The following is a 288,358-nucleotide window of genomic DNA, read 5'->3' as shown; positions in this document are numbered from 1 at the left end:
TATTTAATACAGTTTTCCTTAGAAATAAGCATAGAAAATTTCAGGCATGGACAGATTATAGCCAGTAAAATTATCAAGTAATATCCAGTAAGGATATTTGACGATATTCAATATATATCTCAATAAATATGTGAAATGAAATGGCTCAAAATGTATTTATTTTTTAAATCAGAGGAACCATCACTGAAATGCCATTGTAGCAAAGTGCATTCAATATTGTTGGCATTGAATAAAAGTCTATTTATTCCGGCACGCTGCACGAGTCTGTGTTTGTAGCTTGCTAGCCTGCTCAGCATTGCTTATTCCTGTACATTCATCATTTTATCCTTTGCCATTGCACCGCGTGCTTAATTTTTTTGTCGCTTTTCTACAATTTCAACTGCGTGTATATTACCGTGCACACCAGTTTTATTTTTCTTTCTTTTTTCCCCGCTTCTCTGCATCTCGCATTTTGACTGCATGCATTCATTTTCTCCTCTGTATTTTACACAGATTATTGCATCATTCTTAAACCTCTGCTGATCAGGAACCACCACAACAACAGCAAACAATTATGTGAGGGATTCACATCGATCTCAAACCCGCGCCGCTCAAGAACAACCATAAAAACAACAACAACAAACAATTGCGATAAGTCATGGCATCTGCTCATGTTATCGCTTCATGCATTGCATGCCTCATGTTTACTATATCTTCTCCATCAGCAGTGAGGGATTCACATATGATAAATGTAAGGAATAAGGTCAGTGATAAAGAGAAGCCGGTAGATACTGTTTCGGTTGTGGGTAGAACAGCAAGCACACACACACTTTGGTTCCGGCTGTAGAGCTTGCAAAAGCGATGTCAGACACTGTAATATGCTTTGGCCCCCTCCCTGCTCATCGATTAGTGTACTGAATGGCTGGATGTCTGATTGGTGTCCAGAGAATAGCATAGGATTTATAAATAATTGGAGGAGTTTTTGGGGTAGGCCTGACCAGCTAAAGAGAGATGGACTCCATCCCTCCAGGGAAGGGGCCACACTCCTCTCTAGTAATTTGGCTTGTAGTCTTAATAGTGATAATATTTGACTAACTGGGGCCCTGGTCTGGAAGCAAACAAACTGGCTAATCCGAACATCTGCTAGTGGCCCTGAGACATCACACAGGTAAAATAAACTACAACAGATAGAGACTGTATCACCTAGATATCACATAGAGACTGTGTCTGTTCCCCAAACTACTAAACACAATCCCCTCACTAAATCATTTAGAAAAAAACATTATTAAAGTAAAGCTTGAAAAAAATAAATAAAAAAAATTAAGATAAACATCATATAGGGCTACTAAACATTAGATCTCTTTCAACCAAAGCACTAATTGTAAATTAAATTATTACAGATCATAGATTGGATGTGCTCTGTTTGACTGAAACTTGGCTTAAACTGGATGAATATATTAGTTTAAATGAGTCTACTCTCCCAGGTTATTGTTATAAACATGAGCCTCATCTAAAGGGTTTGGGAAGAGGTTTTGCTACAATTTACAGTGAAGTTTTTGGGGTTACTCAGTGGATAGGATATAAGTTTAAGTCTTTTGAACTAATGCTTAATGTGACACCGTCAGATATAAATAAAAATCTCTGTCGTCTTTTGCTCTTGCAACAGTATATAGATCACACGGGCCGTATACTGATTTCCTTGGTGAAATTTTCTATCAGATCTAGTAGTTACTGTGGATAGAGCTTTAATTGTTGGTGAATTCAACAGTCACATATATAATGAAAATGACACATTGGGATTATCATTTATCGATATTCTCAACTCTCTTGGAGTCAGACAAAATGTGACAGAACCAACTCATCACCATAATCATATGCTAGATTTAATTCTGTCATATGGAGTTGATGTTGATACTATAGAAATTCTGCAGCAGAGCAATGACATCTCAGATCATTACCTTGTCTCTTGTATGCTACGATCAGCTAATATCACTCAATCAACACCACGCTTTCGTTCAGGTTGAACTATTCTTTTGACCACTAAAAGCTCAGTAAGTCAAAAAGTTTAGAAGAACTTGATGTAATAACAGAAAATATAAATACAGTCTTCTCTAGCACTAACCCCCCCCCCGCCCCATATAAAGAAAATTAAAGAAAAAAGCCCCGCACCATGGTACAATGATCACACTCATGCTCTCAAGGGAGCAGCTCAGAAAATGGAGCACAGGATTAGAGGCATGTCACGGTTCATGGAAGGATAGTGTCTGTAGCTACAGACAGGCACTAAAAGCTGCCAGGTCGGTATATTTTAGCAAACTCATAGAAAATAACCACAACTGTCCTAGGTGTTTATTCAGTACTGTGGCTTAATTGGTTAGGAATAAAGCCTTGACTGATCCAGATATTCCATCGAAGCACAATAGTAATGACTTCATGAGTTTCTTTATTGATAAAATTTAAATAATCAGAAATACAATTGAAATTATGCAATCATCTGTCACAGTACTTCAGAAAATTTTCCTCAAGAGCAAATTCAATCCTTTGCTGTCATAGGTCAAGAAGAGCTACAATATGAAAAACCACAACTTGTATGTTAGATCCAATGCCAACTAAGCTCTTAAAAGAGGTATTCCCTGTTATCTCAGAACCTCTTATTAATATTATTAACTCCTTGCTATCCTTAGGACATGTCCTGAGAAACTTTAAAAAGGTCCAGGAGAATTTGCTAATTACAGACCGATTTCAAATCTCCCATTTATGTAGAAAATACTAGAAAAGGTAGCGTCTTCCCAACTATGTTCATTTCTACAGAGAAATAGTATATATGAACAATTTCAGTTAGGAATTAGGCCCCATCACAATACAGAGACTGCACTAATCAGATTTACAAACATGGGCGGACTGGGAAGAGAAATCAGCTCTGCATTTTACATAGAAACTGGTCCAAAAGTTGTTGAGCAGAGAGTGGGGGGGTTTGTCGCTGTCCTTTTCTGCATATCGCGGCCCCCTTCGGCATATTGCGGTGCCGTTTTGCAGCCCTCTTCAGCCAGTCGCGGCCCGTTCGGCATAATGCGGCAGCCCGTTTCAACTTATAGCCAACGTTTCGTGGCCAGCCCACCGGGAAAAGTCCCAGTTCTCCCTATGGCCAGTCTGCCCCTGGTTACAAATGACTTGCTCTTATCATCTGATCACGGTTGCATTTCTCTTCTAGTGTTGTCTCGACACCATAGATCACGACATTCTCTTGGATAGGCTTGAGAATTATGTTGGCATTTGTGGACTTGCATTAGCATTGTTTAGGTCCTGTTTAGTAGAACCCTACCACTTTGTCTATGTAAATGCGGAATTGTCAAATCAAACAAAAATTAAGTATGGAGTGCCACAGTGATCAGATTTAGGGCCTCTGCTTTTCTTCTTATATATGCTTCCCCTGGGAGATATTATCAGGAATCGTGGAATAACTTTCCACTGTTATGCCAACGATACCCAACTTTATATTTCTTCAAAACCCAACAAAAATTTCACAATTCTCCAAATTAGCAGAGTGTGTCAATGAAATCAAAGATTGGATGGCCATAAATTTCCTCCTACTCAATTCTGAAAAAACAGAGGTACTAATTATTGGACCAAAAACCTCTACAAATAAGCCACTAAAATATAATTTGACTCTCGATGGATGTACTGTTACATCATCTTCTACAGGGATAGATCTATAAATCAAATTTCCAATGTTTGTAGTTCAGCATTCTTCCACCTCTGAAATACTTCTAAGTTACGACACATGTTCTCTGTTGCTGATGCCGAAAAACTAATTCATGTGTTCTTGACCTCATAATCATGACTAGATTATTGTAATGCATTACTGGGAGGATCTCCTGCAAGTTCAATAAATGAAACTAAAATGGTTCAAAATGCAGCAGACAGAGTGCTGACTAGAACCAAGTAATATAATCATATTAGCCCCATTTTATCATCGTTACATTGGCTACCTGTTAAATTTCGTATTAATTTAAAAATTCTGTTAACTACGTACAAAGCTTTGAATGGTCTAGCCATGCAGTACTTAAGTGACCTTCTACCACCCTATATTCCATCACGTTCAGTACAATCACATAATTCTGGCCTGTTAATAGTTCCTAGTATATCAAAATCCACAAAAGGAGGTAGATCCTTTTCCTATTTGGCTCCTAAAATATGGAATAGTCTCCTCAACAATGTTCAGGATGCAGACACACTCAATGAGTTTAATCTAGACTAAAGACTCATCTATTTAACCAGGCATACACCTAATTTATCCATCAACTCACAATTAGGCTGCTTTAGTTAGGTCTGCCGGAACCAGAAACATTTATCATGATTTATAACTCTGCAATAAATTGAATGGCATCTATGCTAATATCATTCTATTTTTTTCCCTGTCTCAACCTCGGGGTTCATATCCTGAGGTTACCAGAACCGGCCAGATCCAGCTCCATTCCTGCTTAGTGTCAGACTCCACTGCTACGTGTCGGCCTGACCTTAACACTTAATTAGTTTACTAATTTTAAACCATGACTTGCACTACACACAAATAAGTAATACTGGCATTATATTCATGCTGTTTAGCCAGAGGTGAACTGGCCCCCACAGTGAGCCTGGTTCTCCCACGTTTATTTTTCTCCATTAACCAACATTTTATGGAGTTTTGTGTTCCTTGCCACAGTCACCTTTGGCTTGCTCACTGGGGCTCTAAATACAATTATTATTTAATTATGTATATTTATACACAATTTACAATCATGTTTAATCAAACTACACATGACTCTTAGACTTGATAGATATTACAGTTTCATTTTCTGTTAAAGCATGTTTTTCTGTAAAGCTGCTTTGAAATGATGTGTGTTGTGAAAAGCGCTATACGAATAAAAATAACTTGATTTGACTATTTAAAAATAATAAAGACATGTTTCCCCAATTTTCCACTTAATGAACACAAGGATTTAATATTTTGAGGATTTCATTTGTTTTATATAAATGTAATATATTTCTGTCCTATTTACTTCACCTTTACCTGGAGCTTTTATTTTGAAACTTCATCTGGAACTTTTATTTTGACACTTCACATGGAGCTTATTTTTACACTTCATTTGGAGCTTTTATTATAACACTTCACCTGGAACTTTTATTTTGTCACTGAAAGTGCAGTGTGTAGTCTACTGTGTTCTGCATCTAGTGAAATGCTTTTATCTCTTTCTTTTCTGTAATAGTATGCAGCCTTTGTAGATCTGTACAATTACTCTTAGCGGTTACTAATGTTAATTGTGCGAATGCTTGAACATTACTGAAAGTATTACTTTTCTTTCACAATGAATGGAACTGCTCTAAAAGTGCTACTAACACGAGCCCATGAGCCCTGTTCAGTTTATTCTAAAGTACACACAGACCATTTATATCTGTATTTAATCGCAGCCCTTTGCAGTTTTAGAATCACATATGACCATATATCCATTTCTGTGTTGTTTTGATTAATTATGCAGCCCTGAAGGATCAAGAAATTAGTCTACTGATGCACTCTTTATGAAACTTAATGGCCAAATAAAAAGTACTTTGGAATCATCACAATAATCACGACCAGCCCTATACTGTTGCCAAATTCACAGTGCGATCTGTCTATTGCTTGGTAACCTGTAAAATTCTAGTTCGGATAATGAAATATGTTACTTGGCAAAATAAATGTTTATTCAGATTATTACTGAAAATAAATGTAACTGTTTATTTAAGATTTGTGTGTTTTATCATATTGCTTTGCATCAAGCCCAAGAACACCCTTTACACATGGTAAAATCACACAGCCTCCCATGGCTTATAGCTTTTTTTTTTTTTTTTTTTTGAATTCGGCTGTTATAGTTTTGTGTTTTTATTATTCTGTATATTCTATATGTACTGTATATTGCTACGGATAGCTTACACTTTAGTTGAGACACCACACTTCCATGTTTCAAATCCCATACACAGGGGGCAGGTGGAGCTTACTTGTCCGCACCCAGGTAAAAGGGGTGGTTTCTGAGGCAACTGGCCCTCCCCATCGAAGCTTTCTTGTCCCCTTCGATCGAGGCCCGACCACGAGAGTATGCGTGTGGAGTGAACGTGCTAGTGTGGAAGAGAAAGGAAGAGACGCGAGAAAGTTCAGACATGTTTGGCTGTGGAATATGGCAGTTGGAGGTCTAACTGGGCATCAAGGGATTGTTTTAGTTTTTTTTTTGGACTGTGTGTGCCTTTGTAAATCCTTTTCTGAACAATCACCAACAAAGATTGAGCTGGCCCGGTACCTTGTGGGAAACTCTGCCACAACAGCCACACAACAGAGCTGGTCAGGTGTCCCAGAGCGAGGTAAGCTCACTGTCCCTCAGTGTCACACACACACTAAGACAAACATTCTGATGACCATGTTAAATGCACACACTCAGTTAGGAATGGGACTAGAGGTATTGTACCTACCCCTAGACAAACCCTTACAAAAATTGAGAGATCACTGCAAATTTGCCACAGATCATTTTCACATGCAAATGAGCTTTGCGGCAAATTGTCCATTGTTTCCAAAGGTTTGCTGGAGGTTCACCACTACCAGTGAAGAGCTGAAAACTTCTGGCAAACATCTGCGGCGATTCACAAACTCATTTGCATGTGAAAATAACGAGCTGCAAATTTGCGGCAAGTTTAGATTTGTTTGTTTTTTGTAAGGGAACGATAGGCAGGTAGGTGGAAAATAATTGTTTACCTGTTTTCGTCTGCCGTTAGCACTGTTTGGAACAATTGGGAGGCCCGTCCGAGATTTGTATATGGTGAGTGTAATGTTGAACTAGTGTTTGTTTGGTTTCATGTTGGCGTTTGTGCGCTAGTAGTGTGAGGGTATGTGGTGAAATAGTTGTGTTACTTTGTTAAAACAAGCAGAGGAGTTCGTGTTAGCTATTTTAGCTGTCACGGGTTGAGTGACCGCTTTATTGGATGTGATGGTTTGTCGCTAAACTATAATGTTTTTCCGTGGCTTGCAAACTTTTTGGGGGGATAGCTAGCAGCTTGTTGCAGGTAAGCAGCATGTTAGCGTGTTTACTAACTGTGAGCTACTGGGTAATTTGGTAGAGCTAGAGAGCCAGGTTTCTTTTTCTTTTTCTTTTTCTTTTTTTAGAAAAGGTTTGTTCCTTGCTGATTTTGTTCAACTCGTTGTTCAACTGAAAGAGTTTGCTCTCTTTCATGAACTTGATTTACCACCCAATGTATGAAAATTGGAAATAGTTAAAGAAATTATGTGGCAGTTTGGTGTTGTAGACGAAGCTCTTTTGAAAGAGAGAAAACAAGAGATACTCATAATAAAACAAGCTGCTGGCTTTGCGGCAGGAATGACTTTACATCGAATCAATGTGTCGTAAGTTGCAGGCCAAGAGAATGTACAAAAGTGATGTTCCATTCAGTTGTCCTGGTGTCAAGGCAGGAACCTACTGTAGTTTCAGTAGATAGAGCTGGGTCAGTTTTAGTGGAAGCTGAACATGATGCACTTGCGGTAATGTGGATTCATGCCTGTCTGATGGTCAAATGGTAAACAATGGGACAAAAAATTATTGGATCTGTGCATTAGGACTTGCAGTGTAAATGCAGCCTGATAGACCTGCCACTGTCTATGTCATTAATATTAACAACAATAACAAGAAAACCATTCATTACTCTTGGCTGGATAACTTTAATAGCTTTTAAATAAAATATTAATGTATTATAATCTTATAGTGTAGACCTGTTATCCACTAGAATGTAAAAAAAATGTATTTGAATACTTGATACTGCTATCAGAAGCACTGTTTTCTTAATTTGTTTCTTTGTTCTTATTTTATTGCTGGCTGTTTTCTTGTCTTGAATAATTGAGAACTTGAAACAATGTTTACCTAATTAACAAATTAGTCAGTATTAGTTTTTACATCGAGAATTATAAATTTTCAGTGGTATTGGTTCTGACTTCTGAAATGTTGGCATCGTGACAACCCTGCCTACAATGCAAATTTAATTTGTGCATGGTAGACCTTACTGTAACAGCATTATCTCATGCCAAAAAAGTGTGAGCACCCCTGATGTAAAGTATGTATTATATCAGCCGGGATAAAAACTTTGTCCCTCTGTTTCACTTGACGGTCAGTCTGTAACCCACAAAGAAGGTTATCTCGGCCATGCCAGCGTCTCAGAGCAGTTCCCGTGCATTGTAAAAGCAAAGTTCTGCAGGTTCACTCCTTCAGGCAATTCCAAATATCTGTACCGCTATGATTCATTATACAAATCTCCACATAAAAAAAAACTCCACACAGTAGGCCTGTCACAGAAAAGGAGTAAATGATAGCATTTCACAAGACTTGCAATGAGGAAAACTGTAAACTGTCAAATTCACACTGCACTTTAGAGTGGACATGGGCAAGCTGCTGTATGCCTCGCAGCGAGCACTCAACCACTTCGTGACCTTCCAGCGAGTTAGGTAAGGTGTCTCCCTAGTCCCGTTAAGGGGGGAGGAGGCACTTACCCAAGTAGGCTACTGGCGGTGCCTTTCTTAATTTTCTGTTAAGCAATCTCCCACCGAGCACTTTCTAGAATAGTGCTGGAAAGTGCTCTTCCCTCTCCAGGAAGGAGAGCACTATGGAGACCACATCCTACCGGAAGGAGGTTAACATGTGGAGCACACCTCACATGGACTTACAAACGGGGAAGTACACATGTGGAATGATACCACAGGAGGACCCTAACTACAGAGAGGGTACACAGCACAATGGCCGAGACAGAGAAAGCTTTGACGAGGGGAAACACAGGTTTCACCTAAGGGGGAAACCAAACAGTTGAAACTCATCCTACGGGATTACCAAGGGGGAATCACCACGCATGGAGTACTGAGCCTGAGCACACGGGCTCACCTGAAAAGGAGAATACCATGAGTACTGGGCCTGGTGGCATTACTCCTCCACCGAATTCGTCACCAAACAGTGCTAAGGAATTTAAGAGGCGTCCGGAGTTCACCGGTACAGGGAATTGTTTTGGACAAAAAAGCGCACTTTATCACCTTTGATAAAAGGGGAAAGGCGCAATGCAAGCGGTACACCCAACCGGCTGCACAGTCTACATGCTGTTAATGTGTAACACTCGGGTCGAAACTGGGTCTATGCGTAGGTTATAAAACCTCGCAAAAATGTTGGGTGTAGCCCAACCTACAGCTCTGCATATGTCTGCTAGAGAGGCCCCCATTGCCAGTGCCCAGGAGGATGCAATACTTCTAGTGGAGTGCGCTCAGACTCCCAAGGGGCACAGCAATCCTGAGTTTGGTATGTGAGAAAAATGGCATCCACAATCCAAAGGGCTAATCTCTGCTTGGAGACAGCTTTCCCCTTCTGCTGTCCTCCAAAACAGACAAAGAACTGCTCCGAGCATCTAAAGCTCTGTGTATTTGAGATAGATGCGCAGGGCGCAAAATGGACACAGCAACAACAAGGCCGGGTCTTCCTCCTCTGAAGGGAGTGCTTGCAGGTTCACCACCTGGTCCCAAAAAGGAGTGGTGGGAACCTTGGGCATGTAACCAGGCCAGGGTCTCAAGATCATGTGAGAGTGAGCCGGCCCGAACTCCAGGCATTTGCTGGTAACAGAGAGCACCTGCAGGTCTCCCACCCTCTTGATGGAATTGAGCGCCACCAGGAGGGCCGTCTTCAGGGACAGAGTGCTGAGCTCGGCCTGCTCCAGGGGCTCAAAGGGGGCTCTCTGTAGGGCAGGTAGGACCACATAGAGATCCCAAGAGGGGATCAGGCACAGTATAGGAGGATTCAACCTCCTCACGCATTTGAGGAACCTTTTGATCAGGTCGCACTATTGTGGGGGTCTTCCATCCAGTGTATCGTGGTGAGCTGCTATGGCAGCCATGTACACTTTCAGGGTAGAGGGAGACAGTCATCTCTCCAGCCCTTCCTGAAGGAAAGACAGCACAGACCCGACAGAACATCTCTGTGGGTCTTCCCCATGGGAAGAACACCAGTTAGCGAAAAGATGCCACTTCAAAGCATACAGCCGCCTCATAGAGGGGGCCCTGTCCTGAGTGATCATGTCTACCACTGCTGGCGGAAGACATGGAGATTCCAGAGGCCCGGCTGCGGGTGCTGGAGCGTGCCTTGCCCCTGAGTGAGAAGGTCCTGCCTCAGGGGAATGCGCCAGGGAGGTGCTACTGTCAGGAGCATCAGATCCGAGAACCAAGTCCAGTTGGGCCAGTACGGCGCAATGAACAGGACTTGCTGCTCGTCCTCCCTGACTTTGTCTGTGCAATGAAGCTCACAAGAGGAAACGCATACTTGCTTAGCACAGAGCATTACCTGCCATGAGAGCACATCTGCTGCATGGTTGAGGACGCCCGGAAGGTGAGTGGCTCGCAGAGACTTCAAGGTCTGCTGACTCCAAAGGAGGAGGCGGTGGGCGAGTTGTGACATGCGACGTGAGCGTACGCTGCCTTGGCGGTTTATGTACGCCACGGTCGCTGTGTTGTTGGTTCCGTCCAACACATGCTTGCCCTGAATCAATGGCCGGAGCCTCCTCAGGGCAAGCAATACCTCCAGCAACTCCAAGCAGTTGATGTGCCAGTGGAGTCGGGGCCCCATACAGAGCCCCGACACTGCCTGCCCATTGCACACGGCACCCCAGCCCGAGTTTGAGTAGTCCGTCATGACCACCTTGAGACCTGCTCTAGGAGAACACCTGCCCGTAGAAACGCAAGGTCCGACCAAGGGCTGAAAGTCGAACGGCACTGTGGTGTGATGGTCACATGCCGAGTGCCGTGGTGCCATGCCCACCTCGGGACTCGAGTCTGTAGCCAGTGCTGAAGCGGTCTCATATGCATCAACCCGAGGGGGAGAACCACCGTCGAGGATGCCATATGCCCCAGGAGCCTCTGAAATTGTTTCACTGTTGCCGCTACCTTGTCCTGATGAGCCACCGAGAGGGGCTGGAGAGCACTAACCAGGCCTCCAGCCTCCATGACAGCGGCACCAGGGGGACGACTGGATTTACCGTGCCCGGGCAGGGTGGTTTGCGGCAAGGCAGAGCAGGCACCCCACCTGGAAGACAGCCCAGGGGGGGCATGCTGCTCCGTAAGCCCGCAATGGTGGCTGGTGACTGGGACACACTTACCTGTTCGCCGGCTGTCACTCGACAGAGAACGAGGGAATGGGAGGCACTCGCGTTCGCCTGATTGACTGGAAAGACATCCAGCGCCTGGCCGTTATGAGTGCTCTGGTCCGGAGAATGAGGAAACTGCTCTTTTATTGACCATGTGGGTGCCGAGGCCCAGAGGGCACTCACTGATGTAATACTCACCACACGCTGGCCCCGGGGCGATGGTGGGGCTGGAGAGATGCCCCGGGCCAGACCGGTCAGGAGAAGTTGCCTCGTCCCTGGGCGGCCCATGTCAGGACCACCTCAAAGCCCATCTGGGGTTCTTGGGGGCTGGCTGATGGGCAGGTGGAGCCCACATCCCACGGGAGGATCTTTATCTCTGAGGCCGGCGTGCAGGCTCCGATGGTACAGGAGCCGGGGCCGGCACCACAGGGGAACGGCTCTGGCAAGAAGCAGATGGGGTGCGGGACCTCGGTGGCCTGAAGGCGGAGGATGTGTTTAATCACCTCTGTCTGCTTCTTCACTATCGAGAACTGATGGGCAAGGTTGAGCCACAGGTGCCACTCTTGGTCCACAAGAGTGGACATTGTCTGGCCCAGGGCATGCGCCGTGACCACGTAAGCATGTAAGTCAAGGTCGATCGCAGTGCACAGTTCCTGCATCATCCCTGGGTTGGTCCTACCCTCGTGCAGATCTTTCAGTCCCTTGGCCTGGTGGACCTGCAGGATGGCCATGGCATGCATGGCGGAAGCGGCCTTATAAGCTTTCATCATTAAAGAGGAAGAGAACGCTACAGCGCACTCTACCTGGGGAAGCCCAACTTATCCCTAGGGCGCTCCACCGTGTACGGGCAGTAAAAGGTGCCTTCCATGACTTCGTTAGCTCCTCGTGCACTTCTGGGAAGAAAGGCACCGGGCCGGGGCACGTCCGTGAGTCATGCTCTGAGCCCAGAAACCAATCATCCAGCCGCGAACACTCAGGACAGGGTGGAGGGTTCCACTTCAGCCCGATATTCGCAGCTGCCTGGGCAAGCACGGCTGCCATCTCAACGTCCGCCTCATCCTGTGCTCTACCCCCCGTGGGCTGGAGCTCAGAAGATTCGTCTGCTTCCAATAGCAGAAGCCCACCCTCCGATGCCACGACTGAAAGATCATCCTCGTCGTGAGCCGCGAACGACACATTAAACCTGCCCTGAGGCAGACTGCTTGCATTGCTCAACAGCTCATCCAGACAGAATGAGCATGCTGGGGGATGGGAGGTCAAAGGGGGCTGATCCGGCAGAAATGCTCCCATGTCCACATCCAGATCGCCCGCAGTGCTTGCCGACCCGGCTGGCTGAGCGTCAGCCCAGGACGGACCGGGTTGGGGAACAGCCGTGGTGGATCCTTGCTTCATGAAGAAGGAAGTGAGCCGTGACCGCAACGTTCTCATGGGCATGTTCTCGCAATGAGGAGTTATTGCGTTACCAGTGCTCATGTGCTGGTGCCCCAGACACTTGAGGCAGATTTCATGGGTATCCGGAGGGGAGAGATAGTGGCCACATCCAGTAGCACAAACATAGAAGGACATCTTTAAAAAGATGGCAAGCATTTGCGCGAGCTCTTTTAGAGAAAATATACTCTTTCAAATATATTCTTTTAGCACCCGTAGACTCAGGCTGCCGAAGCGCCCAGGGGAAGCACCACACTCGACCGTGCGAGGGTGACCACTGATATGCAGCATAAAAAATCCAGCAGCGTAGCAAGAGGTGAGAGGACGAACACACAAGCATTCGGCTCTGAAGAAAAAATCTGAATGAGTGATGCACGCCATCTCCTTTTATACCTGTATGTCCGGTGTGGAGAGTGGCATGTAAATTCCACTCGCCAGTTTTTATTGGCCTTTTCTATTTTAAGCAAAGGTGATCTCTCAAGATCGAACCCCTAGTGTTACTACATCGACACAACGTCAAGTGAGTGACAGACAGGGAACCATTGATGACGGCAATGTCTATGAAGTGGAAAAAAAGAGTCTTCCACCACTTCTGAGTTTTTTGTAGGATGTCGTATGATTTTATCATTTGGTCTGACCTATCAACACCGCCCATGTTTTTGTTATAATCGCTGATGACAGTGGGCTGTCAATTACAAGTATATTCCCCTCAATCCTACACCACCTCATATCCCCACGAGCTGTCTTGCGTTCCCATCTTTTGATGTCTTTAAATTTAGCAGGAAACAGTTTACGATTCACCCTGCATGTCCCACAGGCATTAGTACCCATTTCTAACAACTTAACCATAAGAGCTGGGGACGTGTAAAAGCTGTCAAACCAAACATTGTGACCTTGGTCTTTGAATGGCTGCAGTAATGATTCAACTACTATGGTGGCCAAGTCAGTGACATGCCCATCATGACTACCTGTGTAAACATTAAAGTCGAGAGTACACCCCGAGTCTGAAGTTGCACTTACCCATAATTTAAAACCTCACTGAGTAGGCTTGCCCTTCATGTATTGTTTAAATCCTGACCGAGCTTTAGACTTGACCATACATTCATCTATTGCGAGATTTTGGTTAGGCTGAAAGAGCTGCTGGCATTTTTGTTTGAGGTGGTCCATAAGATAACGCAACTTCCTAAGGCGATCCTGATTATCCTCTGTGGTAGGGTCTATAACATGTAGAGCTGCTAAAAGAACCTTGTAGCGGTCACGCAACATAAATCCCCTCGCCCACGAGCCCTGAATTGACTTGGTTCCCCAATGACGATGGGAATCAGGGAGAATTGAAAACCCCATGTAAATGAGCAACCCAAAAAACTTGTAAAATTCATCGGGGGTCACCTCCATCCAAGCTCCTTGGTAGCTGGAATATGACGTGAAGTTTAGGACGAGCTCCCAGCCTGACAGTTTGTAAAGCTGCACATCTCAGCAACTACAGCCTGAGTAAAAACAGCATGAAAAAGTCCAAAAAGTTACTCGCAACATCATATTGGAGGTTGACCACACAGCCTGACGCACGCTACCTAAGTCACTACTGAATGGACGGCTAGACTTAAATGGGAGAGGTTTTGGTGCCTGTGAATTGATGTCAGAGTATGAAGGATAAGAAACAGAGTCAGGGAAGCGTTTACACTTTCTAGCTGACTTGGAACCTGTGCGAGAATGGCTAGCCATACCCAAAATAATAAGAGTAACAGTGTTAGTGTTACTGTGAGTATCAGTCTTATGAGAAATAGAAACAAACAGTACAAAAACATTCATAAATACCCAGTTGATGGTCTTGGCTAGGGATCAGGTTCCTTCTCATCCTCCATCTCCTCGTGGTCCGGGTCTTCCTGCAGTAATTCCTGGTCCAGCAGATCTTCCTCCTGTGTGCTCATGCCCTCATGATCCACGATCTCCTCTGCTATGAACCTAAGCTCATCAGCAGTCAGCTGCCTCCTCCTCTTGAGGGTGCTGAGCAGGGTGCCATAGTCTCTATCCATCTCTACAACAGCAAAAAGTACAACAATTGGTAGCCAGCAGTGTGTTCTTCACAAATCCATACACTGAATAGTCACCAAAGGCTTGCAGACTAAGCAGAATGTCCAAATGCAGACAGCCCTCTCACACTTTCCTTGTGAACAGGAAGCTACACACAATCTAAAATCATGTCTGTGTGATGGATGGGTAAGGCTATCTGCTAAATTATAGAAAGATATTTACCATTTTTTTTATTATTATTATTACATGGGAAAATCAACAAGCTAGATAACTTATCTCACTAGCAGGCCAGTTTCCAGGCAGGTCTGAACAGCATCTGCTCTCTGCCTCACATCACTTCAGGTGGATTTTTCACAAGCGACAAAATTGGCAAAAAAAGTTATTGATATTTAGCTAAAAATTTACATAGTATTGCTAGGTAATGTTTTAGCAAGTTTCACAGAAATTTGATTAAAAATAGAGGCTAGCTGCCTGTCCTATGAATGCTAATGGTCATGTCATTTTTTTCCAGAAATAACTAGCGTTACTCCTACAAATAAATGCTTCATAACTAAAACGTTTAGACTTTCAATTAACAATACTGACAACACTGTCTTACCTCGAAAGATCGCCTCAGTTTTCAATTTGAAGAAGAAAGTCATACACTTGAGGTAATTTCCCGGGGTATCCTCTCTGGCTCCGCTCAGGCAAATGGAGGATGATGCTGATGACGATACATTTATTATTCACGCCCAGTAACCCCATATGTCATCATATGTGTTTTAGCTTATATTGTCATGAGTATCTGGCAGTTTTCAGAAATAAAATCAGTGATTGGCCGGCGAAGATATTGAGACAGGAACCATGGGAATAATTGTTCCCAAATTTGAACGCTCCGGCTGGTAAGGGTTAATATTAACAGCAATAACAAGAAAACCATTTGTTACTCTTGGCTGGATAAATGTAGTAGCTTTAAAATAAAATCTTAATGAATTATAATCTTTCAGTGAAGACCTGTAATCCACGAGAATGTAAGAATGTTTACTTGAATACTTGATACTGCTGTTAGAAGCACTGTATTCTTAATTTGTTTCTTTGTTCTTATTTTATTACTGGCTTTTTCCTTGTCTTGAATAATTATTTGTGAACTTGAAACAATGTTTACCTAATTAACACACTGTGGTGAGCAGGACATGGCCGAGCAAGGATGGTGTGAAGCAAGGCCAGGATGGACACCTGGGGTATATAACCTCTCACAGCTGTTGCCGTGGCAAGAGATAAAGCCACAGCCAGAGCCACAGTGGAGGAGAGATACACGGAGAGAGAGAGACGCATGCAGCCGAGTTGATGTGTACATTCCGCGTTGGGCTGAAAATCCACCAGTGTGAGAGACACATGGAGCTGTGTGTGTGGGTCGAGGATATTGTGTCACACTGAAAAGTGTTTTTAATAAAAGTCTTACATTTGGATGTTTGCCCAGCTCCCACCTCCTCCATCAGGGAGTTAAAGAACCTTTGCTACAGTGGTGCCGAAACCCAGGAACTGGAGAAGGAAGACGCTCTCTCTCTTTCTCTCTCTCCTCTCTCCCCCTCTCCCCAAAATATCCGGCTCTGGGTCGGCTGAAAGAGCGACATTTCCTCTCCAGAAATGGGGGGGGGGTAAGGAACAGGCTAGAGAGACACACAGAGCTGTGTGTGTGGCTTGAGGATATTGTGTGCTGAAAAGCAATTTTATTTAATGTCACACTGAAAAGTGTTTTTAATCAGTGTTTGGATGTTTGCCCGGCTCCCGCCTCCTACAGAGAATTAAAGAACCTTTGCTACACAAATTAGTCAGTATTAGGTTTACATCGAGAATCATAAATTTTCACTGGTATTGGTTCCGACTACTGAAATGTTGGTATCGTGACAACACTGCCTACAATGTGTATTTAAATTGTGCATGGTAGACCTTACTGTAATAGCATTATGAAAAAGTAGATCTCATGCCATAAAAGTGTGAGCCCCCCTGGTGTAAAGCATGTATTATATCAGGCAAGATTAAAACTGTGTCACTCTGTCTCACTTGACGGTCAATCCATAACCCACAAAGAAGGCTATCTCCACCTTGTCAGCGTCTCAGAGCAGTTCCTGTGGATTGTAAAAGCAAAGTGCTGCAGGTTCACTTCCTCACACAATTCCAAACATCTGTACCGCTATGATTTATTATACAAATCTCCACATAAAAAACTCGACACAGTAGGCCTGTCACAGAGGAGGAGTCAATGATAGCGTTTCACCAGACTTGCAATGAGGAAAACTGTAAACTGTCATATTCACACTGCACTTTCATATTTCTATCAAAATAAAAGCTCCAGGTGAAGGTAAAGTAAATACAACAGAAATATGTTGTATAAGACAAATCTAATCCTCAAAATAATAACAAAAATTCAGTATTATATTATAATAAAAAAGGTCCCATATTAATAATTCAGAATTATGACAACATTCTACTGGCTTCCAAAAAGTGAGTGAGGTTGTAATTTTTGCACAACCTGTTCATTAACAAAAAGGTTTTAGTACAAATATAGGTCAGTAAATAATGAATAAATATCATTCTCCCTTATGTTCATATAGTGAAAGACTGTGGAAAACATGGCTTAATTTTTTAACTAGATTTTTACCTCATGCATTAAACTTGAATATATTCAATAGGCTGAAAAATATTGAGATATAATTTTGTAGCCATATTGCAAAGCCCTATATTACCATCTACCATCTATCTAATTAATTGCTTTCAATATATCACGACATTGGCCATAAAAAAATAAATAAATAAAAAAATAATAATAATAAAAAAAAAAAAATAATTAAAAAAAAAACAGTCAATCACTACTTCAAAACAAGTAATAATATATCATAAACTAATTCTTCCTCTGCCACTAGGCCAGCTAATTTGGTCCTGTTAGTGGGCTACTGACTATAACTCTAATGGTTCTATACAGAGGAAGCCCAGAGCCCCACAGCGGAAAGGACAAGCTAACTACTAATTTATAGAGGGGATTGTAGTGTCTTATCTAATAATTTTTAATGTCACTCATTATAGCGTCCCTGTGGGGGAGTACAATATCAACATTCCCATTGCTTTACTTGGACACAAAACCATTACAACAGCGTCTTTCAATTAACCTTTCCGCTGTTCTCTAATCAGCTCTTTCTGCTGGCCAGGCAAGCGATGGATTAGGAGAGAGTGACTCAGCATTAATGGACAAAGACACAGAGTCAGAAAGATGGAAAGAGAGAGACAGAGATGGAGAGGCAACAGTTACAGGCTGAGAGGGGAAATATCTTTTACTCCAGACTTGGCGCTGTCTCAAAAACATTATCCTCTGTATCGACCAATTAGATATCTTGCAGTACCTTTTCAAATGTAGATTAGGGCAGAGGCATCTTAAAGTCATGGGTACATTACGCTGTGTCTGTACATATAATGCTGATATATATTCTATATTTTTTCCTCCTGATACTGAAAGAAAATGAGTGCTATGGTTTCCCCTTGTGTAAAAAAAAAAAATGGCAATTCCTTCTTTCCTTTGAAAATAGTGGTTTGGTGTGAGCAAATCCATTTAATTTGAAAGCATTTTATGAAAGAAAAAAGCAATGAAGGAAATGTTTGCCCATATCATACTAGAGCTGAATCTACTAAATGGTTATTATTAATAGGATAGTCTTGAGAAGGGAAAGTCCTAAGCATCAACAACAAATTCTCATGACAACTTGTAATAATTGAACTAGATGGTGAAGTCTTGTACAATGAGATGTCGTAAGACTTGGCTCATGACCCAAGTTCAGCCATGAAAATCTATGTTGTAAATGCTGATAGGATTTTTTTCAACTTGTTATCTGTTAGCCAAAAGGCTCTTTCACATGTGACATGTTAAGCCAATCAGCTTGCATGGTGTAAACTGACTGGTCCTCTTGGATTAGGTCTCTCTCTTTGTCTAACATTTAAATTGCTCAGTTTTGCAGATAAGCTGGTTTCACTGCAGTGTGCTGCGAGAGTTTTCTATGAAACCCACCTCCACCCCAGCTGCACAGTCTAGATCTGTTACATGGGGATTGTTTGTATATCTATTTGTGCAGCAGCATGTTCTACAGCATGTCTTGCATTTGATCTAATTGTGCAGCAACAGCAGCAGTATGTCCACATTCTAACGCCTCAGTTATGTATGCAACCCTGGTTCCCTCAGTAGGGAACGAAATGCTCTGACACATTGGGAACACGCAAGTGGTCAAGTGGTCTGAAGCCCTTATACAGTCATTTTAATTTATTGGCTGATGGCACTTAATCGACGCCCACTAAGGAGCTATGTCATGGGCTCCTTATAAGCGCTCGCTCTAGCGTCATCACTCAGTGTCTGAATTTCTGCAAGAGGCACAAGCCTGTGCAGCAACTAGTGAGTATGGCCAGCTACACAGTGTGTTGTTTCCTACTCAGGGAGCCAGGGTTACATACATAACCAAGACATTCACTTTGACGCTGTCAACTCTCAGGCTTTGGGAAAAGTATACCATAACACTATGCGAACAGAAGCTCCCAATTGTATTAGCCCATGTGGTAAGCATAAAGTGGCACACAAACAGACTATGTACTACAGTATTTAAGAGCTATATGTTTACCCTTGTTCCAGCACAGACAACATGGAAAGTAGGATTTAAACCTTCATCCAGATTACAAAACCTGACAAAAGTGTGCGTAGAGGCCTAATCTGCTGCAATATAAGTGTCCTCCAAGGATGCACCACTCCTCGTAGCCCACAAGGATACCACACTCCTCGTAGACGGAATGGCCCAAATACCCATAGGCGAAGGCAAACTGTGCGCCTCAAAAGCACTTGAAATTGCATCAACAAGCCAATGAGACAGCCTCTGCTTAGTGAATGAAAACCCTGTTGCCACCAAAGCACACAAACAGCTGTTCTGACTTGCGCCACTGGCTAGTGTGACCAACATAGACTCACAAAGCTCTAACAGAGCACAGCATATAAAACCTCTCACTCTCATCCAACTCAAATGTGGGAGGAGAGAAGGACTGCAAAGTAATACCCTAAGAGTGGAACAGTGTAGAAACCACCTTGGGTAATAATCTACCTTTGAAAACCCTGGCACCAAATCCATACACAATGTATTGTCCGACAGGGCATAAATCATCAACCCTCTTAAGCATTGCCAATGCCAGCAGTTTAAGAGTCAGAAACCTTAACAGAAACTGATGTCAAGGGCTCAAACGGAGCACCAGAGAGTGTCTCTAACACCAGACAAATCCCATGAAGGGTTACTGACAGAGCGAAAAGGCCTTAGCCTGCACACTATGCGCATAAAGCGAGAGACAAAGGAATGTCTACCAATAAGAAACCCTGCGTGTTCGGCCACTATAGTGGCGACATAAACTTTAAGCGTTGCCGGGGCAACCCAGCCCCCAAAACGCTCTTGTAAAAATCCCAGCACTGAGCGTATAGGGCAGTGAACTGGGTCCTCACCTTGCATCAGACACCTAGAGGAAAAAAACATGCCATTAAATGTGTATAGCATTCTTGTAGATGGGGCTTTAGCATTCAGAATGATATCAACCACAATGGGGGATAAACCATCTTTCAAGAGAGCTCCCCATTGTGGAGTCAAGCCCATCACTTCCATGTGCTGCTCTGCGTGTGAGATCTGTTCTGACCAGAATCTTCCAAGGAACCTACTCCTGGAGAGAGACCAGACTTGAGAACCAGTGTGGGAGGGCCAATACAGTGCCACTAACAAGAGCCGAACCTGATTTTCCCGAACCCTCTTCAGAACTACATGAAGCAGATTTATCAGAGGAAACACATACGGGTGCCCTGTTGGCATCTGATGCGGCAATGCATCAATGCCCAGCGGGGCCGGGGGCGAGAGGGAAAACCACAGGGGACAATGTGACCAAGCCAAAAAAATGCAGAGCCTTGATAAAGTGCCAATGTTTTCCTTAGTCTGTTGTTTTGCAGGTTTATAAGCTGCACCGAAAATTTGCTCTTTTAGGTTATGCTCTTTCCAACGACGTCCTTACATGTTGCCACTCAAAAGGGAGAACATAATCCTTACTTCAATATGAGACTCTAGAACATCACGGGCTGAGACAAAATTTGTGTACTTGTAAAGAAAGTGGCAAAAATCTGAGTGATGATGCTGAAACGAGCTCTTATAAGGAGCCCATGATGTAGCTCCTTAGTGCTTAAGCACCATCAGCCAATAAATTGGTGTGATTGTATAAGGGCTTCAGACCACGTGACGACTTGTATGTTCCCAATGCGTCAGAGCTGATGCAGCAGAGAAGTGAACTACGAAAGGAAACTCAGGATGTCTGTGTATTTTCTAGCAGTAACAAGTCTCAGTAGTGCTCTGCAGCAGCAGCAGCAGGGCCCCAGACAAAAAAGCCCTTTTGCTCCTAAACTGAAACATTAAGGAGCCAAATGACTGTTTTTAGTCACCAAATCACAGAATTGCTGTTCAGACAGCTGACCCATTAATCGGAGGTTATAAGTTTGCATCCCCTTTTGTCTCGTAAATGTTCACACCCCTTTCATAATTTATACAAATATAAGAGATAAAATATTTAGTACTGTTCTTCAGAATCTACATTACAGATATTTACAGAAAGTATAGTATGCATATAGCAGTGTGTTGTCTTCTTGAGGATCAATGAATGTTTGCACCTTGTGTAATAGTCCCTCAATTGTCCTAAGTGTCAAAAGCTTGATCTCATATATATATATATAACATTTAATTTTTTTACAGTATTGCCTTAGTCTTTCTTTACTGTTACCGGACGGCCCCAGACACAGAGACTACAAGAGTGCAAATTGAATGAAATCCCAGATGCAGTTTATTGTGCTTCTCCAGTCCCAAACAATAATTACCAGAAGAAGAAAAAAAAGTGGTACACAATACGGGGCTTTTAATTAAAATGAAGCCCGAAATATGCATGGGACTCTTATATTGAAATGTCTGCACTCCCAGTTGTGAGCTCACTGACAGCTGATTCACTGAGAAAGTGAATCCGATTCAAACTGCTAACCTGAGCTCCTGAGTTCAAACCCTCAGTTCTTTTCGGGTAATTCATGAAAAAGACCCGGTTCAAAAGAGTCATTTGTTCATAATTCTCTTGCGCTGGGTTTGTTGTTGTGTGCGGTGCAGCGAGCTCGTCAGAAACAGAACGGGTGAAAAGCGGCACGAGACACAATAACTCACAAGATGATATCTGATGAAACCGCATATGAACGCACACAACCCAACTGTCGCCAATGGCGACTAGGTTTCAAATTGTTGTCACAATGAATTATTTTTTGTCGCATTTGCGACCATTTTAGTCACAGTCTGGAGCCCTGAGCAGCGTAGCAGATATAGTCAGCCAAGACCAATATCCAATCAATATGTCATACATTAACATGCTAAATCTCTCTGAGAATTGTCATGGCTGAACCTTTATTACCATACAGACCAACCAATCAACAAAAAGTTTTCAAATTGATACAGTATCAGCAACAAATTTTAGCTAGCCTCCTATCAAACACTTTATTTTAAGAAAGGAAATGCCAAAACACATTTAGCTACTCATTTAATTATTTATGCAATACAAATGAAAGATATATGTCAATAACCTGTAATATGTTTTCTTTTTCTTCCATTGTACACAAAAGTTATTTTCCTCTTAAAATCTGGGCATTTGGGAAAGGAGTTACACTTTATAGATTGGTTTAGTTTTGGATTAGGGGTTAATCTTACAAAAAATCATATTAACAGCATTTGTTGGTTTGTTTTATTACTCTCTACAGGAGTAAAAGTCATTTGTTTTTGTATGAGCCAACTTGCATGATTTCTTATGATTTTTCCATCTCATACTATTATTAAGACTTGCCATAATACTAGGTTGGCATTGATGTCAGTATCAGCCTTTCATAGTATGCCTCATTATTGTCTCCCAAGTCATTTTTTTTTTTAGCGTTAAACTGTTACACAGCCGTTATTATATCCAAAATGTGTGCATAAACAGTGGAAATGAACCTCCACACAATGTGTGGCCAGTGTTCTCTAGCAAATCTAAAGCCAACTCTATACATCACAATTTTGTGCTGCAGTACTCTCCTCTTTTTAATATACACAACCTCACTTGGCCCAGTCATGTCCAAAGGTACGTTATTACTGTAGTACCATATTCATGGTAGTACAATCATGATACATTTTGGCATAAAGTGAAACAATGGGGGCATGCATAAAAAACAGGTGGAAAACAAGTGGAAAAGTGACAGAGAAAAAGTGCAGGCTGTGTCATGTTACTTTACCCAATCGCATTGAGTAAATGAAACCTCATTTCCTCAGAGAGATGAAGTCATAGATTTAAAAAAGAAAAAAGAAAAAAAAAAGTTTGCCGGTGTCCTTTTCCTAATCTGATCAGACTCCTGGTCATGGTGCCACAGACAGTTGTAATCAAATTATAGTTAATTCCTATCACACTGCTACCCATCAACCCTCTCCTGTCATTCACACAGACACACACATGCCCTCTCTGTCTCTCTCACTCATGGACAGGACCCACAAATAAGCTTTATTCCAAAATCCAGTCAGCAGTCTACCTAGACAGCAAATTAAAGCATCATAGGTATGTGCTACTGATGCAAAGGCTGTTTAAAAAAGGGAAGCAAAAATAAAATGCTTCCTTTTATAGACCCTAAGATACCCAGAATGCATGCAAATCATAAATATATTTCATTCATTACCAGAAATTATTGACAATGTAGTTCAGTCCAATTAAAAATATATGGCTTTACCCAATATTTGTGTGTACTTTGTATTTTTAGGTGTATTGTGTTGTTAGCTTAGCAACATGCTAGTGTCAAACTATAGAGAGTGCAGCAGTCTGGTTCCAGAAATAAAACAAAACCCATATTCAAACTGATTTCTAACAATAACTTATAAAGCTTTATAGACAGACCTACCATTAGTTCTAAAGGTTTTTTACTCTAAAGGGAGTAAAGGTGACTCCCATGATGCACTGTGATGCAATCAAGTCTCCCTACACTCTCAAACTACTATTTGCATTTTTCGGAATATTTTGAAATACAATTAAAATATATTGTTTCTATACTTATAAACAACAACTTAAAATCAATAGATTTATATTTTTTCCCATTGTTATTAATTTACTTCATTCGCAGTGCTTCATGGGATTATAGTTCATTCCATCACTACAAGTACACAGTCTTATACCTTTGTCTTTTTGTCCGATTTTCAAAAACATGTTTGCTTCAAATCAAAGTTTGTAATGGTGTGATTCACCTCGGAGCTGGTTGGTTTTGTTCATGAGTGAGAAAAACATTACTAATACATGAAAAAAAAAAAAAAGAGCCAGATGTAGGGCTGGGAGATATGACCAAAATCTTATATCACAATATAACTAATTTTATATCACAATAACGATATATATATCATGATATAGTTACATTTTTCATAAAAATCAATCAAAATTGGTTTATAAATTAAATAAATATATTGTAATGCCTGTTTTTGAAAAATCCAGTCATTTAATTAAATACTATATAAATTAACTACTTCCTCTTATATAATTTTCTCTTTATTTTGACCTTTAAAAACATAGTCAGTGTAAATAAATAAATAAATAAATAAATAAAATCAATTGGTGGTAAAAGTTGTAATCAACCTTACCACAATGCTAAATTTCACATTTCAGTCTGATGTTGTTGAGTAGTATTATTATTATAAAACTTTTCTCAAGATACTTGACATCATCTGAAAGCAATACAACAAAGGAAATAATTCATGAAAGGATAGGAAAATATCCTTCCTATCCTCGTTAAAAAAAACACTTCATTAAGCTCTTTTAAGTCATCTCTGTAGACAATATTTGAATATCTGAGAGCAAATCTGGTTTGTTTTGTAATATCTAACATCCTTCGAACTGAAGGAGTGTAGTTTAAAAACCCTGCATGACAGATGACACACAATTGTTGGCACTTGACACGTTCTTTTAGCTGTTTTCCTTGTCAGTGTTGGTTAGAATGTCAGGCTCTCTTGCCATTTGAGACGTTTGACTTCCTCCATAGCGCTTTAAAGTTAAAAACTCAAAACTCAGTAGAATTCAAATGGGTCAAGCAAGTTTTGAAGTTGTGCCGCGATAGAAAGAAACCGGATTGAGTAGCGCCAGTGAGTACACGCTCTGCATTCTCCTGTCTGTGGAGCACAATCTGGAAGCCTGGTGGAGTGGACTCGCGTGCGACGACTGTATGTAGCTGCATATGGTGACCCTCCAACATAAAGATAAGTCTGACTTTCTTTTTTTACTGCATAGCTTTCTATTCAAAATTAGATTATGCTTGATTACTCTCAGTTCAAAACTAAACATGAATGGTTGGGGAACTTTTATGCCCCATGTCACTTTGACATACAGTCCTATTCTGGCTCATTATTGCTCTCTGCTGGGAATGCTTTTTGGCTATTGTCATTATTTTACTGGCATGGTGAATTGTACAGACAGGACAGTAGCTCTCAGGCAGGCAAATAGTATGTTTATCATAATAAATATGTAGCATGGACATAAAATGTCTCACTTGTTAAAGTTGTAATAATGAATGAAACCAACCCAGGAAAAACGACAAGCCCAAATTAATGATCTAATTAAATTAAAAATCTATAAAATAGTTTCTACTAGAATACATTTGTCCTCCATTATTTTCAAATTCCTATGGCACATACTGATATAGTACACTGATGGTATTATTTTGTCAACATTTGGTAACACTCCACAATAAGGTTGTGTTCGTTAACATTAGTTAACTACATTAGTTAACATGAACAAACAATGACCAATAATTTATTAATCTTGGTTATATTTAATTCCAGCATATACTAACAAATTATATATATATATATATATATATATTTATTTATTTTTTTATTTATTTATTTTTTTTAATAATGTTGTATATGTTAACATTAGTTAATGCATTATGAACTAACAATAAACAAATATAGCTGCAAGCAGGTATGATGGGCCCAAGCACCATAGGCCCATTTTCACCCGGTGGCTTTTGGAAAACAATGCAAGGTGGACACATGCATTTGGCATTTGACATTATTCTAAACAATTTTGAAGCAATTTGGGTAAATATAAGAGGACAATTTTAAAGTCTGTTGTAAGAGCCACACTTCCTGCTGCCAGGTGGTGGTGCTATGACCGTGACCCAAAATAGTCACATCCATGTGATTAACCCCCAAGACTAAACATACATCTCAATTCTGATCTAAATCACACATTGCACACAGAAGATATAAGACACTTCTTGTTTCCCATTTTCTGCCATTAATTTAATGCCTCGCCATGGCAACACCATTCGATATATCAAAAATCTGTTCACAATATAGTATCTGTTGTCCAATGTCTGTGTTTCTTTGCCCACTCTAACCTTTTATTTTTGTTTTTCTGTTTCAAAAGTGGCTTTTCTTTGCAATCCTTCCCATAAGGCCTGCACCCCTGAGTCTTCTCTTTACTGTTGCATATGAAACTGGTGTTGAGCAGGTAGAATTCAATGAAGCTGTCAGCTGAGGACATGTGAGCCGTCTATTTCTCAAACTAGAGATTCTGATGTACTTATCCTCATATTTAGTTATATCTGGGCCACCGCATCTCTTTCTGTCCTTGTTAGAGCCAGTTGTCCTTTGTCTTTGAAGACTGTAGTGTACACCTTTGTATGAAATCTTCAGTTTTCTGGCAATTTCAAGCATTGTATAGCCTTCATTCCTCAAAACAATGATTGTCTGATGAATTTCTAGAGAAAATGGGTTCTTTTTTTTTTTTTTTTTTTTTGCCATTTTTGACCTAATATTGACCTTAAGACATGCTTTGTTGTCCTTAAGCCATTTTGCCACAATTTGAGGTATGCTTGGGGTAATTGTCCATTTGGAAGACCCATTTACAACCGAGCTTTAACTTCCTGGCTGAAGTCTTGAGATGTTGCTTCAATATATCCACATAATTTTCCTTCCTTATGATGCCATTTATTTTGTGAAGTGCACCAGTCCTTCCTGAAGCAAAGCACCCCCACAACATGATGCTGCCACCCCCATGCTTCACAGTTGGGATGGTGTTCTTCAGCTTGCAAGCCTCACCCTTTTTCCTCCAAACATAATAATGGTCATTATGGCCAAATAGTTCGCTTTTTGTTTCATTAGACCAGAGGACATTTCTCCAAAAAGTAAGATCTTTGTCTCCCATGTGCACTTGCAAACTTTTGTCTACTTTTTTATGGTGGTTTTGGAGCAGTGGCTTCTTTCTTGCTGAGCAGCCTTTCAGGTTATGTCGATATAGGACTCATTTTACTGTGGATATAGATACTTGTGATAAGACTGAGTTTGTGGGCAATGGAGGAGTCAGGAGACAACAAAACAGGTTCATGGTCAGTGTTTAATTCACTGCTCTAAGGTCTGACACTCAATCGACAGTAACAGAAATACAAAAACTCAGTTGATATGAACACTCTCTCAGATCGTTGCTGTTGTGATTTCGGTTGCTCTCTCTCTCCCACTCTGACGCTCTGGCGTGCCTTATCAAGTCTCTCTCCACCATCACTATAATAAGAGACAGGTTTTAGAGTAATTACAACCCAGGTGACGAGCCGCTTTGTCTAAAAGCCTTGACATAACTTTCTGGAATTTTCCAAGCTGCTTAAAGGCACATTTAACTTAATATATGTAAACTTCTGACCCACTGGAATTGTAATATAGTCAATTAAAAGTGAAACAATCTGTCTGTAAACAATTGTTGGAAAAATTACTCATGTCAAGCACAAAGCAGATGTCCTAAATGACTTGCCAAAACTATAGTTTGCTAATATTAAATCTGTGGAGTGGTTAAAAATGAGTTTTAATGTCTTCAACCTAAGTGTATGTAAACTTCTGACTTCAACTGTACAATGAATTTTTCTTGGTGACAGAAGCTTCCAGTGCGCAAACAATACAGCAACAAGACAGAGATAATATTCTTTTAAAAGCCAATAGAAAATTTAAGTATATATAGAAATACACAATAAGATAAAATATATAAATCTACATATGTACAAATACAAATCTGTTATATACAGTGCAAGGGAATGTAATGAAGAAGATGTAGGATATGATAAAATAATATAATTCACTAAGCTGTGTATTGCATTTAATTATTGCTCAATGCGGCAGTTTTAACTGTTCATGAGATGGATAGCCTAAGGGAAAAACTGTATTTGAGCCTGACAGCCCTGATGCTCAGAGCTCTCTAGCGCCGGCCAGAAGGCAACAGTTCAAAAAGGTAGTGGGCAGGGTGAGTGGGGTCCAGAGTGATTTTTCCAGTCCTTTTCCTCCCTCTGGAAGTGTATAGTTCTTGAAAAGAGGGCACGGAGCAACCAATAATCCGCTCAACTGTCCTTTGTAGTCTTCTGATGTCCGAATTCGTAGCTGAACCAAACCAGACAGTTACTGAAGTGCAGAGGAAAGAGGACTCAGTGACTGTTGAGTAGCACTGGATTAGCAGCACCTGTGGCAGGCTGAACTTCCTCAACTGTTGAAGGAGGTACAACCTCTGCTGGGCCTTTTTCACAAAGGAGTCAGTGTGGGTCTCCCACTTCAGGTCCTGTGATATAATAGTGCCCAGGAACCTGAATGACTCCACTGCTTCCACAGTGCTCTTTAAAATGGTGAGCAGGGTCAATGTTGGTGTGTTCCTTCTAAAATCCACAATCATCTCCACTGTTTTTAGCATGTTGAGCTTGAAGTTGTTATGACTGCACCAGTGAATGAGTCAGCCATTCAACCTCCCTTCTATATGCAGACTCATCGTCATCTTGAATGAGGCCGATGACAGTAGTGTCGTCTGCAAACTTCAGTAGCTTGACAGAGGGGTCCTTGGTGGTGCAGTCGTTGGTATACAGGAAGAAGAGTAGTGGGGAGAGCAAACATCCCTGGGGGGCACCAGTGCTGATCGTACATATGCTGGAAGTGAATTTTATGCTGGAGTCTCACTAGCTGCTGCCTGTCCATCAGAAAGCTGGTGATCCACTGACAGACAGACATGGGAACAGAGAGCTGGGTTAATTTATTCCATATGAGAGCTGGTATGATGGTGTTGAAAGCCGAACTGAATTCCACAAAAAGGATCCTTGTATATGTCCCTGGTCTGTCCAGATGTTGCAGGATATGATGCAATCCCATGTTGACTGCATCATCTACAGATCTGTTTGCTCTATAAGCAAATTGAACGGGATCCAGAAAAGGTCCAGTGATGTCCTTCACTGCCAACACCATTCTCTCAAATGACTTCATGACCACAGATGTCAGAGCGACAGGTCTGTAGTCATTAAGTCCTTTGATATTGGGTTTCTTTGGAACAGGGATGATAGTGAAGTGTTTGAAGCAGCAGGGAACTTCACACTGCTGCAGTGATCTGTTGAAGATCTGTGTGAAGATGGGGGCCAGCTGGTTAGCACAGGATTTTAGACAAGTGGGTGAAACACCATATGGGCCCCGTGCTTTCCTTGTCTTTTTTTTCTGGAGGTTCTGGCACACAATATCTGTGAAGAGGATAAGTGCAGGTTGAGTAGCGGGGGGAGGAGGAGGGTGGTTGTAGGAGGTATTGGTGTTTGTGTGAAGTTAAGGAGTGAAGGTCAGAGCGGGTGTGGGGTGTGAACTGGGCTTTTCAAATCTACAGTAAAACACATTCAGGTCATCAGCCAGCTGTTGATTCCCTACAGTGTTGGGGGATGGTGTCTTGAAGATAGTAATGTCTTTCAGGCCTCTCCACACCGATGCAGGGTCATTATCTGAAAACTTGTTTTTCAGATTCTCAGAGTAGCTTCTTTTAGCCACTTTATTTTCCTTAGTACGTTTTTGGGATCCTCTTTGGCATGACAAAGCTATCTGAGGTTTGCTGTAAACCATGGTTTGTCATTGTTGAACATTAAATAAGTACTAGTGGGAATGCACATATCCTCACAGAAACAGATATATGATGTTAAAGTATCTGTGAGCTTGTCCAGATTGGTGTCTGCACTTTCAAAAACATTCCAATCAGTGCAGTTAAAGCAGGCTTGTAATTCCAGCTCTGCTTCATTTGTCCAACCTTTTACAGTCTTTACTACAGGTTTAGCTGATTATAGTTTCTGCCTGTAGGTTGGAAGAAGATGAACCAGACAGTGATCAGAGAGTCCCAAAGCTGCTCTAGAGACAGAGCGATATGCATCCTTTAATGTTGTGTAGCAGTGATCCAGTATATTTCTGTCTTTGGTGGGGCATGTAATTTGCTGTCTGTATTTTGGCCGTTCACGGGTGAGGTTGGCTTTGATAAAATCATCAAGAATAATAATAAGTCTGGGTACTGTTGCTCCGTGTCTGTGATCTGATCAACCAGCTGTTGCAGTGCTGCGCTCACACATGCTTGTGACGGGATGTACACACTCAACAGAATAAATTAGGAAAACTCCTGTGGTGAGTAGAAAGGCTTACAGTTGATAAAGAGCGCATCCAAATTAGGACAGCACATCTTCTTTAATGTTGTTACTTCTGTACACCAACTTTCACTGATGTAAAAGCATGTTCCACCACCTCTCGTTTTCCCGGTTAACCCCGCAATGTGATCCGCTCTGAACAGCTGGAAACCTGGCATATGTAACTTGCTGTCTGGTATGGCTTCACTCAGTCAGGTTTCTGTGAAGCACAAGGCAGCAGAGTTTGAAAAGTCCTTGTTTGTACTGGTGAGGAGATGTAGTGCATCCGTTTTATTAGGGAGAGAGCAGAGATTCACTAGATGAAACTCAGCAGGGCTCTTCGAAAGCCGCGCTGTCAGAGCTTGACCAGAATCGCTTCCCTCACTTGCATCTCATAGCGCGCTTTAACAACACAGATGCGCCTCCAACTAAAATGTCCAGCAAAATGTTCAAATAGTGCATAAACAGATTTTTTTTGTTTTCACGCATGTTAAGTATCCCAAAAGTACATAAAACCTTGAAATAAGAAGAATAATACTAATAAATATAGCTGCAAGCATAACTGAGCACTTTTTTAAATCTTATTGACTCTTTTGGGTTCAACCAACTGGTGAAAGGCTCTACACATATTCGTGGGCATATATTGGACCTTGTCTTGTCTCTTGGTTTTTCAATTTGTGATACTGAAATATGCGACTGTAGTTTTGCTGATCATAAGCCTGTCTTGTTTTCTGTCACTCTTCCATACCAACCTGTGAAAGTCTACTCTTCTATTCGCTGGTCTCGTATATTTAGCTCTACTTCAAATGGAAATTTTATTGCTGCATATAAAGAGGCACTACAATCCTCAGAGTTCGATTTTTCTTCATCATACAGAAATGTCGAGGAACTCTGTTGCTCCCCTGAGTATGAAACATGCCAAACCCAAATCAACCCCTTGGTTAAATGATGATATCCGCTCTTTAAGGCAGTTATGCAGAAGATCAAAATGTAAATGGGAGAAGGACAAGCTTCAGGTGTCATATGAAATCCTAAAAGACTCTCTATCAAAGTTTCAGAAAGCTGTGAAAGCAGCCAGGTCTAAATATTTCTCTGATGTTATTGCCAATAATTGTCATAGACCTAGAGTGCTTTTTTCAATCATAAGTTCTGCTATCAATCCTCCTGTAAATATGTCTCTTGATATGTCCCCAAAAATATTTGACTGCTTCTTCAACTTTTTTGTTGATAGGATTGCAGAGGTCAGATCTAACATCCAGCAACCTGCGTGTGTTCCATCGGTTCCTCTTTTAGGTTTGGCTGCTCTATCGCAATTTGAACCAATCTCTTTTCACACTCTTAAAGAGATTGTTGTACATCTGAAGCCCACTACCTCACCTCAAGACGTTATTCCAACTCGATTCCTGAAACAAATTATAGACACTGTTGGTCCTAGTATATTGTCCATAATAAATTAAAGCTTGGTCACAGGGACTGTACCAAAGTATTTTAAACATGCAGTTGTGAAGCCTCTCCTTAAAAACCTAATCTTGATAGGAAAGTGTGGAGAGTGGGGCAGGCCGAGCGGTGACTGTGCGGAGCGAGGCTGGGCTGGACACCTGCAGCGGAATATCTCGCCCAGCTGTGGGTGATTGCAGCCTTAAACGAGTGAGAGATAAAGCCATGACAAGAGTGGCAGTTGGGGAGAGACTCCAAGAGAGAGAGAGATCAATGAAGCTGTGTGTTCATGTAGAGCTGAAAAGCACCCTGTTAGTGTGTTCATGCTGCTGAAAAGCAGTGGTATTGAATGTCTTTGTTACACTGAAAAGTTCTGACAATAAAGTGTCTTATGTTGGACGTTTGACCGGCTCCCGCCTCCTCCAGTGAGTCGATCTCCTTACACTGGTTCCGAAACCCGGGATTGAAGGACGACCACGCTGTCCTGGAGACCTCGCTGTTCCCTCAAGAACGCAATGCAGAGGATATATGGTCTGGTGGTTCTGAAGCGGCTCGTCAGCAGACTACCGAAAGGGACGGCTTAGCGAGTCCAGTACCATCACCTGGCATCGCTGATGGAGATGTTTCAGCTGGCTGAGGAATGGGTGGGTGGTGTGTTTGGGAGCCGAGGAGTTTTTTTCTTTTTCTCCCCCTCTCTCTCACACTCTTCTCACTCTCTTTCTCTCCCACACCTTCCTCCCCCTCTCCTTTCCCTAGAGCTGTTTTAAGTTCACAGAGGCGGGGAAAACCATCCGGCACGGGGAAAACCATCTGACGCTGGGACGGCCGAAAGGGCAGCGGCTGCTCTCCAGAAATGGGGGGAGTAAGGCTCAGGCCAGAGAGGTCCCCGGCCTGAGTCGGGTGATGGGGGTATACGGAGAGCGAGGCAGGCTGAGCGGCGACTGTGTGGAGCGAGGCCGGGTTGGACACCTGCAGTGGATTATCTCACCCAGCTGTGGGTGAGAAATATAGCTGCGACAAGTGCGGCAGTTGGGAGAGACTCCAGGAGAGAGAAAGACCAATGAAGCTGTGTATTCATGTAGAGCTGAAAAGCACCCTGTTAATATATGTTTATGTGGAGCTGAAAAGCACCCTGTTAGTGTGTTCGTGCTGCTGAAAAGCAGTGGTATTTAATGTCTTTGTTACACTGAAATGTGCTGACAATAAAGTGTCTTATGTTGGACGTTTGACCGGCTCCCGCCTCCATCAGTGAGTCGACTCCCTTACAGACAGTTCTTTCTAAATTACCTTTTATTTCTAAGTTCATGGAGAAACTTTAGATAAAAATAATATTCTTGGAAGTATTTCAGTCATGTTTTAGAACTTAAAACACTGAATCAGAACTTAAAATTTGTAACGGTATTTTCTTAACTGTTGATGCAGGAAATCTGGCAATTTTGGTGCTGTTAGATCTTAGTGTAGCCTTTGATACTATAAATCATAGTGTTCTCATTTCTTGCCTTGAGCGGTGCGTGGGTATTTGTGGGAATGCTCTAAACTGGGTCAAATATCTCTCAAATAGAAGTTTCTCAGTTCTCTTATTTGTGGCATTCCTCTGGGCCCTATTCTGGCTACTGACTTATTCTCTCTGTACATGCTTCCTTTAGGAAGTGTGTTTAAGAAACATGGGGTATCATTTCACTGTTATGCAGATGATACCCAAATTTACTTAGCGCTGAAAATAAATTACAAGAATGCATTAGAACCCCTGCTGGCCTGTCTAAATGATGTGAAATCCTGGATGTCTTTAAACTTTTTAAGCCTCAGTGACTCAAAAACAGAGATAGTTATGTTTGGCCGTTCTGAGATGGCTGGCTCTACCAAAGTAGCCCCTTTCCTTAAATCATCAGTTAAAATGTAAGCTTTGTATGTGACAGCGCACTGAAGTTAGATAAACAGATACATTTTTTCAATTGAGACATTTATCTAAGGTAAAGCCTCTCCTGTCTTTTAAGGATTTTGAAAAGGTTATCCATGCTTTTATTTTTGCTCACCTGGATAATTGCAATTTCCTCTATATAGGAATTAACAACACTTCCCTTACAATACTTCAAATGGTCCAGAATGCTGCAGTCAGACTGCTGACGGGCCCGTAAGCATGACCATATTACTCCTATTCTACGCTCTCTTCACTGGCTGCCAGTTTGATTTGGAGTTGATTATAAAATACTTATTTTTATTTTTAAATCCCTAAATGGACTAGCACCTCCCTACCTTGCTGACATGTTGCATATGCACAATCCTCAGAGATCCCTCAGATCATCTGATCAGAAGCTCTTGATAGTCCCTAGTAATAAACTGAAGACAAGGGGCGACCGCACTTTTGCGGTAGCTAAACTGTGGAACAGTTTACCTATTTATATTAGATCAGCATCAAAAATACATGATTTTAAAACTAAGTTGAAAAATTTTTTTCACCTTGGCTTTTAATCAATCCTAGTGATTGTGCTTTGTATTTCTGTATTATTTGTGTGTTCCATGTGTATTATCCTGCTATTTTTTACCCTTTTGAATTGTACAGCACTTTGGTCAACATCTGTTGTTTTAATTTGTGCTTTATAAATAAATTTGAATTGAATTGAAAAGCAGCGATGACGGGCCCAAGCACCATGGGTCCATTTACACCCAGTGGCTTTCAAAAAACATTGCAAAGTGGACACATGCATTTGGCATTATTCTAAACCATTTTGAAGCAATTTGGGTAAATATAAGATGACAATTTTAAAGTCTGTTGTAAGAGCCACACTTCCTGCTGCCAGGTGGTGGTGCTATGACCGTGACCCAAAATAGTCATCCATGTGATCAGCCCCCAAGACAAAACATACATCTCAATTTTGTTCTAAAAATCACACATTGCACACAGAAGATATAAGACACTTCCTGTTTCCCATTTTTCACCATTAATTTAATACCTTGCCATGGCAACACCCTTCGATATATAAAAAATCTGTTCACAATTTAGCATCTTCAATGTCTTGGCATAATGTTGTCTAAACGTGGTGACAGTCTCATGAATCCCCTAGGAGGAGTATTTAAAAGTTCAGAGCCTGCAATTTTCATAAAATCCAAAATGTCCGACTTCCTGTTGGGTGAGCTAATGACTGTAAGTATGAAAGTTGTTTGGTTTGATGAGAACAATATATGTATCAAGTTTGGTGGCTCTAGGTGAAAACTGGGGTGCTACAGAGACCGTTACATGCCCATATTAAAGGGGGTGCTACAGAGCTGGTATAGAGTACGATGATGACTGGGTCAAAAATGTCAATGTACAAAAAACATTTTGTTGATTAAAGTAATTTTGTACACTCGTTTCATGGACAAAATGCATATTTCCTCCACATAATGAGCATTTCATGGTTGAAATGCTTCTTGTGACATGCTGAGTCACAATGAGAATGTTCTAAAAACATTTTGTTAGACAAAAGTTATATTGTGATCCAAAAAAAAAAAAAACTTTTGTGGGCAAAATACATATCTAATTCACAGAATGAGCATTTTGTGACAGACTGGGTGCATGTTATTCATGAAATTAAATGTACATTCACTCTTTTGTCCACAAAATGGAAGGAATTTTCATGCATGAAAAAGTTTTGGAAATGCTTTTTACATTTCCGCTAAATGCAACTGGCTTTTGTCTTTCTGTTCATGAAATGCTGCAACATAATTCTTTCAGCCCATGAAACACAGAATCGAACATGCATCACCCACACAAGCACCACAGCTCAACATGTCCAGAGCATGTGCACTAATCACCGTGCCATGGCCACCAGTCGATTGATGTTCAAATTATTATTTCATCCAAGTGTTTAAAAAAAAAAAAAAAAAAAAGTATATTCTGTAACAAAATTTAAGTCCTACTTGTACTGTACTCTTCCATTTCCTAAATTTGCAACAGCAGGAAAGAATTACATTTCTCACTGAGAAATGCACGTCTTTGGATCAGTCCACAAGATTTTTCTACTTAATGTTCTTTTTGAGAGCTTTGGAATTTGGGCAATTCTCAGAAGGTTACCCCTGAGAATGTAATCACATGAAGTTTACTTCCTTGGTCGTAGCTCAGGGTTCAGACTGCATTAACTCACTAAAAAGTGCACACCATCAAATGAAGACTCTGCTGCCCTCTCATGGACTGATGGCTATATTAGATGAGCTCATAGAAAGTAAATTTCATCTTAAGCTGTCATTGCAACACTCTGACATTTTGTTATACTGGAAATGAGAGGAGTACCTGTCCAGTACCAGTCCAGTTTCATAGGCTGAATTATCTGGAAGTTCTCTGCCAGATTTTCACTGCCTCTGTTGAAGGTCTTATACCTTTCACAAACCCAATTTTGGTCCCACCAGCCAAGTAATAGCAATTGGATGGTTTTTATTTGTTCCATTTTCCCCCAATGGTGCCCCATCTCACAGACTCCAGGCCATTACTCTTCTATTAAAAAAAAGGGAAGTTGAAGACTAAAATGAGGTCCTGGCATTCTTTACTTTTACAAGAATGGCACCACTCCAGTTATTCCCACATCAGAGGTGTTGGGTTCACAAGGGACCAGAGACAAATTACATGTTTTCCACTGTACCTTTACAGTATAACCGTGCCTCCTCTATTTAAAAAAGGTCACAGTTATATATTAAGGGAGGGGCCCACCAACCAAACTTAATATATGCACCTTAAATCACATCAGACCAGGATTGAAACATAAATGAAATATGTCCACAGCAAGTAAAGTTCCAAATGTTTATCTGAAATAACGTTTGTACTCATATCCAAAATGACCAGGTGAGGTATATGAGCATGTCACCTTTGAGAATAATAGAAAATGATATCAAAACAGATGATAATGACCACTGATACAACATTAACCATAAACAGACTTAGAAACCCATATGAATGAATCCATTTGGCATAGAAATAAACATCATAGCTAGAGCTGAGAATAATAGATTAAAATAAAAACCTTCTCTGACCATTGTCCAATGAGAAAGCACAAATGTCCACTGATGAATGTCCATCGTACTTGTTGTAGATAATGGGGATGAAATACATTCCCATGAACATCAAACAAACAAAGGTTGTAATCCTTGAGCAACTGATCCCAAACAATCCACTAGAAGATGTGGTGCAATAGTCTCAAAATGGAAATGCTTCCGATATCCACTCATTGAACATATTAGTAGCATTAAAACTACCAATATTAAAGAGTCCTTCTAAATAGAGAATACAAATTTAACATTAGTTTTCTACCAATCACATACAATAAGGTGAACATCTGCAGAAATTTCAACTCATATACAAAATCAACTGAGAAAATAAAACATGAACAAACAAAAATATAAAACATTCTTACATTGACTGAATTTGAAACACATATGTTTCTCAGTCTGGACTCTCAGCGTTGGTGATAGCATCTTCTAGAAAGTCATGCTTCCTTCTATCCAAACAACCTCTCTTCCTCTCTACTTTACCTGGTTTTATGCTAGAGGTGAGCAGCTTAGAGCCCCTAGTGGACAGTATTAGTATGACATCTTACTATAAACCATGTTAACAAATCAAATCAAATCACTTTTATTGTCACACAACCATATACACAAGTGCAATAGTGTGTGAAATTCTTGGGTGCATTTCCGAGCAGCATAGCAGTCGTGAAAGTGATGAGACCTATACCAACTTACAATAAACATCAGATTAACACAACACAATTAAAGTCTAATATACACATAATTACACACAACACAATATACAAATAATAACATATACTGTACAGTATACAATACACTCAATAAAATAAAAAAGTATATATAGTATATATAGAATGTACAGTAGGTTGCATTGTACTGTATTGACATTCAGGCTGTCGGTTGATAGTAAGTTTCTAAGAGAGAATCTAATATAATAATAATATAATTTATGACAGTCCAGTGTGAGATATAAGAGTAAGAGTAATAAAGTGCAGTGCTGATGTATTTATTTTGATCGTGGGAGATCAAGAGTTCAAAAGTCTGATTGCTTGGGGGAAGAAGCTAACATGAAGTCGGCTGGTGCGGGTCCTGATGCTGCGATACCGCCTGCCTGATGGTAGCAGTGAGAACAGCCCATGGCTCAGGTGGCTGGAGTCTCTGATGATCCTTCGAGATTTTTTCACACACCGCCTGGTATATATGTCCTGGAGGGAGGGAAGCTCACCTCCGATGATGTGTCTGGCAGTTTGCACCACCCTTTGCAGTGCTTTGCGGTTGTGGGTGGTGCTATTGCCTTACCAGGCGGAGATGCAGCCAGCCAGAATGCTCTCTACAGTGCAGGTGTAGAACCGTGTGAGGATGTGGCGGTTCATTCCAAACTTCCTCAGCCTTCTCAGGAAGAAGAGGCGCTGATGAGCCTTCTTCACAATGGCTTCAGTGTGGATGGACCATGTGAGTTCCTCAGTGATATGGACACCCAGGAACTTGAAGCTGCTGACTCTCTCCACTGGTGCTCCATTGATGGTGATGAGACTGTGTTCTCTGTCTTTTCTTCTGAAGTCCACCACAAGCTCCTTTGTCTTACTGACGTTGAGGGAGAGGTTGTGCTCCTGACACCAGTGGGTCAGAGTGTGCACCTCCTCTCTGTAGGCTGTTTCATCATTGTCAGTGTTCAGACCTACCACAGTCGTGTCATCAGTAAACTTAATGATGGCATTGGAGCTATGTGTTGCCACACAGTCATGTGTGTACAGAGAATACAAGAGTGGGATGAGAACACAGCCCTGCGGTGCTCCAGTGGTGAGGGTCAGTGATGAGGAGATGTTGCTGTCTATTCTAACCACCTGGCATCTGCTTGACAGGAAGTCCAGGATCCAGCTGCACAGCGAGCTGTTTAAGCCCAGAGCCCGAGTTTCTCATCAAGCTTGGAGGGCACTATGGTGTTGAATGCTGAACTGTAGTCTACAAACAGCATTCTCACATAAATGTTCTTTTTTCCAGGTGGGAGAGAGCAGTGTGTATTGTAGATGCAATGGCATCATCAGTGGAGCGGTTGTTGCGGTAAGCAAACTGCAATGGGTCAAGTGAGAGAGGCAGCACAGAGCAGATGTAATCTCTGATTAGTCTCTCAGAGCATTTGCTGATGATGGGGGTCAGAGCAACAGGACGCCAGTCATTTAAGCAAGTGATTTTGGATTGCTTTGGAACAGGCACAATGGTGGATGTTTTGAAGCATGTGGGGATTACAGACAAAGAGAGGGAAAGATTGAAAATGTCCGTAAAAACACCAGCCAGTTGGTTCGCACAAGCTCTGATGATGCAGATGATGTGGCCCGGAATGCCGTCTGGACCCGCGGCTTTGCGGATATTCACCCGTGGGAAGGATCAGGTTACATCCACTACAGAGACGGAGAGTGAACTAACCTCTGTAGCTTCCGCTGCGAGAGCTCTCTCTGCGAGGGCAGTGTTATTTCCCTCAAAACGAGCATAAAAAGTATTTAGCTCATCCGAGAGAGAGGCAGCGGTGTTCATGGCGGAGTTTTTATTCCCTTTAAAGTCTGTGATGATATTAATTCCCTGCCACATGCTTCTAGAGTTGGTGGTGTTAAACTGTCCTTCAATCTTGTTCCTGTACTGGCGTTTTGCTGTTCTGATGGCATAACTGGCTTGTTTAAGCTCCTCCGCATTGCCGGAATTAAAAGCGGAGGTCCGCACATTAAGTGCCGCGCGAACATCGCTATTAATCCATGGCTTCTGGTTCGGATAGATCCGTATTGTTTTGGTCGGAACGACGTCCTCTACACACTTTCTGATGAAACACGTTACGCTATCAGCGTACACCTCGATGTCGTCATTAGAGGCAGACCGGAACATCTCCCAGTCCGTGTTACAACAGTCACACACGGCTGAAAAAGCCTGATATTTTCACTGGTCTATATCTAGTGTACTGGGGCAAAGGCAAACGTTATGGTTAATAGTAACCAAATGATTTCTCAAAGTTGAAAGTTGATTCTGTATTTTTTATATTTGAATTTACAGAGACTACACAGGCTATATAAGGTTGTGCCTATGATGCCTGGCCTCAGGTGACCTTAGTGGAGGAATGTAATTATAGGGCTGAGGTACTGTAATGTACTGTAATATTCAAATGTGTCAGAAGCCTTCTGTCTCTCTCTCTCTCTCTCTCTATCCCTTTCTCTTGTGAAAGTTAAAAAAAAAAGGAAAAAAAAAAAAATATATATATATATATATATATATATATATATATATATATATATATATATATATATATATATATATATATATATATACACACACACAGTACTGGGCAAAAGTTTTGGGCACTTGTGAAAAATGTTGCATAGTGAGGATGTCTTCAAAAATAATGACATAAATAGTTTTAATTTATCACTTAAAATCATACAAAGTCCAGCAAACATAACAAATCTAAATCTAAATCTTTGCCTTTAAAACAGCACCAATTCTCCTACGTACACCTGGACACAGCTTTTCTTGGTTGTTGGCAGATAGGATGTTCCAAGCTTCTTGGAGAATTTGTTACAGTTCTTCAATCTTTTTAGGCTGAATCAATTGCTTCTGTCTCTTTATGTAATCTCAGACTGACACGATATTCAGTGGGGGGCTTTGTGGGGGACATGACATCTGTTGCAGTGCTCCCTGTTCTTCTATTCTAATCTTTTCTATTTGCAAAAGTAATGTTTGGGAGTCTCACATTTATATTTCCTATTGACACACTAAAGCTCACACTAAAGCTCACACTAAAGAGGGGCAGTGGTAGCTCAGCAGTTAAGGCTTTGGGTTGCTGATCAGAAGGTCAGGGTTTCAGGCCCCAGCACCCCCAAGATGCCACTGTTGGGCCCTTGAGCAAGGCCCTTGACCCTATCTGCTCCTGGGGTGCTGTATCATGGCTGACCCTGCACTCTGACCCCCAGCCTAGCTGGGATATGTGAAAAAGAAGAATTTCACTGTATATGTGCAAATGTATAATGTGTGATAAATAAAGAAAATTATAAACTATTAGCTGAAGATATAAATAACCATCCTAAGACAAATGCTTTTGTGAAACATCTTATGTGCCTATGACTTTTGCACAGTACTATATATATACAGTATATATATATATATATATATATATATATATATATATATATATATATATATATATAGTGCTGGGTAGTAACGGATTACATGTAAATCGAATTGTGTAATCAGATTACAAAAATCACATACTTGTAATTGGATTAAATTACATTTTAAAATATTCATAATCAGACTTCAGTTACTTTTTTATGGATTACATGATTACATATTAACAATGCATTGGCAGTAAATTGTTAATAATTTGTTGATTATCGTAATCATTCAATTTTCATTCTAAATCACCACAGCGCTGATATACTTTCGGTAAGTCTTCGAGTATTTTCGGAAGAGAGGGGAAGGGTTGTGTGTATAGACCTTATTCACGCTAGTGCCATCCTTGATTTTTAATGGGAATGACGATGAGGCTTTGAGGGATAGACTTACCATCTCTTCAGTGGCACGTAAGGTGTAAAGCTGTAAAAAGCTCCTATATCACATCTGTTTTTCCACAGCTCATGTTGTCTGGAGTTTTTTTTCTACTGAATGTTCTTGAAAAGATATTTTTTCAATATTTTGTCCATGGAACGTTCCAAAAACGCTTTAAAATGCAGTAAAGCCCATTGAAGAGACTGTACGTTTATCCCTAACAGCTTTGTTGTCATTCCTGTCAAAAATCAAAGATGGCACTGCTGTGAATAAAGTCTATTGCACTCAGAACTTATACTCGCTACTTGCAAGCCAGGTCTACCTCAGCATTTAACCACCAGATCTATAGAGATCATTTAATTTTTTAGGAGACACGGGGCAAAAAATCACTGTGCAATGTAAACTCTGCCATCCAAAAGTTAATATCCAGCTAACTGTGAAGGATTATACATCACATCTAAAGAAGCATTTGGAGGAATGTTTGCAAGTTTTTTTTTTAACTAAAAAAAAAAAAAAAAATCTAACCAACTTATTATTTTAATTATCACTCTTTGTGTGATATAACCATGTGTCACAATGTCTTTGGAAGGTTTTTGTCCATCAAAGGCATGAAAATTCACAAATACACATAATTTCATATTCAGTTGGATTAGCGCCATAAAGTTACTTATAGTTTCTTAAATTGCTTTTGTAGTTGGTTTCAAAAAATTTATTTGAATGCACTTTTGGTGTAGTGACAACTTTGAGACATTTTTGAGACACAAATTCACAAATATAACTGGTTTGATCTCTAACAACACATGGATGGCATCTGTAAAATGGCAAAATTGCATGGAAATTACATTTGTGTAAACGTGCCTGGGAATCTGTCCATAATTTTAGAAACTCTGATAAGAAACTTCTTGGTTAATGATGTAACCTGTGTTCCCTGATGGAGGGAACGAGACGTTGTGTCGAAGTAGTGACACTAGGGGTTCGATCTTGAGAGCCCCAATCACCTTTGCTTAAAATAGAAAAGGCCAATGAAAATTGGCAAGTGGAATTTGCATGCCACTCTCCGCCCCGGACATACGGGTTTAAAAGGAGATGGCGTGCATCACTCATTCAGATTTATGCTGAGGAGCTGATAGAGTTCAGCGCCACAGCAGGAGGGACACAGCGTCTCATTCCCTCCATCAGGGAACAGAGGTTACATCAGTAACCAAGACATTCGCTGTCTGTCACTCACTCGACGTTGTGTCGATATAGTGACATTAGGGGTTCCTATAGGAAACGCCGCAGGCACTGAACCATGTCACAAGGCACGGAAGAGTGCAGCAAGCAGCAAGCACCCAACCATGTCGTGACCTTCCAGCGAGTTAGGTAAGGCATCACTTAACACAAGTAGGCTACCAGCGGTGCCTTTCTTAATTTGCTGTTAAGCAATCTCCCGCCGAGCACTTTCTAGAATAGCGCTGGGAAGTGCTCTTCCCTCTCCAGGAAGGAGAGCACTACAGAGACCACATCCTGGCGGAGGGAGGTTAACATGTGGAGCATACCTCACATGGACTTACCAACGGGGAAGTACACATATGGAATGATACCACAGGAGGACCCTATCTATAGAGAGGGTACGCAGCACAGTGCCCAAGACAGAGAAAGCTCTGACGAGGGGAAACACTGGTTTCAACTAAGGGGGAAACCGAACAATGGAAACTCATCATACGGGATTACCAAAGGGGAATCACAATGCATGGAGCACTGAGCCCAAGCACACGGGCTCACCTGAAATGGGGAATACCACGAGTACTGGGCCTGGTGGCGTTACTCCACCTCCGAGTTCGTAAACGGACACTGCTAAAGAATTAAAGAGGCGTCAAGAGTTCAGCGGTACGGGGAACTGTTGTGGACAAAATGCGCTCATTATCACCTTCGAAAAAGGGGAAAGGTGCAATGCAAGCGGTACACCCAAACGGCCGCCCGGTCTACCTGCTGTTACCGCGTAACACTCGGGTCGAAACCGGGTCTATGTGTAGGTTATAAAACCTTGCAAAGGTATTGGGCATAGCCCAACCCGGAACTCTGCATATGTCTGCTAGAGAGGCCCCATTTGCCAGTGCCCAGGAGGACGCAACACCTCTAGTGGAGTGTGCCCATACCCCCAAGGGGCACGGCAAGTCCTGGGACTGGTATGCAAGAGAAATGGCATCCACAATCCAATGGGCCCGAGTCGGTCGAGGTGCAGAAGCACAAGATCCCTGTGTGCACACAATAGATCTTGCAAGTGAGCTAGGATTAGCCAGTCATCGAGATAATTGAGAATGCGCATGCCCTTCTCCTTCAGCGGGGCCAGGGCAGCCTCTGTGACCTTGGTAAAAACATGAGGGGACAGGGACAGACTGAAGGGGAGGACCTTGTACTGGTATGCTCGTCCCTCAAAAGCAAACCGAAGAAAGGGTCTGTGTCAAGGAAGGATCAATACGTGAAAGTATACATCCTTCAGATCGATGGCCGCGAACCAATCCTGATGTCGTACTGACGCCAGGATGCGTTTCTGCATTAACATCCTGAACGGAAGCCTGTATAAGGCCTTGTTCAGGGCACGCAGGTCCAAGATTGGGCACGACCCTCCCCCTGTCTTGGGCACAATAAAATAAGGGCTGTAGAAGCCCTTGTGCAACTCGGCTACAGGGACGGGCTCAATTGCTCCCTTCACCAGAAGGGTGGTGTCTTTCGCCCAAAGGACTGAGGCACCCTCGCCCTGCACCATAGTGGAGAGGATGCCACTGATTCGGGGCGGGCATCTGGCGAAATGGATCATGTTGCCGAGGCGATTTGTCCTGATGAACACCGTGAGGGGCTGGAGAGCTCTAACCAGGCCTCCAGCCTCCGTAACAGCAGCACCGGGGAAGACTGGACTTACCGTGCCCGGGCAGGGTGGTTCGCGGCAAGGCAGAGCAGGCGCCCCACATGGAAGACAGCCCAGGGGGGATGTGCTGCTCCGTAAGCCCACAGCGGTGGCCAGTGACTGGGGCGGGCGAGCGGCCCCAGATACCAGCACACTTACCTGTTCACCAACTGTCTCTCGACGGAGAATAGGGGAATGGGAAGTACTCGCATTTGCCTGATTGACCGGAAAGACTACCAGCGCCTGGCCATTGCGAATGTGCTGGCCCAGGGAATGAGGAAACTGCTCTTTTATTGATGTCATACTCACCACATGCTGGCCCAGGGGCGATGGTGGGGCTGGAGAGATGTCCCGGGCCAGACTGGTCAGGAGCGGTCACCTCATCCCTGGGCGGGCCATGTCAGGACTGCCTCGAAGCCCATCTGGGGTTCTTGGGGGTCGACTGATGGGCAGGTGGAGCCGACTTCCTGCAGGAGGATCTTTTTCTCTGAGGCCGGCTTGCGGGCTCCGATGGTAGAGGAGCCAGGGCCAGCACCGCAGGGGAACGGCTCTGGCGAGAAGCAGACAGGGTGCGGGACCTCGGTGGCCTGAAGGCGGCTGGGTCGCACCGTGGCAGGATGTGTTTGATTGCCTGGGTCTGCTTTCTCACCGTCGAGAACTGATGGCCGAAATCCTCGACGGTGTCACCAAAAAGCCCCCCTTGGGAGATGGGCGCATCAAGAAATAAACAGGTTCCACTCTTGGACCACAAGCGTGGACATCGTCCGCCCCAGGGTGTGCGCCGTGATCTTCGTCGCACGTAAGGCAAGGTCGGTTGCATTGCGTAGTTCCTGCATCAGCCCTGGGTCAGTCCTACCCTCGTGCAGATCTTTTAGCATTGGAGGGTGAGCTTCTGCTATCGGAAGCGGATGAATCTTCTGAGCTCCCGCCCACGGGTGGTAGAGCACAGGATGAGTCGGACGCTGAGATGGCAGCCGTGCTTACCCGGGTTGCTGCGAACATTGGGCTGAAATGGATCCCTCCACCCTGCCCTGAGTGTTCGCAGCTGGATGATTGGTTTCTGGGCTCTGAGTGTGACTCACGGCCACGCCCCGCCCTGGTGCCTTGCGTGTACGGGCAGTAAAAGGTGCCCTCCATGACTTCATTAGCTCCTTGTGCACTTCCGGGATGAAAGGCACCGGGGTGGGGCGCAGCTGTGAGTCGTGCTCAGGTTTCACTCTCCTCATCGTGAGCCACGAACGACACATTAAACCCGCCCGGAGGCAGACTGCCTGCATCACTCGACAGGTCGTCCGGACAGAACGAGCGTGCTGGGGGATGGGAGGTCCGCGGGGGCTGAGCCGGCGGAAACGCTCCCATGTCCACATCCAGATTGCCCACGGTGCTTGCCGACCCGGCCGGCTGAGCGTCAGCCCAGGACGGAGCAGGTTGGGGAGCAGCCGCGGTGGCTCCTTGCTTTATAAAGAAGGAAGAGAGCCGCGACCGCAACGTTCTCACGGGCATGTTCTTGCAATGAGAACATAACCCTTCCACTAAAGCTGTCTCGGTGTGCTGGCGCCCCAGACACTCGAGGCAGATTTCATGGGTATCCGGAGGGGAGAGATGACGGCCACATCCAGTAGCACAAGCGTGGAAGGACATCTTTAAAAAGATGCCAAGCGTTTGCGGGAGCTCTTTTAGACGGAAATATACTCTTTCTAATATACTCTTTTAGCACCTGCAGACTCAGGCTGCCAAAGTGCCCAGGGGAAACTGTGTGAGGGTGACCACTGATATGCGGCGTAAGAATCCAGCAGCGTAGCATAGAGTGAGAGGACGAACACACATGCATTCGGCTCCGAAGAAAAAATCTGAATGAGTGATGCACGCCATCTCCTTTTATACCCGTATGTCCGGGGCAGAGAGTGACATGCAAATTCCCCTTGCCAATTTTCATTGGCCTTTTCTATTTTAAACAAAGGTGATTTGGGCTCTCAAGATCGAACCCCTAGTGTCACTACATCGACACAACATCGAGTGAGTGACAGACAGGGAATGCCTGTTAAACTCAAACATATTTGATTCTTTCCTTGATGGATGACATGGCCCCTATTAGAATCACAGGGGAAAATATGAAAACGTCCTTCATATTTTTACATTTGAGATCATTTTTCTGAATTTGTGGACATTAGCACCACTCAAACAATTAAACCATGCAGAATTTGGTTGAAAGTAATCCAAAAGTAATCCAAAAGTAATCATATTTGATTATATCAAAAATGTAATCTACAAGATTATGTTACTGATTACATTGTTATGTAATTTGTAATCAGTATCTGATTACTGGAATCACACTGAACAGATGTCATTCCTCCTCATACGATCTCCAGCTACCCCAGTTGTTCTTGGACACTTGTGGTTGGTAACACACAACCCTCACATTGATTGGGCAACCAACTCTGCTTTGTCCTGGAGCTCTTTCTGTTCTACACACTGTCTTAACTCTGCTGTCTCCTCTGCCAGTCTTCTGTTTCATTGCAGGATGAGCCAGCAGATGTTTCAGGTGTTCCACTGGAGTATCATGACTTGAGGGCAGTATTCAGCCGATCCGCTATTGGATTGTGTCCTGGACCCTCTCCACCTCAAAAACGGTTATATTCGCTCTCGGCCCCCGAGAAGGAGGCCATGTACAGGTATAAAAACTATTCTTTTTTTTTTTTCTAATTTGGAATGCCCAATTCACAATTTTTTTTTAAGTCCTCGTGGTCGCGTAGTGATTCGCCTCAGTCTGGGTGGTGGAGGATGAATCCCAGCTGCCACCACGTCTGAGACCGTCAACCCATGCATCTTATCACGTGGCTTGTTGAGCGCGTTGCCATGGAGACATAGCACGTGTGGAGGCTTCATGCCATCCACCGCGGCATCAACGCTCAACTCACCATGCGCCCCACCGGGAACGAACCACATTATAGCGACTACGAGGAGATTACCCCATGTGACTCTACCCTCCCTAGCAACCGGGCCAATTTGGTTGCTTAGGAGACCTGGCTGGAGTCAGAAACTGTTTTTTAGCAGCCGGTCTCATCAGCTCTTCCTCATCGCCTGCAGGGGTGGGGTTCTTCTTCATAGAGAAGAAGGACAGCACACTTAGACCCTGCATAGATTATCAAGGGCTGAATGACATCACGGTTAAGGACCGTTACCCTCTACCACTGATGTCCTCAGCTTTCAAACTCTTGCAGGGGGCATCCGTCTTTACGAAGTTGGACTTACAGAATGTTTACCATCTGGTCTGTATAAGGAAGGGGGATGAGTGGAAGACAAATTTAACACCCATAGGAGGCACTTTAAATATCTGGTCATGCCTTTCGGAATTGTCAACGCCCAACCATCTTACAGGGGCTTGTGAATGACTTGCTTCGAGACATGGTCAATCGTTTTGTTTCCGTTTATCTTGACGATATTTTGATCTTCTCCCACAATATGCAAGACCATGTGCAGCATGTCAGGCAGGTTCCTCGGTGACTGCTAGAGAATCAGCTGTTTGTCAAGGTGGAGAACTTTGTTTTTCATGCGGAATCGGTTCCATTCCTGGGGATTATTGTTTTGTTTGAGGGAGTACGTATGGACACGGCAAAGGTTAACCGAGAATTACTGGCTGTCCGGTTGGCCTTGGGTGAGTGGCATCACTGGTTAGAGGGTGCAGGGATACCATTCGTGGTTTGGACTGATCACAAGAACCTACAGTATATCCGGAGTGCTAAACGTATTAACTCAGGCCCCCTCATACCAGGTCATAAATTATACTGATAAAAATTGTGCCAAAATAAAACAAAGGGATCCAAAACAGACTACAAATCCCATGAAGCCTTGCTCACTAAAGGATCGAACACTCAACTCCTATTGGATGAGGCACACAACAGAACGTCCCTCAACCATGACATTATCAGGAGTAGAAATACCTCTGAAATGCTTCCGGGATTTGCTTCCAGCAACTTTGCTTGCCATGGGTAGACACAGCTCATCGCTGCTCTCAGGTGCAGTCTCGTGGCACAAGGAAGTAACGTCCGACTTGAAACTGTGGCCACACAATCTCCATCTCGCTGGACGAGTTGAGATTACTCTGTTTTCAACCGAACACTAACAAATCCGAAGGAGACCGCCGAGCAATCCGCATCTTCATCCGTTTGCCTGCAGAAGTGAAGAGATTAAAAATTTCTCTTCCATCTTCAATCAAGTCGACATTTCTGATTTCTCCACCAGCCCGCCGAGAATCAGCAGCCGTACCGCCCGCCGACAGAGCGAGGAAACTGCCTCCCATCATCACCCAAGCCTTGAGGAACCGAGTCTGAGTTAAAGGACGGATGAACACACATTCTGCATCCTCATGCGATTCAAGTAAGAGGTTTACGTCTGAGCAGAGATAGAATATTATAGTGTGTTATTCTTGTGTTTCAAGGTTTTTGCTTATACAGTTTACGGACTGCCGTGTCCGCTTATTATTAATACTCAGGGTATTAATTATCAGAATTTGATTTGCTGTATTGTGGTCCAACCAAACTGGACTGTTGTGCATTTTCGCCATCGTGGGTGAGACCGGCAAACTGAGGTTATCCATTAAAGAATCAAAGAACACGGGACTGTTTACAAGCCATCCACCGCGTCTCTGAGTGATAAACTAACAGCTGCTTTCTCTCCCACGATCGTGAAATCAGCTTTGGGCCGTCACTTAATTTTCTCTCTCTCTCTCTCTCGTACTAACCACACACACACACACACACACACACACACACACACACACACACACACACACACGCGCGCGCGTGCGCGCGACCCCTCACAAACATTCTGGCACACATTTTTGGCTAGTAGATAGCTTCGTGATAAAGTTCAGCTTTGTCCCTAAGCTACCATTGACTGGTTTCTCTCCGCCCACATTCACAGTCATATTCCCTGGCCGGAAGTCTCGCGTGACATACTCTCCACGAGAGTCACGTCTGCCATTTTGTGCGCGTCACTCCTTACACACACACACTCTCACACACACACCCTCATGTGTTATATGATTATTTTGATTTCCATATCTAATCATATCACTGTTTAGTTTGTAGTTGTAAGTCGGAAGTTTATTGACTGCATTGTATTAATTATTAATTGATATTACTGCATAAATAAACTTTGTTATATTACAAAGAGAAGTGTTTTGGTTCATCATGCTGACGGGATGTCAGTGCTCGGATTCAAGCCTTCATTCATTGTTTTTTTCGTGAAAAACGATACTCTTTGGATGTCGATTTTCCTAAGAAAACAATCTAATATTGAGACTGTTATACTATCTGGTTATTAGTCCCTGATTCCTGGGTGGTGTCAATGTTAATCCTTATTAATATTCTATTGATTTTTGATAATTGATAATTATCTTTGATGATTGTTGAATTTGATTGATCAATAAGCTAGTGTTAATTTTAATTAATGTTTCATCGATGTTAATGATTAGTGATTATCTTTGATAATTGTTGATTTAAAGGATTAAAAAAGCTAACACTGATTCTCATCAATGTTCTATTGATTTTAATAATTAATAATTATCTTTGATTATTATTAATTATTGCTAATAACCAAACCTGCTCCTAAACGTAGCGCGCTACATTTACTGGAGCCCCATATGAGGTTTTAATGAGTTAGATTCAATTAATTAATTTAAATATTAATTAATTACTAAAGAAATACTTATTAATTATTTCTGATAGTAACACTGATCTAAACAACCAGTAAAGCCCTACACATTCTATCTGCCACCTAGCAATTTCCTAACAACCACTCAAAACAACTTAGCAACTGCTTAGCAATTCTCTAGCAACCATTCAAAACACCATAGCAATGGCTTAGTAATGCCAGTAGATAGGCATGTATACTGTATAACCTTAAAACTTTACATCTCTCTTCAAACAGTGTAAGAATTCAATGCATAAAGTAGTCAAATTTTAAATAATAAGCCTTTCCAAAATGAGGTTTTTGTGTAAGACATGCCTGGTTGAACCAATTGTTTCCAGAAATGAGAAGACCTTTTATTATAGTTGTTTAATTTTGACTCTGTCCAAATGTTTCTAAATAAAAGACTATAACTGTGATAAGACTAATAAGATGGGCAATGCTGTAAAAATAACCATAATTAGAGACCATGCCATTGTGGAAACAACTGCTGAAAAAATTACAATCATTTAACGTCCTCACACATCTGTTTCTATAAATCTGTTATTCAAATCGAAATTGTGATGCATGTGATCTAAGCAAATAAATTGGACCATCTTTGTCATTTACCAAATGCCATCTCTATGGTTCAAAATACAGCCTTTAGAGGTGTAAATTGTCCTTCAGAGGCAAGGTAAATCCCTTTGCTATCATCCTGTTAGAAAGAAACCTTTTTGCTTCAAATTATATCCAAAATGTTTCATAAGGAAATATCAGCTTATTTCAAAGCCTGTCAACTATGAATCTCATATTTGTTTCCCAGTCCATATCTGTCTATGCTTATACATATTTTTTTTATTTGACATACTGTATTCCTCTGACTATAAAACTGGGTGATTGTTTTAATCCTCCTGTTGTAAAAGGCAATTTCACTGAGGGCTAATAAAATACAAATTCCATCTGCAGAAATGCTGACAGATTTCCTTTTAGGACAGATGTGCTCAGCATGCTGTAAAAATCATAGATAATTATTCTGCAATATTAGTTTTAGCACTGGAAGGCACTCCTGGAAACTTGTACTGTTTGGTGTTCCAGTTTCAGCAAACAAGCAATAGCAAACAAAGTGGAGTGACTTTAGCCACTGATGGGCTCAAATAAACCAGTTTAACATAAACCAATTTAAGTATAATAATCTATTTCCTCCAAGCAACCCTCCAACGAATCCTTAGGCTGAATTCACTGTGGATTCGGTGACAGTAGGTTCTTGAGCAAAACTTGGTATGTGCTTACCGAAATTGAAACTACTGCCCCCAGTGGCCGAAGCAGGAAGCAGTTTTTTAAAGTATGTGCATGTGCAAACTCCAGTTTCCATGTGAAATGTCCACAGAGGGGCCCCGAAAGAAAGATGTAAAGTGAGTTTTTAAATGATGTAATACAGTGAAGAGAAACACATATTTTATTAATTCCCAAACCCTAAACCTAAAATGTAATCTTGTATGTATAAATATGGAACCTCCGAATTGCACTTATTGATTATGTGCAAAAAAACCCTTATTGGAAAAAAATATCCAGATGTTGACATCACTTATTAAATTCTGCATCCTACTTGCTGAAGTTCAATCAAAAATGGCACATTTTAAGTTTTCTTTCCCTTTTTAATTATCAGAAATTTCCTCATTTGTTCCATAATTTCATTTGAGGCTTTTAGATGACGTCACTGGTATGACCTATTTTATTATAAGGGAATTGTTAAAAATATAATACAAATGGATTAAATGACATGACTTATAGAGTACAGCATGATTAGCAACATGTGGTTTGAGGTACTGCAACTGCCATTTTATAAAATGCACATTTCATGAAAATTGTCACCATTCCTCAGTGATGACCAGCAATACCAGTGACAACTTTGTGTGATTAATAAAAGCTGTTCATTAAGTTATTATGCATAAAATAGCACTTATTAACACACAATTCATGATTATAACTTGTATTTGTCATTGTTTTTTAGTCACGTACTGTACATGGCCAAACATGGTATAGAGGTGCTTCTGGCAAGATCTAAAGATTATGTTATTGATATGGTGACAAACAGATTATTTGCTTCATTCCACAGCCCCTGGCACTGATCAGTAATCAGTTCAGATTGAGCAGGGGTTCTGGAGGTTCATTATGGGGTACTTGTACAAAGGTGGTGGAAATGGTGGAAAGGTGCCATGTTTTTTGTTCTATATTAATAGCTGAGGACAGTCCTAAGTTACCCCCTCTTAGTCCAACAACATACTAGTAGCATAAGAGCTTAAGCATTTTTTTTTTTTTTTTTTTTAAATCACTCAAAGCCAGTTGTTAAAATTTTTTTTCTAAGTGTCAGGGATAATTTTATAACAAATACTCTATTTCTAATCTTATCTCAGTAATTAATATTGTAGAATAACAACCTTTGGCGCTTCATTGTTTCACTGGTGTTACTGGTGTTTTTTGTTGTTGTTGTTGTTGTTGTTGTTTGTTTTTGTTTTTGTCATATAACTGATTTTAAATGTATTGACTGTTTCTTCATTCAAGATTAAGGATATTAATGATTATATCATTCTATTTTAACGAGTGTCCTTCAAATACTTTTATTTTTGTTGCAAAGATATGATGGTGCAAATGAGTAAACGCCACACAATCACACTTTTCACAGACCTGATTTAAATGAGTGAAAGCTTAAGCTCTTTTAAATGCTTAATGTTTTTGTATTATAATAATCCTTCTGTGCCTGTAACCATATGTGCAAAATAGATTTAGTAATAACATTTCTAAAATGTATTTATAGTTCCAAAAACTATAAAGTAACACCAGTTACAAAAAGTTGGCACAAGCTTTATTTAGGTCAATATTTGTTTAGCAAAAAATAAAATCTGTTAAGATGACATTTATGAGGATTCATTCAGCCAAGGGGTTAACCAAATTTGTAAGCTAAGTTTAAATGTTTAAAAACAAAATTTATTTCTGTAGAATGACCCAGTGATCAGATTTACTATATATATTTTTTTTCCTGGTGGGTGATTAAATAAGCAAAAAAAAAAAAAAAAAAAAAGAAAGAAAGAAAAAGTCCATACTTTGAAAGAGGAACCTGAGGCATATCAACATGATCACACTACTACTACCCAATAGTCCCCGCTGAAGACCCTCAAGACCAGACATAGTAAACTGGAATTTCATGCCAGAGTTAAAACCATGGCAGACGAATCGATGTCAAGTGCGGATTTGATATTGATTTCAGTTATTGTTTTCTCTGATTGTCAATGACTCTTGATTATACCAATCATATTAAAAAAGGTATAATATACTGTATACACAAGAAAAACAAGAGATCTCTCGTTTTTCTTGTGTATACGGTATAGTATACCTTTTTTAATTTGATTGGTATAATTGGTTGAAAAAGTTGTTTTATTCAGTTTACCAGAAATGACATCACTCTATTCTATTTCTATTGAATAGTTTTTCTTGGGAAGTTTTGCGTTCATGAAAGTAAGAAACTTAAAACTAAACCTGTTTTAAGTCTGTAAAATATTAAGACATGATAAAGTGCGATCCTGCAGGTACTGTAGATGTTAGCTTGCAATATCCATTATATTTATTTAAATAGCAAAGTTGGGTCTCCCGGCGATATAAATTTAACTGAGCATTGCAATGTTTTTGCAAAACTGAAATTATGTGCTTCATTACATTTTTGGCTGCAGTTTCCAAGTGAAATGTCCAGTGGGGGTAATACAGTGAAAAATCCTTTTTTTATAAAGTCATAATCAGCAATTGTACTTGTGATCTGTGTGACAATGAATACATTGCACAGTTGTTGTAGCGCCTCTAGTGTACATTTCACCAGGAATCTGCAGCTAAACACAGAAAGTGGCACGTAGAAGTCAGTTTGCAAAAATGTATATAGAGTAACGTTCTCTCTATGAGAACAGGTTGACTGAACTTTATAAGTGTGGCTTTGTATATAAATATATAATAATTTTTGCAATCTATGGCAGTGTGTGAGATATTTGTTCTCTTTTTTGTACATCTGACTGTTTTAAGCACCTCCATGCATCCAGGTGTCTGAGCAATGTTTATTTGATCTCTAAATATTTAAAACGATGGTATTTTATTGATGTTGTTACATGTGCACTATGTATCACAGAGGTTCATGATTAAATCTTGTAATGCTTTATTGTCAGTGTGTTTCTTAGAATCATTTAATAAAAACACATATTCAAGAGTGAGATTGATGTGTGCTCCTTTACCCTATCAATGTCATGATTTCTTTTTTAATAATAATTTGTAAAATTGTACGTATATATATATATATATATATATATATATATATATATATATATATATATATATATATATATATATACAGGTGCATCTCAATAAATTAGAATGTCGTGGAAAAGTTCATTTATTTCAGTAATTCAACTCAAATTGTGAAACTCGTGTATTAAATAAATTCAATGCACACAGACTGAAGTAGTTTAAGTCTTTGGTTCTTTTAATTGTGATGATTTTGGCTCACATTTAACAAAAACCCACCAATTCACTATCTCAAAAAATTAGAATATTTTGACATGCCAATCAGCTAATCAACTCAAAACACCTGCAAAGGTTTCCTGAGCCTTCAAAATGGTCTCTCAGTTTGGTTCACTAGGCTACAAAATCATGGGGAAGACTGCTGATCTGACAGTTGTCCAGAAGACAATCATTGACACCCTTCACAAGGAGGGTAAGCCACAAACATTCATTGCCAAAGACGCTGGCTGTTCACAGAGTGCTGTATCCAAGCATGTTAACAGAAAGTTGAGTGGAAGGAAAAAGTGTGGAAGAAAAAGATGCACAACCAACCGAGAGAACCACAGCCTTATTATTGTCCAGCAAAATCGATTCAAGAATTTGGGTGAACTTCACAAGGAATGGACTGAGGCTGGGGTCAAGGCATGTCAAGGAATTTGGCTACAGTTTTCGTATTCCTCTTGTTAAGCCACTCCTGAACCACAGACAACATCAGACGCGTCTTACCTGGGCTAAGGAGAAGAAGAACTGGACTGTTGCCCAGTGTTCCAAAGTCCTCTTTTCAGATGAGAGCAAGTTTTGTATTTCATTTGGAAACCAAGGTCCTAGAGTCTGGAGGAAGGGTGGAGAAGCTCATAGCCCAAGTTGCTTGAAGTCCAGTGTTAAGTTTCCACAGTCTGTGATGATTTGGGGTGCAATGTCATCTGCTGGTGTTGGTCCATTGTGTTTTTTGAAAACCAAAGTCACTGCACCCTTTTACCAAGAAATTTTGGAGCACTTCATGCTTCCTTCTGCTGACCAGCTTTTTAAAGATGCTGATTTCATTTTCCAGCAGGATTTGGCACCTGCCCACACTGCCAAAAGCACCAAAAGTTGGTTAAATGACCATGGTGTTGGTGTGCTTGACTGGCCAGCAAACTCACCAGACCTGAACCCCATAGAGAATCTATGGGGTATTGTCAAGAGGAAAATGAGAAACAAGAGACCAAAAAATGCAGATGAGCTGAAGGCCACTGTCAAAGAAACCTGGGCTTCCATACCACCTCAGCAGTGCCACAAACTGATCACCTCCATGCCACGCCAAATTGAGGCAGTAATTAAAGCAAAAGGAGCCCCTACCAAGTATTGAGGACATATACAGTAAATGAACATACTTTCCAGAAGGCCAACAATTCACTAAAAATGTTTTTTTTATTGGTCTTATGATGTATTCTAATTTTTTGAGATAGTGAATTGGTGGGTTTTTGTTAAATGTGAGCCAAAATCATCACAATTAAAAGAACCAAAGACTTAAACTACTTCAGTCTGTGTGCATTGAATTTATTTAATACACGAGTTTCACAATTTGAGTTGAATTACTGAAATAAATGAACTTTTCCACGACATTCTAATTTATTGAGATGCACCTGTATGTGTACAAAAAGATACAGATGTAGATTTATATTATGGTGCTCTTTGCATGTGTCACTCACTCAGAAAACACAGTATCTATATTTCTTAAATTGTATCAAAATACGAATGCAAGCCAGTCAATGGAAATATGAAATAAATAAAGATAACTTTTCTTACCTTACACATATGCGATGCCTGCTGTCTTTCAGTTTTATGGTGTGTTTCTCTCGCAGGTAGTATTACACTTGAACTTCAATGATTATTTAAATTCCACCATACGAATGCAAATGACAACATAAAAATACTGTATACATCAACGGTCTTTTTATTCATCACTCTCGGACATATCAGATAGGCATGTGTCCTATATGCATTAAAAATGGATAATTACATTTTAAATTTAATTAATTATTCATACTATAATAATGAACATGCCACAGTTTGTTATATGCATGCACAAGGAGTGCTACACGCATGCAGGTCAGTTTAGGAGTGTTTGATTTCAGACCAGTGTCTGATATGGACTATATTTAAAATGTTATGTGAACAACCTAACAAAAAAATCTGATCTGGGACACATTCATCTGCGGTGTGAACATAGCCAGAGACTCTTGCTGCTGGAATTCTCAGAAAACACTAGAGGGAAGTCGACAGACAGAGAAAAGTTAGTTACTAAAAGTTTAAGACAACAAACTAGGTAAGTGCACAAGGTTTGCAGCAGCAGGTTTGTTTGTTTCCGGGAACAGCACTAAGGCATTAAGATGGCTCCAGATAAGGAACAGTAACTGTGCATGTCCATTAGTGTGGACTGTGTATTTTTTGTTTTGTTTTGTTTTTGTTTGTTTTTGTTTTGTTTTTGTTTTTTGGTAAAAGAGGCAAAAAGTTCAGAAATGCTTAAAATTGTAAATGAGAAGTGCAAAACAGTACAGTCTTAGTCAGCAGTGCTGTCTACTGTACATGTGATGCGCAGCTGTACAGACAACAAACCTACAGCTGGTCAAAGACAGTTAAAATTTCAAACTACATTTAACTTGACACAGAGTCCTAAAAACACAGCATTTATGGCTAAAGACGTTGAAAACCAGTGACACAAGCATAGTGAGGTCCTGTACCAAATGGCGGACTTGATGTGGACTTGCGGTCCCATGGACTTCATTTTTGTGTGCCCTCTTGAAACAGCTTGAAAAAGCATGGCGGACAAGACCATATCAACTGCGGATTTAATATTGATTTCAATAATTGTTTTCTCTGATTGTCAGTGATGAATCTCTTGCTTTTCTTGTTTATATAGTATCTTTAATGCAATGTGTATACTGTAATTGGTTTAAAAAAAAAAAAAAAACATTGTTTTATTAAGTTTACAAGAGATGGAATCACTCATTTTCAATTTGTATTGAATAGTTTTTCCTAGGGAAGTTTTGCATTCATAAAAGTAACTAACTAAAAACTAAACCTTTGCTAACGTTGTTTTAACGTGTATTTTAATATTAGTGTGAGTCATTAAGACAGAGAGTATGTTCCTGAACATAGCTCTAGCTTGCAACATATAATTATTAAAATAGCAGCATTTGCTGTATTGGCTATATATATATATATATATATATATATATATATATATATATATATATATATATATATATATCGGAAGAAGTGTGGCTGTGTATATATACAGTAAATATAATGATTTTTTCAATCAACAGTGGTGTGTGAGACTTCTACATATTTGACTGTTTAAGCACCTGCATGCAACCATCCAGGTGTCCGAGTCATATTTTTTTGTTCTATAAATATATTTTAAAAAGATGGGATTTTGTTGTTGTTATATGGGTGCTTTGAATTTCAGAGGTTCATGATTAAATGTAATGCTAGAGGTGTAATGCTTTGTTGTCAGTGTGTTGCTTGGAATTTTTAGCTAAAAACAAATATTCAAGAGTGAGTTTAAAGTGTGTTCCTTTACCCTATCATTCATGACTTTTCTAATAATCATTTGTAAAATTGTATGTATAAGAAAAACAATATATACCAATTTGTCATCTGTTTCAAGTGTCAAATGCATGCTTTTATAAGTTTTATAATGCTTTTCACAACCTTCGCCTAGCGCCCAATCAGTCTGCACTCACGTCACCAAAGTCTGGAGGGCTGCAAGTGTCAGGATCCTGTCACTCTGTCAATCTTATGCTGTGACAGGATCCCGACAGCCATGTTCTGTGTTTATGTTTTCATGTTAGGAACATGGTGTCTGTGTCCTGACTCCTCAGCCTAGTTTGGTTTCTGTTCTGAGTTGGTATCCGGAGACTCATGCTCCATGTCTCGTCTTTGTGACCGCATGTCTTCGGGTTCGGTTCTCTTGCCATGCACTCTTCTGTCAGTCTTGTGTGTTGTGTGAGTGCACATCGCTGTGTTGATTCCTCATCGCCATGTGCACTCGTGACGGTTTGTCTTGTATGTTAGCATATGGTTTTGTGTTTGTCTTGCCATGTAGTTCCCTGACTCCACCTCCTCATTCCCCTATCACTCTCCTTCGTGATATGGCCCTGTGTTCACCAGATGGCATTGTCACATTCTCACTCTACTGGGTGGAGTCGCGGAGCAGGTGTAACAAGTCACATGAAATGAGTTCTGGCTCCAGCGGGCTTATATAAAGGCCCTTTTCCTCAGAGTTTTTTGCCTCTCTTCACCAGCACCTCCTGGATCTGCTTTTGTTGTTCTAGCTGAATGTATTATGTTATTTGTTTTTGTTTAATTAATAAACATTAATATTTTGTTTAAATCTTATCCACGTGTGGCCTCCCCTTTATGTTACTATGCCTTGAGCCGGGTGGTTTTTTAACACCTGTTTAGTCATTGTTATGTTAATTAGTTTCACCTGCTCCTCATGTGCCTTCCTGCCTATATATTGTGCTCTCTTCCCTCATGTCTGTGCCAGATTGTTTTGTGAATTTGTCTGTGAGTCTCTGTATTTTGTTTCTGTTCTCCTGTCGCTTCTGTTTTGGTTGAGTTTTTGTTTATCAGTTTCCTCTCCATCATGAGAGTTTTTGCTTGTTTTTTTGTTCTTTTAAATAAAAGCCCTTTAACTGCCTCTGCTTTTGGGTCCTCCCTCAAACATTCCATGACAGCAAGGGCATAGAGTGCCATTTGGGACAGGGCTAGAGATGCTCCAAAAGCGTCTGTCTGACAATTGTGTACAGATGGAATGCAAGAAAACGTCCTGTTAGAAAAGCCCAAGACTGCTTCGGGCAGATTGATGAAGTCAAGTGACAAAATAGATTGCTGTGGACTGTAGGCCACTAATAGGTTTACATTTAATGATATGAAAATAACCCCAAAAATATGTTTACTTCTAAATACAATTTATTGTCTAATGACTGCTTTAATCACCTGCCACAATAATGTAATATCTTTGAATGATCTGAATTATTATATTTATCACAATTATTAAATTCATAATTATTTTGAAAATTATATTTCATGCTCATTTGGGGGCCGTTTCACCAAATATTGATTATATGTGATAAATTGCGATTCATTTATATCTATCTTATGTTATTAATTTGATTAAACATTTTAATCAATTGACAGCCCTAATATGTGTGAATATACTGTATAGTATAATTTCTATTTACCCATGGGATTTTTTTTAAACACTGTCCTTTAATCAAATCAGCCCTGATCAGTGGGCCTAGTCATAAACACTAAATCTCGTTCAGCCATAATTAACAGACTTGCCACATCAGCTACCTATTAGCTACTGGACTAGATGTTGGAGGCTCTGGCAGCTTTTTCGTGTATAACTGAATGACAGAATGTACATAGAGATGAAAGGTATTACAGTGAGGTCATGCTAGCCTTTCCCTCCAAATGACTCATTTTATTGATAATTGCACACTGCCTGGATAAGGTCACTAAAGAGCATAACAGAAGAAAACATGTTCTGCAATTTTAATAAAAATAAAATATGAAAAATAAATATGAAAAAATGTGTTGCATATTATAGCTTATCTAGACAACTAAATTTCAAAAACCATTTCCTCTTACCTGGGTAAACTAATACGTAATACATGTATTGCTTTATCAGCACAATTTATTGGCCTGATGACTTTTCTATAAGCGGATCTATAAAGTTCTCATCTCTTGTGTTCTAAACCATAAAAAAACGTGGGGGAAATTAAATGGTAAACCCTGTGGGATCAATAAACACATTGTTTGAGTTCACTTTCCACTGTTCAGTCATCAGCTGAGAGCTGTCCTGTTGGGCTGGCCGCAGGGCTAAACTGCTCACATGTATAATGAGCAAGACTTTTTCTAGGTTGTTAAATCCAGAAGTGTCATTTTTGATAGAGAAATCAGTGACCAAAGGTTTTGCTTAATTAAATTTAACATCTCATCCTTATAGGAGGAAACCAGATTGCAAAAAAAAAAAAAAAAAAAAAAAGATAGAGAAGTAGTGAAAAAAATAAATTAAATAATTAGAGCTCATGAAAATGTATGGCATGATATCCTGCCCATAGAAGCAGATGATACAGTCTTTATTACACTCCCCTTTTTGAGTTTCAAAAAGGAAATGTAGCGGTAACCACTTTTATCTGTTTAACAATAAAATATCACTCTGACAGAAAGCTCAGAAATGAGATGAGAATGTAACCAAAGTCTCTGTAGCCTAAGTGTTTGCATTACACAAAACACAGAATAGGTTTCAACGGTAACATATTATGTTATAATTTATATAAATATACTAGTATAATTATATTGAGCCCCTAGACATAGCACAAAAATTTAAAAACTGAACAGGCAGATAAATGTACAATAATTTATTCCAAAATTGACACAAAAAAGCACCATAGAAACTATTCCATAGCATGCACTAAATTCCAAGTTTTCTGAAGCCACACGCTAGCTTTGTGTGAACAGAGTAAAAATACATTTTTTGTCTTCCTAACATTTTCCTCTCGGCCACGGCTCTCACATCTCATTGAAAAAGATCAAGTCGAACTTGGAACATCACTATCGGTACTTTTGTCATCTTTGGAACTTGACAGTAAAAATCAGTGTCCACTTTCACTGAATGTGAAAACAAATGTCAAAAAAAAATCCACTTCCACTTTGCATGTGGAATTCCACTTTTACATGTGGTATTTCAACTAAAATATTATTTTAGTCTTATTCACTAACCACCCTCAATCCAGTTTAATCAGGCACAGTCAATACTGAATCAAGTCAGTGTCAAATTAAATCATTTTTATTTTTCTCAGCTCAAACAAGCCCCATTTTTATGTAGTTAAGGCTCAGATTGTGCTTTGTTAATTTAAAAAATCACAAAAAAGACAAAAGGATGTAATGGCAGTAAATGATGAGAGAATTGTCCGAATAACAGAATTACATTAAATTTCATATGAATACGGTACAAGAGTGACGTTTTGGTATGCAGGATGAAATAATTTTACAGTGCCTATGGTTTCCTTACAAGAGTGTGTTGGGATTTCATCAGGTGGCTTTTAGAAAAGTGTGGGAAAATTGTTCTGCAGTGAAATGAATCTGTTTGTGTATGTACAATTATGGATGACATTCTTCTGTGGAAGAATGTAACATGGGACGAAGTTCAGAAATATAATGTTATCGATTCTGATCAATGATTATTGAGTAGGCAGGTGGCTTGTTTTGATTAAACTGAGATTGCTTTAGAGTGTCATGTAATGAGAGTAAGAAATTTCCCTCAAGCTAAAGAACCACAAGTTAATTCCCCCTGCAATCGAAAGGCTTTTCAATGTATGAGCCACTTTACAGAAAAGAAGTTGTTAGAGAGTTATATCTAATTTGTTTTCCATTTCAAATTCATTGATCAAAGCAAAACCAGTAAATTAGTGAAAATGTGGGCTGGAGTAATTTAGTTTATTTGATTTAGCATTTTAAACAGGGTCTCCACAGGTAAAATATTTCCCTGTTGAAATCAAGCTATATCACTCTGCTTTGAAGTTCATCTGTCTCCACTGAGGACTGGTGAGGTTTGCAATCTAACCACTTTGCCTCATCATGTTTTTTTACCATAAGGAAGCACTGTTTAATCTGCTCATTTGTGCCTATAAATATTGATTTAAAGTAATGACAAATATTATGAATTACTAAATTGAAAATAAGAGAGTATTGAATGCCTAGACCTGTGTACTCAACCCCTTGCTCTGATCCACCTACTCTTTAACCTCACATATTACATCTGCATTTGTTTTTCAACATTAGGATATTAGTTTAAAATTTATATTTTAACAAAATTTATAAATGTATGTTAGGTTTAGTCTAAGCTGTGGTGAGAAAATGAACAAATATTCCATAAAGTCTCAATTATAATGAGGTCATTAAACTGCAAGTATAATAAGAAGAACTGGAAAAATGTTGGAAAACATTTATCAGTCCTATTTCCATACTAGCTGAGCTACATAAGAAACGTCCTGGTTACTTTCGTAACCTCCATTCCCTGATGGAGGGAACGAGACGTTGTGTCTATGTAGTGACACTAGGGGTCGCCCTTGGGAGCCCCAAACACCTCTGATCTTTGAGAAAAGGCCAATGGGAATTGGCGAGTGGAATTTGCATGCCACTCCCCTGGACATACGGGTATAAAAGGAGCTGGCTCGCAACCACTCATTCAGGTTTTGTGCTGAGGAGCCAAGACAGGGTCCCGGCCATTTCAGCGGGTAGTTCAGTGTTGTGGCAGGAGGGACACAACGTCTCATTCCCTCCATCAGGGAACGGAGGTTACGAAAGTAACCAGGATGTTCCCTATCTGTCACTCACTCGACATTGTGTCGATGTAGTGACACTAGGGATACCTATACGAAATGCCACAACTAGCTGAACTGTGTTACGTGGACTGGCGGTGCGAGACGGGCAAACCATTGCGTGCCTCATAACCTGCACACCTGGCCATCACATAATCTCCCCCAACGCTCCTACGAGCGTTGTACGGTCCCCCGCACCTCAGGGACAAGTTGACTGCCCAAAATGGGGACAGGCCGCCCCAGCTGTGGCCTCTTCTTTTTTTTCTCCCCACAATGAATGGAAATCGTTCAGCTGGGGGCCATAAGTGTCCATATCGGGGGGTGTCCATTCTGAAGGGGAAGACACCGCGGAGACCACATCCTGCTTGAAGGGGAGGCAATTGTGTGGAAATACGTCATATGGTCTTACCGAGTCTTGTCGGCAGTGTCGCATGTGGAGAAGTCCCCGTGGTAGGTCCTACCCAGAGGGGATGGAGCTCTACAAACACGGCGACCGGAGGCAGAGGGGAACTCTGCCGAAGGAAGACTCGGGTTTACCAACGGGGAAACCGTCTCACGGAAGATACATCACATGGGGTTACAAACAGGTAACCAGCTCATGTGGAGCAACTACCCCAGTACAGTGCCTAATAGCACACATACTAGGCCGGCATCAAATTTCTTTGTGAACTCGCCTGCCACAGGGCTAAGGAGGAAGGAAATCCAGGGTCTATGACATCGTGAACACAGCTGGGGGGTAAAAAGCACATGTCTCCCCCTCCAAGAGGGGAAAGGTGCTGGATGCAAGTGGTACACCCGGCCAGTTGTCATGAAAACTTACCTGTTCGTACCTGACAATACACAGACTAAACCGGCTCAACCCGAAGATTGTAGAACCACGCGAAGGTATTGGGTGTTGCCCAGCCCGCTGCTCTGCAGATGTCTGCTAAAGAGGCGCCATTGATCAGGGCCCAGGAGGCCGCCACACTCCTGATAGAGTGCGCTCGTAGCCCCAAGGGGGGCAGCACGCCCTGGGCGTGATATGCCAAGGCAATGGCGTCAATGACCCTGTGGGCGATCCTCTGTTTGGAGACAGCGCTCCCTTTCCGCTGCCCTCCAAAGCAGACAAAGAGCTGCTCAGAGCGTCACCCGCCTCTGCAGCGCCGTGCCTGCCGTAAATGTGCAGTGTCCAGCGATTGTGATAACGACGGCCATAAACACCTGGCTCTATGCCAGGCCAAGGTGGACATTGCCTGCCCGAGAGTCCGTGGCATGACCTTCGTCGCCCAGAGGGCGAGATTGGTCGCCAAGCGCAGCTCTTGCATCAATCCCGGGTCAGAACTACCCTCGTGCAGTTCTCTTAGTGCCTTGGCTTAGTGCACCTGCAGGAGAGCCATGGTGTGCAGGGCGGAGGCGGCCTGTCCAGCGGCACTGTAAGCCTTAGTCGCCAGGGACGACGTAAACCTACAGGCCCTGGAAGGGAGTCTCGGACGGTTCTGCCAGGTGGCGGCATTTTGCGGGCACAAGTGCACAGCAACCGCCTTATTCACCTGGGGAATCGCCGAGTACCCCCTGGCAGCCCCACCGTCGAGGGTAGTGAGAGCGGAGGAGCTTAGAGATCGGGTCAGGGCAGTGAAAGGTGCCCGCCATGACCTCGTGAGCTCCTCATGTACCTCCGGGAAGAAAGGGACCTTGAGCAGTGCTCCGAGCCCAGGAACCAGTCGTCAAGCCGCGAGGGTTCAGGGCGGGGTGGAGGGTTCCACTCGCCAGCTCTGCGTCAGCCTGCAACTGGGCGACCACACCCGAAAGTGGTATTCGTACAGACAAATCTATACCATTCAAAAATGAATGTTTGTGTTTGTGTTTGAGATATTAGACATTATTCTTTTGGCTGTGTGACGTCACTTTCCACCCCATGAGGTCCAAATCACTCCAAACTGGTGCCATTTGTTTGTGCTGATTTGTGCCATGAAAAGAAACACTGAAACTATTTTTCTTCCTTAGATATAGCAAGAAACTTTTTGGGAGCAGTGATGTCACTCCAAATCACTCCGAACCGGTGTTGTTCGTTTGTGCTCGATTTGTGCTGTCAAAAGAATAATCCTTTCTTTGTATTTAACAAGATAGCTTTTGGGAGCCATGAAATCGCACAGGCTAAACCCCATGACAGTCACTCTCACCTGTCTCCATAATTTGTACTCGCTTCTGGTTTGTGCCGTGTTTGGTATCATTGAAGCTTTAATCACAATTACCAAGCAAAGATTTAACTTTTCATCCCATCAAACTCAAACACATCTCTGTTTCTCTGTCAGGAAATATCAGATTTGGTCTGATATTTAAACCAGGGATGAAAACTACTCACCTTTCAGCTAGTCACCTTTTCTGAACCTAATTTGCCCAAATTGTTTGGTAAAATGTCTAAATTTTCCTTATTAAAATTACTTTAAATGGTTACTTTAAGCTTAAAAACTTAAAAAAAAACTTTAAGTTATTCTAGATTTATCTACAGTAATAGAAAAACGTAGCAAGATACAAAACAAATCAAATAATATATACAGTACTGTGCAAAGGTTTTAGGCACTTGGAGGCATAGTGAGAATGTCTTTAAAATAATGCCATAAATAGTTTTCATTCATCAGTTAACATCATACAAAGTCCAGTAAACACAAAAAAGCTAAATCAATATATGGTGTGACCACCTTTGCCTTCAAAACAGCACCAATTCTCAATGTTCATTGGGGGGCTCAGTGGGGGCAATGTCATCTGTTGCAGGGCACCCTGTTCTTCTATTCTATTCAGTTAGCAAAAGGAATCGTTGGGAGTCTAAAAGGTATATTTCTTATTGACACATTAAAATTGAAGAAATAAATAACCATCTTAAGACAAATGTTTTTTGTAAAACATTGTATGTGCCTAAGACTTTTGCACAGTACTCTATATTTTTAAAGTTAGTAAATAAAATTAATATTAAGAACATATAAATATAAAATAAATGAAGCCTACACAACCAGTCCAAAAGGACACGGTCTAAATATTTTCTCATAAATTTAGAACCTTTTGATCTAAAGGATTATGGTCAAACACTTGGGATTATTTCTGTACTCAAAAATAAATTGTGCCTAATTATAGATGTCTATACAAAGCTTTTATTTATTAGTTTTATTTATTTATTTAATAGTATTTTTTTAAAGAAAAGTAGCCAACAAATGTCTAGCATATGAAATCATTCAATATGGTTTAAAAAGTATCCCAGGATGCACCTGAAGTTGATTGAGAAAATGAACAGAGTGTGCAGAGCTGGAATAGACAAAAGGCTACACTGAAGAAGTTCAAATATGAGATGTTAAGATATTTGTTTTGGTCACTGCATAATTTCCATACTTTTGTGTTACTTCTTAGTTTTGATGACTCAACCCTCTGGAGTCAATGGACGCCGGCGCGTCCTCCTGAATTTTAACCTCATAACAGCGGAAACAACTTAAAATACTCCATCATTTTTGGGCATACAGATAAGCGTAAGACATCATTATAGACTATAAAGGGTCTACTTTTATTTGTGTACACTCACAGTAACAACAAAACCTTGTGCTTTTGTAAAATAAAGAAAATAAACAGGGTGCGCTTTCAGCCGTCTCTGTCTCCATGAGCATCTTTCTGAAACACGTCACAAACATGAACTGAAACTTATTTATCAGACAAACATGAAACATATGTCTAAAGAAAGCTTAAAATGTCTACTTTTAAATAAAACAATTCAAATGTAAAACAAATATTCTCCTGCAATGTAATCTGTATGAAACAAAGAGATGTACAGTTTCTCCTGGCTCAGCTAATTATCGCTAATGTGATCACACCCACCAGCAAAGCGCGCTATTCATACGGTAATGTGCTGAGGTGATCAATGCAAATGGTGAACGCCCCCAACAATGCCTTAAAAAACATCAAGTTCATCATCAGATTCATTCACTTTTCTGCACGTTTGGAAGATGGCACGCTACACAGGTGATGAAGCTCTACAGATGGTCCTAGATAGTGACGAAGAGTTCACATTTTCCTCAGAAGAAGAGCAGGAATTCGGCGTGGAACGTTTGCGTTTTGAAGAGCGACTTGATCCAGCCGAGGATACAATTTCGGATAAGTAAGTCATTTAGTTTTACTTACATATTAGTTGACATGCTATTTTATATAAACATGGACATATTTTACTAGTTGGACTATTTCCAGACTTGCCAGCCAGTATTCAGAGTATTGAAATGTGAAAAATATTCTAATAGGCAAGTTTTAGTTACATTTAAATGTTGTTTCGGCTAAAGCAGATATTTAAATTGTATGCTGTATGATATAAATATGATATGTAATATGATATAAAAATCATATGAATGTTTAGATTATATTTTAACTAATGTTTATGCTGCCTCATTATCATCAAAGAAGCTTGTGCTTGCAAATATCTGTTCGGGTGTAAATGTGTAAAATGTGCTGTAAATATGCCCATATTAGAAAATCTGCATATTAGAATGATATCTGGAGGATCATGTGAAACTGAAGACTGCAGTAATGATGCTGAAAATTCAGCTTTGATCACAGGAATAAATTGCATTTGACAATATTTTCAAATAGAAAAGTTATTTTAAATTATAAAAAAATATTTCACAATATCACTGTTTTTGCTGTATTTTGGATCAAATAAACGCAGCCTTGGTGAGCAGAAGAGACTTCTTTTAAAAACATTAAAAAATCGTACAGATCTAAAAACTTTTAAATGGTAGTGTAGATCTAAATTTTTTAAGTAAAGTATTTATGTAAAGAAAATGTATAGTCAGATAATATATTCAATCATTAAGTCTCCTCACATTCATTCTCTCTCAGGGGAGGGGTCTTTGTCTCCTCAGGTGTGAATCACATCAGTATTCATGATCCTCCACGCCTCCTCGCATATGGCCTTTCTAACACTAAAAGTGTCTTACAAAAGTTAAATGAATATTTTGTTTTGTATGAATAAGTGATCAGGATAATTTTTGTAGCAAAAACTCTTGGCTACAAGATCCAGTTCTCAAAAGTCTTGTGAACAAATGTTTAGTATGTGTTATATGGCCTTATTTCAGTGACTTAAAATTTTTGTTTTTTCAAAAACCACACATAAACATTATTTTCTCAAAAATACAAAGATGTACATACATGTTGTTCAAATATTTTTGTAACCCAGTTTGTGCTGAATACAGTGTTATCAGACTTTAGCCATTAATATGTTTTTAAGCAACTGAAAAAGCACAAATGACAAGGCATGTCAAAACTTCTCAAGGGCCCAAAACACCCTCAGACCCCAGAGGGTTAATAGCCTACTCTAAATTCTAAAATGTGCGGTAACAAATAATAAAGAAAAGGCAAGTATGATCAAACTTTTCTAAAGAGTTCTATTCTTACACTGAGGGGCCGTTCACATTGAGCTTGTTTTTGTGTCCTTCCGCGCTGATTTATTATTGATTTCTTGTTCGCGTTTTTGATGCCATGTCAAGTTAAAAAAGAACATAAACTGTTAAACGTACATCTTTAGTTGAGACACCTACAGTTTGCTCTTTTGTGGTGCTGTGTAATTTTAATGCAACATGTTTTCAAACATTATTTTGAATATTAGCTACCATATTGGCCTATGCAATTACACAAACATTGTCACACCAGCTTCTAGCTAAATTAAAAGGAATAAAAGAAAATTCTGAGCTGAAAACTGTGGCTGTATACTTGCGAAAAAATTCAGAATAATTAACCTATATAAACATGATGTACAGCTTTGTTCAGAATTCTCACATATAGCCTATAAACAAATCATAATTTGCAGCACAAACAGACAATTTTTGCTGTTTCATTTGGAGTTTGATGAGCTGAAAGATTAAATCTTTGCCAAATAATAAATGATACCAAACACGGCACAAACAGAAGCGAGCACAAACGATGCAGACAAGTGAGAGTGATTGACAAGGGGTGAGCACAAATGAATGACACTGGTTCGGAGCGATTTGGACCACATGGGGTGGAGAGTGACGTCACTGCTCCCGAATACAAGCTGTTATTTCTAAGGAAGGGAAATAGCTACAAGATTAATTTTAACGGCACAAATCAGCACAAATCGAGCACAAATGAACGGCACCGGTTTGGAGTGATTTGGACAACATGGGGTGGAGAGTGACATCACTGCTCCCGAAAAGTTTCTTGCAATATGTAAGGAAGGGAAATAGTTATAGTGTTTCTATTAATGGCACAAATCGAGCACAAACGAACGGCACCGGTTTGGAGCGATTTGGACCACAATGGGTGGTCATGGGTAATGTCTAATATCTCAGACACCGAACCAGCACAAACGATCATTTTTGTAGCACAAATCAGCACAAACGCAGCACAAACAAATGGTATAGATTTGGTAATGATTTCATTATATGGGGTGCCAACTTCATGGCAATTGCTTCTCTGCACTGCCTGACCTTACAGCTGTTCACCTTTTTCATTACTATATGACTGCTATCTCTGTCATGTTTGTGAACAAAGCCCATATATTGTACCTTCTGTGCACTGTGAGATCCTCGATCATAAGCGGGACACGATGAAACTTTGCTAAACTGTTTCTGTTCATATAACTGTTTCATTTTTCACAATTCTAGCACTGAAGGGGTAAAACACTTGTTGGTTATTGCTTTATTTCTCTCTGAAAATATCTGACCTAAATCTTGGACATTTTACCTCAAACAACTTTGACATGTTAATTGCCATTAAATTTGGCCTATAACATAATCGATTCAGGTACAATTTAAATGTAAATTCATTCAAAATTCAAATTCAAAATGTTAAATCCATAAGACCCAGACTACAGTTGTAAAAGAGGAATGTGATAAAATAATGTGTACATTGTGTGTTTACTGTGTGTATAGCTACTGTCAGTCAACAAACATCTTTATGAAGATGAGCAAAACAAAAGATTAAGCACAAAATTTATTTACAATATTTTAAACAGATATACACAGCAGGTTGGTGTGGGAGAAAATAAATAAATAAATAAATAAATAAAATAATATATATATATATATATATATATATATATATATATATATATATATATATATATATATATATATATATATATATATTCATTTTAATTTGAAAGAGACACTTTCATAATACACATAAGTAATACACAACATTAGTTTAAACACTACCATTTGTTCCACAAAAGTGTGCTCGCTTGCCTTCTCTGTACCCTCAGCTGACCATCATTCCGAGAGTCCACCTTTTCTCAATCGTACACAGGCAATTATTTTAATAAAAATAAAATATTTAAAGATGATCATACAGTGTTTTTAAAATGAATGTGATATAACTGAAAGGGGATGTGCGTTTTCTTCAGTATATGTTCTGGAAAGTCCATCGGCTTTCTCCAGTGACTCGAGCCGTTGCCCTTGTTCACCTCCGTCACGTGTTTCAGTTCAGGGCGCAGGTCGGGAGGCTGGTTCTGTTGACAGCATCATGATTACCAGCTCCCATCCTGGACACATATCACTGTGCATGCTCCGGTAGGGCCGCGTTCAGCATTTCACAGCAACAGTGAACGAGCCATCATTAACTTCTGATATGCTTCGCATCTGTTTCTTATGCGCGGGATTCGCAGATCCAATAATATCACATAAACTGCTCATACTGTCGTCCAATGACAGGCCGTCTTATATCCTCTTCGAGTGGCACGTGGGAGAGGGATTGTGTCTTACAACTGAGTCGAAAGTTAATTGATTGCTCCCATGAGTCAACAGTCCAATGGCATTTTTTAACTCGATTCTCAATTGGATAAAGAAAAGGAAAAGCAAAATGAAAAAGAAAAGCCATTGGCATATGGATGAGGAAAAGCAATTGGCAAATGAATTAAGAAAAGCAATTGCCAAATACCCTTTTAAAATGCACTTTAAAAGGTGCTTTTAAAGTGCATTTAAAGACTCATTAATGTATTAATTTATTGCTACATTGAATGACATTTTAAACATGAAATAAATATGATTGATTAATGCAAAATTTTATTGTTAAATATAATGACATTTTTAAACATGAATTAAATAAATACATTTAAATGTGTCTTTTTATTTGTCCATTTATAAATTGACTTATTTATTCAGGTTTTTATTTTCAAATTAATAGATTGATAATTTATTCCTTCATTCTTTTTTAATTGGCACTCCTGGACTTCAGCAGGTATGGATTGACAAATGGTAAAAAAAAGGAAAAGTCAAGGAAAATAAAGAAAAGCAATTGGCAATTTGGATGAAGAATAGCAATTGCCAAATGCTATTCTTAAAATGCAATTTAAAAGGTGCATTTAAAAATGACTTATTAATGTGCTGTTTTTATTGCTAAATATAAGTACATTTAAAACATGAATTAAATAAACACATTTAAATGTGTCTATGTATTTGTCCATTTATAAATTGGTTTATTTTTTCACATTTTTATTTTCAAATTAACAGATTGATAATTTATTCCTTCATTCTTTTGTAAATGGAACCCTTGGGCTTCCATAAAGAAGAGCCATGGTGTGTTAGAAGAAGTTAATTGGGTCGAGATACAAGATGATACAACAATAGTGTTCACAATATACATAGGTCTGTCCTGAATGGAAAGGAGGTAAGAAATCCAGTGTTAACATCCTGAGTTTACATTTGATTTTTAGATCTGCAGCATTGTGCTTTAGGGATGCATGTTCACAACAGGGCCTGGAAAATTTATTGAGATTGAAGGAAAAATTGATGGATGCAGAAAAAACTTAGAGGAAATAGTGCTGTAATCCACAAGAGAATTTGGGGCTTGTAAAATGATTCATCATCCAGCAGAGCAGTGACATACAGCAGAAGTCACTATTGAGTGGCTTTAAACCAAAAAGGTTGATGTCCTAGAATGACCCAGTCAAATTCCAGACCTTAATCCAATTGCGCATCTATGGAATTAATTCAAAAATTGCTGTACACAAACAGTCCCCATCCATCTTGCTAAAAGCAATTTACCCAGGAAAAAAAATGGTTTGTGTACAGCACTTTGTGCACCAAAAGCATGAAAGTCTGTGACTGAACTTCTCTCATGCACTAAAAAGACAGGATGGCAAGATTTGTAGTACATAATGACTTAGACCAAATGTTTGTATGTTTCTCATCCAAAACCGATCGTATCGCTTGAGAATCGACAATCAAACATCCTTCAAAATATCTTAATTTGTGTTCTGCGGATGAAAGAAAGTCACATGAGTTTAAGATGGCATGAGGGTCAGTAAATAATGTCAGAATTTTTATTTTTTGGTGAACCATTCCTTTAAGAAGCATCTAAAAAGATTTGTTTCTGTCAAAATATTTATTAGAGGTGCTTGCTAAGGCCTTCATATTTAGGGTTTGGGATTTGAGCAAATAATTAACGTCCTGGTTACTTGCGTAACCTCCATTCCCTGATGGAGGGAATGAGACGTTGTGTCAATGTAGTGACACTAGCGGTCACTCTTGGGAGCACGAAACACCTCTGGTCTTTGATAAAAGACCAATGAAAATTGGCGAGTGGTATTTGCATGCCACTCCCCCAGACATACGGGTATAAAAGGAGCTGGTATGCAACTACTCATTCAGGTTTTATGCTGAGGAGCCGAGACAAGGTCCGGCCATTTCAGCGGGTAGTTCAGCATTGTGGCAGGAGGGACACAACGTCGCGTTCCCTCCATCAGGGAACGGAGGTTACGCAAGTAACCAGGACATTCCCTATCTGTCACTCACCACATCTGGGTGGGCCAGTAGGGTGCTACCAGGACAACCTGCTCTTCGTCCTCCCTGACCTTGTACAGAGTCTGTGCAAATAGGCTCACTGGGGGAAACGCATATTTGCGTAGGCCAGGAGGCCAGCTGTGTGCCAGCGTGTCTATGCCGAGGGGTGCCTCGGTCAGGGCGTACCAGAGCGGGCAGTGGGAGGATTCTTGGGAGGCGAACAGGTCTACCTGTGCCTGACTGAATCGACTCCAAATCAGCTGGACCACCTGAGGGTGGAGACTCCACTCTCCCCTGAGGGTAACCTGCCGTGACAGTGCGTCCGTTGTAGTGTTGAGGTCGCCCGGGATGTGAGTGGCTTGCAGCGACTTGAAGTGCTGCTGACTCCAGAGGAGGAGACAGCGGGCGAGTTGTGACATACAGAGAGAACGCAGACTGCCCTGGCGGTTGATATATGCTACCGTTGCTGTGTTGTCTGTCCGAACTAACACGTGCTTGCCCTGGATGAATGGCCGGAACCTCCGCAGGGCGAGCAGTATTGCCAACAACTCGAGGCAGCTGATGTGCCAATGCAGCCGTGGGCCCGTCCATAAGCCAGCAGCTGTGTGCCCATTGCAAACAGTGCCCCAGCCCGTTTTGGAGGTGTCTGTCATGACCACGATGCACCTGGAGACCTGCTCTATGGGAACACCTGCCCGTAGAAACGAGAGGTCGGTCCAAGGGCCGAAGAGACAGTGACAGTCCTGTGGCGCCATGCCCATCTCGGGACTCGAGTCTGAAGCCAGTGCTGAAGCGGTCTCATATGCATCAACCCGAGCAGGGTGGCCACCACTGAGGATGCCATATGCCCCAGGAGCCTCTGAAAGAGTTTCAGTGGAACCGCTGTTTTCTGTTTGAACACCTTCATACAGGCCAGCACTGACTGTGCGTGCTCGTTCGTGAGGCACGCTGTCAAAGAGACTGAGTCCAACTCCAAACCGAGAAAAGTGATGCTCTGAACTGGGAGGAGCTTGCTTTTTTCCCAGTTGACCCAAAGCCCTAATCGGCTGAGGTGCGAGAGCACCAAATCCCTGTGTGCACACAACATGTCCCGAGAGTGAGATAGGATTAGACAATGGTCGAGATAGTTAAGAATGCGTATGCCCACTTCCCTTATCAGGGCAAGAGCAGCCTCTGCGACCTCGGTGAAGATGCGAGGGGACAAGGACAGGCCGAAAGGGAGGACCTTGTACTGATACGCCTGACCCTTGAATGCAAACCGCAGGAAGGGTCTGTGTCGAGGTAGAATCGAGGTGTGAAAGTACACGTCCTTCAGGTCTACCGCCGCGAACCAATCTTGATGCCGGACGCTTGCCAGAATGAGTTTTTGCATCAGCATCTTGAACGGGAGTGTGTGTAAAGCCCGGTTCAGTACTCGCAGGTCCAAGATTGGCCGCAACCCACCACCTTTTTTTGGTACGATGAAGTAGGGGCTGTAAAACCCCTTTTTCATCTCGGCCGGAGGGACAGGTTCTATCGCACCCTTCCGTAGGAAGGTAGCGATCTCCGCGCGCAAGGTAGCAGCGTTTTCGTCCTTCACCAAGGTGAAGTGGATACCGCTTGAAGCCACGCATCCAAGTTCCGCGCAAGGGGGACCAAAGGGACAATGTCGTCGGACATACCGGCAGGTGGGGCCTCGCGGCGGGGTGGAGCTCGAGGTGCCACATCATGTCGTGGCCGTGCTGAGTCTAGGGACATTGAAGCACTTACCTGGCTCCTTGTGACCACCCCAGAACAGCTTGGGACAGGGGAGAAAGAGTCTCCACGGGTTGTGAGGACAGGCCTGTCACATTGGGGGTGGATGTGTGCCACAGCTGGGCGCGCAGGGGCAGGGAGACCGCCGCACACTGGGTATGTGACCCAGGGAAAGAGGAAACCGCTCTTTTGCTGAACTGTTGGGTACCGCAGCCACTTGGGCATGCGGCGAAATCAAATAAAAAGGCAACAAAAGATTCTCCACCCGGTCCTCCACTGGGGGATGGAGTGGTCTTACTTGCGCACGGAGCCCAGGAACCAATCATCAAGCCGTGAGGGTTCAGGGGAGAGTGGAGGGTTCCACTCTATCCTGACGCTCGCGGCCGCCTGGGAAAGCATGTCTGTCATCTCTACATCAGCCTGTGACTGGGCAATCGACCCCGAAGGGGGGAGCCCAGCTGAGGCTTCTGCGTCCGACTGGACAAGCCCGCTCTCCGATGCTGCGCTCAAGAGCTCATCATCTTCGCGGGCTCCGAACAAGAGGTCGAACTCGCCGTGAGACGAGCCGGTGGACTCATCCGAAAGCAAGCTGTGACCACAACATTGCCATGGTCATGTTCTCTCAGTGAGAACATGAACCATCCACGAACACTGCCTCCGTGTGGGTCACGGCCAGACACGAAAGACAGCGATCGTGACCGTCTGAAGTTGAGAGGTAATGACCGCAACCAGGAATAACACACAATCGGAAAGGCATCTTTAAAAAGACGCGTCTTTAAAAAGACATTCCGTGTGTGCCGCTCTTTTAGAGAAATATACTCTTTCAGGAAAATATATTCTCTTTTTTTCTGCCGAAGCGCCCAGGGGCGTTCTCTGCAGTGCACCAGTGCAGAGGAGGGAGAAGCCGCTGAAATGCGCCGTCAGATCCAGCAGAGGTGAATGAAAAGTTGTGAGAATTCAGCTCAGTGATCATGAGCGTTCTGCTCCGAAGAGAAAATCTGAATGAGTGGTTGCATACCAGCTCCTTTTATACCCGTATGTCCAGGGGAGTGGCATGCAAATACCACTCGCCAATTTTCATTGGCCTTTTATCAAAGACCAAAGGTGTTTCGGGCTCCCAAGAGTGACCCCTAGTGTCACTACATCGACACAACGTCAAGTTAGTGACAGATAGGGAACCCTAAGTATTAAACTTCGATGCATAATCAGACAAAAGTTGAGTGAACAACATGAGACCTAGATATCTTGATGCCTTATGATGTTATGAATTGAAATGTGTATTGCGATGTGTATCATGTTTTGAGGTAGTTTCCGATACCTTGTGATATGGGCCAGTAAGCAACTACCTAGTAACCAACAACAACACCTTTGCATCGTGACGCTGACTTTTGAATGAGGAAGCACCACTCACATTCACAAATAATCACAAAACTCACAAATAATTTCCACATCAATTGACCTTTTCACATTTCCGGGTATGGAATAACAGGATAAACACATTCAGTGTTTGGCAAGTGAAAAGAATAACTCATTCCCCATTACAAACAACCCGCTCAGCTGTGTTAAATCCATTCATTCTTTAGAGTGTTGCATGTCTACATAACTCTCATGCACCTGTATGTCCTGTCCTGATCCATCTCTTTAGATTTATTACAGAAGCCCTTTCTGTAGATCCATAAATTGCTGTACAAATCCAGCCTTTTATATTGGCATCATTATTTTTCCACTTGGTCAGTTTTACAAGACAGAATTGGAAGTATTGGGTCAGTCCACCTGCAAAATGACACAAATGTAGAAGGGAGGCGGGAATTATGAAAAAAGAAGGAGAGAGTGAACAGAGCTGCAGGTGTTTCTTTGTTTTGTTTTTTTGTTAATGCTCATCAGAGATGAAACAGCCAGTAATTAAGGTCACATCTACAGAGGAGTGTAATACTTCAAAATGCATTGCCAAAGCAAAATGTGTTAACTTAGTTATAAATGTTTTAATGTTCTAAAAATATGCACATACGTCATTTGCACTTTTAAAGAACATAAAGATCAAGATCAAAGGTGCACTCAACTTGGTTACAAAATGACTAACTGTAATACTGTTAACTTATATGTTAACTTGTATGTGTGTGTGCATGTACTGTATATGCATATGTGTATATATGTAGATAAATGTATAAGTAAATATGTACATCTAAACTAAAGTCACTATGAAGACCTTAAAAGTTTAAGCAACATAGATTTCTATTATGCAACTGTTACAAAATTCCATGTAATTTTGCACCAACAAGTTTAAACTTAACGCTAAGTACAGTATTACTGTCTCCATATTATAACATTGTCAGTAAGATATATGATCTTCTTACACTCCTGCCTATGACTGTAAAATGTTGTGCTCATGCAGCTCTATCAAAAAGAGGGCCTCTTTTTTTCAGCAGAGTGGCTCGACATTATGGTAATCGGATTACTTTCCCTGGTAATCCATGCGTGTAGTTCACACAATCGGCCTAATGATTTCATTCAATTCGGGTTGCCCATAGAAGACAGAAAAGACAACTTGTTCAAAAGGGACAGGTGTCAAATAATAATGATGTAGTCTGTTCAAAATAGAGTTTAGCTGTTTTCACTGTCCCATTACCACTGGTGGTTTATGGTGACATAACATGGCATGGCTCGTACTCATTGTGCTTCAGACGTCTAAGAGACAAACACAATGGAGACACCACAATTTTAGATAAATAAAGAGGAGAGTGTTGAAGTTGAGAAGAAAAGTTAGAAAAAATAATTTATCTAGGGGTAAATAACAAACACAGACTGAAAGTTTTTTTTTTTTTTTTTTTTTGCACTTCTGTTAATTCACCAGACTTTTTGAAAAAGTGACATTAAAGAGATAGATCACCCCAAAATTAATATGGTATGTAACACAAATGAAGATATTTGGCTAAATGTTACCCTCAGCCACCAATTGTGCATATTGCATATTTTTTTTATTTTTACATACAATGAAAGTGGATGGTGACTGAATGCCTATTCACATCAAATTTGTGACATTTGCAAGACGAACTGTCGACGAAAGGTCTATTCACATATTAAATAATGTACATTAAGGCAAAACACCTGGTATACTATATAACATGAGGTATCGGCACGTTACATAAATATTCTAAAAAAAAGAAATATTATGTTTACAGCTTCTATATTATTTATATACTGCTAATTTGCATTGAATTGAGAATTTTTGTGTGTGAGACGAATAAAACAGCACTGCACCTGTGTTTGCCAGTTGATTAGCACCACCAATGCACTGGATTGTGTAGCAGCAGTGACTCTGGAAAAATGAAAAAGCCCTTATCTCAGTGGTGACAGTTTTCTGCACAGTCCGAAGAAAGAAATAAAACACAATAAAAAAACCTTCAGATTGTCAGCTGACAATTTGTCAGACCCAGTGTGAATATTACCATAGGTATCCATTATTACTATTCAAAAGCTCATTTGGAACAAACAATCGCACAGACAATTCGGTCTTGGTGTGAACAGGCCTTTAGGTGACATTCAGCCTAAAATCTCACTTTGTGTTCTACGGAAGAAAGACAGTCATACAATGACAGAATTATTAATTTTTGTGTGAACTCAAATATAGTTAAACCAGACCAATCAAAACAGGCCAAGAGCAGTGGCAGAAAAATCAAAGCAGCATGTGCACTCTCCCCTATATGTGGCCTGTGAAGCTAGCTACACTGTCATTCCTCTTGAAGCAGCCTGAACTGTGCCTTGCTCAATGATGGGAATCTCTGTAAAAAAAGTGAATGGTTCTCAGCATGATCAAACCTTTTGTTGGGGGACCATCCCAATGGCATGTCATGCAGTAAAGTGACCTCTTAGAAACAAACTCAGGATCTCCTGATTTTTAGACATGCACATCACCGGTAACATTTTGCTTTGCTGATTATTAAAAGTATTGCAAATATTAGAATGATCTTTTAAGACCTCAATATTCAGTATATGCAAAATAGGCTATTCATAGAAATAAAGTTCAATTTGGTTTACATGGTTTTAGTCTTCTAGTCTGCATTGAAGTAATGTTTAAAAATTCCACCAGAGGGTACCAGAGTCCAGGAGTAAAACTAATTTCAGTTTACATGCAATGACAGGGCAAGGCATTTAAAAAAGTCAGAGACTGGCATGACAAACTATGGTAAGTCACAATACTTGTGTAATGTGTAGGCAGGCTGAAGACACAGGAGCAGATGAAGACAATGAAGTGTGAGAACCCAAATGCAGTTTATTTACATGCGTGATATCCAAAACCATGAACAACTTTACTTGACACAATGTTACAATAACACAATACTTGACAAATGACAATGGCAAACATGAGGGCTTAAATACATGAATATGGGTAACTACAAGACAGAGACAACCAATGACAAGACTAAACTAATAAACATGAAAACAAGGCAATGAAACAAGAACCAATGATAAAACAGAACTGATAACAAGACTATTAAACAGACCAATGAAGAGGCAGGACTAATAAACATAGTGGAACAAGAGGGTCACGTGACAGTAACATAACAAGGAACCAATGAGAACAAAACACATGAAAAGACGGCAGGAACAAGGAACTTAGTTTTCAAAATAAAAGACATGAACAAAAACACACAAAAACGTGACAGCTTGTATATATAAATAATAACAGTGTTTATTTTTTTTAAGTTACCAAATTTACACTACATACATCCTCGTGTAAAACAAGTGTCCTCAAAGAAAGAGACAATCTACATTGTTAAACCATTACTAAGAAACAATATATTTTTAAAACAGGAAAGGTTTAGATTAATCTAAATATGGATACTGGTAGATAAACTTTTGACACGATATGCACTATGGCACTTTGGCATATGGAGTAAAGTGGTAGATTTGTCGGCTGATATACAGTATGTAAGACACAAAGTGCTTAATGGAAATTATATGGAACTTTAAGAGGAATGCAAAGAAAAAAGAAGCTTCTCAATGTTTCTGTTTTGGAGTTTTATTTACTTGAATTTTGTGGTTACAAACAGTTCAGACAGAAGGATTAAATGTAACAAATTGATATGCCATTTTACATAAATAGTAACAAAACTGGAACAGAATTGGAATTCAGATCAAAAGCCACATATTTAAACAATTCCAACTGCACCACAATTTACATATCTGAGTTTGACTAAAATGTTCTTATTCACATGGTTAAAATAACTAGAGTTGAAAATGGCTACATTTTTGAAGAACAGGTGATCCTGGTAGGTGAGTTATCTGGATGATGTCATTGACTGGTTTTGTTTCTATTAGATAGAAGGCGATTAATATTTATTTGGCTCTAAAAAGTCTAATAAGCTGCTTTAGTGTTAGAGAACGTCATGGCTACTTGTGTAACCTCCATTCCCTGATGTAGGGAACAAGACGTTGTGTCGATGTAGTGACACTAGGGGTCACTCTTGGGAGCCCGAGACACCTCTGGTCTTTGATAAAAGGCCAATAAAAATTGGCAAGTGGTATTTGCATGCCACTCCTCCGGACATACGGGTATAAAAGGAGCTGGTATGCAACCACTCATTCAGGTTTTATGCTGAGGAGCCGATATAAGGTCCGGCCATTTCAGCGGGTAGTTCAGCGTTGTGGCAGGAGGGACACAACGTCTTGTTCCCTCCATCAGGGAATGGAGGTTACACAAGTAACCAGGACGTTCCCTATCTGTCACTCACTCGACGTTGTGTCGATGTAGAGACACTAGGGGTCCCTATACGAAACGCAACAACTGGCTGAACTGTTACGTGAACTGGCGGTGTGTGGTGGGCAGACTACTGTGTGCCTCATAGCCAGCACACCAGGTCGACACGTAACCTCCCCCAACATAGGTATGAGTGTCGAACGGCCCTTTGGGGACAAGTCGACTACCCAAAAGATAGAGACAGGCTTAACCCAGTCGTGGCCTCTTCTCCCCTTCTCTTTTTCCATTCCCTAAAAAAGAAGGGGGATTATCCAACTTGGCCAACAGGTCTAGTCGGGGGGTGTCCCTCCCAAGGGGAAGACACTGTGGAGACCACACCTCGCCCAAAGAAAGGGGGGATATTTAAGTGGAAGAATACATCACATGGTCTTTCCGGCCATGTGGAGAGTCTTCAAGGTAGATCCTACCAAATGGGGAGAGTTATTACAAACAGGGAGACTGGGGCAGAGGGGCTCTGCCCAAGAAAGATGCAGTTTGCCAACAGGGAAACGAATTAGCGGAAGATATATATCGCATGGGGTTAGCCTTACAGGGAACCGCCGCATGTGGAGCACCTACCCCAGAACAGGACTCTTAGTTAGCATGTGTACTTGGCCAGCAGCGAGTCTCTCCGAAAACTCGACTGCCACAGGGCTCGGAGGAAGTCAACCAGGGAACAAAACTTGTGAACACTACTGGGAATTAATGGTGCACATCTTCAGCTCAAAAGGAGGTGGAAGTCACTATGTGCAAGCGATACACCCAGCCGGCTATCCCGGGCTTATCCGCTTGTATTGCATGCCACTAACTGGGACGAAACCGGTTCCACCCGGAGGTTGTAGAACCTTGCAAAGGTGTTGCCCAGCCAGCTGCTCTGCAAATGTCTGTTAGAGAGGCACCCCTGGCCAGGGCCCAGGAAGCCGCTACACTCCTGGTAGAATGGGCTCGTAGCCCTACCGGGGGCAGCATGTCCTGAGCGTGATATGCCATAGTTATGGTGTCAATGAGCCAGTGGGCGATCCTCTGCTTGAAGACAGCGCTTCCTTTCCGCTGTGCACCAAAGCAGACAAAGAGCTGCTCAGAGATCATAAAGCTCTGCGTGCGATCCAAATAGATGCGTAAAGCATGCACCGGACACAGCAATGACAGGGCTAGGTCTGCCACCTCCTGGGGCAGCACTTGCAGGTTTTGGAGGCGTCTGTCATGACCACGACGTGCCTGGAGACCAGTTCTAGAGGAACACCTGCCCGTAGAAACGAGAGGTCGGTCCAAGGACTGAAAAGATGGTGACAGACCGGCGTGATGACCATGCGATGTGTCCCGTGGCACCATGCCCATCTCGGGACTCGAGTCTGAAGCCAGTGCTGAAGCGGTCTCATATGCATCAACCTGAGCAGGGTGGCTACCGCAGAGGATGCCATATGCCCCAGGAGCCTCTGAAAAAGTTTCAGTGGAACCGCTGTTTTCTGTTTTCAGCACTGACTGGGCCCGCTCGTTCGTAAGGCGCGCCGTCAAAGAGACTGAGTCCAGCTCCAAACCGAGAAAAGAGATGCTCTGAACCGGGAGGAGCTTGCTCTTTTCCCAGTTGACCCGAAGCCCTAGTCGGCTGAGGTGTGAGAGCACCAAGTCCCTGTGTGCGCACAACATATCTCGAGAGTGAGCTAGGATTAGCCAGTCGTTGAGATAGTTGAGAATGCGAATGCCCACCTCCCTTAACGGGGCAAGGGCAGCCTCTGCGACCTTCGTGAAGATGCGAGGAGACAGGGACAGGCCAAAAGGGAGGACTTTGTACTGATACGCCTGACCCTCGAATGCAAACCGCAGGAAGGGTCTGTGTCGAGGAAGGATCGAGACATGGAAGTACGCGTCCTTCAGGTCTACCGCCACAAACCAATCTTGATGACGGACGCTCGCCAGAATGCATTTTTGTGTCAGCATCTTGAACGGGAGTCTGTGTAAGGCCCGGTTCAGTACTCGCAGGTCCAACATTGGCCGCAGCCCACTGCCTTTTTTCGGTACGATGAAGTAGGGGCTGCAAAACCTCTTCTTCATCTCAGCTGAAGGGACAGATTCTATCGCACCCTTCCGTAGGAGGGTAGTGATCTCCGCGCGCAAGGTAGCAGCGTTTTCGTCCTTGACCAAGGTGAAGTGAATACGGCTGAACCTGGGCGGGCACCTGGTGAACTGAATCGCATAGCCGAGTCCGGATCAGCCATCGCGACGGATTGGAAAGCGCATGCCATGCATCCAAGTTCCGCGCAAGGGGGACAATGTCGTTGGACGTACCAGCAGGTGGGGCCTCGCAACGGGGCGGAGCTCGAGGTGCCACACCATGTCGTGGCTGTGCTGAGTCTAGGGACATCGAAGCACTTACCTGGCTCCTTGTGACCACCCCCGGAACAGCCTGGGATGGGGGAGGAAGAAGTCTGTCCTTGTAACCCGTGGAGACTGCCACATCGGGGGCGGCTGTGTGCCACAGCTGGGTGCTCAGTGGTGGAAAGACCACCGCTGGAGCGCCAATCCTGCAAGGAAAAACCCGTGGACGGTAGTCGTGATGATGACTGTGCACACCGGGTATGTGACCCAGGGAGGAAGGAAACCGCTCTTTTGCTGAACTGTTGGGTACTGCAGCCACTTGGGCATGCAGCGAAATCAAACAAAAAGGCAACAAAAGATTTTCCACTCGGCCCTCCACCGGGGGATGGAGTGGTCTTCTTACCAGCTCCAGGTGAGTGGGTTTCTTCGTCCTTGGGTCGCCCTTCTCAGGAGCGCTTTGATGACCTCCGTGGGTTCTTAGGCGCCGACTGTGAGACTGGTGGCATCTGCTTCCTGCGGTGGGCTCCATGCCGGGGCTGGGCCGAAGGGGTGGGATGCGGTGGAGCCAGTGCAATCACCGCAGGGGGACGCCCTTGGCGATGAGCAGACGGGTTGTGGGATCTTGAGCCACGCCGGGGCAGGATGTGCCGGATAGCCTCCGTCTGCTGCTTCACCACTGAGAACTGCTGGGTAAAGTCCTCGACGGTGTCGCCGAATAGGCCAGCCTGGGAAATGGGGGCAGCAAGAAACCGTGTCTTGTCGGCCTCACCCATCTCGACCAGGTTGAGCCAAAGGTGGTGCTCCTTGATTATTTTGTTTTAATCAAATCCAAAGCTGAAGAAGCTTAATTGTAAAAGTTTATTTATTTATTTTTTTTGCAGTATGAAATTGAAATGCAAATGCAAAAATAATGTAGTGTAGTGTAGTGTTTAAAAATCACTACACGACCGCTGGGAATTGGATATTCCAAATTGAAAAAAAAATAAAAAAATGAAAAAAAAAGAAAAAGTACACTTTTGTGCAAAAATGGTTCTTTTTTCTTTTTGTAAATATAACCGTTTTGGCATTAAATGTTCTTTGGAGCTGAGTAAAGAACATAAGGGTTCTATATAGAACCCTAAAGAACCTTTTTTTTTTCTAAGAGTGTAATCAGAGTTAATTATATGGGTAATTAAAATAATACATATTTTTATAATAATTACCAATTAATTGTTATACATTTAAAAAGTGTAATGAATTAAGACACATGATCATTGCAAATATCAAATGTCATTTTACAAAATGTTCAATGCATTATACAGGCTTCATATGAAGTGCTACCCAGATTTTATTTTTATTAATGCATCATTTTTAGTGCAACATTTAAAACAGCTAGATTTTTTTTCTTGGAACTAACTTCACTTTTCATAACCATTTTTCCTATTATTTTCAGCCAATTAGTCCCAAGGTTCTTTCTTTTTCTTTTTTTTTTCTTCTGTCACTTCCTTTTAAATTCACAAAAGAGCCTTAAAGTACGCACTGAACTTTGTTACACTACAAAATCTTTTTCCAAAAACAGAACATCTATTTTATTTTTTTATTTTATTTTTTTAATCTAACAAACTTCTTAAAATTATCATTGCCTATCATCAGCAAGCACAATTGAATTCCACGTACAGATATTTAATCGGTTAGAGTAACAGCTGCCACTGATTCCACTTCCTTTTAATCTGGACTAAAGAGTTTTCATTTGTGCTACTTTAAATGAGGAACAAAACAATTGGCTGGAAGCACTGTCTCTCAAACAGTAAATCCTCACAAGTCCCGACTTCCTCCTCTGCTGTTTGCAATGCAGCGTGGGCGGGCACTAAGAAGTGCCGTCTCCTCTCCTCCCCCCACGATCTCTCTCTTCCTCCCTCCCACACACCCACCCATGCCTCCTGCCCTTGACACTTACAGAACGGAAGAGGAGGAAGAGGAGAAGCTGTGATCTTTTCCTATTTAGATGTTGCAGTGACGGATTTCTCTTTATCTCTCTGACTGTGCTCATTATGTGCTCTGTGCCTCTCTGTGGTGTTCCATCCCTCTGGACTGACTGTTCCTCCATGCCTGTGCTGCAACTCAGATGGGAGACATAAGTGCTGTGGCTGTCTGGCACGTGAACACGAGGTAGGTCTCTGTGGCAGGCCATCCCAGGCACAGGATGCTAAACGGCAGCCGTGAGGGCTTGTTTGAACTAGGCAGGCAGCTCCAGCAGGAAGGGGACTCCCAAGCTGCTCTGCACTGCTTCCTGAGCTGCCTACTGGGACTCACACATGTGCAGAGCTTCCATTCGCTACCCAACTGCCTTCATCAGGTGAGCCCTGCAGGATGGAGCTCTGTAATCATGCGTTATGAGCAAGAAATGATTACACCAGCATGATTTGTTACCTAGGGGTTTTAGACAAAATATTTGACAATTGATCAGCATGTGTATATGCATGTACAATATAGATGAGTGCGTTACGCCCTCAGGCATCTGCATGCATATTTCAAGGGAACTTATGCTCTGAACAAATATGTTATTATAAAGAGTTCCATGCACACATTTTCACATTTGGGGATATACATTTGTTACTTTTTGGTTTTACGCCGAGAACATGTCATGTCTGACCATCATGCATGGACTTACAAATCTGTAATGCACAGTTTCATGTGCATTATAGTACATAAAGCTGTGTTTTTCCTCTCAGTCATGCAATACATTTTTTTAAAGGATAGTTCACTCAAAAATGAAAATTCTGTAATTGTTTACAGTACTCATTTTAAAGGAATATTCAGAGTTCAATACAAATTAAGTTCAATCAACAGCATTTTTGATTACCACAGAAAAAAAAACAAAAAAAGGCAAAAATCTGGGATACAGTGACACGCTTAAAATGGAAGTGAATGGGGCCTATTTTGGAGGGTTTAAAGGCAGAAATGTGAAACTTATAGTTTTATAAAAGCACTTACATTAATTATTCTGTTAAAACGTGTATATTATTTGAGCTGTTAAGTTGTTAACATTTTTGTTTTTATGGGCATTCCGGGGTTTTTATGGTTTACAGCAGGGGTCTTCAACCATTTTCGGGCCAAAGACCCCTTGGTTGGAACAGGGACCCCCGTTGTATTCTGTCTGAAAATTGAGTGTTGCATTTTATACCATTTTATATGTATGTACATATTTTATGATGTTTACATTGCAAAGCCATTAAAATAATTATTAAATTAAGTATAGCAGAGGTCAACCTTTGCAACCTGCGACCTTTTTGACATGAAGTGCTATTTTAATTTTCCTATTTATTCACTGTGCCATACCCCCTCCAAAAAAAAAAAAAAAGAAAAAAAAAAGAAACAAATTGACAGATAAACAGACAGACAAACAGAAAGACAGACTGTCCATGCAGAATCAAACAAGTTTTATAAGGTTACTGATAGGCCTATACCTGGAGTCTTCATCTCATGTTAGTGATCGATTTTATACATACGTTTCAAAATTACAGTTAATTTGTGTAGGAGGAAAACGTAATGAGGACAAAATGACTGTGTACACCTTTAATTATGTTGATTTGACAGTCATCGTCAGTGTAGTGTATGGCAGCTTGATAATCTCAGTGGTAAATATATATTTAGACATATTACATATACATAGGTCTGTACTGTATATTAAGTAATATAGGCTATTGTTCTGAGAGCAAAAAACAACTAATAATACAAGAAACTGTAGGCTGACATTCGCACACCACAAAAAACATATAGCAGATGCGTTTACTTATGCAACCCTCTACTGCAGCGCTGCTTAAAATGATATGTGTAGCGTTATGAGCAGCTCGTAATGAGCATGGGCTAATTCCGTCAAACTTTAACAATGTTCAGTGTTCCATTTAGTTCATATCAAAATAAAACGGGATGCACGAATATGAGAATTACTGCAAGAGGAAGATTTGGCATGCAGGTTCGAGGGGATACAGAAGGTGGATGGACTAAAATACATACTCCTTTTTCGCCAAGGACGTGCGAGTGCGAGGTTTAAGTGCGAGCGCGAGGCGATCGTTTGTGTTCCGCGACTACTACCGGTCCTTGAATAACGTATAACGTGCGAGTAAGGGCAGCCGGTGAAGTTTCTGGTGCCCCCTAGGGAGTTGGTACCCTACGCAGACGTGCGAGTGTGAGTGATTATTACGAGTGCCAGTGGTGGATCAAACAGTAATTTACGGACCCCCCGTGGCACCACCACAGACCCCCTAGGGGTCGCGGACCCCCTGTTTAAGACCCTTGGTTTACAGTATTACGTTGTCATGGCAACAAAGTTGTAAAATTAGATATAACTTTACACAGAAAAGATTAGTAAGCAATTTTATCATAATAAAATCATTTTAACACACATATTGTTCACATCTTGTGGCTATACTTTTGAAATAGTGCGTATTTTTTTGCTCACGGATTGGTCCCATTCACTTCCGTTGTAAGTGCCTTACTGCAACCCAGATTTTTATTTTTTTTATTTATTTATTTTTTTTTAAAGAAAAGGAAGTCTAAGTAAATTTTTGTGGCTATCAACATTATGCCACAAATGCTTTCTATTGAGTTTAACTTGTATTGAACCCAGGATATTCCTTTAAGGAACTTATAGCCTCAGTCAGTATTTACTTTCATTGTATGAAAATGCCATGAAAGTGAATAGTGCCAATGGGTTATATTCAGTTTAACATCTCCTTTTGTGTTCCATAGAAACAAGAAAGTCATATAGGTTTGAAAAACTATACATGTCATTTTTGGGTGCACTAATGATGTAATGGCCCACTAACTTAAAACCAGCCTGGTTTAGTCAATGCATATTTTAAATTGGTAAATGCATTTTCAAATAGGAGTATTCAGGATGCAACTCTGTAATAATATGTTATGTTAAATATTTTTTAGTGCCCTATTTTAAGAGCTCTGTGCCTTAAGCGCAGCGCTATGCGATATGTCAAATATGGGAAGTCAGTGGGCATGGCCATGAATTTTTTATATTTTCTAGCAAACATGCGATATGTCTTGACACAAGCAGGTTGGCGAAATTGTGCAAGTAAAGCGCTAATGGGCTGAGTCAAGTGCAATTTAATTTTGACATTCTTCTCCGGGTATTGCAATGTTGGCATCCTATTATATATTCCATTTCCAGTCAAACAGTTTAATTTTTGGAGGTTTGGAAAGGTGCTATACAAAATCAACTTATTATTATTATTATTATTATTATTATTATTATTATTATTACAACCCCAATTCTGAAAAAGTTGGGACAGAATGAAAATGCTAATAAAGGAGTGATTTGTAAATTATATTCATCCTTTGCTATATTGAAAGCACTACAACTAAACATTATATGATGTTTTACCTTGTAAATTTCATTGTTCTTTTGAAAATATACAGTCATTTCAAATCAGATGATTGCAACACACTCCAAAAAAGTTGGGACAGTCGAGTGTTTTCCACTGTGAAACATCACCATTTGTTGTAATAACACTTATTAAGCATTTATGTACTGAAGACACAAATTTGTTAAGTTTAAAAAGTGGAATTTTCCCCCATTCATCCATTATGCAGGTCTTCAGCTGCACAATTGTACGGGGTCTTTGTTGCCTTATTGTGCGCTTCATAATGCAACACACATTTTCAACTGGAGATGGTCAGGACTGCAGACAGTCCAATCAACACCCCGCACTCTCTGCTTATTCGGCCAGTGTGGTTTGAAGTCCTGCTGAAAATGCTGGGACATCCCTGGAAAAGACTGTGCTGGATGGCGGTATATGCTGCTCCAAAATTTTTACATATATGTCTGCATTAATGTTGCCCGCACAGATGTGCGAGTTCACCTCCCTGGCCCATACAGACACTGGCTTTTAGACCTGACACTGATAACAGCTTGTTTGGCCCAGAGAACACGATGGCTGTGTTTTTCAAAACTATTTGAAATGTGGACTCTTCAGACCAAAAAACATGGTTCCACTGTTCTACTTTCCATCTAAGATGAGACCGAGCCAAGAGAAGTCTGCAGCAGTTCTGGACAGTGTTGATGTAGGGCTTCTGCTTTGCATAGTAAAGTCTTAACTTGCATCTGTGGATGCAGCGGTGAATGGTGTTGACTAATAAAGGTTTACTAAAGTAATCCCAAGCCCATGTTCATGATATCCATTACAGATATCAATTTTTAAGACAGTGATGTCTGAGGGATCAGAGATCACACACATTCAGAAGTGGTTTTCGTCTTGCCCTTTACGCACTGTATTGTGCACTGTAGAGGGTGAAATGCCCAAAATCCTTCCAATTTGTCTTTGTGGAACATTGTTCTCAAAGTGATGGATTATTTGCTGAAGCATCTGTTGGAAAATTGACAAGTCTCGATTGATCCTTGCTCTTGAAGGACTAGGCTGTTTTTGGAGACTCCTTATACACTATGACACTATTGCCTCACCTGTTTAACACCTCCTGTTTCATAACATTGCCTTGTTATTTTAACTCGTCAAACTGATATTAGTCTTAAATTGCCCCTGTCTCAACTTTTTTGGAGTGTGTTGCAATCATCTGATTTGAAATTACTGTACATAAAAAAAAAAAAAACATAAAAAAAAATGAAATGAAATTCACAAGGTAAAACATAATATAATGTTTAGTTGTTGTGCTTTTAATATAGCAAAGGGTGAATATAATTTACAAATCACTCTCTTTTGTTTTCATTAGCATTTTTATTACTGTCCCAACTTTTTTGGAATTGGGGTTGTATTATCATCATTATTATTATTAACCATACTGATCTACTGACACACAAATGGCTAGTATTAAAAGTTATCGATAGCTATGTGACATCATCTGCTGGTGGAATCCCCAAACTTCAAATGCATTAATGAAATTTAGACTTTGTGCCAAGAATAGACATGGTTCTCAAACATCTTTGTGCAATGACCTATTTCTCAGGAAAATAGCAAATTGCGCCACTTTATTAACATATAATAGTTTGTGCGCATACACCCAGAGATAGCTCAAACACTTCCACCCATGGCCATTTGCACTTTTGCGCTTAGAATTAGCACTTTCATGAAAATTAGATAAGCACGGTCGTTGCGCATAGTTCTGTGCCTAGCGTGGTCATGAAAAAGAGCTCTAAATTTTAAACTAAAATAATTTGGTTTTACATCTGTCACATCTGACCAATATGCATGCACAGTAGCATGCATGTAGTTTTAAAACTAATTTGCAAATATGTAGGCTAATGCACACTTTCATGCACATTATGGCACATAAAGTTGAGAGTTCTATGCAAACATTCATCTCCTATTCATGCATGTAGATTCTTAGGAATGTGACGACACATTAACCTAAAAAAAACAGTCTGCTTCAGTCAATGAATATTAACACTGGCAAACGCTTTCTCAATCATTTATGCTCTACTTTATAGTGACAGTATTTAGATTCCTACGTCAGCGTACAGATCACACACACACATCTGCTCATTTGCAAAGAGAGTTAGCACATTTGTTTATCGTGTGCAGATGTACTTGAGATGATGTGTTTTCTTCTAGTCTTAAGCAAGCTTTTGTTTACTATACTGTTGCAAGCTATGCCAATGCCAGAGATCTGTACTCATTAGGTTTCCAACTTCAGAGCAATTCATCTTATAACACTGGCCCCTCACACATCTTGCCTTCTCTTACATGTTCTTCTATTAATGCCACCTCTTCCTGTATAATCATGGACTCGATTTGATGACAGGCAGTCAGATAAAAACATTCTGCCCAGATTACTCACTCTGGGTTTCTCACACAGGCTCTGTTAAACCCTCTCAGAAATTCTCAGGTGTCCCAGGAAATGTCCAGAACATAAACAGTGGCTCTTACACAAGAGTCCTGGAATGTAAGGCATGATATTGACCAGACAGAGATGCTTTTGATATTAACAGAGAAAATAAATATTTACAATTAGCTAATATTCATCACAAGTGTTTACTGTAAAATTTAAGATGGCATATTTTGAAATAGAAATTACTTTTTTGGGGTGAACCTCATAAAACCTGCCATGAATATGCATGGATCATATTTGACAAACAGATCAAAAGTCAAAATAAATATTTTGTACATAATATTTTTTTTTTTTTTTTTTTTAGGATCATCACAATTGTTTTGCATTGTGACAGTATTTTAACAATAACAATTCAGCATCCAATTCCCTAAATGTAAAAAAAAAATAAAAAAAAAACACACACACACACACACACACACACACACACACACACACATACACACACACACACACACACACACACACACGCACACACGCACACAAAAGTAACATTACTGTAATGATTATTAAATATTATTGCAAAAGTATTTAAAAATCATAGTAGTATTTGTTGTACAAACTGATTTAAAAAAAAAAAAGTGTTATAGCATTTTACAATAGATTTTACTATAGAATTATTTACAATTTAGTTATGAGAATCTAATGATAATAACCATTGAGAATAATGTGAAATTATTAGGAAGAAATAACCAAAACAATGAGAATTTATGGGGGACATGTGCTTACAGTAATTGTAATGAAAGTAATGTCAGAATGCAGAAATCTTAATGTTACTAAAAATAGGCTTCATTTCATTTATGCAAAATACCATTTATTTTAATTATTTTTATTTTAAATATCTGCAATTTTGGGGTTGCAGATATGTAATATTAACTTGCAAGCTACAACAGTATGCAGAACCTTTTTTATTTGACCTTTGGCTGTTGGGTAAAATTTGACCTGGACATGTTTTAATGAAATTTTCCCTTTTTCTGTGAAGCACTTTAGATTTGTATTTTTCAGACAAGTTGCCTGTTTTTTTTTTTTTTTTTTTTTTCTCCATACAGATTGCTGAACTCTACATTGATGAGAAGAACTGTATCCTTTTCAATAAACTCTTGCTTCCCTTTGTGTAATGAACATATACAGTACATAATATACAGTTGTGCTCAAAAGTTTGCATACCCTTGGAGAATTGGTAATATATGTACCATTTTTAAAGAAAACATGAGTGAGCAGGCAAAACACATTTCTTTATTTCTTATGGGATTCATATTCAACTGTAGGTTATAACAGAATGGCACAATCATAAAACAAAACATGGCAACAAAGAAAAAAATGAAATGACCCCTGTTCAAAAGTCTGCATACCCTTAATTCTTAATACTGTGTATTGCCCCCTTTAGTATCAATGACAACGTGCAGTCTTTTGTAATAGTTGTCTATGAGGCCCCAAATTCTTGCAGGTGGTATAGCTTGACAAAATGCCTCCAGGTCATGCAAAGTCTTTAGCTGTCTTACATGAACCGCATGTTTGAGATCTCCCCAGAGTGGCTCGATGATATTAAGGTCAGGAGACTGTGATGGCCACTCCAGAACCTTCACTTTTTTCTGCTGTAACCACTGGAGGGTCAACTTGGCCTTGTGCTTAGGGTCATTAGCATGCTGGAAAGTCTAAGAGCGTCCCATGCGCAGCTTTCGTGCAGAAGAATGCAAATTGTCTGCCAGTATTTTCTGATAAAATGCTGCATTCATCTTGCCATCAATTTTCACAAGATTCCCTGTGCCTTTAGAGCTCACACACCCCCAAAATATCAGTGAGCCACCACCATACTTCACAGTGGGGATGATATTCTTTTCACTATAGGCCTTGTTGACCCCTCTCCAAACATAGTGCTTATGGTTGTGACCATAAAGCTCTATTTTGGTCTTGTCACACCAAATTACAGTGTGCCAGAAGCTGTGAGGTGTGTCAAGGTATTGTCGGGCATATTGTAACCGGGCTTTTTTGTGGCATTGGCACAGTAAAGGCTTCTTTCTGGCAACTCGACCATGCAGCTCATTTTTGTTCAAGTATCGTCATATTGTGCTCCTTGAAACAATCACACCATCTTTTTCCAGAGCAGCCTGTATTTCTCCTGAAACCTGTGGGTTTTTCTTTGTATCCCAAACAATTCTTCTGGCAGTTGTGGCTGAAATCTTTCTTGGTCTACCTGACCTTGGCTTGGTATCAAGAGATCCCCGAATTTTCCACTTCTTAATAAGTGATTGAACAGTACTGACTGGCATTTCCAAGGCTTTGGATATATTTTTATATCCTTTTTCATCTTTATAAAGTTCCATTACCTTGTTACACAGGTCTTTTGACAGTTCTTTTCTGCTCCCAGTGGCTTAGTATCAAGCCTGCTCAGTGCATCCAAGTGAGAGCTAACAAACTCATTGACTATTTATACACAGAAACTAACTGCAATTCAAAAAGCCACAGTTGTGGGAAATTAACCTTTAATTTCCATTTAAACCTGTGTATGTCACCTTGTGTGTCATACAAGGGTATGTAAACTTTTGATCAGGGCCATTTGGGTGATTTCTGTTATCATATTGATTTAAAAAGGAGCCAAACAACTATGTGATAATACATGGCTTCATATGATCACTATCCTTATATAAAAGTATTTTTGCATGATCAGTCATGTTTTCAAAATCAATGCCAAAATTTCACAATTTCTGCCAGGGTGTGCAAACTTTTGAGCACAACTATATATATATATATATATATATATATATATATATATATATATATATATATATATATATATATATATAATATATATTATGTGTATAAACATGTAGTGAATAAGCTGTTTGGTTTAAAACTTTATGCACACAAACAATTGAGCAGTTTTGTCATAGTAGAGCCCTTACAACTGGAGCTTTTTGAGTGTGGTCTTCCCCAAAGAGGATTTTTAGGTGCTTATCGTATGTGACCGTAAGGAGCATCACAGCAAATTAACCTGCATAGACTAAGTTGGTGCCCCACTGTCATTATTCATCTATAGGCCGCAGTTAACAACAAGGCTTGTGTTACGTGACATACATTCCCCCTTAAACCACAGGCCTCTCCATTACAAAGACATAGAGATTAAATGGGTTCAAGACTGTTTGTTTTAGCTCTGTACAAAACAAGGTCATTTGCACGACCTAAGTCATTAACCAACATCAATTGTGACCTTTTTTCCAATTAAAACCAACTACACGTGAATTGGTTTAAACATATTTGCTTTGATATCTTAGACAATGTGCAAGTAAATAGTGATTAGACTTAAAATGTGATTTTGGTGTAATTACATTAAAGAGAAGTAATGGGTGCAGATTGTATCATTTAATTGAATAAGCAGATTAATTACATTAATTACATCAAATGCATGGCAGGGGACTTGGGAATAGGTGATTTCAATGTGAATGAATCATATAAACTAAAGCTCTTGTTGGTTTCATCTGAAGATTGTTTTTTGTTTTGTTTTGTTTTTTTGTATGTTGTAGTCATGACCAGTGCTTATACATATAAGTCAGAATGTTGAATTAGTGTGATGATCACCCATATCCTTATGTTACTTAGCAAGACTTTTGACTATCAGCATTAAAGTCTGGTCTGCTTTGTAGCTTATTTTGACCAAGAACTGCCCTCTTAGCAGTCTCTGTGAACTATTGCACAAAACAATTATTCCTCAAGAGGACTCATTGTTACAGCTGGAACTTTGACGTTATAAACATTGTAAATATGACTTGGTTTACAGGTGGACCATTAAAAACTCATCATTCATCAAAACCCAGAATTTGTGTAGCAGCTGGTGAATCAGATTGGAACTGATGATTTCTGCAAGGTTTTGTCATTTTTGTGTGTAAAACAGTCGGGACACAAACTCTGGGCAGTCTGTGGGATACTGAACATGCCTTCTCAGGCTTAGACTGCCCATACCCACTCCCCATATAATCTTAGAATGTGAAATATCAATGAAGGAGTCAGGAGGCAGCGAACTGTCAACGTGAGTATTTATAGTACTCTTCATCGTCGTTCATAAAACTTAAACAAAAAAGGCACTCAGTGGCCAAATAGTCTCTCTCGCACAGGCACACTCTCTCTGGTCTCTCTCTGCCACTCTGATGCCTCATGTGCCTTTTTATGTCTCTCTCTGCCATCACCAACAAGAAACATGTGTTAGATATAATGACAACCCAGGTGACGAGACTTACCACTCTCTCTCTCCTGCAGACAGACACATGAACACGCCTCCATCACCACAATATATATTTAAGTTGGATTGCGGTGTACTGCATCAGAGCCTCAAAACATTCACCCTTCACACATTTCCTAAATATGCACTTGTGGGAGATACTATGGCTTTGACTGACACTATTATGAGCTGGCAAAATCATTGAAAAAAATTATCCTAAAATCGCTTCCACAGTCATGCTGCTGAGATGGTTGGAAATAAACATGCTATTTAGGAGGAAACCACTAATATTCAACATATTCAGATATTAATTTGTTGATGAAAAGCACTTCATCCATATTTCTTCTATACACCGGAGCTGGTGAAGTGAATTGTAATGCATATACTACTGTATATGCTGTAATTAAAGCCTATAAACATGCAAGAAAGAATTTAGAAGCACACAAGTCTTTTCAAAGCTGACATGTACAACTAAGTTTTATTTTTAGATGCATCTCTTTAAAATTGATGTATGGCATCTGTGAGATTTAAAGCTGCATAACTGCCAAACATAAACTCAGAGTGGGGATGCATAGTATTCAGCCCTTATCATGCCAAAGATTAGCTTCAGTCATGTATAATGTCCTTAAAAAGTATTTGGACACTTAAGCCACTTAAAATGTATGAATGTCATTGCATATGATTATATATATATATATATATATATATATATATATATGCATTTGTTTAAAAGAAAGATAGTACAAGCACACTTTGCAAGAATGACATTTCACAAAAAGAGATATTTTATCATTATAATTATTATAATTATTATTATTATTATATTTAATCAGTAATAGATACAGTATGTGTTCAAAATTAAGATCAAAAGTATAAAGTTTGATAACCAGCCAATTTCTGGTTGACAAACTTAGCTGGACTTATACATAGTTTATGTTATTAACAATGCTTTGTTACCTTTTTATACTGGATAATATAAAAATACACACGACACAGGTTACTAATTTCTATTTTCAATTTTATGGAACATTAACTCTGAAGAAATGGCAGAGTTATGTACAGCAAATCTGCTATATACAGATGCAAGGGAATGTATGGCAGAAGAGGTATGGTATGTTGGATAAATATAAATAGACGTAGCTGTTTATTGCACATAATTATTGCTCAATGGGGCAGTTTTAACTGTTCATGAGATGGATAGTCTGAGGGAAAAAAAACTGTTCCTGTGCCTGATGGTTCTGCTGCTCAGTGCTCTGTAGCGCCATCCAGAAGGCAACAGTTCAAAAAGGTTGTGGGATGGGTGAGTGGGGTCCAGAGTGATTTTTCCAGCCCTTTTCCTCACTCTGGAAGTGTACAGTTCTTGAAGGGAGGGCAGGGGACAACCAATAATCCTCTCAGCAGTCCGAATTGTCCTTTGTAGTCTTCTGATTTCGTAGCTGCACCAAACCAGACAGTTACTGAAGTGCAGAGGACAGACTCAATGACTGCTGAGTAGAACTGTATCAGCAGTACCTGTGGCAGGTTGAACTTCCTCAGCTGGTGAACCTTTGCTGGGCCTTTTTCACAATGGAGTCAATGTGGGTCTACCACTTCAGGTCCTGTGAGATGGTAGTGCCCAGGGTAGGGTTGCACCAACTGTGCGTAATGTCTCACATAATTTGGGATGTAAAGTTCACACGAAGGGCTTAGTAACTACTAAATAGTTTGTAACTAAGTCAGTGCTTAATTTGGTTGCACCACGTGTTCTTAAGGCAAGACTTAACTAGTAGGTCGTAAGCTCTCCATAAAGTAATGCGTAGTCGTATAATATGACATTTACCTGTATTGATCCAATAAGCAGTCTTCAAATTTGTTCACAGAACTGTTAAAAAGCCATGAATTTCAGTTTAATCTTGTTACGGTTGATGTTCAAACCTTGTTTGCTTACGTAACTGACAGCTGTAATAAATTATAATCCTATTAAAATATGATATGTAATAAAAGTAGATTTGATAAACAGAATATTTGCCCTGTGTAAATAACAATATATAGGGGTGATAAATAAATACTAATACAACAGGCTGGAAAAATAGACATTTATTCATTTTAATATCCTATATATTTTTTGAATGTGTTGTAACTTGACACCGGGTGAAGCACCCTGAAAACTGCACCGATAGAATGGTTTCATGCTGACGAGCCACATAAAAGTACGTTGTTTTTTTTCGCTCTTGTAAATGTAAACGATGGTAAATGTCAACAGCATCATATACGTCGAAAATATTGATGCCTGTCATGCAAAACCTGAGCTCATTGAAGTCAAAATAACAGTCTGCTTTTTTATTCCATCCATTACTCCTGGTCGGAGGCTTCCGTAAATATTTAGTTTATATGTAGGGTTACATCCTACCTAAGTTTAATGGTGCAACGCTCAAATATTTAGTAGTGTGTAAATTGTGACTTAGTGCCCATTTACACCACAACTAGGCTAAGTTTTAATTTACGTATAGCTGGTGCAACCGGCCCCAGAAACTGAATGACTCCACTGCTGCCACAGTGCTGTTTATAATGGTGAGGGGTTAGGGTTAGGGTTAGACTTTAGGGTTAAAGTCTACAATCATCTCCACTGTTTTGAACGTGTTCAGCTCCAGGTTGTTTTGACTGCACCAGTGAGCCAGCCGTATAGACACATTAAGCAAAAATTCTAAAATATGTTGCATAAAGAGGCAAACCTTTAACATGACTAGGTGTAAATAGCACCTGCCACACAGTGTGGCTATTTGCACTCAGATAGTCTGGTGGAAACACAGATGAGGCACCCACACAGACCCCCAAACCATGAAAAGATCATTCTGAAAAAGGGACAACATAACTTAGCACTGCCTTCAATGAGATACACAAAAGTTCAAAAAATGTAAGCCACTGACAAAAACAGTGTGAATATCATAATAAACCAGACTGATTGCATTGTGAATTTGGTGACAGTAGGTTGGAAATTCTGCTGCTGAAATCGGTCTGCGCTTACTGGAATTCAAACCACTGCCCCCAGTGGCCAAAGCTTGAAGTGTTGAACATATGTACATATGTGAGCTCCAATTTCCAGGTAACATTTTTCCCAAAGTAAGCGAGTTGTATATTTTAGTTGTAAATGATTTAATACAATCAACAGGGATGCATATTTTTTCAAAACCCTACCATCTAACCCAAACTCCAAACCAAAACATCAGTAAAATAAAAACTTAAATTTAGAGCAAAAATGCAACATCTAAATCATACTTTTTTTGCAAATATAATATCTTGCCCGCTGGAAATCAAAATGGATATACCGTCAAAGGCACAGCATGGATGATTTTCAAAGTATAACTATTGATGGTTTTCACCGAAAGGGTGGCACTGGTATGGAATTCAGCACATCGGGTCCAAATGTGGGTGGAAATTCTTTTTTTTTTAACTAAAACCCCAGTTCCTATGTGATCATTTTGCATTTGCTTCAGACAATCTTAAAGTCTTGTAAAAATACCTGTTTGATCTTATTTCTCAAATGTAATTAGCGGTCAAAGCAAATTTACACAATTCTAACAAGAGTTCCAGCTGTACTTTGTGTTACCAAAATAGAAACATCTGCAATTCCTGCATGTGAAAATAACATATCCTGCAATTATGTAGGTCATTCATGTCTATTTTAAGAACATTTTCCTTTCTGGCCAATGACACTTGTTAAAAGCTGAACTTTTTTTCCCCTCCAACATGCCTTTGAAAAAACTCTGAATAAACAAAGTCTATTTATAGAGATAAATAGAGAGGGTGACACAAACACCAACCAATCAAAACAGCACACAGGTCTTGAGCTAGAATATGGATTCGTATTTCTCACTTGTTTTCTGTTTAGGCGATACGTTAATGGTTCAGTGAACACCTTGATTATCTTATTTTCTATTATCTTTGGTGAAACTTAGCAGCTGAACAAATAAGAATTTCACTGAGCCTGTGTTACTGGACATTGTGTGCATTCATAACAAGAAGCTATTCCTGGTGACAAGCATGTCTAATCCTTCACCCATATCAAATCAGATGGGAAAGCTTTGCAGTTCATCCAGGCGGAGAAGATGTTCTATGAAGTGGCATTGATCGAGCTTACCTCACTGCAAGGGAGCACAGGCAGGCCCATTTTTTATGGCTTTACTAAAATGCTTCTTTTTATGGTGCTGTGGAGTGGACATGCGTCTGTTTGATTATAGTGTATTAAAACCTATGTAAAAGAAATGTAAAAGATTTCTGTGGATGTCCGAGACATTTGCTGGACATTTTAATGGATTAACAAAGTTGCTTTGAACCCTTAGATGGCAAAGTCATCTTATATTGGACAAATTATTTCAAAAGAATTCATCAAAAGACATTATCATCTGAACTGTGTGGAATGTATGGGTGGTTGACATGAAATATGTTCTGCAGTGTGGCAGGCTATATACTCTAAAACCATTTAAAACAGCATTTTGCTCATTATTATTATTTTATTGTTATTATGCATGCAGCTTTTGTCCTTATATTAATTGAGAGACTTAAAGGTGCTGTAATCGATTTTAGCCATTCTACCTTCACCAGCCGTTGAATTAGCCACACCACCTCTTTCCAAAACTCCACACTCCAAAGATACCAAATTAGCTTTATTGAGAGCAAAAACGGTTGTTACAAACAACAGCTACAAAATAGCGACCTCAACTGACAACTGTTTTGAAAAACATGGCATAAATATGGCAAAATGCCACAATAATTTGCTGTAACTACAGTACTATAAGAATGTGCATGATTGACAGGCAGAAAGTGTCAGTGACTGCGGCCCATGAACACATTTTTGTTTGTTGTTTAAAGAGTCTAGAGCTGTCACAGAGATCGGTGAGATATCTCACAATACTTATTTCATTAATATCTTTCAGAGAATAGGAATTTTTTTTTTGCATACTGTACCTTTCCATGAAAAAAAATTGCTTACAGCACCTTTAATGGAATACTTTTGTAAAAAAATAAATACAAAAAACTAATAGTCACACCACAGGTCCATTTAAAATGAACTAGTGAAGGCTAAAGTTTGATTACGTAAAATGGTAAAAACTGAAAAGATATAGTGACCAGTCATAGGACCTTAGAAATATAACTTTCCTTAGACATTCATAAAAATTGTTGCCTAAAATCGTGAAGTTGATAAAAACTTTTGTCTTTGGACACATTAAGTATGAATGGTTAGAATTTACTATAATGTACTATACTGTACTATAATGCACTATAATGTAATGAACTATAATGTAATAAAATGATTGCAATTCAAATCTTTCTTGTAAAAATAAAATAAAAAATGCACTTCATGAACAAACCCTATTAAAATTTTGTGTGTAACTCCTCCCACACCATTTATTTGGTGGAATGATACCTCAAATCTTGTAGCTTGTTGATGAGAGGTGTGCTATTACTTTTTGAAGTGATCTAACTTAATATTGTTATGTGGTGGATGATAAAAAGGGTGAAACAAATCCCATAGATTTTTGAGCCTTATAAATAGGGACCCAGATATCTCAGAAAACGGGGTGGGCCTTTTCACTTGAGTCAGTGGGCAAACACCTTGGAAATACCACACAGACTGTGCAAAAAAAAAAAAAAAAAAAAACTCAGAACACCTTAACAACACATATCAATGTCCTGCAGCCATCCACAACACAAGCATAGTTTTGCAAGGGCAAGCACCTAAAATGTTGTGTCTATTTACAGTCCATTGATTTTCAAACTTTTTTTAGTTACCTCACAAAAATATAGTGTTCCATCAAACCGCTGTGGCAAACTTCTGGCAAACATTAGTCACAAATTGGCCACAGTTAACATCAAGTTTGTCACAAATACATTGAGCAAGAGTTTAATACTTCCATGAAACACTGAAACATGCACAATTGACCAACAATGGACCATGTCCCAAAGCTCTTGTCAGAAAGCGTCCATACATTTCAACAGAGGTCCATCTTTATTTGCCCTGAGATGCACCAGTATTCATGGATGAAGAAGACCCATCAATCTCTTCCCTGGCTGTCTGCATGTTGCTGAGGCAGCACAGTGCTCTAGCATGAGTAGATAGAACAAGGGCCTAGGGAGATAAATGACATGCTATACATTACCTCATTAAAGGGCTGTTGACTATAATAGAAATGTTTCCTGATTCAGCGCTTTGGTTGAACGGCTGCATGATTTCTGAGACCTTACTCACTCTTCTCATCATGCACTCTGGGACAAACCAAGCTGAGGATCTATAGCTGTGTTCCGATTCACAGGGTCCCTAAGCAGTGTCTGTCCACTGCTGCCTACACATTCAGCAGGGGATATCTGTAGAACTTCACTTCACTTGACAAAATCTGTTCACTTGGAACATCTTGCAATGTTATTGTACACAGACAACACTTAATGGGCTGCATATCAGGTGCTTCAGGTTTGACGATATAATTTATTCTTATAAATAAACATAATAGTATATTAACACTATACAAATTAAAAGATATTCTACCATTTGGGATTCCACAGCAGCCACACTGGTAGAGCCCTCTGGGGATCATCCAGGCAGCCTTTCAGTTCTCTGAGGCGATGTCTATACGAATATGTTTAAGTTTAAAAACTCAGTTTTCAGTGTCCTGATGCCATCTCTTTTTAAAGAATGCAGTTATGGAGAACGTTTTCGAAAGTTTCTGGTTTTGCTGGAGGAAAACACATTTTCAGTGTAGATGAGAGGTCTAAACGTAGCCAAATAAATGAATTTTTTAACTTTTCAAACAGATTAGTGTGGACATGGCATGAGAAACATAACTGTCAACGGTTTCTTTTGTAACCTCATCTGAAGAAATAGGCTTTGAGGCTCTTTAAATATATTTTGAAGTTCACTGAGTACATAAAAAGGAACTTGAGGCTCCTTTATAGTGTCTGGAAGATCTCCATAGGGTTCTGTCGGTGTGGTGTCTGAGGAACCCTAACCTCAAATGGTGCCTTGAGTATCTTATTAATTTAACCTCCTGAGATCCCTGTGTGAATGCAATGTGCATTTTCCATTTCCGTTTTTTGATTTGTAGTAGCACCCGTAGCAGTGTTGAGAATGAGGCACAGACAAAGGCAAATGCTTCAATATCCCTGGAGGGGCATTTAATACAAGAAGTGTGACTTTGTCCAAGTGGTGCAGGTGACAGTGCTGAGAGTGGCTTGAAGTGTTCGTGTATTTTTCCTGTGAGAGGGAAAATCCTCGAGAGCATGCCGGTGTCGAGAGAAGGTATTCACTGGATTGTGTTCCTTGTGGCTTTCTGGTCTGAGTCAGTAAATGGAGAGAAACATTAGTGTGAGTCTTCTTGTTGGTGCTCCCCGTGTGAGTGTTCTGTGGCTGTTTATGTAGTGCTCCTTTGATGTGAACTGGTGTCAGCTGTTCTCAGTTCCAGGGGTTTCTGCGTTTCCAGGTGTGGGTGATTGTACCAGCCAGGGGCAACGCTGATTCTGAAATGGGAGACTCTCCACACATTTAAAAAACAAGCAAAAAAAAATAAATAAATAAAAATCTAGAGTAAATAGATTTCCTAAAAATTTATGTCCACATATATGTGGAAAAAGGGACTAAATTGTAACATTTTAAACAGTATCAAGCTATAGAAAGTTAGATTTTTTTCATCAAATAATTTATTATTGGTTATTCATGTTTTTGAGTTGTTATAGACATAACAGCTGATTTTCTATAAAGCTGAATTAATAATTCTGATTAAATGTAATGGCCAGCATCATCAAATCATTGCCAACCATGTTAAAATACAATTTTGCATTATACAATTCTTAATCTATGTACTGATTATCATTGTCCCATGTCTGTCAAACATGTTGAGTGGTCCATACATCATCTGCAGCCTGAAACTGAACTTTTGGTCAGATTTTAGGAGTGAATGCACTTAGCTGCATAGAAAGCAATAGGATGCACCCTTGCTTCCTATTTAGTGAATGACTTAACCTCCAGTGTGCTGTCTGTCTGCACTGGTCTCAGAACAGTGATACTACACAATATTTCATTATAAAACAGAGAAAAAATACATGAATGTTCAGCCTATTAAAAAAAAAAAAAAAAACGAAAAAAAAAAAAACTTTGTTGCCTAGTCTACCGAATAATGCAGCAGCAAAATTAACAGTAATTCCAGTGGAAACATCGGTGGAAAAGCTAGCTCTCTTTGCACTTTTTTTCACATTGTATCTGGACTTACAGTAAGTGGATTCAGATCTCTTTTTTGTCTAATTCATTTGTAAAAGAATATCAGTCCATTTCAAATTATTATTATTATTATTATCATCATTATTGTAGAGTTTTAATTTACAATAATAGTATACCTGTATTTCAGTCATAAGTTTTCATCTTTAAAACCTTTGTGCTTTTATTTTGGCTACAATTCTAGGAAGACCTTTGAGTTTCTGTGTGAAGTTCACAGTAGTTTTAATCAGTGTTGGGTAAAAGTAATCCACTACAAATTACTAACTACTTAAAAAACAAATCAGATTACTTTACTGATTACGTAATTGAAAAAGTAATCACATTACTAATTACATAAATTGTAAGTTACTTTCTAAAACACTTGTCACAAACTTTTTTTTTCTGCTCAACAAATTCAAAACAATGTCTATTTTCTCCTTGTTCATTGACACACACCCTTCAGCTGTCACAGAAATGCAAACAGATGAACATATGAATTCAAATTTTAATTGTATTACACATAAATATTTGTTTTAGAAATAGCTGTAACCCAAGTAATGTTTTTAAAAGTAATCACTTTTATTGAAAATCAGTAATTGTAATTTGATTATGCAAATTTAAAATGTAATGTGTTACACTACATTTTGTGCCTAAAAGTAATTTGATTACAGTAACAAATTGCTTTGTAATCCAATTACATCCAACACTGGTTTTAATATGCTTCTCATTCAAAATCATTCACAGTTCAGAATGCTCCTCTGGTGCCGTTCTCAATGCATGTTATAAGCTAACCAAACTATCAAGGATTTACATACAGTATGAGAGATGTTGGAGCTTGACAGTAATGACCATGACTAACACACAGTATCTGTTTTGGGTCGATCTTGGATCGGTTCATACCCAATCCATCTAAAAACATCAGTATCGGAGCCAATACCGATCCAGGTATGGGATCGGATCCCTAATCCAAACTGTATAGGCTGTAAAATCTCACTGGAAAATGTAGCTTGTTACTGGAAAAGATACACTACTTTGAAAATATCTGAAAATAGCTCATGTCATTGAAAAAAATTTAGTTAAGTTAGCAACGTTGCTGCTTTTTGTTATTTACTTATAGACGGCTTCAAAGCTAATAAATATGGTTTAAAGGTCACAAAACTCCAATTTTCATTTAAGATCACTTCTATTGGTCTTAAAAATATCTTCTTTTTTGCATTTCCTTGTCATTTGAATGTGTGGGTGTGGAAACAGTGTAATCACTTGTCTGTCCTCTCTGACCCTCCCTCTCCCTCCCTATCTCTGTCTTTTTCTGTTTTGTCACAGTCTTGTTGTCTCTTTACATGTGCATCTGTGACTGTATTTGCATTGCCTGGGAGGTTTCTGACTGAGTTTGTTTGAATCAGGGTGTCAGGAAGACGAATTACTGGGCACGTCAGGATGTCTGTCTCAAGAGGCGTTATCGGAACAGACTTCACAGGCCCAGGATCTTGAAAGACTGGCTCAGCTTTGCATCATGAGCAAGAGGTAGGAGTCTAAAACTCACCATTAAAACTAGGTTGCCAAAATGTATCATGCCACATTGTTTTTACCAACCTCATTTTGGCAATAATCTGCTTAAATGTTAAATTATGATATATCATGATTATTTTTATAATAAAATTAATAATATATAATGGCAACATGTCAGTGTAGTCCAATGCAATAAAGTAACTGTAGGGTAGACCGGGGCTAATTGTCACATGGGAAGTTGTCACTAGGGCTATATCTCAGTAACTATATGGTTTTTAGTCAAAAGTTACACTAATGATCGTTTCAGTACTTGAATTAATCCTCCAAATACCATTATCAATATTTTTGTAATAGCATAGGCCTAACATGTGAACAAAACAAAACCACAGTGGTATACTGTACATTCAAGCAAGGGTCAACTATATGAAGAAAGATTTTAACCCGAAAGGCTGAAATGTGTTCTAGGACAAGAGTTTTTGGACAAGTTGTCACATGTGTTTTATATAATTTTTATTAAATTTTTCATTACAAATTCTGTTGGCTTAAACAATGGTTTGCTATTACTGTATTTTGCATTATAAATGGTTGCTGTTTTATTAATTGTTTTCTGTTGCATAACTGTTTTACTGTTTAAATATACCCAAAAAGGCCATAATTGTGGGCTCCTTTTGTGACAATTTACCCCACATAGTGTGACAACATGCCCCGCTATAGAGGCTAAAAGTCAACTGGTGTTAAATTAACTGTAGCCTCTTTTCTGTAGAATAACGTTGGAAATCTTCATTGTCTTTATTTTTTTTTTTTTTTACTTTCAAAAGTGAGTCTAACCCAAGAAATATTCACTCTTGTAAAAGATATAGCTCAAATCTCCCCAACTAGCGCCAGTCTTCCCTATTTTTCTTAAAGCATGTGTATTGATCGAGAGCATTTAATGACCACTAATAGCATCTTGATACATGATTTAAGAGGGTGTAAGGGCATTCATTTGTGGGGGTTAGTATCTGTCATTCAATCAATCTTATGTGATGTGGCAAAGATTGATACAGGGTCATTTTATTTGTGCTGATTGTCCACTTGTTTTATGTATGTTTTATTCAAGACATAATAGTGCTATTGTAATAGCCTTTCCACAAATCTGTGTGAATTTTCATCAGCATTTTTGAAGAGTTCACTGTAAAAAATGTTTTTATAGTTTATGTTTTTATTTTATATATATATATATATACGCTAAACTGGTTTTATTTAAGTAAAGTTTTTTTTTTTTTTACTACTTTTAGGCCACAACTACACAATTTGAACTTTTTTTAGTGTGGGTTTTATTAGTTTGCTATAAATTCAGTGCTTATTCTAGAATCTACAGAATTTTAAAGCTGTTTATTCATGCTGCATTAGGAATCTGTCATATTGAGCCAAATGTGTGCTTATAAAGAAAGAGGAAGAGAAAGGTGACTTGTGTTACATGAGTCTCAAGGTTTCAAATGTTACTGGGACACTCTGACTTGGGTGTCTTCTTTCCTCCATGAGTTAACATGATGAGGGAGTCTTTTGTAAGGCCACTACTGCATACACTTCAGGACATGTATGTCCAGCTGTTGGCAATCCTTGGGGACTTAAAGCATTTAACCTGATTGTCCCAAAGAAGGAGACAGCTTGTTGGTGTCACGGAGAGAGGATGACATTAAACTTGAATGCGAACGAGGTTGTTTTATTGCTACTCTAAAAAGATAATGTTTCAGAGAACAATGAATTGTGATAGCAGCCAACACAATTTGTATGTAATCCCTTTCACAGAGTGTGTCAGGTGACTCTGGAAACCTGAACGGGTTAGATCTTCAAGATCTGTCAGCCAACTAGGGCAGCAGTCATGGTAGAAGTTGATGCTCATTCAGATGAATCATTTAGGTTTAAACACACCTCAGAAAGTATGTTCTGTACAGTGAGCTGGTCATTATGTCAAAATAAACTCCACAGTGTGATCAAGATCCTGGTGCGAAGTGGATAATGAGGATAGTTATTATTTTGCAATAAGGACCGGCTGACTGTATTATCTTGTTTATTAAATTGGCTTGTTTAAAAATTGAAATTGATTTGAGTTGAAATCATTTTATTTTGTTAGAAGAAAGACTGCGAAGTGAGATGAGAGGTGTGACGCTTATAGAAACTGGTTGCCTGGGACAATGGCCAATAATACAGTTTAATGGTCACTATAAAGATTATTTGACTGCAGATGTTAATGACACATTTGACCAATCAGAATCAAGTATTCCAGAGATCTGTGAAATAAGAAAATATATTAAACAATTGTTAGCATTAAAGAAACGCTTTACTTTTAAAAGTAAATGCTTTAAAAGCATTGGTGTTCTTATTTATATTTTTTCAAAAAGCTATGGTTGAAAATCCCAATTTTACCCTGACTGCCAGCCATTACCGAATCAAATGTTACATGGGACTGAATACAGCCCAGTTTGTTTATAGAAACCCCAACATGTAGTTATTTAGATTTGAAATAACTTTAGTTATGGAATGTAGTTCATGACTCATGAATCTTTCAGTGTTGAGGCAGGAAGTGCTCTTGTAGCTGAGAGCTTTGCCATGTTGTGTCCGATAAGATGTCCCCTGAGGACAATCCAAAACAGTGCAAACCAAACACCTAGTCATTATTAATTAAAACAGGACCATAATAACCACACACTGACATATACTGTATATTGACTAAACAAAAAAAAAAAAAAAAAAAAAAAAAAAAAGGAAAGAAATGAAAAGAAAAGAAAAAAACATGCTCTATATTGTAAAGAAAAAAAAAGTGACTTTCAAACCATAAAGTATATGTAAAGAATTCTATTTTGAATGCCTGGCATATATGCATAAACAGGGACTAAAAACTAAAGGGTTTCATTTCAGTTCGTTCTGAGCAAAAACAAAAAATTTTCGTTCCGGTTCAGAAGTTCTGCAGTCTCCTTTCCAAATGGTAACCGGTTAGAACAAAATTAAAGAAAGGTTAATAATGTTGTTTTTAAAATGAAAGTACTCTGCGCTAAGGAGTGGGTGAAATACAAATTGTTTCTTGCAAGAGAAACAAGCAACCAGGGTTGCGTTCCCTAAAAGCATCGCAAGCTTAAATGGTTTCTACTATCTACTTAGGCTTCTGATGCTTTTGGGAAATGCAGCCCTGGTCTGGAAAAACAAGCCCAAAATGAGACACTTGCCTCAGCAAAATAAGCTAAAATAAATAAATTTAAAAAAAAGCAATACGTTTTTTTCCTGTGTGGTGGATTTATCAGCATAGAAATCATAACAAGCATACAGTTAATTAACAGTTAAGTATAATTTTAATCACAGATCTGCTTCTCAGTCAAAACCCGACAGCATCAAATCTGTATTAATGCATCATATCTCACAATAATTCAAGACTTGGAATCAACTGAGAAATATACTTTTTACCTCTAATGATGTTTTCCTTGTATTTGGATTAGCTGAGCATATACATGTAGCAATTATATATAGTTGTTAAAAAGGTCTTCATTCACTGAATGTGACTTCCACAACAGGCAATTAGGTAATGAAATGTGTGATGCAGCAGTTTCTTTCAGGATCAAAGCACATGTTTTTCGGGCAATATGAAGAGTAGTTCCAAAAATGTACTGTAAAAAAAAAAAAACCTTTGGCCATTGGTTTCATGAAAACATTATCAGAACAAAATTAACCAGTTATAACCGGTTACCAGCATTTAAAAATAACTTTTTTACTTCGGAACAATTGCAAATCATTTTTGTTTCCGGTTACGTTCCGCAAAACATTTTGTTTCGTTTTAGGTTTTGGTTTTCACTCCTTGAACCATTTTTAGTCCCTGTGCAGTAATGTTTTTTTATTTTATTTATTTTTCCCCACAAAACAATAGCACTAACAACAGTGGTCAAAAGATCAGTTATCAGTTTATCTGTTAATGTTTGGTAACACTTTACAGGATTAATAATTCATTACAAATGCATTAAAAATCACTGATTATAACACCATGAATAAAAAGGGTGCCTTTCATGCAATACTTGTCAACTATTGAGCATATTAACCTACATTATATAAATGCTAAATAAATACATTTTGTCATACTCATATTAATAAAAAAAAAAATAAAAAAAAGGGGGCCCTAATTCGTGGTAGTCAGGTGATGCCATGCGAGGATCGGACGTGTGAATGGCGAGCTCTGTGCACTTTGCTAGTTTTAATACTTTTTATGACATAAACCGGTGAGATATGATACACTCTGTTCGAGGACGATATGTCAAAGAATTCAAAATCCTCGGGCTCTGGAGACATTAAAATATTAAATTCGACAAGAGAGAAGCGTGATCGATTCAAGGAATGCAAGAAACTTTGACACCAACTTAAGGTCGTATTTGCACTGATATTCCTGGCCAAATTGAGAATAGATGCTAAGGATGGCCGTAAAACATTCACATGCCCACAGCAGCAATGTCCTTCATAAAGTCAATGGAGTGAGCAAGTCATCTCGTTGTAATCACGTTGCAGCCGAGTGGACTGGCTCACTGAACATTCGCTTGACTGTATGAAGATTCTACGTGCTTTTTTTGTGCTGGTTCCACCTAGCGGCTGGAGTTTATTTTGTAGAGTGGCACACCTTTAGGACAGTTTTGTGGATGAATCTACACACTCTCTGTACTTATTTCTCCTGTTGGCTGGGGTTTGTTTTGTGGAGTATTTCTTGCAAAGACACTGGAATGATTTAGTCATTTGTTTGCACTCGTGTTGCAGCAGAGTGGACTGGCTCACTGAACATTCGTTTGACTGTTTAAAGAATCTGTACGTTCTTTTTGTGCTGGTTCCGCCTAGCAGCTGGAGTTTATTTTGTAGAGTAACACACCTTCAGGACAGTTTTATGGATGAACCTACATGCTCTCACTAACACCAAGTGTTCTGCACACATTACTCCCATCTTGTTTAGTCTTTACTGGCTGCCTGTCTCATGCCGTATTAAGTTTAAAATTCTTCTCCTGACATACAAAGCTTTCAATGATCTGGCACCTCGTTACATGTGATCTGCTGCATCCATATACACCAGCACGCACTCTTCGTTCTTCTGATTCCAAATTGTTGTCTGTCCCTAGATTTCATCTATCCACTTTTGGTGGGAGATCCTTCAGTGTAGTTGCACCTAAACTGTGGAACTCTCTACCTCAGAGCCTCCATGACATCTCCTCTATTTCTATCTTTAAATCTCAGCTTAAAACACATCTTTTCTCAGCGCATTATCTGTCTATTACTGATTGATGTTTTATTTCCCCCTTTGTAATTGAGATTGTAACTTCTGTTGAAATGTATATTAATGTACTTTGTCCTGTTAAATGTATATGGAGTGTAAAGTGTCCTTGAGCTTGTGGAAAGGCGCTATATAAATAAAACGTATTTTTATTATTATTATTTGTGCTTGTTCCTTCTATTGGCTGGAGTTTGTTTTGTGGAGTATTTTTTGCAAAGTCTTTGGAGTAAGTCATTTGTTCGCACACATGTTGCAGCCGAGTGGACCGGCTCACTGAACATTTGTTTGACAGTTTGAAGAATCTGTGCGTTCTTTTTGTGCTGGTTCCGCCTAGTGGCTGGAGTTTATTTTGTAGAGTGTCACACCTTTATGGATGAAGCTACATGCTCTTTGTGCTAATTCCATCTATTGGCTGGAGTTTGTTTTATAGATTATCTTTTGCTGTGTAATTCTGTCTCACAAAATTTCTATAGAAACACCAGACTTGAGCAATCCAACGGCAAAGTTTTCACAGGGGTTCTCGTAGGTGTACATGGACTGTTTGAGTTTGGAGGGATGGACGCCAGTTGGCGCTGTCATGTGCGGGGTTAATGCGCAAGTTTTTCTTTAGTTCTTTTTTTTTTTCTGGGGGATGTTCGAGTTTTGATGGGTGCACTAATATTGTAATGTGGTCTTTATAATCTTGTTTTTGACACACAATACATTTTTATCTTATATGTCAAAATGTCAAATGTTAATATGAGTGGATTGTCTCTCTCCATGTGGAATGTGAATGGGTTGGGGCACCCCATAAAAAGAAGGAAGGTTATTTCTCTTCTTAAGGGTAAGAAATATGATATAGTGTTCCTTCAAGAAATGCATCTTTCTCCACAGGAACCTGGAAAATTTGGAAAGATATGGGGTGGGGATTTGTTTTTATAGTGCTGGCTTGAATAAGAGCAGGGGAGTCATTATGCTGATAAGTAAACATCTACAATTCAAATGTCTCAAACAGAGTAAAGATAAATTAGGAAGAGTCATTATTGTGTTAGCTGAAATTCAGGGACAAAGTCTTATTTTGGCTAATATTTATGCACCTTACGTTGATGATCAGGGCTTTTTTATAGATCTTGAAGAATCATAATCATAATCAGCTTTATTGCCAAGTATGCTTACACATACAAGGAATTTGTCTTGGTGACAGGAGCTTCCAGTGCACAACAATACAAAACAGCAATAAGACATAGATAATAATAAAAAATTGAAATATATACATATATCTATATCTATATCTATATATATATATATATATATATATATATATATATATATATATAGACACACACACACACACACACACACACACACACACACACTACCGGTCAAAAGTTAATAATTTTTTTTTTTTTTTTCACATATTAGAATAATAGTAAAGTCATCAAAACTATGGAATAAAATAAATGGAACTATAGGAATTATGTTGTGACTAAATAAAATCCAAAATAAATCAAAACTGTGTTATATTTTAGCATCTTCAAAGTAGTCACCCTTTGCCTAGAATTTGCAGACATGTACTCTTGACATTTTCTCAACCAACTTCTTGGGGTATCACCCTGGGATGTTTTTTAAACGGTTTTGAAGGAGTTCCCATCTATGTTGGGCACTTATTGACTGCATTTCTTTATTATTTGGTCCAAGTCATCAATTAAAAAAAAAAAAAAAAAATATTATTACATTTTAGTTTTATAATGAAATAAATTAATATGGTGCACAATTATATTTTTGTCTACAAAACTAATTTCAAACATTTAAGCATACGCCTTCAGATCAAAAGATTTTTAAGATCATGAGAAACATTTCAGTCAAGTGTTTTAAAACTTTTGACCGGTAGTGTAAACATATATATACATATATATATACATACATACATACATACACACATACATATATACACACACACATACACATAGTGCAAATCTAAATACAAATCTGTTATATACAGTGCAAGGGAATATAATGGCAGAAGAGGTTGGATGTGTTGGATAAATATAAAAAGACTAGACTATGAATTGCAACACAAGGTATGTTGCTAGCCGCTGGCACCCCTCATGATATAATATTGGGAGGAGACTTTAATCTTTTGATGGACTTAGTCCTTGATCATAGTGAAGCAAAAGTGTGCAAGCCCCCTAGAGCAACATTGACGCTTCACAGGATGTGTAAATATCTTGGTCTTACAGATATTTGGAGACTTTTGAACCCATCTATTAGGGACTATACATTTTTTTTCATCAGTCCATAAGATTTACTCTAGAATAGATTTTATATATATATATATATAAGTCCCTCATTTCATCTGTCACTGATTGCTCAATTGGAAACATTTTAGTCTCAGATCATGCCCTGGTGTGTTAAGAGGTGTTGCCACATATGAAGAAAAGGAAATCATATAGTTGGTTCTTTAATGTATCCCTTTTGAAAAATCCTGCATTCCAACAAATGTTAAAGGCTGAAATCAATGTCTATATGGAGACCAACTGGTCCTCGGTGTCCTCTGTGGGCGTGGCTTGGGAGGCACTTAAGGCGGTTTGTAGGGGCCGGATCATACAGTATGCTGCATTCACCAAAAAATCCAAAGCACACAAACTCGTGGAAATGGAAGGGAATATTAAAAGTCAGACGGCTTTGCCGCTGAATTTTTTTAGATCTTATGCTACAGAACTGGCTCTCAGATTCGGTCTCAGACATTTGGCTCATTGGTCGCTTCCACCAGAGAGAGCCCCTCCCTGGTTTTGTATCGAACAGGAAGTTCTTGCCCCTATTTCACCATTGCAAAGCCTTTCTATCAAACTAACCGGAGAAGTTAAGTTACACGCCGTTATCCCGCATTTACACTCGGTATGGACAGAAGTGTCCTGTGTTTAATTCGGATATTTATTTAAATGTTGCTTCGAGCATATGGCTGAACCCAAATTTATGTATTAATAAGTCCCCTTTCTGCTGGTCAAAGTGGATTGTGAGGGAGGTTAATACACTCGGTGACCTATATGAGAGTGGGATGTTGAGGTCCTTTGAAAATATGGTTCAACATTTTGGGATTCCCAGGTCTCAATTCTTTAGGTATTTACAGCTGTGCCACCTGCTCTGTGCTATTTTTGGGAGTAGCATACACCCCCCTAAAGCGGCAGATACTTTGGGAATGGTGATTACTGCTTTTGGAAAAGGTCATGAGGCATCAGCGTATTACATCCTGCTAATTCAGAGTCTGGGGGACGGAGCTTCAACTTCTCTCAAGAGATTGTGGGAGAAAGATTTAAACTTGGTATTGGAGGAGGGAGTTTGGGCTAGGATTCTAAAAAATGTCAAGTCTACATCTAGAGATGCAAGAGTGCACCCTATGCAATTTAAGATTTTACATCGATTCTGTTGGACCCCCTCTAGATTGTATAGGCTTAGTCTTAAAGACACCCACTTGCTGGCGATGCCAATCAGAAGATGGGGACACCACCCATGTTTTTTGGTGGTTTGTTAAGGTCCAAGAAATTTGGTCGAGGGTTCAGAGTTTTATGTGTAACGTATTGAGCACTCAAATTTCATTTTGCCCCAGACTCTGTATTTTAGGTGATGGGGCGGTCATTAATATAGGAGATAAATACAGAAAAAATTGGGTCCTAGCCAGTGTTATGATCGGCAGACAGATCATACTTAGGGGATGGAAGTCAGCTGGAGCGCCCTCATTTCAATAGTGGCACACAGAGATGGGCAGCGTAGCAGCATTTGAAGCAATGTCATACAGAAGGCTAGGCAACATAGCCATGTATTTGTATTTGTGTATACTTTCATTTTGTGTTGGACCACTGGATTTATAGAGTTGGGGGGGGGGGGGGTGTTCAGGGGGAGGGACATATAAGTAGATATAATTTGATTCTGTGTGTGTATGTTCTGTTTTCAATCCTGTTTTTTTTTTAATCAATAAAATGTCAATATATATATATTTAAAAAGTGCCCTAATTCGTGATCCATTTCAAAGGCCACGTACAAGGCCTGTGAACAAGAAACATAAATGCCACCAGTTTAACCCATTTTGTGTTCACTGTTTTTTAATAAAGAGATTATCCACCAGGGACATATTATCATACGGCAATGTTTAGTTAGCTGCCGTCAACAGAATTGTATGCTAATGCAATTACGTCACACGCTCGTACCGCTGCTCACCGGAAGCATGATTTAGAGTTATAAAAGTACTTAAATATTTATATTTTTCGCATCAGAATCGATTGTGTCGCTTTAAAAGACATTAATTTAACAACTGGTGTTGTATGGATGACATTTATGCTGACTGTCTGTGATTTTTGGAGCTTCAAAAGAGAAATCTCCATTCACTTGCATTTGAAGGAACTACTGAGCTAAGATATTTTTCTATTTTTCTTCAAATGTGTTCTGGTGAAGAAAGAAAGACATACACACCTGGGATATCATGAGGGTGAGTAAATAATGAGATAATCTTCATTTTTGGGTGAACTATCCCTTTAGACAATGTGTATGCTCTCGCTGGACTGTAATGTTACTCTGAGACCACAGGGCTGATGAGGAAAACTACAGTGGGGAGAGACTGGAATGAGTGAAGATATATTCCTCTGTTTGTGAAAAAAAATAAATAAAATTTTTTTGTGATTTTTCACCAAGAGAAGACGGACACATCTCACACGTGCTGTCGATCACGCCGTTAACAACTAGTTGTTCAGTTCAGTTTCAATCCCCAAATCCATGGAATTTTTGAAGAGTTAAAGGAATATTTCGGGTTCAATACAAGTTATCAAATCAAATCAAATCAAATCAAATCACTTTATTGTCACACAGCCATATACACAAGTGCAATGGTGTGTGAAATTCTTGGGTGCAGTTCCAATCAACATAACAGTCGTGACAGTGATGAGACATATACCAATTTACAATAACATCAAATTAACACAACACAATTTAAACATCTGATATACACATAATTACACTCAACAATATACAAATAATAACATACAATGTACAGTATACAATATGCTGTTTTTGTTTTTGTTTTTTTTTTATTTATTTTTTTTGTTTTTTACTATATAGATACACATTATTCAATAAAAATTAAAAATTAAAATATATATAAAAATAAAAATAAAAATAAATAAATATATAGTAATATATATATATATATATATATATATATATATATATATATATATATATATATATATATAGAATGTACAGTATTGTACTGTATTGACATTCAGGCTGTCGGTTGATAGTCAGTTGTTAAGAGAGACATAATATAATAATAATAATATAATTTATGACAGTCCGGTGTGAGATATAAGAGTAAGGGTAATAAAGTGCAGTGCTGATGTATATTGATCATGAGAGATCAAGAGTTCAGAAGTCTGATTGCTTGGGGGAAGAAGCTATCATGGAGTCGGCTGGTGCGGGTCCTGATGCTGCGATACCGCCTACCTGATGGTAGCAGTGAGAACAGCCCATGGCTCGGGTGGCTGGAGTCTCTGATGATCCTCCGAGCTTTTTTCACACACCGCCTTGTATATATTTCCTGGAGGGAGGGAAGCTCACCTCCGATGATGTGTTTGGCAGTTCGCACCACCCTTTGCAGTGCTTTGCGGTTGTGGGCGGTGCTATTGCCGTACCAGGCAGAGATACAGCCAGTCAGGATGCTCTCCACAGTGCAGGTGTAGAACCGTGTGAGGATGTGGCGGTTCATTCCAAACTTCCTCAGCCGTCTCAGGAAGAAGAGGCACTGATGAGCCTTCTTCACAACGACTTCAGTGTGGACGGACCATGTGAGTTCCTCAGTGATGTGGACACCCAGGAACTTGAAGCTGCTGACTCTCTCCACTGGTGCTCCATTGATGGTGATGGGACTGTGTTCTCTGTCTTTTCTTCTGAAGTCCACCACAAGCTCCTTTGTTTTACTGACGTTGAGGGAGAGGTTGTGCTCCTGACACCAGTGTGTCAGAGTGTGCACCTCCTCTCTGTAGGCTGTTTCATCATTGTCAGTGATCAGACCTACCACCGTCGTGTCATCAGCAAACTTAATGATGGCATTGGAGCAATGTGTTGCCACACAGTCATGTGTGTACAGGGAATACAGTAGTGGGCTGAGAACACAGCCCTGCGGGGCTCCAGTGTTGAGGGTCAGTGATGAGGAGATGTTGCTGCCTATTCTAACCACCTGGCGTCTGCTTGACAGGAAGTCCAGTATCCAGCTGCACAGCGAGCTGTTTAAGCCCAGAGCCCGGAGTTTCTCATCTAGCTTGGAGGGCACTATGGTGTTGAATGCTGAGCTGTAGTCTACAAACAACATTCTCACATAAGTGTTCTTTTTTTCCAGGTGGGAGAGAGCAGTGTGTATTGTAGATGCAATGGCATCATCAGTGGAGCGGTTGTTGCGGTAAGCAAACTGCAGCGGGTCAAGATTGAGTGGCAAGACAGAGCAGATGTAATCTCTGATTAGTCTCTCAAAACATTTGCTGATGATGGGGGTCAGAGCAACAGGACGCCAGTCATTTAAAGTTATTTTTGATTGTTTTGGAACAGGCACAATGGTGGATGTTTTAAAGCATGTGGGGACTACAGACAAAGAGAGGGAAAGGTTGAAAATGTCCGTAAAAACACCAGCCTGCTGGTTCGCGCACGCTCTGATGACGTGGCCCGGAATGCCGTCTGGGCCCGCGGCTTTGCGGATATTCACCCGGGTTACATCCGCTACAGAGACGGAGAGTGAACTAACCTCTGTAGCTTCAGCCGCGAGAGCTCTCTCCGCGAGTTTGGTGTTATTTCCCTCGAAACGAGCTTAAAAAGTATTTAGCTCATCCGGTAGAGAGGCAGCGGTGTTCATGGCGGAGTTTTTATTCCCTTTAAAGTCCGTGATGATGTTAATTCCCTGCCACATGCTTCTAGAGTTGGTGGTGTTAAACTGTCCTTCAATCTTGTCCCTGTACTGGCGTTTTGCTGTTTTGATAGTTTTTCGGAGGACATAACTGGATTGTTTATGCTCCTCCGCGTTCCCGGAATTAAAAGCGGAGGTCCGCACATTAAGTGCCGCGCGAACATCGCTATTGATCCACGGCTTCTGATTCAGATAGATTCGTACAGTTCTGGTTGGAATCACTTCCTCTACGCACGTTCTGATGAAACACATTACGCTATCAGCGTAAAGCTCGATGTCGTCATCAGAGGCGGACCGGAACATCTCCCAGTCCGTGTGATCAAAACAGTCTTGTAGCATAGAGTCTGATTGGTCCGACCAGCACTGGATCGTTCTGAGGGTGGGTGCTTCCTGTTTCAGTTTCTGCCTGTAAGCGGGCAGAAGCAGAATGGAAGAGTGGTCTGATTTGCCAAATGGTGGGTGGGGGAGGGATTTGTAGCCATCCCAGAACGGAGAGTAGCAATGATCCAAAACCCGGTCCCCTCGTGTGTTGAAACTAATGTGCTGGTGATATTTTGGTGCGACTGATTTTAAACTGGCTTTATTAAAGTCCCCGGTCACAATGAACGAGGCCTCAGGGTGCGCGGTTTCTTGCTCACTTATACTCCCATACAGTTCCTTGAGTGCCCAGTCTGTGTCGGCTTGTGGGGGAATGTACACAGCAGTGATAATGACCGCTGTGAATTCCCTCGGTAGCCAGAATGGTCGACACAGAAGCATAAGAAAGTCCGGTTTTCGGTGTGAGATCGCTGAACCAATGTCCAAAAGTGTTTGTCTGTCGTAGACAATAAGGCAGACAACATCCAAGACAAAAAACATAAGAATTGTAAACAAAACAAACAAAACATTGCTATGTTGTGTCGGAGCTCGCAACGCAACAGCCATACTCGGCGCCATCTTGAGTTAAGCTCAATCGACAGCATTTATGGCATAAAGTTGATAACCACAAAAATGTATTTAGACTCGTCCATCGTTTTCTTAAAAAATAAAAAAAGGCAAAAATGGAGGTTACTGTGAGGCACTTACAATGGAAGTACATTTTGGAGGGTTTAAAAGCAGAAATTTGATGCTTATAATTTCACAAAAGCACTTCCATTAATTCTTCTGTTAAAACTCATGTATTATTTGAGCTGTAAAGTTGTTTATTTTGGCATTTTTACAGTTGTTTTAGGATTTTAGATTTGTTGACAAGACATTACATCGTTATGGCAATGAAGTTGTAAAATTGGCCATAACTTTACAATGAAAAGGTTAGTAAGTGATTTCATCACACTATAATATTGTTAACACACATATTGTTTATGTCTTGTGGCTATACTTTTGATATAGTGTGTATTTTAACGTTTACGGATTGGCCCCATTCGCTTCCATTGTAAGTGCCTCACTGCAACCCAGAAACGTGCTTTTTTAAATTAAAGGAGGGACAAGTCAAAATACATTTTTGTGGGAATCAGCATAATACCACAAATGTTGTCGATTGAGCTTAACTTGTATTGAATCCGGAATATTCTTTTAATTCGGTTGTAGAATGCGGTTGTCATTCCCGTGTTTTATCAAACTGTTTGTACACAACAGGATTAAGCACTATATTTAAGCACTAAATGGTGAATTGACAAGCGAATTTAGCTGCAGTGTGTATGTGACCATAATGCAGCAAAAACAGATTTTCACAGTGAGATAAAAATGGGGGTTACGTATTTTTGCTATAGTCAGCAATGTGTTCATTTAAATAACTGTAATCTCTTGACTCACTTGTGTTGTCACTTTTTTTGTCACGTTGATGTCAAAAGAATAGTGCTACTCTGAGTGGTGTCCCAACTTAACCAGTCCTTGTTACCGAAAGTCGTCTGGAAAAACACTTTTTATGTCTTCACGCTCATTCACATTGTATATCATATAATAAAGCCTGTTGACCATTAAACCATAATGAACTTCATATACATAGGTTTCTAATGTTGGCAACTCTTCAATAAGTTCTTTATATCTCTCCAGTTTACATTGAGGTACATTTTCATAGTTTGTTAATGTTGAATAAATGTTATTAAGCATTTATAACATGTGAGGTAAAATGGCTCATTACACTGTGTAACACATTTGTTTTTTTTTTTTGTTTTTTTTGGTTCCTGGGTAGTAAGTGGGGAATAATAGCCATTTTCTATACTTCTGAGGCATAACCAATTAGGAAATAACACTCACTACCCAGGAACAAAAATTGTGTTACATAGTGTTATTTGTCAGGTATAGCATGAAAGTCACCCTTTTTATGCATGTTGCTATAAATGTAGTTTCATTAACAAGGTTGTACACTATCCCCTCCCCCGCCGAGCCCTCTTTTCCTCCTCCCCTCCCACTCCAGTCTACTACTGTAAATTTTAACTCGATTACAGATCCTTCAGCAAACTCTTATCATTACATGCAGCAAGATCACGTCCCGCCCTCCGGACCTTTCGCTGCTCTCATGAGCCATCATCCTCACTCTTCAACTACAGCTCTTCCTAATGCTTCTGCATTTTCCAAACAACCTATTCATTCAGATAATTTCCATCCCTCTCTCCCCCTCTATTCATGGGCTACAGGAGCGGATTCCCATGTGAGGCTGCCTCTGCTGGAGAACTCCGCCCCAAACCCATTCCCTCCCCAACTTTAGCCCCCTTCTTTCTATCATACTAATCTCCCCTACTCTGGAGCCGTTCCTTGCACGAGGCTGCCTCAGCAAGCGAATCCGTTTCCAAATCCTTTCGTAGCCAACCCAGACTTTCCAGCTCGCCTTCCCAACTTCACTCTACAAACAGCTATACCTCTCGCCATTCCCTCAAATGCTGCAGTCTCAGAACCTCCAACAGTCTCCAACCAACTCTCAGACATAGATCTCTCCTCTTTACTGTCAGCAATCCCACACGAAAACACGGTTAAGAACCATAGATTTCAGCGAGTTTTCAGTAAGCCTAAAAAATCCCTCTCCCAGCGCTTTTTGCATGCTCACCTTCGCCGAATTCATCTTCGCCTTTGGGCACTTTACTGAAGTTATATGCACTATGTTTCCACATAGTTTCAACGACTAACTATCAATTATACTATCAATTCACTCTCCTATGGCGGAAGCCATTTTTACACTAAAAGGAAGAACAGTAAGCTTTTCAGCAGGAAAACAAATATGCAACAACTTTAACGATTTCATCAATCGTTTGCGGAGGTTACTATGAAGCTAGCAAAATTAGGCAGACGCCAACAAGAAAAGTTTGCTTAACATCCCCTCATCTTCGAAAACCATGAACATAACTATGCAAGGCCAAAGAAAATATGACCAAGACTACATTCAGGACAGGTTCACTTGCAACAAGGATAAAAGTTGATAGGCCGAACACTGTACAAAATTATTACTGTCGGCACTATGCAATCAAGTGTCGCAATTTGATGTCCAATTTAAAATCTGGGTCCTGAAGCAGAAGCAGTTGAGAACCACTCTTATAGACCACATAGTGACTAAATTACCACACATGGGACTAAATTTCAATCCAAAATCACTATGAAAATTCTCATTAAACAAACACCCTAAGGGCACAGTGTTGCCCAGACAAAAAGCGCCATACTTCTTACACATGCCAAGAGTTCCAGCCAAACAGAAGTGAGCAGATCACAGAGCCATATCTTTGGCACGGGTGGCACATTTCCACTAGGTCCATTAGGCACCTCTGCTGTAATCACAGCACACGTGTGCTTGATTTTGTTGTGACAGCCACTGTAATGGATCCGCATGCCTCACTGAGCCTAGCTGAGGTGGGCTATTGCTGTGGCATTCTGAAACAGACTATTTCTATGCCTAAATTAAGCAGAGGTGCTGGCCAGTGGGATTGTATGTAGCTTTATACTTACAGTATGTGCTCTTCTTTTTACAACTGCATCTCAATATTGAATGTAGTAAAAATAGAATATTTACAGCAGAACTACTATGGATAAACTATGAAATATCCTGTGAGCCACATGATGATTTAGATAAAGGATGCAGATTGTTATTTTTGGTGCCAACATGGTTCACCACACACTTGTATTTGTCTATTATAATTGTCTATTTGCTTTTTAAACCTAGCCTAAAGCTTTTGTGGCAATTTCACCTGCATGAGTCATTTGAAGGCATAAGGAAAGGAGGAGTATTTTTGCAATAGCACATAACCGTACTACTCATATTAATATGGTACTGCAGTATGCAGTACTGTATGTATACTGTGCACAGTATGCAGATTTTCTGTATGCATATAATTCCCATATATTGGCATACTACATTTGCTAAAACATGCAGTATACAGCCAGAATACACAGTGTAGAATATTGTCTCACATTGCAATGTGCTGAACTTGACCAATGACAAATTAATCTATTTTTAACTTTCTTGAGTAATTAATTGATCAGACTGCATGCCAGAAGACATTTTTACATAAAGCTGGATTAAATTGGTGCATATTTAGAACTGTTTCACATATTTATTTTTTTAGTAGACTGTATAGAGAATGCAATGCAGTAAGCAATAGACTTGTATGCCATTCAGAATTACATGATTACAAATACTGATCTGTCATTGAGCAGATGATAAAAACAAACTTTTGATAAGAGAACAAATTGATTAGTTGCTTATGTCTTCACTTAATGTAATATCAAGACAAATTTGAAGATGGGGGAGAGTGGGGTATGATTTGTCAGTTGGTAAGCTGTCATGTTACTATAAAAATGTCCCATCATTATATAAAGCTGCCTGTGATTGAGAGATGAGAAAAATTAGAAAAGTGTGAAGCATTTTTAATGTTAAAAACTATCAAGAACTATATGTAAAAAACAAAACAAAACAAAACAAAAAAAAAAATTATGATTTAGACCAGACCTGGGTAACTTACGGCCTGTGGGTCGGATCCGGCCCTCCACATGCTTTAATGTGGCCTGCGGCAACACTCCCAATTTGAGATTTATACTTGCACAAATTGGAAATATTCTGCCTAAAGTTATACTTATTTTGTGCAATCTGGCAACCATGCATGCAAGTGCGTACTTTCTAGCTCTCGCTTTCCCCTTTGAACAAACTCTAGTGCAATATTCTGCTCAAGAAAAAGTGTTTTACAGCCACTCTGTGTCCATTATTGAGGCTGCTTGTGATGTTTGGTGCTACTAAGTTTGCAGGTGATGAAATTAAATATAAAAGTAGATCTCAGTATCACTGACACGTGGAGGGATAATCACTGACACGTGAGCAAAAGCAAGCAAGAGACGAATATGTATATGTATTTTTCATTTGTGCAATTTTAAAATGTTGAAGTCCCCTCGCACCTGTATGTTAATCTAACTCTTGCAGTAATCATTTATCATAGTCATGCAGCCAGTTTTATTCAGTTCAGAAAGTCAAACCATTGATGAGACCCGCATTATGACATTTTTAGCGTGTAAACGGGTAATGTTTTGAGAATAAAATAAGTAAACTAGCCCACTTTGCAACAAACATTAAAAGTTCTATAATTTTTTATTGTTTTTTTTTTTTTTTATATAAAACAAACCCCTGATATAGAGAGTGTTAAATTGATTAATAAATTAACAGGGAAGTAGAGATGGTCAAATAAATAATTTATATTAAGCTCGGCCTTTATTCAGTTTTTTTAATGCCTGGTAGAAAAATATCTACCTTTGTAGAGCAATACAGTAATTTAGGCAATTGCAGAATAGTCCCATTAGTCACACATACGCTTCAGAAAATTGAGTACACAACTATTTCTGGGCTTAAAATATACAAAAAACAAATCAATGTGGAACACTGTATCTCAAAAGGAATACAATGTGGCCCCCTATGCACTACTTTAAGCCCGAAGTGGCCCCTGTACCAAAATAGTTGCCCACCCCTGATTTAGACAAATATCTACCATGTAAGTGTTATGGGTTTTGCCTGATCTTCTCTGATAGTATTTCATTATTTGCACTCTTGTTCATACTCTAGCATGCAGTACATATCAATATTGTATGATCCATCTAGTATACTATGTGGAATTATGTGATATTATCCTGCATATACACACTCACACTCTCACTCTCTTATAGTTACAGTTATGGAAAAGAGTCAACCAAGTCCCTGAGGTGTAATCAATGATATGGATTTGCTGATCAATAATACACAACACGTACATACATCTCTCTCACATCTGTACAGTAAATATTCTGAGACAGGCATATTTGCTATATTCAGAATAGCATACTATCATACTGCTTGTAGACATTTTTGCAATTTGTAGACTGTACACATTGTGAACATTTTTTGTATTTGTGGAATGCAAGGATGACCTACATTAAATAATTCAAATGTGCAGCATTCAACCAGAAAACACTGTGTGAAGTACTGTGCATAAAAGCAGTGCTCTCAATTTGACCTTTAATTTCAAGTTGTGTACACTGTTTTTTATCTAGATTATTACTGTGTGCCACTCGTTGAATTTAAAATACAACATTGCATAATTGTTTTAAAAACAGTGATAATTTGTATGCATTTTTAAAGCTTTTTTAAGTATACAGTCTGCACACTATGCAGTAAGTAGTGTGCTAGTATTCCATTTCACATGTAACCAATACAAAAAATAAAAAAAAAAATGGTTAAATGATCTGGATAATTTCTAACATCTTTGTCAATTTGCTTTCAGACCCCATCTTGCTTTAGAGTACAGTGGCAAGGTATGTACACTGTGATTTATGTATGCAAAATTGAGCTGTTAAAGAGGAGAAATCTAAGAAAAAAATTTATTGAAATCTCTCCAAATTGTTTTCATCAAGGCCACTAAAATCCACCAGCAGACTTTTGGTAACAATCACCCCATCACAGCAAGGAGTCTGGAGCTGCTAGCCACTGTCTATGCTGAGATTGGCAAGACAGAATATACTGGTAAGATAAGCTTAAGTAAAATTCTGAAATCTGTTATGATCACTTGCAGTCATCCTGATTCGACATGAAGTTGGATGAGATATAAAATTGCCATCCCACTAATGTTCATCTCTTTGAGTACTTCTGAATTAATTTAAAGATACTTGAGGCATCGTTTGGGTTCCTCAGCTGGTGGAACCCTTAAGGCACCCTCTCAGTTCTCTGAGCTTACTCTTATCTTACTCTTAAATAACTCTCAAGAACTCTAAGGACTGTCAATGGTTCCTTCAATTGCCTAATCAAAAGAAAAGATTTTGAGACACTATATCTTGAAATTTGTTGAGTACATAAATAAGATATTTTAGGCTGCTTTAAAGGGTTCCTGGAGGACCTTCAGAATGTTCTGCGGTGTGGTATGTAAGAAACCCCAAATAGTGCCATGAGTATCTTTTAATTCTGGTAGTCATATCAATATACAGTATCCACTGTAGCTTGCACCTTTTCAGCAAATGCTCTTGTAGCAACATTGCACATATAACATTTAGTACTTCAACTCAGTGAGGAAGCAAGGAAATTGCATCCCATCTAAGCATACTGTACAAAATTCTGTACAAAAACACTTGCAGATTCTTTCCCGCTAACAAAAAATGTCCACTTAGGTAAATCTATGAATGAGTAAACACATATTTGAAGCATGCTCTTTCTAGTCCTCATCTCATGGTTTATTTAGATCTTGGACATAAATGCCATGTAATTGCTTTGACAGTTTGAGGCCAGGGCATTTTTGTAAGCAGAAATGCTTTGATAGTTTTCCAGGGGGAGGAGTCACACTACATCTACTTTATTGCATTAGCTTTTTCTAGAAAATGAAAAATGTTTTGTACAGGACAGCAATGTGTCATGAATATCAAACTCAACTGCTGACTTTTTTAAAGAAAATGCTTTTGCTAATACACCTCACCTGCATTGACAGTGTCAAAGTTTGAGTGATAAATTAATCTACTGCTAAACTATTTTCATTAAAAAGACAATTTTGAGAGCAAATACATTTGTTTGGTTCTAATTTTTGCCATGTGATGTCAAATATGTTCCTCTGCAGTTTGTTAAGTGCTCTGTTTTTCTTTTCTTTTTCTACAGATTCGTTGGGGGAGTGTGTGTCGAATTTTTCGAAGAGGTTCTCTGCCACAGAGTCGTTTAGCGATGCCCTAAGTGGTATCTCTCATAGCCATAAGGACAGACACTCTGAGCTACGGCACAGAAAACAGTCATACATACATCAGGAAACTCTTAAATATAAGGTAATACTACTCATCTTTTTTACCTTAGTTTAGTTTACTAAAATAGGACATGTTCAAACATCAATTGTTGTTTCTAAAACAAGATTCCTATGAACATTAATCATTGCCCTCAGATTTTGGGGGTTAGTGATTAGGGCTGGGTGTCAGGGATTGGGGTGAGGACTAGGGTTTGGGAGTTAGGGTCAGTGAAAGGATTGGAGATTAGGGTTTGGTTTTAAGTATAAGGGTTTGAGCTAAGGGTTGGTGGGTTGGGATAGGATTCAGAGTTTAAAGTAGGTGGTTGAGGTTTGGGTTAGTTTAGGATTCAAGGTGCCAATATATTTCTAGAAAAATCAATAAAAAAAAATGGGTGTAACGTCATTTTGAACACAATCTGGAAAGCTTTGGAGAACTTCTGGAAAACTTTCAGGAAAACTTTGTACTGGCTGTTAAACACCTTACTGCCACTGGTCCATGTCATCGGTTGGTGTGAACCATACCTCCACCTACTTTGACGGCATTTTTTTTTTATGGCTGTTTTCTTTACTCAGTCAAAGTTTGTCAACATGAACACACTGGACTGCAGAGTTACCGAGTTGATGCAAACTTCCCTGACCCCACCCGTAACCCTAACTACATCTGTACAATCATTTGAGCAGAGATATTTTTCAAGACTTTGTGACGTGTAAAATACAATAACAGATGGTATCTGGTGCACATTATGGCCACGTATTGCTATCGTTAGCATTAGCGCCATGAATGACAAAATACAAATTATCTACTGCATATAAATCTCTTTAAATCATCACTAAGTGGTTCAAAAAGCTTATTTTATTGTTCTTATGTGTATTATATACACAGAATGAGGCATATAGTAATTGATAACACATTTTAATGTCACACTGGTTAATGTTTTACATGTAGGACAGTGTGTGTCTCGTGTTTAGCCCTTACAAAAAACATCTAGAGTTTCCGCAAACTTGCTGCAAACTAGCCACGATTTCGCCACTCATTAATTTTCACATGCAAATGAGCATTGCAGCAAACTCTTCATTGTTGCCAAAGGTTTGCTTCAGTGAAGAGCTGCAAACTTCTGGCAAACATTTTCGGAAAATAGCAAGCTCATTTGCATGTGAAAATAATGAGTAGCAAATCTACGGCATGTTTGCAGAAATATTGCAGCAATTTTGCCAGAACTCTCGATTTTTTGTAAGGAAAATTCTACTCTAAACGCTGGCCCCAGCAGCACGGGCAGTGTTCGAATGCTCGCAAACAGTACACCGTTGCTCAGCAGTTTCAGCCTTCTTTCTAGCTCTGAGTGAAGAACAAAGAGGAACTTCGCAGTAGGTGTATCATCGTCTCTATTGTTCGGATTAGGGTTAGGGCTCTGATTGGTTGAAGGAAATATCCAAAACTTGTTTGACTATTTTATGAAACATGATCTTTTGAAACGTTTTGACAAATTACTGTTTTTTCTTGATGATGAAACATTTGTGTAACATGAACTGTGCATAAATGAGTATGCTGAAGGTCTTAGGAATCAAGAGCTACATCAATAGGAATCTAATTTAGTTTATTAGCTTAGTTGGGACTGCCACAGGCCATCTGTACTTCATATCATCTCTATCAAACATTCTGGCAAACAAAATGTTTTATTTTTTCTTGTCTGTGCCTACTTTAGGTCATAAGTAAAAAGCTGCCCACTTCTATCCTGAAAAGGTCCAGTGTGAGCAGTGTGGATTCAGATTTATCGCGCAGACGCAAAACTAAGAGGCGCGTTCGCTTCAGAGAGCCTGAGATCACTGTTCACGGTGAGAGAGTTTATTGAGATTAAAGAACAGCCTTTACTAGCAGACCCTGAAACCTCCTGGGTGCCTTTTATCTGTTATTTAGAATGGCTCTCAGCATTATTAGGAGCTTGCACATAAAAATATTAAAATAATTTAAACATGCTGGAGCGGGTTCTAAAAATTAATCCCATTTAAGGCTGTGGTTAATGAATCCTCGCTTAAGAAAAAAATCAGAGATGCACAAACATGCGTAAGTGATTTTTTTTTTTTTTTCCAGATTAATTATACATTCAAATAATCTGCAGTCTGTGACAAGGCTGTTATGTTAATGAAACAAGGAATTTAATTTAAGGAATTTAAGGAAAGTAATTTAAAGTGCTTATTTAGTTCTATTTAGATGCATCAGTGCATTTTGTCTTTCAATCAAGAGGTCTAGTCTTTCAATCCCTTACAATACCTACTGTGGTCTACTACTTCCACGATCTGGTACATATTGGTGTACCATTACTTTTTAAAGCAATAAAGGCACAAATAAAAATATTTATTTTTTACATTTTATTAGTTGTAGGCTATATATTTAAATACATACTTGCTAGTTTATTGCTAGAAAGCAATGAAATCACACAAATCAGGGTTTTAATATGTATTCATATGTGTCCCAAATTTTGGTAATACATTTGAAAAAAAAAATCACAAACTTTATTTCAAATAAATAAATAAAAACAGTTCGAAATTTAGAAAGAAATTAAACTGTTCATATAGGTTGACCTCCTGAGGTGGATGAACAACATCTGAAGTTTAAGCTCCTTTTTTAAGAGTTGCAAACCCTACCAATAGAGTTAGGGTTAGGCTGTTAAGCTATTAGGCTTACCTTTTTACAGAAAGTGCCAACTGTGCTCTATAGATTTAGTTAGAGGAAGGCCATCATTTTGAAATGTTGGTAGTTTACAAATACTTTGAGGCTAACCTACACCGTTGACCTAAACCTCATAATTACTTTTTATGTTGGGTTTGCAGACATTCCTTATGACTGTTTAGGAGGTAAGAAATGTGTTGAACAATGTGGTGGATCACTGAAATGCATGATAAAGCTCTATATATTGTGCATGTCAGATTACTTTGCTTGCATTCTTGGACATAGAACAGCCAGAACAGCTGTGGTTTTAAGTGTTCACATGTATTACTTCACAAATTTAAAACGTAATGTTTAGCTGCTGCTGTGTATAATGCATGGAGTTAAGGCTCCCTAAAAAGTGTAAACAGTTGCTCTGTGGTACTATCAACACATTGCTCCATTCATTTGAGAATCCCATCTAGCCCAACATAGCAACATTAGCACAACCAATGGTGTGAGTTTAGGGCGGGAATATCTGTTTGCAAACCAATGCCAGACGAGGGGAGTGCTTTGGAAACCTGTTTGAAAACAGTATATATTTATATATACTGTTTTTTTGTTGTTGTTGTTGTTGTTGTTGTTTTTACAATTCCACTTGGTTGTACTAGAGGCTCAGAAATTACATATTCACCTTTAAGGTTTGGAGAATGTCTTTTCTTGCATGCGATGTAGTATTTTGTAGCTTGAGATATAGTACTGTGCTGTGGTTTTAAGCAGGGGCATAGGAACCATTATAACTGGGGGGACAGACATGTAGCCACCAGATCTAGCTTTTGACCTTGAATTTTGTGGGCTTTATGTTCCACAGTGTATGACACACCCCAGAGCCATTTGCACTTGGCCCTGCTCACCTGCCTGTTCCTACTGCTGTCTGCACTGGGTCTAGCGCTGTACTGCACAGACCGACGGAGACCCCACCGTTCCTGTGAGGAGATGCAGACTGCAATGGCTGTGTACCTGCTGCAATTCAAACAGATCATCTGGGCCTGCTGGATCTGGCTGACCATGCAATAACCATAAAGGACCACAGGGGGCAACAAAGTGTCTAAACACAGGCAATGCATTGGGAATGTCACACCTGGCAAAGAGAAATATAATGGGTCAGGGTTATCTATAATGGACAGAGAAAGAAATAAGGTGTGCTTCTTGATTTTTTAGTGCTTGAAACAGCTCTATTTTCACTGTTATAATGAGACTAGCCACCAGTCGATGTCTTTGAGGATGTTCAACATCCACCTCTTTTGTTTTCTAGTTGACTGAAGGCCATGAGCTTTTCCACACCATTAAGTTGGTGTGTGTTTTTGCCCTTTATACAGTAGTGGCAGAGTAATTGCCACATCCTCATTATACGAAACCGTATATAATCCAAGTCTTCTTTATGTAGCTCTTTGTCATTGTAGCAGTTCTGGGCAATCTGTGTTTTAATATAATTATTAAAACAAATAATACTAATTTTTAAGAATGCTTGTTGTTCCAAAGAATACTTGTGCAGGAATATAAAAAATAAAATACAAAAAACGTTATTCTCGGAACTATACAGGACATACTGAGAACGCAATGAATTCCGTCCATCAGAGTTAGAGCCCGACTGATTTTTTTGTAGGTCAGTATTATCAGTCAAAACAGGCATGCAAGACATATACCTGTATTGGGCTTTGATAATGAAAACTAAATTAATAGTAGTACTGTAGAAAGAATATGCATGTATTATGCATGTAACAGTGGTTACATGCATAATTCCATGTGCATAGTCACAAAAAAGTCATAATGCAAAAAGGTTTCATGCAAAAACCATTTTGACACATGCATATTGCATGCACTGATAGAATCCGCACAGTAAGTGCATGGCTGCACCAACTTTTGCAAGTGCCGCTCTTTTTTATTCTTACTGCTATGGGTGGACTGGGAAGAGAAATAGGGCCTGGATTTTACAAAGAAACTGGCCCAAAAGTGGTATCGCTGTCCTTTTCTGCATATCGCGGCGCCGTTTTGCGGCCGTCTTCAGCCTGTGCTTGTTAGGCACAACCCATTTCAGCTTATCGCTGCCCGTTCAGCCCCGTTTCGTGGACGGCCCACCGGGAAACGCCACGGTTCTCCCTATGGCCAGTCCACCGCTGCTTACTGCATACATGCAATACATAATTTCCATGATTAAATGTTTGCACAGGCTTTCAAATAAATGCTTGTCAATATTTATCCTAGTATAAAGAATGTTTCATCTCAAAAGTTGATTGCTTCAGAAGCACACTCCCTGTGTTCTACAGTACAGTGAAAAAGTATTTGCCCCATCCTTATTTCTTCGGTTTTTATGTCTATCTGATACTAAATTGTTTCAAAAATTCAAACAAAATCTAACATAAAACAAAGGCAATCTGAGTAAAAACTAAATACAGTTTTAAATGATAATGTTATTTATTGAAGCAAACAACTTATCCAATACCAACTGGGCCTGTTTGAAAAAGTATTTGCCCCTTAGTTACTAAATCCCCAAATCTATGAAACTGCATTCATAATGGGGTTCAGCTGGACTAGACACACCCAGGCCTGATTACTGTCAGTCCTGTTCAATCAAATCAACACCTAAATATAACTTTTTCAGCAGCATGAAGTTGGCTAAAAGGTCTCACCCAGTAGCACACTATGTCAAGGAGGATAGAAATTACAGAAATTATGAGGGAAAAGGTGACTGAAATTCATCAGTATGAGAAGGGTTACAAAGCTATTTCAAAGGCACTGGGACTCCAAAGAACCACAATGAGAGCCATCATCTCCAAATGGAGAAAACTTGGCACAGTAGTGAACCTTCCCAGAAGTGGCCGACCTTCCAAATGTCCTCCAAGAGCACAGCGACGACTCATCCAGGAAGTCACAAAAAAGCCAAGGACAACATCTAAGGAACTGCAGGCCTCTCTCGCATCAATAAAGGTCACTGTTTATGATTCCACTATCAGAAAGACACTGGCCAAAAATGCCATCCATGGAAGAGTGGCGAAAACCATCGTTAACCCAGAAGAACATTAAGGCTCGTCTGAATTTTGCCAAAACACACCTTGATAATCCTCAAACCTTTTGGGAGAATGTTCTGTGGACTGATGAGTCAAAAGCGGAACTGTTTGGAAGAAAGGGGTCCTGTTACATATGGCGTAAATCAAACACATAATTCCACAAAAAGAACATCATACCTACAATGTGATGGTGTGGGGATGCTTATATATATATTTTTAAGAAATCAGGAATGGGGAAAATACTTTTTCAATGTATGCTGAATTTGAGCATACAAAATGTATTTGTGTTTGTTATTTTATCAAGAGACTTAAAAAGCTGCCCAAAAAGGGCTTTCTTGGGTCTTTCAATGACGCACTGATGCAAGGGATGGATTCAGGAACCTGGCAATAGATATATGCTCCAGTACATCCAAGAAAGCTTTTATTTTCAGACCAGCTTAAACAAAATAATACATAGGTTTTGATACTATCCTTTTTATTCCCTTTAAATGTCAGCATTGGACCTAAAATCAGACAGGCTCTATAGAATTTGCACACTGCAACCAATGGTAAATTATTCATTATAAATTATGCTTTTTATGTAAAATCATATTTTATTTATTCAGACATTTTACTTTTAAAGCATTTGCTGTACATAATGTGGTTGAATGTGTCTGTGGAATGCAAGACTATACTATTTATTTTACTAATAATCAAATATGTTTAGTACAAATATGCATTTTATGCATTTATCAAAAATGTATATAAAGAACAACACTAAGCATTGTTAATGAATATATTTCAATGTACATGTGAAAAGAGAAGTACTGGCACAATGTCAATACCTTTAGCATCTAGTTTACAACTTCAAATAAAGGGCAAAGCTGTTACATTAAGCACAAATGTTTCGATCTTCTACAAATCATCTCTTAAAAGAGATACAAGACTGTTTCAAGGATAAATTGGCCATATTTTGTGTCATGCAATGCCAGATTTAACTGGCAAATGAAAGAATGCCATTTTACATAGCTGATTGCTTTATCATTCTTTAAACATTTGAGTTTATATTTGACATGAACCTGTACCAGCATCTTGGCATAAGTCCAATAATGGTGCATTAATTTGTTTTACTACGTTTTATAATATTTTTTTTTCTATCTTTTGTAATACTCTATAACTCGAGTTTTAAAGTTAAGTCTTTTAATCTTACTTTTTATTTGCAGCTGTTCGGTTTCCATTTTCTTGTCAAGCATTTTCAATTTAAAAATTCACCTGAATTAATTACATAACCATGCTTTATCATTCGAAGTACCAGTTCGAAGTGCCCTTCAGCTGCTGCCAAGCCGACAGATGGGCAGACAGAGGGATTAATGCATGGCTCTTGCCTGCAGCGTGACCTATAACCACTAGATGGCGCGCTTGTCATACTTTTGGCGGCTGTCCCTGAACCAGCGGCACAGCGGAAGTCTTCGCTCCTCCAATGCTGTGACTGGTTGAAGGGAATTTAATAATGTTTTTGCCTTTATTGTATCTAGGCATAAAAGATGAGCGCCCTGGAATCAAATTGCAGTCATTGTTTTTTGGTCTCAATCACAAGACTATTGTTTTCAGAGTTTTCACACGAAACATCTTTGTTATGTGAAATGTAACCCTGGTTCCCTGAGTGGGAACGGACGCTGCGTAATTGCATTGGGACACGCCCTGGGTGTCACGTGATCTGAAGCTCTTGTACAAGCATGCCAATTTATTGGCTGGTGTCGCTTAATCGATGCCCCTAGGGAGCTACGTCACGGGCTCCATAAAATCACTCCTTTTGGTGCCGTGAAGTCAGGGAACCAGGGTTACATTTCACATAACTGAGACGTTCACTTTCGTAGGAACTCGAGCTGCGTAATCGCATTGGGAACAATATACATTCATGTCATGCGAACAGTAGAAAATTAAGAGAATTATAAATGTACTCCTGTTTCAACAGAGAGAACCTGGGAAGTGGGAGTCAAATCCTTATCCAGATTATAAAATCTAACAAATGCATGCGGAGAGGACCACCCTGCCGCCATACATATGTCCTCCAAGGACGCACCTCGTAGAATGGGCTCGAAGACCCGAAGGCGAAGGTAAACCGCGTGCTTTGTAAGCACTTGAAATTGTATCAGTAAGCCAATGAGATGATCTTTGCTTGGACACCGAAACACCCCTGTTGCGGCCACCAAAGCACACAAATAACTGCTCTGACTTACGCCACTGGCTATTACGATCAACATAAACTTGCAGTGCCTGAACTGGGTATAGCATATGCAATTTTTCATGCTCCTCCTCCGCTCTGCGAGCGAAATGATGTAGAAACGACCTTGGGCAAGTAGCCCAAATGAGGTCTTAATACCACCTTGAACACCCTGGTGCAAAATCCATACATAAGGGATTGATCAACAGGGCATGCAAATCACCAACCCTTTTAAATGATGGCAATACTACTAGCAGGGACATATTAAGAGTCAGAAACTTATCAGTGAATGTTGCCAAGGGCTCAAACTGAGCACCCCAAATTGCATCTAAAACAACAGATAAATCCCATAAGCGAACGCGGACGGGACGAAAAGATCTAAGCCTGCGTACCCCATGCATAAAACAAGAGATAAGAGAATGTCGACTGACAGAGACTCCATTGATAAGTGCATGCTCAGCCACTATAGTGGCAACATAGACTTTAAGAGTTGCCGGGGCAACCCTGGCCCCAATCCAGCACTGTACCGACAGGGCAGTGTACTGGATTTTCACCTCGCGCTGTACACCAAGAAGCAAAAATATATGAATGTATAAAGCTTCCTAGTTGATGGAGCTCTAGCATTCAGAAAGGTATCTACCATCTCTCAGGACCTGAAGTGGGACACCCACATAGACTCCATTGTGAAGAAGGCTCAGCAGAGGTTGTATTGATCAACAACAAGATGTTCTGAAGCCTCAAGGGCATCAAAGCTGCATCCATGCCTTTTGTGAAAGTGTGTGGTGGTGCCAGTGCAAGTCCAAATGGAAGGACGTAAAACTGATATGCTTTGCTCCCGAAAGCAAATCTGAGAAAGCACCTGTGCTTCGCCGCAATTTAATAATGGAAATAAGCATCCTTCAAATCTATTGTCACAAACAGTGTCCCGGCTGCACTTGTGACATTATTTGCTTCTGCATCAGCATTCTAAATTGACATTTCATCAGAGTGGAATTCAAAGGTCTCAAATCCAGAATTGGATGCAAGATGCCATCTTTTTTCGACACCAGAAAATAACGGCTGTAAAAACCGCATTCTCTCTGACACGTAACACTCAGGGAATTTCCCAATGTGATTACGCAGCTCAAATTCCTACGAAAGAGAACCTTTTCTCCAATGGCACACATGCAGGTAGACATGTACTTTTAGAGTTAAAGACAATACATTTTTGTTGATTCCTCTCAATAAAAATGTTTTCAATGATTTCCCATAATCACAAAACTTGCTGTCTGCCTCAGGCCTCAGTCTTCTAATTGTTAACTGGATTGTGTTTTATTTTATATTAGAGCACTTGCTGAAACATTGGATTTGTAAGATTTAATGTGGTCATTTATTTTAGTATTATTTATTTTAATTTTTTTCATTATTGATTGCAAATTTTCATTACATTATTTAATATGATATTATTAAATTCCATTTAAAGGTGATAAAGACCATGACTATTTGGATGATTTAGAAGCAGCATTATACAAAAGTAAGGGTTTCAGAAGCCAGTGCCATTGTAGAAATGCCCTCTTCACACACAGGTGTATTTGTCACAATTGCTGGTTTGTGCACACTTTGACTACTGTTTTGAGCCAGTGCAAAAGGTACACAAAAATAATTAATAAACTGTGACCTGCATCAAATCACTGTGAACTAATTAAGTGGATATAAGTGCGTGAATATTTCACGTCACTAAAAAAGATTCACAGAATATGGGACATTGTCATGATGGGTTACTGTAGGTTATTTATATATACATATTGTATGACTGATTTTTTGACATTCTTTGTTTTCTGTATTTTTTATTTTTCTCCTTTCTTTATTGTAAATACAATAGGTCACCAATCAAAACCAGTAAAGTGCACACTAAGTAAAAAGTAATGACTAGTTTAAAAATTGCAAGCTGCATAAAAACTTTCATTCAACTTCATTATCAGAAATGTGATTTGTATTATTATAAAATAAAATCATCTTAGCTGTTTGTATTGCTGCTACTGCTTTTATTTAATAAAAGCCCAAAAATAAATAAACTGAATAAATTACTTGCAAAGCTGCAGAGATGCATCCACAATACAAAACAATAAAGAAAATGATGCACAAACTAATTATGTATAATCTTTACTCAGAAATATGTGGGCTTGAGTGTGTTTCAGAAATACAATGAATCGTACATAGCTCATGCTCACACAGCATTAACTAACAGGTTGAACTGAAATATATTCCATTAGGGTTCAAACTTTAGTTAGCAGAAGATGCTTATACCAAAAGGGCATACATCAAATTTTATTGCAGCACGCATGCTCAACAGTACTTCATATCAAAAATGTAATTACTTTAAATCATAGTGAACTCTACTGAGTGGAATGGCATAAACCTCATTGAAGTTTCCATGTAGAAAAGCACGTAAAATCAGCTTTGATGAAGCAAAACAATAAATTAGCCCTCCAAATGTCTAACATTTCATCCAATGTGATCTTATTAGTGTCTGTAGGTTTGTGTATATATACATACATTTTTGTATATTTGGCTAGACACTGAAACATACAATACCAATGTTTTCCCAGCATCCTAATTGTAAACCTTTTTCTCCCAATTTTGAATGCCCAATTCCCAATGTGCTTTTAAGTCTTTGTGGTCACGTAGTGATTCACCTCAGTCCGGGTGGCGGAGGAAGAATCCCAGTTGAGATTTTCAACCCGTGCATCTTATCATGTGGCTTGTTGAGTGCGTTGCCACAGAGACATAGCACGTGTGGAGGCTTCACGCCATCCTCTGCGGCAATCATGCTCAACTCACCACGCGCCCCACCGAGAACGAACCACATTATGGCGATCACGAGGAGGTTACCCCATGTGACTCTACCCTCCCTAGCAACCGGGCCAATTTGGTTGCTTAGGAGACCTGGCTGGAGTCACTCAGCATGCCCTGGGATTTGAACTAGCGAACTCCAGGGGTGGTAGCCAGCGTCTTTGCCACTGAGCTATTCAGGCCCCCCAATGTAAACCCTTTTAATGTATGTGATGCACAAATGAGACAAATAAATCTTTACGAATCCTCTGAAGACTAATCAGACAGAGCTCAAAATTCAGACACAATCCCTGAGGGATTCATTTATCATTAATTGTCCAAGAATGACCTTTTTAATGGCAAATGTATTCATAAATGAAATTCTATATATGTTTTGTAGCAATCTTTGTATGACATAATGTAAAATCAGGCAAATGTGTTAACTTCAGTAAAGAAATGTGATTCCCTTAAAATCTCATTCATTAGAAATACAATATGATCAATAAAATGTTCTATTAATATTTTATTTGTAAGTCTTTAAAGTTGTTCATATGTAAAAGGGTTTAAATTTCAGAAGCTGTCCATATGTTGATATTGTATGTATCCAAACCTTTGTCTATTCAAACTTAGAATAATGTATGTATGCTAGAACCACACTTTACTTCTGAATTTCTATGCATGCGAATGAGATCACCCTCTTTCATCAGAGAATGATGTCATATCATAATGACTGGTTTCTGTCAATGTAATATTTTAACATAGACTAGTGTTGCCATATTGTCTGTTCATTTTATATCCTGTACATGTACATGCAAGCATGATTTGAAAATAGCAATGCCATAACGTAAGAAGGATACTACTTGGTTATATTTGTGTTACACATACAGGAAGTATTGGAAGGGAAAGAAAAGCAAAGTACAGTAAAGAAAACCAGGCATGTAACAAACACTATGCTAACTGATTTATTATTATTATTACTGTCTGTGGTATTACCTGAGCTCTACGATGTACTAAGACCAACTCTTCAGCTAATGCTTGTTACTAATGGAATAGAAAACTGATTTGAAGCTGCTTTCCAGAGCTGGTATAAATAGGCTTTAGAAGAAAATAATTGTTTAGTTATGTATAACCTTAAGTGGTAATAAAATTTACAGTAAAATAGACTTTGATTGTATGTCACACAGGAGTCACTAGAACATTAAAATAAGCACAGTACAGAGTTATCACTGTTAATTAGTTTTTCAGGGCATTGTGTTTCAACTTCATCTAAACATTGTTGTATGGAGCTCTATATGTAAATGTGCTGAGTGTTAGCTCTGTCCAGACAAGTGTATGTGCATTTTGATAAAAATTATCAATGAATGTCAAGTAAAATTTTATTCAAGATCATCTGGTTGAAGTTGAGCTCAACTGATGATGTCCCTTAGAAGTATAAATGCAGAGAAATGTCAGGCTCACGAATAAAATTTTACTTGGCAGTGCATAGATTCGATCTGTGTCAACTGCAAAAACTCCTTCAGAATGTTCTGGAATCAACGTTCTGTAACACTATAATGGGGTTCTATGTTGTAACATGCATGCTGAGTTGATCATATCATGCCACTCTTTTCGTCTACCAGATCAGAACACCGACGTGAGGAGCGTCCGAGTAGGAACTCTTTCTCATGGATTAAGCTATCAACCAGATCTTCTTGACGGTAGTTATGATAGACCTTCAGAAAGGCCATGATGGTGATACCTAGCCAAGTCAGCCAGGCTGCCCACAACCCAAACTAGAGAGAGCAGAAAAGGCTGTTAAATTCATAATAAACATTGGTTATAAGCAGTGTGACAACAGCAACTTGAAAACGAAAGTTTGTCAAGATAAATATTGAATATTGGCTTGACAAAGCCTTGCCTGGAAGTTTAAAACTGTCTGTAGGTCATTTTGAAATTTGAATGTTATATAGACCTTGTGGTTTGAATATTAGTACAGTTTAAAGAAAGATTTAAAGTGTGAAGGAATGTAGACCTTGCTAGAAGGTGCTATGGTGTTCTGGCTGGTTGCAATGGCATTGCTAAGTGGTTGCAAGGGTGTTCTTGTTGGTTGCTAGGGTTTTTCAAGGTGGTTGATAGGGCTTTCCTAGAGTTTTTTAGATGGTTTCTAGGGTATTTCTAAGGCATTTCTAGCTGGGGTGTTCTGACTGATTGCTATAGGGCAGGGGTGCTTATTACGTCGATCTCAAGAGAACCACTGGTCGATCTCGATAACAGGTCAAAAGGGAAAGAGAGAAGAGAGAGAAAATACACAAATATCAAAGATATTAAACACTGACTTTATTTCTTGCTTCTGTAGCCACACACTGTTTGACTGACAGGTGGCCTATGTGTGTGCGCTTTACATGCATGTGTGCTCCGAGAGCGTTCGTGATAATGCGGATAAGTGGTCAAATACACTTCAAAATTCCGCTAAAAATGTCTGTCTTATGTTTTGTGTGTGTGTGTGTGTGTGTGTGTGTGTGTGTGTGTGTGCATCAACAATCCCATAAACGTCCACTGAAAATCTAGCAAACACCTATAGCAATATTCTAGCACAGTGGTTTTCAAACTGTATTTTTAAAATGTAGATAAAGTCAGTATGTCTAAAGTGAATGTTAACAGTGTGACAAAAAAGCGGATCTGAATCAAAATGTCGGACTTGAAGTATAAATGTAACCTAATAGACCTGTTGCTGTAAGTATGTTGTTAATATTAATCAAACAATAATAACAAGAAAACAAATAAACCACTCACTGCTTTTGGCAGGATAAATTTAGTAGCTTTAAAAAGTATTAATGGAATATAATCAAACAGTGAAGACCAGTCGCTAGTAGTTTTATGTTACATTTAATTTCTTTCTGAATGTTTACTACAGTACTTGATAAGCTATTGCTGTTAATTTTTAGTTTTCTTAATTAGAATTATTTTGTCCTATTGTTTTTCATTTATTTGTATTTAATGTTTTTATATTTTTATTTGTTTTGTTATTTCTATTAATTTGTTTTAATATTTTTATTTGTTTGTTTCTTTGTTCTTATTTGTTTACAAACTATTGACTTGTCTTGAATAATTACTTGAATTAACTTAAAACAATGCTTACATAATTAAAAATATATATATATTATTATTTGTTGTGGAATCAAAATAGGTATAAACAATCGCCAAATTTCACTACAGACTATGTATATATTGTGTATAGTAAATCATGCTATAATATGATTATGAAGAAGTATATCTCAATCCATAGAAGTTTAAGCACCCCTGCTATAGGGCATTGCTAGGGTGTTGTAGATAGTTGCTTTATGTTGCTCTGGTTTTGCTATGATGTTACTAGGGCATTGCTAGGTGGTTGCTATGGGGTTCTGGCTGGTTTCTAGGGCATTACTAGTCCGTTGCTAGGGTGCTCTGGATGCTTGCCTTGGGCGGGCGTTTTCAAAGTTTTTGATGCCAGGGACTCCCAAATATGATGATCCTTTTATGAGGGACCCTAAATTATTAAATTGTATAGTGAGGGACCCTATTACTAAATAAATAGGCAGCAATAGTATTTTCATGTATAAAAAATAATTTATTCAGTGGGAGAAAATTATTATAATATATATATATATATATATTACTTTTTATATACATGACATGACGTTTTTTATTATTATTTTAACATGTTCCCTGAAGTTCACTTGTAATATTAGTAAAATTTATTTGCACAAAAAACAGTAAAATATTTTTTACCACTACTACTGGGCGGGGCTACAGAAGTGATAACGTAAAGTAGGCATTGATGTGTTGTTGTGGAGATGTGTCATGTGTTAGATGCAAATGTCTAACGCAGTGTGACATCACAATGTGGAGAAAGTAGAGAACAAGTCGTTTGGGCAGCTTGGTTTCAACAAATGGTCTTTCTGCAGTAATGAGGAAGTTTTGAGTTCTGAAACTTACAGTAAGTTTTTATAGTACAATGACCTGTTATATGTCAAAAGATCAAGGACAATTTTATTCTTCATGTCAAGACCCCTTTAAGCTGCCATTGTATGCCACATTTTTTTTTTTCTATTCATTTATAGAGAAATGTTAAATTTGGTAGATGTTTACTTTTTTACAATGTCTTTTTCTCTTAAATTTTCCATGGAACCCCTAACATGCTATTGCGGCCCCTCGGGGGTCCCTGGACCCCAATTTGAAAACCACTGTGCTAGGACATTGCTATAGGTGTTTGCTAGATTTTCAGTAGACGTTTATGGGATTGTTGACACGCACACACACACACACACACACACACACACACACACACACACACAAAACAAAAGTTAAGCCTTATCAGCTAAAAAGTAATATCAGACTATGCCAGAACAGGCTGAAGGTCTGTGCCTAATTTGGTGGATATAGTTTGAAAGCTCTGGGAGGAGTTAGAGTCAACATTTTGGTCTTTAAAGGATATGTTCAAACAGAATATTAGTATGCTGGTTTTGTCAAGCCAACATTTTTCAAATGAACCCTGCACTACTCCTGCAGTTGTTACACATTTTGTATTTTCAGCTGACCAACCTGTGCTATAGCAAACTGGTCATAAAAAGCAGAGTTGTCCAACCCCAGTTCGAGATCAGTGTCTTGAAGATCCTCACAGCTAGAAATAAAGAGTGGTTCATTTATCAAAAGGATGTTGTTCATTTAAAGCTGCATGCATCCATTGAAAAAGTTCTGTAACTGGGGCTCTTTCCAAGGTACAGACACAGGTATAAACCTGCCCATAAAGCCAATCTAAAATGGAAAATCTATAAACATACAATGTTAAAGCAGCAAACGTCCAAGCTAATCGTGAAGCATTCAGTGGATACAGTACTTGAAAGCCATGCTCACCTGCTGGGCATACTGCCTCCTTCTGTGATGGCATCACACCATAGATTGAAGCCCACACTGACTATTGTGCTGGACAGGAACACAGCAAACACTACAAATGTGCTGATGAGTAGGTTCAGGAAGGCATTAAAGATAGAGCTGCATAAATAAAGGAGAGAGATATTAAATTTACACTGTTCAAAACACTTAAAAGAACTGTTCACCCAAAAAAAAAAAATGACCCTAATATCATTCCAAACCCAAGTTTACAAGTGAGTAGGAAGAATGCTGTACAGAAGATTTGTTGGTTTTGGTTTAGATCTGTATTTATTTAGTCACAATTGTGTGTTTGTGTGCTTTTCCTGGATGTCTCAACAGAGAGGAGAACATGAGATTATGTCCGTAACATGGCAACACGAATATGTCACACAAGAGACCGTTTGAGCTCCACACTCTTACTGGAAGCGTTGGAATACAGTTAAAAAGTTCTTAGATATTTGTCTTTTTTTGCACCAAAAGCGATCGTATTATCACTTTAGAAGACATTAATTTAACAGCTGGAGTCGTATGGATGACGTTTATGCTGACTATCTGTGATATTTGGAGCTTCAAAAATTGGATCACCATCCACTTTTTAAGGACCTACTGAGCTGAGATATTTTTTTCTATTTTTCTTCAAATGTGTTCTAGTCAAGAAAAAAAGTCACACACCTAGGACATTATGATAGTGAGTAGATAAAAAGATAATTTTCATTTTTGAGTGAACTATACCTTTAAACCTAAACCTAACTGATAGTGTCATAAAAAGCATATGTGAGATGCAAAAAAAAGGACTTGATGAAGCAACCACAAAATTTTGTGTGCTTCTATTACATTTTTGGCTGACGTGTGTAATGTTTTTTGTTGATTCATGTTTTTCATGTCTTTTACTTTGAAAAGTTTCATTCCTGTTTCATGTCATGTGTTCCTGGTCATGTGATGTACTGTTTTCCCTACATGTTCATGTGTCTTGTTTTCATTTGTTCATCGTTTGATTATCTTGTTTAGAGTTCTGTTTGTTCATTGGTTTATGTTCTCCCATGACCAAGTATTTAAACCCTCATGTTTTCCATTGTCTTATGTTAGGTATTTTGTGTTGTTGTAACTTTGGTTGTTAATTCAAGTTTATGTCAAATCAAGTTTATGTCAAGTTTATTTTTATGTTTTATTTACATATGTAGTTAGGGTTTATGGATTACACTGTTGGAATAAATTTGCACTTGGGTTCTTTACTTCATGGTCATCGTCTTTGTCATTGCCAGTGCCAGCAACATCGTTACAGAATACCTGACCTACACAATATGAACCCAGCAGTCTGACTCCTACGCCTACGTCAGGGGAGTTGTCCCCTAGAGGATTACGTGGAAGACTTCTGCTCTCTGGCCTGCCGGGTGGACTTTAATGAAATAACCCTCAAGGACATTTTCTGGGCAGGTTTGAGTGAGCCAGTTTCCTCCCTGATGCCTGGTGGTCGGAGTACTTACCGCCTGGCTCAGTAAATCGACCTTGCCCTGCAGATTCTACATTCACTGTAGGGGAGGAGGATGCCGAGCCGGAGTCCCACATCATGGTTGATGAGCCAGCGTCCCACGTCATGGCCGCCGAGCCAGAGTTCCACGTCATGGCCGCCGAGCTAGCGCCATCTTTAGCCATGCCTGAACATGCTCCACGCCACGTCACAGCCACGCCTGAGCATGTCAGTCACCTGGCTCCCCCTTGGCTCTCCGATCCTCTGGCTACGCCTTGTCCCTCTGATCCGTCAGCTCCACTGGGGACCTCCTTCCCTACGGCTCCACCTTGGTCCTCAGTCCCACCGGCTCCGCCTCAATCTTCTGATCCCCCAGCTCCGCCTTGCTCCTCCGAGCCTCCGGCGCCGCTTTGGTCCTCCCTGCCTCCGGCTCCACCATGGCCCTTCGAGTCTTCGGCTACTCTCTGGGTATCCAGTTCTCCACTCGAGCCTCTCATGGCTCCACCTTGCATGGCTCCACCCCTTGAGCCTCTCATGGCTCCACCCCCCACTGGCTCTGCCCTGATCCCATGCTCCATGCCCTGCCAAGCTATGCCTCAAGACCCCCCCCCCCCCAGCTCCCTACTGAACTTTGAAAATTATGCCATGTTTTATGTGTTTTGTTCATGTGTTGAGACGTCGCGAGCCACCCCTTATTGGGGGGATATGTCATGTGTATTTTGTTGATTCATGTTCTTCATGTCTTTTTATTTTGAGGAGTTTAGTTCCTGAATCATGTCATGTCATTGTTCCTGGTCATGTGATGTACTGTTTTCCCTCCATGATCGTGTGTCTTGTTTTCATTGGTTCATTGTTTGATTTTCTTGTTTAGAGTTCTGTTTGCTCATATGTTTATGTTTTCCCATGTCCAAGTATTTAAACCCTCATGTTTTTCATTGTCCTTTGTTAGGTATTGTGTGTTGTAACTTTGGTTGTTAGTTCAAGTATATGTCAAGTTTATGTTTTATTTACGTTTGTAGTTAGGGTTTATAGATTACACAGTTGGAATAAATTTGCACTTGGGTTCTTTACTTCATGGTCATCGTCTTTGTCATTGCCATCGTTACAGCGTGTGACTTGTGTGTTCTTTGGACTGGCAGTGCAACACTTACCAGTTGAGCCACACAACTTGAGCACACTCAAACAAGCTTGTAAATGTAGTTCCTTATTACGTAATTCAAACATAAAATGTCATGTACTATAGTAAAAGTGTTTAGATGTCATGAGATTGCATTGTGTGGGGAACAGGTCAAAAATGAACTGATAATCTGCCATTTTACTCGTGATTTGTATAAAAGGGAATACAATTAATCGTTGTTGCAGCACCTCCAGCATTTATTTCACTAGGAAACTTCTGCAAAATGTGGAACAAGGCACTTTTAGCAAAAATATAGATATTGTAACGTGATTCTATGAAAACAGATTGAATTTTATGGATTTGGAAAGACATGACAGTATTTAAATGATAACAGAATTTTCATTTATAACTATTCCTTTAAAAATCATGGTTTCTAAAATCCCATTACTATTACATTATTGTGTTTATAATATTACTGAGAAAGCACAAAATAATATTGTTGCTCAGACTGTCTAGTGGTTTAACCTGAGAATCAAGTATAACTTTATTTATTCAAAGAGTGGTTTGCCTAACAATCATTATTGAAAGGAAACCACTATGGCCTATTATGGGAGACTGGGTAGAAACAGAAAGCACATGAGCAATAATCAATACAGTCAGTTTCATCCAAGCAGTTGGCAACGCAGACTGCTAATCCATTAACATGTATGGCCACTACCATCTAAAGACATTCTCATATTAGGCCATAAACTAACTAATCACAAATTATGTAATATTTTCGTATGTAATTTAACATATTTTTCATATACAAACAAGTGTTAAATGAAATGCTTAACAATATGCTACTATTTGGCGCTGTATAACATAACTGCATCCATGCATCCTTTCCCCTGATGCTTTCGGCATCCCAATCACATCACTGGCACGGATTAAATACATGTGAGACATCAAATGTAATGAAATTAAATAAACCGTCACCCACTCATCGTGGCCTTTGCAGATGAACAACAGCAGTCTCCAGGCTTGTACGGCTGACAGGATGAGAGAAGCGATCCCGACGGCCGTGATGAAGCTGCAGGATGACTGTGGTCCCCATTCCTCAATGATGAAGCGCTGCTTTGATACTGTGATGTTCTCGTTCTGCCACATACCCCGCGTAAAAAGCAGACATTTCCCCCGAAAAGCATCCGTGTTTTCCGAAAGCGGTACAACCGCTATAAAGCCAAATACGAAGGCTAAAAAATAAAGGATGCATTGCGCAAATATAAAATTATCCATTGCCATTTTGGTCTCAGCTGTGTTGTCAGCCCGCCTCGAGCTCTGGCGCTGCAGCTGCGCAGTTGGACTCTGCAGCAGAGGCGCACCGCAAAATACAGCAAAGATCTGATGGCCTTTGCATTTATTACATTGTAGTTTTATGGCAGGACAATTCATTAGGGCTGATACCAGTGCTTTAATTTCTTTCATTAGCAAGCAAGTCATTATCAAGTAGCCTAGGTACAGTATATTGCTTAACAGATCAGTTGATCGTGTACATTAATATATAAACTCAGCAAAAAAAGAAACGTCCCTTTTTCAGAACACTGTATTTTAAAGATAATTTTGTAAAAATCCAAATAACTACAGATCTTTATTGTAAAGGGTTTAAATGAACCATAAACAATTAATGAACATGCACCTGTGGAACGGTCGTTAAGACACTGTCCATAATTGCCTACCGTCTGTAAGCTGTTAAAGTTATAAAAACTTAGGGCACTAAAGAGACCTTTCTACTCACTCTGAAAAACACCAAAAGAAAGATGCCCAGGGTTCCTGCTCATCTGCATGAACGTGCCTTAGGCATGCTGCATGGAGGCAAGAGGACTACAGATGTGGCCAGGGCAATAAATTGCAATGTCCACTGTGAGATGCCTAAGACAGTGCTACAGGGAGACAGGAAGGACTGCTGATCATCTTCACAGTGGCAGACCACGTGTAACAACACCTGCACATGATCGGTACATCCAAATATCATATATACCTGCGGGACAGGTACAGGATGACAACAACAACTGCCCGAGTTACACCAGGAATGCACAATCCCTCCATCAGTGCTCAGACTGTCCGCGACAGACTGAGAGATGCTGGACTGAGGGCTTGTAGGCCTGTTGTAAGGCAGGTCCTTACCAGACAAACCACCTTCGCTGGACCAGATAGGACTGGCAAAAAGTGCTCTTCACTGACGAGTCGCGGTTTTGTCTCACCAGGGGTGATGGTCAGACTCGCGTTTATCGTCGAAGGAATGAGCGTTACACCGAGGCCTGTACTCTGGAGCGGGATCGATTTGGAGGTGGAGGGTCTGTCATGGTCTGGGGCAGTGTCGCAGCATCATCGGACTGAGCTTGTTGTCATTGCATGCAATCTCAATGCTGTGTGTTACAGGGAAGACATCCTCCACCCTCATGTGGTACCCTTCCTGCAGGCTCATCCTGACATGACCCTCCAGCATGACAATGCCACCAGCCATGCTGCTCATTCTGTGCATGATTTCCTGCAAGACAGGAATGTCAGTGTTCTGCCATGGCCAGCAAAGAGCCCGAATCTCAATCCCACTGAGCACGTCTGGGACCTGTTGGATCGGAGGGTGAGGGCTAGGGCCATTACCCCCAGAAATGTCCAGGAACTTGCAAGTGCCTTGGTGGAAGAATGGGGTAACATCTCACAGCAAGAACTGGCAAATCTGGTGCAGTCCATGAGGAGGAGATGCACTGCAGTACTTAATGCAGCTGGTGGCCACACCAGATACTGACTGTTACTTTTGATTTTGACCCCCCGTTTGTTCAGGGACACCTTATTCCATTTCTGTTAGTCACATGTCTGTGAAACTTGTTCAGTTTATGTCTTAGTTGTTGAAACTTTTTATGTTCATACAAATATTTACACATGTTAAATTTGCTGAAAATAAAAGCAGTTGAAAGTGAGAGGATGTTTCTTTTTTTGCTGAGTTTATATATACATATATATATATATATATATATATATATATATATATATATATATATATATATATATATATATATAGAGGCCTACATTTATAAATAAATAAATTAATCATGTTTAATCATAATAAACATACAGTATTTCATGCAATGTAGATTTTAATGTTCCTATGAGTTGAAAGATTGAAAATAACATTGCACAGACAATTTGGTGTGACAGTTATTTTAAGCAGTGCTGTAGTCTACACATGTCCCTTTTCCTTTGTATTAGGTATAGTGGTTCAAAATTATGTCCACAGAGCTTAAAGGAATAGTTCACCCAAAAATTAAGATTATCTCATTATTTACTCACCCTCATCCCAGATGTGTATGATTTTCTTTCTGCTGCTGAACACAAACAAAGATTTTTAGAAGAATATACCAGCTCTGTAGGTCAACAAAATGCAAGTGAATTGTGACCAAAACTTTAAAGCTCCAAAAAGCACATACAAGCAGCATAAAATAATCCATATGACTCCAGTGGTTAAATCCATATCTTCAGAAGCGATATGATTGGTGTGGGTGAGAAACATATCAAAATGTAAGTCCTTTTGCACTTTAAATCTACTTTCACAGTCAAATACAGTATGTATATATATATACAAGGCTGTGTTTTCTCCCGTTCTGTTTTCTGTTTACGTTAATGAAATGCAGATCCATGATGACAATCTTTGTCTGTTTAAATATGCAGATGACATGGTACTGGTTGGGTTAATGCAGAGAGATGATGATAATGATAGACTGGAATGCTTATATAAGAACAATTAGTACTTATTAGTACTTTATATGCAAATTAGTACTTTATATGCAATGGTGTCAATAAAGTTATCTGCTGATAAATGACAACAAGACAAAAGAACTCATTACTCATAGACAAGGTGAATTGAAGTCTTTATGTCCGCCTGTAATAATTAATGACCAGGTTGTTCAAATGGTTGAAGAATTTAAATATCTCGGTATGATCACAGATAATAATTTACAATTTTCCAAAAATACAGATTACATTTATAAGAGAGCAATGCAAAGACTGTACCTTCTCAGGAAATTAAACAGCTTTAGTGTGAGTAAAGACATTCTTCAAATGGTGTATACAAGTCTTGTGGAGAGTATCCTGTGTTTCAACATTACATGCTGGTATGGAAATTTAGGGACCAGCAATAGGAGTAAATTAAACTGAATAGTAAATATGGCAAGTAAAATGGATTGTTTTTGCAAGGAAGGGAACATCTAGGGAATACCCAAAAATACTCTTCAGCACAAAAAGAAAAAAAGAAAATAGAAAAAAAACACCATAAGAAGAGTGCATATGGCCCATGTGCTATATTCCAAGTCTGAAGCCATATAATAGCTTTGTTTGATGAACAGACTGAAATTTAAGTTAATGTAATTGATATTCACTGAATTTGGCTCATCATGAGATGGGCAAGAACTAATGGTGCTTTTTGTCATTAACATGAAACCTTTTGCAAGATGACTTGATGCACACGTTTGAATATGTGCATGGACAAAGGTGCGGAGGTTGTATAGACTACAGATATGGTATTTTTTGCCCTTTTTGAAGCCTAGTCATTTTGTTGTATGGAAATGTATCCTTTAGTATTGCATGATGAAAGAAATCATGGGTTTGGAATGACATGAGGATGGGTGAAAGACAGAATTTTCATTTTTGGTAAGTGTTTTTACAAATGGTAGCATTTGTTTTAGGTGGGCAAATATCTTTGTGCAGTAGGCTGTATACATACTGTGCCTTAAAAATGTATTCTCTAAAGTTAATGAACTGCAGTCCCACTGACATTTTATTCTCAGTAATATTCTTAATTCAAAGTACAGAAATTAAAAATGATATTACAAAAAATGGGAGTGGCCTCCATGTTCATGAAAAAACTTCACAAGAATTTTCTACAGATTTTCATCTGTGTAAACTTGAGAGCTTCTGCAATACAGGGACATATGCAAATGTTTATGTTCATTTAATTCGTTTGCCAGTCTTTCCTCGTCTGCCTCGATGAGAAGTTGATCTGTGCTCCATCTGATTAGTGTTCAAATTAAATGATCCTCTCCGACCTGATAATTCATTTTTCACTGCCTGCAGTCACAAAGGAAAACACAAAAACTGATCAAACTTCCTTGAACATTATCAACGATGCTAACTTTATATTAAGGGGCCTAATGCTGCATTCACGCCATGTAATTATTGTAAAAAGCGTTCACGTCCTTGTAGAACTCATAATTACAACTTGTAAACTCTGAATTTTCTGAGAACTCCGGCTTGTACCACCTGACTGCTGCAATGTCAATGTCATGAAACACTCAAAATGGTGGCGGCTTCAGCAGTAGTAGTTAAGTAGATATCTCGTAATATTTCTGTGTAATAATTAGTATAATTGACTATTATTATAGTCTTAATAATGCAAAATTAGTCTGAAAATAAACGAAAGACTTACAGTACAGTTTATTGTAGCTAGTACAGTGTTAGATAACCATCAAATGTCTTAATAAACTATACATTTATTATGCTGCCTTCACGTGCTATCGGAATTATCATAAATTCGAATTTCCCGCTCGGAAGATGCACATGAATGACCCCTCAAGTCATAATTACAACTGGGAAACTCTGAGATAATTTTGATACCTGAGTTTCCGAGATGGGAGGAGTCCTAAACTTTCAACATGGTGGAGGAGAGTACAGTTTCTGTAGTGAATGACAGGTTTTGCTCATTTTTCTAAATACAGCTAATTGTTAGTGTTTTGGCCAATTTCATTTATGTATATCAACAACTATTCTATGTATGTTGTAAATTTTTACACTGTGAAAATAGCTTGTATTTGACCAAAATTCCTTTATTGTCAGCAAGCTAACTGAGTGATATGCATTATGGTGTCAAAATAAAAGTTTCTCAAGAAATATGTATGACTGAACCTGCCGTCGTCTATGTTTCCTGTTCTTTCCGACAACAAAGAACGTGGACACAACATATTGGTAATTACCACTTCACAAGTGGGAAGTAGGATAATTCTGATAGCACATGAAGGCAGCATTAATAAGGCATTTGCATAACCACTATTACTTTTTGTATTACCATAGAAACGCATAATTCCGTGTTCCCAGGGCATGAACAGCTCTGAATGGATTTTCCGAGTTGCCAACTGGTAATTGCGACATGGCGTGAATGTAGCTTAAAATCTTAGAAGTGTTGCTGTCACAAGATTGACTGAGCAGATGTACAGGCTTTAATAAAGTTGCCACTGAGTGTATTTATGATGCAAATGATTATTATATACATTATGGTCACTGTTGTTGTTTTGTTTTGTTTTCTCTGCAATCCTCCTTGCATGTGCAGGAATATTCTGAACATATTTACAAGTATTTAAACCTATACGGAGCATTTAATCTCTTTGGGAATACAGGCTAAACCATGCAATTACCTTAATTGATGATGTGGATATAAATGTGGTCAGCTTTAAGAGACAGACAGACGAGCTCCACTGTAAAATCATCACTTCTCTGGTCAGGAATTCAACATTGTGCTCAGGTTGGTTTATGGATACTTACGTGTGAATTGTGTGCAACAGTTGGTGTTAACAGACATTTTAAGAAGTGGAAAATGTGTATGATACAGTCTCTGAGTTAATGTTACTTTTGAGAAGATTAGATCAAGATTAGTCAAGTCCGCGGCCATCCAATGAACTTGAAATCACACCGTGCGAATTTTCATTCATAAGGTTTACACTGTAATAATATTGGCTTCACACACTCATCATTGCTTTGTCATTTTGGATATTTTTATTTAAAATATCACTTAATACCTGTGCTCGTTGGATGATCAGTCTTCTGAATATTTTTTGTATTATTCAGATGAATTCATTATTCCTTTTTAAGTCATTATTCGTGCCTTTCCGAATAAGGTATTCGGTTTCGGGCACATCCCTAATATATGCAGTACAAAATGCATAATTTGTCTTGTTTACATTCTGAATTAATGGCGCTAATGCTCTAACATGCTATAAGCAGCCATAATATGCGATTAAACTGATTAAACTCTGATACTACTGCAAAGATTGGTGTTAAAAGAGGGTTAATGGGTAGAATAGCCTACAGACAAAAGAATTATGATAGGCATATCTTACTTTGGGAAGATGTGTAAAATGGCTTTCGGCTGCAGATGGCACATGAGTGAATGTGCACTTAAGAATATTTGAGTAGGTTTCATTCCTTTTGTAGACTAATTAAGCCAAAAACTCGTTCATGTTGACTGATCATGACTGATAGAAGAATGTAAAAGGAATTAGCTGTCGGCCTCAAAGTAGGTGGAGCTCCAGGTCTGACCAATGGCAGTAAGAAGGTGTTAAGCAACCAGTAAGAAGTTTTCCCAAAATTTCGCACTTGCGAGCTGTTATAAATCACAAAAACGAATGCAAAAACATCTCATTTTGGCCAGATTTTGTAGGAAGTGTGTAGGGGTCTTTAAAGACTTTTTTAAAGAGTTAAAAGCATTGAATATTAACAATTATTACCAATCTAGCAGTAATATTTGTAAGATCCATGGAAAGACTGATTTGCAATTTAGATAAATTTAGTAAAAAGGTTTTGTGTTGAAAATAAATAATCATGCAATGCACACCAGCCCTGCCTGATGCTCTTTACTGATCCAATACTGCCACTATGTGGCCAATAGGCAAGACTGTATTCTGTACAGTCTCTTCAGTTAACTTGTTTCTCTCAAAATGTGATACAGATTCTATTTCTACAAATCAGATGTAAATGAGCAAGGTATATCTGTTTGACCTCTTGTTTTTCCACTCTTGAACTGGTTGGAAGATCTAAAAATCTTATGAGCCCATGACGCTGGGGGCTTCTTGGGCCAGGAGATGTCTGTTTTTCTGTAGGTTATAAAGTCAGAGGTTAGAAATAGAAATTTATAAATATCACTGTATTAGATCACAAAATAACAAACCAAGTGGCATCTGCAAATGCAAACAAACTTTTGCTCAGAGACTTTTCTTTACTATTTTGTAATTACCTTTAACAAACTGGTTTCACTCTCAAGATAATTTTTTTGTGGATGTCTGAATTCACTTACCCTCAAGTTCACACAGGTGCGCTGTCAGAGTAACCACAGGTGTAGTTCACATTAACTATGTGCATGTTGCACTAAATTTGACAACCAGAAAGTGCCCAAATACTTTTTGTCTTGATTTAAGAATTAAAATTAACCTCCTTTTTGTGAACCTTCTTTCACTTGAAAAGTGTGCTTTTGCTTTCTTTAAAATAAACGCTACTTGGTTTGATATTTTGTTATCTATGCATGGCTTAAGTGTCCAAATATATTTTTTTAGGTCACCATATACCTTGTGTAACAGGAGAGACCTGCTCTAATGCAGGGAGCAGCCCTGTAGAAGCCCGTCGAGTCTCCAGTGCCTGTTTCCACCAGCTGCCCAGCTTACAGTGACCTACTCGGTCTGAGGTGCTTCGGAAACACATTGCTTCATTTGTTGCCGTGACCCTCGACTCACTAGAGGACCTGTGCCTGGACTGCTGAGAGAGGTTGAGAGGCTGTGTGGGACCAGAGCGAGAGAATAGGGAGGACCCAATAGGAGTCTGGAGTTTATGGGATTGTGGGGAGCGATGGATGTGGCTGAGGTCCATCTCCATGATGGATTGTTTAAGGATGGTTGAGGAACAGGGCTGGTAGGGTTCCCCTACATCTGCTAACAGGTCAGCCTGGTGGAGATGTGCCAGGAGATCGTGCATGGTGTCCGTGAGGGCACAGGAAGTGAGAATTTCTGGCTGGTCTATGGCGTCCTCAGAGTCACGACATGGGCCTTGCAGAGATTCCTCCGCCCGAGAAAGAGATAACGCTTGCTTGGCACAACAAAAGACAAACAGTCAATTAATGCTTTCAGACAGACATCAAAAATCAGATTTTTTGGCATATGTGCCTCATATTAATTCAGATTTTGCAGTCTGAAAAGCAAAATGGCATGCAATCTGACATCAGTATGAATTTTGAAATCGATTTAAAATCAGATAAAATATGAATGCATTTTAGTCTAATAGATCAACATTTAAGTAATATTTTACTATTAATTCATCTCCCTGCCCAGTAAGTGGTGATATGCATGAAGAATATGAATTGCCAAAAACAAAAGAAGAATGTTAAAAATATAGCTGCAAGCAGCAACTACAGGTCTAAGAACAAACATAGCAACCACTGCATAACCCAAAGTGTGCATATGATATACAGAGCAAGCAAACACCAAATGACAAGTTACCCTTAGACAGTTTCAAACCTAGAACTTTCTGTTCCACAATTCAAAGAACACTTCACTGGAACAATCCACTACACCACAAAGCCACAACTTTAGCAGCGTAGCAATAACAAGCATAGCAGTCATCATAATCAACTTCGTATTCAAGCAACTTTTCAACAAAGATGAAAATCACAACTGATTGGGGAAAAGCCCAGCAACCATTCAGTAAGCACAATACAAAAATGTCTAATGCATGACCTGCTGAGGTGGGGATCAAACTGACAACCCTTGGTACTATAGCCAAGAACCTTACATACTGTGCCACTCAGTTGACATAGTTTAGCCATGGTAAGAGACATGCTGATTTTAGAGTCAGTACACAAGTGTGGGTTATCTTTTTAACTATAGGTGGCACTGTCTCCAAACAGTCCAGGTATCCTCAGGAAACAATGTTGATGATGCATAACAATTTTATTTTAAATTCAACAATGCATTCAAAAGATATGAATACAGTTTTAACAAAACCTATATATCAGAATAATAATAAGAAGAAGAACAAAAATAAAATCTGCAAGCAGAAATGATCACAGATAAGCCCTGCAACTATTCAGTAAGAACAATACAAAGACATCCAATACAATATAATATAAACTGTAATGCTTGTGAAGTAGAGAAATTACATGTAATTAAACTAGTCATAAACTGGACTGATACTACTGCAAAGATTGGTGTTAAAAGAGGGTTAATGGGTAGAATACAGACAAAAGAATGATGATAGGCATATCATACTTGGGGCAGATGTGTAAAATGGCTTTTGGACATGGCCCTTTTAAGACCGGAGCTTTGCGACGCCCGCTGTGTTACACACATGTGTGCTGGTTAGAACATGAGAGCATATGTTGTGCATACGTTGTGCAGGAGAGCTCCCAGTTTTGTTCATCGGTTGATAATTCTTTGGGTAAATATCAAATTTTACACAAAATGCTCATAAATTCCATTAAATATGTGTTCAGAAGAATTGTATGTTAGAATTGAGTGTTTGTTTAAGGTTAATTTTGAAGGATGCACATGGAATGCATGTGTGAAGTTTGATCACGTTCTGTGCACACATGTGATGACTGGGTATGTAAATTTAGTATTAATCATATCTCATTTAATGATTTATAACCCAGAGTGTTTTCCAGTTTAGTGAATATCTGTATTACGTGTTATATGTGAAAACATGTGTAATGAAAACGTGTGATGAGAATTCTATTGTTTTAAACTGCAATACATGTTCTTAAAGCCTAGTTAAAAATAAGTAAAATGCTTTGAGTGATTTAAGCATGGGTTAAAGGCATAAAATACTGTGTTTAAGCATGTGTTAAATGCACACAATTCTTTGAGTGATTTGAACAAGTGCTTAAGTGCATAAAATGCTGTGAATGATATAAGCATGTATTAAGGTGATGTATGCTGAAGCATATGGGTAAGCTAATGTTCTGTTTGTATTTTCTTTTGACATTAACCTCTACCATATTTCATTTGTTGTATTTTATTGAACCATGTTTAATTTTTTGTATTTCATTACCGAATTTCAGTTTCTTTCTTTATTTATTTAATACAATACGGCCCTATCAACCACTGTTTTTTCCTTTTTTTTATTACACAGCCATCAGATAATACCCCTCAAAAAAAAAAAAATGTGTGTCCATTGTGGTTAGCCCACCAGCTACATTTTTGGTACCAGGAGTATGGTCAGATATTGGTGGGATTGATATCAACAATAGAAATTTTCTGATCCTCGTTCAGTCGAGCTTGTTCCTGTTCCTGTTCCTGCTCTTGCCGCAGGAGTTCATCTGCAAAATGAGCTGTGGCAAGGTTTTCCTTATCATCTTCTGTGGGAGAGGTCTGATACACTCATGGGTCCACAAATGCAGTAAAGGAGGCTTTGGATCTACTCCCCACCCCAAACACTCTCATCATCAGTGTGCTGTCTTGTGAATTTTTGCCAAATGAATCATTGGCATGAGAATCTTCCTGGTTTCCCAGTGAGTCATTGCCACCCTGGCCAGCAGAAGGCATGATGCATGGAATATCACTAACAGGTTCTGTTCCATCGTGAGCCCCGCCTTCTCTATCCTCCTCCTCGCTACTTTCCAATTCCTCACTGGATGATGAGTAATCTGTAATTTATCTGGGTGGCGGGTTAGTCTCCTCATTGGTTTTCAGCTCTCTGAGTTCTTTGGCCAGAGCAGTGAGGTCCGCTGGTTGGCTGGGTCTGGTCATCTCCCTATTCTCATCCTGGGTTTTGGTTCTTTGGGGGACCTTTGGAGGGACATCATCTTCCTGTCTCAGTCAAGAGCTGCGGTCAAACTTGTCATCCTGGCTGGTGATGAGAGGTGGTGGGGCCTGGGTTTCTGACGTGGGGTCAGAGTTATGCCGGGGCATCAGGGGTTGGTGGGGTAACTGGTCATGCAGCAACTGGGATCCTGTTCACCAAGACCAGGTGTGCCAGATGAGGCTCTACTGGGCGGTGCATGTGAGGTGTCCGGGACTGCTGAATGCCTCCACTGCTAAAGGACTCTGAGCGGGGAGGCAGCGAGGGGTCTGGACACTTTGTGCTGAAGAGCTGGAGAGCTCTGATGATTCAGCTTGGAATGCTCCTCTCTCTGTAGCTGTTCCATATCTTAATTGCACCTCCTCTGCTTTCTCTCTTGTTGTTTCCATAGCTTTCTCTCCCATCACTGTTGCTCTTCCAGTCTTCTCCTTTGCTCTTTTTGTCCCTCGATGCATTTCTGCCTCTCCGCCAGTAGTTGGTGCTTGTGTTCCTTGTTCTGATGCTGTTCCAGCTATTGTCTTCTCAGAGCTTCCGAGCATTCCTTATTGGCCTGCTGCAGATGCAGGACGTCCCACCTCAGGTTCAACTCTCCAGGGATGTTGATGATGGAGCTCGGCTCTCCAATGTCCCGCTCTTCCTCCTCTTCTTTACTTCCACTGTATTCGTGGTCTCATCCCTCTCTCCCTTCTTTGTCCTGTTGATGTGATCTTTGAGTTGAATTTGGACCTGTCTACTGTTGGGTCAGTCTTTGATTAAGAGATGTTTGATCAGATGGTTGGTGATGGGTCTCTGATTGTGATTCTTCACCAGACAGCTCTCAATGAACAACTGGAACTTTTTTGACCACTTCTTAGACTTGAGTCTTGGTGCTGGGTTTCTAGGGATGTTGGGCCTCATGTATTCAGATAGAACACAAAGGCAGGCCTAAGACAGTCGTAAAACCTGACTGAGGCCCACACACAAAGTCATAAATCTTACTGATAAAAACCACGCCAAAATCAAACAAAGGGAGTCCAAAACAGACTACAAATCCCATGAAGCCTTGCTCACTAATGGATCGAACTCTCAACTATTGGATGAGGCACACGACAGAACACCCCTCAACCATGACGTCATCAGGAGTAGAAATACCTCTGAGATCCATCTGGGCATCGCTTCCAACAACATTGCTCGCCGTGTGTAGACACAGCTCATCGCTGCTCTCAGGTGTAGCCTCGTGGCACAAGGAAGTAATGTCCCACTTGAAATTGTGGCCATACAATCTCCATCTCACTGGACGAGTTGAGATTTCTCCGTGATCCCCCGAACACTCTAATGGATCCGAAGGAGACTGCCGAGCAATCCGCATCTTCATCCTTTTGCCTGCAGAAGTGAAGAGGAAAAAAAGATTTCTCTTCCCTCTTCAATCAAGTTGACGTCGCCGCTGATTTCTCGGCCAGCCCGCCGAGAATCAGAAGCCATCCCGCCCGCCAACAGAGTGAGGAAACTGCCTCCTGTCATCACCCGAGCCTCAAGGAAACGAGTCGGAGTCAAACGACGGATGAACACACATTCTACCTGCGTCCTCATGCGATTCATGTAAGAGGTTTATGTCTGGGCAGAGATAGAATATTATAGTGTGTTATTCTTGTGTATCAAGGTTATTGCTTGTACAGTTTACGGACCGCCGAGTCCACTCATTGCTGCTAATAATACTCAAGGTATTACTGTAATGTACTGTTATCATGAATGAGATCTGCTGTGTTGTAGTCCAACCACATTGGGCTGTTGTGTATTTCCGCCATCGCGGGTGAGACCGGCACACTGAGTTTTTCCATTAAAGAACCAAAGACCGATGAGCCGTCCACCGCGTTTCTGAGTGATAAATTAACAGCTGCTTTCTCTCCCACGATCGCGAAACTGGCTTTGGTGCTGCCACTTTATCTCTCTCTCTCTCTCTCGTACTAACCACACACACACGCGCGACCCCTCACAAACATTCTCGCACACACTTTTGGCTAGTAGATAACTTTGTGATGAAGCTCAGCTTTGTCCCTAAGTTATCGTACAAGCGGAGACATGCGGTAAACGGGCAGACGCCATTAACCAGCTTCTCTCCGCCCACATTTGCAGCCATATTCTCTGGCCGGAAATCTCACATGACGTACTCTCGACGAGAGTCATGTCCGCCATTTTGTGCGCATCACTCCTTAAACACACACACACACACACACACACACACACACACACATACCTTCCTCTCATGTGTTATAGGCTTATTTTGGTTACCATATCTAATCATGTCACTGTTTAGTTTGTAGTTGTAAGTCGGAAGTTTATTGACTGCATTGTATTGATTATTAATTGATATTACTGCATAAATAAACTTTGTTATATTTCAAAGAGAAGTGTATTGGTTTGTTTTGCATTCACCTGTGTCAAATGCTGGCAGGGGATGTCAGTGCTCGGATTCAAGCCTTCATTGTTTCCTTTTGAATGTTGATTTTCTTAAGAGAACAATCTAATATTGAGACTGTTATACTGTCTGGTTATTAGTCCCTGATTCCAGGGTGGTGCCCCGGTGATATTAATCCTTATTAATATTCTATTGATTTTGATAATTGATAATTATCTTTGATGATTGTTGAATTTGAAGGATCAATAAGCTAGTGTTAATTCTAATCAATGTTCCATTGATTTTAATAATTAATGATTATCTTTGATAATAATTAATATTCTATTGAATTTGATGGTTAACTTTGTTGATGTGAAGGATTAAAAGAGCTAACATTGATTCAAATCAATGTTCTATTGATTTTAATAATTAATAATTATCTTTGATCATTATTAATACTAATAACCAAACCCGCTCCTGAACATAGCGCACTACATTTACGAGGCTTTAATTTTTTAATGATTCTATTATTTAATTTAAATATTAATTAATAACTAATTATTAATTTTTTCTGATAGTAACACTTATCTAAGCAACCAGTAGAACCTACAGGGATGAGGAAGAGAGCACGCATAAGATGCATGTGACACAGCAGAGGGGTTCCTTCTGCCATTTCAGTGACCATAATACCCAGCAACCACACATGTCTAGGTGGGGATTCAAACCCAGGACCTGCTGAACTATAATCCAGTGCACTAACACTGTGCCACACTTTTGACATGCTCACAGGTGGCAAAGAGACAACCTGAGTTTAGAGTCATCACAAACGTGTGGGTTATCTTTCAAACTATAGGTGGCGCTGTCTCCAAACTGCTCAGGACATGATGTCGATGAAGCATACCTTTTTTTTTTTTCAAAATATTTCTCACTTTTTATACAATTCAATATGCTGGAGAGACAGTATGGTTGATTTGAGAAAAAAAATTAATATTTGAAATCCTCATGGCCCAAGGAGTCCACAGACAAAATGCTCGTGATTTTAGGAAATACGGTTCAAAAGTTATGGGCAAAAATAGTGGCACTGTTTCCAAACTTAGCTGATACCCTCAGGTCATGGTCCTGATGAAGCATACCAAGTTTCATTTTGATAGAATAAAGCATTGCTGATATACAGCCTCAAATCCTGTTTTACATTGACCTCATTAACTTTGCACTGCTGTAATTTTTCAACAAAGACGAAAATCCAAATTCCGCTCCATCATATCTGTGCAGCTCCATCTGGAGATTAATTTGAGACATTGTTTGGCAAAATTGGGCAAAGTTTGAAGGCCGTGAAATGTTTTAAAAGTAAATGACACAATCCAAGATGGCGGCCACTGTGATGGGCAGAATTTTAATGTAATGGATCCATTTTAATCATCAGGAGGACAAACGGTTCAAAAGATACACTCAAAAGAAAAGTGAATTTTTTTTTTTACATGGGGGTGGCACTATAGAGTATGTCCTAGAGATCCCAAATTTGGTATGGGGGCTATTCATGACCACCCCATCAGTGTGCCAAATTTCTTAATTTTCTAATGTACGGTTCTATGGGCTGCCTTAGACTCCCATTGGGAGGGAGAACAACAATAATAATAATGGATACAATAGGTGCCTTGACACCTTCGGTGCTTGGCCCCTAATGAAAGTGAAAGTGGAGATTGATAGTAAAAAAGGACTTAAATATTGATATGTTTCTCACCCACACTTATCATATCGCTACCGAAGATATGGATTTAACCACTGGAGTTGTATGGATTGCTTTTATGCTGCCTTTATGTGCTTTTGTAGCTTCAAAGTTTTGATCACCATTTACTTGCACTGAATGTATCTACAGAGCTGAGATATTCTTCTAAAAATCTTTGTTTGTGTTAAGCAGAAGAAAGAAAGACATCTGAGATGGTATGAGGGTGAATAAATTATGAGAGAATTTTCATTTTTGGGTGAACTATTCATGTAAGTTATTGCTATTATATTATATAAGATAAAATTTAGTTTAGTAGAAGTCCTTACAATGATAAGTAAATAAGAAGCCACTCTTTGGACAAACTGGAGCTCACATGTGTCCATTCCTTCGACAGCACTTCCAGCTTCGGCCACTGGGAGCAGTACTTCGAATTTCGGTACACACAGAACAATTTTTAAGCGGAAAAACATCTTGGTTATGTACATAACCTTGGTTCCCCTGAGGGGAACGAGACACTGCGTATGATCGCTATGGGGACACCGTCCGAGTGTCACGTGGTCTGAAGCCCTTATACAATCATGGCAATTTATTGGCTGATGGTGCTTAAGCAAAGCCCCCTAAGGAGCTACGTCACGGGCTCCGTTAAGGCGCTCACTTTCGTGCCATCGAGTCAGATTTTCTGCAAAAGGTATGAGCCTATGAAGCTGCTAGAGAGTATGGCCAGCTACGCAGTGTCTCATTCCCCTCAGGGAACCAAGGTTACGTATATAACGGAGATGTTCCCTTTAGTGGAACTTGAGCTGCGTATGATCGCTATGGGAACGAAATACATTCACGCCATGCGAACAGTAGCTTCCAACAGTCTAATCCCATGTGGCAAGCATATAGTGGCGCACAAGCGAGCTGAAGCATCTGAATAAAAGGAATTATGAATTTACTTCTGTTCCAACAGAGAGAACCTGGAAAGCAGAAGTCAAACCCTCATCCAGATGATAAAATCTAACAACTGTTTATGGACAGGATGACCCTGCTGCCATACAAATGTCCTGCAAGGACGTACCTCTAGCCAAAGCCCATGAGGACACCATACTTCTCATAGAATGGGCTCAAGTACCCGAAAGCAAAGGTAAACCACTCGCTTCATAAGCACTCGAAATTGCATCAATAAGCCAATGAGACAGTCTTTGCTTGGACACCGAAACACCTCTGTTGTGGCCACCAAAGCACACAAACAACTGCTCTGACTTACACCACTGGCTAGTATGGTCATCATAAACTCACAGCGCCCGAACTGGGCTAAGCATTTGTAACCTTTCATGCTCCTCCAACTTAAATGGGGGAGGAGAGGAAGCCTGAAAAATAACCTTGGGCAAATAGCCCAAATGAGGTCTTAACACAACCTTTGACACCTTGGCGCAAAATCCATTCACAAAGGATTGACTGACAGGGCATGCAAATCACTGACTCTCTTAAACAATGCTAATTCCACTATCAGTGCCATTTTGAGAGTCAAAAACTTGCCAGTAACTGTTATCAAGGGCAAGAAAAGAGCACCTGAGATCGCCTCTAGAACAACAGATAAATCCCATAAAGGAATGCGGACGGGACAAAAGGTCTAAGCCTGCGTACCCCATGCATAAAGCGAGAGATAAGAGAATGTCTAACAATACAGACTCCATTGATAAGCGCATGTTCAGCTGCTATAGTGGCAACATAGACTTTAAGCATTGCCGGGGCAACCCCGGCCGCAAAATGCTCCTGCAAAAATTCCAGAACTGTACCGACAGGGCAGTGAACTAGATTTTCACTCTGTGCTGTACACCAAGAAGCAAAAATATGGCACTTAAACATACAGGTGCATCTCAATAAATTAGAATGTCGTGGAAAAGTTCATTTATTTCAGTAATTCAACCCAAATTGTGAAACTCGTGTATTAAATAAATTCAATGCACACAGACTGAAGTAGTTTAAGTCTTTGGTTCTTTTAATTGTGATGATTTTGGCTCACATTTAACAAAAACCCACCAATTCACTATCTCAACAAATTAGAATATGGTGACATGCCAATCAGCTAATCAACTCAAAACACCTGCAAAGTTTTCCTGAGCCTTCAAAATGGTCTCTCAGTTTGGTTCACTAGGCTACAAAATCATGGGGAAGACTGCTGATCTGACAGTTGTCCAGAAGACAATCATTGACACCCTTCACAAGGAGGGTAAGCCACAAACATTCATTGCCAAAGAAGCTGGCTGTTCACAGAGTGCTGTATCCAAGCATGTTAATAGAAAGTTGAGTGGAAGGAAAAAGTGTGGAAGAAAAAGATGCACAACCAACTGAGAGAACCGCAGCCTTATGAGGATTGTCAAGCAAAATCGATTCAAGAATTTGGGTGAACTTCACAAGGAATGGCCTGAGGCTGGTGTCAAGGCATCAAGAGCCACCACACACAGACGTGTCAAGGAATTTGGCTACAGTTGTCGTATTCCTTTTGTTAAGCCACTCCTGAACCACAGACAACGTCAGAGGCGTCTTACCTGGGCTAAGGAGAAGAACTGGACTGTTGCCCAGTGGTCCAAAGTCCTCTTTTCAGATGAGAGCAAGTTTTGTATTTCATTTGGAAACCAAGGTCCTAGAGTCTGGAGGAAGGGTGGAGAAGCTCATAGCCCAAGTTGCTTGAAGCCCAGTGTTAAGTTTCCACAGTCTGTGACGATTTGGGGTGCAATGTAATCTGCTGGTGTTGGTCCATTGTGTTTTTTGAAAACCAAAGTCACTGCACCCGTTTACCAAGAAATTTTGGAGCACTTCATGCTTCCTTCTGCTGACCAGCTTTTTAAAGATGCTGATTTCATTTTCCAGCAGGATTTGGCACCTGCCCACACTGCCAAAAGCACCAAAAGTTGGTTAAATGACCATGGTGTTGGTGTGCTTGACTGGCCAGCAAACTCACCAGACCTGAACCCCATAGAGAATCTATGGGGTATTGTCAAGAGGAAAATGAGAAACAAGAGACCAAAAAATGCAGATGAGCTGAAGGCCACTGTCAAAGAAACCTGGGCTTCCATACCACCTCAGCAGTGCCACAAACTGATCACCTCCATGCCACGCTGAATTGAGGCAGTAATTAAAGCAAAAGGAGCCCCTACCAAGTATTGAGTACATATACAGTAAATGAACATACTTTCCAGAAGGCCAACAATTCACTAAAAATGTTTTTTTATTGGTCTTATGATGTATTCTAACTTTTTGAGATAGTGAATTGGTGGGTTTTTGTTAAATGTGAGCCAAAATCATCACAATTAAAAGAACCAAAGACTTGAACTACTTCAGTCTGTGTGCACTAAATTTATTTAATACACGAGTTTCACAATTTGAGTTGAATTACTAAAATAAATGAACTTTTCCACGACCTTCTAATTTATTGAGATGCACCTGTATATAGCCTCCTCGGTGATGGAGCGCTAGCATAGAATGGTATCAACCACAGCGGAGGATAACCCATCATTCAAAAGAGTGTTGAGGGGCCACACTCATAACTTCCACAAGTCCGGCCAGGGTTGCCAAATGTTGCCCCGTGCCTGAGACAATATGTTCACTCTGACTGGAATCTCCCAAGGCGTCTTTTCCAGGAGAGAGACCAGAGTCAAAAACCATACTTGAGATGGCCAATATGGCGCAACTAACAGAAGCCGAACCCGATCCTCTCGAACCATCTGCAAACCTGCGTGCAGCAGACTGATTGGTGGAAACACGTAAAGATGCACTCTCGGCTACTGATGCGCCAGCGCATCAATGCCCAATGGTGCCGGGAGTGAGTGAGAAAACCAGAGGGGACAGTGTGACATCTCTCTCGAAGCGAACAGGTCCACTACTGCTCTGCCGTACCTCCTCAAGATTTGTTCCATAATCTGAGGATGTAATGTCCATTCTCCAGGCATCAGACCCTTACTGGACAGGAGATCCGCCCCAAAGTTAAATCGGCCTGGAACATGTACAGCTTGTAGAGATAGTACATCGTCCCATGCCCACAGAAGAATGCGACGTACCAGCCTTAGCATGGCATGAGAGCGCACCCCTCCTTGGCAATTGATGTAGGACACCACCATCCTGTTATCTGACCGGATGAGGACATGGCTGTCCTGAATCTCTGGAAGGAAAAACCTTAATGCCAGAAGCACCGTGAGCATCTACAGCCAGTTTATGTGCCAATATTGCCGCTGGCCCATCCAGACTTCATAGGCTGGATGACCTTCGTGTACAGCACCCCAAACCGTGGAGGTGTCTGTCATTATCACCTTGCGGTGACACACCTGTCCCAATGGAACACCCTAGATCAGAAGGCAGGTCCATTTCCATGGCAGCAGAGTTTGGTATCAAGGGACGAAGCGCATGTGTCAGTGGTTGAAGTCCCTTTGTGGAGTTCATACAGCACTGAAAAGGTCTCGCATGCAACATGCCCAGGGGAATGACAGCAGATGCCACGATCATGAGCCCCAAAAGCCTGTGAAATGTTCTCGCATCACTAGACACAAGAGTAATGACAGAACGTGAGCTGGAGACAGGCATGCATGCATTACCTGCGAGTTCAGCTCCACACTTAGAAACAGAGTCTGTTGCACTGGCAACAGAACACTCTTGTCTAGGTTTACAGGCAACCCTAGTTGGCTCAAATGGCTGAGAATGTCATCTAAATGTTGGGCAGGCAAAGTCTCTGAGTGAGCTAACACCAATAAATCATAGAGATAGTTAAAAATGCGGATACCTTGAAGCCTCAAGAGCAGCATCCATGCATTTTGTGAAAGTGCGTGGTGCCAGTGCAAGTCCGAACAGAAGGACAAAAAAGTGGTTCGCTTTGCCCCCAAAAGCAAATCTGAGAAAACGCCTGTTTTGTTTCGGCACAATCTGAATATGGAAGTAAGCGTCCTTCAAACTATTGTCACAAACCAGTCCCCCGGCTGTACTTGTGACATTACTTGTTTCTGTGTCAGCATTCTGAATTGACATTTCATCAAGGTGAAATTCAAACGTCTCAAATCCAGAATGGGACGAAATGCCCTGCAACTGCTGCCAAGTCGCTAGATGGGCAGACAGAGGATTTAATGCATGGCTCTCACCTGTAGCGCAATATTTAACCACTAGATGGCACGCTTGGCTTACTTTTGACAACTGCCCCACAACCAGTGGCACAGCGGAGGGGGGACCTTTGCACCACTACTACTGTGGCTGATTGAATGGGATTTAATAATGTTTCTGCCTTTAAAGTATTCAGGCATAAATGATGAGCGCCCTGAAATGCATTTACAGCAGGGACTCTGACAGAATAAACCTTTTCCCTGGTATTTTGAATGGGGAAGAGTGTGCGACCATTGGGGGTAATGTTTATTTGAGAAAACTGGTTTGCCACAACAGACCCAGCATTCTTTATGGGGGGACAACATGTGGTGCTTATGTTCACTGTGTGTTTTGTGTACACTTGTGCTTGTTGAATATTTATATCTATTGATGAAAATAATGATGTTATGTCTCGAGACCTTTGGTCATGAAGACAGAGGCTGAATTCGGGAAGTGTTTTTTTAATGTTCGCTCCCTAGAGCAAGCTGTGGGGGGAAACTGAACCATATTCTGGTTGTCGGGCGTTTGAGGCATGTACAACGGCGAACTCATCCCGATACTTACCAAAGCGCGACCAGGGGAGAAACGAATACGTTTATACAGTCCAATTTCATTCACTGAATGGGGATCACCCTTCGTTACACAGCAAGCCTGTCAGGCTCGTGTGTAGATCTATTTTTATTGAACATTGAGTTATATTACATGTGCCACAAGACTCTTGGTCATGGAGGCAGAGGCAAAACTCAAGCTGAAAATATTCAATGCTCATTCACCAGCACAAATTACAGGGAAACTGAGCTAAATTGGTGTACTGAGGGCTTCCGACCACGTGACACTCGGTGGTTTCACCGTAGCAATAATACGCAGCTCGAGTTCCACGAAAGGGAACTTTTTCCAAATTCAAAGTGTGATCAGTCTGGTCACTCACCCTTAAGGGTTTCAACTCCAGAAAACTGGAAGATCCTGAAGCACTCACAGACTCCTGCAGATGAACAAACTCTGCTTTCTGTTCATTCAGTGAAGAAATCCTTCCTTCAGTCAGATTTTCAGGCTTGATGGTAACGACATCAGGCACAATTTTATGGTAAACAAACTTCTCTGTGAAAAAAGCAGTCAACCAATGTTGTCCCACGTGCTTACTGAGGCAATTTACAACAGCCAATCCAAAAGTAAATATTATTACTTTCAAGGTTACAACATATTTCACAGTTAGGTTTTATTTTAGTATTAACTTAAGAACTAAGGACTTAGGTTATGTTTTAGCTAAGTCTTTAGGAGAAATAAAAAGACACAAATTAGACATTGCTGACTTAAATTAAGCGTTACATATATAAAATAGATGTGCATATAAGCATAGCGCGAATTATGGAACAATTTGATGAAAAATGTTTGAGAACTGATAAAGAGATCTTTTTTGTGATTTTTCTTATAGTACATGGGATGATCGTTCCTTTTCAAATAGATTCTAAATTGTGACAATAAATCTCAGTTGATTACAACACAGAGGACATGATTACAGTAGAGGATATGAATGCTTATTGACTCACCATGATTAGGTGATAAAAAGTTATGATTCTCTGCAGGGATCACAGGAACAGAGGACACTGACTGATTGTCCTCATTACTGTAGAAGTTAGGGTGAAGGTTAAGTGAGCCCATGAGCCTAAAACAGATCAAAATAAAACCATCAACACATGATTATGCGCAAGACTCCAAAATCAACACTTTGGCCGCTTTGGCCAGTACATTTATTAGGAACTGCAACATAATATGTGGTTTTAAGGGATAGTTCACCCAAAGATGAAAATTAACTCATTATTTACTCACCCTCATGCCATCCCAGATATGTATGACTTTCTTTCTTCTGCAGAACACAAATGTAGATTTTTAGAAGAATATCTCAGCTCTGTAGGTCCATACAATGCAAGCAAATGGTGGCCAGAACTTTGAATCTCCAAAAATCACATAAAGGCAGCATACAATTTATCCATAAGACCCCAGTGGTTAAATCCATGACTTCAGAAGAGATATCATAGGTGTGGGTGAGAAAAAGATAATTAAGTATTTTTAACTATAAATCTCCACTTTCACTTTCACCTCCACATTCTTCTTCTTTTGTTTTTTGCCGTTTCACATTCTTTGCGCATATTGCCACCTACTGGTCATGGCTGGTCAAAGGTGGAGATTTATAGTAAAAAAAAAAAAAAAAGACTTTAAAACAGATCTTTGTTTCATCCACACCTATCATATTACTTCTGAAGACATGAATTTAACCACTGGAGTCATATGAATTACTTTTATGCTTGGAGATTCAAAGTTCTGGCCACCATTCACTTGTATTGTATGGACCCACAGAGCTGAGAAATTCTTCTAAAAATCTTAATTTGTGTTCTGCAGAAGACAGAAAGTCATACACATCTGGGATGGCATGAGAAAATGATAAGATAATCTTCATTTGGGTGAACTATCCCTTTAAGCTGAACTGCAAGGAACAATCATCTGACTCTGGACGTGTGCAATTCAATAAAAGACTTGCAAACCATCTACAAAAGAAAACATTACAACCTGCACATCTAACTTTTACCACAGTGAAAGCTTTACCATTAGAGGTTTATCTAGGATGTCTAAAATCTTTCTCTAGAATTCATTGTGGTGCCAAATGTGGAATATTCCTCACAAAAAATTAAGCCATTAAAACTAAAATGTGACATACACAATTGCTATGGGTCTTCACATTGTGCAAGGTGCAGTGACAGAGACTTGACTATCACTGTTTGTGACAAATATGTATGCAATGAAATAATTCCATTCCATTCTATTGTTTTTATTATTGTTGTTGTTATTATTATTATTATTATTATTAACAATGCAAAATACATTTTTATGGCAAGTAAGAAATATTTTGCACTTATTTTAGAGGAAAATCTATGCAATTCTGGTAAATGGACATGGTAAATTGTTAAACTTAGCTGAGAGCACTACAGTTTTTTTTTTTAGCATTCAGGTGTGGAAATTTATTAATAATGGTCATTTGAATTCTGAGGAAATATGTGGTGCTTTCTGCAGATTTCGGCAGGTGCAGGTTCTATAGGGGTCTGATTGTGAGCATTCACTATACAATTATGTGCACACTGGTATTACACCCTTTCGCCTGACATTATAGATCTATTATAAACCTTACAAAACAGAATGATTACAGAGTAGCAGAATGACAACATTCCAAAATGATCTGAAAGGCAATTTCAAGTAATTTTAAATGTGTTCAGCATAACAGAGTGACAAAACCATTCAATGCATGTATGAGAAATTAGTCTAGTGTAAGTTTATAGCCATTTCACATACTTGTGATGTAAAAATGCCTAGTGTTTTCTTTCAAGTGCCAGATTTTTTTATGAAGCCATCTGTACAGGCACTCTACAAACTCACAATTGTTTTTCAGAGAGTTTGATGTGTGAGATTAATGATGGATCACCTCTTTTCTGCTTGTGCAGCTTCCACTGTATCACCCTCAAATGTGTGTGAGATGTCTGCAGGTATTGCAATAGTTAGGATCTCCTCAGTCCCCCCTGAGATTAAAGAGGAGTTATTGATGATGGTTACATCATAAAACAAACAATAATGTAATGCAGTATTGTGAACCTTATAAAGGCTGAGTCTAAATCAAAGAAGGATTTGCATTGTGTCACCCCCTTTACATATTTTATTTAAGTATTTACTGCATATATTATGACAGTATGTTGATTAAAAAAATAGAAATATAATAATAAAAATAATAATTGTATTACAATTTAAAGATTTTGTGGTGGGTCATAAAATAATATCACATTGAAAGAATTCATAATAGTCCTAAAATAGGCATCATTTTCTATATGCAAAATATAATTTATAACATTTTTTTATTATTTATTTATTTTATTTTGAGGTGAAATGTGACCTGGGCTTTTTTTCTTTTTCTTTTCTAGATTCTCCCAATTAGACCCAAGCAGACAACAATCTCACCTACAATTTCCCTACTCAGGATGTTGATGGAAACTGCCTCAGTGGCGCCCTCTACAGTGAGAGTCAGATCAGAGCAGCAGGGCACCATGTCCACTGGGGTTTGGATTTTGTCATCATCTGGGATTTGGCTTTTCCCATCATCAAGCACAGCATGAGATTTTTGTAGTAGCAGGATGGTTTCCTTTGTAGGTGGAGCATCAAATTCAACAGCTGGTGGTGAGGAGCAGGTGAAGAAGAAGGAGCCAGTAGACTCCATGCTATCAGGAGAGAACACTGGCAATGACTCAAATATCTCCTCCTGTAAATATAAAGAGAGATGGATGGATGGATGGATGGATAGATGAAAGGATGAAGAAATAAATAAGTGGATGGATGGATGGATGTATAGATGGATGGATGGATAAAATCATAATTATACATCCTCAAACTGACAATTCCATACATTTTGAGTGAATATGGTTGTATCTCTGGTCAGTAACTTAGAGACAGCTAATACTGTTTGACAGTGCTCCTCTGGCATTAGAGGCAGCCCTTCCTCATACACTTCCTCCTCTGCTTGTTTCTTGAAATGAATGTCCAATGATGGGCTTTTGATATGGTGTAAAGCCTGAGAAGAGAGAGGCAGTTCTATACTGTTCACACTTCTCCTCAAATACTTTGGCAGCACCACCACCTCCCTATAAGCAGAAAACATACAATAGTGAATCACATTGGAACAGATTTTGACTTTGAATTAATATAATAACAGCAAACTTGCTGTGAAAGTACAGTTCCAGTTTTAAAATATCTCCTTGATGTTGAGTGTGTTTCATACCTTTTAAGTTTTGGTGGTGGGCATATTTCAGAAACAGATTTCCTGAGGATACTAATAAAATCTCCAGGAGACAGTGGGTCATCCACAGCAGACTGGTACAGCAATGCAGACAGTGGACGAGGAATCTGCCCTTGAAGTCCCATTAACCACACATCAAATCACGTGGTATACATAAACCATGGACAAAAGTAAGATATGAAGACTATGTATTACCATCCTATGTTTGATTTAGGTTGTTAACTGAACAATAGATTTAATCAGTGAAGTTAAATTTTTTAAAAATTAGCCCCATATTTTACCTGGTTCAGTAAGTTGTTGACCCAAAGTTTCTTGGTTCAAGATGTCTGCTTTGTTGGACTCCATATTTTGGCTTTCTATCAAACAAAGATGAGTCATCCCCTATCACAAAATACAATCACATTTACACCATCATATTCATGTTACACTAAACTGAAATTTACAGAGCTTATCAATCAAATCAGAAATCAGAAAATTGCAGGGCGAACATTACTGGAGTATCAAAGATAATCTCTTGCACCGTCACCTTGCATAGAGTGGCCAACATGTCCCTACAAATACCACGATTTGCACAGCCATGAAGAAAATGTTTAAACAGATGATCATTTCCAGTTTGAAGTCTCTTGAGCAGTGCCCATGCCTCACAGACACAACTGAAACAAAGACATAAAGCCCATATGTCGAAGCAAAATAGCCTAAATTCATTGGTACTACTGCAAGGAAAAGACTGACCTATTTTAGTTACTGAGTGTGGTGTTTAGGATTAGGAATCATTAGGATTTACTTATTCTGTATTAAGACATCCATGCAGAGTTTGATGTCATGAATGCTCTCCATGGTTGGTTTGATGCTATATAAATATTTAAGTGCTTGCCGATTCTCTCCTCTTCTCAGCAAAGTCCTCAAAACAGCACAATGGTGCCATGACAGTGGTGGAGGACAAGCCCTTGGGCTCAATAAGATATTCATTGAATCCTGTGGATTAAAAGTGTTACTATATCTTCAGAGCTCAAATGGGCAAACAATAGGGAAAAAAAACTCATGTTACCTTTTTCCAATAAAAATATATAGGTCATTCAAAAGGGGGCTTTTTGAAGAATTTTGAAAGATTATATTGAATCTTACTGATACTAATTCATGATCAAGAAGCCAGAATCCATAGATCTGCTGGGAGAATATGGATGGGATTGTGAAGGCATCACAGAATGACTGCAAGAGATCATCTTTACACTGTAGGGAGTTGGAAATGTCTAAGACAAAGTACATTATCTGGAAATGCCTTGTTAAAGAAAGTAATCAAAAGCAAGAAATTAAAATAAAGAAATAAAAGCCTAAACTTCAAAGTAAAGAAATTTTTTAGCATATCCTTTGTGTTTAATATTTCCAACCAAATCAATGATAATTTTGTATACAATTTCAGGGGAAAAATAGAAAATAAGCAGGATACAATGGCTTGGGCAGACTCTATGTCAATATTAGGCATCAGCACTAGCTTCAGCATAGCTTGTAGAGATGGTGGTGGGTAAGTCTGGTAGGCACACTCTTCTGAAACCCATATGGGGCCATGTTGTTTGTCCATATGTGCTACCATGCCATGTATAAGAGAACTGCACCGATATTTATCATCAGTATAACATCTAAAGAGAGACAGGCCATGTTGGTTATTTCTATACTGTTCCTGAATTTGTCTGCTACAGAAAAAGTAAACTTTTACCCCAACTCCAGACAAGTTCTCCTGTGTTTCTGGTCCATCTCACGCCACATCTGTGATATCCTTTTCAACTCATGGGCTTCTAAAATAAATAAATAATACATAAAAAAAATTAATAAAATAAATAAATAAATAAAAGTAGGAATTGTATTAAGGTCTCCAAGATATTAATAAATGCAATTAGACCCCTGCAAATGATCCAGAATGCAGCAGCATGTCTGGTCTTTAATCAACCAAAGAGAGCGTATGTCTCTCTCCACTAGCTGTCGGTTAATGCACATATCAAATTCAAGGCTCTGATGCTGGCATACAGAACAGTCACTGGGTCTGCTCCAGCATACCTTAAATCATTTCTGCAGAGCTACGCGCCCACTAGAAGCTTGCAGTCGGCTAAGGTACGTCGCCTTATTGTACCAACACAAAGAGGCACCAAAACACTTTCCCGGACTTTCGGCTTCATCTTACCACGTTGGTGGAATGACCTTCCCAACACCATCCGTGAAGCTGACTCACTTTCTGTCTTCAAAAAACGACTAAAAACACATCTTTTCCATGAGCACTTAACCAGTCACTAATAAAAAAATAAAATAACAAATATTACTTTGTAATATGGCACTTTTTCGTACCACTGTCTCCTTAAGACGATTCGCTTATGTTTGCCTCTTTTGTAAGTCACTTTGTATAAAAGCAGGGGAATGTAAATTCCCCTGCCATACTACGTTTCGGAAACTCGCACTGTCTGACAGACGGCACAGACCAGTATTTTAGAGCTCCTTGGCACAGATGACTTCTTTTTGTGTGCATTTGTTGAGAGAGCATTCACGTAGCTCACATAATGCGGACACATGGCTGTGTGATGGTCAAATACCTTTCAAAGTCTTATCGAGGTATTGATAGAAAAACAGTCAGTTATGTCCAGGGTTGGGAGGGTTACTTTTGAAATGTATTCCACTACAGATTACAGAATACATGCTGTAAAATGTAATTTGTAACATATTCCGTTAGATTACTCAAGGTCAGTAACATATTCTAAATACTTTGGATTACTTCTTCAGATTTTTTCACTTGTTTTTACTATAAAAACTCTCCCAGTACAGTAAGACAAAATACACGTTAAAAATACATTCTCTGAAAAACCTAAATATCTTATGCAGTGTTGTTTTTAAAACAAGATAAATCAGATTGATCTTGTTTTAAGGATTTTTAGATATTTTTACAGGAAAACAATACAACAATTATTATCAACAATATGATTTTTGTCCTAATATCAAAGGTCTTACTAGAAAAAAGAAATTATGATCCAACATGAATTTTCTTGATAAAAAAAAAAATATGATCGTGCCTGGTAACATGTGCATGTAAAATGGCTAGAAATAACATTTTAGCTTAGCGTAAAGCTGACAATTTACACAAGGTTTATTTCTATTTCTTCTGCTCCAAACTTACTTCAAACTTACTTCTCTGTCTGCTCGTATGAATGTAACAAATCATAAGAAAGTGTTTCACCGCTGTTCAAATGCTCTTTGGATCGCATCATTTATATGTATACATTTTTCCATCTGAAAGGACTAAATTTTAAATGAAACAAATGACAATAAAATGCAAAGTAATCTCTTCAGAAATCAAAATACCTTTTGAATGTATCTGTATTCTAAATACCAATTATTTAAATTGTAACTGTAGTGGAATACAGTTACTTATATTTCGTATTTTAAATACGTATTTCCGTTACATATATTCCGTTACTCCCCAACCCTGGTTATGTCTGAAGTAAGTGTACACACCGGGACAAAAAAGTGGATTTGAATCAAAATATCAGATCTGTGCATTAGGACTTGCAGTGTAAACGCAGCCTGATAGACCTACCACTGTCCATTTCATTAATATTAACAGCAATAAAAAGAAAACAAGAAAACCATTCATTGCTCTTAGCTGGATAACTTTAGCTTTACAATAAATTATTAATGTATTATAATCATACAGTAAAGACATGTAATCCATGAGAATGTAAGAATGTTTACTTGAATACCAAGTACCACATTATAGCGACCACGAGGAGGTTACCCAATGTGACTCTACCCTCCCTAGCAACCGGGCCAAATCATTGGCTTTTGCTCATTGTCCTTCTCTCGCTTTTCAGAACAGTGCGCACACCTTATGACTCATCGGCCAGATTTCAAGCAGGTTTGAAATCCATCTTAGTGTCTGCGACTAGTCTGGACATGTTGCAGAATTGTGCATACTACACAACCATCGGTCGGGCGAACTGAGACATCTCGTTGCAGACAGGTTGTCGGCTCAAAACACCAAAGGAGGCTTGAGTCGTGTAGTAAAAATTTAATAATTAAATATTAATTGTATTTAGAACCCCTGTGAGCAAGCTGAAGGTGACTGTGGCAAGGAACACAAAACTCCATAAGATGTTGGTTAATGTAGAAAAATAACCTTGGGAGAAACCAGGCTCACTGTGGGGGCCAGTTCCCCTCTGGCTAAACAACATGTATATAATGCCAATATTAGTTATTTGTGTGCAGTACAAGTCATGTTTTATAATTTGTAAACTAAGTAAATGTTAAAGTCCAGTGTTTAAAAAAAAAAGATTTTTTATGAACTGTAAGATTAATGACTAATGTCTTTGATGTCCATCCTGGATTAACTGCAGAAGTTCACATAGATGCATTGTCCTTTGTTAGTTGGCTGATGAAGGTTTTTGTTGGCAATTAAATGATTGTCTGTGTATTCCATTTCAAGAGTGTAGTCCATCAATAGACAAAGGTGATGCAGGCAGAGATCAATGAAGTGCATCGCAGTTCAACCAGCAGGTCATTTCGGTGAGGTTTGGTGGGGTCCATCTTAAGTCCAAGGTTTAGGCAGTGGCATATGAAGTATCCGATGTCTTACAGTTGGAGTTGGTGTCAGTTAATCCTCTTAAATCCATCGTAAAATACTGAAGTGATGTCTGGTTAGCACCGGCTGTAGTTTGTCATCATCACTTAGCGACACGTAGCAGTGGAGTTCGATGCCAAGCAGGAACAGAGCTGGATCTGGCCAGCTCTGATAAACTTGGGATATGAATCCCGAGGCTGAGACAGGGAAACAAATAGAATAATATTAGTGTAGATGCCATTCAATTTTATGCAAATTTTTAGATCATGATAGATGTTTCAGGTTCCGGCAGAACTAACTAAAGCAGCCTAATTGTGAGTTGATGAATAAATTAGGTGTATGCCTGGCTAAATAGAAACTGAGTGAGTGTGTCTGCGTCCCAAACAGTGTTAAGGAGACTATTCCATAGTTTAGGAGCCAAATAGGAAAATGTGGATTTTGATATTCTAGGAACTGTTAACAAGCCAGAATTTTGTGATCATCATTTCAGAAGGTCACTTATGTACTGTGGAGCTAGACCATTCAAAGATTTGTATGTAGTTAACAGAAGCTTTGTAAGAAATTTAACAGGTAGCCAATGTAACAACGATAAAATGGGGCTAATATGATCATATTTCTTGTTTCTAATCACCAATCTGGCAGCTGCATTTTGAACCAATTTAAGTTTATTTATTGAACTTGCAGTACATCCTCCCAGTAATGCATTACAATAATCTAGTCTTGAGGTCATGAATGCATGAATTAGTTTTTTGGCATCAGCAACAGAGAGCATGTGTCATAACAGTATTTCTGAGGTGGAAGAATGCTGTTCTACAAACATTGGTAATTTGATTTCGAAGGACAGATTGGTATCAAATATAACACCTAAGTTCTTCGCTCTAGAAGACGACATGACAGTACATCCATCGAGAGTCAAATTATATTTTAGCAGCTTATTTTTAGAGGTTTTTCGTTCAATAATTTGTACCTCTGTTTTGTCAGAATTGAGTTGAAGGAAATTTCTGGCCATCCAATCTTTGGTTTCATTGATACACTCTGCTAATTTGGAGAATTGTGCATTTTCGTTGGGTTTAGAAGAAATATAAAATTGGGTATCGTCGGCATAACAGTGAAAACTTATTCCATGATTCCTGATAATATCTCCCAGGGGAAGCATGTATAAGGAGAAAGCAGAGGTCCTAAAACTGATCTGTGACGAGGAGGAGGGCATGGCCGGGTCGTGATGGAGCATGGCTGGTGCTGAATCAGCTGATCGGCGGGAGAGCTAGATAAGGGGCGGCCGGAGATGCCGCTTCAAGAGAGAGAGAGACGCACATGGCTGCATCGCATGTGTGTCTGTTTGTCTTATGTTTTATGTTGTTTTAAATTGAGTTTTACATTAAACCATACGTTTACTGTTCAGCTCTGTGTTACAGTGGTGCCGAAACCCGGGAGGGAGGAGGGATGCGCTATCACAGAGTCCTCACCGCTGCCATCCACCAGGGGAGAAGCTCGGCCATCTGCCTGGGGACAGAGGGGTCGCTGACGGCCACCGAGTGCTGGAGGAACTGCGGCTATCTGCCAAGAATGGGAGGAGAGGTTCCGTATCGACAGCACGTCCGGGAGCCGGCGAGCAATTTCTTCTCTCTCACTCTCTCTCTCTCTCTCTCTCTCTCTGTGTCTCTGCTAGCCCTTTCCCTATCCCCATGCCTCCCCTCGTCTCTCCCTCCAGGTTCACAGGAGGCGGGGTGGACCACCGGCAGACAGAACTGACCGGATGGGCAGCATCTCCCCCCCAGAGATTGGGGGGGGAGTTAGTCAGACCGGTGGTGCCCCAGCCTGAATCAGGAGGGGGAGGAGTGTTACGAGGAGGAGGGCGTGGCCAGGCCGTGATGGAGCATGGCCGGCGCTGAATCAGCTGATCAGCGGGAGGGCGGCCAGAGATGCCGGTTCAAGAGAGAGAGAGACACACGCGGCTGCGTTGCATATTGTGTCTGTTTGTCTTATGTTTTATGTTGTTTTAAGTTGAGTTTTACATTAAACCTTACGTTTACTGTTCAGCCGGTTCCCAACTCCTCCTTGCCGATCCTTATACTGTTACATGATCCATACTTACTTACTTTTGTTTGATTTGACAATTTATCATTTACACATACAAAGTGGTAGCAGTCTGATAAATAGGATCTAAACCATGCTAATGCAAGTCCACCAATGCCAACATAATTCTCCAGCCTATTCAAGAGAATGTCGTGATCTGTTGTGTTGAAGGCAGCACTAAGATCTAAAAGCACTAGAAGAGAAAATGCAGCTGCAATCAGATGATAAGAGCAAGTAATTTGTAACTCTGATAAGTGCAGACTCTGTACTGTGATGGGGCCTAAATCCTGACTGATAATGATTGAAATGAACATAGTTGGGAGGACACTACCTTTTTACATAATGGTTGATTTGAAATTAGTCTGTAACTAGCTAATTCTCCAGTATCAAGCTATGGCTTCTTAATAAGCGGTTTGATAACTGCCATTTTAAAGTTTCTTGGGACATGTCCAAAGGATAGCGAGGAGTTAATAATATTAAGAAGAGGTTCTGAGACTACACGGAATACCTCTTTTAAGAGCTTAGTTGGTATTGGATCTAACATACATGTTTTGTTAGCTCTTCATGACCCATAACAGTGAAGGATTGAAATTGCTAGTGAGGAAAATTATTAGACACTGATTTCTGAGGTGCTGTGACAGTTGATTGCATAGTTCCAGTTTTATTTCTGATTATTTCAATTTTATATTATGTCTGGTTCAGTTGATTCTTTATTCCTAACCAATTTAGCCACAATACTGAATAAACACTCAGGATTGTTGTGGTTATTTTCTATGAGTTTGCTAAAATATATTTTAGTGCCAGTTTAGGAGGATATCTAGGTACTTATATCATAGTAAATGATGTCACAATAAAGAGAGAATTTTTTTTTTAAATACATATACAGTATATATATATATATATATATATATATATATATATATATATATATATATATATATATATATATATAACCACAATAGGAAAAATACATACATTATTTAAAGAAAAGGACTGAAGTCAATTTCTTCATTTAAACCCGGAAAATCCATTGCCTTCATCTGATAAATATAACATTTTTCTCTTTGTAATAATATTTTTAAATGATCCCCGCTGTTTCTAAAGCTTCCACTATAAGACTATCAGGGTTGCTATTGTGGGCTACCTGAAAATGCCTCGCCATAAGATAGTCCATATTATGTTTTCTAATGGCATACTTATGTTCAGAGACCCTATCCTTTAAACGAGATGAGGTAATGATCTGAGATATCATCGCTCTGCGGTAGAATTTTTATAGGATCAACATCAACTCCATATGACAGAATTAAATCAAGCATATGATTATGGTGATGAGTTGGTCCTGTCACATTTTGTCTGACTCCAAGAAAGTTGAGAATATAAATAAATTATAATCCCAATGTGTAATTTTCACTATCTATGTGAATGTTGAAGTCACCAACAATTAAAGCTCTATCTACATTAACTACTAGATTTGATAGAAAATTTGCAAATTCACCAAGGAAATCTGAGTAGGGCCTGGGTGATCTATATACTGTAGCAAGGGCAAAAGACAGCAGAATTTTTTTATTTATATCTGATGGTGTTACATTAAGTATTATTAATTCTAAAGACTGAAACTTATATCCTGTCTTCTGAGTAACACCAAAAACTTCACTGTAAATTGAAGCACCTCCTCCTCGATCCTTCAGATGAGACTCATGCTTATAACAATTACCTGGGGGAGTAGATTCATTTAAACTAATATATTCATCAGGTTTAATCCAGGTTTCAGTCAAACAGAGCACATCCAAACTATGATCTGTAATAATTTCATTTACAGTTAGTGTTTTGGTAGAAAGAGATCTAATGTTTAGTAGCCCTACCTTTATATGATGTTAATTTATTATTTTTTTCAAGTTTGACCTTAATCAAAATTTTTTTAAATGATTTAGTGAGGGATTTGTGTTTGGTAGCTCAGGGAACAGACACAGTCTCCATATGATATCTAGATGACACAGTCTCTATATTTTGTAGTTTATGTGACCTGTGTGATGTCTCAAGGCAGCTAGCAGATGTTCTGAATAACCAGTTTGTCTGCTTCCTGACCTGGGCCCCAGACAGTCAAATACTATCACCTTCCCTGGAGGGATGGAGTCCGTCTCTCTTTAGCAGGTAAGGTCTACCCCAAAAACTCTTCCAATTGTCTATAAATCCTATGCAATTCTCCGGACACCACTCAGACATCCAGCCATTCAGTGACACCAATCTACTATAAACTTCATCACCACGAAAAACAGGGAGGGGACAAGAGCATATGACAGTGTCTGACATCGTTTTTGCAAGTTCACACACCTCTTTAACATTGTCTTTAGTAATCTCCGACTGGCGAAACCAGACATTGTTAGTGCCGACATGAATAACAATTTTAGAAAATTACGTTTAGCATTAGCCAGCACTTGTAAATTTGATCTGATGTCAGACGCTTGAGCCCCAGAAATGCATTTAAGAATGGTGGCTGGAGTCTCTATTTCCAAGTTCCTTACAATAGAATCACCAATTTTTAAGGCTCTTTCAACATGATTCTCAGTAGGTGCATCACTGAGTGGGGAGAATCTATTGGAAACCCTAACAGGAACGGGAGAGTGGTGTCGCTTTGTTGAACGAGTATGCCGCCGAGACATCACCGAAATGCCCTTCTGCGGGGGCTCTTCATCCGGAACCAAAGTGTATGTGTTGCTCACTGTACTACCTGTATCCGAAACAGTATCTACCGGCTTCTTTTTCTCACTGACCTCCACTAGCGTTCTGATGCATGCCTCTAACTAATTTATCTTCTCTGTCAGCTTGACTAATTGCTTACATTTATCACATGTGAATCCCTCACTGCTGATGGAAGAAACTATAGTAAACATGTGGCATGCAATGCAGGAAGAAATAACATGAGCGGATGCCATGACTTACTGCAATTGTTTGATGTTGTTGTTGTTGTTGTTATTGTTGTTGTTATTGTTATGGTTGTTCTTGAGCGGAGAGGGTCTGAGATTGATGTGGTTCGATGTGGATCCTAATCAGCAGATGTTTGAGACTGATGCAATAATCCGTGTAAAACACAGTGGACTAAATGAATGCACGCAGTTGAGATGCGAGATGTAGACAAGTGTGGGAAAAAAGAAAAAAGAGAGAAAACGGGTGCGCACGGTAACATACACACAGTTGAAACGGTAGAAAAGTGGAAAAACCCAAAGCACATGTTAAAATGGCAAAGGATAAAACAATGAACGTATAAGAATAAGAATGATCAATGCTAAGCAGGCTAGCAAGCTACAAACACTCGTGCAGCGTGCCGGCAGCCTCACTTCTAGCTTTGGCCACTGAGGCCGGTGGTTTGAATTTCGTTAAGCATAGACCGATTTCAGCAGCAGACCTTTTAGCCTCTTGTTGCCAAATTCAAAGTGAGATCAGTGTGGTGTATCACCTGGATACTTAGGCAGAAGGCCTGCCATGCCCCACCACTGTACCAGCCTGCCAAGCAGGATGTGTTGCCTGATGGCATAATGGTTCTGGTTCCAATAATCCCATCCATATGAAGCTTTGCTGCCCAGTGCACACTCTCCACATGGCATACCTGAAGAGCATAGAAACAATATGTTAAATCAATATAATTGAGGCCAAAATTATTGCCACCCCTCAATATTTTCAATGTTCAACATTTCTTCCAGAAAATTATTGAAACTAAAACATCTTGTGCTGCTGTTCTGCAACTTTTTTTCTGCAGTGGACAAATAAAGCAGAAGAGAGATTACTAATATCAAAACTGACCATGTTTAATGTGCAGAGGGCTGCTATGTTTCTTTACTAGGTGGAATAGAGAAAGCAGGTTCTTCAGTTTGAGGACCAGTTTATGGATGACAGCAAATGAGTTTTCATCTAGAAACATCCACAAGCCTCTACATTGACTGAAACCTGTAGTCAGAGAAAAGTAATGATCATTTAACATAAAAAATAAAAATAAAACCCTGTGAACACTGTGCATTCAGAAAGTATTCAGACCCCTTCATTTTTTCCACATTTTGTTATGTTGCATTATTGTTGCTTTGTTATAATTTTTGATTGGGTTCAAGTCTGGGCTCTGGCTAGGCCACTCCATGACATTCACAAAGTTATCCCTAAGCCACTCTTGCATTGCCTTGGATGTGTGCTTAGGGTCATTGTCCTGTAGGAAGGTGAACCTTCGGCTCAGTCTGAGGTCCTGAGTGCTCTGGACCAGGTTTTCATTAAGTATATCTCTGTGTTTTGCTGCATTCAGCTTTCCTTCAACTCTGACCAGTCCGCCAGTCCCTGCCACTGAAAAACACCTCCACAGCATGATGCTACCATCACCATGCTTCACCGTTGGGATGGTATTGTGCAGGTGATGAGCAGTGCCTGGTTTCCTCCAGACATGACGCTTGGAATTGAGGCCAAACGGTTCAATCTTCGTTTCATCAAACCAGAGAATCTTGTTTCTCACAGTCTGAGAGTCCTTTAAATGGCTTTTTTGCAAATTCCAAGCAGGCTTTCATGTGTCTTGCACTTAGGAGAGGCTTCTGTCTGGCCATTCTGCCATAAAGCCCAGATCAGTGGAGTGTTGCAGTGATGGTTGTCCTTCTGCAAGTTTCTCCCATCTCCTCACATGATCTCTGGAGCTCAACCAGAGTGAACATTGGGTTCTTGGTCACCTCTCTTACAAGGCCCTTCTCCACCAATTGCTCATTTGTTTTTGTTTTTTTAAAGCATTTTAGCATAAGACTGCAACATAACAAAATGTGAAAAAATGAAGGGGTCTGAATACTTTCTGAATGCACTGTATATACAGTATATATGTGTGTGTGTGTGTTAAAGAAATAGGTTAAGCACAATGTTTAATAAGATTTCTGCTGCTCACAGCACATTAACAGCTCCTTCTTGGTGAGTTCTGCTGATCGTTGAAGCCAGCAGTCAAAACTGGCCAAGCGTTCATCCATATCCTCTTCACCTAGAAGATAGCATCACATCAAGCAGGTACAGATAAAAAATGAAGTTACTGTACACAAGTTACATCATTGTGACCTATAATGGGCTGACAGTGTAAGCAAAGAGGACAGAATATGTGAGGACATATTAAAACTCTTACCATCAGTATAGAGGCCCCGTAACCAACAAATGATGCCCCTAACATTGTTGTCTGTTAAAGCTTTATTCCAAAGGACCTCAGTGTTAAGAATCATTCTGCTGTTCCATAAAGACTCCACCAAATGTCACAACATGGCAAGGTATTATGACCTTACACCTAAAGAAATCACAATCCAAATTTTTTTTAATTAATTTGCCCATTCAAATGCCATTACATTTATGATGGATATATATATACACTGGTGGCCAAAAGTTTGGAATAATGTACAGATTTTGCTCTTATGGAAAGAAATGTGTACTTTTATTCACCAAAGTGGCATTCAACTGATCACAATGTATAGTCAAGACATTAGTAATGTGGAAAATTACTATTACTATTAAAAGTTCTCAAAAAATCCTCCACGTGCAGCAATGACAGCTTTGCAGATCCTTGGCATTCTAGCTGTCAATTTTTCCAGATACTCAGGTAACATTTCACCCCACGCTTCCTGTAGCACTTGCCATAGATGTGGCTGTCTTGTAGGGCACTTCTCATGCACCTTACTGTCTAGCTGATCCCACAAAAGCTCAATGGGGTTAAGATCCATAACACCCTTTTCCAATTTAGCATGATTACTCAAGGATAAGGTGTTGGAGTGACAGCTGCTGGAAATGAGGCCTGTCTAGATTTGATAAAAAAATTACTTTTTTCAAATAGTGATGGTGCTGTTTTTTACATCAGTAATGTCTTGATAATACTTTGTGATCAGTTGAATGCAACTTTGGTGAATTAAAGTACAAATTTCCTTCTGAAAAAAGCAAAATATGTACATTATTCCAAACTTTTGGCCGCCAGTATATATATATATATATATATATATATATATATATATATATATATATATATATATATATATATATATATATATATACAGTGCATCCGGAAAGTATTCACAGCACTTCACTTTTTCCAATTTTTTTTATGTTACAGCCTTATTCCAAAATGGATTAAATTCATTATTTTCTCAAAATTCTACAAACAATACCCTTAATGACAACATGAAAGAAGTTTGCTTGAAATCTTTGCAAATTTATTAAAAATAAAAAAGGAAAAAAAATCACATGTACATAAGTATTCACAGCCTTTGCCATGACACTCAAAATTGAGATCAGGTGCATCCTGTTTCCACTGATCATCCTTGAGATGTTTCTACAACTTGATTGGAGTCCAACTGTGCTAAATTCAGTTGATTGGACATGATTTGGGAAGGCACACACCTGTCTATATAAGGTCCCACAGTTAACAGTGCATGTCAGAGCACAAACCAAGCCATGAAGTCCAAGGAATTGTCTGTAGACCTCCGAGACAGGATTGTATTGAGGCACAGATCTGGGGAAGGGTACAGAAAAATTTCTGCAGCATTGAAGGTCCCAATGAGCACAGTGGCCTCCATCATCCTTAAATGGAAGAAGTTTGGAACCACCAGGACTCTTCCTAGAGCTGGCCGCCCGGCCAAACTGAGTGATCGGGGGAGAAGGGCTTTAGTCAGGGAGGTGACCAAGAACCCGATGGTCACTCTGACAGAGCTCCAGCGTTTCTCTGTGGAGAGAGGAGAACCTTCCAGAAGAACAACCATCTCTGCAGCACTCCACCAATCAAGCCTGTATGGTAGAGTGGCCAGATGGAAGCCACTCCTCAGTAAAAGGCACATGACAGCCCGCCTGGAGTTTGCCAAAAGGCACCTGAAGGACTCTCAGACCATGATAAACAAATATTGAACTCTTTGGCCTGAATGGCAAGCATCATGTCTGGAGGAAACCAGGCACCGCTCATCACCTGGCCAATACCACCCCTACAGTGAAGCATGGTGGTGGCAGCATCATGCTGTGGGGATGTTTTTCAGCGGCAGGAACTGGGAGACTAGTCAGGATCAAGGGAAAGATGAATGCAGCAAAATACAGAGACATCCTTGATGAAAACCTGCTCCAGAATGCTCTGGACCTCAGACTGGGGTGAAGGTTCATCTTCCAACAGGACAATGACCCTAAGCACACAGCCAAGATAACAAAGGAGTGGCTATGGGACAACTCTGTGAATGTCCTTGAGTGGCCCAGCCAGAGCCCATAATTTAACCTGATTGAACATCTCTGGAGAGATCTGAAAATGGCTGTGCACCAATGCTCTACATCCAACCTGATGGAGCTTGAGAGGTTCTGCAAAGAAGAATGGGAGAAACTGCCCAAAAATAGGTGTGCCAAGCTTGTAGCATCATACTCAAAAAGACTTGAGGCTGTAATTGGTGCTAAAGGTGCTTCAACAAAGTATTGAGCAAAGGCTGTGATTTATTTTTAATAAATTTGCAAAGATTTCAAACAAACTTCTTTCATGTTGTCATTATGGGGTATTGTTTGTAGAATTGAGGAAAATAATGAATTTAATACATTTTGGAATAAGGCTGTAACATAACAAAATGTGGAAAAAGTGAAGCGCTGTGAATACTTTCCGGATACACTGTGTGTATATATATATATATACACACCCACTACTGGTCAAAAGTTTTGAAACACTTACTCTTTCTATATTATAATTTTTGTTTCACATTTTAGAATAATAGTAAAGTCATCAAAACTATGGTATAACATAAAAGGAACTTTGGGAATTATGTTGTGACTAAACAAAATCCTAAATAAATCAAAACTATGTTATATTTTAGCATCTTCATAGTAGTCACCCTTTGCCTAGAATTTGCAGACATGTACTCTTGACATTTTCTCAACCAACTTCTTCAGGTATCACCCTGGGATGCTTTTTAAACAGTATTGAAGGAGTTCCCATCTGTGTTGGGCAATTATTGGCTGCTTTTCTTTATTAAGTCATCAATTTTAAAAACTTTTTTTTTTTATTTATTTATAAAATTTTAGTTTTATAATGAAATATATTAATAAGCCATTTGTCTGGGCAGCACGGCCGTGGAAATGCAGGAGGAAAAAGGGAAACAGAGCCGGCGTTCTCATCAGAGTAAGATGTCGCGCAAATCGACCCCCGCTACCCACTATTCTACTGGCAAATTTTCAGTCTCTGGATAAGAAGCTCTGCGAGCTGAAAGCGAGGATTTCTTTCCAACGAGATACAAGGGACTGCTGCATTATCTGCATTACGGAAACTTGAATGTCTGCGGAGATTCCAGACTCAGCCATTGAACCTGCGGGGTTCTCCGTGCACCGAGCGGACAGAGCGAAAGACCTCTCAGGTAAAAGCAGAGGTGGTGGTGTATGTTTTATGATCAACAAATCCTGGTGTGATCAGAGGAACGTACATTCTATCAAGTCTTTCTGCTCTCCTGATCTGGAATTTCTTATGCTTCTGTGTCGACCATTCTGGCTACCGAGGGAATTCACAGCAGTCATTATCACAGCTGTGTACATCCCCCCACAAGCCAACACAGACTGGGCACTCAAGGAACTGTATGGGATTATAAGTGAGCAGGAAACCGCGCACCCTGAGGCCGCGTTCATTGTGACCGGAGGACTTTAATAAAGCCAGTTTAAAATCAGTCGCAACAAAATATCACCAGCACATTAGTTTCAACACACGAGGGGACCGGGTTTTGGACCATTACTACTCTCCATTCCGGGATGGCTACAGATCCCTCCCCCGCCCACCATTTGGCAGATCGGACCACTCTTTTATTCTGCTTCTGCCCGCTTACAGGCAGAAATTGAAACAGGAAGCACCCACCCTCAGAACGATCCAGTGCTGGTCGGACCAATCAGATTCTAGGCTACAAGACTGTTTTGATCACACGGACTGGGAGATGTTCCGGTCCGCCTCTGATGACGACATCGAGCTTTACGCTGATAGCGTAATGTGTTTCATCAGAACATGTGTAGAGGATGACGTTCTGACCGGAACTGTACAAATCTATCCGAATCAGAAACCTTGGATCAATAGCGATGTTCACGCGGCACTTAATGTGCGGACCTCCGCTTTAAATTCCGGGAACATGGAGGAGCATAAACAAGCCAGTTATGCCCTCCGAAAAACTATCAGAACCGCAAAACGCCAGTACAGGAGTAAGATTGAAGGACAGTTTAACACCACCAACTCTAGAAGCATGTGGCAGGGAATTAACATCATCACGGACTTTAAAGGGAATAAAAACTCCGCCATGAACACCGCTGCCTCTCTACCGGATGAGCGAAATACTTTTTATGCTCATTTCGAGGGAAATAACACCGCCCTCGCAGAGAGAGCTCTCGCGGCTGAAGCTACAGAGGTTAGTTCACTCTCCGACTCTGTAGCGGATGTAACCCGATCCTTCCGACGGGTGAATAAACGTAAAGCCGCTGGCCCAGATGGCATTCCGGGCCGCGTCATCAGAGCGTGCGTGAACCAGCTGGCTGGTGTTTTTATGGACATTTTCAACCTTTCCCTCTCTTTGTCTGTAGTCCCCACATGCTTTAAAACATCCACCAATGTGCCTGTTCCAAAACAATCAAAAATAACTTGTTTAAATGACTGGCGTCCTGTTGCTCTGACACCCATCATTAGCAAATGTTTTGAGAGACTAATCAGAGATTACATCTGCTCTGTTTTGCCACTCTCTCTTGACCCGCTGCAGTTTGCTTACCACAACAACCGCTCCACTGATGATGCCATTGCATCTACAATACACACTGCTCTCTCCCACCTGGAAAAAAGGAACACTTATGTGAGAAGGCTGTTTGTAGACTACAGCTCAGCATTCATCACCATAGTGCCCTCCAAGCTTGATGAGAAACTCCGGGCTCTGGGCTTAAACAGCTCGCTGTGCAGCTGGATCCTGGACTTCCTGTCAAGCAGACGCCAGGTGGTTAGAATAGGCAGCAACATCTCCTCATCACTGACCCTCAACACTGGAGCCCCGCAGGGCTGTGTTCTCAGCCCACTCCTGTATTCCCTGTACACAAATGACTGTGTGGCAACACATTGCTCCAATGCCATCATTAAGTTTGCTGATGACACGACGGTGGTAGGTCTGATCACTGACAATGATGAAACAGCCTACAGAGAGGAGGTACACACTCTGACACACTGGTGTCAGGAGCACAACCTCTCCCTCAACGTCAGTAAGACAAAGGAGCTTGTGGTGGACTTCAGAAGAAAAGACAGAGAACACAGTCCCATCACCATCAATGGAGCACCGGTGGAGAGAGTTAGCAGCTTTAAGTTCCTGGGTGTCCACATCACTGAGGAACTCACATGGTCCATCCACATTGAAGTCGTTGTGAAGAAGGCTCATCAGCGCCTCTTCTTCCTGAGACGGCTGAGGAAGTTTGGAATGAACCGCCACATCCTCACACGGTTCTACACCTGCACTGTGGAGAGCATCCTGACTGGCTGTATCTCCGCCTGGTACAGCAATAGCACCGCCCACAACTGCAAAGCACTGCAAAGGGTGGTGCGAACTGCCAGACACATCATCGGAGGTGAACTTCCCTCCCTCCAGGAAATATATACAAGGCGGTGTTTGAAAAAAGCTCACAGGATCATCAGAGACTCCAGCCACCCGAGCCATGGGCTGTTCTCACTGCTACCATCAGGTAGGCGGTATCGCAGCATCAGGACCCACACCAGCCGACTCCATGATAGCTTCTTCCCCCAAGCAATCAGACTTTTGAACTCTTGATCTCCCACGATCAAAATACATCAGCACTGCACTTTATTACCCTTACTCTTATATCTCACACCGGACTGTCATAAATTATATTATTATTATATTATGTTATCTCTTAACAACTGACTATCAACTGACAGCCTGAATGTCAATACAGTACAATACTGTACATTCTATATATATATATACTTTTTTATGTATTTTTATTTTTTATTTTTATTGAATAATGTATATCTATATAGTGCATATTGTATACTGTACAGTGTATGTTATTATTTGTATACTGTTGAGTGTAATTATGTGTATAACAGATGTTTAAATTGTGTTGTGTTAATTTGATGTTATTGTAAATTGGTATACAGGTGCATCTCAATAAATTAGAATGTCGTGGAAAAGTTCATTTATTTCAGTAATTCAACTCAAATTGTGAAACTCGTGTATTAAATAAATTCAGTGTACACAGACTGAAGTAGTTTAAGTCTTTGGTTCTTTTAATTGTGATGATTTTGGCTCACATTTAACAAAAACCCACCAATTCACTATCTCAAAAAATTAGAATACATCATAAGACCAATAAAAAAAACATTTTTAGCGAATTGTTGGCCTTCTGGAAAGTATGTTCATTTACTGTATATGTACTCAATACTTGGCAGGGGCTCCTTTTGCTTTAATTACTGCCCAATTCGGTGTGGCATGGAGGTGATGAGTTTGTGGCACTGCTGAGGTGGTATGGAAGCCCAGGTTTCTTTGACAGTGGCCCTCAGCTCATCTGCATTTTTTGGTCTCTTGTTTCTCATTTTCCTCTTGACAATACCCCATAGATTCTCTATGGGGTTCAGGTCTGGTGATTTTGCTGGCCAGTCAAGCACACCAACACCATTGGTGTAATTTAACCAACTTTTGGTGCTTTTGGCAGTGTGGGCAGGTGCCAAATCCTGCTGGAAAATGAAATCAGCATCTTTAAAAAGCTGGTCAGCAGAAGGAAGCATGAAGAGCTCCAAAATTTCTTGGTAAATGGGTGCAGTGACTTTGGTTTTCAAAAAACACAATGGACCAACACCAGCAGATGACATTGCACCCCAAATCATCACAGACTGTGGAAACTTAACACTGGACTTCAAGCAACTTGGGCTATGAGCTTCTCCACCCTTCCTCCAGACTCTAGGACCTTGGTTTCCAAATGAAATACAAAACTTGCTCTCATCTGAAAAGAGGACTTTGGACCACTGGGCAACAGTCCAGTTCTTCTTCTCCTTAGCCCAGGTAAGACGCCTCTGACGTTGTCTGTGGTTCAGGAGTGGCTTAACAAAAGGAATACGACAACTGTAGCCAAATTCCTTGACATGTCTGTGTGTGGTGGCTCTTGATGCCTTGACCCCAGCCTCAGTCCATTCCTTGTGAAGTTCACCCAAATTCTTGAATCGATTTTGCTTGACAATCATAAGGCTGCGGTTCTCTCGGTTGGTTGTGCATCTTTTTCTTCCACACTTTTTCCTTCCACTCAACTTTCTGTTAACATGCTTGGATACAGCACTCTGTGAACAGCCAGCTTCTTTGGCAATGAATGTTTGTGGCTTACCCTCCTTGTGAAGGGTGTCAATGATTGTCTTCTGGACAACTGTCAGATCAGCAGTCTTCCCCATGATTGTGTAGCCTAGTGAACCAAACTGAGAGACAATTTTGAAGGCTCAGGAAACCTTTGCAGGTGTTTTGAGTTGATTAGCTGATTGGCATGTCACCATATTCTAATTTTTTGAGATAGTGAATTGGTGGGTTTTTGTTAAATGTGAGCCAAAATCATCACAATTAAAAGAACCAAAGACTTAAACTACTTCAGTCTGTGTGCATTGAATTTATTTAATACACGAGTTTCACAATTTGAGTTGAATTACTGAAATAAATGAACTTTTTCACGACATTCTAATTTATTGAGATGCACCTGTATGTCTCATCACTGTCACGACTGCTATGTTGATCGGAACTGCACCCAAGAATTTCACACACCATTGCACTTGTGTATATGGCTGTGTGACAATAAAGTGATTTGATTTTGATTGAATTAATATGGTGGAACAATTATATTTTTATATACAAAATTTTCTCTGTGTCTACAAAACTAATTTCAAACATTTAAGCATACACCTTCAGATCAAAAGATTTTTAAGATCATGAGAAACATTTCAGTGAAATGTTTCAAAACATTTGACCGGTGGTGTATATATATATTTGCGATGTGAATGATCATTTTTGACTTCATAACTGTCCAATCTGTAGACAGGGTTGGGAGGGTTACTTTTGAAATGTATTCCACTACAGATTACAGAATACATGCTGTAAAATGTAATTTGTTACGTATTCCGTTAGATTACTTAAGGTCAGTAACGTTCTAAATACCTTGGATTACTTCTTCAGCACTGGTAGATTTTTTTCACTTGTTAAGACTATAAAAACTCTGCCAGTACAGTAAGACAAAATACACATGTTAAAAATACATTCTCTGAAAAACCTAAATATCTTATGCAGTGTTGTTTCTAAAACAAGATAAATCAAATTGATCTTGTTTTAAGGATTTTTAGATATTTTTACAGGAAAACAATACAAAAATTATTATCAAGAATAAAATGTTTGCCCTAATATCAAAGGTCTTACTAGAAAAAAAGAAATTATGATCTAAGTGAATTTTTTTGATAAAAAAATATGATCGTGCCTGGTAACATGTGCATGTAAAATGGCTAGAAATAGCATTTTATCTTAGAGTAAAGCTGACAATTTACACAAGGGTAATTTCTATTTCTTCTGCTCCAAATTTACTTCAAACTTACTTCTCTGTCTGCTCATTTGAATGTAACACATCATAAGAAAGTGTTTCACCGCTGCTCAAGCGTTCTTTGGATCGCATCATTTATATGTATAAATGTTTTCCATCTGAAAGGACTAAATATTAAATGAAATAAATGACAGTAAAATGCAAAGTAATCTCTTCAGTAATCAAAATACTTTTTGAATGTAACCATATTCTAAATACCAATGATTTAAATTGTAACTGTAGTGGAATACATTTACTTATATTTTGTATTTTAAATACATATTCCCGTTACATGTATTCTGTTACTCCCCAACCCTGTCTGTAGAAGTATAAGTTATAAAGTTTTTGACAAAAACTGTCAGTGTTTCTCACTTCGTGCTCATAGTTTTGAATGAATACATCACATTCAGTCAGGTGGTCTCATATGGTCTAGTCGCACAAATATTTCAATGTATCCGAAGCTCAAATCAGATCCGAAATTTGGCCTCTGCAGATGGTCGGAACTCCACACAGCAGACCGTTGAAAATGACTGACCTCTGGTCTGTCATCTTTCGTTTGTCGGATGGAGTAAAAAAGCGGCATCAGTCCAGTAAGACAAAATAAATCGATCTGCAAAAATGTAGTGAGTACTTTCCAAGTTTAAATAAAATTGTAAGGAGTAAAAAGTAAAACATTTTCTTTGGAAATGTAATTAAGTAAAAGTAAAAGTATTCTGTTTAAACTGCACTTGAGTAAAGTACAAATCCCAAAAAATAATACTTAAGTATAATATTTAAGTATTTTTACTCAATTACATTACACCCCTGATTTTAACTCTGGTAAATTATCCATGGTTTAGGAAGAACTCATAAACACTGTGTGGCAACCAGTACTTACTAAATAATGCACTTTCCATCCAGTATCTAATGGTCTTCCAAGCGTCCTGCCTTTAGATCTGCTGACTAGTATGTATGTGCTTTCCCCTGACTCAATCCCCTTTAGGCTTGAGTAATCCTCTGGATCTCATTGGCTGTCAGTGCATGTGTATGAGGGTGGGTGCATATGGAATTATATGAAATATTCATATTAAATAAAGAACTAAGAGTCAGGAGGAATTATTTTGGGAAAATTGAAATTTGAATGATTAAAGCATATAAATATCCTCTCAGCACCCTATATATGTATGTACAGTATGTGTGTATTTATTTGTTTGTTAGTTCATTTTTAATAATTTTAAATCCCTTTTTTAGATGAAAAAAAGTAGGGTTGTTTAATCTACAGTATGTGAAATATGAATCTTTGTGCACTCTGGGCAATACACAGTACCCATGTGAGGCTTGGCACTTTAAGATTAAATGAGAGTGTATTTGTTATAGGCCACATGATGGGGGTTATATTTATTATATTGTGGAGGGGGGCAAATATAATCCTAAATGGTTTTTAGATTAGGTGTGGGTTACAGTATTTCAATGAAATTATAATGCCATAAAATAGAATGTAAATATTACCAGAATATGCTAAGAATGTGTCATTTGACATGTAGGCGACTCAGAGCATCCTCTGTTTCCTCTGTAATCAGAGCATCCTCCGTAATTTCCTTTTTTCGTTCTTTTTTCCCTCTCTAATGTATACACACACATGCACGCACGCACGCGCACACACACACACACACACACACACCCCAGTCAGTGAGATTTGCTGGTGGCAGAAGGTACTCTTCCAAATCCAGCTGGGGTGATTACTGATTAGAAGGAATTACAAGAGAGGTCACAGTTTAGCCAGTGACACACACTAGCACAGACAATTAGTTTTCAAGACCAAACAATGCATTCTTATTGTTACACAAAATTTGAGGACATCTGATGGAGAGCTAAAGAAAAATTACTTGGAATTGGGTGAAATATAATTGAGTGATGGATAGACATGAATGGGTGAGTAATAAGCTGTTTACTACTAGCCTTATGCATGGATCATCTGAGGACAAGCCCTTTGCATTTTTGTTTAGGTGAACTTTATTTTGGCTGCTATTTTGAGCTTTCGAGCATTCAGTGCATTCTTAGCTTTTTCACATCTTATAACACAAATAAGTATTTGCTTTCATTTGAGAAGATATTAGCTTATCGGGAAGTATTAAGTAAAGAGACCTTCTATTTTGCATGTAACACTCATATTACAGCTAGTAATGCAATACTTTTCTGTGTATCCATCCACTGTCTTGTTTTCTCAATTGCATCCCCCCCCCCCTTTCAGGTGCATGTTTGCAAAAATGGAAATTATTTCTGCTTTCACTGTCTGTGTAAAGGTTGTCCAATCTCTTCAACCAGTTTGACAGATCTGAGAATCTCGCAAAGCATAGAATGGCTTAGTTTTGCCCATTTGACCAGACTATAAAACTCCTTTTTAAATATATAAAAAAGTACTCTGAGAAATGTTATACTGTATTTCTATTAACTGTTATCTCTCAATGAAATATCTTTTTTAAAATGAGTGGCTACGTTCTTTTTGTTTGGCCATAGATTTTGGATACGAAGTCTTTCTAATGACTGACACTAACTAAGTTAGCGTAAGAAGCTAATAGCTGAGAAGCATTAGTCAATTCATGCGTTCATCAGTAAGATCGATCTACACCTCATTGATTTACAGCATATCTAAAATTAGCCATTCACTTAATTTTTGCATTAGGAACTCCGTTAGCCTCCCAGCAAGACCAATAAAAATATCAGGTGTAGGTTCTTTTAACCTTTGAAGCAGTTACCAAACATTTAAAATGGCTGTGCTGCCGGTAAGGTTCACTAAAACTAAGAGGGATAAACTGGCCCATGTTCTGTGGGTGCTGAACTGGGTCTCCGTTGTAACAGGGATCATCCTGTTTAGTTTAGGCATCTTTCTGAAAGTGGAGATCCACAAACGGCAAGATCTAGTGGCCAAGCGTCAACATCAGTCTGTTCCAAACATGCTTATTGCTGTGGGACTTATAGCCTGCGGAATCAACTTTTTAGGAGGGAAGATCTGCTATGACTGTGTGGACACCAACAAGTTCTTGCGCTGGAAGTTGGTGATGCTCCCGTACATTATTTGTACATTTTTCTTCACTCTGAGCGTTTTTGTGGGGGCCATGATGTGCTACAGTATGCATGGACAGCTTGATGAGTCACTTGCGCTGGGGCTACGTGATGCTATGCGCTACTACAAGGACATGGACACGCCAGGTCGCTGCTTCTTGAAACGCAAGGTAGACCTGCTGCAGATCCAGTTCCAGTGCCGTGGAAATGAGGGCCATAGAGACTGGTTCCAGATCCAGTGGATCAGCAACCGTTACCTGGACATGTCTCAACGGGAAGTGGCAGAGTAAGTTGGGCCTGCACAGTTACAATTTAGAGGGGTCATATAAAGAAACAAATTATTTTCCTTGATCTTTTGAAATACAAGAGCTTGGTGTACTATGTTAATACACTCTAATTTTCAGAACTCAAACTTCCTCCCCAGTCCATAACAACTGTTTTTTGAAAATAGAGTAAGCTGCAAAAATGTTGGTTGGTTTTCCATTCAAAGTTTAAAATGAAATAATTGAAATGAATAATTATTTCGCTTCAGTAAGAAGTTTAATTGCATGTAATTTGATTAATTTATCAGCACATCATGCAATTAAAAATTGATTGATAGCCCTAAAATTAACACAATTGCTCACATTTACACATCAACAATGACTATTTGGTGTTCAGCAACTTGGCCTGTCTAGCCAGGGTGAAGTATTAAGCAGAAAGTTAGATGCAATTATATCTAAACACCAGAGGAAGACAATACTATTCCTTTAGCTGGTAATGATAAGAGAGAGTTCGCCATACTTGCTTTTCCTGTCCTAGCCTTCAGAAGGATCCACCTCTAGGAAAGTGTACTGAAGTTTATTAAAAAAAAAAAGGCCTCTGATCATTTTAGTCCGACCTTAACAGTTTGTGCAGCACATATCAGCAAAGATTATTTTGTGAATCGGTCACAATGCAATGCAGGCTTTGCAAAGAGGCTTTTATTTTTTTATTTAAAATAGAGGACTCAACGATGGTGCACAGCCACTGTCCGTCTTTGCTTACATGGGATGGATATGGGAAAAAGAGTGAAATTGGCAAAAAGCGGACCCGAATATGGATCGCCAGCACTGAACGTCAACTGCTATACCAATGCCACCATACCAGTTTTTAGATGCATACTCGACAAATTTACATACTTATGTCTCTTTCCCTTTTCTTCAACGATTATATAATATTTATTTGGAGTTCTAAACCAACCTTTTAGCTAAATCATGATTGGAGATATGTTGGTACCCGTGTGTATTATGTTGTTTTTAGTAGTGTTTTTTTTTATGTCTGTTGTTATGTTTTGTTTTAATAATGTACAGCACATTGGTCAACTACCTGTTGTTTTTAATTGTGCTTTATATATAAATTGCCTTGCCTAACAGGTTCCATCAGACTATTGACGGGCATATACGTAGCTGGGCTGTGTGGCTAGTGCTGTTAACACTTAGTGCAAATAATTATTTGGCTAAACTGAACTTGTTGTAGGGGGTCCCCTGGTGGTCGCAGGGCCCTATGCAGTCACTTATTAAGTAGGGCCCGCACTGCGTGTAAGACACGTTTACAAACATTTTAGTGGATCTCAGACAAAATATATATGACCCTTGTAAACAAATCCTCTAACCAACCCTGTATCACACCTATATAATATCTTTTAATTATGAAATCTTAAAATATTATTTTTTCTATTACAAAATGTCTATTATTCTCTTGTCAGCCGTCTACGCAGCAATGTGGAGGGAAAATACCTTATGGATGGAGTTCCCTTCAGCTGTTGCAATGTCAACTCTCCTCGGCCATGCATTCATAACCAAATCACCAATAACTCTGCCCACTTTAATTACGACTACCAGACAGAGGAACTCAATCTGTGGATGAGGGGTTGTCGTCAGGCTCTGCTAGATTACTACACCAACATCATGCACTCAGTTGGCCTAACTGTTCTCATCATCTGGCTCTTTGAGGTTGGTTATCTCTATTGTTTTGGTAGTGAGTTAGGATAGGATTCAGCATGTCTTATAAAACGAATAAAACAAAAATACTTGATTTATCTCGCAATATCCATCAAGTAACCTTTGTCACAGGTACTAGGTAGTGGTACTAGGTCGTCTACATTAATTAATAGCAAGGGCCACTCACTCAACAAAATAGCTCTGTTTGCATGACATAATCCCATCCTCTCTTCATAATCTGCTCTATGTACCTCTTTGTGAGTTAGTCCAATCCCTCAGTGTAGTATGAGTATGTGTATACTGTATGTGTAAGAGACAATGATGTGCTAATGATTAGCAATAGCCTATTGCTATTTGCTTAGGTGAGTGGCTTTCTGTTCACAAGGGTTTATTTACCCCCTGGTATATTCACGGTTATTACTACTCTCACAGCTCTCTGTGCTTACGGGGGTCCGTTACCTCCAGACAGCCCTGGAGAACGTGCTGAGACAGGGGGACCCTGAGTGTGAGTCTGACGGGTGGCTCCTCGAGAACAGCTTTGTGGACACTGCTCGCTCTAATTTCAACATCATCAAAAATCTGGGCAAGTTCAACCAGATCAACACAGCCATCAATGGAGATCCAAACATTGACAGACCATCTACAGCACACTATGGTCCAGACAATGTGCCTCCAAAGGCTTTTCCCATGGCCAGTTAGTCTTAGGCCAGAGTGTTCCTTTTCATAATCAGAAGTGTTATGCAAGCGACAGAGGACTGGAATGTGATGCTATATCAGTGTATGAGTTTTTAAAGTATTGTTCTGACTGCCTGAAAAATGAGATGGCATTGAATTGTACAGCAAGAATCAAGAAAGAGATAACAACATAATATGAGTTCTGTTTTAATATAAAGTGAAGGAACTGAATAAGGAAAAATGGAATTGAGTAATGTTTGAACATGCAAAGGAAGGCTTACTGTCTACAGTGCAAAGCAACATGAGGCCTTTAAAGTCTTGCACAATATTAAACTCTTAAACTGTCTCCCATTAAGCATGCAACAGTCTAAATCTTATCTTGCATTTAGAGATTGACTCGTGTGAATAGTATGATTGTTGAAGTTGTTTAGAGCAAAAACTGTCCACTGTAGATTTTTAAAGTCAACGTGAATTGCCATATGAAACCCATTTTGTGACATATTTCGAGAGAAACAGGATATTCAACAAGAATGTAGGGTGTGACTTGATTTTGTCCACAGGGAATTGATTTGATTGTGAAAAGTGGGCATTACATACAGTATCAGAATGGAGCCACACAGAATAGTTTGATAAAACAATTAAAAGGTATATTCCAGGTTCAATACAAAATTAAGATCAATCGACAGCATTTGTGGCATAATATTGATTATCACAATTTAATTTTGACACGTCCCTCCTTTTCTTTAAAAAAAGCAAAAATGGAGGTAACAGGTTACAGCACTTACAATGGAAGTGAATGTGGCCAATTATTGGAGGGTTTAAATGAGAAATGTGAAGCTTATAATTGTAAAAAAGCACTTACATTAATTCTTCTGTTAAAACTCATGTATTATTTGAGCTGTAAAGTTGTATATATGGTCATATTACAGTCCTTTTAAGGTTTTAGGGTTTGTTGACATTACATCTTCATGGCAATGAAGTTGCAAAATTGGTTATAACTTTACACATAAAATGTTAGTAAGTGATTTTCACACACTAAAATCATGTTTACATGCATATTGTTTACATCTTGTGACTACACTTTTGAAAAAGTGAGTATTTTAACGTTCAAAACTGGGCCCCTATTCACTTCCATTGTAAGTGCCTCATTGTAACCCAGATTGTTGCTTTTATTTTTAAAGAGAAGGAGGGGCAAATCCAAATAAATTGTGTTAATAAATATTATGCCACAAATGCTGCCGATTAAGCTTAACTGGTATTGAATCAAAAAAAAAAAAAAAAAAAAAAAAAACAAGATACTGTATATCAACAATTTTGCTGTGCTGCCTAGGTCTTGTGCCAACTCCCAGATATTTTAATCAGTACACTGGTGAAAACATGATATCAGCATCCTTTAAATCATATTTTAAAAGGCTCAAAGCTCTCCCATGCCTAAGATGATCGTGGATATGTAATGATAATAAATGCAACATGGGAAAACTGATAAACAAATAAAGACTTTACCTAAATAAAGACTAACCCTAACCCCATGGCTATGGAGCAATTCCACTCACTGGAACTGAAGAATTTTAATTGAATTGTAATCTTATAAGATTGCAACTATTGCTCATAGGGTTTTATGGACATTAAAGATATCTCAAATGAGGCATGTTGAGAAAAGGTGTACATTAACTTTTTATGCATTTGGACTTATGATGTTTGCCCAGACTTGGAGGGACCTTATATAGGGACTGGCATATAATAGAGAGTTCTTTTGACTTTGGCAAATAAGCAGTCCCCCAAAACACTAACTGTGGTACACCTTAGCAACCGCATGGCAAAGTCCTGGAAACCTAAAAAAAAAACACCCCAGTATCGTGGTTGATTTGCTTTGCATGGATAAGCAGCACTCTCCTTTTCTTGAAATGTAGTTATAATTACATTCACATGTTGCAGGTTTTAGTAATATGGTACTTATAAGTATCTTTGTTGCTGAATGTGTGATATATTTAGCTGTACTCATTTGGATTTAAGACAAAATGTCTTAAACTGTCACAGCACAAATTAAATTCTTTTAACTCTGATAAACTTAAATACAATAAATAAATAATTCAGGACATATGATCTGCCCATGCTTGTGAAATCCACCTAGCTTGCAAAACAGCTTGTCACCCTGAAACACTGATTATACATTACGCTGAGGACAGCTTTACATCATATATAGGTATAGTACATATGAATATATTCTGTTATATTCACATAAATAACATTTCTCAAACCAAATGAAAGAAAAAGCAAAACGCTGAGAAAGATTAGAGGACTAGCATTTTACAGAGGTATAAAAATACATAGCATTTAACAGTGACACTCAATAAATCTTCACTCCCTGAAAACAATGCAAAAACACCACAATGAGCGACAAGGAAAAGTTGCAGTGCTATAAGGAGTACAGATCTCTTCAACAAATCAGAACAGTGTGAAGATCCCAACTGCAAACCAGCCAAAGCTAAATAAATAAAGAGCTGAGAAAACACTTCATAAATATATTTTATGGGCTGGGCCTGTTCACTGTGGCTACCCATATAATGCAATGGCTGCTTGAAAACACTGACTGCAGTACGTTTAGATGGTAGGGATTTTTATTACTCCTTGCATTGAGGCTGATTTCATAAGCAGGCTAACCGAATGTGGCATGCCCTGCTGTTTTCAAAGCATCTGCCACTCAAAGGCGAACATGACGTTGAGTACTTCCAGGCTGCGGGCGATTTCTTCCAGGATGCAGTGCTGTTGCCACATAAGGAGCAACTTGCGGTAGCGCTCTGGACACAGATGCAGTGGGTTCCCTCGTCTGGCACAGTAAAAACAAAAACAGGTTAGCATTAGTGCTAGTGAGGACAATAACTGACATTTCACATTTTGACATGCTAAAGGACTTTATTTTTAGGGATGCACAATATATCGGTGATCATGTCAGTATTGGCCAATATTAGCATTTATTTATTACTGTTGTTGATAAATTGTTGATTCTGATTGGTTAAATTGCAGCATTCTGGTAGTGACCACTAAACTGTTTGTTTACCGCTGTCCCAGGAAACACATTTACTACATAGCTGTGCTAATTTATCTTGTTTTTCCCTCATATCACTCTTTGGTGTCTCATCTCGCATACTGAAATCATTTAAACTAAAATCAATATTTCGTGTCCATTTATTTATTTAGTTAGTAGATGTGTAGCAAAATAAAATAGAGGGTAATGTAGTCAGCCACTCATTGTTGCAAAATAAACCCTTTTTGGGTTAAACAAGACCACTTTGCCTAATCACTGTCTTAGGGTTTATTTTGGGATAATTGTATGCAAACATAAAATCTATTTTTTTTTAATGCTACATTTCAAAGTTACTCAATCGTCAAGTGATGCAGTTAGAATTTTGATGTTTTCATAACTGAATTCACGTCAGAAAAATTATTATTGCCTAAATTTCTGTATCTGTGCATCCCTAGTTTGTCTGCATTTTTACAATATACTTTACCCAAGATGTCAGCTAGGTAAGTTGCTGGATAGGGAATGCCTCGCATCTTAAAGGCCATCAACACAATCTCACACTCCCTAACCTTGCTCAAAAAAGACAGGAACAAAATCTTTATTAAAGGGATAGTTCTCCTAAAACTGAAAAATTATCTTATCATTTACTCATGCTCATGCCAGCCCAGATGTGTATGACTTTCTTTCTTAAGCAGAACAGCAACGAAGATATAAATGAAAAATATCTCAGCTCTGTAGGTCCATACAATGCAAGTGGATGGTGATCAGATCTTTGTAGCTCCAAAAATTACATAAAGGAAACATAAAAGTAATCCATACAACTCCAGTGTTTAAATTCATATCTTTAGAAGTGATATGATACAGTTGAAGTCTACATACGATTAGACTGAAGTCATTAAAACTCATTTTTTAACCACTCCACAGATATTAGTAAACTATAGTTTTGGCAAGTCGTTTAGGACATTTACTTTGTGCATGACACAAGTAATTTTTCCAACAAGTGTTTACAGACCGATTGTTTCACTTTTAATGTACTATATCACAATTCCAGTGGGTCAGAAGTTTACATTCACCAAGTTTACTGTGCCTCTACGCAGCTTGGAAAATTCCAGAAAATGATGTCAAGCCTTTAGGCAATTTGCCAATTAGCCAATAAGGAAGAAACCAATGCTCCAGAACTGCCATAAAAAAGCCAGACTACAGTTTGCAAGTGCACATGGGGACAAAGATCTTCTTTCTGAAATTTCCTCTGGTATGATGAAACAAAAATTGAACAATTTGGCATTAATGACCATCGTTATGTTTAGAGGAAAAAGGGTGAGGTTTGCAAGCCGAAGAACACCATCCCAACCGTCAAGCATGGGGGTGTCAGCATCATGTTGTGGGGGTGCTTTGCTGTAGGAGGGACTGGTGCACTTCACAAAATAGATGGCATCATGAGGAAGGAAAATTATGTGGATATATTGAAGCAACATCTCAAGACAGCCATGAAGTTAAAGCTCAGTCGCAAATGGGTCTTCCAAATAGACAATGACCCCAAGCACACCCCCAAAGTTGTGGCAAAATGGCTCAAGGACAGCAAAGTCAAGGTATTGGAGTGGCGATCACAAAGCCCTGACCTCAATCTGACAGAAAATTTGTGGGCAAAGCATGTGCGAGTAAGGAGGCCTACAAACCTGACTCAGTTGAACCAGTTCTGTCTGGAGGAATGGGCCAAAATTCCAGCAACTTATTGTGAGAAAATTGTGGAAGGCTATCCAAAATGTTTGACCCAAGCTATACAATTTAAAGGCAATGTTACCAAATAGTATGTAACTTCTGACCCAATGGGAATGTGATGAAATAAAAGCTGAAATAAATAATTCACTCTACTATTATTCTGACATTTCACATTCTTAAAATAAAGTAGTGATACTAACTGACCTAAGACAGGGAATGTTTTGTACGATTAAATGTCAAGAATTGTGAAAAACTGAGTTTAAATGAATTTGGCTAAGGTGTATGTAAACTTCTGACTTCAATTGTAGGTGTGGGTGAGAAACAGAACAATATTAAAGTCCTTTTTTACTCTAAATCTCCACCTTACTTTTCACTTTCAGATGTAAAAGTGAAAGTGGAGATTTAGAGTAAAAAAGGACTTACATTTTGATCTGTTTCTCACCCACACCCATTATATCGCTTCTGAAGATACAGTATGGATTTATCCTTTGGAGTCTTATGGATTACTTCTATGTTTCCTTTATGTGATTTTAGGAGCTACAAAGGTCTGATCACAATTCACTTGCATTGTATGGACCTACAAAGCTGAGATATTCTCCTAAAAATCTTTGTTTGTGTTTAGCAGAAGAAAGAAAATATTACACATCTAGGATGCCGTGAGTAAATGATGACAGAATTTTCGTTTTTGGGTGAACAATTCCTTTAAGCACAACTTAAGTCATTCACTTTTATTCAAAATGCCTTACAGTAGACTTATTACAGGGAAAAGTAAGAGTCCTTGGCTTAAGGACACAATGGATTACCACGTCCACACGGAAGCTGCCTGTGCAGAACTCCGCAGAAAACTCTGCAGATTTGCGACATTTTTCATTTATAATATTTTTACATATCATTGAATCACTTGCACAGATCTGCCAACCTTGGAAAAAAATTTGTTTTGAGTACCATCAGTGCGACGGGACGGGACACAGGGAGGGGGGGTTCATATATTCTCAAATTTTTCAACATATAAATTGGTTGTGAAGAAAACAATGCAGTCACATTTTTCAGAATAACTCTTTTAATGAAAAGACATTTACATTTAGGAAGAGGTACTTTTTAATCCACAAGTAACTAATGCGCTAGTTTTCATACAAAAAAATATGTAACATAATTAGGTACTTTAGTTATTATTAACACAATAACGTAACACATGTAGGCTACGTTTCTCAACACTGAGAATGAATAAATAAACGCCTGTTTCTCCAGACTCACGCTTGTCAGTCATCCATGATTTCAGTTTCAAAATCTTTGCTAACCTGCACATTATGTTGTGCTGAAGTGTTAAAGACTACGACTGGGAAGTGATATAGGTTTAAATTATGAATAATAATGAAGAACGAAGCATGAATAACATACCATGTTTTGCTCATCAGGACATTGTTCTGTGCGCACCGCGAGTGAAAGAGAGAAGCATGAAATCACCCTCCAGATAAACGCTTATTAAATAATTGTGTTAATTATTTTTTAAGTAATGATAAAAACAGTATAACGCAAAGTGTAAATGTGTAAAAATGTTTTATGGGAATTCAATATTAAAAGACTAGTCGACTATTATTTCAACTATTATTTCCAATGCCGACTAGTAGCAGCTGTACCATTTAGTCGACTAGTCTCACACATCCCTAATTTACATACACTACCGGTCAAAAGTTTTGAAACACTTACTCATTCTTTATTATAATTTTTTTTCACTTTTAGAATAATAGTAAAGTCATCAAAACTATGGAATAACATAAATGGAACTGTGGGGATTATGTTGTGACTAAACAAAATCCAAAATAAATCAAAACTTTGTTATATTTAAGATATGTACTCTTGACATTTTCTCAACCAACTTCTTGGGGTATCACCCTGGGATGCTTTTTAAACAGTATTGAAGGAGTTCCCATCTATGTTGGGCACTTATTGGCTGCTTTTCTTTATTATTTGTCATCAATTAAAAAAAATATATATATATTATTACATTTTAGTTTTATAATGAAATAAATTAATATGGTGCACAATTACAGGTGCATCTCAATAAATTAGAATGTCGTGGAAAAGTTCATTTATTTCAGTAATTCAACTCAAATTGTGAAACTCGTGTATTAAATAAATTCAGTGCACACAGACTGAAGTAGTTTAAGTCTTTGGTTCTTTTAATTGTGATGATTTTGGCTCACATTTAACAAAAACCCACCAATTCACTATCTCAAAAAATTAGAATATGGTGACATGCCAATCAGCTAATCAACTCAAAACACCTGCAAAGGTTTCCTGAGCCTTCAAAATGGTCTCTCAGTTTGGTTCACTAGGCTACACAATCATGGGGAAGACTGCTGATCTGACAGTTGTCCAGAAGACAATCATTGACACCCTTCACAAGGAGGGTAAGCCACAAACATTCATTGCCAAAGAAGCTGGCTGTTCACAGGGTGCTGTATCCAAGCATGTTAACAGAAAGTTGAGTGGAAGGAAAAAGTGTGGAAGAAAAAGATGCACAACCAACCGAGAGAACCGCAGCCTTACGATTGTCAAGCAAAATCGATTCAAGAATTTGGGTGAACTTCACAAGGAATGGACTGAGGCTGGGGTCAAGGCATCAAGAGCCACCACACACAGAAGTGTCAAGGAATTTGGCTACAGTTGTTGTATTCCTCTTGTTAAGCCACTCCTGAACCACAGACAACGTCAGAGGCGTCTTACCTGGGCTAAGGAGAAGAAGAACTGGACTGTTGCCCAGTGGTCCAAAGTCCTCTTTTCAGATGAGAGCAAGTTTTGTATTTCATTTGGAAACCAAGGTCCTAGAGTCTGGAGGAAGGGTGGAGAAGCTCATAGCCCAAGTTGCTTGAAGTCCAGTGTTAAGTTTCCACAGTCTGTGATGATTTGGGGTGCAATGTCATCTGCTGGTGTTGGTCCATTGTGTTTTTTGAAAACCAAAGTCACTGCACCCGTTTACCAAGAAATTTTGGAGCACTTCATGCTTCCTTCTGCTGACCAGCTTTTTAAAGATGCTGATTTCATTTTCCAGCAGGATTTGGCACCTGCCCACACTGCCAAAAGCACCAAAAGTTGGTTAAATGACCATGGTGTTGGTGTGCTTGACTGGCCAGCAAACTCACCAGACCTGAACCCCATAGAGAATCTATGGGGTATTGTCAAGAGGAAAATGAGAAACAAGAGACCAAAAAATGCAAATGATCTGAAGGCCACTGTCAAAGAAACCTGGGCTTCCATACCACCTCAGCAGTGCCACAAACTGATCACCTCCATGCCACGCCGAATTGAGGCAGTAATTAAAGCAAAAGGAGCCCCTACCAAGTATTGAGTACATATACAGTAAATGAACATACTTTCCAGAAGGCCAACAATTCACTAAAAATGTTTTTTTTTTTATTGGTCTTATGATGTATTCTAATTTGTTGAGATAGTGAATTGGTGGGTTTTTGTTAAATGTGAGCCAAAATCATCACAATTAAAAGAACCAAAGACTTAAACTACTTCAGTCTGTGTGCATTGAATTTATTTAATACACGAGTTTCACAATTTGAGTTGAATTACTGAAATAAATGAACTTTTCCACGACATTCTAATTTATTGAGATGCACCTGTATATTTTTGTCTACAAAACTAATTTCAAACATTTAAGCATACGCCTTCAGATCAAAAGATTTTTAAGATCATGAGAAACATTTCAGTCAAGTGTTTCAAAACTTTTGACCGGTAGTGTATGTAAAAAAATAAATAATAATAATTTTTAAAAAATTATGATGTGATGTAAAACACTGTCATCGAGATATGAATAAAACCCAAGTTTGTGTTCAGGATTTCCATTTTGTTTAATAACTAAATCAGCTTATATAGGCACACATCCTGAAATAGGCAAAATGAAAAATGTAGCCTATTCAATAAAAAAATATCTAGAAATGTAGGCCTTCCTAGATCGCTACATTATTACCCGAAGCTCCTTGATGGCTAATGTCAAATCGTAATTGCACAATGTGCAAAATGCATGGTTTAGCAGTTTTGATGGGCGGAGGCACGGCCATTGCTCCTGATATTTTTTGAGGAACTGCTGTGGGGCATGGACTCGTTTCTTTTTAGGTCTGCTGCTCCCTCTCTCTCTGTCAGTGTCCTCATCTGATGTCATGTTTTTTTTAGCTGCAAGGCACGCACGCACGCACACACACACAAACACCTCTCGGTAACTTTCTAGGTAACATTATTTCTGCTGCACATGCACTCACTTTTTCCCATCATGCCATAATCTGCTTTAATAATAATTATGAATGCGAATAAAAAGTCATGTTTAACAATTTGTGACACATGGTCTCTGAGCATATAACTTTACATTACTTTGCCAACTTAAATGCCTGGTGAACAAGCAAGCTAGCTTGCAAATTACGTAGCGTTAGGATAACGTTATTAATGTTAAATATTTTCCAAAGGTTAGCAGGTCTGCACTCAGTCACACACACCTTTGTGCTATTCCTGTTAAGGCAGTATTTTAGAGTAAACACTGGACATAATCTAACCAAAACTAGGACAATAAACTAGGAAAAACTCCGTGTGTGTGAACACAGACCACGCGCCTGAACAATTCTGGAACTCTTCACTCTGGAACACGCGGCGCATCAAAATATTTATTTAAATCACAGCACTTTCATAATCACTAAGCCATATAGCGATTTCAATTTTATTTAGATTTATTGTTCAGCATTACTTGAGCATTTTATAATTTGCATGGCTGAATGATGTCTTCCTCTTATCTGAGTGACCATGAATGACGGACTAATTTAAGTTAATCCATGCAATCACATCGACTCCAGAGGATTAAGTTAACTCAATTCAATATTTCAACTTTCCACATCCACCTCAACCCGTTTACCTTAAGGAGTTAGAAGTACCGTGACTACTGTACTGTCCTCTCTTAAGAAATCAGTAAGACGGCGGGAGTGGAAGGGGGATCAAGCGGGATTTTATGTTGCTGTCGATTTGCAGTCTCTTTTTAATAATAGGCGCATTTGTCAGTCATCCCCACTTGCTATTTGGGGAATGAACCCAGCGCTATGATTGGTCAAACTTTTCTTCTTTTGCTGTTGGTTGATTTGAGTACTGCACAGAGGCGTCACCAGGTTTTTGCGTAGTTTATAGTGACAAATCGTAACCGCGTACTTTGAGGTCAAAATGCGTACCCGCTACACAAAATGCGTACAGGTTGGCTGGTCTGCTTGCATGTAGTACTCTCAACTGCATTTAACAAATTTTACTGTTAAAATGCAGCTGCTTTTTCTTCAAAATTAGCACAGAAAAAATGAAAAAAGTCTGCAGATTCCATCTGGGCCTTGTGATAACTTATAAATTGCCCATTGTGGGATTTGAACCTACAACCTTTTTTTAACCATTACACTTCATCAACACTGTGAACGCTTTAACAAAAAATTTTATGCTGGGATAAAAATCTAATATTTATGACATTCTTGGGGCATCACAAATTCACTCTTTAAAGCCTGATTTATACTATGGAAGAAGCCAAACTTTTTCTCCTGGAAGAACTAAAGCCCCCTAGAAGAATGAAGCCAGCGTTTATACAATGTGCAACGACATTTTCAAATGTGTTCATTGAGGGTGATGTCACAGTGTTTAATGTACTGTTCCAACCACGAAAATAATGGCAATAATGCAGGTTTTTAACTCTGTGGATTGCCGCTTTTAGCGCTGCATTGCAAATTTGCTTTATTAAACTTGTCACAGAGCCCCTTCCACTTTTGGCAACAAATTATTTGATCTGAGTTCATAAAAATGTCACTCTCTCTCAAAGCATTTGTTGTGGCTACACTGTCTTGGTGGAGTTTGTGCTGCAAATCACAAAAAAGGATCCTTCTGCACAATCGCTGAGAGACGGGCTTCAAAGTTATCCTTTTAACGACAATAACCTAGGTAACAACTCCTCAGCTGGCACAAGCGATTGTAAAAAAAAATAAATAAACTTCACGTCCAAACCCCATCCACGATTAGTTTTATCCAATCATCAATGCTCTTCGACCAGCCAAGTTCTCCTAATTCAAGAATTTCAGATATGTGCGTGAACAGGAGAAATATCACCAAATGAACACATTGCGTTTTGTCATCATTTGTAGGCGAACTAAGAGAAACCTGTTTGCCCAGTAAGTATAAATTAGCCTTAAAGGTGCACCCAGTAAGATTTTAGCTGGCTCTTACTCGTCCATCAGTCTCAGTAGTACTTGTGGTTTTGGACTCTATCCACAGTTCAATTTCATGCCTTCTGGCCGAAATATATACGTATAGAGAATATAGAGTATTTCATACTGAGTCGAGGATTGCAGTGGCTCTCCCCATTTTACCTGACTTTACTATGGTAACACCCAGCTACAGGGGCTGTTTCACTCCCCTAGAGCTTGTGCCTCTATGCCTTTGGAGGTGCAAGATCACCAGCTGGCGGACATCGTGGTGACTATGTACTCTCAGTCTGGGACTACAGCTAGGGTAAGTAAGAGGAAATGGATGGCGGCGGATGCGATGAAGGCACCCCCACCTAAGAAGAACGCTAAACTCATTCCATGGCCTTACTGAGCAGCAGAGTGGATAATCTCTCAGCAGCCATGTCTCAGATGGAATATCTGCTGATGCAGCTCAAGCTTGTTCTGGGGATGCAACCCACTACTTCATCAGCTCCCGACACCCAAATCAAATCAATCAAAATCAAATCACTTTTATTGTCACACAACCATATACACAAGTGCAATAGTGTGTGAAATTCTTGGGTGCAGTTCCGAGCAACATAGCAGTCGTGACAGTGATGAGACATATACCAATTTACAATAAACTTCAGATTTACACAACACAATTTAAAATCTAATATATACATAATTACAACACAATATACAAATAATAACATACAATGTACAGTATACAATATACACAATATAGAAAACACATTATACAATAAAAAATAGTATATATAGTATATATAAAATGTACAGTAGTTTGTATTGTACTGTATTGATATTCAGGCTGTCAGTTGATAGTCAGTTGCCAGTGTGTTGTTAAGAGAGATATAATTATGACAGTCCAGTGTGAGATAATAAGATTAATAAAGTGTAGTGCTGATGTATATTGATCGTGAGAGATCAAGAGATCAAAAGTCAGATTGCTTGGGGGAAGAAGCTGTCATGAAGTCGACTGGTGTGGGTCCTGATGCTGCAATACCGCCTGCCTGATGGTAGCAGTGAGAGCAGCCCATGGCTCGGGTGGCTGGAGTCTCTGATGATCCTCCGAGCTTTTTTCACACACCGCCTGGTATATATTTCCTGGAGGGAGGGAAGCTCACCTCCGATGATGTGTCTGGCAGTTTGCACCACCCTTTGCAGGGCTTTGCGGTTGTGGGTGGTGCTATTGCTGTACCAGGCAGAGATGCAGCCAGTCAGGATGCTCTCTACAGTGCAGGTGTAGAACCGTGTGAGGATGTGGCAGTTCATTCCAAACTTCCTCAGCCATCTCAGGAAGAATGAGGCGCTGATGAGCCTTCTTCACAACGGCCTCAGTGTGGACAGACCATGTGAGTTCCTCAGTGATGTGGACACCCAGGAACTTGAAGCTGCTTACTCTCTCCACTGGTGCTCCATTGATGGTAATGGGGCTGTGTTCTCTTTCTCTTCTCCTGAAGTCCATCACAAGCTCCTTTGTCTTACTACTGACATTGAGGGAGAGGTTGTGCTCCTGACACCAGCATGTCAGAGTGTGCACCTCCTCTCTGTAGGCTGTTTCATCATTGTCAGTGATCAGACCTACCACCGTTGTATCATCAGCAAACTTAATGATGGCATTGGAGCTGTGTGTTGCCACACAGTCATGTGTGTACAGGGAATACAGGAGTGGGCTGAGAACACAGCCCTGTGGGGCTCCAGGGTTGAGGGTCAGTGATGAGGAGATGTTACTGCCCATTCTAACCACCTGGCGTCTGCTTGACAGGAAGTCCAGGATCCAGCTGCACAGCGAGCTGTTTAAGCCCAGAGCCCGGAGTTTCTCATCAAGCTTGGAGGGCACAATGGTGATGAATGCTGAGCTGTAGGCTACAAACAGCCTTCTCACATAAGTGTTCCTTTTTTTCCAGGTGGGAGAGAGCAGTGTGTATTGTAGATGCAATGGCATCGTCAATGGAGTGGTTGTTGCGGTAAGCAAACTGCAATGGGTCCAGTGATGGAGGCAGCACAGAGCAGATGTAATCTCTGATTAGTCTCTCAAAGAATTTGCTGATGATGGGGGTCAGAGCAACAGGATGCCAGTCATTTAAGCAAGTGATTTTGGATTGCTTTGGTACAGGCACAATGGTGGATGTTTTAAAGCATGTTGGGACTACAGGCAAAGAGAGGGAATGGTTGAAAATGTCCGTAAAAACACCAGCCAGTTGGTTCGCACATGCTCTGATGACACGGCCTGGAATGACGTCTGGACGCGCGGCTTTACGGATATTCACCCGTCAGAAGGATCGGATTATATCCACTTCAGAGACGGAGAGTGAACTAACCTCTGTAGCTTCGGCCACGAGAGCTCTCTCCACGAGGGTGGTGTTATTTCCCTCGAAACGTGCATAAAATGTATTTAGCTCATCCGGGAGAGAGGCAGCAGTGTTCACGGCAGAGTTTCTATTCCCTTTAAAGTCCGTGATGATGTTAATCCCCTGCCACATGCTTCTAGAGTTGGTGGTGTTAAACTGTCCTTCAATCTTGTTCCTGTACTGGTGTTTTGCTGCTTTCGGAGGGCATAACTGGCTTGTTTATGCTTCTCCGCATTCACGGAATTAAAAGCAGAGGTCCGCGCATTAAGTGCCGCACGAACATTGCTATTAATCCAAGGTTTCTGGTTCGGGTAGATCCGTATTGTTTTGGTCGGAACAGCATCCTCTTCGCACTTTCTGATGAAACACGTGACGCTATCAGCAAAAAGCTCGATGTCGTCATCAGAGGCGGACCGGAACATCTCCCAGTCCGCGTGATCAAAACAGTCGTGTAGCGTAGAATCTGATTGGTCTGAACTGCACTGGCTCGTTCTGAGGGTGGGTGCTTCCTATTTCAGTTTCTGCCGGTAAGCTGGCAGAAGCAGAACGGAAGAGTGGTCCGATTTGCCAAATGGTGGGCGGGGAAGGGATTTGTAGCCATCCCGGAAGGGAGAGTAGTAATGATCCAAAACCCAGTCCTCTCGTGTGTTAAAACTGATGTGTTGGTGGTATTTTGGTGCGATTGATTTGAGATTAGCTTTGTTAAAGTCCCCGGTCACAATGAACATGGCCAAAGGGTGCGCGATTTCCTGCTTGCTTATAATCCCATACAGTTCCTTGAGTGCCCGGTCTGTGTCGGCTTGTGGCGGGATGTACACAGCTGTGATGATGACCGCTGTGAATTCCCTCGGTAGCCAGAATGGTCGACACAGAAGCATGAGAAATTCCAGATCAGGAGAGCAGAAAGACTTGATAGAGTGTACGTTCCTCTGATCACATCAGAATTTGTTGATCACAAAACATACACCACCACCTCTGCTTTTACCTGAAAGGTCTTTCGCTCTGTCTGCTCGGTGCACGGAGAACCCTTCGGGTTCGATGGCTGAGTCTGGAATCTCCGCAAACATCCAAGTTTCTGTAAGGCAGATCATGTAGCAGTCCCTCGTCTCTCATTGGAAAGAGATCCGTGCTTTCAGCTCGCAGAGCTTGTTGTCCAGAGACTGAACATTTGCCAGTAGAATACTGGGTAGCGGGGGTCGATTTGCACAACGTCTTACTCTGATGAGAACGCCGGCTCTGTTTCCCATTTTCCTTCTGCGTTTCCGCGGCTGGGCTGCCCAGACAAAGGGCTCCGCTAGCGTGTTTGTAAACAGCGGGTCGGCATTGAGGAATTTGAAGTCCGGTTTATGGTGTGTAATTGCAGAACCAATGTCCAAAAGTGTTTGTCTTTCGTAGACAATAAGGCAGACAACGTCCAAGACAAAATAACATAAGAATTGTAAACAAAACAAACAAAAAACTACAATGTTGTTTCGGAGCTCGGAACGCAGCAGCCATTCTCTTGAGTCCAGATGAGCTAGTGCCTTACAGAGGCACTGCCTTACTAGAGGATGATGATGCTGTCTCTATGGCTGCTACTATTTCTTTTATCACTCTTGAAAAAACCGAGACCCTGAGATTGTACCCAAGCTCTACACACCTGTCATCTCCCTCGCACAATGATGCGCAGCTCACTGCAAGCGTGGACAAAGTGAACGATATGCAACCAAGTGGCTATGGCCCAGTATCAGCTGTTATCACTTAAGCACTGGCACAGTTGCCTGGACCCCTGTGTCTTGCACTATGATGAATATGGCAGATCCTGCACAATTTGGCCTGGATCGGATGTCGAGTGTGGATAAGTGTGTAGCCTCCTTGGTGGTCACACTGGACAAGGCAGTTTGTACTGAGGTTCGATGCCCCAGCATGGCGTGTAGACGCTCTGAAGACAACATCACAAGAGCGTAAAATCACGCTGCCCGGATCGGCTGCATGAATAACACACTCTCTCATCTCGTAGTGGATTCGGCTGTGAGTCAGTCAGGTGCAGAGCCCTTTTTAAGAAATTGGGTCAGCACTGCAAGGTTTGGGCTTGATAACCAGAGAGTTGGGGCGCCTTATGACCTAGTCTAGACGGCAGCAGTTAGATCCTCGCAGGCTGGATAGATTTTGCCCCGCACAACCATCAGGTCCCCATGAGCGCATGGTTATTTATGGTGCTGCCAATCCTGCAGGCAGTGCGAAAGAGCCTCTGCCAAAATCTTTTTCATCTGTCTGGCACCAGCCACCACCTGTGTTACAGTCCACGCAATGGTCAAAGGCCGCGTTGATGGGTGCAGGCTGATGGCTGGACTGTACTCAAAACACCAACTGGCAGCATGGGCAATGGCTACACGGGACCCATGGGTCCTCTCTATGCAGACAGAGGGGTATCGACTGCAGTTCAGATATCAGCCCCCTCCATGAACAAGGTTAAACCAAAACATTGTAAAAAGTTCTGTTCAATCAAATGCATTAATGTCTGAAATTTGCACCCTCTTGGTGAAAGGAGCCCTAGAACAGGTAGAGTGTTCAGAGTGGATCGAGGGGTTCTGTTCCGTTGACTTCCTCGTGCCAAAGAAAGACGGCGGTTTCCATCCAGTGTTGGATTTAAGAGGATTGAATCATTACCTCAAGAAATTACGGTTCAAGATGTTGAAAGTATCAGACGTTCTCGACATAGTTTCCCAAAATGAGTGGTTCATTACGCTCGATCTACGAGACGCATACTTTTACATTCCAATAGTAGGGTCCCACCGCAAATTTCTCTGATATGCCTTCCAAGACCGCTTATTTCAGTTCAAAGATCTACACTTTTTAAAGATATTGCCTTCGTGCACTGGCAGACACCTCTGTGCTGTGCAGCCATATAAACACGACGGGCCTCACCGTGAATACGGAGAAAAGCTCCCTCGTTCCGAGCTAGTCCATTCAATTAATTCGGTCTACAAGGCATGCTTACTGCTGCAGCTCATCTCCTGCCCCTGGGACTACTGGAGCTTTGTCCCCTGCAGATCTGGATGAACAAACTCTGTCCCAATGTTAGGCTTCACAAGGCAGCAAAAGTACAAATAGACAGAGCATGCATGTTGGCACTCAGGACATGGCGTCAACGGGCCTTCCTGGAATCGGGAGTCCCGATGGGTGTGGTGCCATGTCGCAGAGGAGTAATCATTACGGATGCTTCCCATTCGGGTTGGGGCGCAGTCTGGCAGCACAGGGCAGCGAGCAGCTCGTGGAGTCCCCGTCATGCATCGGATCAGATAAAATTACTGGAGTTGAGGGCAGTAATGCTGGCCTTGAGGCATTTTTTGCCCCATCTTCGTGGCAAACACTGCCTTGTTCGATCAGACAACATGTCAACAGTGTACAATATCAACCACCAGGGCGGTACACACTCTGTTCCGGCCCTGAAACTGACAGACCGCATTTTGCGCATTTTGGTCAGCTGTGGCACCCTCAGCCTCACCATCTACAGCTCTGGGTTTGGCCACTAGGGCGAGTCCTTGACTGACATAGAGCCTTGTGTGAGAATAGGTGGAAAATATTTTCGGTTTAGTGTACTGAGTGAAATAATGCAGTGTTCAGTTGTCCTGTTACTACAGTTTATGCAGGAACTGTTTGACAAAGGGAGATATCCTTCAACGTTGAAAGTTTATGTAGCCGCAATCTCTGCGTGACACGAAGGGGTAAATGGGCTGTCCCTCAGGTTGCACAAACTTGTGTCTTCCTTCCTTAGAAGTGCGTGCCGTCTTCGTCCTTACCGAGCGCCGTGCAGCCCGCAATGGGATTTGCATGCAGTCTTAAAATCAATGTGTGTGGTGCCCTTTGAACCATTAACGCAAACTGAACTAAAGTGGGTCTTGCTGAAAACGGCTTTTTTGTTAGCAGTGGTTTCAGCAAAATGCATCGGGGAGCTCCATGTGCTAAGTCCGCAATGTTTGCAATAGAAACCTGAGTTTGCAGGTGTGACACTCTGAGCTAATCCATCTTTTTTGCCTTAAGTATTGTCACTGCAGTTTGTAAAGCAATCAACAGATTTAGATGCCTTTTCGGATGTGGCGGATGAGTGCAGCTCATTATTGTGCCCTGTGTGAGCGCTTATACATAATATTTCTGTTACCGTGTCAATCCACAAAACAGATCAACTGTTTGTTTGTTTTGGAGCACAGGGCTTGGGGTCTCCACTGTCAAAGCAGTGGCTGTCGCATTGGGTGACAGAGGTGATTTCACGAGTTCACTGTGTGGTTGACAGTTCCCTAAAAGGTCCAGTGCAGTGTTACTTGGTCAGGAGCGTCACGGGCCACCCTTAAAGGAGTCTCTATCATGGGCATCTGTGGAGCAGTGATGTGGTCATCCCTCTCTACCTTCGTCAGATTCTACTGCCTTAACGTTTCTACAATCTCTGGCTTGGAAGCAGCTGTTTTGTCAGCACCTGAATAGCCATGTTGAGGTGAGTTGACCTCCTGACACTGCTGATATAAGTCATTCATAGGCTGAGATGCCCTCTGGAAGTCAGGAGGGATGAAATAGAATGTGAGTTACGAATGTAACTATGGTTCTATTAATGCCGGATGACTGCCAGTGTTCCTCGTCACTCGGACAATGCTCGTTATCCGTGAAAAGTTTCCAGAGTAGGAGTGACAAGTGTCATACCCTTTTATGGAGGGGGGTGACTACATTGCATTTCTTTGTTGGTATTATGTCTCGATCCCATCTACGCACAGCAGAAATAACCGTAGGTTGAGCCGACCCTCTGGCGGTCATGTGGCATTCATAGAACCATAGTTTAATTCGTAAGACACATTTTACTCAGCAACCACTGAACGGTGCCATGATGATTCTAATTGCCTATTTTCTGTTTCTGGTCTCGAGAAGCAATGTAAAATCCACCAAAAAGAGCAATCCAGATGGAGAACAACCATTTAAGTGTTAGTTGGAGTAAAAATGAATTTCATGCTCAATTTGTGCAGTTGTTGAAATAACTCAAAGTAGTTAATTATATCAACATAACTAACCTAGGGCCATCACTTCATGTCATTTACACACTCACTGTCAAAATTTTTTTTTTTTTTTAAATGGTTATCTTCACACTGCTAAGTATTGACAATATAGAGCAAAAACATTTTTGACAATTTGTACAAATCTAAAACTTTAAACATCACATTACCCACTAAGAATATATGGCAGAAACTGAAAACAGGCAAATCATGAAACACTTCCACATTCAGGAAAAAGGAGGATACTGACACCCATTGTCCTGGATACTGGAAGTTTGTTTACTAAGTGCTGCCTCTTCACACCGAAGACATTTGTTTATCTTCTGTTTTGTTACTTTTAGTCTTTTTTTTTCCTCCGTCTTATTCTCCACACATCCCTATTATGGACATTCTTGGATTCAATCCAAATTAATTTTCTCGCGTTGTTGCAGGCTGGACTGTGACCAAGCAGCCATGACACAAGCTCTTTGCTGAATGAACACCACCATGTGCTCTTGCTTGACATTTGATGTTGCGCCCTTTATGCGTGATCCGCGCTGTGTGAGCTGCAGGTAGTAGCTGTTTGTTTCATCACTCCAGCAGGGACCACTTGTTTGAACATTTCACCTTTCCAGCTTTTATTGGGTTATTGATATGACTGTAGTCAGTATGCCTGGGCCATGCAGGCTCCCACATTCTCCCCGTTCAGCTGCACCTGACAGCAAGGGCACTGCGCACACAGCATGGCCCCACAGAGCAGACACAGTGTGGGGTGTTTTCGATCATCATCTGATGAGTTTGGGCATCTACAGGAGTCAGGAAGAGAGAGATGGAGTGAAAGATGACATGGGCAGAAAATGATCAGTGATCGAAATCACTGAGATCACATTTTTTCCCCCATTCTGTTAGTTGATGTGACCATTAACTGAAGCTCTTGACCCGTATTTGCATGACTTTACACACTGCTGCCACATGATTGGCTGATTAGGTAATCTCATGGATGACTGTTGGTGCCAGGTGGGCTGGTTTGAGTATTTCTGTAACTGCTGATCCTCCTGGGATTTTCACGCACAACAGTCTCAAGAATTTACTCAGAATGGTGCCAAAAACAAATAACATCCAGTGAGCGGCAGTTCTGCAGACAGAAATGCCTTGCTGATGAGAGAGGTCAACAGAGAATGGTCAGACTGGTTCGAACTGACAAAATCTATGGTAATTTAGATAACCGCTCTGTACAATTGTAGTGAGAAGAATATAATCTCAGAATGCTATTCTGAGATGTGGGTTGGCGCTGTTTTGGCGCCACGAGGGGGACCTACACAATATTAAGCTGGTGGTTTTAATGTTGTGGTAGTATGAACAAGTGTTTGGTTTGTACCTCTTTATTAAGGGGGTTATAAAGTCCCTGTTGTCCTGAAACAACTGAAATAGGTTACAGGGTAAGGCAAGGTAACTACACAGTAGAGACAGTTCACTCTCTGATGATTCTGCAAAACAAAATAAAAAATATTTTTTTAAATTATGCAGTCTGCTACCATGTTAACAATCACATACCATCAAAATGCTAACTTTAACTCAATATGCATACTGTGAACATTACTTTTTGCTAAAATTGTACAAAGAAGTGAGTATTATTATATGAACCATGAGTCAATTATGGATTCACACTAGGAACTGTACTGCAAACCATGTTAAAAAAAAAGTCTGGAGTTTACATTATATATATATATATATATATATATATATATATATATATATATATATATATATATATATATATATATATATATCAGTACATTATGTTAGTGCATTATGTTAAATACAACATGTGGAATTAACCCGTTATACTGGACAACTCCTCTGGAGGGGTCACTCCTGTAAGGCAATTAAAGAAGAGAGCGGCACAGCGCAGGAAGGGCATCACACCTCTCTTTACTCCCTCTGCAACTGTGGAGCCAGATACACCAGTCCTCAACCTAAGAAAAAGAGAAGGATTGAAAAAATCTTTACCCACATGATCGATGTCTCTGACAGTATGAGGTACATTCCACACAAAATAGTAGGGTACAAAATAAGCCTGAAAACCATTTATTCATTTTTTTTTTTTTTTTTACAACAAACGGTCAGTGAAAGGAGGTGCTTAACCTTCAGAAAATATTTATTAGTCACACTTAGGAGGTCAAACTGAATATTTTAAGAGCATTTTTATTTTCCATTCATTTTTTTAATAGGGTTCTCAATTTTTGCAACCCTGTTACCAAATGTGGGACATGTGTAAATACAGTTTAAAACCCTGATTTCTATGATTTTGAAATTTTCTAGCAATAAACATTAAATTAACACCCAAATTAAATAGACATAATATAAAATAAAATAATTATTTAAAAATATGTCAAAATGCTAACAGCGTAGCAAATGTATCCTAAATTAAGCTATCGCTCAGTAGGGGATTGCTAGTTTGGAACCAAATGTTGGTTTTTAGTCTTTGATAAACTTATACTTCCCATAAAATAAAGAAAAAATATTAGATATTTTTTTTCTTTCAATAACTTGTGTGCATACTGAGCTTGGCAAATGCAGTCAACACAAAAATATTCGTAAAAATTAAGAAAACTGAACATTTGGAATGGAATATAATCTTGTCTTCCCACCATGCTGTTGAAAGGGTCCAAACAATTTACTTCTTGAGTTTTAGAGAAAAACCCAAAATCAAAGGGAAAATCCTGCGGTAACAGGCACGGTAACAAATGTGGAACAGCTAAATATAAAGTATTTTGGTAATTAAAGTTATAATAATTTTTATAGATATACAATTCAACAGATGACATCAAAATTATGACACTGCTCAATGATTTCAATTGTTGGATACAATCAAGAAAGTCAAGATCTCTGAGAAGGGACAGGCCAAAAAGAACATCACCATTTTAAAGTGGGAATATAGAGATGTGATGTGTTGAAACCTATCTACTTCTCATGCAAGGTTAATTTTATGTTATAAAATAGTATACAGTATTTAACATATCTAAAGGTTCTCACAAAAAAACAAAAAAAAAACAAAAAAAAAGATTACAGGCATAAAATGTGCCACAGACTCACCCATCAGTGTGTTGAGATACAGTAGAGTAGAGCATTGCTGCAGCCTGAGCTTCATCTCCCTCGTCTCCTCCTCCTATTACAGCACATTCTGATAAAACACATGCAAGCATGCACAAACCATTACTTACAATATCAAACTGTAATTGCTGCAAGAACCAAATGTCCATATGGTTTTGTCTGAACAGCAGCAACTCCCTTGAATATTTAGGCAATAAATTAAAGCCTTTATCATCCAAATAACAATCGAAAGATGATGAGTGTAAAACTAGGTGCCGTGTGCTTCTGGTTCTTTCCACAGAACCGGTAGCACAGGGTATTGACTCAACTTGGTACCTGCACTCTGTTTTGGCTGCTTTCAAACTTTCATGTGTGTGCGTATGTCTGCGTGTGCTGTAAAGTTATAGCCTAAAGATGATTTTTTTTTTTTATTTATTTTTTTTTTTAAGGCATAATCTACAATCACATTATTCATAACTGCAGAGTAAGGTTATAATAGTTTTGAATTTTGAATTTAGTTTTTATTTCTATTTCATTTTCAATTTCTCTCTCCAATTTAGTTTAGTTTTCGTTTTGTTAGCTCTTTGTTAGTTTTAGTTTAGATTTTCAGTATATTTAGTTTTAGCATTTATATTATGGTATATTGGAGAATGGGGAAAACAGGTATTTGTGTCATATGGGTCGTAATGCTGGACTTCCCAATGTCCAATTTGCAAATAACATTATTGCAGGTGGCCTCCAAGTAGTATTTTGCTTAGGGCTCCCATTTGCTTAGAAACGGCCCTGCTAATAGTACAGCTCTGAAAACAACTTGATTCTCTGGGACAGAAATGTAAACTGCACTGGGTAGGGGAGGAGGCTATTGTCATATGGTAGTTATATAATGTTACATACATTAGACAAAGAAAAGCCTCCATCGCCATCATTTACAGCAGGGGTGCTCACACTTCTATGGAATGAGATCTACTTTTTCATGTTATTGCAGCAATACAGTGCATTCATAAAGTATTCTGCCCCCCTTCCTTTTTTCACATTTTGTTATGTTGCAGCCTTATGCTAAAATTATTCAAATTATTTTTTTCACTTCAATCTACACTCCATACCCAATAATGACACAGCAAAACCAGATTTTTGATAACTTTTTATTAAAAATAAAAAACTGAAATATCACACTGACATAAGTATTCAGACCTTTTGCTATGACACTTGAAATTTAGCTCAGGTGCATCTCATTTCTCTGGATCATCTTTGAGATGTTTCTACACTTTGATTGGAGTCCACCTGTGGCAAATTCAATTGACTGGACATGATTTGGAAAGGCACACACCTGTCTATATAAAGTCTCACTGCTGAAAATGCGTATCAGAGCAAAAACCAAACCATGAGGTCAAAGGATCTGCCTGCAGAGCTCAGAGACAGGATTGTGTCGAGGCACAGATCTGGGGAAATACAAAAAAATATGGTTGAATTGAAGGTTCCCAAGAGCACAGTGGCCTCCATAATTCTTAAATGGAAGAAGTTTGGAACAACCAGGACTCTTCCTAGAGCTGGCCACCTGGCCAAACTGAGCAATCGGGGGAGAAGGGCCTTGGTAAGAGAGGTGACCAAGAACCCGATGATCACTCTGGTTGAGCTCCAGAGATCATGTGTGGAGATGAGAGAAACTTGCAGAATGACAACCATCACTGCAACACTCCATTGAAGGAGTGGATTTTCGAAATCCTTTTATTTATTATTACAAGTTATACCTTATCTTTTATTGTCCTCTTTACTGTTATTATATTAATCAATTTTCTATTTTACTTTTACTATAAGGTGCAAGTTACACGTATGTGATCTGAGGGGTGACTGAGGGTCTGGCTTATGCCAGGAGTGCAGTAACAGTGATTATTCATTTAGCCCAGCTTCCGGAGAATATGCATTTACTGTATCTTGTATTTATTCACAACATATTTATCTGTTATAATTATTATATAATTAATCAACTATTCTATAACCATCTGATTCTATTTTATTCAATCATTATTAATTGTATGAGAGAGAGGGATTTTAGTTTCTTTATTGTGATATTATATTATATTTCGTTTGGCCTTGTGTATGCTTTCTGTGTTTTCGCCTGCTTTCTGTCCTAAAATTCCACAGATGATGAGGCCTGATATTCCAGCAAGTCTTGGGGAGAAGGCCTCTGTTCCAGAGGAGAAGATAGCACCGATACATTGAATGTCTAGATTCTTATGTCTCTGAATTATTTGTGTTTATTGTGCCCTCTCAAACATGACTTTGCCGTCGAAAATAACTTCCAAGGATTTTAATTGCTCTCCTTGGTACCCCTTTGACATAAAGAAATAAGGAGTAGCTGTAACTGATAGCTAACCTCTGATATCTGATCATAAGTTTGTCTCAACCAAGGATGGGACCTCGATTCATGTTGTGGCTAACAATTATTGTTTGCATGAAGACGGAAGCAGTCCATATTTGGAATATGTTAAAATGTTTGAAGTAGTTGACCTACCAGAATGCTAGAAATGAGATAATTTGCATATGACTATAATTGCTTTGGAAAGTTTGTAAAACTTAACTTCAGCTTCCTGTATTTCTAACTGTTCTCATCGTCTCGTGATGCTTATTGAACCTGCAGAGAACAATCAGAGTAAATGCTCTCATTTGATTTTTGCAAAACCTGACTCTGAGTTTTATTCCTCAATATACATATTGAGGACCCAGCTGTTACCCCCAACACCACCGATCTGGGCTTTATGGCAGAGTGGCCAGACGGAAGCCTATCCTCAGTGCAAGACACATGAAAGTCCGCTTGGAATTAGAAAAAAGCACCTAAAGGACTCTCAGACTGTGAGAAACAAGATTATCTGGTCTGATGAAATGAAGTCTTGCACTGCAGCACCTGACCAATACCATCCCAACGGTGAAGCATGGTGGTGGTAGCACCATGCTGTGGGGGTGTTTTCAGTGGCAGGGACTGGTCAGGGTTGAAGGAAAGCTGATCGCAGCAAAATATAGAGATATCCTTAATGAAAACCTGGTCCAGAGCGCTCAGGACCTCAGACTGGGCTGAAGGTTCACCTTCCAACAGGCCAATGACCCCAAGCACCCAGCCAAGACAACACAAGTGTGGCTTAGGGACAACTCTGTGAATGTCCTTGAGTCACCCAGCCAGAGCCCGGACTTGAACCCAATCGAACATCTCTGGAGAGCCCTGAAAATGTCTGTCAACCGACGGTCCCCATCCAACCTGACAGATCTTGAGAGGATCTGCAGAGAAGGATGGCAGAAAATCCCCAAATCCAGGAGTGCAAAGCTTGTTGCATCATACCCAAAAATACTTCAGGCTGTAATCGCTGCCAAAGGTGCTTCAACTAAATACTGAGTTAAGGGTCTGAATACTTATGTAAGTGTCATATTTCATTTTTTTAACTTTTATATATATATATATATATATATATATATATATATATATATATATATATATATATATATATATATATAAATCTGACAAGTTATCAAAAATCTTGTTTTTGATTTGTTATTATGGGGTATGGAGTGTAGATTGATGTGAAAATTATAATAATAATATAAAGCATTTTAGCATAAGGCTGCAAAAAAAAAAAAAAAAAAAAAAAAAGAATGAAGAGGTCTGAATACTTTATGAATGCATTGCATTTACCATACACAAAATATATAAATTGTTAACACCAAAATTTCTGTAATTGTTAGTGAAATTTGACAATTCTTGATACCAGCTTATCACAACAAATAATCACACTAACTAATTTGTTATGTACAATTGTACTCAAGTAATTATTCAGGACTAAACAATCAGTAATAAAATAACAATACAGCAATGAATAGAAATAATTAAAATAGAACAAAAAATACAAAATTAAGAAAACAGTGCTTTTGTTAACAGCTTTAGATGTTTTTAACAGCAGTATCAAGTATTCAAGTAAAAATTCAGAATGAAATGCTACATAGAGCCTAATTACTACTGGTCTTCACTGTATAATGTATAATATATTTATACATTTTAAAGCTAATAAAGTTACCCAGTCAAGAATAGTAAATAATATTTTAAATTACCCATTTTATCCCAAGAAATCAAAAAAATAAAAAATAAAAAAATAATATTAATAGAAGTATCGGTAATGGTATCAACGATATTGAACGTGAAATTATTGGTATCAGATCGAAAATAAAATATGTGGTATCGCCCATCCCTAATGAAAACCTCACCATGACGGGCACTTTTACATTCTCGGGGTACACAAAAAGCCACCTGTCTAGTCAAAGCACGCAGCTATTCCTAGATCGCTAATGAAATATAAAATGACATGCCCTGTATTATTTTCAGCAGCAGAATAAGAATAAGAACTTTGTAATAAGGCCATGGCTGTATCACAAATATAGCAATTTTTATTTCCGTTATTGTTATTCAGGCTACTTACTTATCTCTTTTACTTGACCCTCAAAAATCCACTTGTCCCGGACAAGCATAATGTCAAACCCTGCTGAACTTCAAACCAAACTCTTTACTGGTTCCAAATTAAATCTAAATCAAATCACAGATTGACAGGGTAAGACAGAATGAGTGAAAGACTGTTTTCTACCTGCTTTTCCTCTCTTCACAATGGCAGTGATTCTCGCTCTGCTGCTGATGCAACGAGGTACTAGGCCATCTATTATCGCAGTATATCGGCATCTTCATGTTACGGTAATGGCAGGTTTAAAGGTTAAAAAACACCACAACAAAAATGAAAACTAATTCTTATTCAAGATGATTTTATTTAAGTTAGTTTCAGAGCCTTGGATTTTTTGTTTAGTTTAGTTTCAGTTTTTCCAATTATGTTTTTTTTTATTTTTTTATTTCAGTTTAAGAAAATGTTTTTTTTTTTTTTTTTTTTTTTACATTTAGTTTAAGTCTTCATGTTCGTTTTAGTTTACAATAATAACCTTGCTGCAGAGTTAGGACTTTAGGACATTACAGACATCACTACTTCATTTTCTGTTAAAGCATATTTTTGTGATGTATTGTGAAAGGCACTATACAATTAAAAATGACTTGACAATAACAGATTTCGACTCATTAACAAAATGTTAATGAAACGATGCATCTCAATGAACATAGAGTCCAAAATATTATAATGCAATGATCCAACGTCTTTTCTTACAGAGGCCAGTTTGATTTTTTTAAGTGTTTATAAAGTGTTTAGCCAAACTTCGAGGTATCCAAACATTGAAAATGACCAAAATCAGCACTGGACCCAGTGTGAATAGTTTTAATGTGAAATATTGATATAGAATACTTTAGAATATATTACACTTTTTTTGTTGATTAGTTTTCCACCTAACTACTGATCCATGCAGTATGTTCACAATAACATAACACTCACTGTACTTTGAATGCACAATATTACTATTATTTCTCAAATATATCATATACAGTCAGGGCTAACCAGATGGGGTAATATTTCCCACAGTTTAAACCTGATGGTGTGAACAGGCAGTGTGTGTGTGTGTGTGTGTGTGTGTGTGTGTGTGTGTGTGTGTGTGTGTGTGTGTGTGTGTGTTTACCATGCAAGGCCAGCAGGACCTGCAGCATGTGTCCCATAGTGAGCAGGTGCAGAATGTGGAGGTGATTGTGTGCAGTGCTGATTGCAGTATCTTCCTGATACAATGCTGGGATGGACGGAACCAGCCCCACCTAAACACAACAGTCACAACTTAGTCCAACAACTGATTAGTTCAGTTCAACAACTCAGTTTACTTTACTAGTTCCTCAATATGGTACGTCGAAGTAAGACAAAAGAACATTATAATAAAAATAGATTTGTACATTTTATTAAGAAATTGCCTATGCAAACGTTAGGGCTATTGTTTACACATTCTGAAAACTGAGGAGAAACATTTAGATCTGCTAAAGCCCTTTCACAATATCAACCCAAATATGCACAGATAATCATTGGCAAAAAAAGAACAAACTGTGTTGATGCTGTTCGTGATTGAGAGGGCTGGCTCACAGCTGTATAGATCCAAATATAATCAGGATATTTGCAGGTTCAGTTTCACATTATAATTTTTTTCTAAGCCCTACAGACCCTGAACAGATGAGACATGCCCGTTTGACACTTCAAGAATAGTGAAAAAAGCTTTTCAGTGCATATTCTTTTAATGTTCGGTTTTCATAATCGATTTCTCTTTTGTTGCTTAAGACGTGTATATGACATATATGATATAACATTTCCGTAATAACTGCAGTAGGGCCTGGGTAGCTCAGTGAGTAAAGACGCTGACTCCCACCCATGGAGTCGTGAGTTTGAATCCAGGGCGTGCTGAGTGACTCCAGCCTAAGCTACCAAATTGGCGTGGTTGCTAGGGAGGGTAGAGTCACATGGGGTAACCTCCTCATGGTTGCTATAATGTGGTTCTCGCTCTCGGTGGGGCACATGGTGAGTTGTGTGTGGATGCCGCAGAGAATAGCGTGAAGCCTCCATACATGCTGTCTCCGCAGTAATGCGCTCAACAAGCCACGTGATAAGATGCGTGGATTGACATCTCAGATGCGGAGGCAACTGAGATTCGTCCTCCGCCACCCGGATTGAGGTGAGTCACTTCGCCACCACAATGACTTAGAGCGCATTGGGAATTGGACATTCCAAATTGGGAAGAAAACGGGAGAAAAAAAAATAATATTTCAGCTCTGAAGGTCCATACAATGCAAGTGAATGGGTGCCAAAATTTTGAAGCTCCAAAATCCAAATAAAGGGAGCTTAAAAGTAATCCATACGACTCCAGTGGTTAAATCTAAGTGTTCAGACATGATATGATAGGTGTGGATGAGAAACAGATCAATATGTAAGTCAGTTTGTACCATAAATTCTGTGTCAGAGACATAAAGAATGTGAATCACCAAAAACAGAAGAAGAATGGGAAAGTGAAACTGAAGTGGAGATTGACTGAGCAGGAAGGAGAATTTATAGTAAAAAAGGACTTAAATATTGATCTGTTTCTCTCCCACACCTATAATATTGCTTCAGAAGATATGGATTTAACCTCCAGAGTAATCTGGAGTACTTTTATGTTGCCCTTATGTGGATTTTGGAACTTCAAAATTGTGGCACCCATTCACATACATTGTATGGACCTACAGAGTTGAGATATTCTACTAAAAATCTTTGTTTGTGTTCAGCAGAAGAAAGCCATACACATCTGGGATGGCATGAGGGTGAGTAAATGATGAGAGAATTTAACTTTTTGGGTGAACTAACCCTTTAAGTCTCTATATTCTCTAGATAGGACTCAGATCCCTCCTTCAGTGCAAGTCTTTGGGATTTTTCATCTGTTATACTGACTGCCAAGAAAAATTGCAAGTCAGATCACAAAGAAAAATAATAGAACCCTACTCAGATTTGTTCAAATTCCAAATCTTAGGTGTGAATTAAGAAAATGAAGCATATTTTACAACCATTAAGATTTGAATTGTGACATTGCATTCATGGCACAAGAATATAAAGGCAGCATAGCGATGCAATCAGTTTTGGGTGAGAAACAGACCAAAATGTAACTTCTTTTCACTTTAAATCTGGGTGCGATCATGATTTGAAGCTCTGTTACACTTCCTTGATCTCAAAAGCTTTTTTTTCTTCCAAGTTTCAAACCACAATTAACTTGACACAGCAACCTAAACACGGTATGTTTATGACGTGATGAAACCAAAGTGAGATGCTCTAAAACCATCCATCTGATGCAGGTGTACATTGATGCGTCCTAAGACAAGACTTTATAATAAATCTCGGAAAGATTGAAGAATTCAGTTGCAAAATGGATTGCTTTGGACTTTAGGCCAATGGGCTTATGTTCAGTAATATGGAAATAAACAATACATTGCCTTCTAAAGCTAGTTTTGTATTGTCTTATCAATGCTTTACTCATCTTCCACAATAATGTAATGCAATTTAATTATCTGAATTACTATTCTTATAAATTATATATTGTATTATTTCAATAATATTATAACACACACACACACACACACACACACACACACACACACACACACACACACACACACACATATATATATATATAAAATTATTGTTTTTTGATGGGCTTTCTCAGCAAATATTTATATATGTAATTAATTGTGATTAATTAATCACCATATGTAATTAACACAATAATAAAAAAAAAAAATATTACTGGAAAGCCCTAGTTAAAGACTAAATTAAATAATAAAAAAAGACAAATTTTTCTTAAATTAAACTGTCCTTGGTTTTACTGTGCAAGACTCAAAGCAAAATAAATAAATAAATAAATAAAACTCCCCACCTCATAAATGAGTTATTAACCAATACTAACAAATAATATAACTTAAAATCTACATTTTCTATCATTATCTTTCACAATGCAATCAAACCCTGAAGGATAAAAAAATCAAGTCCCATCCTACATCATTTCCCATGGAATATTCTGCTTCGAATGGAAATATGACACATTTTTTAAGATGAATTGTTGCAAATGCAGTTTCATGTGGTCTTTGATTCTAATGTCCAGTAATAAAAAAAAAACTTACCAGAAGATGATAGGAATCCACTTCTAATATTGATGGTGTTTCTTTTACACTAGGAACAGGTAACAAGACTGGGGAGAGTAAAAAAAACAAATCTTTTGCATGAGTGAGAAAAACCAACATCCTCTTGTTGTCTCTCTCTCATAAATGCAACACACACCTGCTAACATGTCAGCAAAATGCTTCTGAATGACAACTTGACCGCTCTTCAGCCTCTGAGTTGTTGACTGCACCACCACTTTGAGTACAGAAAGCTGAAAAATAATTTTGTTTTACAAATCAATCCCACAAAAAACAGCACCAAACATATACTGATCTATACCAGCAGAGCCAAAACACATCTGTCTGTTTTGGAGGGAGCCGAACAGTGCCTTTCCCTCTTCTTGTAACATGTTTTCTACAGAAAGACGCAGAAATATTTCATCAGATGAGGAGGCACATGACTAAACAAAAGGAAATTTGAGAGAAATCAGCAGAGTATTTATTTATCACACATTATATGTTTGCACATATACAGTGAAGTTCTTTTTTTCACATATCCCAGCTAAGCTGGAGTCAGAGTGCAGGGTCAGCCATGATATAATGATGGCTCAAGATGGCGCCGAGTATGGCTGCTGCGTTGCGAGCTCCGACACAAAATAGCAATGTTTTGTTTGTTTTGTTCACAATTCTTATGTTTTTTTGTCTTGGATGTTGTCTGCCTTATTGTCTACGAATCTTCACTTTTGGACATTGGTTCAGCGATCTCGCACCGAAAACCGGACTTCACATTCCTCAATGCCGACCCGCTGTTTACAAACACGCAAGTGGAGCCCTTTGTCTGGGCAGCACGGCCGCGGAAACGCAGGAGGAAAAGGGGAAACAGAGCCGGCGTTCTCATCAGAGTAAGACGCCGCGCAAATCGACCCCCGCTACCCACTATTCTACTGGCAAATGTTCAGTCTCTGGATAACAAGCTCTGCGAGCTGAAAGCGCGGATCTCTTTCCAACGAGAGACGAGGGACTGCTGCATTATCTGCCTAACAGAAACTTGGATGTCTGCGGAGATTCCAGACTCAGCCATTGAACCCGCGGGGTTCTCCGTACACCGGTCGGACAGAGCGAAAGACCTCTCAGGTAAAACTAGAGGAGGTGGTGTATGTTTTATGATCAACAAATCCTGGTGTGATCAGAGGAACGTTAATTCTATCAAGTCTTTCTGCTCTCCTGATCTGGAATTTCTTATGCTTCTGTGTCGACCATTCTGGCTACCGAGGGAATTCACAGCGGTCATTATCACTGCTGTGTACATCCCCCCACAAGCCGACACAGACCGGGAACTCAAGGAACTGTATGGGAGTATAAGTGAGCAGGAAACTGCGCACCCTGAGGCTGTGTTCATTGTGACCGGGGACTTTAATAAAGCCAGTTTAAAATCAGTCGCACCAAAATATCACCAGCACATTAGTTTCAACACACGAGGTGACCGGGTTTTGGACCACTGCTACTCTCCGTTCCGGGATGGCTACAAATCCCTCCCCCGCCCACCATTTGGCAAATCGGACCACTCTTCCATTCTGCTTCTGCCCGCTTACAGGCAGAAATTGAAACAGGAAGCACCCACCCTCAGAACGATCCAGTGCTGGTCGGACCAATCAGACTCTACGCTACAGGACTGTTTTGATTACACAGACTGGGAGATGTTCCGGTCCGCCTCTGATGACGACATCGAGCTTTACGCTGATAGCGTAATGTGTTTCATCAGAACGTGCGTAGAGGACATCATTCCGACCAGAACTGTACGAATCTATCCGAATCAGAAACCTTGGATCAACAACGATGTTCGCGCGGCACTTAATGTGCAGACAAGCCAGTTATGCCCTCCGAAAAACTATCAGAACCGCAAAATGGCAGTACAGGAGTAAGATTGAAGGACAGTTTAACACCACCAACTCTAGAAGCATGTGGCAGGGAATTAACATCATCACGGACTTTAAAGGGAATAAAAACTCCGCCATGAACACCGCTGCCTCTCTACTGGATAAGCTAAATACTTTTTATGCTCGTTTCGAGGGAAATAACACCGCCCTCGCAGAGAGAGCTCTCGCGGCTGAAGCTACAGAGGTTAGCTCACTCTCCGTCTCTGTAGCGGATGTAACCCGATCCTTCCGATGGGTGAATATCCGCAAAGCCGCGGGCCCAGACGGCATTCCGGGCCGCGTCATCAGAGCGTGCGCGAACCAGCTGGCTGGTGTTTTTACGGACATTTTCAACCTTTCCCTCTCTTTGTCTGTAGTCCCCACATGCTTTAAAACATCCACCATTGTGCCTGTACCAAAACAATCAAAAATAACTTGTTTAAATGACAGGCGTCCTGTTGCTCTGACCCCCATCATCAGCAAATGTTTTGAGAGACTAATCAGAGATTACATCTGCTCTGTATTGCCACTCAATCTTGACAGCTGCAGTTTGCTTACCGCAACAACCACACCACTGATGATGCCATTGCATCTACAATACACACTGCTCTCTCCCACCTGGAAAAAAGGAACACTTATGTGAGAATGCTGTTTGTAGACTACAGCTCAGCATTCAACACCATAGTGCCCTCCAAGCTAGATGAGAAACTCCGGGCTCTGGGCTTAAACAGCTCGCTGTGCAGCTGGATCCTTGTCAAGCAGACGCCAGGTGGTTAGAATAGGCAGCAACATCTCCTCATCACTAACCCTCAACACTGGAGCCCCGCAGGGCTGTGTTCTCAGCCCACTTCTGTATTCCTTGTACACACATGACTGTGTGACAACACATAGCTCCAATGCCATCATTAAGTTTGCTGATGACACGACGGTGGTAGGTCTGATCACTGACAATGATGAAACAGCCTACAGAGAGGAGGTGCACACCCTGACACACTGGTGTCAGGAGCACAACCTCTCCCTCAACGTCAGTAAGACAAAGGAGCTTGTGGTGGACTTCAGAAGAAAAGACAGAGAACACAGTCCCATCACCATCAATGGAGCACCAGTGGAGAGAGTCAGCAGCTTCAAGTTCCTGGGTGTCCACATCACTGAGGAACTCACATGGTCCATCCACACTGAAGTCGTTGTGAAGAAGGCTCATCAGCGCCTCTTCTTCCTGAGACGGCTGAGGAAGTTTGGAATGAACCACCACATCCTCACACGGTTCTACACCTGCACTGTAGAGAGCATCCTGACTGGCTGTATCTCCGCCTGGTACGGCAATAGCACCGCCCACAACCGCAAAGCACTGCAAAGGGTGGTGCGAGCTGCCAGACACATCATCGGAGGTGAGCTTCCCTCCCTCCAGGAAATATATACAAGGCGGTGTGTGAAAAAAGCTCGGAGGATCATCAGAGACTCCAGCCACCCGAGCCATGGGCTGTTCTCACTGCTACCATCAGGTAGGCGATATCGCAGCATCAGGACCCGCACCAGCCGACTTCATGATAGCTTCTTCCCCCAAGCAATCAGACTTCTGAACTCTTGATCTCCCATGATCAAAATACATCAGCACTGCACTTTATTACCCTTACTCTTATAGCTCACACCGGACTGTCATAAATTATATTATTATTATATTATGTTCTCTCTTAACAACTGACTATCAAACGACAGCCTGAATGACAATACAGTACAATACTGTACATTCTATATATATATATATATACTTTTTTTTATATATTTTTATTGAATAATGTGTATCTATATAGTAAAAAAAAACAAAAAACAGCGTATTGTATACTGTACAGTGTATGTTATTATTTGTATATTGTTGAGTGTAATTATGTGTATAACAGATGTTTAAATTTTGTTGTGTTAATTTGATGTTATTGTAAATTGGTATATGTCTCATCACTGTCACGACTGCTATGTTGATCGGAACTGCACCCAAGAATTTCACACACCATTGCACTTGTGTATATGGCTGTGTGACAATAAAGTGATTTGATGATATGGCACCCCTGGAGCAGATAAGATCAAGGGCCTTGCTCAAGGGCCCAACAGTGGCATCTTGGCAGTGTTGGGGTTGAACCCCCAACCTTCTGATCAGTAACCCAGAGCCTTAACCGCTGAGCCATCACTGCCCCAATTAAATTAAAATTAATTAATGAATTAAATTAATGGCCTGGATGGTGTAGGCACAGGTGTTCCAGGACATGACAGGTATGTATGGGCACAGATCATTGGGGGCAGTCTGCAGACCCACCCTGTGCACTGTGGTCACACAGATGCCCAACATCTCTGTGATACAGCGAGAGAACTTTGGCCTGATCAGAGACGGAGAGTTAACATTAATATAAAATGATATAATATAATATAATATAATATAGTAAGTGATAACATGATTTTTTCACAACATATCTTTTTTATTTTAATAACAATATGAAAACAAAGTGTACCCTTTTAACATTATTTGGATGAATCTCACAAAAACTTATGCATGTCATATTCCACTCCAAAAGAAAAAAATAAGAAACTATGTTTCGCATAAATTTTTTGAATTGTGACATTACATTCATGCTACAAGAACATAAAGGCAGCATAGCAATACGATCGGTTTTGGGTGAGAAACAGACCAAAATGTAACTTCTTTTCACTATAAATCTTGGTGCGATCATGATTTGAAGCTCTATTACACTTCCTTGAATTGAGCGTCAAATAATGATCGCAACTTAAAGACTGCATATGTCAAGATTTATAATGAAAATTAGTTACATTCGGTCTGTTTCTTTCCCAAAATCAATCATACTGTATGGCTTCAGAAGACTTGGATGAAACTACTTTAGTCATATTATGCTGCTGTGGCGGAATGGTCCGCCCCTCTGGCTCGTCACCGTCGCCCCGCCTCTTAGGGCCACCCTTCAGCCAGGCTTATGACGGGAGTTGGGCAGGAGAGCGAGAAGAGGTGCATAATTAATAAGCCTCGTTTGGTCAGGGGTGAATGAATCACACCTGATGGGGATAGTGCTTCATCAATGCTGTCTTTAAAATGCAGTGTGCACCTCTTCTCAGGGAGCCGGCTTCAAATCTCCATGTGTGCACACTGGCATCCTCGCATGCCCAGGACCAGAGCTGGGAGGGATCGGATGAGTGGACGCACTGCCGTACTCGTTTTTCGGACCCCCAAGTTTACATACCCTTGAATGTTTGGCCTTGTTACAGACACACAAGGTGACACACACAGATTTAAATTGCAATTAAAGGTAAATTTCCCACACCTGTGGCTTTTTAAATTGCAATTAGTATCTGTGTATAAATAGTCAATGAGTTTGTTAGCTCTCACGTGGATGCAATGAGCAGGCTAGATACTGAGCCATGGGGAGCAGAAAAGAACTGTCAAAAGACCTGTGTAACAAGGTAATGGAACTTTATAAAGATGGAAAAGGATATAAAAAGATATCCAAATCCTTGAAAATGCCAGTCAGTATTGTTCAATCACTTATTAAGAAGTGGAAAATTCGGGGATCTCTTGATACCAAGCCAAGGTCAGGTAGACCAAGAAAGATTTCAGCCACAACTGCCAGAAGAACTGTTCGGGATACAAAGAAAAACCCACAGGTAACCTCAGGAGAAATACAGGCTGCTCTGGAAAAAGACTGTGTGGTTGTTTCAAGGAGCACAATACGACGATACTTGAACAAAAATGAGCTGCATTGTCGAGTTGCCAGAAAGAAGCCTTTACTGCGCCAATACCACAAAAAAGCCTGGTTAAAATATGCCTGACAACACCTTGACACGCCTCACAGCTTCTGGCACACTGTAATTTGGAGTGACGAGACCAAAATAAAGCTTTATGGTCACAACCATAAGCACTATGTTTGGAGAGGGGTCAACAAGGCCTATAGTGAAAAGATCCCATCCCCACTGTGAAGCATGGTGGTGGCTCACTGATGTTTTGGGGGGGTGTGAGCTCTAAAGGCACAGGGAATCGTGTGAAAATTGATGGCAAGATGAATGCAGCATGTTATCAGAAAATACTGGCAGACAATTTGCATTCTTCTGCATGAAAGCTGCGCATGGGACGCTCTTGGACTTTCCAGCATGACAATGACCCTAAGCACAAGGCCAAGTTGACCCTCCAGTGGTTACAGCAGAAAATGGTGAAGGTTCTGGAGAGGTCATCACAGTCTCCTGACCTTAATATCACCGAGCCACTCTGGGGAGATCTCAAACGTGCGGTTCATGCAAGATGACCAAAGACTTTGCATGACCTGGAGGCATTTTGCCAAGACGAATGGGCAGCTATACCACCTGCAAGAATTTGGGGCCTCATAGACAACTATTACAAAAGACTGCATGCTGTCATGATGCTAAAGGGGGCAATACACAATATTAAGAACTAAGGGTATGCAGACTTTTGAACAGGGGTCATTTCATTTTTTTCTTTGATGCCATGTTTTGTTTTATGATTGTGCCATTCTGTTATAACCTACAGTTGAATATGAATCCCATAAGAAATAAAGAAATGTGTTTTGCCTGCTTACTCGTGTTTTCTTTAAAAAATGGTACATATATTACCAATAATCCAAGGGTATGCAAACTTTTGAGCACAACTGTATCTCTATTAAAATATCTTCATTTGTGTTCCGCTGAAAAACTAAAGTCATACGAGTTTGAGATGGCATAAGGGTCAGAAAATGAGAGAATTAAAAATTTTTGATGAGCTATTCCTTTAAGAAAAGTCTTCTTCCAAATTCTCATTAATGTAATGTGTTGGGACACATTTTTATTTTATTATTCTTTTTATTATTAGTCTCAGTAATGATTCTCATTACTTCATACATATTTTTTTTTATATAATTTATGTGTTTTATACAGTATTGTGCAAAAGTCTTAGGCACATAAGATGTTTCCCAAAAACATTTGTCTTAAGATGGTTATTTATATCTGCTACTTTAGTGTGTCAATAGGAAATATACATTTTATACTCCCAAACATTCCTTTTGCAAATAGAATAGAATAGAAGAACAGGGAGCCCTTCAACAGATGTCATGGCCCTCACAGAGTAATTTGACTTTTGTGTTGATTGTGAAGATACTGTAGATCCTGCATGAATCAGTCTTAACTCTCACCGGGTCTCTGTGAGGCTCTCAGTCCTTTAATCCGAGAAACCACAATCTGAATCCAGCGTTCAAAAGTGAGATGCTGGCCAACTAACTCCGCACTCTCACAAAAATAGACAAAATGACAGAAAAAGGGAAAGAAATTTAATTCATGATTCATTAGTGCAAAGATCTAAAGTGGATTTCAAAGGAATAGTTCACTTGAAAATAAATCTACCCAATGAATCCTTTTCATTCCAAACTGTATGACTTCCTTCTGCAGTACACAAAAGCATCTTTTTTTATACAATGCAAATTAATTGTGACAGAAGCTCTCATTTGTCTAACATCTCCTTTTGTGTTCCAAGGAAGAAAGTCAGTCATATGGGTTTGGAACAACATCAGGGTAAGTAAATAATGACAGAGTTTTCATTGTTGGGTGAACTATCCATTTAAATTGATAGTAATGACTTTAGTAGAGGTGTTGTACTAGTTAAACTTGCAAAAATCAAATCTATTAATGTTCAATCTAGATATATTTTTATCTAATATTTTGCAATACTCAATTCCTTAAATAGTTCTTTAAAAAAAAGTGAAGTCACCTCAGTACCCAGAAAATAACTCGGAGCTAATTTATCAGGAAGCTGCAGTGTTGTTTGCTCATTTTCATTTCTGTGTGCATGGGAAATAATGAATCAAGTTGTAGCAATGCATTGTAAGCAATGACTCACTTTTGCCAGCAGGTGGCGTGAATTACATGTCCACAGCTGCCAGTGTGTGTGCCCACAGCCAGATCAGGGGGCATGAACAGGGGGTAGTTGTTTTCTGTTAAACAAAAATGTTTGTTAAGATTCCACATTGCATTATACATGCATTACGTCAATATATCCGCTCACAGTATTAATGCTTCCACAGGGAAATGTATGCAATATCGCTCATCTTTGGCAAAGAGCGTCTTGCCACTGGGTGAGCACTGTAGATCTCTGTACACAGGCTGTAAGGACCATGGCAGGTGCCCGATCTTGAACCTCCTGCTCCTCCTGACATAGGATGCAGGTCAGAGCCTCCCAGTCTGTGGAACACACACCTTGCTGCAGCCCTACGGCCACTCTGCTGTCATCCACATCCATCAAAGGACTACAAAGAGACGACACGGAAAACTTTGATGATGAACTTTATTACAGATGAAAGTTTAAGGCAATTGCCATTAACTTTCAATACCATTCAAAAGTTTGGAAAAACTATTAAACTTTTATGTTTGTGAAAGAAAATAATTTTATTCACTGAGGATGGTTTAAATGAATTAAGAATTACAGTAAAGACATTTATGATGTTAAAGGAATAGTTCACTCAAAAATGAAAATTCTCTGATCATTTTCTCACCCCGATGCCATCTCAGATGTGCATAATTTTCTTTCTTCTGTAGAACACAAATGAAGATTTTTAGAAGAATATCTCAGCTCTGTAGGTCTACACAATGCAAGTGAATGAGTACCAAAATTTTGAAGCTCCAAAAGCACATAAAGGCAGCATAAAATTAATCCATAAGACTCCAGTGGTTAAATTTCTATCTTCAGAAGCGATGTGATAAGTGTTGGTGAGAAACAGTTCAATATTGAAGTCCTTTTTTACTGTAAATTCTCTTTCCTGCCCAGTAGGTGGCAATGTGCATGAAGAATGTGAATTGCCAAAAACACAAGAAAAATGTGAAAGTGAAAGTGGAGACTGATAGTAAAAAAGACATAAACATTGATCTGTTTTTCACCCACACCTATCATATCGCATTAGAAGATATGGATTTAACCACTGGAGTCTTATGGATTACTTTTATGCTGCCTTTATGTGTTTTTGGAGCTTAAAGATTTTGGTACCATTCACTTCCATTGTATGGACCTACAGAGCTTAGATATTCTTCTAAAAATCTTCATTTGTGTTCTGCAGAAGAAAGAAAGTCATACACATCTGGGATGGCATCGGGGTGAGAAAATGATGAGAGAATTTTCATTTTTGGGATGAACTACTCCATTAAAAACAACTGTTTCTATTTAAATTAATGCTGTATTCTTCAAACTTTGTTCATCCAAGAATCCTCCACTTGCAGAAAAGACACCTTAGGAATTCCAGCAGTCAGTTTATTCTAGATCTTCAGGTAAAGTTTAATCCCATGCTTTCTGAAGCACTTCCAAAAGATGTATTTTTTGTAGGACACTTTTCACAGACCTTATGATCAGACTCTTTAAACAGCAGCTCAACACCTCAACCATTGTTTATCCATCCATAATACTCATTTCTAATAATTTACAACTAAATCTTTTTTGCACAGTCTACCCTTCTTATATGCCAGTTTCAGATGTGGCTTTTTCTTGGCAAGTCTGCCTAAACTGCCAACATCCCAGGGTTCTCTTCACTGTTGCAGATAAAACTGGAGTGCAGGTCATTGAAGTTGCTAGTTTAGGACGTGTAAGGGGTCTGTTTCACAAACTACAGACTCTGATCTTCTTGTCTTCTTATTGTTGGGAATCTGGGTGGTCCACTTGCCTGTCTATCCTGGTCAAATCCAGTTTAATTTCTTCTTTCAAGACAGCAGTGCATAGAATGGCAATCCTCTCTAGAACAATAAACTGATGAATAAACTGTCCTTTTTTGGCCTTTTGTAAAAACAAAATTTGACTTGCAAGGGTAAAGTGACTTGCAAGAAATGTAAGTGTCCTCAATACTTCAGCAACTGAAGAAAGGCTGAATTTGAATTTTCTATGTCCATAATTTAATAAGTAGTACAACCACGTTCAGACAAAAATAAATGTTTCTTGAGCACCAAATAATGAAATTAGAACAATTATGTGACACATTATTTTCTTAGTAGACTGAAGTAATAAATGCAAAAAATTGGCCTTTGACATCATGGGTAAAAAACAAACAAAAAAACATATTATTTTTCTTTTTTCATAAATAAAAATATAAAACAGTTATATCAAACAGCAATATTCATTTGAGGCATCATTAATGTTTAAGGGAGTCTTTTTGATCAATTGAATGCATCTGAGGTGAAGAGAAGCATCAATTTCTTTAAAGAACAAAAATGTCTTCACATTTCCAAATTTTGAACAGTAGGGTATAAGAAGAAAAACAAAAGAAAGAAAGAAAGTCCAAAATGATGATCAAACAAAAGATAAAAGGAAGAAAAGATAAACAATTATGAAGGAACAAAGGAAAAATCAAACAAAGGAAAACTGAAACACTAGCAGAATGGATTTCTGTAAAAAAATAAAAATAAATGCATAACTCAATTGTCCTTCTGAATTGAATGCAACAATTTACACAAGAACTGTTTAACAATTTACACAGAAAGTCATTCTGCTCATGTTTTATGAATCAGGCCTAATAAACAAAAGAAGCAACAAAAGATAGAACGAACCAAATACTAAAAAAAAAAAACAACAACAACGAAAGCATTAACAAAGCAACAGATGAAAGAAAAAGCAAAATAATGAAAATCTCTCACCTCTCCAGAGAGGCGGCAGTTTCGCTCTGACTCGAGCTCTCGGGCACATTGTCATAAAGCATCTTGTTTGACTCTATGAAGTTTTTCTGCATGGCAGACATCTGAGCCATGATCTTCTGCCTGTGCACTTTTGCAGCCCCAGCCTTCCTCTTCTGCTCTGCTTTCTCTTTATCTTGAACACTCTATACAGAGAAGATTACACTTTAAACACTTCAAAGGGATTGAATTTGAATTGAGAGCTCACTGTAAAATCTCAATACCTCTTCTGATTTGCTCTGATCCATTGCAAATGAAGAAGCTACAGCACCTGATTTCTCCCGAAAACACTTCACCACTTCAAACATCTTTCAGGAAAGGTGAAACATTCATGTATTAACTATCACATTATTTAAGCAATCAATCAAAATCAACGACTTGCCCACATTCATACCTGCAAGTTCCATGCAATCATGTCTTTCTGAGCTTCAAGAGAAGGTAAAAACTTCATCTTGTTCAGGAAGTGGATCAAAGATTTGCCATGTTCAGAACCAGTTTCTGAAAATTACAAAACACATTTGTACAGCAAAGTGATACGAGCAATGAGATGGTCAAACTCAAAAATACATCCCATAGCAGAAATGTCCATGTTTAGTGAAAGGAATCCTGTGTGTAAACAAAAGATTTGTTGCTGTATAGGAATTTTAATTTAGTCACTGTACATACAATAATACAGCCAAACTGATGGTTGTTTCATAAACTTGTAAGGTACAAAGCTCATTCACTGTACAATGCAATAGAGGTCGACTGATATAGCGGATTTATTGATTAACTGGGGCCGATAGCTGCATTTTTAAACTTTCGGCAATCAGAAAAAATCAACACGGATAGTCACCAATTGTTTTATTTTTGGTTTCATTTCTCCATGTCCAGCACTGGAGGGTTCTGCAATCTGAACTCCTTGGTTCTACAGTATAACGGCACCCTCTAGAGGTTAAATAAAAACAATCACTGACTCTGTGTGGAGTTTGTTGTGCAATGTTACTAGGCTATGCAGAGAGACGGACACTTCAAAAGCGGATTTAAATCATCCACAGAGAAAAGCCAAGATATGTATACAATACACAATGTTATTATTATTGTCATGGTACAATAAATCAATCATTTAAGACAACCAAAGGTGATTTGATAATTAATTTGTTTATATCTAATAGCTGCACTGAAGAACAGGATTGCCGACATGGTGGAGAGAGGATAACGTTAGACCTAACATTAGCTGTTCGAATGGTTAGAACAATGTTACAAAGTCAAGGATGGAAACTGCTTACCTTTCCTCTTAATTCACAGATTTGAATAATAAAAAAGTCACTTATGAATTCATGCAGATCTGTTAATTTATTTTATTTTTTTCGGGGGTTGAGGGGCATCCAATTTGTCCCAGTCAGATTATAAACATGAGCGCTCCGAAGAGGTTTTGTTGCTAAATAGATTTATAAGTTAATTATCAGTAGTAAATCACAAGTTCATGTTAATGTCAACCTTATGTGAAAATGCTGCCTGAGTTTTCGCTTTTGCTCGGCTGATCATTTGTTTCAGAAGACAAAGCGCGAGCACGGTACATTACGTGAATGCACGTGCACAGGAACAGTTTTATAGCTTTTTTACCTTAAAATTTCCAAAACTTTTCTCTGTTCTGACAAAATAAACTTCTGTCCAAGCTTCCTAATTTAATGACTTAGTTTCGTGCAAAAGAAACATTAAGAGCATGGTATAATATTTACATTTGAAATATAAATTTAATATTCATGAGAGGAAACATTGTTATATATAAAATTCAAAGTGTTCACGTGAGGGCACATGAATATATAATACATAATTCCATTGTAAAATTGCATTTAAAAAGACAAGACTTCAGTTAATTTTATTTCTATCCCTTTTTCTCTCCCCTTTCATGTACATCATTCATAGATTTAATATGACAATAAAATAATAAATATTGTCAGTAATGATGAAGCATACAGTAGCTACTTGGCTTTGTAAGGCAGTGTTTTATGTTACTGCTGAAAAACAAACACATTTGACCTGTATTATTTTAATTCATATTTTCAATAATTGCAGATGTCAAAGGCTTTGAAGGAGGTACCAGTGTGGGAGAAACGTACTAAAGTATTGCCAATGAAAGTGATACTTAGTAAAGTTCAGCACTATTTTACAGAGTGAAAAGTCAGTCATATTATAATTTGAAAAACTATCAGTGGATTAATTGGCTATCGGCCTGTTTTCCCACTATCGGTTGACCTCTAGAATGCACTATGGACATCAAAGTTTCAGTTCTACAGTAACAAGTTGACAGCAAAATTGGCAAAATTTCATGGCTGTAAAATTACTAAGGCTTCTAATTTAGCTTGTTAATTTTTATGCAAACATTAAAAAAAAAAAGTGTGTTTAATGGAATCTTTTTGTGGCCTAACTCTAAGGCAGCATCACATGTTTCCTTTACATATAAAGCCCCGTTCACACCGCCAACGACATTGTCACTTGGTGTCACTACTGATGTTGCTCTGACGTTATTGCTGGACTGCATGTGCAGCCATAGCAGCTTTTGAAATGCTGATTACAGATGATACAGCCAGTAAAATTAAAATATTATTCTAAATTGACAAGGAATTGGTTCTCTTGCCTCGAAAAATTTACATTCTGCAAGGGAGAGCCTTTTATCCAACCTGCAGCAGAGCTCGTTGCATCATATCATTAACAAGACGACTCATCTATTAAAATATTAATCAAACTCATTCAGAATGCTGACAATATCTGACACAGTTTTCCATGCATCATTTTATTAGTCCAAATCTATGTATGTGGTTACAGACAAATTATATTATGCAGTGAAATCCCTCACAACATTATAAATTCTGTCTTGCCTGCACTCGAATCCAGTAACTCCCAGGAGATGGATGGTGTGAGCTCCACTGCCTTTTTACAAATTGTTAGTTGCTACTGAATGTCGCTTGTTAGTTGCATAAAGTTAAAGTTTTCTCAACTTTGTCGTGTCTCTTTGCCACACCCACATCTTTTCGCCAGCTGTCACTGTCGCTCTCATTGAAAATGAATGGCATCCTGCTGCTCTGTGTCATGCGCAGTGTGAACGGGGCTTAAGGCAATCTCAAAATGCATTGGTCCAAGCTCCATTTAATTCAATAAAGAAGAGTATAAATAAAAATATTTAAATCTAATCAACAATCGACTTGTTTACCCAATGTTTGTACTTATTAGAGTATTGCGTCATTAGCTTAGCATCGTGCATATGTCAAACTCTATGTCTTGTGTGCTTCTAACAAGGCGTTGCTATGTAAAGCATAAGAAATAGGTCACCTGAGAGGTTGCATTTCAGGTAAGATGCTGCCTTTTAAGCATTCCTTAGAAGCAGCTCAGTAGACTTTGGAACAGAGCCAATGAGAGGCAGAGACAGGATGAGGTCTTTGTGCTTTCAAACTAAAGTCAAGTGTCACTTGTACAGCACTTTTGGATTCCAACTGCATTTTTCCTCTAGTAGTGCCTGGGCTACAAGATGCAGAGCCTGAAGAAACACACACACTCAGAAAAGAGAAATGAGAGACAGATAAGGCCTCCTTTACCCCCAGCATTACTGTATTTTCAGTGATTTGATCACAATCGAATAGCACTTGACAACATTAAAAGCCAGGTGATAATGCACCTAATGTGCTCTGAAACCACATTGATAAGTGGTTAGGGACTGATGTAAATACTCAAGCATTTTCATTATCTGCATACGTGCATAATATGTTAGAAGACTGCGCAACAACTAATCATTATCTGTCACTTTGACTGTGTGGAATATTTTCCCCTGGTGTCGATCAAATAAACATATTGTCCCGCCCTCAATTCATGCCATTGGTTGAGTCAATGTTGTGTCAGTATGGACAGGTCACTCAAAACAAACAAAGGAATTTTTTTAGTGCCACAGAGACATAGTGTTTACAGTTTGTTTTTTTCCTACAAATGGCTTGCTTACACTGCATATTAAGCTAGGATAAGAGAAAGTATTTCAACACAGTTACACACTTCAGCTTTATATCTAGCTGTAAAAGGGGGGGCCAAAGAAAGAGAAATACCCTCTGAATCATGGGTTCAGTCCAACGGTTGGAGTGGTCCTCCACTACTTTCTGGAGAACTCTCCATAGAATGTGGATGAAGACGTCACAGCAGAGCAGACGCACTATGCTAGAAAATGCTGGGCAGAAGGGAGGGGGCACTGGGGGACGGAGCGCTACACACAGAGAAACAACAGTGAACAATTACTTACTCTCTGAATGCTTGTGATATAAATATGATGTAGACATAAATTTGCTTGACGACATTAAATGTATTTAAAGGGGTCATGTCATGAGGAATCAAATTTTCCTTGATATTTTGACATGTAAGAGGTCATTCTATTATAAAAACATACTGTAAATTCCAGAACTCAAAACTTAATCCCCAGTGTAATAAAATAATTTATTGAAACCAAGCTGCCAAAATGCCCCATTCTCTACTTCCGCGACTTCCCTATGTCACTTGGGGTACTCATTAATTCAAGATGGCCTCAACAGCAACAACATCAATGGCTATTTTAAAATCATTGCGCCCATGGCCCCGCCCACTGGTGCTCACTTGGCTTGTAAACAGAGAGAAGAACAAAAGGCCTACTCTCTGTGGCCTAACTACTCCTGAACATGAAAGGGGACCCATCTGGACTATTTTGAATTATTTTTGTATACAAACATGTACTACACAGACATCTTTGACTGTTGTCATCTCTCTGGCATGCTTTTAAAAGACACAGTGTCGAGTTTCACCAATGAAGAAAAGATGCGTTTCATCAGCTGCTGTGGCTCCTGCTGTTTTGTTGCATAAACTGCTCAACAAACTGTTCGTTCACCTATCAGCGCTATTTTTAATAGTTGGTGTTAGTGCTGCACAATTAATCATATTGCAATCACAATCACGATGTCAGCCTGTGCGATTATATGACCGCATTATATGCTGCGATTTTATTAAATAAATAAGTGCATGTGTGGACGTGACAACCCATTCTCTCTGAGAGCTGTTTGCCCATTTTCTACTGCGCTAATAAAAAGATGACCAGTCAGTCTCAGTTTAGGCAGTGGCATGTGTGGCGCGTATGGTCATGTCATGTGACTTTCCGGTGTGCAGCGCGGAGACCAGGTGAAAATGGATGCCGAGCAGACCGACACTGAACTGGTGGCCAGAAAAAATGCTACCTCATTTATATGGTGATATTTTGGCTTTAAGATAACCGACACTGAGCAGAGAGAGGTACTGTGCAAAATTTGCAAGATTAAAGTTGCTACATAACGTGGCAACACAACAAATTTATATCAGCACCTGAAACATCAGAGAGAAAAGTATGATGAATGCATGATGGTGAAAGCCCAGATTAGTAAAGAGACAGCTGAACAAAACAAAGAACAACCTGTAAGCCGAACAAAACAAAGCACAATTACAGATGTGTTTGCGAGTGTCACGCCATATGACAAGTCTTCACAGAGATATAAAGAAATCACTGACTCCATAACGCACTGCTTGGCAAGAGACATGATGCCCATATACACCGTTAGCAAAGTGGGATTTCAGAAAATGATCCACACACTGGACAAGAGGTACCAGCTACCCTCGCAAAACTATTTCTCTCAGGTTGCAATCCCTGAGTTTTACAGCAAATGTCGTGGCAAGGTTCAACTGGAAATGGCTATGGTGACGTTCTTTTCAACCATTACGGACCTGTGGTCAAGCAGGACAACTGTGCACTTTGTCGACGAGGAGTTTGAACTGAAAAGTCGCTGCCTGCGTACATCCTATTTCCTCGATGACCACACGGGAGAGAACATAGCCTTGGGCTTGAGAGAGGCACTGGCTGCATGGGAACTCTGTGAGGAGCATCAGGTCGCTATCACAACAGACAACGGCACTAACATTTTTAAAGCGGTGGAGCTTAATCAGTGGACTAGATTCCAGTGCTTTGGGCATAGATTTAATCTGGCCATCGGTAAGTTAAATGGATTTAATCTTTTGTTATTAGGCTACAGCAAATATTTTATACTACTGTACTTTTAAGAGGACAGCAATTAACAATGGGGTTTGGGGTAGTTGTACCGTCAATTTAAGAATAAAATAATTTTAAATACAGTGTAGAATTATGTGTGCCACAAAGCATACTAGGAGTGGCCTATTTCATTTAGGGCTAATTATTAGCATGAAACATAATTCTGTAAGAGTTGGTTGTGTGTAAAGTACACATCTGCCACAGCTTTTTGCCTACAACTGCACTGTCATTGAATATTAACTGTGTGTTTGGCTACTGAGATATGCAGGAAGATAGTGGGCCACTTCTTAATCAAAAGTGGCCTTGAGAGAAGCACAAAGAGAGCTCAACCTCCCAGAGCATGCCATGGTGACAGACTGCTCAACACAATGGGGTTCCACTCAGAAAATGATAGCAAGAGTCCTGGAGCAGCAAAATGCTTTGTCCAAGGTTCTCTCTACAGACCGCAAAGTGCGACACCTACTGCCCTTATGGCAGGACCTGGAGGTCCTGGAATCTGTGAACAAGGCACTCAGCCCACTCCAGGACTTCACGGATGCTAAGTCAGGTGAACGTTATGTGAGCATATCTTGCATGAAGCCTGCTCTGCATCTTCTGAACACTTCAGTGCTGGCTGAAGAGGAAGAGGACATTGACCTCACCAAACCAACTACCTCAACGAGAAATATGAAGTCACGCAGGACCTGCTAAACATGTCCACTTTCCTAGACCCAAGGTTCCGAACACAATACATCTCTGCAGAAGAGACCCAGACCTTAAAGGAATGAGTCATCTCTGAGTTGATAGTGAGTGAAACCACAGTGTTTACTTAACTGGTAAGAATTCCATGTAACTTATTTATTGTTCTATTTATTTTATTTAGCTGTACTACTGAGAAAATAACAAGTTTGCAGTAATGCAAAGATGTTATTGTTATTTAATATTGTAAAAATATAATTTTAATTTGAAAACAATGTGCATTTCTAGTTGTTGTTTCTAATAGTTTGTATGTTTGAGTTGAGAAATACACATTTCAGCATTATCAGTAATCTGTGTGTGCATTTTCCTTGATAACCAAGCAAGCAGACTCATGATACCATTTGTTTATTATATCGCAATCGCATATCGCAATCTTGACCTCAATAATCGCAATATGACATTTTCCCCAAATCATGCAGCCCTAGCTGGTCATCTTTGACCGTTTTGATTTGATTCTGGCGATGTGCACCTCAGTGCAGGATGATAAACTGGATGTGTGCATCTTGTGAAGCTATAATGTTTTGGTGCTTGATTATTCTCTTCCGAATGAGTTTCAAAAATGGCTGGATTTAAGGGACTGCACGGCAATCATAGTAGAGGGCATTTACACTGAAGTTTAAATGAGGAGCTGAGGCAAAAATTGTTCTTTTCAGGTGTCCGTCCATTCATTCTTTCATTGTGGTGTTGGGATTTTGTAGAGAGGGTGTCTGATTTCATGATAACATACATCAATCACTATGTCAGTGTGTTACTGAATGATTATAAACTGCAAAAAATTAATAAAAGACAAAGAATGCACGAACAAAACCGGCACGCTGTTTAATCCAAGCACAAACGCAACATTTCGAGCAAAATTGCACATTGTTTTAGTGGAGTACCTGTGTTAGTTCAGCTTCAGATGTATGTGTCATTTTGTCACCCAGCAAGCTGATATTAAACACACTGAGGAAGAGCCGTGAAGTTCTCGTTCATGGGTATGTAGTTGCTTTTTCAAGTTGTCCGATCAGATGGTTATTACCTTTTAAAACCATTCGTAAGTTTAAACTTTGTTCGGCAGGTGACTGACAGGTGAGAGGTGGTGCTTCGCTGCTGTCCGTGATGCATCATCATGTGTTTTTTGTGATCCAATCACAAAACGTTTTGCACCCCATTTACAACTATATTTAGCGCTGCCCATTTGCAATCAGATCATCAGAAACGTGTCTTAATTTCAGCTGTAGACAGGGTTTAAAATGATTGCAGCCGGATCAAGTGAATGCTATAGAACAATAACCAGCGGAAGTTGCACCCACATTCGTTTCCCCAGGAAAAAATGGATATGAACAACAAATAACATGAGATTAATTGAAAGTTATTTTTTTAATTTACTAACAGCTCTAGTTTTAACAAATCATTTGTGCATTAAAATGTTGAACGTTTGTTTAGTATTTTGTCTTTTTATTTGTGGTACATGTGCACATGTGTGTTCTCTCACTACAATGTGGAGGACAGAATACCTTTATCACAACTCTCTTCAGAAACAGAATCAGAATCAGAATGAGCTTTATTGCCAAGTATGCTTACACATACAAGGAATTTGTCTTGGTGACAGGAGCTTCCAGTGTACAACCATACAAAAACAATACAAAAACAGCAGCAAGTCATAGATAATAATAAAAAATAAAAAAATAATTATACACATACGTACAGACACACACACACACACACACACACACACACACACACATACATACATACACACATACACATGGGTAGTGCAAATCTAATACAATCTGTTATGTACAGTGTAAATACAAATCTGTTATGTACAGTGTAAATGTTTTTTTGTTTTTGTTTTATTTATTTTTTCCAGAGGAATGAAATGGCAGAAGAGGTTGGATGTGTTGGATAAATATAAGATAGACTAAACTGTGTATTGCACATAGTTATTGCTCAATGGGGCAGTTTAACTGTTCATGAGATGGATAGCCTGGGGGAAAAAACTGTTCCTGTGCCTGACGGTTCTGGTGCTCAGAGCTCTGAAGCATCGGCCAGAAGACAACAGTTCAAAAAGGTAGTGGGCAGGGTGAGTGGGATGCAGAGTGATTTTTCCAGCCTTTTTCCTCACTCAGGAAGTGTATAGTTCTTGAAGGGGGGGCAGAGGGCAACCAGTAATCCTCCCAGTAGTCCGAACTGTCCTTTGTAGTCTTCTGATGTCTGATTTCGTAGCTGAACCAAACCAGACAGTTATTGAAGTGCAGAGGACAGACTCAATGACTGCTGAGTAGAACTGTATCAGCAGCGCCTGTGGCAGGTTGAATGTCCTCAGCTGGCGAAGGAAGTACAACCTCTGCTGGGCCTTTTTCACAATGGTGTCAATATGGGTCTCCCACTTCAGGTCCTGTGAGACGGTAGTGTCCACTGCTGCCACAGTGTTGTTTAGAATGGTGAGGGGGTTCAGTGTTGGGGTGTTCCTCCTAAAGTCCACAATCATCTCCACCGTTTTGAGTGTGTTCATCTCAAGGTTGTTTTGACTGCACCAGACAGCCAGCTGTTTAACCTCCCTTCTGCATGCAGACTCATCGTCATCTCAGATGAGGCCGATGACAGTGGTGTCATCTGCAAACTTCAGGAGCAGAGGGGTCCTTGGCGATGCAGTCAATAGTGTAGAGGGAGAAGAGTAGTGGAGAGAGCACACATCCCTGGGGGGCACCAGTGCTGATTGTACAGGTGCTGGAAGTGAGTTTCCCCTGTCTCACAAGCTGCTGCCTGTCCGTCAGAAAGCTGGTAATCCACTGACAGATAGACAAGGGAACAGAGAGTTGGTGTAATTTATTCTGGAGTACAGCTGGGATTATGGTGTTGAAAGCCGAACTGAAGTCCACAAAAAGGATCCTTGCATATGTCCCTGGTCTGTCCAGATGTTGCAGGATATGATGCAATCCCATGTTGACTGCATCATCCACAGACCTGTTTGCTTGATAAGCAAATTGAAGGGGATCTAGAAAGGGTCCAGTGATGTTCTTAAGGTTGGCTAACACCAGTCTCTCAAATGATTTCATGACCACAGACGTCGGGGCGACAGGTCTGTAGTCATTAAGTCCTGTGATTTTTGGTTTCTTTGGGATGGGGATGATAGTGGAACATTTGAAGCAGCATGGGACTTCACACTGCTCCAGTGATCTATTGAAGATCTTTGTGAAGATGGGGGCCAGCTGGTTAGCACAGGATCTAAGACTGGCAGGTGAAACGCCATCTGGGCCCTGTGCTTTCCTTATCCTTTGTTGTTGAAAGACGTGGCTTACATCATCTTCACAGATCTTAAGTGCAGGTTGAGTAGCAGGAGGGGGGAGGAGGGGGGTTGCAGGAGGTGTTGGTGTTTGTGTGAAGTGAAGGTCAGAGGGGTGTGGGGTGTGAGATTGGGCCTTTCAAATCTACAGTAGAACACATTCAGGTCATCAGCCAGTTGTTGGTCCACCACAGGGTTGGGGGCAGGAGTCCTGTAATTCATAAGTTGTTTCATGCCACTCCACACTGATGCAGGGTCATTAGGTGAAAACTTGTTTTTCAGCTTCTCAGAGTATCTTTTTAGCCACTCTGATTCCCTTATTCAGTGTGTTCCTGGCCTGATTGTACGAGACTTTATCCCCAACTCTGTAAGCATCCTCTTTGTCCTGACGAAGCTGCCTGAGTTCTGCTGTAAACTATGGTTTGTCGTTGTTAAATGTTAAATAAGTCCTAGTAGGAATGCACATATCCTCACAAAAACTGATATATGATGTGAGCTTGTCCAGATTGGTGTCTGCAGCCTCAAAAACACTCCAATCAGTGCAGTCAAAGCAGGCTTGTAGTTCCAGCTCTGCTTCGTTGGTCCATCTCTTTACAGTCCTTAATACAGGCTTAGCAGATTTTAATTTCTGTCTGTAGGTTGGAAGAAGATGAACCAGACAGTGATCAGATAGTCTCAAAGCTGCTCTAGGAACAAAGCGATATGCATCCTTTATTGTTGTGTAGCAGTGATCCAGTATATTTCTGTCTCTGGTTAGGCATGCGATGTGCTTTTTGTATTTGGGCAGTTCACATGTGAGATTTGCTTTGTTAAAATCCCCAAGAATAATAATAACTGAGTCCAGGTATTGTTGTTCCGTGTCTGTGATTTGATCTGCTAGCTGTTGCAGTGCCGCATTCAAACACACGTTTGGCGCGATATACACACTCACCAGAATAAGTGAGGAAAACTCCCGCGGCGAGTAGAAAGGCTTACAGTTAATAAAGAGTGCTTCCAAATTAGGACAGCACATCCTCTTTAACGTTGTTACATCTGTACACCAGCTCGTTTTCCCCGTTAACTCCGTGATGCGATCCGCTCTGAACAGCTGAAAGCCCGGCAGATGTAACGCACTGTCTGGAATGGCTTCACTCAGCCAGGTTTCTGTGAAGCACAAGGCAGCAGAGTTTGAAAAGTCCTTGTTTGTGCAGGTGAGGAGATGTAGTTCGTCCCTTTTGTTAGGGAGAGAGCAGAGATTTGCTAGATTTGCAGTGTTGTTCGAAAGCCGCGCCGATGGAGCCTGACCAGCGTGCCTGTTCGTCTCCCTCGCCTGCGTCTCCTAGCACGTTTAAACAACATAGCCGCGCCTCCAACTAGAATGTCAAACAAAACGTCTGAATATTCAAAATCCGGGAAAATCTTGGACCCTTCTCTTCTTCTGAGCCTCTTCTGCCTAAAATGAACAAATATATACAAATGATTTTCTGGTGCTTCATAGAAGAGACTTCAGGTATAACTGGCAGAGCGAGATTCTGAGTTTTTGTAATGAGATTTACAGATGCGTCATGTACCTTACTATGCTTTGGTCTGGAATAAAGATAGAAGAAGGGGTTCAACTCTTTGAAATATTCCTTCTTCAGTTCATACAAGCCATGGCCGGACACTCCTGGTTTCCTAGGCGAAGATTAACAAAGAGCCGATGTTTGGAATATGCTTAATTTAAACAAACTCGTTCATTGCGCTTATATAGAGATTTCAATGTTCATAACTGGAATAAACAACCAAACACTTTCTAAAATGTACTCACTTGAAGGTGGCAACCTTAGAGATGAAGGTTTCAAGCCCTGTTTCATGGCTTCCCTGTGATGCAAGAAAATAAAATAATAATAATAATTACCTCAGTCAACATTTACTTTTAATGTATGAAAAAAAAAGATGCAATAAAATTGAATCAGACAGCAAATCGGGTAAACAATCTTCAATAATTCAAAAGTCTGTCACCTTACATATTCAGGCAGGTTTTTGATCAGACTGCTATGAGCCATGGGTTCTATACACAGCAGATGGATGACCTCACTCATAGTCACGTCCTCCTTAGTCACATCACTGATTCCAGGTACATACCGCTCACCTGCTTATTTCCCATAGAAAATATACAGTATATGAAAGGTAAAATCATAAAGGGAGTATCTTCAGTCAAACAACTTTAATAAAACAATTAGTGTGACATGAATTAACTAAACAAAAGGCCGAAAATGGTTGCCATTTTACTTGAGGCTTAATTGACAAACTGTAACGATCACCCAAAAACAAAAATTTATCAAATGAGAATGGAAAAACTTGAAGAAGAAACAATATTCAGTATGAATAGATTGTTTTTCTTGTGGTCAGGATATGAGGACTTGCCTACAATGATGATTATGAGGTACAGCATCTCCTCTGTTAACCTATTCCACTGTTTTATCACTTCCTGTGTGGGGACGAAGCAAAGAAACCAATCAAAATCACCCAAATATCAATCCACTGATGACATCAGGGGTACAAGCTACTGACAAAAAGTAGCTACCACACTAAAACTATTTAAATCAGCAATATCTTTTTAATTATGCAATTTCAGGATCTCATTTTTGGGATCTCAATAAGGGTGACTTATTGAATAATACAATGAATAATACAACTACTAAAACTAAAAATAAACACCCAACTTTTCATACTAAATCAAAAACAGTGATAAACAGCAATATTTTACTTTAATAAATGTAATTTTGCTACAACAAAGATGACACAAATCCAGAGTAGTGGCTTCTGGGAACACTACTGAGTAACGACTTCGAAAATAATTTTTTGAACTGGTTCATGGAAATGAAAAGTCCAAATGAACAAATTCGCTAAAATGAATCAGATTTGAAAGAGTCTGCTTATTGCTCAGTCGGTTTGTATGGTTGTAAGGCTGTGCCCTATACAAAACAGCAGTGACAAAGCACTTTTTTGCACTTCATTTCTACATACTGGAAAACGACAGTTTTCGAAATAGTGTAGCATTTCCAGTAATAAGCTGTCATGTTATTGAAAACTGTAGTTAGTAGTGACACTACTCTTTTTATTTACTTTTTTGTTAACTCGTCAACATTAGTGTTGACTCCCAAAATTTGACAGAAATGAGCAGGCATGGTACACCAGTCAGGAGGAGGAAGAACAGTTTTACTGACCTGATCTTTACTGGAGCAGTTACCATTGAAAATATCGAAAAGCTCAAATCTCAAAAGAATGAGCATGTATATGTAAAGTGCACTCAGTGACCACTTTATTAGGTACACCTGTACACCTACTTATTCATGCAATTATCTAATCAGCCAATCGTCTGGCAGCAGTACAATGCATAAAATCATTCAGATATGGGTCAGGAGCTTCAGTTAATGTTCACATTAACTATCAGAATGGGGAAAAAATGTATCTCAGTGATTTCAACAGTGGCATGAATTCTGGTGCCAGATGGACTGGTTTGAATATTTCTGTAATTGCTGATTGCTGAATTGGGATTTTCACACACAACAATCTCTAAAATTTACTCAGAATGGTGCAAAAATCAAAAAACATCCAGTGAGCGGCAGTTCTGTGGACAGAAACGCCTTGCTGATGAGAGAGGTCAACGAAGAATGGCCAGACTGGTTCAAGCTGACAGAAAGGCTACGGTAACTCTGATAACCCCTCTGTAAAACTTTAGTGAGCAGAATAGCATCTCAGAATGCACAACCTAATAAAGTGCTCAATGATTGTATATTTTTATACTTACCCAGTAATTATAATATTTGTTTTATCATTATTATTATTTATGGTACATACCTGCAGTATGATAACATCCTTATCAAACATTTCATCCCTGTACTTAACATCCTGATAGTAATACATTTAACAACAGTAGCAAAAGGCAAACAAACATCAGCAAAAGGTAATAACACATCAATAATGCAACACAAAGTGTTATAGACTGCAATTCTAAATCATTAAAGACCTATTTACAAAAGTCCACATTTACATAAAAAGATTTTAAACCGAAACAATACAGAACTTCATACCAATTTTGAAATACCAAACCGTGATGATCCTTTGTACAGTTTGTAAATAGTTAACAAGCCAAACAATTCGATCAGGTTGCCAAAACTATTTTCACTCAGCATATTGTCTGCCTAATGATAAATGTGGAATTCTCACCTGTCTGGCGAGTGACAGGCCGTTTCTGCGCCACATGTCAGCACACACCTGAGCTGACAGCACCACACAGCGCAGTGGCTGCTCTGCTAGCTCTGTGAAATTCAGCTGTGCCTACAACACAAACACCACTGTATACCTCAGAGCTAGAACTTCATATATTACACATTTTATTAATTGATTATATACTCACAGGATCCACAAAGTCAGGGAGATATACGACTGCTTCGAGCTGACACAAGAGCACATATAAACCTGAAAGCAGACATAGACTGGGGTTAAAAGCAGCCACAGACCTGCAAAAATTGGCTATGCTTGACTGTTTACTGTGTAAACAGTAAACTGTATAGTAGATTTTGTCACATACATTTTAAGTTTGTATTTTTATTCTATGAATAATTAAAAATGAATTAAAAAAACTGTTTCATGTTTTTTGGAAAAAAAACTTTTCTTCACTGATAGTGAATGCAATAAAACAAGCATGTTTTCAAAAACAGGACATACACAGTATAGCTATGGGTGTTAGCAAAATAGGTGGGACCCAAGGTGCCAACAAAATCAATGGAAATTGAGTATGGAAATGAACAAATGTTTAGGATGTATTGCAGCACTTGCAAAGTTAAAAAAGGAACATTTTAGGGGTCACAGAAGTTAACTAAGTGTCAATAACTTTCTGTGTCATTTTTAAAGGAATATTCCAGGGTAAAATAGAACTTAAGTTCTGTGGACAGAATTATGGCCCACCATTTGTTACAACAAAGGAAAAACATGTGTCACACATGCCCTGTTGTTTGTATTGTCTTTTATGTTGAAATTCTGGTTTAGTTCCCTGTTCCTGTTTCCTGTTAGTTTTGTAGTTTCTTTTCATGATTGGTTTTCCCCTGATTGTTTCACCAGGTGTTCCTCGTTCCCTTGTTTTTCCTTGTGTATTTAAGCCCTTGTTTTCCCCTGGTTTTTTGTCAGTCTGCATCTGTATTGTGCTGTCCTTTGTTCCCTCTGTTTTGTTCCATTATGTTCTGAGTTACCTGGTTTACCTTTATTTTATTAAAAAGGCTGCATTTAGATCCTCATTCCTCTCCTGTCTTGTCACAGAAAGACTGACCTAGAAATGGATCTAGCAGCCATCAGGATTCTACTCCTTCAGCAAGGGGACCGTCCAGTTGAGGATCACGGCCGTGAGTTTTTAGAGCTGGCAAATGTAGTGCACTATCCAGACCGCTCTCTGGTGGTTTTCTTCCGGGCCGGTCTGAATAGCGCACTGAGAGAATTTATGCCTCCGGCTGATCCTCACTGGACTTTCAGCGATTATGTGGAGAACGTTCTGGAACATAGCGGTTCCCCTTATACAGTGGATTATGGTGGGAACCCCGGGCTAAAACCTGCGTCCACGGCCCCTGTCTCGAAGCCTTCCACGGCCCCTGTCTCGAAGCCTTCCACGGCCCCTGTCTCAAAGCCTTCCACAGCCCCTGTCTCCAAGTTGTATGATCTGCCACTGATGTTGGTGTGTAGGTCCATGAAGACCCTACCTCAAAAATTGTCTGCGCCCACGCCTGCCACGGTCAACGAGCCAATGCCCACGCCTGCCACGGCCAACGAGTTGCCAGCCTCATCCGTCCCAGAGCCAGCGTTGCCAGCCTCGTCCATCCCAGAGCCAGCGTTGCCAGCCTCGTCCGTCCCAGAGCCAGCGTTGCCAGCCTCGCCCATCTCAGAGCCAGCGTTGCCAGCTTCGCACATCCCAGAGCCAGCGTTGCCAACTTCGGACATCCAGAGGAGGAGGAAGAGAAAAAAAGTTTCCGTTCCCAAGTCTCTTCTCATGTACACGACCACAGAGGTCGTTTCCGAGTCTCCTCCCATGCCCACGACCACAAAGGTCATTCCACGGAGGTCGTTTCCGAGTCTCCTCCTATGACCACAGAGGTCATTCCCGAGTCTCTTCCCATGCCCATGACCATGGAGGTCGTTCCCGAGTCTCATCCCATGTTCATGACCACGGAGGTCATTTCCGAGTCTCTGCCCATGCCCATGACCACTGAGGTCGTTCCTGAGTCTCTGCCCATGCCCACGACCACTGAGGTCATTCCAGAGTCTCTGCCCATGCCCACGACCACTGAGGTCGTTTCCGAGTCTCTGCCCATGCCCACGACCACGGAGGTCGTTCCCGAGTCTCTGCCCATGCCCACGACCACGGAGGTCGTTCCCGAGTCTCTGCCCATGCCACGACCACGGAGGTCTTTCCCGAGTCTCTGCCCATGCCCACGACCACGGAGGTCATTCCCGAGTCTCTGCCCATGCCCACGAACACGGAGGTCGTTCCCAAGTCTCTTCTCATGCACACGACTACGGAGGTCGTTCCTGAGTCTTATCCCATGTTCATGACCATGGAGATCGTTTCCGAGTCTCTGCCCATGCCCACAAACACGGAGGTCGTTCCCGAGTCTCTTCCCATTTTTGTGACCATGGAGGTCATTTCCCATTCATCCAGGACTCTTTGTCTCAAGCCTCCCATGGCTCCACCTTCCACAGCTTGGCCCTCGTGCCTCCCACGGCTCCGACTTCTATGGCTCTGCCCCCAGAGTCTTCCAAGACTCCTCCACCAGAGACTATATTCTTCCTGTGGCTCCACCCACTCCCCCAGAGTCAGCATTTGACTGATACTAAACATACAGCACTGATGTTTATTTTGCTATTTATTTTATTTTATTTATTCTTTATTTTAATGGTCAGCATTTGACTGCTACTAAACATACAGTACTGATGTTTATTTAGCTATTTATTGTATTTTTATTTATTCTTTATTTAAATGGTCAGCAATTGACTTATACTAAACATACAGTACTGATGTTTATTAAGCTATTTATTGTATTTTTATTTATTCTTTATTTTCTCAGTGTTCATTTCTAGAATTTGTTGACAATGTATAATAATAATAATGTCAAATATTCTTTGATAAAAATATTTAAGAAAGCAGCCTTCTGAGTACCTTTGCATAGTCATATCGGTGCAAAATCTGTGTAAAATCCACATAGAAAAGGTCTGTTTTCATTCCATAAATATATCGGCCACCATATCGGTAATCAGTGAATTTTCCCTCTCTAAAATCGGTATCAGTATCGGTCTCAAAAATCCCATATCGGTCGGGCTCTACTTGGGACCCCATGTATTCGGAGTTGCACTCTGTCCAGCTGTGTTTGAACACAAAACTGCATCCTTGTGCTTTCACTGATTTCAAGCAGGCCTGAATGCAGTTTGCCCTATAAAGCTGCGAGTTGTCTATATAGTTGGATTTTCGCTTACTGCCCCCTGCTGAAAACAGGTGGTACTTCAAGCTTGAAATGCTCCGATGGTCAAAATATTCCTTACTACAGTCCGGGACACGATTAACTGCGTTAATTTTTTAATGCAGAATTTTTAATATAATAAATCGCACTGAATTAACGCTTTAAAATGACAGCCCTATGTTAGAGTTGTATTTAATACGGAATATTCCTTTAAGCGTTAGCACTTAGAACCAGGGTTGGGAGGGTTACTTTTGAAATGTATTCCACTGCAGATTACAGAATACATGCTGTAAAATGTAATTTGTAACGTATTCTGTTAGATTACTCAAGGTCAGTAACGTTCTAAATTCTAAATTCTTTGGATTACTTCTTCAGCGCTGGTAGATTTTTTCACTTGTTTTGACTAAAAACTCTGCCAGTACTGTAAGACAAAATACACATGTTTAAAATACATTCTCTGAAAAACCTAAATATCTTATGCAGTGTTGTTTCTAAAACAAGTTAAATCAAATTGATCTCGTTTTATGGATTTTTAGATATTTTTACAGGAAAACAATACAAAAATTATTATCAAGAAAGGACTAAATATTAAATGAAACAAATGACAATAAAATGCAAAGTAATCTCTTCAGTAATCAAAATACTTTTTGAATGTAACTGTATTCTAATTACCGATTATTTAAATTGTAATTGTAGTGGAATACAGTTCCTTATATTTTGTATTTTAAAAACATAATCCTGTTACATGTATTCCGTTACTACCCAACCCTGCTTAGAACCCCGGAATTAGTATTAGACTTGTGCTGCTATTCTGTCAACCAGCCTGGAGTCTAGAGAGAGGAATGTGGATGGACATGACTCCTGGGAGACTTTGTAAGGCCGTGTGTGGAGGATTTGCTTACACATGTAGCTGTCTGTTGGCTCGCTGCGGAAGGGCTGGTTGGTGCAAGACATTAGTGCTCTAGGACACTCCTGAAATGCCAACAGCAGAACCCTTTCCTGTAAGTAAAAAACACATGTCCACAAACTGTCACATATCCAGGTCATTCATTAACAAGTGCTTAAATAAAATCTGTAAGCTAAACAGTGAAGTAATAGTAATGGCTTTAGAAGTAGACCGTGATCGATTGTTCTCAAGTGCTTGATCAAAGCATTTTACAGTAAAATTACTAGTCAGGTATTTACTATATCCCTTTAACATGTAGTTAAAAGAGATAGTTCACCACTAAATGTGTATTCTCTCACCATGTACTCACCCTCATATTGTTCTAAACCTGTACGTCTTTCTTCAGTGCAACACTAAAGAAGAACTTTTTAAGAATTTTGACTTTCCATTCAATAAAAGTGAATGGTTATTGAGGCTGTCCGTCCCCAACATCTTGTTTAATGTTAAACAGAAGAATGAAAGTAACAGGGGTTTTGAATAACATGAGTGAATAAAGGAACAATTTTTTTTTTATAAAATTGTTCAATCCCCTTAATGTTGTGAAATTTTGTGATCTTGTGATTTTTAAAGCTTCTGTTCCACCCTTACTCTCAGGGTTCCCTACACCTCTTGACCAGAGAACTTCCATTACTTTTCCAGTTTTTCTTTTGCATCATTACTGGATGAGGATTTAAAAATATATATATATTTAAAGAGACTGCACCCACAAAGAGCCATTTCTTGCCATTGAGATATTTTATAGGTGAGCATAACTACAATTTTTATTTTTTTATTTTAAATTGATTTACATAAGTTATTTATGACTTTTCTAGGCTTGGAAATCACAATTTTAAAATTCCTTTTCATTTCCAGGTTTTTCATGACTTCAAGAACTCTGGACCAAGTTGCAAGAAACCCCTTGTACCATTATCACCTGCCTCTTCAGAGAGCTGTTCTTCATCCAGGCTCACAACTAGAGTGGGCAGGAGAGAGGAGGGGCGCAGTGATTATTCCCTGTTTGGCACGGTGTGATGAGGCTCACCTGTTGTTAATGGAAAGTTTCATCACTGCTGCTTTTAAAAAATGAACGTGCCTCTCCTCGAGGGACTGGTCTCATTCACGCTGGCGTCCTTGCAGGTCCAGGAACAGAGAGATTGGGTCCGTCACAAATGAGATGCAATGCCGGGAACTGGAGCACGTGTTGTGGTTGACAGGCCAGGCTGACGGACCCCGCCCATTATACCTGGACATTGCCCTTGCTTCACTGCTGCCTTCACATAGCAAATGCCCCTTTATGTTGGGCACTTTCCCCGATGGACACGTTTATTCCACATTTTCTGTTATTTTTATTTCAAATAAATGCCTTTTTGTGGCCTGACGTCACACCAACTGTGTTTGTCTCTTGCACACTCCACCACAGTGTATTGTCACTAAGGCTTTGCTTAACTTAAGGTTTTCTTGCAACCGGAGCCTGCACTATATATTAATTAAAGAAGAAAAAGACAATCCAGGATATTTTGCAATAAAGTAACTTGAGGAATCGATTCAGCACTAGTTTGTAAGTGTACAACAGTTTATTCCCTTAAAAATCTGTTTGAAAAGAAAAACAAGGTTTCTGGCTAGCTGAGACTCACGTCAGAAGAACACCAGTCCTGAAACATGGCCAGAATGTGTCGTAGCTGCATCTGAAGGGTAAACCCCGCCTCCCACTCTGGCTCCACCTCAACGTGTTGACCAAACTGCCTCTTCACCTCCACCATCCCCTGCCATCAGTGAAGAGTTATTCACTTAAGTGGCAAACCCAATTACTGTTATGTTTACAAACACACAAGTGGACATGGATAATGAGAACACAGAGTGAACTAAAAAGTCTGAGAGACAGCATTACCTGCATACAGCGAAGGAAACCTAGAAAGACACGAAAGCCTTCTAGGAACTTCGCCCTCAGTTCTTCAGTCCATACTGAGGGCTTACTGATTAGAATGAACCTGATATCATGAAAGATAAACAACTGGTATTAATCCAACTTGCAGAGAGAAAAACAACCATTTTTATTTTACATCAATTAATGTTGTAATTTTAGCGTCACTAGCAAAAAATAATGTTTGTTTTCAAAGATGCTTCCTGAACATTTCCCTTGTCTGCCATTGGTTGAATGACCACATAGTCCTACCTTAAACTCACATGACTGGTTGAAACAACACTGCTATGTTGTGATGCTCAAACAAACAGAGTCATGTTTTAATAGTGCCACATTAATTACACTCATCACCTTCAATGCTGTCTTGCGTGTGGCGACTATGGTGTTTACCTGAGGTCATGGAAGCTAACTTGAACCCATAAGAACTTGTCGGAGTTGTAGCCCTGAAAGTGAAAGCGGTGGCTGGTGTCCAGATGTTCCCTCATCATCTCCATCACTGTGTCTATGATCACCTTTATGACATTGCCCTCCTCTATCAACTGCCTGGCCTGAGATATTACAGTACAAAGATGGCCTCTTGTTATTAGATGGTAATAAATCTGATACAGTAAAGCAAAACTGCTGCATCAGTCTTCAGCTGTCGAACTTGTTTTCTTTTTTATTCTTCAGTACAGAACTGCAGTACAAATGAAGCTCACTGCAGTGTCTTTCAGATTAGTTTACTGATACATATGAAGAGTCTTGAATATGTGTTCTCAGTATTGAGAAATGTGTGAAAATTATTGTAAAAAGACCGTACCATGGTCAATATCACATTTAATGACACATTTAACTTACATGATTTTAATTAGTGACCTAGAAATAGTAAATATTTTATATTCATTTTACTGTACAATTTCTTTGTTTTAAATTTTTCAAAGTCCTAATACTTGGTTTACTTCCTGGCTTAAGTTAGAAATTTTGAACCTCACTGTATGTCATATGGCATCGAAGCCTTTCAAAAAGTATGAGTGCCAGTACATGATACATCAATGTATCCCTTTTTTGAGATTAGGAAAAATGTGTTGGGCTATATAATGGATTGCATAAATATGCTACACAAACATGACTCTACTAATCATACCAGAGTGGGAATAGTGAAGATTTGCACAGACAAGGCTATGACTGAGATATTCCTCTGCTGGTCATTACTGATGGAAGTTTCATCAACCAGAGTGACCATCGGGTTCTTGGTCACCTCTCTTACCAAGGCCCTTCTCCCCCGATTGCTCGGTTTGGCCGGGCGGCCAGCTCTAGGAAGAGTCCTGGTTGTTCCAAACTTCTTCCATTTAAGAATTATGGAGGCCACTGTGCTCTTGGAAACCTTCAATGAAACCAAAGAAATGTTGTAGCCTTCCCCAGATCTGTGCCTCGACACAATTATGTCTTTGAGCTCTGCAGGCAGTTCCTTTGACCTCATGGATTGGTTTTTACTCTGATATGCATTTTCAGCTGTGAGACCTTATATAGACATGTGTGTGCCTTTCCAAATCATGTCCAATCAATTGAATTTGACACAGGTGGACTCCAATCAAAGTGTAGAAACATCTCAAAGATGATCCAGAGAAATGGGATGCACCTGAGCTAAATTTCAAGTGCCATAGCAAAAGGTCTGAACCCTTATGTCAATGTGATATTTCAGTATTTTCTTTTTAATAAATTTGCAAAGGTATCAAAAATCTGGTTTTTGCTTTGTCATTATGGGGCATGGAGTGTAGACTGATGTAAAAATATAATTTAAAGCATATTAGCATAAGGCTGCAATAAACAAAATGTGAAAAAATGAAGGTTCTGACCACAAATTTTTGGATTGAGGTCAGGGCTTTGTGATGACCACTCCAATACCTTGCCTTTGTTGTCCTTAAGCCATTTTGCCACAACTTTGGAGGTATGCTTGGGGTCACTGTCCATTTGGAAGACCCATTTGCGACCGGGCTTTAACTTCCTGGCTAATGTCTTGAGATGTTGCTTCAATATATCCACATAATTTTCCTTCCTCATGATGCATTCTATTTTGTGAAGCGCACCAGTCCCTCCTGCAGCACAGCACCCCCACAACATATTGCTTTATGGTTGGGATGGTGTTCTTCAGCTTGCAAGTCTCACCCTTTTTCCTCCAAACATAATGATGGTCATTATGGCCAAACACTTCAAATTTTGTTTCATCAGACCAGAGGACATTTCTCCAAAAAGTAAGATCTTTGTCTCCATGTGCACATGCAAACTGTATTCTGGCTTTTTTATGGTGGTTTTGGAACAGTGGCTTCTTCCTTGCTGAGCAGACTTTCAGGTTATGTTGATATAGGACTTGTTTTACTGTGGATATAGATACTTGTCTACCTGTTTCCTCCAGCATCTTCACAAGGTCCTTTGCTGTTGTTCTGAGATTGATTAGCACATTTCGCACCAAACTATGTTAATCTCTAGGAGACAGAATATGTCTCCTTCCTGAGCGGTATGATGGCTGTGTGGTCCCATGGTGTTTATACTTGTGTACTATTGTTTGTACAGATGAATGATGTACCTTCAGGCATTTGGAAATTGCTCCCAAGGATGAACCAGGCTTGTGGAGGTCCACACATTTTTTTCTGAGGTTTTGGCTGATTTCTTTTGATTTTTCCATGATGTCAAGCAAAGAGGCACTGAGTTTGAAGGTAGGCCTTAAAATACATCCACAGGTCAGTACACCTCCTATCAGAAGCTAATTGTCTTATTTTCTGGAATTTTCCAAGCTGCTTAAAGGCACAGTTAACTTAGTGTATGTAAAGTTCTGACCCACTGGAATTGTGATATAGTCAATTAAAACTGAAATAATCTGTCTGTAAACCGTTGTTGGAAAAAGTACTTGTGTCATGCACAAAGTAGATGTCCTAAACGACTTGCCAAAACTATAGTTTGTTAATATGAAATTGGTTAAAAATGAGTTTTAATGACTTCAACCTAGGTGTATGTAAACTCCTGACTTCAACTGTATATGGTTTGTCAGTCAACTCAGGAACGCTTATGCACATTAGCTGTACCAGCCTGAAAAAAATAAAATAAATGTTTGCGTGACCAAAGCTAAGGAAGCAAAATGTATGGTACCACTGTTGTTAGATTTGAATGCTGATTTTAAATATCTTCTTTGATCGTAATCTTGACCAACCGTTTTGGAGATTTTGTTCATTCCCTATTCTAGTGGATAGGAGCTGTACTTTTATGCCATTTGTGTCCATCCAAATAGCTGCCCAGGAGCATTCCAAAGATGGCCACTGAATTGACTGACTTGCCTTGAAAAGGACTTTGGTGGTCGATAACGGTGCTTTTACATTTTAGACACTCACTAAGCACTTTATTAGGAACACTTGTATACCTACTTATTCACACATTTATCTAATCAGCCAATCCTGTGGCAGCAGTGCAATGTATAACATCCTGCAGATATGGGTCAGGAGCTTCAGTTTATGTTCACATCAACCATCAGAATGGGAAAAAACGTGATCTTAGTGATTTCGACCATGGCATGACTTTTGATGCCAGACAGGCTGGTTTGAGTATTTTTATGTACACTGCTTCACAGGCAGAAGGGAAGGAGAACACAGGGAAGTGGGGTTTCCAGGTTCAGGTAAGAGTTTTAATCAGCCACCTCAGTGCTTTACAGTTTCACAAACTCATCAGTTTCACAAGCACAATAGATTAAGCGCAACAGCTTCTGTAGCACCGTGGCCTTCCTTGTGCCAGACTCTCTCTCTCTGCTGCTGGTGGTGTGGCTGTTTATATGCCACTCTCCCCATGCTCACTGGAATTAAAGACAGGTGTTAAACAAAATCTAGCTCAGGTGCAAACGCACTTACCGCTTTCTCTCTCTCCAGACGGACGCTTGACCACGCCCCCGCTGCCACATTCTGTAATTGCTGATCTCCTGGGATTTTCACACACAACAGTCTCTAGAGTTTACTCAGAATTGTGCCAAAAACAAAAAACATCCAGTGAGCGGCACTTCTGCAAACAGAAATGCCTTGTTAAAGAGAGATGTCAATGGAGAATGGCCATATTGGTTCGAGCTGACAGAAAGTTTACGGTAATTCAGATAACCACTCTGTACAATTGTAGTGAGCAGAATAGCATCTCAGAATGTACAACATGTCAAACCTTGAGGCGGATGGGCTATAACAGTAGTAGACTACATGGGGTTTTCACTTATGTCAGCCGAGAACAGAAAGCTGAGGTTGCAGTGGGCACCGGTTCACTAACAATGGACAGTTGAAGACTGGAAAAACCTAGCCTGGTCTGATGAATCTCGATTTCTGCTGAGACACACAGATGGTAGGGTCATAATTTGGCACCAACAGCATGAATCCATGGACCCAACCTGCCTTGTGTCAACAGTCCAAGCTGGTGCACACTTTGAGCCCATTAATACCAATCAATCATAGCTTGAATGCCACAGCCTATTTGAGGAATGTTGTTGACCATGTGCATCCCTTCATGACCACAATTTTCCCATCTTCTAATGGCTACTTCCAGCATGATAATGCATCATGCTACAAAGGATAAGTCATCAGGGCAAAAGTCTTTTCTGGTTTCATGAACATGACAATGAGTTCACTGTTCTTCGGTGGCCTTCCCAATCACTGGATCTGAATCCAATAGAACACCCTAGTGATATGGTACAACAGGAGATGAATGAGCACACATCTGCAGAAACTGCATGATGCAATCATGTCAACATGGACCAGAATCTCCATCCATGCTACGAAGAGCAAAGGGAGGCCCTATCCAGTATTATTATAGTGTTTCTAATAAAGTGCTCAGTGTACACGCTGTACACAATACAATAATACAATACAATGAATATGTATTAAAACTGGAAAGTTATATAGCGCTTGTGTGCATTATACTAGGAGACTTGAATGTATTAGACAAGGAAGTATGTCTTTTTGACCTCGAAACAAAAGAACGCTAAAAAGGGTAAAATCAGACTACAGGATATTGTGGGCAGTAAAAAATGATCTGGTGAAAGTATAAAAGGCACAGGAGTGGATGAGGGAGTGCTTCCAGCATTTCAAATATTGCTGAAACTAATTAACAGCATTTTGCTGTTTTATAAATTGTAATTTTTTTTTTTTTTTTTAGTTTTATTGTAACTGCTTTAGTTTGTAACATATATATATATATATATATATATATATATATACACATACACACACATGCACACGCAGTACTGTGCAAAAGTTTTAGGCACTTGTGAAATATTTTGCATAGTGAGGATGTCTTAAAATAAAATGACTATTTTAATTCTATTTTGTGAAGTGCACCAATCCCTCCTGCAGCAAAGCACCCCCACAACATGATGCTGCCAACCCCATGCTTCACGGTTGGGATGGTGTCCTTTGGCGTGCAATCCTTACCCCTTTTTCCTCTAAACATAACAATGGTCATTATGGCCAAACAGTACAGTTTATGTCATCAGACATTTCTCCAAAAAGTAAGATCTGCATTCCCATGTGCACTTGCAAACTATATTCTGGCTTTTTTTATGGTGGTTTTGGAGCACTGGCTTCTTCCTTGCTGAGCAGACTTTCAGATTATGTCGATATAGGACTCGTTTATACAGATACATGTCTACCTGTTTCCTCCAGCAACTTCACAAGGACCTTTGCTGTTGTTCTGGGATTGATTTGCACTTTTCGCACCAAACTACATTCATCTCTTGGAGACAAAATGCATCTCCTTCCTGAGCAGTATGCTGGCTGCGTGGTCCCATGTGGTTTATACTTGCATACTATTGTTTGTACAGATGAACTTGATACCTTCAGGTGTTTGTTAATTGCTCCGTGAACAATTTGTTAATTACTCCGTTTTCCCATGATGTCAAGCAAAGAGGCACTGAGTTTGAAGGTAGGCCTTAAAATACATCCACAGGTACACCTCCAATTAGCCAATTAGCCTATCAGAAGCTAATTGGCTAATTGTCTAAAGGCTTGACATAATTTTCTGGAATTTTCCAAGCTGCTTAAAAGGCACAGTTAACTTAGTGTATGTAAACCTCTGACCCACAGGTATTGTGATATAGTCAATTAAAAGTGAAACAATCTGTCTGTAAACAATTGTTGGAAAAATTACTCGTGTCATGCACAAAGAAGATGTCCTAAACGACTTGCCAAAACTATAGTTTACTAATATGAAATCTGTGGAGTGGTTAAGAATGAAGCCTTTATTTTTGGTCATACATTATACATACATGTTTGCATATATACAGTGAAATGTATTTGTTTTTTACATATCCCAGCTAAGCTGGGGTCAGAGTGCAGAGTCAGCCATGATATGGATCAATAGATTGGGGTCAAGGGCTGAACAGTGGCATCTTGGCAGTGCTGGGGCTTGAACCCCTGACCATGTGGTCAGTAACCCAGAGCCTTAACTGCTCAGCCACCACTGCCCCTAAATGAGTTCTAATGACTTCAACCATAAGTCATTGCTTGAAGAAAAAAATAAATAAAAAACTTCCAGTGCACGGGAAGGTGAGTGATTTTAAGGTTTAGTCTAGTTTTTGACTATTCTTACCCAGTCTGACTAAAAATGGTTTACATCTTTAAAGACTTAGGGACATACCATAAAACAATTTGCACTTCTTATCTTAAAAGGATAGTTCACCTAAAATTGAAAATTCTGATGTCATTTACTTACCCTAATGTTGTTTCAAATGTTTCTTCTGTGGAACACAAAAGGACAGCCTCAGTCACCATTCACTTCCATTGCATCTTTTAATTTTTTTTATTTTTTTATTACAATTAAAGTGAATGGCAACAGAGGCTGTCATTCTGCCTAACATTTCCCTTTGTTTTCCATGGAAGAATGGATGTCATAGAGGTTTTTAATAACATGAGGGTGAGTAAATAAGAATTTATGAGGTACTATAATTATTATATATTTAATTATTAAACATTATTAGAAAACTACACCTCCTTGTCAATAAGAGCAGTGCATGTCTGAGCCTCATTCTGGTCGCAGTTGATAGCTTGCTGTAGCGTGTAGATGACATGGTTGTATGAGTGATGTTCATCATTGTAGAGCACACAGAAGTAGGTGTCCTCCTTCACTCTTAACACAGCATTAAATAACACAGTATGTCTTTAATACAAAATACAAAAGGCATGCTAAATTTTTGAGTGGTGGGGGCAAGTTGTCACATTATTTAGTCCACTGAATATTACTCAGGGTAGTATTATTTATGAAAATCATTTTCTGTATTGACATAGACCTTAAAGCAGTGGTGACTTCAAATTAATTTAAATGAATTAAATGTAAATAATCCAACTTCATTAAAATGCAAAAAATACTTTAAGATGTATGCCCACAAATTATAAACAGACTCTTTCTGAAACTTAAATTATCCATGATTATTTATTTTAATCAGACACGTCTAGTTTCGGGCAAGGGGGCCTTCAAATATTGTCTTGGACAGTTGGGGGCCTTGGAGTCAAAAAGGATGAGAACCACTGCCTTAAAGGGATAGTTCACCCAAAAATGAAAATTCTCTCATAATTTCCTTGCACACCTATTATGTCGCTTCAGAAGATATGGATTTAAACACTGGAGTCATATGGAGTACTTTTATGCAGACATATGTGATTTTTGGAGATTCAACATTTTGGCACCCATTCACTTGCTTTGTATGGACCAAAAGAGCAACCACGTTATAAGCGAACTCCAATCATTGAATTATTGAAAATTAATTAACATCAAGGTATTAAGGCTGAATCACCACGCTACCAACTGCCGAGCATGACTTTTCATCCAAAAAGACAACAATAATAGTCTAATTATATAAATGAGTATCAATAACGTCCTTACCTTCTCCTTTATTAAAATTGACATGTCAAATCTACTGACTTTGGCAGAATGTTTAAGCATTATAAGAACAAAGCAGATCTACGGTATCATTCTCCTACGGTATTTAAACTGCTGAGCATGACTTTTATCAGAAATACAACAGAAATAGCCTAATAATAATTTTGAGTTTCAATAATGTCCTTTCGTCATTGCAAACACATATTACATGTGTTGAGTCGAGGAGTCAATGGTCCGTTGGCGCTTTGCCCTCCACATGACAAGCGTTGCAGAAATCGTCAAGGAGGGGCGAATTTACGAGCTTGCCATGCAAGAAAGTGGGAGGTGTGCACAATAAACATTGAAAATATGTATTTGTTACCTATTGTAATCATTGTATATGAGTCTCTCAATTGTCATAAGTGTCAAAGTTGGATGTCAGCATCACATTGCATAGCTACATTGGGAAGAACTCAAATGTGCAGAAGATACTGTGAAATGTACATAACTTCAGTTCCCTGAGACAAAGGGAATGAGACATTGCGTGCTAACGCATTTGGGGAACAGAATCCCATCACGACGCATTACACTGCATAACCTTCCTGAGAGGAATCTTGACGCCGCAGTCGCGCGGGACGGCATTCCATTTTAAACTTGCCAAAACTGATGCATTCAGTCACGAACAAGATTTTACAGGCCAGAGCACAGTCCACGAGACACCTCTACATCCTAAAATGGAATGTGTTTTCTTATTGGTGTCTTTCACATGGCAAAGACCCAATAAACTGCCCCATACATTAAATTCTCTGTAACACTTCTCAGTGGAAAGTAGGAGGCGAGAAGCAAGATTTCCTGGTTCAGGTAGGCATTTTATTATGCACCCTGATGCTTACAGTTCCACACTCGACAGCTTCACAGGCAAATATTTACTTTAACACTTCCACTTCATTACACTATCAACATAATATCATGTAGCACCGTGGCCTTCCTTGCGCCAGTCTCTCTCCCCGTCTGCTGGCGGTGTGGCTCTTTTATGCCGCTCTCCCTGTGCTCACTGAAATTAGAAACAGGTGTTAGACATAATCTAGCTCAGGTGTAAGCACCCTTACCGCTTTCTCTCTCTCTGGAGAGATGCTTGACCACGCCTCCGCTGCCACATATCCCCAATGCCCGACTCAGGCCGGGGAGGCATCCGGCTCCTACTGGCTGCCTACCACTCCACCCCCCCCCCCCCCGCATTTCTGGAAAGGAAGTCGGCGACAGCCATCTGCGCTCCCGTTCTGTGGACCACCTTGAACTTAAACGGCTGAAGAGCCAGATACCAATGGGTGATCCGCGTGTTGGTATCTTTCATGCGGTGGAGCCACTGGAGCAGGGCGTGATCGGAACAGAGGGTGAAGGCCTGCCCCAACAGGTAGTATCGGAGAGTGAGGACCGCCCACTTGATGGCGAGACACTCCTTTTCCACGGTGCTGTACTTAGTTTCCCTCAACGAGAGCTTACGGCTAATGTACAGCACCGGGCGTTCCTCCCCCTCCACCACTTCTTTGGGTTTGCTGTGAGTCCCACTCGGCACAGCGATCTTAGAACCGCCCTCAGATGTTGCATGTGCCGCTGCCAATCATTGCTGTGAATGTTGATATCATCTAAATAGGCAGTGGCGTAAGCTGAATGCGGTCTGAGAATTTGGTCCATGAGACGCTGAAACGTAGCCAGGGTTCCAAACAAACCAAACGGAAGTGTCACAAACTGGTGTAATCCAAACGGTGTGAAGAAGGCGTTTTTTTTTCACGGGAAATTGGTGTCAAGGGGATCTGCCAATAACCCTTTGTCAAATCCAATGTCGAATAAAATCGAGCAGTGCCCAACCGATCGAGCAACTCATCAAAGCGAGGCATTGGATACGCATCAAATTTAGACACCGCGTTGACTTTCCTATAATCCACACAGAACCGTACAGACCCGTCGCTCTTAGGCACTAGAACAACTGGGCTAGACCCGTTAGACTTCGTACAGCATGCGTAGTGTCCGTGACATAAACGTTGTGCCTTGATCAGAGAGGATTTCTTTCGGAATCCCCACCTGGGAGATTATTTTGAAGAGTGCCTCCGCAACACTGTGTGCTGAGATGTTGCAAAGAGGCACTGCTTCCGGATATCGCGTTGCATAGTCCACTAGGACCCATACAAAGCGATGTCTGCGTGCTCACAGTTCTAATGGCCCGACGAGGTCCATTCCAATTCTCTCAAAGGAGACCTCGATCAACGGAAGAGGGCGCAATGGCGCTTTTGGGGTGGCCGGTGGGTTAACCAGCTGGCATTCACGGCATGTCACACACCACCTGCGGACATTGCCGCCAATGCCCGGCCAATAGAAGTGGGCTATTAGATGGTTCAGTGTTTTCCTTTCTCCTAAGTGACCCGCCATGGGATTATAATGAGCCACCTGGAATACCATTTCCCGACAGCTCCGTAGTATCAAAAGTTGGGTTGTATCCTCTTTAATCTGAGCGTCCTGTGTCACTCTATACAACCGCTCATTTATAATCTCAAACTAGGGGTATGAAAGGACGATGACAGGCTGGAGTCATTGACCATCTATGACTCTCACTTTGTCGAAGGCGTGTTTGAGGGTTTTGTCTCATGACTGTTCCAAAGGGAAATCTCCCTCAGGGAATTCCCTGAGAAGGGGAGGGGCTGCAGAACTAACTGCGGCCTCCACTCTATGCTTTTTCTCCTGAAATTTAATCGTCAGAGTCACCACCGGATACTTGTGAATATCCCCGTGCACACATTTCACCCTCACCGTTTTAGCTGTGCCCAAAGCCTTGGGTTGAACCAAGTGTTGGTGGATAGTGGTTTGATTACACTCAGTGTTCACCAACGCTTGGCGAGTACCCCCCTTGACACTTACTGGTATCCGGTATGCTCCGGCCCGGACAGGGGCAGCCTGCGGGAGGTCAGAGACCCAAACAACCGTCCCCAGCTCCATCAGAGGGCACTGATCCTGGAAGTGGTCCGGGTCCTCGCACTTCTAGCAGGCTGGCCCAGGCGCTACGCCCACACTTGCATCGGCTGGCGCCCCCCCCCCCCCCCGAGAGGGAGAGTGGCGAGGCATCGGGGTAGGGGAAGGTGTCGCCTCCCATGCCCGGGGAGCTGGTCTCGGTGGCTGAAGTCCTCCTCGTCTGCGTGGGGCAGGAACGGACCCTGGGAGAGAGCAGAACGAGAGGAGAGAGGGGAGGGAAATGAGACAGGTGGAAGCACAGGGGGAGGAGAGAGAGAGTAGCAGGGCTCTTCCGCCCTCGGGATCACCGCCATGTGGTCCTCCGCAAGCCGGGCGGTGGCACTGGACCCATTCCGCCGTTCCTTTTGGCAGTCGATGTATTAATTGCTCCAATACCACCTGGTCGATGATCCCGTTGACGCCGCGGTCCCCCGCTAGCAACCATCTTTGGCAGGCATCACGGAGCCATTGGGAAAGGCAAACAGGCGGCTCTCCAGCTTCAGGCTCCGGAAGAGTTGACAATTCTCTTCTGGACTCCGACCAACCCGTTGTAGGATGGCTTTCTTGAAGTCACCGTAAGCCAGGAGGCTCGTCACCGGCAGTTGTTGAGCCACGAGCTGGGCTTCCCCGGACAACAGCGGAATAAGTCAGGCCACCCACTGGCCGAGCAGCCAGCCCCCGCTGCCACATTCTCATATTTCTTCAAGAGCGATTAGACACAGGACTCACTCCGTCAATGCTCAAAGTTTATGTGGAAATGCGTGACACGGGAAAAGACGGCCTATTTGATGCTCCAGTGTCTCCAGCCGGCCTTTTAGGAGGCTCTGTGAATAGAATTGCTGAGCGCTACATCATGACTCAGCAACAATCACAGGCTATGAGACATTTTATGCCAAAACGGAGCAATACTTCATCACAACCGGCTCGCTCCCTCTCTGTCTCGGTCCAGCACCCAGCTAAAAACCCCACACCAGCTGCCTCAGTGCCGCCAAATGTCGCAGCCGAACTGCTGGTAAAACCACCCAACCTTGGCCCAAACGAAGTCAGCCGCCTCAGTGCAAGCCCCCCATACCCGCTCCTGCCAGAGCCTCCGAAAAGGCCAGCTTGAGACACCAGAGCATCAAATAGAGCGGCTTTTCCCGCGTCACGCATTTCCGTGAAGGTCAGTTAGATGTGACAATCCAAAAACACCAAGTTGCTCATTGACTTGCCAGTGGCCTGTGCAGTGACTTTCGTGGCTTGCAGTGCTAAGTCCCTGGATCATAGCATTGCTTGTCCATTTGTTTGAGGAGCTTAGCTTGGAAAACTTGGAGCACCATCATCGGGTGGAGCGCTGAACCAGTTTGGCCTGCTGCCGAGTATGCTCTTCCAGCCAGTGCGGACGTTAGTCGACATGGCTCAGAAAGATGAGTGGGGCGTGAGTTCCACGCCCTGCTACTCGCCAGGCAGAGATGTGCCGCTACCGCCTCTTTTTTTTTGGGGGGGGGGGGGGATCACAGAAGAGGCGGGTGGGAGTGCAGCATCTTGAGACTCATCCCCTTGCAGGGAGGGCAGTCTGTCTCAATGAGAGCTGACTCTGTTTGGGCATGGCCCAGACAGAGAATGCAGCTTTCATGCTGATCTGAAATAGGATGTACCTCTCTTACAAGGAACATTTACAGAAAGACATCTTTAAAAAGACACGAACACGAAAGCGACTCTCTCTCTCTCATGTCTATATACATGTGTGTGTCTATATATATATATATATATATATATATATATATATATATATATATATATATATATAATAGATAGATAGATAGATAGATAGACACACACACACACACACACAGTATATACAGTGCATCCGGAAAGTATTCACAGCGCTTCACTTTTTCCACATTTTGTTATGTTACAGCCTTATTCCAAAATGGATTACATTTATTATTTTCCTCAATTCTACAAACAATACCCCATAATGACAATGTGAAAGAAGTTTGTTTGAAATCTTTGCATATTTATTAAAAATAAAATACAAAAATCACATGTACGTACATATTCACAGCCTTTGCCATGACACTCAAAATTGAGCTCAGGTGCATCCTGTTTCCACTGATCATCCTTGAGATGTTTCTACAACTTGATTGGAGTCCACCTGTGGTAAATTCAGTTGATTGGACATGATTTGAAAAGGCACACATCTGTCTATATAAGGTCCCACAGTTAACAGTGCATGTCAGAGCACAAACCAAGCCATGAAGTCCAAGGAATTGTCTGTAGACCTCCGAGACAGGACTGTATCGAGGCACAGATCTGGGGAAGGGTACAAAAAATGTTTTTCAGCATTGAAGGTCCCAATGAGCACAGTGGCCTCCATCATCCGTAAATGGAAGAAGTTTGGAACCACCAGGACTCTTCCTAGAGCTGGCCGCCTGGTCAAACTGAGCAATCGTGGGAGAAGGGCCTTAGTCAGGGAGGTGACCAAGAACCCGATGGTCACTCTGACAGAGCTCCAGTGTTTCTCTGTGGAGAGAGGAGAACCTTCCAGAAGAACAACCATCTCTGCAGCACTCCACCAATCAGGCCTGTATGGTAGAGTGGCCAGACGGAAGCCACTCCTCAGTAAAAGGCATATGACAGCCCGCCTGGAGTTTGCCAAAAGGCACCTGAAGCACAGACATGAGAAACAAAGACTGAACTCTTTGGCCTGAATGGCAAGCGTCATGCCTGGAGGAAACCAGGCACCACTCATCACCTGGTCAATACCATCCCTACAGTGAAGCATGGTGGTGGAAGCATCATGCTGTGGGGATGTTTTTCAGCGGCAGGAACTGGGAGACTAGTCAGGATGGAGGGAAAGATGAATGCAGCAATGTACAGAGACATCCTTGATGAAAACCTGCTCCAGAGTGCTCTGGACCTCCGACTGGGGCGAAGGTTCATCTTCCAACAGGACAACGACCCTAAGCACACAGCCAAGATAACAAAGGAGTGGCTCCGGGACAACTCAGTGAATGTTCTTGAGTGGCCCAGCCAGAGCCTAGACTTGAGCCCGATTGAACATCTCTGGAGAGATCTGAAAATGGCTGTGCACCGATGCTCCCCATCCAACCTGATGGAGCTTGACAGGTCCTGCAAAGAAGAATGGGAGAAACTGCCCAAAAATAGGTGTGCCAAGCTTGTAGCATCATACTCAAAAAGACTTGAAGCTGTAATTGGTGCCAAAGGTGCTTCAACAAAGTATTGAGCAAAGGCTGTGAATACTTATGTACATGTGATTTTTTTTTTTTTTTTTTTTTATAAATTTGCAAAGATTTCAAACAAACTTCTTTCATCTTGTCATTATGGGGTATTGTTTGTAGAAAATAATGAATTTAATCCGTTTTGGAATAAGGCTATATCATAACAAAATGTGGAAAAAGTGAAGTGCTGTGAATACTTTCCGGATGCACTATGCATCTCAGCATTTAGTGTTGCGGAGGCACTCTTCAGAATAATATCCCAAGTGGGGATTCCGAATGAAATCCTCACTGATCAAGGCACTACATTTATTTATGTCACGTACACTATGCGAACTGTATGAATTATTGGGTATTAAATCAATTCACACCAGTTTTTATCACCCACAAACAGATGGGTTGGTGGAACGATTTAATAAAACCCTGAAAAATATGATTCGTAAGTTCGCGCTGGACTTTGGGCCAACTAACACGGGAGAATTTGCTCCAAGCTCAAGAACGTCAAAGCCGACTGTATAATATGGGGCACTCTGCTACGGGAATTTGAACCGGGAGACAAAGTGCTTGTATTACTCCCAACATCGAGCTCCAAATTACGCGCCAAGTGGCAAGGGCCCTTTGAGGTCACAAGACGAGTAGGAGATCTCGATTATGAGGTAAAACGAACAGATAGGAGTGATGCATTATAATGCAAAGATACCATCTCAATCTCCTAAAATTATGGAGGGAAGCAGTCCCTGTGACATTGGCAATGGTGGTCCGGAGAGGGCGGAGCTCGGGTCGGAGGTGAACTTAAAAGCCAATCATGTCACCCCAGTCACTTGTGGGGACCACCTCTCACCGTCTCAAGTCACAGAGGTTGCCAAATTGCAAAAAGAATTTGCAGACATGTTCTCGCCTCTGCCTGGTTGTACAAACCTCATACAGCACCACTTTGAGACTACGCCCAGGGTAGTGGTACGGAGTCGTCCCTATAGACTTCCCAAGCACAAAAAAAAGTAGTTCAGGAAGAATTAGATGCAATGCTCGATATGGGACTATTAGAAGAATCCCACAGTGATTGGTCCTGCCCAGTCGTTCTAGTCCCTAAGTGTGACAGGTCAGTGCGGTTCTGTGTGGATTATAGGAAAGTCAATGCGGTGTCTAAATTTGATGCATACCAAATGCCTCGTATTGATGAGTTGCTTGATCAGTTGGGCACAGCTCGCTTTTACTCGACACTGGATTTGACAAAGGGTTATTGGCAGATCCCCTTAACGCTGATTTCCCATGAAAGAACAGCCTTCTCCACGTCATTTGGCTTACACCAATTCGTGACACTTCCATTCAGTTTGTTCAGGGCCCCGGCAACTTTCAGTGCCTTATGGACCGAGACCATACCACACTCTGCTTACACCACTGCCTATCTGGATGAAATCATTATATACAGTAACGAATGGCAGTGGCACATGCAGCATCTGAGGGCTGTTCTGAGGTCGTATGATGAGCGGGACTCACGGCAAACCCCAAGAAGTGCGCAATTGGACGGGTGGAGGTACGGTATCTGGGGTTCCACTTGGGTCAGGGGCTGGGGCGGTGGGGCTATGTGAAGGTTGGGGCATGTTTGAGCATTCGTCCAGAGAGAGAGAGAGAGAGAGAGAGAGAGAGAGAGAGTGGTAAGGGTTCACACTTGAGCACACTCTTGATGATTAACAGCTGTATCTAGTTGCTGAAATGCTGGGGAGAGCTATGAAGAGGGAGAGAACAGCAGAGGCGGAGAGAGAGAGACTGGCACGCATGTCTTGTGTGTGTTGGCGTGTTAATGTGTTTGGGAAGACTGTGCTATAAAGCAGTATTTATCTATTGAGTGTGAAAATAAAACCCATTGTTTGAGTTTAAGTCTCCGTCCTCCACTTCCTCCTTGGCAGCATAGATAGAACCTTGTTACATGGATCTATTGAGTTATCTGAACACTGAACCACACCATTTGCTTACAAAATCCAGGCCTTCTCCTGGAAAATGAGCCCTAATCGGCACACTAACTATTTTTCATGATAATATCCTTGACTTGTGTTATAGTTAACACTTCAACCCATCATTGACTAGGCTGCGTGGTTGCTAAGGTGATCTGAAGTGCAGGGTCAGGAACCAAGAACATGTTCTTATTTTGAACCATTTCCATATTTTAAAAATACCAGAACCAGTGATTTTCATGATGTCCTGTTCCCTTAACTGTTATCGAACATGCATTCTGCCATTGTTAAGGCTGATTTATACTTCTGCGTCGAAGCTACGGCTATATCCAAGATTATTTTGAGATCTATGCATTATAGTCCTATTACATTATTTGGATTCGGGACCATTAAAGCAATTGTTTTAATCAGGAGCATCTTTTTGTGTTTCATAAAGTTACAAATTAAATGCGTCTAAAGATATCCGTTTAAAGCTTATAAACTCAGGGGTTTAACTTGATAATAATTTGATATGTGAGTGAAATAATGTGTTGTATTCTACTTTCCAATCGGTAAATAATCATATTTCATTAGTTATGGAAACGGAACACTTCTACTTTAACAGCAAATTAAAAAGCACCTGGTAAGAGTTGGTTATATTGCCTACATGCATTGTAAAGTCTTTAAAACGACATCCACTTTGTGTTATTCAGGTGAGTAGTTATTAATTAGCTAATTTGACTATTTCTTTTTCAGCACAGAACATCAAAAGTATGCTATAATAATTATTTATTATTATTTAGGTGACTCAAGAGCAAGCTTACAGTAATTTCCACATTTATTTTCTCCCTGCAGTGCAGGAAGCAACATGTATAATAAATAATGTATCTACATTTCAACATGATCACATACTGAACTCGTTTTTGATGCAACAATAATTTAATAAATACTTTTGAATCCAGGAATTAAATTGCTTATATTGCTTTTGTTTATTTATTAAACGTATAATTAGCATTTTGGCTGTGTACTCACAGAACGACGCAGACGCACCAACGCAGAACTATAAATGCAAACCAATGCGTTAGCCACTACATGGAAGCTACACCATAGGTTCAACGCAGAAGTATAAATCAGCCTTTACTGACAGCCTTTATGTACTGTTATGTTGTAATTATGAGTTTTATTGTAATCAGTGTTTTATGATGAATGAATGAATGAATTGGATCAGTGGTTAAGGCTCTGGGTTACTGATCAGAAGGTCAGGGGTTTGAGCCCCAGCACCACCAAGATGCCACTGTTGGGCCCTTGAACAAGGCCCTTGACCCTGTCTGCTCCAGGGGCACCATATCATGGCTGACCCTGCACTCTGACCCCAGCTTAGCTGGGATATGTGAAAAAAAGAATTTCACTGTATATGTGTGAAAAATAATTATAATTAATTATTGATCTCTGGAACACAGAGATTTTGGCAGAATTGTTATGCAACTCTTACAATAATACAATAGGTTTTAAAGCTCAAAAAAAAAAAAAAAAAAGTAATCCATACAACTTGTAAGTGACTTTAGAATTCTCTTAAAGCCATATGATAGCTTTCATATCCAATTAAGCTCGCGTCTAGCTAGTTTTTTTTTTTTTTGTTGTTGTTGTACTTTTATGGTTGTTGTTTTGGTTTGTTTTTTTTGTCTTTTTGAGCCTGACAGACATGGTTACTATGAAATGAATTTGTATGGCAAAAGCTGCACAAAGACTCTTTAAATAATGTTCCTTTTGTGTTCCACGAACAACATTAAAGCAGACAGGTTTGGAATGGCATGAGGGTAAGTAAATAATAAAAATAATTTAAATTTTTGGATGATCCATTCCTTTAATCAAAATAAGTTTATTGTGACAAAACTAACAATACTGCAGCAAAACTTGGTTTCCATTGACGTTTATGCACAGCACAAGATGACAAACGACTTTGAGTGAGCGTACCTTGTAGTGATGACTTTTGTGCATGCTTTTCTGGAAGCATTCCATGCAGAGTACACAGGTGGGATCTATCACACATTCCCTACAAATATATACAGAATAAGAATGTAGACCTTATACACTAGACAGGGAACTTCAGACTCTATTTGCAAGTAATTTACGCAACATAATTTTCAGCTTTCTTCTGGGGCTGCAGTGAGTTAATTTTTCAGCTGCAACGAGGCTCTTCATATACACGACTCAAGCTAAATATTGTAAAAATGTCAATGACCAAAAAAAAAAAAAGGATGTAGAACACAATGAAAATAAAATAAAATGTAGTTTAAAACACATGAGCCAAACTTCGTAATGTAATCTTGGTTTTCATATTAGTTTTTTTACACAAGTCTTCTACACAATTTTGATAGTATATTTTACAAATATTTAATATAAGATTTTCTTAGGGTTATTCCATTTGACAACCTAAACTTACAATGTCACACGAAATGTCAAATTATCTGAATATTTTTTTTGTTTTTTTGTACTTATGGATCTTGACATAGTCATGAGGGTCTTATCTGTAATATGCATAAACATGGCCTGTTTAATTATTTTGTCACATAAATACAATTATTTTCTGCATGTTTGTTATACCACAACGACTTTGATTTGAGGTATTTAAAATGCTACTCTAAAACAAAAACATTTAACTACTTTATGTAGGATTGTGCCAAACAACCAGATAATGTTTTTTCAGCCTTATAATGAGATATCTTGGTTGCAAACTCACATTGGCTACACCACTTTGGCATTTCTGACTTTATGCCTCTTAAAAATATAAAGTAATTTACAAAACATATTAATTGTAGGAGAGGTGTTATTAATTTAAATCAATAGGTCCAAAAAAAATTGAGCGTCTCCTCGTTGACCCAAAAACATTCATAGCAGTTGATGCTGACTGCATAAACTGTGAAGACATTTATTAAGGGGATTTCACTTTAACCTGCAGGAGTATACTGTCTCTCCTTCTTTAAAGACACGTCCACATTGCAGATACGATGAGCCGCTGTTACTCTGCTCTAACTTCCCCAGGCCGACACAAGGAAGAACTCCAGGGGATACAGGAGGCATCCTGAAAATTTTGCTCCTCTTCTTGTTGTTGTGTCTCTGCCTCCAGGCAGTAAATGAGTGGGACTTGCTCTCCCACATATCGTAGTATATCACAAAAATATACCAGTGATGTATGCATGTTACTAAATTTAACTGATAAAGTCAATAGTAGAGGTATAGCGATATATTGGTTTTACCAATTAATCGGTGCCAATAGATGCTTTTTGAAACTATTGTTACTGGCAAAAATCTATGCCGATAGTTGCCAATGGTTTTTTTCATAATTTCGTCATTTCAAAATAAGAGTTCCTGGTGTGTTTCAGGCTTGTTTATACTTAAAAGTCCCACGTTATGCACCAAATCTTCATTTTTTTCTGGTTATTTTGGGGATTTTGGTTGAACAATAAATTTCAATGTGTCTGTGTCTGTCATAGTAGGGAAAGAATAAGACTTTTTCTTTTTGACATTCTATAAATCAGTTTGAAAAACTATCGGCGATTAATCGGTTATCGGCCTATCCCGACACCTTGGTTATTGTATCAGCAAAATCCACTATTGGTCAACCTCTAGTTAATAGCAAGCATAACAACTAGTCTTTAAAATCTCTTTTTTTTTGTTGGTGCTGTCCAATAGAGCGCAACAGTCTCATTCTGGAAGTAAAAATCCCATTCATTTTTTCCATAGACAAATTGATTTCTATTGATTAATTATAAACCTTTAAAGACGGACCTACCTAGAGCTCCGAGGTTGTTTATCGATGGTATATGCTTCACTTGAAGCCATCAGTCTGCTTTATTTCAACTGCACTGTTTACTACATTACCCACAATACAGCAGAAAAGCTTAACCAATCAGAGAACTGTGGACAACAAAGCCCGTGAAACGAGCCCACTCCAATGAAGCACTGTGAATGACACAATCGAGTCGATCTCCCTCCACTGTTAAACTATTTATGTATTTGAATGTATCAATATATTTAATAAATGTAAAATATACTGCTTCTACACTTATAATCAACAACCTTAAAATCAATAGTATATATTCCCATCATTTTTTATTCAATTACATAATTCGCTACGCTTCATGGGATTGTAGTTTGTGCCCTTGTGAAAGACGGTACAGTGCATCCGGAAAGTGTTCACAGTGCTTCACTTTTTCCACATTTTGTTATGTTACAGCCTTATTCCAAAATGGATTAAATTCATTATTTTCCTCAAAACAAAAAAAAAAACAAAAAATCACATGTACACAAGTATTCACAGCCTTTGCTCAATACTTTGTTGAAGCACTTTTGGCACCAATTACAGCCTCAAGTCTTTTCGAGTATGATGCTACAAGCTTGGCTCACCTATTTTTGGGCAGTTTCTCCCATTCTTCTTTGCAGGACCTCTCCAGCTCCATCAGGTTGGATGGGGAGCGTCGGTGCACAGCCATTTTCAGATCTCTCCAGAGATGTTCAATTGGATTCAAGTCTGGGCTCTGGCTGGGCCACTCAAGGACATTCACTGAGTTGTCCCGGAGCCACTCCTTTGTTATCTTGGCTCTGTGTTTAGGGTTGTTGTCCTGTTGGAAGATGAACCTTCGCCCCAGTCTGAGGTCCAGAGCGCTCTGGAGCAGGTTTTCATTAAGGATGTCTCTGTATATTGCTGCATTCATCTTGCCATCGATCCTGACTAGTCTCCCAGTTCCTGCCGCTGAAAAACATCCCCACAGCATGATACTGCCACCACCATGCTTCACTGTAGGGATGGTATTGACCAGGTGATGAGCAGTGCCTGGTTTCCTCCAGGCATGACGCTTGCCATTCAGGCCAAAGAGTTCAGTCTTTGTTTCTCATGGTCTAAGAGTCCTTCAGGTGCCTTTTGGCAAACTCCAGGCAGGCTGTCATGTGCCTTTTATTGAGGAGTGGCTTCCGTCTGGCCACTCTACCATACAGGCCTGATTGGTGGAGTGCTGCAGAGATGGTTGTTCTTCTGGAAGGTTCTCCTCTCTCCACAGAGAAATGCTGGAGCCCTGTCAGAGTGACCATCGGGTTCTTGGTCACCTCCCTGACTAAGGCCCTTCTCCCCCGATCGCTCAGTTTGACCAGGCGGCCAGCTCTAGGAAGAGTCCTGGTGGTTCCAAACTTCTTCCATTTAAGGATGATGGAGGCCACTGTGCTCATTGGGACCTTCAATGCTGCAGACATTTTTCTGTACCCTTCCCCAGATCTGTGCCTCAATACAATCCTGTCTCAGAGGTCTACAGACAATTCCTTGGACTTCATGGCTTGGTTTGTGCTCTGACATGCACTGTTAACTGTGGGACCTTATATAGACAGATGTGTGCCTTTCCAAATCATGTCCAATCAACTGAATTTACCACAGTTGGACTCCAATCAAGTTGTAGAAACATCTCAAGGATGATCAGTGGAAACAGCATGTACCTGAGCTCAATTTTGAGTGTCATGGCAAAGGCTGTGAATACTTATGTACATGTGATTTTTTTTTTTTTTCGTTTTTTATTTTTAATAAATTTGCAAAGATTTCAAACAAACTTCTTTCACGTTGTCATTATGGGGTATTGTTTGTAATTTTAAAATATTTAATATTATATTCAACATTCTCAGATAACACATATATCTTCTGCAGAAGAACTCCTAAAGTAAATGTACATTGTTTTAAAGGAGTTTTAGATATTTATATTAGGAATACAAGCCAAAACAACAAATCAAAAACATCTTTAACTCACAAAAACAAACTCTCTCTTCTTAATAATGTTGCGTACTGCTGATTTCATCACGATAAGATACACACCGTGACACATACAGTTGAAGTCAGAAGTTTACAAACACTTAGGATGAAGTCATTAAAACTCATTTTTTTTATCACTCCACAGATTTCATATTAGCAAACTATAGTTTTGGCAAGTCGTTTAGTATATCTACTTTGTGCATGACACAAGTAATTTTTCCAACAATTGTTTACAGACAGATTGTTTCACTTTTAATTGAGTATATCACATTCCAGTGGGTCAGAAGTTTACATACACTAAGTTGTCTGTGCCTTTAGACAATTAGCTTCTGACAGGCTAATTGACTAATTGGAGTCAAATGGAGGTGTACCTGTCAATGTATTTTTAGGCCTACCTTCAAACTCAGTGCCTCTTTCCTTGACATCATGGGAAAATCAAAAGAAATCAGCAAAGACCTCAGAAAAAAAATTTGTGGACCTCAACAAGTCTGGTTCATCCCTGGGAGCAATTTCCAAATGCCTGAAGGTACCATGTTCATCTATACAAACAATTGTATGCAAGTATAAACACCATGGGACCACACAGCCATCATACCGCTGAGGAAGGAGACACATTCCGTCTCCTAGAGATGAACAGAGTTTGGTGCAAAAAGTGCAAATAAATTCCAGAACAACAGCGAAGGTCCTTGTGAAGATACTGGAGAAAACAGGTAGACAAGTATCTATATCCACAGTAAAACTAGTTATATATTGATATAACCTGAAAGGCTGCTCAGCAAGGAAGAAGCCACTGCTCCAAAACCACCATAAAAAAGCCAGACTACAGTCTGCAAGTGCACAGGAGGACAAAGATCTTACTTTTTGGAGAAATGTCCTCTGGAAAAATGTAACTTTTTGTCCATAATGACCATCGTTATGTTTGGAGGGGAAAAGGGTGAGGCTTGCAAGCCGAAGAACACCATCCCAACCGTGAAGCATGGGGATGGCAGCATCATGTTGTGGGGGTGCTTTGCTACAGAAGGGACTGGTGCACTTCACAAAATAGATGGCATCATGAGGAAGGAAAATCATGTGGATATACTGAAGCAACATCTCAATAAATCAGCCAATTAAAGCTTGTCACTAATGGGTCTTCCAAATGGACAATGACCCCAACCATAACTCCAAAGTTGTGCCAAAACAGTTCAAGGACAACAAAGTCAAGGTATTGGAGTGGCCATCACAAAGTCCTGACCTCAATCCAATAGAAAATTTGTGGTCAGAACTGAAAAAGTGTGTGCGAGCAAGGAGGCCTACAAACCTGACTCAGTTACACTAATTCTGTCTGGAGGAATGGGCCAAAATTCAGTCTTTTTGTGAGAAGCATGTGGAAGGCTACCCAAAACATTTGACCCAAGTTAAACAATTTAAAGGCAATGCTACCAAATACTAACAAAGTGTATGTAACTTCTGATCCACTGGAAATGTGATGAAAGAAATAAAAGCTGAAATAAATCATTCTCTCTACTATTATTCTGACATTTCACATTCTTAAAATAAATTAGTGATCCTTACTGACCTAAGACAGGGAATGTTTTCTACAATTAAATGTTCTAATGCTCAATGTTTTTGAATACATTAAATAATAATGAATGACGTTCCCCATATTTATCTTATGTCACATTACTTTGTAATGATTTGCTTTAAAAATTAACCACTCTGACCTGGACATGAAGGATCAATGGTCAATCCACACAATCCACATAAAACCTAACGCCTCCTACACACTACACGACTTTCAAAGACTTCGGATTGTGGTACCATTCATATTACACAACTGTCTGTCTTGTCATGGAAGTCGTAGGTTTTTCAAATTACACAAGGAATCGGAGACAGGGGTGAATACATTACAAAACATTTCACTATTGACGAATCCCAGACGACTCTGCCTGGACTCCAAATTACATTCACAACAGAGTGCACGCGAGAAGTGATATGAGATACGAAAACAAATGCATGATCATATGTTATGCATTTCAGAATATGATGTGTATGTTTTTAATCGCCTTTACATAATGTGTAAAGGCATCATATATTTTATTGGTTACAATATGAAAAAGTACCTCCTACTGAAAAATCTACCTATTTGCTTACCTGACTGTCCAAGAGAATTGGCAATTTCTCTCCAACTCTTCTCTTTCTGCACCCGGTTTTGGTACAGTTCAGAGGAAAAATCAAATATGCACTGGTGCTCCTGCCAGTGTTCCACTCATTTTTCCTCCATTTCTTCGGTCCAATGAGACTTTCTTGATACCGCAGCCATGCTAGATGATGTTCTGTTGCAGGTACATCAGGACTCCACCCACTGAAACTTCCCGTGCCCCGTTTCTTGCTCTCTCATTGGCTGTATGTCAACGCTGCAGTTGTATTCAGTCAAAACATATTTCACAATGCCCGATTTGGAATCGCAGCCAGGTCCAGATATTTAACATGCTAGATACCTCGCTGACATCGGCGATGTGTCAGCGCTTCTCTCAGACCGCGTCTTTGATAATTCATACATTGCGTTCTTCGCTCACGGGAGCGAGCTCTGATTTGCCTATGATTTCGGGCTTTTGTCGGCGATCTCCACAAGACTGTCGGCGAGTGAATATCGGGCCTAAAATCGTGTAGTGTAAACTCGGCATAACACTTCAAACTGCTGGTTATTTCCAATTGACAAATGTATGATGAGTAGGGGTGTAACAATCCATCAATCCAATAACCAACGATCCAATGTTATCGATACAGCACGTAAATATCGATATAGACATTTTTTTAAGATGCACATTTATTTTAATACTCTCATGTCAGCCACGTCCATTCATTTCACTTTATGTGCGCTAAATACGCTTTTCATGCAGAACAAGGATGTGCACATGGTCTGTGAAGCCAAACTAGGCTCTGCTATCCGTGCGCGCGCATCAACCGAGCTTCCTGCTAAACGCGAGCTCCAGTGACAGGATCAGTGCGCGCGCGTCATCTGGGCTCTCCTTAAAATGCGAGCTCTGGTGACAAACGCAGAGCAGCTCACATGCGCGATTAATTCGGGCTTCCATTGATATCGCTGCGCATGCGACCCATTTGAAATTAACATGAGAATTTGCTATTTTAAAGTACCATGGAGCAGTTCAACCATCATTTGAAACGTCTTGACATCGCCGACATTCTGAACAGCACTAATGAGGGAAAGAGAAATCACTTGCTGCCCAGCAATAGCATCAGTTATAAGACTGTACACATCAACACCCATACTAACATTTATCCACTTAACTGTAACAGATTTTTTCATTACAACTGTGAAAGTTGTAGCCAAGAAAACCGCGGATAGCATGGATAGTTGGAAACAAGTCATGGGTATGTAAGTACTTTGAATTGGATTAAACTGAAAAATAAGCTGTAATCAAACGATTGATGTTCAATTGTGTGTGACGTTATTTTTTATATTATTATCTGTATAATTTTTTTCAACATCTGAAATACCTTATTTTGTTGTGGATGTCCCAATGTGGCTTCTAAATTTGCACTTTTCAGAGAGCTCAATAAAATATTCAAATTACATTTTGGTTGCATTTGAGGGTAGAAAAAAAAAATAGTAATTGTGTAAAATAGGCACATAATATCGGAATATCGATCGTAGGGCCCTGAATTGAATAAAATCGAAATCGTATTGCAGCAGACTTTGAAGTATCAGCAAATATCAGATCGCAGGCCAAGAGAGTTGATATAAGATCGTATCGTGATGAAACGTCCGATTTACACCCCTAATGATTAGTGAAATTGTGTTATCTTTGAGAAGATGCAGTTTATTAAAACACAGAACCTCTGGCTCATCAATGTCTTGTTTTACAACTGGGAAAGTTGTGCTAACAAAGTGATTCTGCAGTGAAAAGTGAACTTTTTCAGGCTGCACAGAAGCACTGTGGGTACCTCTTCATGTTAACATCACTTTTATCACTTCAGAATAATGAAGAAATGTGCACGCATGGTTAGTAGACATGCTATGTCAAGCAGTGACAGCAATGCCACCTGTTATACCTCTAAAACCATTTTAACACTGAGCTGCACAAAAGCAGCAAAATAAATAAATAAATACATTTAAACCTAAAAGATATGCCGACCAGTTAAGCACTTAAAATATGCATGTGTTTACATGTTTAATGGAAAACATTTAATATGTCAACAAAAATCTACTATATGAGCAATATGTTCCCCTTTAAATCTTCAAAAACACAGAACCTGGTTTCCACGTGGAACTGGCATATATCTGTCCCTGTCGAAAACATAACCTTTTGCAAATACATGACAAGCAACTCCATTTGAGTCTGAAGTGATTTAAATCAAATGTTTTACCGTGCTCAACAATACTCCGTTTACCGACACCGCCATGAACAAATGCCGTAAACTGCAACCGACGGCGAGGCAACGATGGCTGTTTTGCAACAGTTTACAAGTACGCACTGCCCAAATAGTTCGCTCATTTACACATTCACGCTATATGACGCAAAGATAAACACCGTGTGTCGGAGACGGCTGTGAAGCTGTTGACACAATACATTTTCAAACATATTCAACATGACAAACAGAATGTTCTTAATTATTAAAATACTGGCAACAATAATAAAAACATAAATTGTTCATTATTTATTCTTTAATATTTTGTTATACATTTTTAAAACTTCAAACGTTATGGCTTTGGGTGAATAGCGCCCTCATCTGTCCATTAAAGAGTACTAAAACTATCCAAAACATTCACTGATTAATGATTATTTGTTGACCACAGAGTGAACCTCAAGTGATGTAATTAATATTCATGAGCCAAGCTGATACGTGTTATATTAGGTGCATTCCAGTCGGCGGATAGTGCCCTGCGATGTGGTCCTCACACAGGGTATTCAGCCATCATCTTGTATTATTTTTTATTAGCCTATTATTATTTTGAAAGATAAAACTTTCTATGAAGCCCATGGTTACAACGCATTGTAAATACATTATTATGCTTCATAAAACGCCTTATGTTATAACATCTCATAACTGTAACCATAATACATATAGGCTATAAAATACTTACCTATTCATAGTTATACCTTAGAATGTTTCTCAATCCTTTCCTGGATTATCACTAACACTACACAGGATGTGTCACACACCTGATTGTACTGATAAGCGTTCCAAATGATCACACACACACACACACACACACACACACACACACCAACAACAACAACTTTAACTTTTAAAGTTCTTTTGTTTTTGTTTTCTTGCAGACATTTTGAATGAAAGACCAAGAGCATAAACAGAAAAGACATTTTTCCACAGCCCATTTTGCTAATATTTACCAAGGGTGCCAACAAGGCTAGGGAACTGGATAAAACTATAGATTCAGAAGTACATTTGTTTAAAGAATGGGCAGACTTAATTTTAAGAGATGATGTGCTGTGTAACTTTATTGGGGTCATAAGCCCAAACCCGATCTTGCAGTACACTTTACACAATTCTCGTCATCAGCAGAGTGCTGAGCACTGAATGCACACAGCCCGATTTTTGTAACTGTGCATCTTTGAACGTGCTGTGGTGGGGTGAGCAAGAGACAGACACAGTGGGTGTGGCATCAAGCCTCGGAGAGGCATTTATTGAAAATAATAATAAACATAAAATGTACAAAAATGGGCAAATAGTGTCAAGGGGCAATGATGTCAAAAATAAAGGGGAATCTGGCTTCCTCGCAGTGAAATGGGGCTCCGTGAAAGGCGAGGAAGTATCCAAGGAATGGCCCTGGCCTGAGCGGGGTCCGACAGTCACACGCGCTCCCCTCCTGAATTGTGTGGGGTGGCGGTATCGTTAGCGACCTGTCTTCCAAGGCTCGCAGCAGGTGTGAGGGGAAGGCGACCCAGCCTCTAGCCTGTCGGCCGTGATGTGCTCTGTTCTCCCCCAGCGACATATCTAACTTGCGCCGGGGGTCTGAAAAGCTGCTCCAGCGGCGCCTCTAATTCAGCCGAACCCTCCCCGCTCTGGTGCTGGGCATGCGAGGATGCCAGTGTGTGCAAACATGAAGAATAGAAGCCGGTGTCATGATAAATTGAGTCCTCTCGGTAAATCGAGTCCCCATGGGGGTAACTGTTTGTAATGCCTGAGCAAAAACCTATCATGTTATCATGATAGCATGTCATTGAAGTCTAGGTTAACAGAAAAACACAAACAACTACACATCTTTAATTTCACAATTTTTAACTTCATTTATATACTATTATATGCAACTTATGGTTTAAAAGTCATTAAATGTTGTATTTACAAAGTTATATCGACATACATCATAAAGCGATATTAAAGGATTTCTACTCAGGCAGTGAATATACAGGTGCATCTCAATAAATTAGAATGTCGTGGAAAAGTTCATTTATTTCAGTAATTCAACTCAAATTGTGAAACTTGTGTATTAAATAAATTCAGTGCACACAGACTGAAGTAGTTTAAGTCTTTGGTTCTTTTAATTGTGATGATTTTGGCTCACATTTAACAAAAACCCACCAATTCACTATCTCAAAAAATTAGAATATGGTGACATGCCAATCAGCTAATCAACTCAAAACACCTGCAAAGGTTTCCTGAGCCTTCAAAATGGTCTCTCAGTTTGGTTCACTAGGCTACACAATCATGGGGAAGACTGCTGATCTGACAGTTGTCCAGAAGACAATCATTGACACCCTTCACAAGGAGGGTAAGCCACAAACATTCATTGCCAAAGAAGCTGGCTGTTCACAGAGTGCTGTATCCAAGCATGTTAACAGAAAGTTGAGTGGAAGGAAAAAGTGTGGAAGAAAAAGATGCACAACCAACCGAGAGAACCGCAGCCTTATGATTGTCAAGCAAAATCGATTCAAGAATTTGGGTGAACTTCACAAGGAATGGACTGAGGCTGGGGTCAAGGCATCAAGAGCCACCACACACAGACGTGTCAAGGAATTTGGCTACAGTTGTCGTATTCGTCTTGTTAAGCCACTCCTGAACCACAGACAACGTCAGAGGCGTCTTACCTGGGCTAAGGAGAAGAAGAACTGGACTGTTGCCCAGTGGTCCAAAGTCCTCTTTTCAGATGAGAGCAAGTTTTGTATTTCATTTGGAAACCAAGGTCCTAGAGTCTGGAGGAAGGGTGGAGAAGCTCATAGCCCAAGTTGCTTGAAGTCCAGTGTTAAGTTTCCACAGTCTGTGATGATTTGGGGTGCAATGTCATCTGCTGGTGTTGGTCCATTGTGTTTTTTGAAAACCAAAGTCACTGCACCCGTTTACCAAGAAATTTTAGAGCACTTCATGCTTCCTTCTGCTGACCAGCTTTTTAAAGATGCTGATTTCATTTTCCAGCAGGATTTGGCACCTGCCCACACTGCCAAAAGCACCAAAAGTTGGTTAAATGACCATGATGTTGGTGTGCTTGACTGGCCAGCAAACTCACCAGACCTGAACCCCATAGAGAATCTATGGGGTATTGTCAAGAGGAAAATGAGAAACAAGAGACCAAAAAATGCAGATGAGCTGAAGGCCACTGTCAAAGAAACCTGGGCTTCCATACCACCTCAGCAGTGCCACAAACTGATCACCTCCATGCCACGCCGAATTGAGGCAGTAATAAAGCAAAAGGAGCCCCTACCAAGTATTGAGTACATATAGAGTAAATGAACATACTTTCCAGAAGGCCAGCAATTCACTAAAAATGTTTTTTTTATTGGTCTTATGATGTATTCTAATTTTTTGAGATAGTGAATTGGTGGGTTTTTGTTAAATGTGAGCCAAAATCATCACAATTAAAAGAACCAAAGACTTAAACTACTTCAGTCTGTGTGCATTGAATTTATTTAATACACGAGTTTCACAATTTGAGTTGAATTACTGAAATAAATGAACTTTTCCACGACATTCTAATTTATTGAGATGCACCTGTAGTACCCATTTATAGGTCCCTTAGCCAATGGAATTGCTGTGAGGTCAGAGGGAGACCCAATTTTCAGGGGGGACTTGATTTCTCAGGACACCGGCTCCCCGAGAAGAGGTGCTCACTATGTTTATTTGGCAGCAGTGACAGGCCAAACACACATCAGGTGTGCCTCGTTCCACCCGCTGCCCAAAGAAGGCTTATTAATTATCCGCCTCTTCTCTCTCCTGCCCACTCCTGTCATGAGCCTGACTGAAGGACGGCCCTCAGAGGGGTGACGATGATGAGAGGGAGGGGTGGGTCATGCTGCCACAGTGCAGAATGCGCATGGAATTATTTGCACTAATTAGTGTGTCCAAAAGTTGGCAACGCTCAATTTGAGCCGTTGATGTTAGGAAGATTAATTAGAAGAAGATGTAAATACCTGTAAACAACAGGAGACGAAGGTAAAAACGTCACAAAAGGATGTGCACATCAAGAGTGTGTGTGTGAGGAAGTCTGGAGATACCTGCATTTGTGTAACTCGAGTCTGAAGGACTATAAAGACATCTTTATAGGTCTAAAACTTAATAGTTCGGTGTCTCATACAATCGTAGCGCATGTGCCAATCACCTGTGTTTGCGCTCACCATCAAATGAAGTATACTTCGACAGGCTTGCGTTCGCATATATGCAGACGCTGAGCATTCACATCAAAATCGAAGTATACTTTGGGCTATAGCAGTTACTTGATTTTCAACTGATTGAAGCTTTAGACATCACAGATTTTGTGTCTATGGCAAAATGAAACAAATGTGAAAATGTTTTGATAGGCCTTTGAAGCTTACCTGAAACTTACTGTAACATCACTAAATAATGCTGCTGTGTTATAATACTCCTAGCAAAGTAAAACTACATTGGTTCATTGAGGCCTTTTCCTGTGTCCCAAAGACCTTATTCACAGTAGCGCCATAACTGATTCATCAAAGGCATGCACAGTATAAAGCTGTAAAAAGCTCCTAGATCACATCTTATTCTGGCATTGCCAGTGTTTAGTATTTAGCTCCCCCCGCTGGCCGTTTAATTTACTGCAGGTTTAAGCATCTTTTATTCCGTTTCCAGGGTTGACGTAAAGCAGTCGTTGTTGCAGACAGTGTTCCCTCATGTTTGTTGTTCCCTCATGTTTGTTGATTAACACCGTTGTAATCTTGCTCCTTGTATTAACAGCACTTTACAAGGCACTGCCTGTAAGTATTGCATGATGTTGTTATGACAAGTTTCATTTCATTTTGTGATTCATGAAGGATTGCAGTGGAATAATTGTTTTGTATGCATCAACACAAGCAGTAACTCAGGTAGTGATCTAAAATGGACTCTGTATTTGCATTTAATCATATTTTATGTGAATTTAATATGCTTTTGTATGCTAAAAAAAATACTCTTTGAATTTTGTATTACAGTTTCACACTTTTCACTCAGTAAACATCTCAACGACAACTTCCTGGTCATGAGTATTGTTTGAGTGAAGGTGTTTAGCTTGCTGGGTATGAAGCCAGTATAGTGGAAAGGCAAGAATCAGACAAGAGCTGTAATACTGGGGCAGATTCTACCTGCATTGTCATTAACGGCAAAGAGGCCAGCTCGACAACTCTAGACAGCTCACATGGTAACAACAGTTAAATCTTAAAGTTCTTCAGTCTTGGAGAATGATAAAGCGAAATGTTAATCAGTTTCCTCCCACCTGTCTGGATCTTCTACCAAGTTAGTGATCATCATTGCAGCAGCTAGGGCAAGAGCTAAGGCTGAAGCCACACAGACATGGGCTGCATTTGCAAAAAGGGAGATGGAAATGAAAATTGAAAAAGCTCATCTTGACACTAGATTGGATACATTAGAGAAAGAGAGAGAGGCAGAAGCTGCAATGGCTGAAGCAGCTGCTATGGAAGCTGCTGCAGCAGATATAGAACCAAAAGAGTCAAACACACTTCAGAGGTCCACATACAGTACCTCCTCAAAGTTCTCAACAATGTACTGAAGAGTATGTGAGGCGACACAGTGACATAAGTGACACCTTCCCAGCTGAAGACAAGGAAATACACCTAAAGCTTGGCTCACAAATATTACCTCCAGATGCAGACAATAAATTACAGCAAGATGCTCCCTCACAAAAGAACCAGGTACTGTCCTCTGACCCTGAGGATGGCAGCCAACAAGGCAGCAGAGATATCAAGGATGAAGACAGTCCTCCCTCTTTTCATCCCATGCAATACTCCAGGCCCCAACTACTCACTTCAGTCATAACACAAATAACCCATCTTATGACCCTACTTACAACACAGCCTCTTTTGACTTAGCCAAGTACTTAGCATGAAGCCAGCTAGTGATCAGATATGATGATCATCCAGAAAACTATATGGCCTGGAGAGCTTCATTACTCAGCGACATTAAAAACCTAGATCTCACAGCAGGTGAAGAATTAGACTTATTAATCAAATGGCTGGGGAGAGAGTCAGCAGAGCATGCAACGTAGCATTAAGTCTCTGAATGTGAAAAACATACATGCTGGCCTAAGCCTGGTCTGTGAGAGGCTCGATGAGACCTATGTCTCTCCAGAAGCCATTGAAAAGGCGCTTTTCACAAAAATAGAGATTTTTCCAAGCAGAGAAAATCTGAAGCTTCGTGAATTGGGTGATCTGCTTTCAGAAATAGAGGCTGCAAAGAGTGGGGGTGACTTGCCAGGGCTTGCTTATCTGGACACATCCAGGGGTGTTAATCCCATTGTAGAGAATCTGCCTTTTGAACTACAAGAAAAATGGATGATGCAAGGCTCATATTATAAGTACACCGATGGAGTTCCTTTCCACCATTCTCCTTCTTCGCTGAAGTTGTGCGCAGAGAAGCAAAGGCATGAAATGACCCCAGTCTCATCCTTTCTCCTCACTCTACAGCCCCTAGTAGAAAAGACAAGTTTAGTGGAAGCTAAGTTCATGTCCATTATCCTGTTTCTGTCTATAAATTAGATGTATCACCTACCTTCAACCCTTCATATGGCAGCCATCACTGTCGCGACCAAGGCAGATGACTGTACGCCATACTAGATTATCAAAGCAAAAAATCCCTGACCAGGTTTTTTTTTTTTTAAATCTTCAGTGTGCAGGGAACCTCAGTGCCATACACCTTAAAAACTTGTGCTGGAGTGGCTGAAACAGCTGGAGATCAAATACCTACTGCTGCTGCTGCTCAGCAATATTGTCACCTAAAAGCCATAGCCAACGAAATACCACCAATTGATCCAAAAGCTGAAATACTGCTGCTGTTGGGAAGAGAAATAATAAGGGCACACAAGGTCCGCAAACAACTGAACGGTCCACATAATGCCCCTTATGGCCAGAAATTAGACCTTGGCTGGGTCATCAGTGGAGATGTATGCCTGGGAAAGACTCACAAGCCAACTCTGGTGAATTATATGAAAACATACAGTATGTTCTGGAGGGTGTCAGACCAAGCCATGTGACAGTCACATCCTGGAAAAAGAAAAATTCAGTGGAGTTAATCACCATTAAGACCCATTTCATTCACCAAGGCATCACATAAACCTGACAAGTGACAAGCTGTGTTGGTCAGTCTTTCAGCAAACCAAAGACGACAATAAACAAGTATACTCTGTGGAGGATCAATTGTTCCTGTCACAACGGAAGATGAATTCTTCAAAGATTCAATGAACAGCTTGGGTAGCGCCACTGCTATTCTGTAAGCCAAGGAGATGTTTGCCAAATAACAGAGAACAAGGGCCCATTTTACGAAGTTCATGCAAAGGTAATTGACAATGACGATGCAGAGCCAGCCCCTCCTCTACAGCATGGGCAGGAGTGCTGGTATCTCCCATCATTTGGTGTGTACCATTCCAAAAAA

General features: G+C 39.9%; 4 protein-coding genes and 1 pseudogene across 7 annotated transcripts; 2 read left to right on the top strand and 3 right to left on the bottom strand.

Annotated features, from left to right (window-relative positions):
• The first annotated feature begins 83,593 nt into the window (after positions 1 to 83,593).
• Positions 83,594 to 130,587, top strand: LOC127411236 (uncharacterized). Of its 2 annotated transcripts, XM_051646652.1 has the most exons (10): positions 83,594 to 84,185; positions 90,733 to 90,763; positions 97,947 to 98,033; positions 103,521 to 103,641; positions 122,528 to 122,558; positions 122,658 to 122,766; positions 123,883 to 124,043; positions 125,704 to 125,833; positions 126,830 to 126,853; positions 127,516 to 130,587. In XM_051646652.1, exons 1-10 carry the CDS (start codon positions 84,033 to 84,035, stop codon positions 127,719 to 127,721), a joined length of 1,053 nt encoding a protein of 350 aa, XP_051502612.1. In that variant the 5' UTR covers positions 83,594 to 84,032; the 3' UTR covers positions 127,722 to 130,587. The 2 variants fall into 2 exon arrangements, with proteins under 2 accessions (XP_051502612.1, XP_051502613.1); XM_051646653.1 differs by lacking the exon at positions 126,830 to 126,853 and having other exon boundaries at positions 83,601 to 84,185.
• Positions 130,588 to 131,792: 1,205 nt separating this feature from the next.
• On the bottom strand, positions 131,793 to 143,520 carry LOC127411239 (transmembrane protein 179-like). Its single transcript, XM_051646656.1, has 4 exons — positions 143,184 to 143,520; positions 139,599 to 139,736; positions 139,287 to 139,365; positions 131,793 to 136,498 (listed from the first exon to the last, which is right to left on the bottom strand). The coding sequence occupies exons 1-4, from the start codon at positions 143,483 to 143,485 to the stop codon at positions 136,316 to 136,318; spliced, it is 702 nt and encodes a 233-aa protein (XP_051502616.1). The 5' UTR covers positions 143,486 to 143,520; the 3' UTR covers positions 131,793 to 136,315.
• A 2,623-nt stretch (positions 143,521 to 146,143) lies between these two features.
• Positions 146,144 to 189,005, bottom strand: LOC127411215 (uncharacterized). Its single transcript, XM_051646614.1, has 20 exons — positions 188,953 to 189,005; positions 179,635 to 179,790; positions 179,407 to 179,496; positions 178,302 to 178,445; positions 177,958 to 178,107; positions 169,545 to 169,623; positions 169,278 to 169,467; positions 168,956 to 169,099; positions 168,615 to 168,805; positions 168,357 to 168,483; positions 168,112 to 168,211; positions 167,813 to 167,942; positions 167,441 to 167,675; positions 166,999 to 167,296; positions 166,472 to 166,565; positions 164,547 to 164,662; positions 163,928 to 164,097; positions 150,568 to 151,081; positions 150,005 to 150,099; positions 146,144 to 147,304 (listed from the first exon to the last, which is right to left on the bottom strand). The coding sequence occupies exons 2-20, from the start codon at positions 179,726 to 179,728 to the stop codon at positions 147,185 to 147,187; spliced, it is 3,081 nt and encodes a 1,026-aa protein (XP_051502574.1). The 5' UTR covers positions 179,729 to 179,790; positions 188,953 to 189,005; the 3' UTR covers positions 146,144 to 147,184.
• Positions 189,006 to 189,846: 841 nt separating this feature from the next.
• On the top strand, positions 189,847 to 195,265 carry LOC127411235 (photoreceptor outer segment membrane glycoprotein 2-like). 3 transcript variants are annotated; one of them, XM_051646649.1, is made up of 4 exons: positions 189,847 to 189,986; positions 190,306 to 191,403; positions 192,844 to 193,090; positions 193,511 to 195,265. In XM_051646649.1, the coding sequence occupies exons 2-4, from the start codon at positions 190,823 to 190,825 to the stop codon at positions 193,775 to 193,777; spliced, it is 1,095 nt and encodes a 364-aa protein (XP_051502609.1). In that variant the 5' UTR covers positions 189,847 to 189,986; positions 190,306 to 190,822; the 3' UTR covers positions 193,778 to 195,265. The 3 variants fall into 3 exon arrangements, with proteins under 3 accessions (XP_051502609.1, XP_051502610.1, XP_051502611.1); XM_051646650.1 differs by having other exon boundaries at positions 189,854 to 189,986; positions 190,930 to 191,403; XM_051646651.1 differs by having other exon boundaries at positions 189,888 to 189,986; positions 190,935 to 191,403.
• Positions 195,266 to 212,754: 17,489 nt separating this feature from the next.
• Positions 212,755 to 255,948, bottom strand: LOC127411109 (E3 ubiquitin-protein ligase UBR1-like; annotated as a pseudogene).
• Between the last annotated feature and the right edge of the window lie 32,410 nt (positions 255,949 to 288,358).

The sequence above is a fragment of the Myxocyprinus asiaticus genome, chromosome 20 (genome assembly GCF_019703515.2).
Source record: "Myxocyprinus asiaticus isolate MX2 ecotype Aquarium Trade chromosome 20, UBuf_Myxa_2, whole genome shotgun sequence".
NCBI classification, from domain to species: Eukaryota; Metazoa; Chordata; class Actinopteri; order Cypriniformes; family Catostomidae; genus Myxocyprinus; species Myxocyprinus asiaticus.
The sequence above is the reverse complement of the archived record's forward strand: the minus strand, read 5'-3'. Positions and strand labels throughout refer to the sequence as shown.

What these genes read in the sequence shown, in the direction of transcription:
- LOC127411235 (XM_051646649.1), top strand. Translation starts at nt 190,823, where the DNA reads ATGGCTGTGCTGCCGGTAAGGTTCACTAAAACTAAGAGGGATAAACTG. An exon ending in TCTCAACGGGAAGTGGCAGA is followed by an intron (nt 191,404 to 192,843) that starts GTAAGTTGGGCC and finishes TTCTCTTGTCAG; the next exon opens with CCGTCTACGCAGCAATGTGG. An exon ending in TCATCATCTGGCTCTTTGAG is followed by an intron (nt 193,091 to 193,510) that starts GTTGGTTATCTC and finishes CTACTCTCACAG; the next exon opens with CTCTCTGTGCTTACGGGGGT.
- LOC127411236 (XM_051646652.1), top strand. Translation starts at nt 84,033, where the DNA reads ATGCTAAACGGCAGCCGTGAGGGCTTGTTTGAACTAGGCAGGCAGCTC. An exon ending in CTCACTGCAAGGGAGCACAG is followed by an intron (nt 98,034 to 103,520) that starts GCAGGCCCATTT and finishes TGTTTGAATCAG; the next exon opens with GGTGTCAGGAAGACGAATTA. An exon ending in TGGCAAGACAGAATATACTG is followed by an intron (nt 122,767 to 123,882) that starts GTAAGATAAGCT and finishes CTTTTTCTACAG; the next exon opens with ATTCGTTGGGGGAGTGTGTG.
- LOC127411239 (XM_051646656.1), bottom strand. Translation starts at nt 143,485, where the DNA reads ATGGCAATGGATAATTTTATATTTGCGCAATGCATCCTTTATTTTTTA. An exon ending in ATCTGCAAAGGCCACGATGA is followed by an intron (nt 139,737 to 143,183) that starts GTGGGTGACGGT and finishes TTATTTATGCAG; the next exon opens with CTCTATCTTTAATGCCTTCC. An exon ending in ACCAGTTTGCTATAGCACAG is followed by an intron (nt 136,499 to 139,286) that starts GTTGGTCAGCTG and finishes TGCTCTCTCTAG; the next exon opens with TTTGGGTTGTGGGCAGCCTG.
- LOC127411215 (XM_051646614.1), bottom strand. Translation starts at nt 179,728, where the DNA reads ATGATTCTTAACACTGAGGTCCTTTGGAATAAAGCTTTAACAGACAAC. An exon ending in TAGAGTCTGCCCAAGCCATT is followed by an intron (nt 169,100 to 169,277) that starts GTATCCTGCTTA and finishes AGGCATTTCCAG; the next exon opens with ATAATGTACTTTGTCTTAGA. An exon ending in CCACCACCAAAACTTAAAAG is followed by an intron (nt 167,676 to 167,812) that starts GTATGAAACACA and finishes TTCTGCTTATAG; the next exon opens with GGAGGTGGTGGTGCTGCCAA.